A 288,358-nucleotide genomic window follows, 5' to 3' on the forward strand; every position below is an offset into this window, starting at 1 on the left:
CTCCCAAGGAAAGCCTGGGAGACCCTAGACACTGACAGCTGCTTAGCTGAGTTTGTGGATTACTTTAAGTCTAGTGCTGGTTTGAATGTGAGGGCTAACTAAACAGGTTGCAACGGGGCGGACTGTCCTTGGCTGCTTCTGAGGACATGATCACATCCCCTCAGGCCAGAGGTGTGGCTGTTTGTGCGGACAGCACTCAGTGCTGCCCCTTTCAGAGGGCTACGGACCCAAATTCCTCCTCCTGGATGGCCCAGGAGGGGCACCCCCTTGGGAAAAGAGACCTGTTCCTTGTGTAACCCACCACAGAGTAAACCTGAACACAGGGGCACCCCGATGCTGTAGTCGCCCTGCTTTTGAATGGCGTTATCCTGGCTCCCCCTGGGGACCTGCTGCAACAAGTGCTTACAGGAGGGCCTTCTGCCCGTGATGGTGGTGGTCTTACTGACCTCATCGGGGCTACTCTGATGTGTGAACGTTTCCCGGGGAAGGGCCTAAACTACGTGGTCTGTGAGCAGTGTCCAAAGTAATTCCAGCACCGTCATGTTCTTTTTGTTTAATAATAGCTAATTTATTTATTGTCAGACTTCCATACCAATCCAAACTATGCTACAGGCATACAGACTGACTTCAGTTTGATCAAAAGATAAGAATATTAAAGTCAATTTGATCAAAACCTAATAATGTTAAAACCAGTTAGAATTCTAAGTAACTTGGTAAAGAGGTAGCTCTGTGTTGTTTTTCCAACTAGCTTAATTAAAACGCCAAATCCCCGAAGCCACAAATTCTGTTCTGAAAATAGTTTATCACCAGCGAGCCTTTCGCAAGACATCGTTTTGTATGTCAGAATACCTGCCAGCCACTACCTTGAGACTTCAGAGTCTACATTTAAAGATACCTAAAATACATAGCGTACACCACATGTAAATACGTATTTAAAATTCTGTGAAGCCTTAAAACTGTTGATTAATTGTTTTCTTTGGTCACAAGTAATTCAGCTGACTCTCTTGGGTTTAACCTGCTAATATATACAAGCCATGTGACTGATACTTTCCCAAAGTAAATACTATTCCCTGTCTCTGTTCACCTCATGCTTCTAAATGATGTATTTAGAGGTATGCTACTGTCAGAGAACTTGGGGATTTGGCAGACCCCCCCTGCAGATCTGTGTAATGACACCAAAAGCCCACCTCTGGCACATTTAATGATGCTCTCATCTGCCCCTGAAAGAGCCTTCGATAGCTGAGAGGCAGGGAGATGAATTGCACTGCCTTCTGGAAGTACATTTTTTTCTCTTGCCCAAGTGGCTGTGTGTTTTCTTTTTGGCGAAGGTCTGAGATTAATCGGACCTGGGTGAATCAGTAGCAAAACGAGATGGGTTTTTAACAAATTTCTACTTTGTTGTTGCTGGTATACTTGCTTATTTCTGCTTTTTTTCTGTACTCTTGTCCGCTTTTGGGTTTAAGCGCACGCAGAATATCCAGGGTTTAACTGGTCAGTCAGATAGGTGGGCAGCTCAGTATAACTATGAAATCTTGTAGTATTGCTTCTTTAATAATGGCTATATTACTCATTATGAAACTGCATAACGAGCAGAAGTTTCAACACATCAGTGCAGGCTTACCCTGATTTGCTCATATATATTATCTGAACATATCCTGGTGGTTGGAGCTGGAAAACACTGCTTATGATTGCCAGTTCATTGCTTTTTATATGTGTGGTACTGTCAGTCAGTAGGACAGATCAGGTAATAACGCTAGTTGTGTGTGCTTGATTTAAATCAGAAGCCATGAAGAAATAATAGGGAGGATTTCTTACCTATACCAGCTGTAATGTTGCATAGCTAATTTAAAAAACAAACAAACAAACAAACAAACAAAAAAACCCCAACAAAACAAAAAAACAAAAACCAACAACAAAAACCAAGCAAAACACAAACCCCCAAACCCAAAAAACTAAAAAAAAAAACAAACCAAAAGAACCAAACAAACAAACCCAAAAACAAAAAAAAAAAACCCAAACAAACAAAAAAAAGCAAGACCCCAAACCTAAATACTTATATTTAGGTTATATTTATATATATAATACTACTTTTATATATATATAATACTTATGTTTATATAATTCTTATTAAATATAGCTTTATATTTATATTAAATATAAGCTTTGTATCTGGAAAAGAACAACAAATAGGAGTTCTTCGTAAAACTGTCTTTTGTTTTGCTTCTGGATAAAACAAGGTATGCTGTACCAATTGCAGGGACGGTGACAGGGAACGCCCTGTGCAGCCAAAGCCAGCTGAGCGAAAAGCAGAAGTACATTCTGAGCACAAACCAAGGGAGCGTTTCGCTCGCGTAGGAGCAAGGCATTAGGGCAGACGGCTGAGGTGGCTGCGAGCAGCCCCGCCGGTCCGGTTAATGGTGGCAGCAGCTCCAGCTCATCCCTGCTCCGCGGCTGCCGGCGGCAGGGCTCTGCTCTCCCGACACTGCCACCTGCCAGCAACCGCACCACACAGCAGCCTGCCTTTTTTACCTGCTATTGCCGACAAGCCGTAACTTTTTATTATAGACGACTTAAAATTAACGGCCCTTAGTCTCCTCTCACTCGTTTGAGTGTGAATGAGGGCACCCATGTGAAGGAGAGGAGGCTCCGACTTGGCGTATTTCGTTCCTCAAACCTCGCCTCTGAGTTTTTAAGCTTTTAGTTGTTATTCAAGAGAAGCCCTGGGAGAAATTCTGCTGTGAAACGAGGCCAGCAGCAGGAGAAATGAACTCATGGGGTAGCGTCTCAGTAGGTGCAGTGATGATCTTACAGGATGCGTGCCATTGGAAACTTGTCTTTTAGCAAAAATGTGAGCCTTTGCCTTTCTGTGCTTGGTAGAGGCAGCTGCTTTTGAACTGGATCCTGGCTGGAGGGAAAAATCTTCTGTCAAAATAAGCATGTCTTTTTTTTTTTTTTTTTTTTCTTGGGGGGGTGGGGTGGGCAGAGGGTGGGATCAAGAATTTCTGTGCATGCAGAGCAGCTGTCTGTCGTACAGGGAGGATCCATCCTCATCTGCAATCATCAATCTTCCATTTTGTAAAACGTTTCTTGAGTACTCCTTGTTTGTTGCATTTAATAGCTAGTATAGCAGCCAGGCAAAATGCAGGTTTTGGTTTGTCTCACAAATTGAAAACAAAGAAATACCTCATGTATGTCACTCTTCATGTGATTTCATTAGCTCTTATCCTTTATCAGACACAGCAGATGTTCAAGGGTAAACCTAACACAAAAACACATAACTCACACAAAATAATTTTTATTATCTCTGGAAGACAAACTATTTACGGCAGCAAAGTAACAAAAAGGAGCACGAGTATATGCCACTTTACTCTGTTTGCTTGGCCTATGGCCTCTTGAATAGCTTCTGCTGGGAATCCCATAGTTAAGATGGCATCAGCATTTCTGTTATAATTTCCTTTTTTTGTTGTTGTCTTAGCATATTTGATATGGACTACTACAGCAGTCTATTGTCTCCATATTGGAGCAATATTTTCTGCTGCATACAAGTATTTTTCTGTTTGAGGTACTGGTGGCATTTATAGCCAGTTTAGTTTATGCTCTGTTCGTTTGGTTTGCATTTGTACAAATACAGATGATGAGGATTGTTTTGAAGACTTTTAAAATCAGAAACTCCCTTTTGTAAGGCTAACTTTTTTGAGTTCTTCAAAAATATAATTTAAACAATAGAAGGATGCAAGTTTGACTGTGCCAGGACATTCTATGTTAATAAACTTTTTAAATGTTATCTTGCCACAAATAAATGCTTTGCATGTTCCAGGGGTTTATGGAAAACTGTCAAAATGATGAGTTGTTTGATAAAACTTATAAACATTTATTCAAGTAAGTCTCAATGTAACTTTTAGATACTTTCTTGTACTTTTATTTAAGGACTTTGACCATATGCCATTTTTAATCCCGTTACAGTTTTTAAATCTCTTAGTGTGGTCTCCAGACCTCATTTACATCCATTTAGTTTTCTGAATATTTTGCAGTAGGGGAGCTTTGTCAGGAGCACCTCTTTGATATACTCAGGCTGGTCTTGAGGTTTCTTATCATTATCTCCTGGAGGAAAAGTGGCCATGCAAGAAATACTGTTTGTTCGCACTGGTAGATCCTCTCAACTTTAAAACATGATTAAGTACAGAAATGAATGAACATGTGTATGTATTTGAAAGGCTGCAGCTCAGCTCAGTACGACTGAACTGTGAAGACCTGCTCAGCCACCGAAGGAGGAACAGTGGAGGAACTCCCATCTCCTCTCCTGCATGAAAGTGCGATGTCTCCATCACGATTCTGTGAGTTACTACGGCGCTTCCTGATTGCTGTGTGCTGATGAATCGTGATAATAAAATACTTTCCCATATTACAGGTCTCTCCACAAGAATTTGCAGGGTGGAAGCTTATCAGACCCACGCCTCCAACTACAGCAAATGTGTGTGACCTTCTTTTTGATTGTGTAAGTTATTGGATCGAGAGTTCTTTATTTTAGTAAAATGTTAATAACAATAGAAATGTGTAAACTCAATCTGATATGCAAACCGCCTTCAGTGCCTTGTAAATGCATAGTTGTTTAGCAAAACAGAACTGGAAACAGTGAGTTGTGCCAATTTACATAGCTTTCAATAGAGTGTTTATCAGAGACACGTTTTCTTTATTTCGAGAAGTCTTATCAATACAAAGAAACTGTGCTAAAATAATGCATAGCGACAAAAAAGTAATAAAAGAAGGGACACTCCCAGTGCCAACGTACACGTGTTCCTATGTGGCATGTTTATTGCACACTTTCTTGCATGGTAAGGGACCCTTAGGAAGACGTATGCCCAACACCATGAAGAGTGAATTTTCCAAACAGAAGAAAATACATGTGAATTCCAGTGATTCAGTGCCTTCCTCTACTTCTGGGAGAATTCTCTAGCCCACGAAGAATGGGCCTTCTAGTGATTTTGACTGGCCAGTAAAACAGATAATCGTGAAGAAAGATGTGAATGTGATCACTGTCATCTTCACTGTTGCTACTGTTAACCATAAAGTTGTTTTTTTTTTTAGCTGGGTGCTGAGTTGAACCGTTATTATGACCAGCTAATGGCTGACATTGTTTTATGGCTGACCGCTGGGAAAGCATCACTGGAGAAGGAGCTGAATTACATACAAAGTGGTATTCGTGAACAGCTACTGCTCCATCGAGCTGGGTGAGCCCAGGCTGCCCAATAAACAGAACTAATGAACGTATCCTTTCAATAACAACTGATACCATGTAATGCTTATATAAAAGAGGTAAGGATTTTGATGACATGACTTCTGTTTTAACTCCTGGCATACAACAAAGTCTCTGTGCATATCCGATAGCAGGACACAGTTTTCAGTGTGACCCTCTGATTTTGCTAAAATTACCACAGCTTTGAATGTTGCTTGGAAAAATAAGTACCTCTTCGGACAGGGATGCAAAAGGGAAAAAAAAACAACCTTGAAACTGTACTTAATGCAGCATTACAACCAGAAAGGATGCTGACCTCTGATAAGGCAGACTTGGGAGACAGGGTAAGGGAGAGGTAAAAAGCTGAGGCAAACCTTATACCTGTAGCACTGAATGGGTGAAACTACGGTGGGAGGATTAAGATGGTGTATTTCCCTCCCAGGTTGGGTTTTACTCATGAGAGATTTAAATGAGAGAGTGATCTTCCTCTCTGACATGTCACCATTATCAATATCAGGAAGAAAGAGAGGTTGCTGCTAAAACCAAGTGTCTCCCCTCTTCCCTGATGAGAGGGGAGATAGGGATCCAGGCCATCAGGAGGCTCGGAGACAGCACGAGTCCTCAGCAGGCTCTTTCACTGGGCAGCTAACAGACTGTGAAGCGTGGTGTAGGCAAGGTACGGGGAGGCTTAGAGTCCCATTTCAGCAGGTGTTTCAAGCAATGGAGACGGGCAAATTCCTCACCCCAGCACTGGTACTACTACAGAAGAGGCACAGACCCAGTTTGCTCACCCCATGGACAATATTTTCATCCTGCAGGTGTTGTTTCAGAGGTAAGTTTTGGGCCTAATCACTGTGTTGAAGGTGCTTTAGTGATGATCACACTTTTTTTTTTTTTTTTCCACAGGAAAAGTAAAACTGTGTAACAAATCTGTGTGTATTGCTCCATAACAGCCTTGCCTTAGGTATGATTTCATTACATGTTCTTATTAACTGAATGAGTTATGGCAGGGATTGAGTGTGAAGTTCAGTTGCTGTCACCTCTTGTCTTCATTTTATAGAAGAGATGAAACTTTTGGCATTTTCAGAGTATTTTAGCAAGTTCCCTGCTGTTATTTGGATGCCTGAATTGTTATTTGATGCCCTCATTGTGATTTGTATGTTTCTCACACTGGGTGACGTTAATATTTAATGAATTTTAGACCATCACGAAGAGAAGATTCGATACACAAAATGATATAAGTACTCTCCTGTGGTAGTTGTCACTTGAGAAATTATTAGTGTAGATTATTTTTTTTTCCTACGGCTGTTGCTTTAGAAGGGCTGTGGCTGCACTGGAATTAGAAAAGGGAAATGTAGCCACTGATTACGGATAGAGAAGTAAGAAAAAGCCAGTTTGCCAAAAGATTCAGTATATCTTTCCAATGGAAAAAACATTTGAACATGTGAAAATCTCTTCTGGAGAAGTGTGTAATAACATGTACCTCTACAGGCTCATCTATGTTTAAAATGCATTTAATTCTGAATTCTGAAGATGACATTTCCTAGAAAAAAATATATCCAGGTTACATGCATTATACTTATGTGCTGAGTTTATGTACTCTACACAATGTGGAGGAAATTTTGTATCCAACTTGTATTTTTATGGAATATAAACCCCTTTTAATGGTGTCTAAATTATCATATTTGCTATGTGGCTTCAACCTGTACAGACTGAGGTGAGGAGATAAGAAAGAAGCAGGCTTTCTTTTCTCATAGAGAGAGATTTTGCTAGTGATGTCTACAAGTTTTACCAGTATCAGTTTTCCATAGTCCCTATCATAGCTGGAATTTTAGCTATTTTAGGACTTTTGCTTCCTACCCTAAAGGTAGGTGACAAATTGCATTGGAAATGAGGTGTACATATCTTACTTTTTAGAACAAAGATGTAGGCTTTCAGAGGTCTTGGCTTTTGGGTTTTATTCTTAAAATGAACATGCAAATCTAACTGTCTTGCATCTTACTGGGAAGTGAAACTTACTTAAAGTAGTCCTGTACCTACCAGCCTGCCATGCACCTGATTTGCCATTACCGTACGCTTTTTTGAAATAGCAACTCACGCCCACCCCCCAAAGAAAGAAAATAAGAACGTGTATAAAGCTGAAAACATTTTTCAGCTTGTCGTCAGGCTAGTTTATTTCAGAGCGCGTTCATTTCCCCAAATGAAACATCACATTTTGAAGGAAAACGATTTGTAAAACAGGCTGGGGAAGATCTGTCACAGAAGAACCTCCTGCCATCCACCACCAGTGTCATCCCGTCCAGACCATACGTGTGCGTGCAAAAGCTCGGTTTCGGTGACGCCTATAGCTAATATTGCCTGTGTTTATACCTAGGGACAGCAAAGCGGGGACCTGCAAATGGAAAGCGTTAAGGAGGAGCTGCACAGGCTACAGCCCGCCGGGGAGCGATGGACCGAGGGACCCACGCCGCAGGTCAGGCTCGGGGAGGGGAGACCCCGGCAGCCCTCACCCTGCTGCCGCCCAGCCCCCGGGGCGGGGAGGCGGGAGACCCCAAACCCCGCCGAGCCCCGGGCTGCCCCCATGGGGCGAGGCAGCGGGGAGGGCCGCCGAGAGCCCCTGCGGGGGGCAGCGGCCCCGGGAAGCGGCCGGCTCCGGCGGCGGGAGTTTGTGCTGCGGCCGCTGCGAGCGAGGGGGCAGCACGGAGGGGGGGGGGGGGGGGGGGGATCTCGGCGGCCCCGGCCGGGCGGGCAGCCGGGGAGCGGAGCCTCGCGGGCAGCCCCCGTCCCCCCGCGGGCAGCCCCCGTCCCCCCGCGGGCAGCCCCCGTCCCCCCGCGCTCCCTCCCGCTCTTCCCGCTCGCCGACGGCCGGCAAAACCCGCCCGCCCGCCAGCGCCAAGGGCGCTGCCACAAGCCGGGCTGCGGGGCCGCGGCCGGGGCCGCCGGAGGCAGCCGGCGCCGCCGCCGCGCTCTGCCCAGGTACCGGGGTTTGCGCCGCACCGGACCTGTCCGAGGATCCACGTTTCCTCCCCTCCTGCTCCTCTTTTACCTTTTCCTCCTCTTCTTCTTTCCTCCTCTCCTCCTCGGTCCTCGCCCTCTCCCCCCGCCCCACCCGCCGAGCGGCCGCGGGCGCAGCCCCCCGACGCCGCGGCCGGCCCGGGCGGTGCTCGGCGGGGCCGGGGGAGGGAGTGGCCGGGCATCTCCCGGCAGGGAAACGGGGTCTGGGGCTGGCAGCCTGTCTGTGCGTGTGTGCGCCGGGGGGGAGGGAGGCATGGGGGCCGGGGGGTGCCGGAGGAGGGACTATGGGGAGAGGAAGGTATAAGAAGGGATGCGGGCAGGGGAGGGGGGTGATGGAAAGAGGGGGTGCGGGGCCGAGGGGCAGGCGCTGACAGCTGCTTTCCCCGCACCCACAGTCCCCTCCCCCGGTGCCGCCGTGGGGTGGGACTCCCCGGCGGGCCGCTGTCTCCCGTCCCGCTCCCCACCCCCCCGCCGCTGCACCGGCGCCGGGGGTCGGTGCTGGGGGGGGCGGCCGGGCTCCGCCACCCGACGGCGCGTCCCGGAGGCTGCCCCGCAGCCGGCGGGCAGCGGCACCCCCGGGACGATGCCCCGGCTCGGCGGGGGCTGGCCGGCGGCACCGCGCCTCGTCCCGGCCGCCGCCGCCGTCCTCCTGGGCGCCCTCTGCCTCCCCGGGGCGCCGGCCTCCTCCCTGCTCACAGGTACGGGGCCGCGGGCGGGGGGCGCGGAGCGGGGCGGAGCGGCCGCGGGCGCGCAGGCTGCGCGGCGCCCACCTGCGCCCGCACCCGCCGTCGGGCGCGGGGGTGCCCGGCGTTTCGCAGAGCGCGGGAAGGGCGGGCAGCCGTAGGTGTAACCGCATGGTTTGGGGCAGGTGAACACAGTAACTATGCCCCCCCCCCCCCCCCCCCCTTTTATTTTCCTTTTCCTCCTCTTTTTTCCCCCCGCTTCCCCTCGAGGGTTGTATTTTCCTGATATCTGGGGCACGGAGGGAAACGCTGAATCAATTTCTAGCGCAAGTGAGGAGCCATTAGATTTCGAGAAGCGATTCCAACATGACACAATACCGGCTAATCAACGCTAGGGCCATAAAGGGATTTCTAATTCGATTCTGTTTGACAGTAAGCCTGCTAATTTTGACTCATTTGCCAATTGGCTGTTGCGCATTGAAAGGATGCTTGGTTTAGGGCTCGTGCTGGTCCAAGTCCTCGGAGTGTAACGGACAGCTTTCTGCTGATTTCAGTGAGCTCTGGATCTATCGTTATAGAAGTATCCTGCTTTGCATGGAGTACTCATTATTCTCCACACGTCATCTGAGAAGAGAAAAAGCGTCCTTCTTTGCTATAACTGGGGCACAAAGAAAGTCTAGGTTTGTGTGGCAATAAAAGGCCAGTCATTTCCCAGTTCCCTCTGGAATCTTATAAAACTGCTGAACATCCTTGCTTGCCTAAAGTGGGCAAATTAAGGCAAGATTTAAAATCAAAGGCTAGGAATTGAGCAGGGCTTAAACGTGAGTGCGACGAGGACAGTTTCCAAAACCAGCTGGGGGAATTGAAATATGTCAGTATTGTAAAATTTTTATTTCTATTTCAGGATCCGTTGCAAAATGTGAAAATGAAGGAGAAATTCTGCAGATACCATTTATCACAGACAACCCTTGTATAATGTGTGTTTGCCTGGTAAGTTTGGATTTCAGATAGTAAGAACATTCAGGCCTGTACTAAAAGTAACTGCACAGAGAGGGGAATATTTCACATAAGCAAATCTTGGGTGCCTCTGTCGCCTTTATGTAACACAAGGTTATCTCAGAGCTGAGCTAATGGAAAGTAATCCAATCCATGATCTGGCAATCATTTCTTTGACTTTAAAACTCCCGGGCACAAAGTTGTACGTGACTTTGATATGACATTGTGAAACCGCATTTACCATGTGAATTTGGAGGGAGAACTGTGTTCACAAAGTCAGGGGCGCACACGCGAGTCTTTGCGCGTAGCTTAGCAAAGAGAGCGAAAGGTAAGGTTTGGAAACACTGCTGCTTCGCGCTCCCGCGTGCGCGGTCCCACACGCCGGTGGCTGAGGAGCTGTGCAAGGTGAAGGCTGCAGCGTGACCCTCCGCGCCGTAGTAAGACGACAGTGAAAGCACAAGCGATGCTTTCATCAAAGCGCTTCGTTCCAAGGATGACACTGCCTGCTGCGCTGGGAATTCAGTGGTTAATAATGTCGCTAGCTGATACACATTTTGAGGAGAAACATTCCTTTTCCTTGTAACTCTGCTTCAGACTTAAGCGTTTTTGGGAGCAATTCAGCTGGACAAGCCCAGGCTTAGGCGATATTGAAAAACAGTTGTTCTAAATAAAACTTCCTACAATATATTTAAAAGAAAGCCATAAACCTTAATTTGCTGTTGAATGCAAAGAAAAGTATAGACCAGAAAGCACTACGTTTTACATTTTGGAAGTTATAGAGTAGCTGAATGTACAGAATGTGCTCTGCTTTAGGAATGAAATATCAAGACACCCTCTCCCCCTCTTCTGTTATTGCTATTAATATTATTAGCATAAGCCAGCATTATTACAAGTCTATAAAAGACTTAAAGAATTGTTTCAGACGGCCTTTTAGAAGGCAATTTTGGCAACTGTAGGAACCTGATCTTGAGCCCCCTGAAGTTGATGTATATCGCTGCACCGAGTTCAACAGATTTTAAGTGAGACTTGGTGATAACTTTTTAGCTAATAGTGATAAAGAATAAGTTATTGATTTTTATGAGTAGGGGAGGATGGAGAAAGGAGGAGCATGGGATGTGGTGAGAGAAGAAATCAAAGGGAAAACAAAAAAAGAGACGAAGCTGTGTTTTATCATGGATCACCTTCCCAAATATGTCTGCCACCACTCTTGCTAATGGAAGCTGGTGTTAACCAGCGAGGAAGCAATTTATCTGTGAAGGAGCAGAAGTTCAGTCTTGGGCATCAGGGCAATAATGCATCAGGGTAAAGTACTTGTATTTATAGATCTCTCTAGACCTTGGCTTTATTAAATCAATGAGCACCCTTTTAGTGCATGAACATGAAGAACTGCAAAAAACATTGGATGTAAGAACTCTAAATCTATGCGGTTTGTAGGGCATACTTCAGTGAAACGGCAACTGAGGGCATTTGGCTGCCTTCTGTGCAAGGAGGACACTACGTTTTATTAAGAATATGGATGCCTAGTGAGTTACTGCAGTTACCTGCACCGGGTGCGCTCTGCTTTATTTGTGCCAAAGGATAAATGTGATCTCTGTTTCTTGAGTTGGAAGCTTGGAGACCTGGTAGAGGAGAAGGAAACCAGTCTGGAGATACTGACTTTAACGCTGTGCAGCATCCAAAGCAATGACTTATTGGACAGCTGGTTGCTGAAATCTTTGTTCAGGCCTGCCACAAGGGAAATTTTAAGAGGTCTGGGGAGAGCAGAAACGAAAGAAGCGATGTGGTGATTTGTGACCAGGAGGGAAGAGAGAACCAGGTTTCCTTACATCCAACTAGAAATATTGATTGTTTAATAGCAATTCAGTGAGGAACTTTCTCTGGAAGACTGACCATACTCTTCAAGGGCAAACCTGATGGATGTTCATATCATAAGAAGAGAGCAACTAAGAAGAGAGCTTAATCAGCTGTTCCAGGAAGGAAGCAATTGCTGTCCAGGAGAGGACAGAAAATTCAACAGAGGGCACTTGTGTTAAAAAAAAAACAGTAAAGCAAGTAACTGAAATATTGGTTTGGATTATGGCAGGTCTACCCTAGTGGCGATACATTTCCATGACTGCAAGCTGCCGTAAATAACTGCACAAGTTACTGAAATCTGAATGGCTCTGGGAAGAGGAGGAATATCTAAATAATGCCCTTCCAGGACTTTCCCGTCTCACAAATGAGAGGAGACAGAACTGAAATGCTGGAACCAAATCATCCAATGTTTGACAGAACTGACTCTGCAGGTTGTGTCCTGCAGAGCATGGGAATGCATCCTAGCGAGGGAGAAAGAGGCAGGCAGCGTAAGCAAAGCAGTCTCCAGTTTTCTCTTAACAGGATAAATTAGTTGGGAGGGCAAAGCAAGGGGTAGTACTCTAAGAGCAAATGTGGTGAAAACTGGAAATTCATAGGTGAGTTACAGTAATGCAACAAAGACTGCAAAGAGCAGTTAGGAATGCAATTCCTTGTACGCTACTGAGAAGTGTTGGTAGGAAGACCAAAACCAGAAGTTGTCTTTTCTCATTGATTAGCAGAGACTGGGTGGACTGATTTTCATGATAGGAACATGAATGGGAACAAGGTAGGCAGAGCAGACACTGGCTTCTGGGGGTGCTGCTTTAAGAAAGCCTGCAGTTCCTGTTTTAGAGTTAACTGGTAACACAGAACCCTGAATCTTAAATATATAAGGGACATTGGTGGGGATCTCCTGGAGGCAGCCAAGTCTAGCTACCAAGCAAGATGAGTTCATTCTTAAGCGTCTGCTGTAACATGTGGAAAGAGAAGTCGTGGTGATGTGGGAATTCGGACTGGGGGACATGTGCTGGAGATTTTGTATATAGTACATAGTAAATAATTCATTTCTAAAGTATAGGTAATGCCTTTTCTAATAAAAGGGCAGGGCACCCACCATGAGATAACTCTGTTTTGGACTTCCCTACTTGTCAAAATGACATGTGGGGGAGTGCATGGAACAACACTGATGCTTGCCGTTAATATAAGGAAACAGGTAAGACTAAGAGTGTGTGTGTGTGTAAACGTACACTGTAGCTCTGTATGCAAGAACTACCAGCTGAACAAGCAACTATGGCTAAAATCTAGAGTTCCCTAATTTGTAATTTATCTCTCTCTACTTTATGGTCTTAATAATGCCCATAAAAATGGTCATTTTTAACATCTGTAAGACAATAGTTTCAATGTGAGCTTTTACAATTACAACACTTTAGCAGTGGTATATTGCTGTCCAACTAATCATCTCTAAGCGCTTAATAAACATGGATGAATTAGATCTCTAAAGGACTGGTCATTAATTACAGCTGACTGCAAGAAGTGGCCATTCCCCCCCCCCCCCCCCCCCCCCCGAGAAAAACACATCAAAGTCAAAGAAAGAGTGTGGTTTATCCACAAGGAATTTCTTGTAGGACTGTGATGAAAGCTCAGGTCTCATAACTCCTGGTCTAATGGTTTGACTACAAAGCCATCCCTTCTCACTTCGTGCACTTTCACTTTACAAGTGGATGTGGGTGGTATAGTCACAGTATGAACGCACTCATTTTCTTTTTTGTCTCTCTGACAACGGGCAGGCTGCACAGATGCCAGGTTTTTGGTATGTCTGCTCTCCTGAGCTTGTTCTAAGGCATGGACGGGCAAAGGCAAATTAAAGCTGACTTTGTGATCCAGAGGTTTTGAGAACTGTGATTTATGATTTGCTGTTGCTATCTGCAAAATGCTGTTGGAGCTAGTGTGCTTTGGTCTTCTGCCCACTTTCACTTCAAATGTCCGTGGTTCCACATCTCCGAGGAGACACGCTATCTCCGGAAAGCTACCATGCCATCTGGCTTTCCATAGGGTTTGAGGTACTGGAATAGCGCAAAGCAGGCTGAAGGCAACTGAAAGTATGTGCTTTCTTGTGCGTTCACCTTATATGCTGTTAAATACAGAAACTGGAGAAAGCACTGGCATCCTTAGTATGTAAAGCTAACAGTTAAAACATTAGAAGTTGCACCGGAAAATTGTTTTTCTTGAAGTGAGGTCATGTAAAAAGTGCAGGACAGCCTATTTGTGAAGTGCCATGGCTGAGCGTCCCATTGCAACCGTGTTTATAGCTAAAAACTTCTCTGATGAGAAGAATGCTCTGAGCTGCAGCAGGCTCTGTATCAGAGGAAGGTGAACAACTGAAAGGAAATGCTGGATGTGATGGGCAGTAATAAGGACTAAGTCAACCAACTCTGTGAAGGAAAAATATGGTTGTCAAAAAAAGGGAAACTATTATTTCAGAAAATAATGTGGCCCTTGACAGTACAAAAAAAAAAGTTAGAGAACATATGATTGTGAAATTATTTTATGCTTAGTGGTCAATAGTAAGAAAATCTCATGTCCTGCTGGTTCTTGAAAATCAGAGTAGTGAAACTGTGGGTTATGAAGTTGAAAGTAAAAAGTTTGGGTTTTAAAGAACTCATCTGAATTGGCAATGATGATTATAGGTAAAAATGTATAATCTTGATGGTATTCATAATGGAATTATATTGATTCAGTTTGAGAAATGGATTCTTTTATTCCAGTTATTAAACGCTTTAAGACCACAAGCAATTATAACTGTACTACCTAATGCAAAAATTGTCTTCTAAAAATATTCTCCCACATCTGTGGAAAAATGAGTTTATTTCAATCCATAGGAGCATTTCACAGACCTTGTGTGGTTTGAGGAACCCAAACACGTCACGTATGACAGATTCAGATCTTTATATTTCAGATGTGAAAGTTTTAGGCTGAGGGTAGGGGAGGTATGGGTGAATATGTTCTAATACTAATGTTAGTAGAAACAAAACTTTGTAAATGGGAAAACTTACCATGTTTTGGTAAGTTTTGGACTTTTTGTAGGATTTTGAAATGTTAGGGGGAAAATCCTATTAACAGAATATTGGGAGAACTTTTGGTTAGATTTCTTTTATATGGGTGTCAGCATATAAAATAGGCATGGAATATTTAAGTTCAACTCTGGTACAAGTACGGTAAATGATCAAGAGTAGCAAGAGTTTTTGTTGGTACAGCTTTTTGGCTGGAAGGTATCTAAAACTCAAAATAGAAGTAGGCTCACACCTGATATTATGGCATTTGCTTTCAAGAAGTATATATTTCAACATACGCGTGGAAAAGACATAAAAATGCTACAGTCCATCGGAAATAGGTGAAATGAGAACCTGTGCATAATTATAGGACGAGAATGTAAAAACCCCACAGAATTAACTTAGCCTGAATTAAACTTCTGAGTGCTGAGTTTTTTGAAGGTGAGATGAGCTCAGCAGTGACAATGATGACAGGCGGTGGTGCCAGTGGTGGTGAGGAGAGCCATGTCATTTCATGCTCATTTATCATCATCTGCATGGACCCTGAACACCTTGCCAGAAGCAAGCAGAGATCCAAGAATAACCTATCCATTGGCCAGTGGTGGATGTAGTTTTAAAATGAATGGTCCAAAAATGCCAGCTGAAAGGGTCAGGTGAGAAGCCAGGTACTGCAAGGAAATAGATAAGCATACCTCAGCTAACGGGGCCCTTCACATTGCAAGAGCTTTTTTTTTTTTTTTTTCCCCCCCCATGAGAATGAAGGGGTTTATTTTCAGTGTGTTCTTTGTGGGGAGAAAAGGTCTTTTATTATTTTTTTATTTTTCCAAAATACTTTAGAACAAAGTGAGCTGTGTCAAGAAACAGCTGATAAAAGCCAGTAGTGATCTTGACAAACCACACCTAAACCAGTGCCATTTCCCCCACCTTTTTCCTCCCCACTTCCCTCATGCCTGCGCCTCAAACTTGCCAACTGCACCTGAGGAGTGGTAATCATATGTCTCAACCTTTTATCACCTAAATCCAGAACAGAAGGAAATAAATGTGAGCCAGAAAGTGTAACCAAGTGTTGGAAACCTGAGAAAAGTTTGGAGGCAGGACCTCAGGAAACTAGACATCAGAGCTTTGCTTGGCGTAAGTTTTATTCAGCATGAAACATCACTCTGTAGTTTAAATTTCCGCTTTTAAATCCAAATGTGCAATATAGAATTTGACCTTTGCTCATAAAAAATTATGTTAAATTCATCGTTATAAGACCTAGTGTTCTACCTAGGTTGAACCAACAGAGTAGTGAAACTGAGTGCAAGCAAACCAAAAAAATGGAAGAAATAACCGCTACCCTTGGTCCTCCCTGCACTCGCCCTCCCCCCCCAAAGAAAAAAAATAATCTCCTCATTGCAGGCTAAAGCAAGAAAGCTACTAGATTTGCTGGGGTTCTTTACCTATAGCATAGTTGATTTCTGTGGCACAATACACAAGTTGAAAGCGCATAGCTAGCCTGAGAGCAAGTGTTTGACACATGTTCAGTGAAGATGGCAGTGTTTTAGTACATCAGGATTCAATTGTTGTTGCGTCAAGGTATAATGCAGCTCAGATGACTTTTAGTGGAGTAGTGCATATTAAAAAAAAAAAAATCATCAAACAATTCTTCCATACCTATTTTATTTAATTTAATTTCAATAGTTTACATACATCAACTACAGAATCTACCAAGGCTGCATCTTCTTTCAATTTAAATATTCTTGGTCTTTATTACTGTATAATATAATCAGCTTTCTCTTCACCCACAAAAATAACAAAGAAAGAGACAAAAAAGCCTATGATACAGTAGTGTACTGGTAGTTTTCACCCCCGTATTACTGCAAAAGAGAATGTTGTTTTGATTGGTGTATGAAGGGTTCCTGGAACACAAACATGCTCCAACATGAGGAAAGCTTTATTAGTTTTTATCCAATTTAAAAAAGATACAGATGTATATGCCATCTCTTAAATGAAAAAAACAACACTCTACACCCCAAAAACAAACTCTGAAAACAAAAACCAGTCATAACTCCATGACTGGTGTAGCTGGGTGTCCCATATGTGCTTTGTTGTGGAGACCAAAAAACATGTATGTGTGTGTATATATACACACATATATCTACGTATATATACACACACATATACATATATAAATATATATGAAGATGGTTTTGCAAGTGAGAAGTTAATTGAATCAAGAGCCCAGGGCTGGTTAATTACCTCTTGTGGAGGTGATTGCTTTGGTAGGCTCTCCTGAAGGAGGATTCAGGTAGATTTGGTTGTACTTGTTCTTAATTCATGCAACACCTGTAAGACAAGACTTTAACCTGAGAATGAAACACAAACTATCTATGGTAGAAGATGGCTACTCTAGCTTGATTCTCTAAGTTTCCAACAGCAGTATTGAGGTAATATTCCAGTCAGTTTAGTCCCATATACAGATATGGCCACCCTGGCCAAGTAGGACCATGTGCAACATCTCATCTAATTTTCTCATCTGAGAAAAGAGTATGGATTGTATAGCTGGGTGTTGTGTCTGTGCCATCTGTGGACCTTTTGAAATCCACTTTCTGCACTTTGCTTCGCATCCCAGAGCTGCCTCAGAGTGTGGTACATCGCTACACAGATATGTTTGCCTTCAGTTCGCTATGCTTTATCGTGACATTTAGTTTGGAGACATGATGCACAGTCATATGTGACAGCTTATGATGAAGGCTTTCTGGAAATCTGCAGGCTTGAAGAAGCTATTTCATGTTGTTCTCAGACCACATGGGATAGTGAAGAGTTCACTACTTGCACATTTCTAACATAGAGTCAGCTGCATTGAGCAAACATGCACACAACAGAGCTGAACTGATTATGGGTCTTGGCAAAACCCTCCTGGAAGAGAGCTGGCGATATGTCACTGTAATGATGATGAAGATCAAATCCATCAAGTATGGAAATGAGATTCTCTTTGGCATAATTAAAGGATCAGAGAACTCAAATACAAAAGAACATATTTAAAATGTATAAATAATATGTGGAAGAATATGAAGGGCACAAAAATGCCATAAACTAAATGGAAAAATGTAATATAAGTTGCAAATGTCTTTGGAATGTGTCTACAATAAGTGCAAAATGGATCAGTCTAAGTTAAGGCGCTTTTTTATTGCCAATAAGAAAAACATTATTAAAGAGCTGGTCCAATATCAAAATGGCATTTTAAAAGCATACAGTTACCTGTATATAGTTTTTATTAGCTTTCAAGTTTCTTCCATTGAGTTGTTAACGGTCTTTTTAAGAATTATGGTCCTGTAAGTGAATGGTTCACGGTGTCAGTACTTCTGCTGTTCTGCTTTGTGCTGCTATATAAAAATAGATATTTTTCCCCACCAAATATCTGGTTTTATTTCCTCATCATGTTTTAAAAGAAATTTTTGAGGGAAGAAAAATATTAAGCAACAACCAAAAAATCAAATGAAAATGCAACCTTTTTATATTGAGCTTATGGCCAAATAAAAGGCCATTGTGAAGAAAAAACAATATTGTATAAAAGCTTTTACCTGTAATACTACTACTAAAATGACTATCGTACTGGTACTTGCTCGTATTGTACCTAATAACTGCTGTAATTACTTCCTCTGAGGCCTTTTGGCCTCTTCATCCTATGCATTAAACTGCAGCTAAAAATTTCCTAGTCTGACCATTTGTCAGATTGAGCTCTGTGCACCATTTTGCATCCAGCTGAGTCAAGTGCTGAGCCCTGGGTCTGAGTACAGCATGGACCCCATCTCTTCTTGTCATGCCCAGGAGCTGACCTTGTGTGCTCTCCGAGACCTGTATTTCACATTTTTTTCCCCCATTCATGTATTAGACCTTTTTCCTGCATTTTTTTTCCCGCCTTTTTTTTCCCATTTCCCCCCATGCTTGGAATCCTCTTGCTCTAGATAGTGGTTCAAAATGGGCTGTCAAACTAGGACTACCACACTGAAAAAATAACGTCTTCATGCATCACCTATGATTTGCATCCTCTTTACTTGTTTCCTCATCCATTCTACACATCAATCTCCTGGCTGTAGTTTTCATTTTCTGTGTTGTATCTTAGATTTTTCAGAGAGAGAAGCATTATATGTTTGTGCTGTAAAGTGCTACAGTAAAAGGCAGTACTATTAAATGGCATTAGAGTTGGAGATCTATTTGTTATTGTGAGCACAAAGGATGGATGTGTGATAAAATGTCGTTTAGAAAAATGATGCAAAAGATCTGATACTTTTCCCTGACAAATTGAGGCCCCGGTTTTTCTGAGTCCCCTTTTTCAGTAAACCTTTTCGCAAAGCTTCAATATTGCAGATTGAATCAGGTCGTCTTTAACTCTGCCTTAGAGCTCTGCTACATGGTTACACTGCATTTTTCTCTAGAGCAGGTCTAGTTCATGTAGGACATCTGCAGTCAGTTGCATGGTAATGACGCTGCCTTGTGTATGTGTAAGCTGCAACCTGCAGCACTGAAACTTCTTGCTCATCGGATATTTAGTGCAAATTCCTCAACCACGTAGACACTTCCATTTCAGTTCTAGATTTCTCTGTGCTGAGCACTGTGTTGACTTCAACGTCCAGAGCTGTGCCAGACTTGAGAAGTTGAAGACTGCAATTTCTACTTCACGCTGAAAACCAGAAACCAGGTATCACTCAGCCCCGGGCTGTTAAGGTGCTCAGCGTAACGCCAGGCTCCCTTGTTTGCCCCTTTCTCCATACACCATGGTACACAGTGTGGCTCACCTCCTCTTTTGTAGCTAAAGATCTCACCTGAGGCACGGAAGCAGCAGCTCCACATTCCCCCCTACCTGGGGGGATGCAAACTGATGCGTCCTAGAACCCTAGCCAGGAAAATCAGATTTCTGGCAGCTCATAGGCTAAAAGTTTTGTGCTTTGGGTTTTGTTTTCTTGTTTTTTTTTTTTTTTTTTTTTTTTTAGCGGTTCCTGACATCTTTATATTCAATTATATTAAGTAGCTTCAGTGGGAATTGGATTTACCCTAAGGTTTGGAACCATTGAAGTGTATTCTGATGGCCAGAGTCATACATTTGCATCTGTTTTTCTGGTTTGTCTTATGATTTATTAGTGGCTGAAGAATAACAGACCTTGATTGTGCTGAGGTTGTCTCCTCGTTTCTTCTGTCTGGGTGGTGATGTGCAGTTGAGGCATGGTTTGGGAGAGAGGTGGAAGAGCTGATAAATGACTGCGCTAAGGCTGCATAGTGGTTATGATCTGATTGTGCCGGTTAATGAAACACCTCCAAGTTGTGCCCCTTGGAAATCATTGGGGTAGGAAGGAGCTGGGCAGGGTGGCTGGGTTTGAGACAAGGCCATTAGCTGAAGGATTGCCTGTGGGATCCAAAATACTGATAAGAGCAGCTGGCTCTCCTGCTACAGGGAGACTGCTGATCATTTGCTTGTGACAGAGGATATTTTTTTCTGTGTATGGCAGTGCACAGCTGATCATTTTCATATTTAGCACTTCTCTCTCCCTACCCAAATCTAGTTAACTTGGTTAGGTGGATTGATGACTCAATCTGGCAAATGCTTTTGATTAAAATAAATGAATAAAATTATGTTGGCAGGCAGAATGCAAAGCATGCAAGCTTTTTAGTCTGTAAACTGAGGGTTGGTGGATGGGTTGTTTGTAAAAGCAGTGAATAAAAAATGCTGGACAATTAAAATCATTATACATTAAAATGTTGATGGTACGGTCGTGTAAGAAACCTTTTTAACAGAAGTATGCTCGAGGCATAGTTTGTCTGTGGTCTAAACACATTAAGCATTTCTGGAGAAACTTGCTGATGTGGACACTTAGGATGCAGCATAGCGCACTGATACTGAACCAGAGTTTGACATGAAAACAGGGAGGGAATAGAAGTATGCAATTTGTATAGCTTCTGGAAAAATGTTTGTATATGTCCGATTTAACTTGGCAAGGTTTCAATCCTCAAGCAAAAACTATTTGACCCAAAAATCAATCTGTAGTGGAAATTTAAAAAATATCTAGGCCATGGTAGTAAGAAATTGGAGTGGTTTTATGTACTTGTTGTTACAAGAAGGGTACATATTCAGTGCCTAGAACTATATGTAATCATTTTAGTATAAAGTGAGTATCTTTGATGTCATCAGGTTTCTTGGCATAATTAAACCAGTCCACATGTGGAATCATACAAAGGTGGGAGCCAAAAAGGGAAAAAGAAAGCAAATTACCTACAACAAAAGGGAGGTTTGCTGGAAGGCATCCATCTGGAGAGATGGGTAGGCAGCACCAGCCGGTTCGCTGGGCATTACCTCTTACATACAAGACAGCACAAAAACTACTGGTGAGACAGAGCTTTAGTTGAGAGAATGTGAATGTGAAGTGACTCCAGGAAAGCTATGTATGACTCTGGAGCCAGAGGTCTGAAAGGATTTTAAGCATCTTCTGGAGACAATATTACTACTGTGTGTTTGTGGACAACTTGTGACTGTGGCCATAAGGTACAGTTACCATCAAAGGATTTAGGTTAGCCTACTGGATAGTGCTTAGGTTGGGCTGTTGGCTCAAGCAGCCCATGCTAACCATCTTGCCTCCTCCATTGAGAAGACAGCTCAGAACAGGGGTTTCTTACAGCCAACATGCTGAGCAGAGAGCTGACAGGAGTTACCGAGTACAAGGCTGTACCCTAAACCTCTCTCTCTCTTTTGGGGCCAAGCACCTCATTCTGTGCCCTTCAGGGTTCACTGCTCTGGCCTGGCTGACAGCAGCACATCCTCTTATGTCATACTGATTAGTAGTTGGAGGCTGTGGGAGAAAAGCAGTTTATTGTAAAGTACATCAAGAGTCATTGATGCAGAAATTAGTGATCTCATCTTGGTCAGGACATTTCCTGCTCTTCTCTAGGCTAGCGAAGTGCATTTCAATTGCCCGTGCGAAACGCAGCAGTGTGGACAGGCTGGATGAAACGTTATTCCTCTTCCAACCCAGATCAGGCTGTGACTTGGCAATGAGAGCCTTCTCTTATTGCAGAGGAAGGTACAGTTAATAAAAAATTAAGTTTCTGAGACCTCAGGTAGGTACTTTTTAGTTTTCTTTGGTTCAGCCCCGGGCTGCCATTTTTACATGGCACTTGAGTCGCTCATCATAAAGAGTCCTTCTTATGCTAAAGGTATAAAACCTTTGGATTTCAGACCATCTTTCCAACTCCCCTGTGGTTTCCCCCAGCTGCCCGGGTAGTAGTGTTGCTGCCTGAGTTCTTGCTCTTCAAAGAGAACAGTGCTGTCCCACACAATGAAATCATCTCTGGCTGCCTCGAGAGCACTGTGGACTTCCAGCCAGGCATAATCCCTTTCCTGACATTTGAGTCTCATTAATTGGGTTAACAAGATGCTATCTGCGCTCCATACTTATGTAAATATAACCTGCTAGCAAAGATCTTAATGGCACCTGATATATCACACTGCCTTTCCATCTATCAAGAGGTACCACTGCAGGAGTCACTTCCAAAGGCAGGTTGTGTTCTCGGTCCCATAGGTCCCTTTATAAGCCGTAAGAAATGCCGGTGGTCAAGGCCAACCGTTCAGATGTCTTTAAAGTGTCCCACTGGTGACCGAAAATCACTTTGTCAAGATGACAAATGGCTTGCACATACCCCATTCACCTTATAGTTTCGCTCTAATGTCAGCTCCATTTACTTGTCAGAAACAGGTATTTTTTTTACTTCCAGCAGTGCAAGTCGGGCAGGGGAAAGGAAGGAGTGAAGGGAACACAGGCTGAGGAAAAATCTGCTTGTATGGCTTCTATTCAATGTATTATTATAGTTGAGATTCACAAGCTTTGGAAATACCAGAATCTGTTTGTTTGTACATGTGCAAAACAGAAAGAAGGGAATTTGCTTTTCAGAAGTGAGAACTGTCCCTGCAGGGCTACGATTATGCAAAAACATGTTTTAACCACTGGATTTTTCGAGCAGAAAATGGTTAGGCAAGGTTAGTTTCTTATTTTGGGTGGCAAACTTCTTTCCAGAGCAACATTTAAAAATAACTGTTTAATTAACTGGGTCTACCCAGTACATAGGGCATTGTGCATTTGTCTGCACTGAAGAGCTCTGCTCAAACCTCTGAACTCGCGTGGGTGGTTTCATTGACTGCAATGGTATTGTCATGTGGCTAAGCAATCACTGCTGTGAGTGAGGGCTGCTACATCTCACCCAAAAGCAGCGAGGGCCAGGCCACAAAATATGGGCAGAGTCAGCTCAAGGACTGTGAAAGTGACTTTGACAGCTTTGGCTTTTAGTTTCCTCTCAATGACTTCCATATCGCTTTTGCTTAGTTCACAAGTCAAAATATGCTTTTTCTTCTAGTAGCTACACTGTTGGCTGAAGTTTTGAAAGGCAAAATCTAAACTTGTCAATGCAGTTGGTCACAACAAAGGAAAGCTTATTCCACCTTCCTTCTTAGCATCTGATGGAAGCTTTGCATCTGATGGAAGCTTTGCATCCATCAGAAGTTTGAGTAGATGCAAAGTAGAAACACATAGAAATGAGATGTGTCGAATAAAACATCATCGTGGCATAAGTTTTTGTGACTAAATCGTCCCATGGCCTTGAGCCTTCTCTCGCTGGCACCAACTGGATGAAGCCTGCTTGAGGATGACTGCTGCCACAAGCTGTCCGTGAGCTAGGATTTCCAGCTGCCCCTCCGAGGTGTTACTAGTGCGGAGCAGTTGCAGCAAAAAGGAGTAAGCCCCTGTGAGTTGAAGGCAGCATTAAAAGACCCTGAAGGCTCTTGCCCCCTTCAAGGAGTCCTGGCTGAAAGGCTCTCGGTCCTTGTCTCTTCCCACTCTTCTCTATACAGACTGACAAGCTGGGGGCTGCCCCTTCTCTCTGCAGACCGCTGTGAATAACCTCCTCTTTTTTTCTAATACCACTGTGTAGCACAGGCAAGATCACGTAAGAAAACAAATGCAGGGTCAGCGCTCAGTTTACTTGCAAGTTCATTAAAACAGCAGTGTCTGGAGGCCTCTTGCCTAAATAATTTTATAATAGAAAACAGACTCTTGTTGCTTTCTTTTGGGCTACTATTTTTATTTGGTTGTTGTTCCTCAAGCGTTTTGGTCCTATTTCAAAACTTGCTTCAATTAAATGAAGAGGGGTTTTTTTTGGTGCTTTCCAGTTTAAAAGCTGTGCTACTGCTGCGAAACTTCTAGGAGTCCTCTGGATGTTGAAGCTGGGATTGACAGGGATTTTCCTGACAAAATAACATTAAAAAAACAACTTGTAGATTAAAAATTGGGAAGAAAATAAAAAGCCCTCCTCCTTCCCTCCCCCAGCCGAGATCTCCTGTTGCTGCTTCTGGCATGCATCACATCTTTGAGGATACAGTATCATGAGAAAACTGTCACTTGGTGATGTATTAGGGTAATATATCATGAGAGCATCGTTTCTTTAGAGGATATGGGCAGTAAAAGACATGATTCTGGCCAGACAGAGCAGCAGGGGACCTTGCTTTTTTTTCTTCCCTTTTCTTTAATCTAGCCCTGTTTTTGTGTTGTACAGAAGTGAGTTTCTTCATGGGATATGACTTGTTGCAGAGTAAGTTAGGAGGCCCATTGGGCTTTTTAAACTCTCTAAGAAGTACATGGCCTCAAGGGCTGCTTTGTTCAAAGTTTTTAGAACAGGCTCAAGCCCAAAATTGGAGCATTTGCCCCTGCCTAAAATCTCCAGTGTAAGGGTCGAGTAAGCAGACTTCAGACAGAGAAGGCAATAAAGATGCAATGACAGGTAACTATTGTTTGGATAATATATTTGTAGATTTAGGCTATCAAAATGTGATTAAATGATATTTATAAAAAAAGAGTCAATAAATCTCTTTTAAATAAACAACAAATGAAGTTTTAATTCATATCAGTAGAAGAAAAATTACTATCGGTCAGTATTCAGTCTGTAATAGAAGATATAGTTATCTCATCCAAAAATAGGAATCCTCAACTGACGGACTCAGATTTTGATGTACTTTTTAAATTGTATTCATTGTTTTGTTTTTCTCTCATTGGCAATGTCTGCTGGAAAATAAGCTGAATACAGTCGATAGGACCAGGATGGCAGTAGTTAAGAAACAAAAGTAGAGTATTGTTAGGACACTCTTTTGATGGGACTGAGTTAATTTTTGAGATGGGGCAGAACATGACACCGTGGCTTGATCTAAAATTTGTTGAATTCAAATGATTTAATCATTTATTTTAAACCTTTGGCACAATCTGCTTTACCCTTTGTGAAATCAGTTTGATAATTCATCAGTGCCATCTTCAACAATTTTTTTGGCTAGAATTTACTTACAGTGTTTTCAGACCTGTTTGGCTCAGGGATGGTATGAGCAAACTCCTTCTTCTCCAAGCCATCCTATGGCACAAAAGGGGGGTCAGCAGAGCAGTGTGCTCCAGGAGCTAATACAGCCAGGGCAGCAATGCTGTTCCACATCTGCTGACTCCAGCTGTGTGCGGGTGGCCTCTGGATTGAGCTAAGGTAGTGGAAGATTTTACGGCCCTCAGCTGCCTGTCTCTTCCCTGGGAGAATGAATTCTGCCCCATCGGCTTCAGTCAGGGTAAACCAGGTTAGGCTGGACCACACTTTCAAGATCACTCATTTTGCTCAAAATGAGTTGGGCAGTGATCATCTGAAAAGTTTTGCTGATCTGAGTGACTGGGAACATCCAGCAAGGGGTAGATCATAAGCTCATAGGGTTGGGTCAGTGAGCTGTAACCTTTTCCAGCAGCACGGGTACAGGTTTGCACCCTGAGCTTCAAATTGACAGTTATTGCCTGTGACTACTGTTTTCTTAGGTATTGGCATCAGATTTAGGTGACTGATAACAAATATGAATTCTTCATTGACGAAGTAGAAAAAACATTAATTTGTTTTTTGTTTGTTTAAAAACACATTTAAAATTCACAGAAAAAGCCATGAATTTTAAATGCATGCATCTCATGAAATGCAAAGGTGTGGTCTCCCACAAGAACCCCAGTGCATACCCCTTCCCTGAAACCTGGCTCCTGGATTACTATAGGTAGTTTTTTGGACTACAGTATGAACTGCTGGGAACCTGTGAAGACCGTGTCTCTTTTTGCTAGAAGACCATCATGCTGTTCTGTTGACAGGTAAAAAGTTGTGGCTTTAACTTTTATAGCTGAAGAGCTCTCATCTGAAGTGGCACTTGGAGGTTGACGTGGAGGCAGGGAGATTGAGAGCTAAGCAGTCGGGATCTTGTTCTGGCTTTCTTGCTGACTTAATCTGCAGTTATGGTCATTTCGTCTGGCTGTGTCTTTGTCAATAAGCTCACTGGAGCAGGGATGTAGTCCTACGATGTGCTTATGCGTTGTCTGATGTAATGGGACCCAGATCCGCATTAATGCGAACAAATGTAAGAGGAAGAAAGCGCTTTCTTTTCACCATGTAGTAGTGCAGCAGGCTGCTGTCAGGGAGTGTCAGGATTGCAGCAGGCCACCGAGGTCACTTTCCTCATGCTGGTGAACATCATTAAACACAGTGGAAAAAAAAAAAAATCTGTTCAGTCTATAAGGGGTTGTGAGTGATGTGTCCTGAATGACTTGCACATACTCATGCCTTCCTCGCAGCGGTGGGGAATACCCGTTTGCTGTGAAATTCGGTGTCATCTTTCAGCAGGGCCTTTGTTTTAGTCATCGTTCCTAGGGCGTGGGGAGAGCTCAAATTATGAAGGGGGTGGTTGATGCTGGCTGAGTACCACCGCAGGGAGAGCCGCAGCCTCCTCCCTGCTCACCCTCAGAGAAGCCCGATAAGCTAAAGAGATTATAGGGATGAGGGGATAAATTGGAAGAGGCTACCGTGTACTCTGCTCAAAAAAGGAAAAAGAGACTCCGTGGACTGAACTGTAATATTTTGTTCCTGATGAAATAACATCATTTGCATCTAATGCGATTCATGCTGAAATCACGGTCATGTTGTGCCACGGGCAAGGACCTAATGCTGAAAGTACTGAAGCATATGTTTGGCTTCACTGCTGCGAGTTGTCCCATTGAAATTGAAGACATGCTTAAAATAATAGGACTTTTCTCTCTGTTGGGTAAAGCTTATGCCTTGGTGTTTGTAGGTTTATGTGGGTAAACAGAGACAATTCTGTCATTTTGCAGAGAACACACATTGTTTCATAGGGAAATATTTTTTCCACCTTGAATTTAAAAACACAACTAGTGTGCTAAACCATTTTTGTTATTGTACCCACAAAATTTGTTTTTGCGAGGAAAAAAAAACCCAGATAATTGGAGGTGAACAAAGGAAATGAGACTGTTTATCTCATCTCCCTTGACAGTGGCTCAAAATGTCTTGAGACATCTCTTCTTGGGGAGATGGGGAAGATGTATCCTTCCTGCAGCCAAATTGTGCAGCTCTTGCTCAGGCAGAGAAATGCTCATGGAAGACAGCCATCCCACTGTATTAGCAAGGGTTGCTTGCTTGCATCAACTGCATGAGTTAAAGGGAAGTTTGTAAATTGGACCCAAGATGGTGAGTTCCAGCCAGGAGTGCCAAAGCAGCAAGAGTACTATTTTCAGAAAGCACCTCAGGATTTGTCTAGACCATGAGTTATGCATGTGTCTGAGCCTGTTCTTGAGTTCAAGTTGGCCCAGCATCAGGGTTGTCTGCACGTAGGCATAGGTGCAGGTACACGCTTGGGAGCCTGGTGCTCCCAAGCTTTGCTGAGAGACAGACCCTGTGGCCAGCACTGGCCCAAACCTTTGCTCCTGTGGCCTGCATGGACTGAGCGTGGCTCCGTGCATGCTTGAGAGGATGCTCTGGCCATGGGCAACGTCTGGCAGAGAACGAGCAGCATGGACAGAGAACATGCAGGTCACGGCATGTGGCGTGCTCTGACTTGTGTTTGAGCCTGCCCTATGCCTTGTGGTAGAGATGTTGCCTAAGTGACTTGAGTGCACTTTCTTCATTCATTTTAAATGTTTTTTTCTTTTCCCAAGGTCATATGTGCACATTTGAAAGCTGCATCCCAAATTCCCTGGGGGTAACTTTTGCCATTGTTTGAAAATTGTTGCTATTTTGGTGAATTGATCCCACAGGCTTCTCCTGGCAGAAATTTAAGGACACTCTGAACTACTTGTTGAGGAGTCCTATCAGACTGTGATGAATAATGGTAAAAAATGAATGTTTACCAGATTAGCCATTAATGGTAGTTCGTATTCCGACCTAATTTGTCCCTGTTGGTTTTATTATTTTTCTCTCCACAGCCTTTTTTCGGTTAAACGAAAGTTTAAGCAACATTTTTCCTATTTAATATAAATAGTTAATAACCTCAGGATATCAGAAATGCAATGCGAGCCTCCTACAAGCATTTTCAATACATAAAAAGAAAAAAAAAAAACCAAAACAAACAAAACCAAAAAAACCCCAGTCTCTCACAGTGGAAATCTAGCCCCCTGAGAACCCACATCTGCAAGATCTTCAGCAGCCAGCTGTGACAGCACAACAGTGGGCTCGGGGTACCGCTGATGGAGGCGCTCCTTGGTACAGCCCTGAAGAAACGAAGCGGATGCCTGATTTTTTTTTTTCTTTTCTTTTCTTCCTCTTCCAAGCCAAGTCCAGGTTGAAAAGAGCCATCCTCCTGGTGGCTGCTGTGAGCCGACAGGAGCCCAGTGGGGAACCCTGTAGAAAGTTGGCTGCGGCTTCCAAGCTGTGGTTTGGCACACGTCCTCTCCAAGACCTCTGCCAAATATTCAGATTTCTTTTTAGTGTTTTTTTTTTTTTTCCTTTTTCTTTTCATGTTGGCATTTTATTTAACTGTACCACATGAGTTTAAGGCTGTTAGTTTGATATATTTTGTCACCAGAACGGGCTATTTTGTGTGGAGTTCTTTGATGGAAGGTAAAAATACGAGGTGTATGTGGAAGGTGAACAAATTGCGTTGAGAGAAGGTTGTAGTAAAGGTAACATGAAACAGTAACACTGGTATTAGGTCTGGTTAGTGTATCTCTCCTGTATGGGAATTTAACATCACCTTTGCATGCCAAGTTAAAGAAGAGACCTTTGGTTCCCACTGGCAAAGTGGGGGAGAGGGAAGAAACGTGAGCACCCAACACCACCTTCTGATCTTTCCCCAAATGCATTAAAAAGTGAGTTCTCCAGCAGCTGGGCTGGGTGAGCACAGGAGAGGATTCTGGGGTGATCCTCCGGCACTTCCCTAATTTTCCTTTCCGAGGGAGTCTGGGATTCCAGTGCGAACCCTTTGCCGAGCCGAGTGCTGACTGGGGAGTTGCGTCAGCTGTGGCAGCATTGTTCTGGATCAGCCTGATCTCTTTTAAAAAAAATACATATTTTTCCAACACTAATAAAAACCTTAGCTGAGGTTCTCTCCTTTTCTGTGTGTGTGCCTGAGCACTAAATTAAAAAAAAAAAAAAAAAAAATCCCAGATGTGAATCTATAAACCATCTGTTTAAAATAACTATTGTGCAGGACTATAATTAAAAGTTATTTATTGTGAATCTTGGGATCCTATTATGGATTTTGACTGACTCCGAGGTTTCTGATTTAGCAAATGCTTTATGTATTTATGAGCCATGTGTCTCTTCTGCACTTCTCGGTGCCAGAGTGCATGTCCTTTAAACAAAAAGAAAAAAAATCCCCTACCCTCCCATAACTGTTGGCTTCTGAATGTTGCTGTCTAAGAAGTTTTCTCTTAAGAACAGCAAAAATCAAAGTATTTGAGAGCTTTCAACAGCTCCAGAGACGCCGTTGACAACACAGATGGAGGTTTGGTAATACAGCTCTCCTGCATGCAGCTACTTAGCAACTTTTTAAATGTATGGTTGGGACAAGTAATGAAATGTTATGGTTACTGGGGGTAGGAGGGGACGTATTTGGAAGGAAAGGATTTGTTGCTAAAGTCCATTTGCTCTCACCCTCCGCTTTGCCCTTGTGCAATGGGAGGGAAGGAGGCAGCAAAATTGAAACCAGCAGATGAACAGTAAACATTAAGAGCAGTGTGTTGGATGACAGGGTGAAGGAAAAAAAAAAAACTGGTGACAATTGCTCTTTGTTTTATCTTTGTACTTTTACACCCAGTGGGCCTAGGAGATCTGCACTGGGTAATGCCTGACTGCAATAGACTAAACAATGATTTACCAGCCCTGTTTTATCTGCTGCTGTCCTATGATTGATCTGCATGGTACATTAACCCTTTCCTCCACATCTACTGGCCTAGTTTTCCACAAGATGCAGCACTGAGATAAAACAACAGGATTTTCGGCAAGAATGTCAGGGTTAAACCCGGTCCTAGAAGAAGCAAGAGGCACTTGGCTGCACTTCCCTGGAGCTACACATATCTCTGTGTACTACAACAGGGATTTTGCTGTGAAGACTACATCAGGGCAGTATGTTGCAATTGTGGCTCTACTGTATGTTTCTTCCGCAAAAAGCCCCAAAAGGAGCTGTAGCCCTGAGTGGTGCTGTACCTCTCACCCTGGAAGAGCAGCCCAGCCCTGATGGCAGGGAGTTAGGCACCTTGGGGTGGCATCTGAAGCAGCCAGTTTCAGAGCTGTATGGGGCTTGCCTATAATACCAGCTTGAGAGGAAGAATATCAGGTTTGCAAATCCCACCTCGCTTAGGGCTTAGCCACCCTTCTTGTGGTTAAGATTGGCTCTATTTATCTGGGATGCACAGACCTATCTCTGCAGGCAGGAGGCTGCAGCTTCTCCTCCAAGGGATAGAGCTGATCTTGCTCTTTAAAAAAAAGAAAAAGAGGCGAAAAAAAAAAAGGCCCAGTGGAATGAGTGTGGCACTTCCTGCCCACCTTTTAACACGATGCTGTAGCAACTCAGCTTTGAGACGGCGATCCAGGTTCAGTGCCCTCCATCTCCAGAGGCAATTCAAAGATTTGCCTTCTGCTTTCCCGACAAGCATCCTTGCTGTCAGGACTGGTGGCTTTTGGGAGCATGAGGAACAAGCCCCTGTTTTGCTGAAGCTGGGCCACTGAGCAGCAAGTAGTTCAAGGTCTACTGGGCTAAAGAAAGGAAATAGGAATCTGCAGCCTACTGCTTAAGACAGCCTCCAAGGGGGTAGGACCCTTCAGTTCCTGTTGCTGCACCATGGGCCACTAATGTACTTTACATGGAATGGCTGCTTAATGTAAAACAGCCCTTGGCACTGGGACATGAACTCCGAAATGATGTTCCCTCCCAGTCACTAGACTGTACAGCCTGGCTCAGTTTTGCTTTTTCTTTCCAGTTACTTCCATCCTCACCTGTAATGCAGGTCCTGAGTTTGGGGTTGAGCCACCAGCATTACTGGTGATAAAGGACGAAGAGTAAGATCCAAATTCAGCCGCCCCCCTGGGTTGGCTTAATGGTACCAAACTTGTCATTGGCAGAGAAGATTTCTGATTGAAGTCATCTGGGCCAAACAGGAGACTTCTAGTTTGGAACGGTAACTAGCAAGTAGCTCCTGTTTGAGATATGTGTCTCAGGGTCATCCTTAGGAACATCTTATATCGCCAACGAGAAGCAACCAAGTCAGGATGTACCTGAGGGCAGAGGGAGGCAGCCGGTTCTCGGGGGAGAGGGCAAGAAGCCGCCTGGGAAGCTGGGCTGCATGGGAGGTTTGCCCCAGGAGTCTCCTGGGAATCAGGGAACAAAAAGAAATACGTAGCTGTGTCCTACTTCTTGTCCGTCTCCCTGCCATCTGCAATAATGATTTCTCCCTTTGAAGAGGGAGTCCGATGGGTAGCTGCCTGCTGGATGCCCTTACGTGGGTCCTGTCCGGCTAAGTTGGCCCAGAAGGGCACTGTGCGTCTCGCAGAGGTCCATGGTGTATGCTGCAGCTGACTAAATCATGTTCTCCAAAGGAACATACTCTAAACTGGATTTTGCCCTTCCTTCAAACCTGCTTTCACCATGCAGAAGATTTTCCCACAGATAAAGGTAACGGGGCTACTAGGCTTATTAAATCTTTCCTTGAGCAAACTCTCATTAAAAAAATCAGATCTTAGCAGAACCCTTTAAAATACAGACTGCGTGTAGTCGATTTGGTAAACTTGAGTCTACTGCCCTTCAACAGGCTTTATGGAGGCGAAGTCAGGGGGCACTATGTTCACGTAAAGGGAATCAAGATTTTGCCCTTCGCTCTAAAAAGTTGTTGAGCCAGTTGCACTGCTGTGCTGTGGCTGCTTTGTGCCAGTCCAGAGCTACAGACCCGACATAAATTCAGCTTAACTCGCCAGTTAAATTGCATTTATGGTTGCTGTGCAATGCTGGAGTGGTGCAGAGCAGCCAGCATGTAGCAGTGACCTGGCTTTTTACGGTAGTTTTTTGTGTCGCTGCAGCTGCGCTTTAGGGCCTGATTCTCATTTGCTGATTTCACACAGGCTTGGTGAGAGTGAGTCCTCACTTAAACACTGATAAGATTGAAGTGCCTTTATAGCTCCCATCAGATCAGGCAGTGACTTTGAAGAAAATAAACCTCTGATTTTAGACAAAGAGCTGGAGTGTAATAAAAGCTGCGTGTTATCCTTCACAGGCACCTTGAATAAGGCCACAGGGAGCAAAAGAAAAAGACTGGAAAGCACAGATTCTTTTCCTTTAGTTTTATGATTTACATTTTTCTAGCCCTTTGATTTTTTTGGTCTCTAATTAAGTCATAAGGTTGGGTGAGGTGGGTACTTGCATCTAGTAAATGGCCACCTGTGTCACTTAATGAACTGAGCTACTAATTATAGGTGGAGGTCACTTCAGAGGGCTACTTTCAGTGAGGAATTTCAAGTAGCAAAATTTTAGTGAAAGAAACCCCCAAAGTATTTGTTTTCTGCCCTCGTTTAAAGGCAGGGATAACCAGAAGGGTTGACACCACAGGGGCAAGCCACGCTATAAATGGAATATTTCTCTTGCCTGCTGTCACACATCCTCTATTGACATTCCTTAATGTGGTCAATGTGCTCTTTGGCCTTGGCCATTGCTGGCTTTTTGCCATAGAAAGATGACACTATAATGTACAGTGATTCCGCCTGCTTGTGTTGTTTCATCGATTTTCAGCATTTTGGGGAGAAAGATGAATTACAGTAGTCTGTTTTCTAGTATAGTATGTAGTAGGCTTTTTTGAAGACCCTCTGACTGCCAGCTAAAAATGACTTTCAGAGAGTTTTGTTTTCTCTGAGGTTGCCACCTCTTCCTCAGCCATCTGTCCTTTTGTCACTGTGAGAAACGATTCCTGAGCTGTGCAGTTCATGGGGCAGCACCTCAAGACCCCAAGAATATTTTAACAAGTGCATCATGTAGCTAGTTGTTCATTTAAGTAAAGTGGATTTCTCCAGTGGGACACGTTTTCTGTACCATGATGGGTAGTGGTTATGAATTACTGTCTAAGTGGAATTTAAACACCATTTGCGTGAGTTCCTGGATAATTCAGAGACTGTTTTCTACTGCATTCCTTCAAGGGGAAAAAGGTGTTTTGAATCACAAGGACCTCTCCTGAAGTGAAAGAGCAAATTGCTAGCCTCGCGTTTTATTTTCTGAGTTGCAAGGAAGTAAACTGTGGATTTGGTTTGCTTGCAATAGCTTTTGTCTTTTTTTTTTTCTTTTTTTTTTTCTCCAGAATAAGGAAGTGACATGCAAGAGAGAGAAGTGTCCGATGCTCTCCAAGGACTGTGCTCTCGTAATTAAGCAGAGAGGAGCTTGCTGTGAGCGTTGCAAAGGTGCGGTTCCCTTCCTGTTGTTTCCCTCTTTTTAAAATGTTATCAGTTCGCATTTATGTTGCCAGAGATAGGAAAAAGTTGGGAGCTTCTCAGCTGGGACTTGGCTGTCACCAGAGGCTTGAAAAAGGCATTAACGACAATTAAAATCAATATGTTTCCAAAGCTGGTGGAGATGCATAAATTCACATATTCATCCTGTAATTATTAGTTCTTGCACAATGACAATCCTTTAGAAATACATCTTTATTGTACTTCATTGGTATTTTGTCAGTCTTTTGAGAGATATCGCCTGTTCTAACTTTATCTATCAATCAGATATAATTTAGGTCAAAATCAATCTGCTAGTAGTCACCGGTAAATAGAAATTCCTTAAACTTTTTGTGTCGTTGAACAGAATAGGAATAATGCTTCTGAGTAATAAAAAGCAGCGTAATTATCCATGACTATTTTTATTTCTCCCTATACTAGAAACAAATCAACCAAATTCTATTCATTTTACTAAATTTTTCCTGATTCAAATAATAATATTATGGACATTTTTATTAACACCAAAATGGGCAACAATCTGAACATTGTACATTTATTTATTGACCAACAGTGTATCTTCTAAGCTCTTTAGAATGAGCTAATTATCAAATATAAAAAAATAATAAACGAATTGTATAAGCATGCATGGCATGTAACTACTATGCTTATCCAAATGGAAAATGTGCAAGTAGATGAAGTTGAAAACTAGTCTTTTTTTATATCGATGCAGTAAGTAATATGCCCTAAACCACTAATTTTTCTGAGGGTCTGCTGATGCTGTCAATGAGATGGAGAACGTCAGATTCAGGCAGCTTTACTTTTCTTTATTTTTTCTCTGTTGTTTAATTCCTCAGTGGTGATAGAGTGGCTTTGGGAGGGAGATAGGATAGGGTAAATTGTTGGGAAATGCAGGCGTTTATTGGCTTCCCAGAGGAAATACAAATGCAGGAAAATATATTACACTGAAATTCAGAAGGAAGAGACACATGATGGATATGTGTTTTTCCTGGATGGTTACAGAGGTTTGTTAGCTGCTGTGCTCATGATTTGCTTCTGTGGTGCAACTTTGAAATAGGTTTGGCAAGCCCCAATTCGAAGATTTGTCTAAAAGTCTGACACTTAAGAGAAAAGAAAATGAACTAGGAAAAAAATTAAAGCATTACTGAAACAGTAAGAATTTGTAGTTGCAAGTTTTACATAAATTAATTTATTTCTTTTGTCAAATTGTGTTTAGTGTCAGCTTTATAGCAAAAGATTCCTAAACATTGGCTTGATTAGGCTGAAGGTTGATTCTCCACTTTGATAAAGGGTTGCGTGGTTGGTCAATTGTATGAAAATTTTATATACATACATATGTGTATGTGCACATATACATACAAAATTATTCTACACTGAAGAAGATTAATGTTTCAAAGTTGAGGATACAGATATTAGTGTGTATGGGCTATTATCATTAGATGGAAACTTTAATTCAGACTCCTTGTAAGATTTTCTGTTTATCCTGAATTGGGGTGAATTCCTATAGAACGTAATTAGTAGGCTTGAGCCTAGCATCTGCAGATTGGTATGCCTGACGTCTCTAACAGGAAAACTAATAGAAACTGTTCAGAAATAGAATTAGGAGGCACGTGGATAATTGCAATACAAGGGGGGAGAGTTATGTCTCACAAAAATGCTAGTAATTTGAATTTATCATAAGTATACAGACAGAGAGATCCAACTGATATTGTCTTCCTGGATTTCTTAGAGGCATCCAACAAGATCCCTTACCAAAAACTGCTAAAGAAACTAAGCAGTTTGTAGAGAAACTCAACAATGAATAACTAACAGGTGGTGACAATCAATGGTTATTTTTGTAACGGAGAAAGGTTACCAGAAGATCCTTGCAAAGATCTCAACTTGTCAAAGTTCTCAAAAATTATCTAGAAGAGGGGTGAAGAGGGACACAAAGTTTGCTGCTGATGACCTGACCTCTTTAGAGTAGTAAAGGAGGAGGGCTGCCTGCGAGGAGTTGCAGAAGGTTCTTGGGACATTGAGCAACTGATGACAAAATGGCAAAGGGAGTTAATGTGGATGAGAATAAATGGGTGCACACAGGACAAAACAGTCCTAACTACAAATACAATGCTGGGCTCTGACTTGACTATTACCTATTAATAACTGTTTCTCAGTGTTGTAAAAGACACTTCTGTAGCAGGATCAGCTCAACCCTCAGTAGCTTTCCAAAGGGAAAACAGGATTTTGGCTAGAAGGACATTTGGTCTGATCCAAGATGGCAGTTCCTATGCACTTATAATGCAAGAACAGATTTAAATTTCAGAATTTAAAAAAAAAAAAAAAAACCAAACAAAAAAACAGCCAAAGAAAAAAAAACCAAAAAACACAACAAAAAACCCAAAAACATTCTCGAGGGCTTAATTTTCAAAGTAGGTGTGAAATTTCTGAATAAGTTTTTCAGCTCTTTCTGAAAGATAAAGCTAAATATGCACCTGTATAACTACAGCAGTCCTGACACCACAGGTTGTCACCAGGTTGTTCTGGTGCCATGGGAAGAGGCTGATGGAGCCACCTCTACCCCTAAGGGAAGCTGCTTGTTCTCTTGCCGCTCTGAACACTGCTGAAGCTCCTGCTCTGTTCTGTGAAAAACCCAAAATGAGTGTCCCGTGGGCAGTATTTATTTGGGGTATCAAGGGTGCAAACGCCAGCCTGGCTGTGTAATACTTCAGCTACTCCCTTTGGTGTCCTGGCAGCTCCCCGGCACCCCCTCTGCGGAGCTCAGCTGCAGCCAGGACTTGGCCCTGCAGCGCTTGTTCTCAGTCGCTATTTTGTCAAGCTGCCAGAGTGCCCATAGGGAATGCAAGCAGGAAAAGGGAAACAGAGATTTTTTTTTTTTTTTTTTTTTTTTTTTTTTTTTACTGGTTGCATTTCATCTAAACCCGAACAAAATGTTACGAAGAAAACACATCAGAACCTGACGGATTTTTTTTCTTGGATTCATTCCCAAAACCTAGAAAAGCTTAATCAGGCCTTATGGGCTATTGCCAGCTCTCTTTGATAGCTTCACGTCTTCCCACCTCGTGAAGAAATGAATGAATGAATGAATGGCTTCTGTCATTTGAGTACAACGTCAGGAGGATAACAGCAAGACCAAAGGGTATGTTTCCAGAATTGGCTTGTGTAGGAAGGAAACCACCACTCATGAGTCATTTGTGACTTTGCTGCCAGGATATTTTATTCTATTATGAGGAGTGCATGCGGACTGGGTATGTAGGCCCAGTATCTCTGATAGCAAAGAAGTAGTCTGAAACGAAGAAGTAATATATGCCTGCAACGGTGCATCCAGCTGAACTCTCCTGTTTAGGGCTTTGCATACAAGAGAAACTGAATTGTTGATGGAGAATTTTTCCTGCAAATGGTTGTGTGCTGAGCATAACTCCCTGGCTTCCATTTGGGTATTTGTATGCTACTTAGATAATTTCTAGGACCTTTTTCCTTTTTCTTAATAAACAAAAAAGTAAGAAACGGTAGCACATATAGCTTTTGCAGTCAGAAAATTCATTATGGTGGAAACAACATGTTATCCCTAACATATTAAGAGATTTGGCTTTACTTAAGATTTTAATCCTCCAGACTAGCAATGTGTTTTAACACTATTCTTGATTTTAGGCTCATAGGACCTTGGATAGTAAAGTTGGGGGGCAAGGCTCTCTTTTGCTGTGTGTTTGTACAAAGTCTGGAACAGAGAAATGTAGGCCCGTGATTATGGCTCCCTGCTGCAAGGAGAATGCAAACAACTAAGTATAATAGTGAAAAGTTTCAGTGAGATTATTCTTCTGACAGATACTTACTGTAGTTTATAATACATGCTATATACCTCTAGCATACTATTCATTTTGAAAATATTAAAAAATTAAGCCCTCTTATTACTTTAGCATAGGATAAATAGGCTGCTTTTCATCTCTCATTTTATTTAATAAGTTTAATGAAAACATATGAGATCATTGAGATTATAGAAATAAATTTGGCAGCATTTTCTTATTTAGTTGGATGGAGACGTGTCACTTGGATATAGAGCTCTCTACACCTCAAATAATAAGTTATTTGCTCTCTGAAGAAGTGGTATTACCATCTCAGGGCTGCATAAAGTTTGCATTTCTAAAATTGGGTACCATATTCTACTCTTTTATCCTAAGAATTTGAATCTTCCATGGATGTACAAAGACAAAATTGGTGGGTATCTGTTACAAGAGATGATACAATTTGTTGTTCTGAAGTTTCTTTCACTTCCCACATGCAATTTTGCTTTTTCTGTCCTTGTTAACTTTTGAGAGTTACTGTGGAGTTTTTTGGTGTGGGTTTTTTTGTTTTGTTTTGGTTTTTTTTTTTTTAAATTAATTGATGATCTTAGAGGTTCACATGCTGTGCTCTATTGATCTGGAGTCTACCAGAGAATGGAATCACAGCCCAGGCAACAACAGCGCTAGTTCCCCTGAATATCAAATATCCAAAGCTATCGTAGTTAATTGTGCATTTCTTGGAAAGGATATCAAATATTATGGTTGAGGATTGCAGCCAATTTCAACTATTAGGGCTGGCTTGCAAAGGAAGTTGGAGGTTATGAGTTTATCAGTGTTCTGGCTACTCTACTAATGCCCTGCAGGAGCCATACATACATTTGGCACTTTGTTCGCCTGTGGACAGCCCTAGTATGAGATACCTGATACCAGTTTGCTGCCCTGCTGTAAGACTGACTGGGGGGGGGCCTTTGTGTGGGGCCCTGGTCGGGCACTATAACTTGCAGCCTATCCTCACATGCTCTAAGGCAAGCTTTCAGAGACAAGGGTGCAACCTAATACATGGATGGAGGGGGACGGGCTGGGAAGATAATTATATATTTTCCTACTAAAATCTTTTCCACCTTCATTTTGAATACTCTAGTCCTGGCATCTGTCAGAGACTGGTTATGGAAAGAGATGGTTTGGGGACATAATCAAGTCTTAACTTTTCTCTTGGCCTTTCTCACTACCTCTCTTGGTAATGTGCTCCAACTCTGAACCAGGAGGCCTGTTTCTTGAGGCTGGAGGTACAGGTTCATCTCAATGTTCATTCAGTTTCTAGCTTTGTATTTCAAGTAAGGCAGGGATTTTGAAGCAGTAACATATAGCCATGGAGGACAGTACCATCCAGTATCATCATCGTGCCAGCTTTCATTACTTCAGGTTATGTCTAAGAAAAGGTCTCTATCTCTCCATCCTTCCTTTGAGTTTACTTTTCTTACGAAGATCTTAGCACATACATTTCATACCCTTTGAATATCTGGCGTATACTATTGTGTTCAGTAGCGCCTCAAATTTCAGATTTTCTTACTACCTTGGTTAATATAATTTTCCATTTATGTAAGAAGCTTTTAATGAACTGTCTTGTCATGTTGTCATAAATACTTTTGCAGTCAGACATCAGTTACCCAGACTTTTACACTCACAGAGAAGTTGTTCAGGATGCTTGCATTAGAAAATAGCATGAGACCTCTGTGGTGATACGTGGATGCACTTGTACCTTATGTGTGGACATTGTACCCAGTGCAGCAAAGTAAAAGGAAACTGAAGACCAGGATGAGGGCTTCACACAACATTCACATGCAATGTTTCTATGGAACAACATGATAAACATCTTAGGACACTTAATACTGGAATAAGAATTTCTTTTACTGTTTAACTTTGAAGCTGTAAGCTGTACTGGCCATGTATGATTTTGCTGGTGTGAGGAAATTGGGTATAAATGGCAAGTAATTGTGTCACCAAACAACGTTCATGACACTCCTCATAACCATGAGAGGTCACAGTTTTCCAGCTGCTAGGCATGGTAAGCACATCGAGTATCAGCTCAAGATTCAATGGCAGCTCTAACTATATGGTATTTCGGATTACGACGTTCTTATGGACCCTGCAAAGCAACTTTTCCCCCTCCTTTATATATATTTGTGAAACACACAACATTTGGGAAGGTGAAATGCAGTTCTAGTGGAGTGCAGAGGGCAAAAACAGCTGAGAGGAGTTGATATCTTTGTTTCTGCTGCTATTTGCTCAGCGAATATGAGCTGCTTTGCATCGTATGGCTGTGAACTGTGCAGTCCTGGCACAGCTCAACCCCGTGGCCACTTTACTCTGCTGTGTTCTATGCCCTTTATACAGCCCCTGCGCCTCGCATCCCTTGGGTATTGTAATTGCGATGGCTCAGCTGCAAATAGGTTTGATTGTACTCAGTTACAGAGGGAAGAGTTGGATTTTCACTGTTTAGAGTTAGACTTAATAAGCATAGGAGTTTTTGTATATATTTTCATGCTTCTGTGTTGACAAATGAAGACCAGGGTTACTCAATAGGAAGTTCAATCTTCTAGTAGCTGCCAATGGCTTTATGATCATTAAGACATCTGAAAATATAGTTTATAACAGGTATATATGTGATTCACAGTTCTCTTATTTTGGCCAACAGATTTCATGCCAGGGAAATGCTGCAGAATGTGCAAGTTATTGGTTTTTTTTTTGTTTGGGGTTTTTGTTGGTTTTTTGGTGTGGGTTTTTTTTTTTTTTTTTGGCTAGAACTGGTATTTAGTGTTAGCATGCCTGGATGCCTCCCTGAGGATTAATTTATCAAACACTAAATAAAACATGTCTTCTGACTGTTTTCTTTTTCCTAATGTTTATTTTCCATGCCAATAGAGAGGTTACTTTTTTTAAATAGAAAGTGGAGGGAAAGCAAGAAAAAGACTTAATAGGAGAAGAAAGATGCTGAAGAAATGAGGGATGAGGAGCCAGTCTATTGTGCACCAATCTATCACTTTCTCTTGGGAGAATACGGAAATGACTTGTCTATAAAATTCTCATTAGCCTAAAATAAGCAAAAATATCTTCTGGAATCTTATTAGGCAATGTCAAATTGAGTAATAAAGGCTTGTTTTTAATGAACTCCTGAGGACACTGGTTGAGCTTTAGCACTACTAAACTGTCTCTTACAGTCAATTTCCCTATGTTCATGACACTACTCTGTGCTGGGGTGCCTGGAGAAGAAAAAAAAAGGTCATTTAACAATGTTACTGGATTTGGAAAGACAAACGGCTTCCTGATTGTCAACTTGTCCACATGCCAATAACAAAATCTGCTATAATTTGCCTTTTTTGTTATTCCAGTCTAATTCTGTGTGAGGATGCTTGTTCTGGAATTAAATTGCTCTTTCAAATTAAATCAGCCAAAGGTTGGTTTATTATGTTTGAAACTAAAGTGCTCAAGTAAGGCATGCACAACATTGAAACAAAGTAGCTAGTTTAGTATATTAGAAGTGATTTAACTATTTTATCATCATTTTTTGTGCATGAATGACTCAAGTCTAGAGGATCATTTTGTCTTTATGAGGTGACTGGAAGGTAATCAGCAGTTTCCACTGCATATACAACAATTGACCAACTTCAAAGTATTCAGTGGTTTGGTTTGATTCAGATAAGGAACTTTCAGCTTGCATGTTTATTCAGGACTTATCTGAACTGTTTGGGTTGAAGTAGGTAATAGGAACAAAACCTACAACTAACCGAAAGTTAATATTTTACATTAATAAAACACCAGCTATTCTTAAAGAAAGACGGAGGAAAGACTAAAAAATTAGGACACGCTTCTTGACTGATATGAATCACTTTAGCTCCATTAAATTTGATATAGACCATTGGTATTTAACTTCCTTCTGTATGTGGAATCCTAAAGGTTTTCCTTATGGGCTATATGTCATGGGATCAAATTTACCTATTAATGTCGAATCTGTTACTTTTCGTGTACTACTTAGAACATTTTCAGGCTTTTCGGGTTCCCCTTTTGAAAACCTTCTCTGTAGCCCTTTCTTTTAAAGTTTCATTTTAACTATGTTTTCAGGCAGAAGTAAGTGGATGGCATTTAAGTGATTGTGCTAAGCTCTGATCTTTCCTGATTTATTCTTTTCTCCTGTTCTCCCTTTCAAATTGTGGATGGAGACAGTAAGTTAACATAATAATATTTCCGAAGCGAATTAAAATGGCTTTCAGGAACTTGAAGTATGTTCCACCAATACTCAGTTGTAGAAGTTGGCATCAGGGACTTTGCTGATGCCTTTGGACATGAGATATTCAGTGACTGCTACTTTCCAAGCCAAGTATGATGGACCTTTAACCATGGATGAACTACAATGGCTCAACTGAGTTCACGCATGGAGGCAGGTGGGTTTCAACTCAGCTGAATTTAGGTGAGGCTCAAACTTCCATGCTATGAATAGGTGGGCTAGGAAAGTCTGGGTATATGTTTGCAGGTGTCAGCTGAGAGATTTGTACATTGAAAGTGAGGTTCAGAAAAACTAGCTGGTATGTGGGCATGGTTACCTTTTCCTTTTGAAGAGTGAGAGGTGGGTGTAGCTCTGGGGTGTACAAAAGGCAGAGCGTCAGGGCACAACTCTGGTCAGGGACAGGTTAAAATCTCACCCGGAGATTGTAAAGCACTTCCTTTCTTGCCCTGTCTTCGGTTTGCCTGACCTTCAGCCTTTCCCCAGCTCTCGCCAAGCCTGCCTGTGTTACTGGCTAACTCGCCCTTTCCTTTGTGCTGCTTTCTTCCACTGAGCATCTGATGAAATCCAGCTCCCACCGTGCCTCACATTGGTGCTTTCACAATGCTGGTCCGACTCCCTTATTCAACCTGCTGTCCTGTGCCAAAGCTCGGGAGCAGTCTTAGTGTCTCCAATGCTTCTGCAGACTTTTCCATCCTGGTCTCCATTTCTAAATTTCTCTTTTGCTACCTGCAAGCTCTCCCTGCCGTAGTTACTTCTGGTATGCCATCCACCTTCACACCTTCACGCTTTCTCGACCAGACTAAACCTTGAACTGAAAATTTCAGTTTAATATGCACATCTGTACATGCAGATTAGCCCAGGGTCATTAGCTTTCTTACCGAGAAAACATTTTAAATTAAAGAACATAATTGGTGAGCAAATATGCAAGGTATTTTGCAGTTGTTAGTTTCCAACCTGGCCCTTGATTCTGCACAGTTTTGAGGACACTGGACCCATCTGGTAAAACACATACACGGATATTTAACAGCACAGCTTGTTCCATCTTGAGTGTCTAGCGTGCATGTAAACTCTTTCTCAGACTGGGACCAGTATGCCAGCATTGCTTGGACTTCTGCAACTTGAGGATACTAAAATGCATTGAACGGGCTCTGCTATTTATCAGGGTTTGCAATGGGCAGTATGTGAGACTGTGCTACAAGATTAGGTTGGTGTTTTTTGGAATGGGACTTCAAAATGCATAAGAGGAGTATACGGCTTCACGTTCCTCTTTTGACGTGTTGGCCTGCATGTATGAGAGCTCATGCAGAACTTTATTAATATGCTGAAAGTCTGAACACCTCTTTATTACTCAAAGTCACTTCATAGGGGCTTTGCTACTCAAAAAATATGAGATTCAGATGTATACTTTGTACCTTTTAATATTTATCAAAGATTAAATTATCGCAGCCAGCTCTTAGACTACTGATCAACTCTTTTAAAAACATACCTGTTTCAGCTCAGGTAAGTGAAATGGCCACAGCATCTGCAGATTTCTCCTGTGTTGATCTGTGCTTAGCCTGGAAAAATGCCTGAGTACTACAGATCCTGAAGTAGAAGTCTTCTGTTGTTTAAGATCTTCACTGGAGGCAGTTAACACATTTGTAAAGGATCTCTATATATCAGGTTTTCTTTAAATTTGGAGTTGAATACAAAATGATTCTGTGGGTATTTTAAGTTTCTCAGCAGTTTGGAGCTGTGACCCTCAAGTTTTCTTATACAGTGTGCTCAGATTTACTGGTGTAGGGCTGATAACTTACCTTTATTTTCAGAAGGGCATAAAACGTAGCCTGAAGCAGTTCAGGACAGTGCACCCTGCACAGCAGAGAATGACTTAGAGTAGCTGCTGAGGTGGGGTGTGGAAAGAGAATGGTGCCGTCGGCATCGTTTGACTGATTGTAGTTTTGTGCTTGGTGACTCTGTATATGTCTGAGTTTCAAAGTCTCTGGCAGGACTCCTGTTGGTTTCGTGGGCTCTTTGATCAAGCCTATTTTGAATAAAATAGACTAGGAAAAATCCCTCAGAGCAGTAAATGGAAAATAATGGGCATTTTTCCTGCAGAAAATGGGGTATGTGTTGCTTTCAAAAAATTTTTTTCAGAAACACTTTGGCTCTCCAAAGAATTAATTTTTAATTGAAACAATTTTGAATTAATAAACTGACTCTTTTAAAACAAATATTTTATTTCCACTTAATATGTCTTTTCTAGTTTTGCTTTTCTGGTGAGATATTTTATTCTTTTCTTTGTGTTCCTTTTTGGTTTTCCCTTTTGCAAAGTACCAGAAAACAGTGAGAGTGGGGAGGAAACTAGTAAGAACATGTAATAAAAAATGTGAAAATTAATGTTTTTTTTTTCCAAACAACTCAATGAAACTTTGTCTTGCACAAAAAATGCTTGCTGATCCTGCACACAGGCAAACCAACCTATTTTCTGTTAACAAAGTTGTCATATAATGCACAAAGATACATAAAGCCAAACCCTGTGGGACTCCAAAATGTCCTCACTCAGAGTTTCACCACCCACAGAGAAGAGCCTGATGGCTTTTAGTGTATGTGGATGTTGATCCCTTCTGTCATGAAAGTGAAAAAAGTATAAAGAAAGGGTAGCTCTGCCAATGTCAGTGCATCCACGCTGAGCTGCATTGGCTGAAGAGCTCTCCCAGGGGTTTTGGTTAATGGATGAGGATAGCACAGCCGGACTGGATGATGAACATTTCCAGCTCTTAGCCTCTCTCCTCCCTCTCCCCCCTGCCCTCCAGTGCATGGGTGGCTTGGCAGCTCCTGAATGAACAGCAGAATAGCCACTGACATCCATTTTTAGGTAAATTGTCACTGATTTTGGTTTGTCTTGAACGGTCATATTTTATAAGGAGTTCAGCCAGTCATGCACCAGGAGCAGAGATCTGAGGCAGAGGTTGCTTCCAGCCCTCCCAGGGCATGATGCCTCTTGTCAGTCCCAGCTCTCAGCTCTACTTCTGTTAATCCAGCAGAGAGGATGGGTTGCATTTAGGATGCTGCTCTGTGATCCTCATCAGCAGCCTCCCACAGGATGATTGTGTTCAGCCTAACTGACGTGCTTCTGTCTCTTCCTCCAGACTGCAGTTTCGGAGGAAATACATACAACAGCTCTATGAAATGGCACCTCCCTAGCAATCCCTGTGTGACATACCAGTGCCAGGTAAGGATGTCATCAGCATCGTAGTAATTGAGTCATGAGCTTTTCCCATGAAATTCCAAGCCTTTTTTATCCAATCCAAATAACCTGAAATATTTTATACCCAAAGCACAATAAGGAATTTGTGTTTAAAATAGTTTAAATCCACTCAGATGTGGCCAGCTATAACCAAACATTCAGAAGGATAGGTTTAATATGACTTGAGTACCCAAACGCTGCTGAAGGAGAGATATGAAGCCCTGCTGTTTCCTGCTGTCTTGACCTTGAAATAAGTCCTCATTTTTCAGCATGCTAAGCCTTTTCTGAGATACAAATTATTATTTTAGTAATTGGACACTTTTGTGTGTATGTGTCCATGGGTTTTACCTGGGATGTTCTTTAAGAGAAACCAAATCTTTTTTTCCTGGGCTCCTGTGCTGTTAACACAGTGGTATTTTTGGTAGATTATCTATCTGCAATCCTAACATTTGCAAGATTGTCCATTTTCAGGCACAAAACAAGTAATTATGTCATTTTAGTTTGTCTGTGAATAGATCTGCAATTTTTGCTGATAATTTGATCCAGTTTTAATAATAACACTCAGGCAGCTACTAAGAATTGCCACTGTTGGAAAGAAGAGAGATGAGTAAGTATGAAGAGCTTCCTCAAATAGGAGAAAAGTGTTTCAAGAGTTTTCTCTTTTTCTGTGGTACTTCCGCTCTACAAAACGCACCCATGTTTTTAAAGACAAGTGCACTGGGAAGAATGAAGTTGGATCAGCAGTATTCTGTATCCTTGCACTTCATGAAAAGATATTTGCAGATTGAATTTAGATACTCTGATCACTACTACCTACATGAAATGAGTAATTCTTTATTGCCTGTTTCAGCGTCTAAATGCAAAACTAGACCCACACATTTAAAAAACAGGTTTCCTTTGCCTCCAACTGCAAAGTTGCAAGCAGCAAAAAAAGCAGCAGCCTTTTGTGCACAAATCCTCACACCCAGATTTGTTCAGGAGGACTCTTGACTTCTTGAACAAGAAGTACAGGAAATGTTAATTTACTAATACTTATCAGCTGAAGCATCAAAGATAAGCGTCTCCCCTCTACAGAACAAGATGCTTTTATCTGCTTTCTAAGTCTTTTTTCCTCCAAGGGGAGAGGGACGAGAATGCCTTGTGTCTGGCCTGTTTTCACCAGAGCTGCATGGCAGATTACTGAGGCTAAGGATTCCTGATAAAGCAGGATTCTTTTTCCTAAGAAGGTGCTTGGTTTCTTACCTGATGCATTTTAAGGCAAATCCTGTGTCTGGAGTCAGGGAGACTCAAGTGGATCTTTTGACTGTGGATTAACCTGAATCCTGATACCAGGCAGCAGGTACAGGAAGAAAAGAGGTTTTGAAATCCAGTGCTGTGCAGCATGTGCCATGCTTTAATTGTACTGCTAGTAATTGTGGATTTTTCTTGTTAAAGCAACCACAATGCTAACAATGAAAATGTCTGATCTGCTTCTTTTTCAGGAAGGAGTGGTAGTTGAGTCGGAGGTACAGTGTGTTGTTCATTGCAAAAACCCTTCCAAACTCTTGGGAATGTGTTGTCCTGTGTGTCCAGGTGAGATTTCATGGGAAGATGCTGTTCCACATGTGCAACTGTATTTCTAATGATAACCAACATTTTCTGGGAGGTTGCCTCTAACTTCTACGTTATACTTGACAAGTTACTAAAACGTGGGCCAGTGGCTCGCAATGCACTAAATGACACAAGAGCATGCTTAATATTTTTAGTAGAGGACATGCAGACTGGGGGATGCATAGGCAATAGCCTGTAGCAATAGCCACATATGTATTTACGTTGTTCCTCAGAGGGTCTGTCAGCTGGGTTTGCCTCGCTGATGACTGGGATTTTGTTAGGAGGGGAAGTATAAGAGTAATCCTAAAAGAGGAGACTCACTTTTCGAAGGGGAGTGGGAATGGGTTGCATTTGTGAAGCACGGTGGCAGATTAACCTGGTTTTATGGGCTAATATAATTTTAACAGAGGTTTTGTATGTAACCACTGCTTCAGTTGTGATATAATGGGTTTATTACATTCTAATTTGTTATAATTTCTGCCAAAGTCTAATATAAACTCAGGGAGTAAGTACAAGTAGTAAAAAGCAAACAGCTTAGAAAAGTGTTTCAAAGCCACTATTAATCAAAGATCTGACTTAGCCTTAACTTCATTAGTGCAAATTTATCTGCTCTAGAAGGATGCTTTCTTTCCCTCAAAAGATATTTGGGGGTTCTCAAGGCCTTTGTAAAGGCTTCTGAAGTGATTTGTAACAGAGACGGTGGTACGATTTACTTTTCATATTGTCCTATGGTGGGGTGTATTATAGGGAAAAGGCAGCATGCTATCCTGAGCTAAACTTATTCAAATGCTGTTTTCCAGGTTGTATATTTGAAGGGAGACATTACAATGAAGGAGAAGAATTTAGGCCTGAAGGAAATAAATGTACCAAGTGCTCTTGTATTGTAAGTATTTGCCTTTTGGCATTGTATCTCCCTGTATGAACTTCAAAAGGCAAGTTGTTATTGCCATAACAAAGCAAAAAATATAAGGAATTCAACACTATTATGCATTCTTCTCTTGGAGTTCAAGTTTCTATTGAAGATTTTACTGCACTAATACATTGTATCGCTTGTATTCTCTGTTTATTGTCATTTTTGTGACCTCACACTGCACAGATAGTTGGGAGAGGCTCGATGTGTTAAATTAATGATGGTTTTTTTTGTGATGGGATCATGCAGGAGGAGACAGAAAGCTGTTGGGGTTTCATCTATTGATCAACATTTATTAGATGTTTCCTTAAACTTATCGTTCACAAGGATTCTTCTCAGCTGTCCGTGGCAAGGGCCTTTGCTCTGAATTACGAAGTGAAAGGATGAGGGTAGACTCCTTAGGCTGTCCCAGGTGGATTTTGGCTTGATGCTTAATGAAAAGGTCATATCCTGGATTTTATCCTTCACTAGAAACAGTAGTGAGGAAGAGAGCAAGTAATAATTGCATCCTTTGGGTAATGAGCACAGGCTTCTCTTTCACTTCCATTAAGTTACAAGATAATGCCGTATGAGCTGGGGCAGATAACTTTGACTGCATTGATGTGATCTGAGAGACCAGTAATATGCAAAATTCAAATCACTGCTTTTGTTGCAATCTGTGGGCTGATTATCACCAGAAAATGCAAGACTGGGGAACTTTACATTTCAGTAGAATGACAAGAGTTTTGTCCTTACCAGGCACAGCTCTCCTGCATCATGAAAACAAAATAAAAAAGGGAGGAGAGAAGGGTAGAATTAAAAAATTAATATGTATTTGTACATAGACACACACACACATTTAATGAAGCTGCTGCAGAGAACTATTTTGCAGGAAAAAATTCTGGTAATCTGCAAAATTAATTTACACTAAGTTATCACTGCTACTGTGGAGGATTAGGCTGCTCAGGTGTTTATTTTTTTGGGGGGGTGGGGTGGGTTGTTCTTTTTTTAAGTTTTAATCCTGTAATAATTGAAGTATGCTGTCACACATATCAAAGTGATATACGCCCTGGGCTCCTGCACTGCTGAATGCGTTCTGTCCCAGGCTGAGGAACGTTGCTCCCTCTGTACTCGATGGGTCCCCCTCTCACTTTGGCTTCAGCTGTAAAGCAGTAGCTTTACACTCTGGATTTCCTTAGTCATGTTCCTCAGGAGAAGGCAGATCTGAATGGTTGAGAAGTCTGTGGAGACACGCTTGAGTCTTTACAGGCTGTGCTTTGCTCTTTCCTAAGTGATGTACAGATATTGCCTATTGCCCTGGAGAAGAGCGTGTGTGTGTGTGTGTGTCTCTGTCTGGGGGAGAAAAGATGAAGAAATACAGGGTAGATAGGGTCAGACCTGAGGGTCTTTCCTTGATGGTTACCAGTCTCAGGTACGTTAGAGGAGGAAACACATCAGCTACTGATAGTAAGAGATTTAAAGCCTCAAGCAAGAGGCTTAAAGATCCCTTCCAAGAAAGGCAGTCTGACAGTTTTGGATGTTAATGACACCTGTATAAAATGTCCCAGCTCTAATTCTGAATCTTGACGACAGCAAAAGAAATGCCATCTGTGTGCAAGCTGCACCTGACCTTCCTTCCCTCTCTCTGCAATGCCTTTTTTTACTGCTTCTTGCCTGTTTCCTTCAGAATTCGGGCCCATGCTAATTTCTGTGTAATTTAAATTGGAAACAAATAATGGGGGCATCCTCAGGGCTGTGACAGTGGTTTGCTGCCTGCTTTACATCCATTCCCTTTGGGGAATGAGTCCCCGGTGAATCTCTTATCTAAGCAGTTGGTGGATGTCTTCTTTAAAGATACCTATCTAGTCATGCGATGTGATGGGAACAGGCTTGTGTGTGATGTGCTGTAACTTGTGCAGGCTTTAAGAGATGAAAAGTAGCTTCTCACCCCAAATTAGATTTTTCTGGGATTTGAGATTGTAACTATTTAGCCAGGTTTTTTTTTGAAACGTGGCAGAGGAAGTGGCACAAATTATTGTCAAGGTATTTAGGAGGGGGTGGTGGTATAAGGATTCAAGACACCTTCACTTCAGAGTGAATTCTGCATTTTACTTGGGAGCGAGCTTTTCTAACAGTGGATTTTTCTGGACTCCATAGGCCATAAGGAGTGGTCCTTATGGGGGTAGCCGGGGGTAGCTCAGGTTGGGACTGCAGGCAGTGTTGAACAGGAAGAAATTAAGGAGGGATGGCTGGAGTTTGTTTTCCCAGAGAGAGGCAGGGCCGTCCTGCACTCACTAAATGTATTAAAATGAGGAATTAATTACAAAAAAGGAATTTTACAGTTGCAAAATGATGCACTCAAAAGTCAGCAGGCCTGGACTGTGGGGCCCAATCTTTGGAAAGCTCTTTGGTAGTTCAAGTTTGTGGTATTTTCAGCTCAAAGAGGTGCCTACTAGATACTATTGAGCTCCTAAAGAATGTGAAACGGTTGTTAAGATGTTTTTTTGTTGTTTTTTTTTTAACACGCATTGCTTGTGCAAATGAGGACAAAGTGGGGACCTTAGGGGTTGGGAATCCTGTCTCAGCAGAACGGACTGGCCGGTTGCGGGGCTTCCCTCGCACTTCTCAGCCCCAAAGGGTAGGGAAAGCAATGGCACAGCTATGCATGGCCAATTCACTCAGTCCTTACCGGCCACACGCTCAACTTGTTAATATGGTTTCTGGTTAATACCACTTGTGGTTCTAGTTATCATCTATGGAAAGCCGAAACAAACCCACCAAACTCATTTCATGTAGGTCACCAAAACAACCCATTAGCTAATAACTTTTGGGTTGCTACCGAGCCAGACTGCACTCGCAGCAGTGAGGCAGAGATGAAAGGCCCTGTATTCCATTACTGTTCTCCTGAGCAAGCCGCTCCTTGGGGTGACTAAGATTTCTTGCTGAAAATGAAAATGTATCACCTCTCACTCAGTGCATATTGCCTGTCAGGAGTGAACGAGCTGGCTTTTAATGACTCTGTTTCTCTGGGGAGAGGCATTTGTGTAAGAAAGGTGGACGGGATAATAGGGATCTCCTCGCACCCAGGCTGAAACCCAGCTGTCTCGCAATAATTCATCTGTCTGGCCTGTTCCTGCTTTTCGTGATAGGCTAGCGGCCTGTTCTAGAGAAATCTTGGATATTTTCCCTACCATAAGCACCTACTTAAATGAAGGACTGGTTGCTTTAATCAAGTGTTATTTCTCAGATACTACTTTTATGAGGTCGAGAGTGTGTTTCTGCTTGCACAGTGAGAGCACTTGGCTTACATGTTTCCTTTCCTGCAGCCTGCATTAAAATAGTCAGACTGTGATTATCTTAAATGTTTTCATTTTCTCTTTTGATGTAGCACGTTTGGAAAAAAAAAAATAGTGGAGGGGGAAGGAGAGAGAGCCAGGGAGGGAGGAGAGGAGGTTTGGCAGGAAAGTGACCTTGCGTGAGAGCGGTAACCATGGAGAAGCTTATCTTTAAATGGTAGTATCCAAACTTATAACTAACCCCTTTTGACTCACACTGCTGTTACCCAGACCATGGGCGCTGTGCATTTCGGCATGCAAGGCATGCGGCGGTACGAGGCACCACCGTGCTGAGAGCGCGCAGCACTATGGAGACGCCGCAGCCGAGGACCTGTCTTCCTCCACACCCCCGCGGGGAGAAGGGGAACGGACGCGCATGGGAAACGGTTGGAGGCTGGATTATGGCATTGCTGGGATGGCCAAGGGCTGGGAGTGGGAAGAGTCGTGCCATCTGTCCTGCAGGGAGGCACGTTGTGGGGACGACCATTGGCAGGGCGGTCACGCATGTTTTGTCCCCAAGCAGCATTGTTTTTCTTCTTAGCTGCTCTTCCAAAATTATTTGAAGCAAGTGAAACGCAAATGGCTGGAAGCAGAGCACAGGGGTTTGGGGCCCTTGGAGAGCTGAATTTAAAAGCATCCTGCCTCGATCTCCTTTGCATCATTGGGGGCTTCTACACCGCTGCTCAGGCGTGCTCAGAGGGACTCAAGATCATAGAATCGTTAAGGTTGGAAAAGACATCTGAGATCATTGAGTCCAACCGTTAACCTAACTGCCAGGTCATCTCTAAACCATGTCCCTAAGCACCACATCCACAAGGTTTTTTTTCAACACTTCCAGGGACTGTGATTGCACCACTTCCCTGGGCAGTCTGTTCCAATGCCTAACCACTCTCTCTGTGAAGAAATTTTTCCTAATATCTAATCTAAATCTCCCCTGGCACAACTTGAGGCCATTTCCTCTCGTCCTATCGCTTGCTACTTAGCAGAAGAGACCGACCCCCACCTCGCTACAACCTCCTTTCAGGTAGTTGTAGAGAGCGACAAGGTCTCCCCTCAGCTGCCTCTTCTAACTAAACAGCCCCAGCTCCCTCAGCCGCTCCTCATAAGATTTGTCCTCCAGACCCTTCACCAGCTTTGTTGCCCTTCTCTGGACACGCTCCAGCACCTCAATGTCCTTCTTGTAGTGAGGGGCCCAAAACTGAACACAGTAGTCGAGGTGCGGCCTCACCAGTGCTGAGTGCAGGGGCACTATCACCTCCCTGGTCCTGCTGGCCACACTGTCTCTGATACAAGCCAGGATGCCATTGGCCTTCTTGGCCACCTGAGCACACTGCTGGCTCATGTTCAGGCAGCTGTCAACCAACACCCCCAGGTCCTTTTCTGCCAGGCAGCTCTCCAGCCACCCCTCCCCAAGCCTGTAGCGTTGCATGGGGTGGTTGTGACCCGAGCGCAGGACCTGGCACTGAGCCTTGTTGAACCTGAAGATGCACACAGCTCCTGGTCTGCAGGTGTACATGTGGGTCTGTGCAGGAAATGTCGTCACTTATGTTCCTGACTGCTAGGGTGCAAAAACTGCATAATGAAAGTTTTGCACAAAGAAAAGGAAATCGTACCGAGGAAATCTGTTCCTAAATCAATGAGTAACAGGCGTTGCAACTATGATAAGTAATGAGAAACTACATATGTTTGTGTTTTGGACACTGAGGGTGGAATTCATCTTGTCTTGCTCCAGCTGTTCAGAAGTAATGTGTCTGGTCTGAGCTACTTATCTGGGCTCCTCTTCAGTTAATGTAGAGAGAGAGAGATGTGGGATGGATTACTCTCTGCAGATGCCTATCTTCCTCCACTAACTGCAGGGGGAGCCTACCCGGCTCCCTGGCCTCTGAGATGGCTGAAGATAGCTGAGATGGATCCCGCCCCTGCAGTCAGCTGGGTGATAAAGCGCCCTGATACTGCTTTAACGGCTTGGCTTTAACAGATATTGGGACCTGCTGAAATAGGTTCCCACCACAACAGACTGCGGGGGAGGTACTCCAGTCTACTGGGAAACTCTGGGGAACATGCAATTAAATGTGTCCTCAGTGGAGGCTGGTAGTAGAAGCTATGTCCAAATTCAAATTTCCATCCTCAGTGCAGTGCCAAACACTGATCTTCCCAAATTTCCATGTACTCCAGCTGTTTTGATTCAGCTCCAAACTCCAGCAGACACTGTCTGCCCCTGTTTTGGGGTCTAAGAAATGTAGACAAAGAGTTGTAGTCAGGGGTGGAAAAGCAAAGAGTTGGTCTTTTGGTAGGAGGAGTGTTTGCTTTCTCAAAGTTAGCAACATAAGTAGAAGTGCCTGGCTTATGAGTGGATGCAAATGGAGAGCAGTAAGCGTTCAGAAATGGGATATGGAGGGGTGCTCACCGTGTCTCTCTGGGAACCCCCCATAAGCTTGTCTGCAGATTTTTTGCAAGGCTGGAAGGTTTGGTTTTCTGACTAGCCTAATAAAAACACAATATTCCAGGTAGGGGAAGAAGTATGGCTGTACAGTTAGGTGTGGAAGAGCAAGGACTTGGTATATGCTGAACTTCAGCAAGAAAAATAATGCAGCATAGAGACATAGACTGTGTCCTGTTATTTATTCTTTCTTTATCTGATTTTCTTCAGACTTCAAAAAGTATACCCACTTCCATGGGGATTGTACAGTACATGTGCCATGTCTGAAATATTAAATTAACTTAATTTTGGAAATATCAAAGTTAAAAAAAACAGTTTGGATATTTTAAAAAAACAGTTGTTAGAAAACAATGTGAGTTTTTTTTCTTTCTCTCACTGATATGCATAGCCTTTTAAAAATTTTTTTATTTTGCTCAAAAAATGCAAAAATTTTCTCAAAATGTGTATCTTTGAGAAAAAAATTAAAATAATTTTAATAAAAGTTATGGGGTAAAGGTAAAAATAAAATTAATCACAGTTTTTCTGAAATACAAGTAAACTCTGGAATAGCAATGCAAGTGAGCATAATTCAGTGTAATTATTTGGTGTAAATGATGCATATTCATAAGCACTTCAAATCTCAGACTTTAGAAAGCATCTTTCTGTGGCAAGGTCTCATTTTCTTCCTCTGTGGATATTTGAATTTCATCCTACATCTCTCCTACCTGCAGAGCTTCCTAGCTCATCTAGTCCAAGTGTGTTCCCAGGTCAGGCTGCAGAAACCTTTCATCATACTTTTAATTTTGGTGAGGATTGAAGGAGTCTTTCTGTGCAGCAAGAGACTGTGCCCAGTTTGGGCACATTTCTAGGGGAGCAGAGGTATTGAGCAGCTTCCTGAAGATCTAGGTGACTCTTTAAGGATCATAAGCTGGGAACAGGCAGCATCTTTCTCATATCCCTTTCTTCTTCAGAGCCCTTTGCTCAACCCTTCTGCTCTTCAGGATGCAGTTCAAATTTACCTTCCGTGCTTCAGCATGGTCCATGCTCCTCGGGCTGTGCAGTCAGGGAGGTTACCTCCAGCTGTTCTTCTCCCTTCTCCATCATTTTACACAGGTAGCACTACCCTGTTGTTGTTATTTCTGAGATGGCATCTATGGCCACCAGTCAAAGATGAGTGCCCATTGTGCTTTATATCATAAGGACATGTGTTCCTGTCCCTGAGAGAAGAGAATGTGGGAGAAAAATATGAAGAAAGATAAAAGGGTGATTTGGCAGATTTCTGTGGGGATTTTTTCCTGCTGGAAATGCTGAGCAGTTGGAGGAAGGAGCTCTGCCTTTATAAGGCTCTTGTTTAGACAAAGACTCTTTCCAGTTTGATGATCCAAGATGGTATTGCAATAATTAATGGATTAATTGATATGAAAAGCCATGAAAAATTTAAAACTTCCTGGGTACCCAAAGGGCCTAAGTAGATGCTGATTAACAAGCCCCTGCAACTGTGCATTGCATGAACAACCTCTTGCAGTACAGAGAAAAAGTGTCCGGGACTTCTTATCATTTAAAGGAAATGAATGAACAGAGCAGCCATCATTTTATGCTTGTAAAGCACATAAAGAAAAAAATAACGCAGGTTGACCACTTTAAAATGTTGATAATAAATGCTTATACCTCAATTGTAGGTTGCTGTAGTTCTTGAGAGCAAAGGAACACAGCTTATGTTGTCAGGTATCTGTCCCCTGTCTTGTTAAACTTTTCCTAATTAACAAGCTGAGATTGATTGTTCTTATTGACAAAGAAGAATTAAGTACATAGAGCTTTAACAATAAAGGAGAGCTGTTAACAGGCAGCCTCTGATGAGGGGACTATTTTTTATTGGCATTGGGCTGCAATGAAGACTGCAAACATCTCTGCTATAACTCACTCCTTGCAAAGGCAAGAAACTATTATCTTGGAAGGAAAACAAAGCAATAAGATGGCAGAAAAAAAAGAACCTGGTTAAAGTAAGCAAACAAACAAACAAAAAAAGAACCTGCTGGCCAGCAGGGGATGAAAGGGTTGCACGTGGTTTCAGAAGTGCCCAGTGAAGACAAAGGTTTTATGTGAGACGGCTGTAGCACTTCTTGTAAGTGGCTTCAAATGGGAATGCGTGTGGCATCTCGTGGGAACGCTTGTGTGCAGAATTGATTTGGGTCTAAAAGATTCCCACAAGTTGTGGTAGGAAGCAGTAAAAGCAATAGCTTGTCAATTAACAGGACCTTTGTTTGCCACACATTTTATGAAGAGTCCAAGATCCTTCTGGCTGGTGTTACAATGAAGGAAAGGCTGAGAAGAGTAGGAGTGCTTCGCTTTCATGTTTGTCAGCCTTTCAGTTTAAATAAACTTGGATGTCACAGGTTTGGGGGTTGTTATGGGATAACAATAGTTAATGATTTTAAACTTGCACGCAGCCCTTTGTGTCCTGAGACAAGATGTCTTAGTATGCACAATATTGCTAAATGAATTTACACAAGAGGGTTTAATTAACTGCATAACACCTACTTGTTTTCCTTTGTCCAATTTTCAAAAGAAAAAAAAAAAAAGAAAAAAGAAAGAAAAGAATTAAAGATTGGAGGCAATACATTGCTACATGTGGGGCTTCAGGTTTTAGGTTTTTTGCCCTCTCTCAAGTCTGACCTCTGCATCACTTTGGGTACCTTATTCTTTTACTTAATCATACTTTAGGCATTGAATTTGTTCATATTTAATATCTTTTGTAGAAAATGTAAAGTGAAACTTGGGATCATTAAGTTTGAATTGCTGTTGAGATCTAGTGTGATTGCCAAATTCCATCTTGACTTGCTATCAGTCTGCCTAAATTCTCCTTGCTCTTTCCACTGCCTCCTACAGCATTGCTTTTGTTTTCTGCCCTGGAAGCATTTTGTGTTGATAAGGGAGCAAGTTTCCAACCCTGCCTGATAAACTATTCTCCAGCTGGGATATGTGATAAATGAACATTTCTTACAACAAAGCAGTCATATAGAAAGACTCCTTGGATTCCATCAACTTTTTAAGTGTTAATGAACATATTTATTACTTTTTTTTGCCTTATTTAATGATGAGATACGAGCACATTGCATAGTCAAGGGAAGGAAAATGATACCCAGCAAATTGTTTTCAAAATTGTGACAGGCTGTAACTTTTTTATACAACTCATCCTCCTAGGCTGAGAGCAGGATAGGCAGAATAATTCATTGGCTGTCAAAATAGACATGAGAAACAGAAAAGAGAAAAAAAAGTTCTTTGAGACATGACAGTGATTTATTTATTCTGCCTTTAACCTGTCAGAAATAAACTTTGACTAGGAGCCAAACTATCATAACATCTTTGGCACTCTGCTGTGGGTATATCAATCTGAAGGAAAGATGCAGAAATCCTTGCGGGCAACTTGGGGTTAGAGTCAGCAGTGGGACGTAAGCCCCCAGCTTCCACCATAGGTGCTTAAATATGAAAGGTGAGTCCTTAAAAATGCTTTCTAACTCTAGTGATATAAATTGCCTGGATGTCTTAACTTTCTTCCAGGAAGTCCCGCTCCCACGGTACCTAACTTCTGTCCTGTTCATGACTAGAACACCATTAAACTTGACAATCCCAAGCTTCATTGAAAACCCAAGAAGTTTTCAGCTCTCTGCCAGAAGCTTTGTAACGAAGCATTGAGATTTTTCTACAGAAAGCAGATGGGGGTTGTTGGGTTTTGTGCTGTTTTTTTTTTTTTTTTTTTTTTTTTTTTTTAAACTGGAGTTTAGCAGCGTTACTCAATATTTTGTGCTAAAATCATTGAAATGGTAATTTCTTTATCCCCCTACTTGGGTGTCAGAGCCAATGCAATTGAAAGTGCAAAGTCCAGATTTCCAGCAGACTCAGATCTGATGTTTGAGGCATCTGAGCCCAAAAGGATTTGAGTAGCTTGCATGCTTTGTGTGGTTTCTCTTCCCTTTTTTTCTTTTCTTTCTCCAGAACCATGAGTTTTCTGAGAGTAGGACAGAAGCTAAGGTACCCTTGCCAATAGTACCTTTCTTCACAGGAAAAAACAGAGCTGGCCTCAGCTCTGAGAGCGTAACAACGAGGAGAGTCTTGCTCCTTTTACCATCCTCTGTGTTGCACCCAAATATTCAACATGCTGAACAAAAATTTGAAAATGAGACAATGTATGTGAAAATAATTAATTCCAAGATGTCTAAGGATATTGTGTTTTTCAGCACTCAGTCTGCTCTCTGCCCCCTCTCCTAGTTGCAGCGTAACTTTCCTTCTCCTGAATGCAGCTGAATAGCAATTCTTCCTAGCAATCTCAGTTGCTGATGCACTATTAATTCTTTCAGCAGCCAGCTGAACTGCCCTGCTCCCTGTCTTTGAGGTCAGTTTTTTTAATTCCCCAAGGTTCCTGCAATTACCATTCCTTCCCCATCTAGGTTTTTTACTGCTGCACTTAAGCAAGTATGGGTATGCACATGTCTGGGACCATACAGGGAGGGAAAATCCTATAACTTCTACTATCCACTGCTCTTTGTAATTGACATGCACATGTAAAATCTCTTATCAGTAGTACTTTCACAGCATCTGCTACTCTGACTTTGTCTTTTTTGACTGTGAACCTGATTCTAACACTGAGCATTTTTTAAAGTAGCTAAATGGGAATAGGGCCCATAAAAGCTGACACCTGGTGGAAACCAAGCCAGGGAGGCATTTTCGTTCCCTGTGGTGTTGTTACATTCCTCGTGGTCAGCAGTAATAGCTCTGCCTCCTGAAGTATGGGCTGTGGGGTTTTACGCTGTGTTCAAATGGGCATTGCTTGAAGCTTTAGCGTTTATGGTGTTTGGAGGACACATTCTTGCTTCCTGAGTATTCAGTGCAGCAGAGGTAACAGCAAGCAATTATATAAAATGAGGAGTAAGTTACAGGCTAATTTGAGGGCCGAGGGGGATGGAGGGAGAAGCAGCATGCTTGTACATCAACAGAAATCTTGTCAGCTTGTGTAGCACGTTTGCTGTTGTTCCCCAAGACTGTTATTGCCGTATTTCTCTGAGTCAGATAAGAGGCTAATAAGGATGCTATTAATACAGCTGATGACCAAAAGTACTTTTTGCAGTTTTAATAATGAGTGCCTGTCTGTATTTCTATTTCTAAATATCTTATCTGGCTGCCTCTCATTACTATCAGTCTCTGGGAAATCCCTTATCTCAGACTTCCTTCAAACTTACGGAAAGAGAAGGTGGCAAAGTTCCCAAAGTAGACTTGGATTTTGCTTGCTTTTTCCATGATACTGCTTTTCAGACTTTAGTCAGTAGCCCGGTATACCCTGATTATAATAATTTTTTGATTCCTGTCTGACATTTCATGTAGGGAAATGGGTTTCAAACAGAGAGGATGTTCCCTTCTCAGGATGTGACACGGTTTAGTGGAGGGGAGCCAAGTCGTGCTTAGGGAATAATTTTTTCCTTCATGATGTAGTGATTGCAAAACAACGTGTAAAGCGCATGGTGCTCCAAGGGGAGCAAGCAGGGCTCAGACTCACTGGGACCCTGGAGCTGCTACAGCAAGGGAAGGTGCCAGCTTGCCCATGAAAACCCAGGGGTATCCAGATGGTACAGAGATAAAAATCTGCAATTTCCAGCTCCCCACAAATTCCTTCATCTCTCCTTCATTTTGAACTCTATCTTTTTCTAAATACTTATGTTTATTAAAGTGGGGAAGCATGCATAAGATGTGTCCTGGAGGTGGGCAGATGAAAGCAAAGGCAAAAAAGAATTCATAATTTCTGGTGTATGGGATTTATACAGTATTTGTGATCTTGCAAGCAAAGTAAACTAGTCATACTGGGAGTAGGAGCTTAAAGTCAATATCACAAAAATAATTTCTAAAATCTCATTTGAAATTCATATCAGCTTTTATCAGATGGAAGATTTTCTCCTAGGGATGACACTTGCCCATGGAAGGAAAACTAAAATAAAATGTAGCATACCACACATGCCCAGTCAGAATAGCCTGAAATATTCATATCTATAATGCCAACAAGCATATTTGTGGTTCAACTACAGAATAAATAACAATATTATTAATTAAAAATTATTTAAGCACACAATCTCTGGGTAGTGTATAATACTGAATTTATTAAACTCTGCTTCCCCATTTCCCCAATGCTGAACAGTAATTTGGATAAAATTTAGTCTTCTACAATAGCTTGCAAAATTATCAGTTTAATAAATCAGAATCAATACTTTGAAAATGTGTAGGAGTGTGACAATTTGTCTTCAACAGCTGGAACACCAGAATGAGGACCTGTCAGCCCTGTGAAATATTATCAAGATGTTTTTCTCCAGTCTGATGACAGAAATGATTTTTTTTTTTTTTTTTTTTGAGGACTCAGGGTTTCAACATTTCAGTGCAGAAAGGAAAGCACTGAAAAGAAACAGGATGGAAATTTTCAAACATGGTAGCTTATGATTGTGCTCTTAGTTTTGGCTTTCAGTTCCAAAATCTAAATGGCCTCAAAAAGACAGTGCTGAATACCACCACCTCATACTCGAGTGAATAAATCTTAACAGCACTGGCTTTGAAACCCTGGCTCTAGGGAAGAAGTTTGTTGTAGCACTTTTAAACCCGATTTCATTTAGGCTCGAGGTCTCCTCCTTTTATCTGAATTAAACAATGCTGCACTTAAAAGGTTACAAATATTAAAATGAATGTGGTTTTCTATGATAAAATTGAGATAATTTTGTTCGTAAAAATGGAATCTGGGAGCTGGGTTGGGTGGTATAAAAATGAGAAACTAATTATGTCCACTGCATAATTTTATCACCTATTGCTAGAGTGCTGTCAAAACAGCAGACTGCTGTCTTTGGAGATTGCTATATGCTATCTCTAAATTTTGCAAAACAAAGTTGTTTTTCATATAATCCCGCACAACCCATGGTTTCCTGATTTAATTAGGTTCGTTTCAGTGGTGTTAACTCAGGGATAGATTGAGTCCTGCATTTGTAACTTACTGTTTTGATACTCAAAAGCAAACACTGGCAAACTTTACAGTAACATCTTGCGTAATGCCTAGAGGCCGAATGGAAAATTTAGTCTAAATGGATTGTTTTGCCATATTGCAAAAAAGTAATATGATGGGGGGGGAGAGATGGCTTTTTTTTTTTTTTAAAAAAAACTGGAACATTCCCAGAGAAATGGAAAAAGTTGAGTGTGCGTGGGTACCTCTATATGCATATGTGTGCGTACGTGCGTATATGTGATTTTGCGTGTGCGCTGGTGCATGCGTGTATTTGTGCGCATGACTGCTTATGTGCTTGTGTGTGCGTGCGCTTAGGGCTGTGCGTCCCTCGATGTCCTTCTCTGCGTGGCCCCGGGTGTCTGTCTGTCCCCCGGGTGTCTGTCCCCTGGGTGTCCCCACGCACCCCCGTGGGTGGGTGCGCGCCCCCGCCCCGCCGCCAGGCGGCGCTGCCGGGCGCGTCCCCGCCGGGCGGGCGCGAGCTCTGCGCTGTTGCCCAGCGCCACCTGGCGGCGGCGGCGGGGAGCGCTCCTGCCGGAGGCGCGGGGGTGAGGGCGGCCTAGTCTGGCGTCACGGCCCTTTTTAACCGGTCACTTTAAAAACAATATGAAAATAGGTTTGCAATTGCAGATTTTTTTTTTTTTTTTTTAAGACCTGGAGCCATAAAGTGAGAAGACAGCCAGAGAGCTAAAACTTCTTCAGTGAAGAATGAATTGTTAAAATGGCTGGCCGTCCTAACGTCGGGATTTGGCAGGGTTACCTCAGCAGCGCCTCGGGGGGGCTCAGCCCTGGTCAAGCCTTGTGAGGAGAGGTGTTGCACCAAAGCGCGCGCAAGAGCCATCGTCAAAAAGCAGGCAGGCAAGCGGGAGGGGAAACGGCCGCCGAATTATCCCCGGTCCTGCTGGAGCTGCTCGCGGGGCAGCGTTGGGCCGCGTGGGGAGGCTTAGCCTCGCCGGCCACCGAGCCCCGCCGAAGGGTGTTTGCTCGCCTGTTTTCAGCGGCACATGGGGCTGCAGAAAGTGAAATTTAGTTCGGAGTGATACGAAAGGAGAAATTACCCCAAGTGGAGATAACTGTACCAGTAGAATGGCGCTGTGAAGTGTTACAAACGGCCTGAGGGGCTGTCCCCAAGTTCAGAACCTCCTAAGCAGAGAAATGGCCAAAAACTAAACAGACAATTAATCTCAGTAACAGACATTTAATGAGAACCATATTCGGAGATTCCATCAGCTCTGTTTCTGCATATGGTAAAAACCCAATTTAAGTATAATTTCCTACTACCTGAAAGTGCTTGACTTTTTTTTGTGTTAGAGCTGACTTCCTAGCTGGTGGTGTTACCACGTAGGTGCTTGAGTGATGCCTTTTAATAGTGTTCCTATTCTCTGCTCTCACCTCTCCCCATACTCGTTTCTCTGGTAATGAAACTTGGGCCAGCAGGGTAAAACTTGGATTTGATTTCTGGTGACAGTGCAGTTTTTGAAATAAACTTTTGCATATACAGATTGATAAAAAATTTGCAATACTGGAATGACAGGCATTTATATATGGCTTTTGTGTTTCAGCCTAATTAAAATGATAGGAAAATACAAAGGAAAGAAATCTAAACAGTTGTGCTCCACTGGGGAGTTAAAAAAGGCAGTATTGAGTTGGAGTCCAGTCAGCTGCAAGTGCTAAGTTTGAGTTGTTATTTATTATCAGAATGAAGATAAATGAAATCACCAGTCATTAGCTCACAATGTGTAAAGAGCTCTGAAATGTCTTTGCGCACGCAGCAGACTCCCAAGCGGCTGCTGCAGCTAGCACTGCTCAGCGCAGCCTCTCTGCCTCCTTGCAGCAGTTAACAGGATGCAGTGCCTTTGCTGCAGCGTTATCCACGCTCGACTTACCTTCTCTTCAGCTAATTTGATGTGTAAGGCGTGCCCACGCAGTGAAGCACGTTGACAACAGCATGGGACGAGTGGGTTACCGAGTAGGGTGCTTTGCTTAGGAGGTGGTGGCTGGTCGGTAGCCATAGTCCTGTGTGGGTTAGCTAGTCAGTGTTCATATTGCCACCGAAGTCAGCATGTAGGGGACAAATTTAAGCTGCAACTTTAAGCTTGCTAACGCTTACTCTTTTGCAAGGCTGGGAAGGAAGTAAGGGACTGCAGATGTTTGTAACCATCCTGGTAAACAGAAAATAGGTTATTGGGTGATGGGCCTTCCTCTTTTAGTCCTAAGGGGCAGCAGGGCCAGCAGGCATCTACTCCCCTTGTTCTTTTACACTAGCTCGCAGGAGGATCCACCCCATGAAGTAAATAATTAGGAGGACCTGTGCAAAGTACTATTGTAATTTAGAAGGAAAAGCAATCTATGCCCTAGTAATTCCCATTCACATTTTATTTCCATCATCTCTGAAGGGAAGGGCCTGGAGATGGTATAGTAGACATGTAGAATAAAACGTAGACATTTTATTCTTTTTTCTCTTTTCTTTCTCTCCTTTTCCCTCTAGCAGAGAATGACTTGCTAATCCTGGGAAGAAGCTACCTGCCCTGAGTTGGGGCAACCCTGGCTGCCATGTGCTTGACTTCTCATAGGGAGACGAGGGTTGTTTCCTTTGAGTCATCACTCATTCACTCACAAGTGACTATTTAAAAAGAAATATCTTGGGCTACTTAACCAGTGTCTTTGTGTTCACTAGGGCTTTTACGGACGCCTTTCCATTGTGCCTGTTGTTGCACTAAGCTGTTCAAGTGCTTTGTATATCCGAATCCTCTGCTTGTTCAGACATAAGGATTCGCAGAGGGAGGCAGAAGAAAGGTTCATCTGGGCAAGTGGCTTGTCTCCAGCAGTGGCTATAAGGAGGTGGTAATTTAGTATTCCTCCTAATACAACGTATAAAGTTTTACCACTGTTTTTTCATAAGACTGTAAGAGATGCTTACAGTGAGGCCAGGACTATGCTAATTAAAAAGTATAGTGGAAATATCAATTATAAAACCTTGGGGAGGACAGATTGACTTAATCCCTGCAGCATTACGTAGAGCACCATCACACAGTTACAAGAAGTCAGAGGGAACAAGGAGTTTTAGCTTTGGATATAGTTAGATGATGTGTCACGGGTTTTGCTCTGGGCCTTCCTGCTGCTCTGAGAGGGCACAGTGGAAGGTGGAGGGGTGGAGGCCAGTGCTGTCTCAGGCAGCAGAAGCTACAGAGTCTGTCTTCAGGATGCAGAAGGGGACTGGTTTAATTTGGGAGAAGTGGAAGGTGCCTAAGATATTGGGGCAGCTGAGGGGTGATCAGTTGTTGTTTACTAAAAGCTTAATCATGCATTTGGGTTATTTTTCTTTTTTGTATCTTTACTCCACTACTGCTAGTCTGTGCTTTTAAGTAAACACGCTGTTTTAACCCTTGTTTTCTCTTGCTGACAAGGCTGGTTCTGAGTGATGTGGCACACAGAATCATAGAATCGTTAAGGTTGGAAAAGACCCTTAAGATCATGGAGTCCAACCGTTAACCTAGCACTGCCAAGTCCACCACTAAACCATGTCCTCAAGCACCACGTTTATCCATCTTTTAAATACCTCCAGGGATGGAGACTCAACCACTTCCCTGGGCAGCCTGTTCCAATGCCTGACTACCCTTTTGGTGATGTTTATTGTACAGTGGGACATCCTTTAACTGGGATAATGGGATGCTCTCCATAAGTGCTAGCTCTCCAGTGAGCTACTGCAGGGTAGCCAGAGCAAGGCAGTGTTTGCATCCGCAGCACCTTCTTGGGTCACTTACAGGGCTGACGTTCCAAAAACTAGGAGAGGAAGAAACGTCTTCCAGCCACCAGCAATAACTGAGAAAACTCTGGCATATGGCAGGCTTTGAAAAGCACTTATGGTTTTAAGGAGAGAATGTGACATACAGATGTTAAGCTAGCATTAAATAGCTACAAATGAAAACTGGACAAACATGACAAGTTCTAGGAGTTTGCATCCTGTGAGCAGAGCATTGCATCACGTTGAAGGAAATGTCCTAGCAGATACGCCAGTCGCAAGAGGAACAAGATTAAAAATTATATCTGAATTTTCTTGAGTTTAGCTGTGGATGGTGGAACACATTACTTGTAGCTGTTAAAAATGAGATAAATGTTTTCGTGTTACTTTAGTGATAGCCCTAATGAAGAAGAATTTTGGGAAGTAGGGAAAGATCCATATGACTTCAACTACAGCTATATTCCTGGACTGGTAACACCTTCTCTGGAGAAAATGCGCATGTGGCCAACCAAGTATGAGCTCACCTTCCACTGGGACTGCCCGTCCTGCTTTCTTGAAAAGCATCTGTATGCAGGGCTTATTCGCGGTGCTCTTTCCTTGGTTGTGGCTTGTCCTGTTGGAGACAGAAGAGGAAGCTTGATCTGGCTTCACACCTTATCCTTTCTCCCAACATGAAGGCAGGCAAAGAGCCAGCAGGAGAGCAGCGAAATATATTTCATGCTGGAACACTTAATCTCTATGCGTTTTCCCAAGGAGCGTGGCTTTCCCCTTTTCTTGCACAGTATTTTTGTGATACAGAATGCTGTCCATTAATCTGATATCCTTGTGAACTGTCAAAAATAGAACACTTATGTGAGTTGCAGGATTTATTTACCTTCCCCTAAAACATGGAAAATTCACAAAACACAGGAAATGTATTAAAAGAATGAATCATTATACTGAGGAATTTGGTAAAAGAATGGTTACTTTTTTCCCTGCAGCTCCTCTTGCAATACAGACCATCAAGAGCAATAGCAGAGATGTATTTAGCCAAGTGAGGAAAAAAACAGAGCACAAATGTGTTTATCTTTCTCTGTTGGTAGAAAGCACATCATTTCTGTGTAATTTGCAATAGTGGAAAGGGAATTAGAGGTGCCCTGAGCTGTGCTGTACTGAGCTGGAGAGGAGGCAGAACAGGCAGGAGGCTAACAGGCAGAAGTGCGTTTGCTTGGGAAGCTGAACAGGATTTGACAGAAGTAGTAGTGAAGCAGCCAGAGAGAGAAGTGGCTTCTTGTGTTCTCAGGCAGGAATTCCCTCTCCAGACACAGTTCTTTGAAAACTTTGTTGGCTAGTAAGAGCAAGACAGTCTCTCGCCGATGTTATGAGAATAGGAGAGCCTAAAGACATCACCAGTAGGAATGTGTGAGTTGGAGTAAAATAAGAATTGATTGCACCTTGGAGTGAAATAAACTACTGTGAGAGACAGGCAGCGTTAGCGGTGATTTCATGCTGGGTGAAGCCAGCAGTGCCTGGGAGGCATGAGAACAGGATATTTCCAGACCAGAAAGATTCCTGATAAACGCTGGGTGGTAAGTGTTTCCCTCCCGCCTGACACTGCTCTTGCTGTAGCAATGCTGTAACATGGTTTGCATTCTCGGGCAGGATTGGCATGAGGCTTAAGATCTGCTCTGGGGCTCTGAATTTCCTAAATCTGGAATTCTCCGTGTCTTAACAAACGTCTTTTGACGGTGGTAGCATTTCCTTCTGCATGATGCATGGGTCAGTGCACATGGGGTGTACATGACACTCTTAGCTGGGTCTAAGAGGCTTGCCAAATCCTCAACGGTGCTTCAGAGCAGGCCCCAGACAGTTCATAAACAATGGCTTTGCCTGCGTATGGGAGAGCTGCTTGACAAGTTATTTAATTCCTGGGTGGAAAAAAGTTTAAACATTAAGAACCAAACCATGTGTCATGTTCTTTAGGAAAGAAAGTGGTCTGAGGGAATCACATCGTTATTATCCAACATATATGTAGTACTGGTCATGCTAAAAAGTCAGAGAATATTCTCCTCGGTGCTGTTTCCTCTCATTTTTACTGTGGCTCATTTGCACTAAAACTTGCAATAAAAAAGTTAGGTGTGCTTGACGCTGCAGCATACTCAAGTTAGCTTTGATATCCAAAGCAATCTAGCCGTGGCAACACAGACCATTGCATGGGCTAATTTACACTGTAGACAAACTTAACCACAGCCAAGGTCCTTTCTTAGTGAGGGAGCAGATACTTGTATTGTCCACAGATGAGCCTGTGGGAGAGAGCATTTTCCTTTGCGAAAGGAGACCTGGGCAACAGACAGATATTCACTTTGCCGGCAGCTGTGCTGGTTGAGAAGTTACCAGCCCCAGATGTTCGATATTCCCATCTTGCATACGTTCCTGTCTCCTGAGCTCCGCCAGTGGAAGGGAGCCAGGAAGCACTTGTTAAATGGGCTTCAAGCAAAGTCAGCTGCATAAGCTCAAGCAGCTGATATAGGTGGCTTGACTGCCTGACTGACTGCCTTTGCCTGAAGCTCATGCAACCCTTCTCCTTGGCAAACCTCTGACTATGGGATAGCCTTCAGTTGGCAATGCTTAGATCTGGAAGGCAACCTTCAGCTAGTGGTCTCAGTCACAACTGCCACCCTTATTCACGCTTATCCCTTCCCTTTTGTTGGTCAGGAATGAGGTAAATGTTATTTTAAACCATCTTTATGGTCCTCATGTTTTTGAATTGCTGGAGGCCTTGTTCAGGTAATGAATCTCCCTCAGAGCTCCTCTAACTGATTCCCTGTTTATTAGGCTCCTCTGTAAGATTAAAATTAGGTTCTTGTTTGTTCCTTACTTCCAGCACTCAAAGCAAACCTGGCTTGGAAACCCTAAGCTGTCTGACTGCTGAGTGTGGAGGACCTTGTAATGATGGGGCCTTGGAGGGGCTGGTTTTGCTCGCAGTGTTCTATGTTGTGAATTCTCCACCTGAGTCACATGTGATGCAAACTCAGCTGCGCTCAGCCGCCCCTCGAGCAGAGTGGGTAGCTGCCTCCTGGAAAAGACTGGGCAGAAAGTTACCTGATTCTGGTTCATTGACATAGGCGTTTGGAGGTTCCCAGCAGAAATCTCCTGTGTACAGGGAAAGCATTTTTCTAATTAAACCTATGTATTTCAGCTGCCTCTGTGAAGCTGTGTGGCCATCTTGCCTAATTCGGCTCCTGGGGAACAGGCAGATGAGTGAAAGAAAACAGAGGTCTGGTGTGGCATCATGGTGGGAGGACTCAGCTGGGGCTGGCTTGGGGAGCTGCATGTGGCTCAGTTCCCAGTTGTCCTTTGGCCGAGGAAAGCTCCCCAGGAGCCTACTGTTGAGAGCCCCGCGGCGATACTGCTGCAAGACACACTGCTGCCGCAGGTTGCTCGGGCTCACTGCTGGATGAACAGGTCCATTGGGTCTGCAGTGCAACTGCGTGGCGAGGGAAGACAAACCAAGCAAGGGGATCGCATCTGCGACATGAGATAAAAATAGCAAGTTACAGAAGAAAAATATTTCTGTGGAAAACACAAGTCCCCAAAGATGGGGAGGAAGAGAGAAAAGGCTCATATACTGAGAGAGGGAAAAGGAGAGAATCACGGCATTGTAGTTGGTGTGGAAATAGTGTCATCTTGATGAATCTCAGGTTTTAAGTGTCCACGCAGTGCTAGCACAGCCCTGTGTTTGTGCTTGGGTGGTTGCCTGTTACCAGCAGATGTGACCTGTGTGAGCTTTGCATTGTTCCTGTGTTTCTGTGAGCTGTGCTCTCAGGACTGTGTACAGGAGGCAAAATTTCTCCTTCCAGGTTTGCAGTGGTGAGGATTCTTTATGGCCTTTGGATTTCCAAGAGGGGTCAGAGAAATGAAAGAGTTAATTAGAAATTCTCTTTTCAACTAAGAGAAAAGCAGCAGGGATGAATCAAAGAGGAATTTTTGCCAGTGCCAGAGATTCCTAACAAGGAAGTGCCACACAGGCTGTTCCACAACAGATTCCCAACAGCGTGTCTCAATTCAACTCTTTTCATTTTTAAATTTCAAGTCCAAATAAACATGATTTAGAGAAGAGTTTACTTGGGGTTTTCCATCCTTTCCATTCCATTTATTTCACTTCCATCTGATGAAATGCTCCATATAAAAGAATTATTTTTTTAAACAGTCTTGGTGGATTAGAAACATGGAGAAGTAGAAGTTGCAGATTTCTTTTTGAGCATTACTGGTGGGAGCAAGAAAAGGGAGGAACTGCTGTTTTTCCTTTGAAATTTCACAAGCGAAATGTTGCTTTAAAAACACATTAACTGTTGATTTTATGATGCTCTTGGTTCTTCTGGTTTTTGATGGAGAGGGACTTCTTTTTTTTTGATGGAGAGTAATTCTCTTCAACATATACTACAGGCAAAATTTTTTCCTTGTTTTGCTGCATTTAAAAATAGCTGCAAATATTGGATTTCTCTTTCATTATATGTCACTCTAATACCACTCTGAAACCCTGCTTGTAATTAAAAAGTTTCACTCTGGGGGGAAAACAAAATGCTTTTTCTCTCTCTCTTTTAATGAATTTGCAAAGGAGACAAATCCATGGAAATAACTTCTGTGAAATTCAGCTTTGGTATAAGGAGCTGCTTTTTCACTGTGTGTTGAATTGCCTTTGCTAGAGTGGCATCACCTTATGTTGTGTGCGAATTTGGCCATAAAATCTTACCTGACTGCTCTGTAAAGCTCCTGGACCTTTCTTGAGAAATCCTTGCATTAGGAAATACCCTGTCCGCGGTCTCACTTATACAGTCCGTTGTATCTACATAAGAGTTCTAGTGCTTTTGAAAATCTGAGTTAATTTTTTTTGAGCTTTGCAGTAAAGCTGGAAAGAAGGAATAAAAAAGAAACATAATTCAGACCTGTCTTGACGTAATGAGATTACTACGGAATAGACTGGTTCCTTTAGGATTTGCCAGAAAAAAGAAAAAAAAAAAAAAAAAGCGACAGGGGAAAAAAAGAAAACCCAAATATAGCATCTATCAAGTTAGCTGTGTGTATAAAAATTACACATGAGGAGTCCAGAGTTTGTCTCAGATACAGTAGTTGCCTCATACTCTAGAGTGATAACGTGACTGATCATCCTTCCTTGCTTCCTCTTAGAAAGATGGGGAGAAAAAGAAAAAGAGAGACTAGTGATATATCTTCTGTTGCTAACGCTGATATGTGATCTAAAGGGATTTGAGCCAACTTGGAGAACTCTTTGAAACCAGCAGTAAAATTAATTAAGAAAGTTTGAGAGGGCTACGGATGGAAGGGATAATACAGAGAAGATTTCATTTAGCTTTGAAGAGGAACCCTTCCTAAGCAAGTGTTTCACATTTTAGAGGAGAGCTGGGAGGAGGATGAAATTGCAAAGTAATCCCTTTTTCTTTACATTTATTTTGGTTACTCCAGATTGTTTAAAACAGAAGTGAGTTGAGGGGGGAGGTCTCACGCACACACAAATCATAATGCTGTTATCTAGAGACTGATGCATTTTCTTCTGTGTCTTCACTTAAAAGACAATCCTCCTGCTCCTGGTATATCCACTTTCTTAAATGTCATGGGGAGAGCAGGCAGCATTTTGAGGGATGGTCCCAGTAGGAATTTCTCTTCATCCTTAATTTGCTGCTTCTGTTTCATTTATGTCTGAGGAAGAAACCATGTCATGCCTGTGCCAAAACAAGAGCCTTATGCTACCTCTCCTAGGACACCTCTCTTGCTAATCCAACCTGGAGAATCCTTGGCACACGGAATTTGGTGGCCATCCTCAGCCACTGAAAATGCCTGCTAAACTTCCATTCCGTGAAAGACAAAGTAGACTTATAGGTAGATTTGGTTTGTTTTTCCCTTTGCATAAGTCCTAATTAGTGCTGGGGAAGACAGTTTGCACTTGCACATTGCCATCTGGACAATCTTATTGCATGATTTTTACAGGGGCCTTGGGAGAAATGGAAGTCTCAAAGTTGAAAATAACCTTTTTATCTAATCTTCTCAAAATACAATGTTTTGCAAATCTTAACCAGGACTTAAAAGTGTACAGGATTTGGCAGAGTTATGCTTACACTTGCAAAAAATTCAAATCTATCTTTTTCTGCAATCTGAAAATGCATGAGAGAAAAAACATTTTCTAAAGAAATAATGAAATTATTTTGAAAATAAAGTCCCTGTAGAGTCTTTGAACTATAAAAAAAGATGTAGTTGCCCGTCAGACTCCCCTGGTGTTATTGAAAATATACCAGCTTAATATCAGTCAAAATAACTTTTTTTTTTTTAAATTAAATGCTTGGTCGATCCTAAAAATTAAAATTCGGGAATATTAAGCATAGCCAATAACAGAAGTGCTTGTCACCCACAGAAAAGAGAAAAATAGAAAGGCCTTAGCAATGGCTACTCTAATATCAATTTAACTTGGACACAGAATTGCAGAGACCTCATGCAGGGTCACTTGGCAACACTTACCTTCTTCGGTCCTCTGTTTCTGTCATCCATTGCTATTTTTAGCCCCATCTGTAAAAACATGTTTTTGCCAAGGAGCAAAGGCAGGATAAATTGCAGAAAGCATGTAAGCAAACAAAGAAATCACAAAGCTTACAGGACAGTCACAGTTGCAGTTTTGTTAAGCTGCTTTCCATTTGTTCCCTGGCTTTCTGTTACCTATTTAGATCATAGAGCTGCTCAGGAAAGAACTTGGTCTTTTGGCTTTTTTGTTTATGCTTAAAGCCCACAGCATGTTGTTTGTACCTATGTAAATACATTCCTTACTGTTACAGGAGAAGATCTGCACTAACCCACTCCAAGGAAAAATGGGAAAGTTCTGTTAAGTCATTTCATGATAGGGCTTTGTACAAGTACCTGTAATGGCTGTGGACAGCTTCAAGTTCTCAGCTCATGGTCTGCCTTTTCTGGGACGTATTATCTAGGTACAGTGCCATGCTAAGAGGTCAGTGTGGCCTGCAGGCAAGCCAGGAGCGATGTCTCATCTCTGGCCAGCAAAAAATGTTGAAATAAGGAGATTTTTCAGCACCTTTCTGTGCAGCCATGCTGGAGAGGTCTTACTGTCACTAAAATATCTAGGGTAGCAACCTGAACATAGTCTCAAGTGAAGATAGCTGGCTGTGGAGAACAGCTACCATTTGGGGTAGGACAGCTTTTGGTTATTCAACATAGGCATTTTTGTGCCATTGAGCAGCGCACCTGACTGCTCGCTGTTGTGCTAGGAAGGTATGGGTCTCCAGTGGTAAATCCTTTATCGTGTCTGCCTGTGCTATGGAAATGTCTTGGATAGTCACTGGGTCTCAGGTGGCACAGGCTAGTGACATGTATGCGAATTTTGCCCAGAGGGACTTCTTAGCTAGTGTGGTCCGTTCTTACAGCTCTAATTTGCTCCAGCTGGTCACTAATTGGAAGATGGTTTGTCTTGAATTGCTGATGGTTAGCAGCCACCTTCTAACTGCCATTTGTTCAAACGTCTGTTCATGGTTTAATTGTACATAATTTATCCTTGAGTGATGTTTTCTTTTGGCATGCATTTCTCTGGGAGGCAATGTGAGTACCACAGAGCTGCTCTGTGATGTAGGGTAAAGATGTAGGAAGTATTCTTTGTGTGTATGTAGTGAGTAAGGTATAGGGCTTCATCTGCTGTATCTACTAACAGTACTATGTACATGATTAAAAGAACAACAATTACTGTACTAAATACAGGAAAATGAATTATAGTTGTATGCTAGCTGTGTGAGACAGAAGGCTGGACTCCTTGAATTCAGCAGAAAATTTTGCTTTGTGTTTTTTTTATATCTTTCTCTCCAGTAACCCCAGGAACTATATACAGCACTTTTGTGTGGCATCTCATAACTTTAGCAAATACCAGTTCACAGAAATGGAACAGTCAGGTGGAAAATTCCTGTTGGGGAAGTGCAAGCCTTCCTCATCCCGTGAGGAGCGGGCCATGGAAACCAGCCGCTCTCTATGTCTAATCAGACCTAACATGTGTAGCACCAGTGACATGCTAATAAAACTGTCAGGCCTTGGGATCAGTAATTTACACCCATGTTGTTAGATTCTCTGTAAGAAAAAAAGAAACTCTCTTTGTGGATGAAAAATGATGTGTGAATCTGTAAGGCTAGGCTGAAAAGAAGCAGATGGTGACATTTCTAGAGTTAATATTTTTGCCTTAAAAACACATCTGTCATCAGCCTCCACTTATAAGAGCGGAGGAGCACTTATCTAAATAAACATGGCAGCTGTTTTATATGATGGGACTGTTTTTTAAATAGTAAAAAATATTGTATCGTTTTGAAAGGTATAGCTGCCATTAGTGTTAACTTACAATAATAGCTTGGAGTGTGTAGCTGTTCTCTGCTTTAGAATAATTTCAAATGACACTTTCTCACATTATCAGAGAACCTCCCTGCAAGGTCAGCACGAGTAGAGGGAAGGTTAATAACTGGAAGTGCGTGCGACTGAGAACACTGCAAATGCTGAAAGCTTGCTGAGGAGAGAGTTCTGGATTGTAATCTCAGGAGCATGTTAAAAAAAAAAAAAAGAAGAGTAGGGAAAAAAAGACAAGAACTTTTGGAGAAGTAAATTATCAAAGTTCTCTGCCTGTGGGATGAGGGTTACGATATAAATAATTCACATTTTTTCAAATGTCTTTGCTCTGCTAATTAACTTCTTTCCAGTAGTTCAACAAATCCTGTGCATAAAAATGTATGATTCTGTTTCCTACGGGAATCTTTAATGAGTCACTTTACACTGATTTTAAGACCATTTACATCATTAGACAGGTACAAAGGAGACTTAACAGGGCCAAGGAGAGACCTGGACTTGCAACCAAAGCCAAATTTTATTTGTTTGCTTATTATCTCTCTTAGGGACTACTAATGGCTTTTGATGATGAGGCAGTAAGCCAAATGTAAGAATGCATTGTAATTTGCATTTCCAATTGCATGTGGTGTGACCCCCATTCTTAGTCTTAAAATGATGTAAGTATCTTCCAAACTGTAAAATGCAGAAAGATCTTCCTGTGTGAGAAGTCCCAGAATGTGAAAAATTCTTCCTTTAGGGTATGTGTCCTCTTCATTAGGCTTTAGAAACATAATCCTTCTTTCTAGACAACCTAATGGTTTCATATGGATGTTTTCAATTTTGACTGCTTGGTGGTGTTGCTTTATCAAGAGGATGATGGAGTGCCTCCATCAGGTTGCAAATCTATTCTAAAGTGCTTTGGTTAGCAGGATGTTATTGGAAAGGTAGATACAAGTCTTTCCAGCTCCTCTGGCAGTCTTTTTGAATGAAGTTGGCCATGTGCTGTGGCCTGAACGTGGCCTATGTATGTGGCCCTGCAAAGAATTTAGATATAAGGCTATCCAGTTTGTGAATGTCACGTAGGCTTAGCTCGGAGGCAAGTGCCAAGCTGGTTAGCTTGCCGTAACAGTGCTGAGCCAGAACAAGAACAGCAGCAGGCCTTTAGGCAGGTGCCAGAAGAGCTGGCCTGGTCAAAATATAGCCAGCCCTAGCGTGCTATAGGTGCCTAAATGGTTAAACCCATATTTCTGTAGGTTCTACATCATGCCTAAGCTGTCCCTGAGGAACCTACAATCTTTATAGATCTGGGCATCAGCCTTTTACAGATGCATTGCTGCCAATGAGAAGCCAGTAATTAGCAACAGGATCCCACCCATAAATTAACAGCAGTAGCTGGATATGAACTTTATTGGGAAAAAGTTGGAAGAAAAGACAGGGGAGACCTGAGTGTATGTCATGGTCCATGCAGGGGTGTGACGGAGTGTATTGGGTTTGTGTGGCAAAGTTTTGGAAGCAGGGGTTTACAGGGGTGGCTTCTGTGAGAAGCTGCTGGAAGCTTCCCCTGTGTCTGATAGAGCCAAGGCCAGCCGGCTCCAAGTCGGACCCGCCGTTGGCCAAGGCCGAGCCCATCAGCAGTGGTGGTAACGCCTCTGGGATAACATCTTTAAGAAGGGGAAAAAAACCTGCGCAACTGCAGCCAGAGAGAGGAGTGAGAATATATGAGAGGAGCAACTCTGCAGACGCCAAGGTCAGTCAAGAAGGAGGGGGAGGAGGTGCTCCAGGTGCTGGAGCAGAGATTCCCCTGCAGCCTGTGGAGGAGCCCATGCTGGAGCAGGTCGATGCCCGAAGGAGGCTGTGACCCCATGGGAAGCCTGCACTGGAGCAGGCTCCTGGCAGGACCTGCGGACCCGTGGAGACAGAAGAGCCGACACTGGAGCAGGTTTGCTGCCAGGACTTGTGACCCCGTGGTGGACCCACGCTGGAGCAGTCTGTTCCTGAAGGACTGCACCCGGCGGAAGGGACCCATGCTGGAGCAGTTTGTGAAGAACTGTAATCTGTGGGAAGGACCCATGTTGGAGAAGTTCATGGAGGACTGTCTCCTGTGGGAGGGAGACACTGGAGCAGGGGAAGAGTGTGAGGAGTCCTTCCCCTGAGGAGGAAGGAGCGGCAGGGACAATGTGTGATGAACTGACTGCAACCCCCATTCCCCTGTGCTGCTCAGGGGGGAGGAGGTAGAGAAAATCGGGAGTAAAGTTAAGCCTGGGAAGAAGGGAGGGGTGAGGGGAAGGTGTTTTAAGATTTGGTTTTATTTCTTATTGCCCTACTCTGATTTGATTGGTAATAAATTAAGCTAATTTCCCCAAGTCAAGTCTCTCTGGCCCGTGACGTTAACTGGTGAGTGATCTCTCCCTGTCCTTATCTCAACCCATGAGCCTTTTGTTATATTTTCTCTCCCCTGTCCACCTGAGGAGGGGGAGTGATAGAGCAGCTTTGGTGGGCACCTGGCATCTAGCCAGCGTCAAGCCACCACAAGGAGGAACAGACTTAGGGTTTCATCCACCCTCTCCCCATGCATGTGCAGATTGTTTGCAAGCTAGGAAGGAGGGAAAAAAACTGTGATTCCTCTATCAGTCTTGCTATCCGGGATTGGGAAATGTCAGAATTTGCTGCTGATGCTTCTGTAAATCATTACCCCTGGAGGAAGGAGGAAGCAGTAGAGAACTGTGACTTGTAAATGATTCCTAATCAAAGTGCTTCCCAAGGCTATTCCTGGAGAGCTGCAGATTCCTCAGCACCCTTTGCTCAGGCTTGTGTTTAAGACTAAAATGTGTTCCTTTCCCTTGATCACAAGCCAGAGTGTGCCCTACCCTGGAGTAAAGCCAAGCCGTATCTCTGGGGAGGAACAGCTCTGTAGTACAAAGCAGTGGAATTGTGCACTGTGGTATTAGGGATGTTACTATAGATAAGTACCATTGGCCTACAGTGAGTCTAATCCTACATCACTTAAGGTAGACTGAAGCTACCTCTGTGACTGTTTCACTGTAGGAACAGTTTTGTAACCTACTGGTTTCATAAAGGTAGCCTAATTTTCCTAAAACTTTATTTCCAAGAAATCCTCTGAATGAGCTGCAGTTTAGCACTTTCTCTTGCTGAAGTCTGCATAACACTTTAAAGTGTATTTTTAACTCTCTTTGCTAAGTGCTTCGAACAAACAGGATCTCCTGTTAATGAAAACCTTTGATGGATGCATTAAGGAAGCAATGCGTATGTAATCCTATATTTCCTGAGGTTACCTCAGCAGTATACGTGAAGCATAACATTTAAGGAGGGTACGTGCATGTATAAAGGTCTTGTGAAAAGCTAGAAGTAGTGTCCTTACTACTACTACTACAACAGTATGATTTATTTTACCATGGATGTTCTACAGATATCAGTATGCTTTATTATCAAACCTTCAGGCAAGGGCATCCATAAATTGTAGAAACAGCCAGTGAAGGATTAAGTCTCAACCTCTCCAATACCTCATTGCCCTGAATCACTGAAGGAGATTTGTTCTCTTTGCTTGTGAATGGAACAGTGACTTGGTGCGGGCTATTCTGGCAGGTTTTGACCTAGTAACAACTTTTCCAAATTCAGGTGTGTAGGCACCTTCTTCTAAATTGTGTGCTTTTTTCCTCTTCCAAGAACAACCCTAGTTGGTTTTATTCATGACCTTGTTTATACATTTGGACCTCCAAAAAAATGAAGCTTCAAACCACGCGATGAAATGAAGTTCATATTGTCTACAAGAAAGTATCCACACTGCTGAAAATAAAGCCTTTATTTTGTATCTAAATGCCAGATGTCAGAATTTGGGCATTTGGAGTTTTAATTCACTCTAGTCTTGGAATTTAGTCCTGCAGATAACTTAAGGCGAATTATTTAAAACTAATGCTCTAAGGCAAAGCTGTGCGGATACATCTGTAGAGTTTCTTGTCATGACCAAGTATTTTAAAGAATGATGATGAAGTGAGAGTCAGAATTGTCACCTTTCTCAGGACCACAATGGTACTAGTATTCTGTGTGTGCAAAAAACACGCTGGGGACACTGGAGGGATTTAATAACTGTGTATCTCTGCAAACGGACTGTTCAGAAGGAAAAGCCGTTCTCAGAAGGGAGGCCAGTACTGTGCTGTAATGTGGGAACTGGAAGTGGGGGTGAAGGTAGTTGCCGATAGCTGCCGAAGTGTGGGGTTTATAGGAGTACCATTTACTGTAGGACATAGCAAGAAAAGTTTGTAAGGTAGTATCACAACGCTTACACTGCAGGGGAAAAAAAAAAAAAAAAAGGAAAACCTTTGTGCAAGTTTATCTTATGAAAAGCAAGTGCTATTTATAAAAATACATTGTGGCAGTGACTATCATTTTGAAAGCATCGGGTTAGGACTTTGAAACGTTATGCAAATGCACTGGTGGTGTATACACAACTGTACACCCACTGGACTGTGCTTCATGTGTTCTTGGCGCCAATGAAAACAAAGCAGCCTCCAACTGATTCAAGGGAAAAGTCATGACTGCAAGAACCCAGGACCTGCTTTACAGAGCTACTGCTCTGCTTCTAATAACTGAAGTTAGGAAAGTCCCTTAGATTTAACCCTAACTGTCTAATTATCTGGGATGGGACGTGAATAAGCTGAAGAAGCTTGTTAGTGGTTTTTAATAGCTTTTCTGGCCACAGACAGTTTCCAGCATAACATGTTTTATTGCAATTTTTCATAGAAACAGTTTTTAGAGGAGAAATAAATAATCATGTGGCTCACGGCAAAGCTTCGATAGTCACTGGAGACCTCTGGTGTAACAGCTAAATTAATCACGAATAGCTGAACTCTTTCCTGCAGTGGCATGCCAGAATTGTTTCCTTGCCAATGTCTTTGCTTCCCTTCTGCTGTCCCCGTGAAGCTGCTGCCCTTTACCCCCAAGGTGGTGGAGAGTTCTGCCCCTTTCTGCAGTGTGGGGCTGCCCTCCTGACCCATTCCTGCTTACGCAGTTATCTTGGCTCATTTTTCACCATTGCCCTGTGCAACTTTTGGGACTTTTGTTCAAAATGCTGTCACCCAAAGCAGACTGAAAATCAATGGAAAGACTCCCACTGATTTGTATGACCTTTGATGCAGTCCTTGCCTACATCCCGCCTTAAAATCCACCTCTTCCACCAGGTGTGTATCTTCTAACCTCCAGCATTATTGAAAGGTACTGTGCTATAGTGAGTGCTGTACGGCACTAGATCCCTATCCCTGTTTTCCCTAGCAGCATTCAGAGAGATGACTTGGCCCTGTTTGAGTGTGCCCTGTGCAGCAGCTGGCAGGGAGATGAGGGGGAAGCATAGCCTATAGAAGGATGTCTGGTTTATAGGAAACACCAAGACATGCGTGGAGGGTACTTGCAGTGGTACCTGTGGTTGCAGCATTTCTGTTAAGTAGCTCTCTATTAATATAGATCTAGTTTTAATTTCAGAAGTCTGAAGCCTTTTGATACTACTACCCAGCATGGACTATATAAGGCGCAGTGGCAGCAATCAATTTAATGAGACCTGCAGCAAGGAAGAGAGTTTGATTAATAAGTGTGTGAAATGGCAGCAAGTGTTGGAGGTGATGTGAAAGGATTTCAACTAGAGGAAAAGCTGGATATGAGATGCTGGCCAGGCATCTCCATGCTGAAAGTAAGAACTAACCTGCTATGTAGCATTAAGCATCATTGTCAGCAAAGTTGAGAAAGTGAAGATAACTTTTTAGATACTGTCTCGCTAGGAAAAAAATTCTGAGAAGTAAGTGATGCTCTGTTGCTGGGAATAGTGCCTGGGACAGTTAAACAGCCCACAAAGGTGTTTGAGGTGCAGTGCAAATCCAGAAATCTCTGAGATACACTGTTGTTTTTTTTAACTCGCTATCAACTAGCAGAAGAAGGAATAAGCACTTATAATACAGAGTTGAAAGCTTTGCCTTCTGCATGTAATTTTAGATAAAGAGTACCTAATGAAAGACAGAATAATTTGTGGGACACATTGTTTCTGCTTGCAGGAGAGATTTATTGAGAGAAACAGATCTACCCCTGGAAAAAGCCTGAGCTGTTGAACTGTCCAGGGGAAGGATGAATAAAATAGCAGCTCCCAGAGAAGAACAAGTATGTGGGCTCCAGCTGAAAGCATCCAGCACTCAGGGTAGTTGCAGGCCAGTCTGGAACACAAGTATCATGAATCGTGTAGGTACTAGGGAAAAACAAAACAAAACAGGAAAGACAGGAAGAAAAATGCCTCATCTCATGGTAATGGTGCAATAGGTATGGGTGCAATAGTTATGTCCCACTGCCCCTGCTAACTTAGGAATAGAGATGTTGTTCCAGGAACAGCAGAAGTAACGAAGCTCTGTTTCTCTAGATGTGTGGCCCTTGCTCCTTTACCTGCCCTGACTGCAATAGACTGAGCTTCCCTCCAGCACCTCCACGACACGAGCACCAAGCAAAAGGCAGGAGGTCTGGGAGATGCTGCCTGGACGGCCAGCCGCTGCCTAACACTGTGGGATGATTTCTGGTGTCTCCTCTGGGAAAGAAGTTGGGGGCTCTCTACTCTCTGCAGCAGTCTGGTTTTGCCAAAACTTGTAGGAACTTAATGTCCTTGAGATCTTAATGTCATTTTGATTTTTGCTATTTTATCTCTATATACCTTTTTCAGAGGAGTGCTTTGATCATTTATGGCTGGAGCTGATCAGGGATTCAAAAGCTACAGGTGTGCCTGGTTTGTGCCTGCATAAGCCTTCTTTCTGTAGGAAATCAGCCTGAAAGGGAAAAAAAGTACACACCGCAATTAAACCTTTCAAGGCTTCTAAGTGAAGAGGGGTTATTTACAACATCACTTTCAACAGAGCCAAGAGCTCAGTGTGTAAGCACTGGAGGGGAGAGGGCTGCTGGCTGTTCAGCTGCTAGACTCTGCAGCTAGGCTGTTGGGTCAGCGAGTGATTTGATTTCAGCCGGATTGTGAAGCCAGATGCAATATAATCCCAGCAACACTTCTGCCCAGTGCTATTAGACCGGAGAAATATGACCAAGTGCTGGTTGCACTGAGTCCCCTGGCTGAGAGCAGAGCGCCGTGTGACCTTCCCTGGGGAGACCTTCTGCAGTTCCAGCAACTGTAAAATCATAGGAGCAGTGTCTCTGCCTGTGCATACTTAAAGAAAGCTACTGTGCAACCCAAGATTTGGTTTTCCAGAATGTTCCCCTTCACCCAAGGCAGTGAATACCCTGCTCCTCCACCTCTTCCCACAGGAGAGTTGGTGCAAATTGTGGTTTGAAACTTGAAAGAACCAGAACCAGCAGCTCCCCAGCAGTCTGATTTCGAAGTGGAGAGCTATAGCCCAGAACAGTGTATTTCACTTTCTAGGAGGATGCTTGTGATATTTCAGCAAACAAACACAGCACACCACTTCCCTCTGAAAAAGAGAAAATTTATTTTCTTCATCTAAGCAATCCTAGGAAATGTGGCTCTCGAGAAGTGGAATAGATGGCAAGACTGGATTGGCTTGGCACTTAAACGAGTCACTTTGTACACATGGTATTTGGTTGATGGAAACATGACAGTATTTAGAGGCTTCATCCTACCCTAAATTACTAACTAATGGATAATTTAGTTAATTCCTCAGCAGCTGAATACAACTACATACAGATTAACTTCCAAAAGAGGGAAGCTTTTCGGTTCCTGGTTTTAGGTCAAGATGTTCTAACTCTGTGACACTTTGCAGCCACACTTGCAATTTGCTAGGCGCTCAGGGACATGAATTTACATTAGTTGGAGACAACTAATTGAACTTTCTTATTAATACAGATTGTTGATGGCACAAGCAGTACACCTAACTACTTGTATGGTAAGGGTGCACACAGAGGGAGAGGTAGTAGAGTCAAATGCTTACCTGCTAGGAATTGATGGAGTTCTTTAGACTTCCCTTGGCTGTGTCAAGGAATTCCTTTGCATCAGACTGAGAGAAAACAGTGGAAAAGGATAGTTTAAGAATTGTGCCTTTACTTTGCCCCAGAGTTTGCTCTAGAAATTTACTCAAGAATCTTTCAGCTTACCATTTCTAATCTGTATAGATTTTAGGTAATTTTTAAGACATTTAAGACAATAATTTATATCCACACTGATTTGAATGATCTGGTATTAAAATAAAGGTGACCTCTTTAGGGCATTTGTTGCACATGCAGTTCTTAGGACACCACTTTAGACTGTCACTAGGACCACTTTCGAAAGCCTTCCTATAGCAAATAGGGTTTGAGCAAATCTCAGCAAATAGGGTTTGAGATCTAGATCCAGAGTTTAAAAATCTAGCACACACAAGGCCATGTAAATACCTGTTGTTTTGAACTGAAGCTCAAGATCTCCCTATTCTGAATTTTATCCAATACTTTCTAAAGAGGCATTTTTAAAATCCTAGTCTAGACAATAGATCAGGCTGCAGGGATGTGGGAAGCTCTGGCTTGTCTATCTGTCTGTTTGCTGAACTGATTGATGTGCTGTTTGCTTTTATGCTGAGAACTGTTTTGCTGCTTTGTGCATTTCCCAAAAACCTTTTCGTTCCCCTGACCCTTCCAGGGAACTCTCACTGTGCACGACACAGCTGTTTCAGGGACCCTGAAATACTGTGTAAGGGTGAAGTTACTCGCAGAGGCTGTCTGCCACATACTGCACCAGCTTTGTTATGAGAACCAGAGTATTTTTCATCTGATTTGGGAGAGAACACCTATTTTTATTTCCAGATTAAAGCCACACTCTAAATACAGTATCCTCTTACCTCTGTGCCTGAAGTCTACTTACAAGACACATCAGGGACTGTACACGTGATTCCAGGGGCGTCTTGAAGATGTTTGCATAGTACATGTTGCTGACTTGTTTTACGTATTTAGTACACATTTGGGAGGTAGTGTAAGTCTTTACTATCACACAGTAGTTAATATATTAGACAGAGCTCCTGGTGACCAACAAGTGTGTACAAGCCAATACACTATCCAGTTCACTTAGGAAGCCTTATACACATCAGCAAATGTGGTGTAGTGAAACAGGAGTCGTGATACGCCTTAATCTTTTATTTCCAGAATGGTAATACTCATCATTATCTGAATCTCAAATGATATGTCTATCTCTTTATCAGCAGACTTCTATTCATTGCCTTTACACCATTGCTGTCACAAAAATGATGGCGGCTGTAGTCACCTGCACTGTGCTAGAGCAGTTGAAGACAAACAGTCATGCAGTTGTGTGTTTATTTGGCTTCTCTTGCCACCGGCATGGGGCAGACTTGCTCAGTAGTGACCCTGTTGAACTTTCAAAGGTATTTTTCATGCTGGTGGCGTAAAATCTTTATTCATAGCTGGAGACAACCTTGAATATCTGTCTTAGTTCTTACAGCAACCCCTGCTGAGGCTACAGTGTGCGTCTGACCTTGCTCTAAATATCTGGAATATGTATCCTGGAGTTGAGAGAAATGCAATTTTGATATTTCTTTATTTTTTTTTTTTTCCCTGTAAGGATAGCCTCACTGGTAGCAAATGAAACACTTCTACAATGAAAGTCAAATGCCTACAATCCACTGTGGGCTGAATCGTAATACCAGCACTTGGACGAAATATTCTGCAAAATCAATGGAAATTCTACTTCTGTTGGAGGATTAGCAGACTCTTTCAAGCACAAGGTGAACATAGGGCAAAACTAGGGAGGAATATTTTTTAGATGATTTATAGCTTCACTAAAGCACAGAGATAAAGCCTGAAAGTGAAATGGAAAATGAGATGCCCACAAGAAACATGGTTCTTGATAATACTAAAGTTAACCTTTAACATTAAATAACATGTATATAAAATATTATTAAGTTTAGACATGCTCGTTATCAGTAGCAAACCAATTGGGAGTATGGAGACCTCTGTCCTCCTGAGATTTCATGAATGCTTTCAAAATCTGCTTATGACAAGGGCAGCTCTGCTGTTGGTGGTCACTGTTCTTGCCCTCATGGTAGATGGAGGCCAAGGCTCTTGGAGATTAATTGCAGCAGGCCTCCAACCTTTGGGGAGTTTTTGGACAGATAGTTTTTTCTGTAGACATTTTTCTCTCCATCTGTCCTAACACACAGGCTGCATACATGCTGTGCACCAGGCATGTGGGTAGCCTGCCCAGAAACTGCACTCTGTCCTTCATCTAGTGTCTCCAGCAAAGTCAGCCACAGCCTGGGTGGGTGCGTCTCTCAACTCTGCCAAGTTTCTTGAGTCCTTATTGAACAGTGAAGTATTGTAGTCGAGGTAGGAGCTTAGCAGAAGTGGGTGGATGGATGGGTAGCTACGCTAGCGTCATGCTTTCGTTTTAGGAAAGACTCATCTGTCTTTCTCAAAGATGGACCTCTCGTTGGGAGAGTTAGAAAGTGCTATTTCATCTTCCCCTCTCTTCTGTCTCTTGAGAAAGCTGCTGAGACGAGACAATACCTCAGTCCATACTGCCCTCTGAGCTGATGCCGGGGAGCCTCTTGTTTTGTTTTGCAGATAAGAGGTGGCAGCAGGAGTTATAGTGGTTTTGTTTGTCTCTGAGGTAGAAAGTGAATCTTTTCATTGTAGACTGTAGATTTCTTACAAAATCTGTTACCTCAAGAGGACTGTGGATTGCAGCAGCATCTGCTGATTAAGGCTTCACATAACTATCACTCAAGGATTTATTTGCCTAGCTCTTGAATAGCATTTCTCACAGGAAGCAGATGTCACTTGTACTTTATTGGTTTGCACTAGCTTCCAGTTCAGGTTTGGTTTTACTGGAAGGTGTTGCTTCGGACCTGGAATATTCTGGCTGCCTGAGAGATGTTACACTTAACAGGGAAATGTGAGCTAAACGCTGTAGACGTAATTGGGAGGCGGAGGAGGCAAGGTGTTTACTGTACAGTTCCCACCCTGGCTTAGGTTGTCCAGAGCCAACCTTTTTGCTCTCCAGAGTTACTTTTCCCTTCTTTTTTTGTTGAACTTTTGTTGCACTGCTTTTTCTACACAGCTCTATTCCATGCAATTTAAAGTGATGGCAACACTAGCTAATCTGCTTTGAAAGCTGGTATTCTGAATGCTTTGTGAGTTTTGAATTGCAATGACTGAGGCTTTTAAGAAAATAGAAATACTGTGTAGGTTTTGACATTTCCTTATAGTGCCCAAAGAGCTCTCTCTCTAAGCTCTGTAGGGCAAGTAGAATTATGCTTACTTTAAATGGTACAGGTTGATTTATTTCAGACTGGTTTTGAACTTGCACCCTAGCATGATATTCAAGCCTGGAAGAGCCTGTCTGGGACGGTAGTGAGCTAGAAAGCAGTTTGATGTTAGAAAGCAGCATTACAGCTGGAAGCAGGAATAGCAGTGGGGTATAAAGAGAGATACAACTGGACTTAGTTTTTTGCAGAGGAGGAGCCACTATGAAAAGTATAAAAGGAACTATAAACAAAAGGATGAAATGAAGACATATTTCATATTATCCATGGCATTTCATATATAAAAAAATTCTATGCAACAGACTGCAAGGCAACGTCTCAATAAAGTTCTAAGCCTGAGCTTTGATTCAATCTGTCAGAGAAGCAAGACTCCAGAGCAGTTCCACAGAGGCATAGGATATGTGAGTATTAAATACAGAAGCAAGGTTGCAAGAAAGGACCTGTGCTCACCACGTGTTGAAGCATTGCCTTATCTTCCATGGATGTATCCCTGATCCTGTCACCAGACTGGCTGAGGTCTCCATGCCCTACTTTCCCGTTTGCTGAATTGTCACCAGAGTTTGAACTTTTTCTTGTCTTAGCCTTTTTCTGTGGGCTGAATGACAGCACTGCTTCAGGGAGCCTTTCTTTGGTATTTTCTCTTTCATTCTGCACCTGTGTCTCTTCTCACAGAGCTATTCCCTGAGCATCATAAGGAACATCAGTGAAGAATTCATTTTGTTTTGTCAAGTTTCTGGTCTGACCCTTAATTTAGAGCAGTCATTTCAGTCTACAATAAACTCTGTGTTCCTGCATGCCGCAGTGAAAGAATTACGAGCAGTCCTTAGCCATGTGCATTCAGGATGCTTTGGTGGCCCCATGGGACAGGTAGACTTCAGTGCCTGAAAACTTATTATAGAAGGGAGGTACAGTCAGTGCGTTATTTTCTGTATAACAGTGTATATGTGGGTCTGCCCGTATGTAAAAGCTTTTTACATGATTCACTGAGGCCATTAGGAGTGGAATGGCATACCACCATTTCAAGCACAGAGCTCTTCAAAATGAACAGCTTTTTCCGTCTTTCCCCAGGGAGCCCCAAGAGCCATCCAGCATGTAGGTGGGAGGAGACTGTTCATAAGTCTTCCATCACAGCATCCAGGAACACAAAGCTTAGTGTTGGGATGAGCCTGCAGCTCTGAGTGACAAATAAGGCAGGGCAGCTAGATGAAAAGGGCTGACTTCTCTTGCTAAGACAAAGGTGGACTGATTTTTAAAGTTTAACAACCTGGACCTCTCATGAGCATATGGAACATGTGCTAGTAGAGGGACCAGAGCGCCACACAGTATTCTATAAGCACGGTGAGGTAATCAGGCAACAGAGCAGAATGAGAACAAAGATCTCTTTTCACTGACTTAATCTTAGACATATATTCTGTGCTTTAATCTTTGCTGTGCTTTTTGCCTCTCTCTCTTTCTGATATTCGTTGATACACCAGGATATATCCAGTCCAGGTTGCTTATTTTTTTCTTTTTTTTTGCCACATTCATTCTCAAAATTTCATATACCCTCTTGGTTTTCAGTCCTCTGAAGAAAGCAGACCTTCTGGGTTTGCATAGTTGGACTTGGAGGCTAACAAGAATGTGCTTTCTTAAGTGATTTTGGCTTATTTGGTTTCTGAGGTCATGGACATAGTGGAAGAACACCTGCTCTCATCTTGCTTCAGCACTTAATCCCTGTCCCAGACAAGCCTAGAAGGGCACGGCACAGGAGGTGAAGAGTAATGTAAAAAATTGCTCAATAACTTTTTTGAACATCCGGAAAGGTTCATGGATAATGACTTTATTCTCCCTGGTTTTCTCATATCCACACCAAGAAATAAGATAGACACTGTTTCTTCAACTATTACATTCATTGCTTGAGAAAATGAAAAAATATGAATAATCCAAGGTCTCTGCAAGCAATATAGAAAGCGTTGAAGGACAATTGTACACGTTCCTTGTATGCCTGATGCAAGCAGAAATTTCTGTTGGCAAATACTGCTTTGGCTAAGGCTTTTCAAGACTTGTTACCAGTCTGTGTGGGTGTGTGCACATCTACTTGACATTTTGCTTTATTTTTTTTCTAACTGAGCCTATTTTCCTTCAGGGTGGCAGGACACAGTGCATCCAAGAAGTCTGCCCCATTCTGTCATGTCCCCAGCACCTCAGTCACATTCCTGCTGGACAATGTTGCCCCAAATGCTTAGGTGAGTGATTTTTTTTTTTTCTTGGGAATTTTGTAATTAGTATGATATGTTTCTGCATAGCATCTTTTATATGGGTATTTCACAATACTCATAAATTCTGGGAGGTGGAAGAGACAGTATTGCTCAGTGGAGTTTATAATCTACAGGTTTAAACAGGTACTCGGGGTCAGTGTGTAGGGTTGTGATGGGTGGTACTAAGCAACCAGCCACAGAAGAGAATTTGAGCATAGACCAGTTGGCTTGCTTAGAGAGACAAATATAGGGATGTTTCCCACCTTCATTACACGTGTTTTACAAAGGAGGTTGAGGCGGGCAGAAATATTTCATTGGAATTTGCCACAAGAAAAAAGCCTCACCCTCTCATATTTTTATTCGAGTGTGCATTTGCATTCTTCGTTTTGAGGAAATGCAGGTCAGAGGAAACTTCTGGACTGAAATTGCATTCTTGGAAGCTGTTGTCAGAGAGGCCAGGGACCCAAGAGTCTGCCTCATGGTTGCCTTCTTAAGGAGGAATCACAGTTTCAGCCCAGAATATTTTCAATTACGTCTTTCCAACACATTTTAAAGGAGTAAGTCAGAGACCTCTAAGAAGGGCTAGTTCTTCCCAGTCATGCCAAGTAAGGCAGTGACTTTTGAGAGTCCTTATTTTGCTCTTACCATGTCCACAGATCCCACAGGTTAATGTTCCTCTATTTCATAAACAAGGAGCACTTACATCCTACCAAGTAAATTAGCTTTAATTTGGTCTATGAGGTTATAACTAGGTTTGGAAAATTTTCAGAGCTGATAACTCCCAGTTCTTCAACAGAAACTTTTTGTCATTTTGACCATATCTTTACTACTATCCATAGCCTGTTTCCAGGGCTAGGTTTAGGGGTACAGAGAGGTCTGGTCTTGGAGGTAACAAGCCATAGAGAGTTCCAGCTTCTCATAATACTTAACATTTTTGACTGCTTGAAACAAACCTGAATTTATTTATTGATTTATTTATTTGCTAATTGAGAAGCGCTACAGATAAATATCTGCCTGGAACATTTAACCGCAGCACCAGAGAGTAATACAGTAGAGGAATGAAATGGAGAGGAGAACAGTCCAAATGCTGAGCTTCTGTTTTGGCTGAGGACATTTTTCCTTTCCTTCTGTAAACTCCCCTTGTCCTCTCCACCCCATGCTTTTCCCCACTGAACCTTCCCCTCCTTGATTTAAGCATTCAAAACACAGCTTTAATTTTTGACTGCTTCATGGGGATTTTTCTACAGATTCTGATTTCCCTCTTATAAATGTCTGTAAATGAGTTCACTAATACTAATGATTTTCATTTTGTATGATCTTCACTCTAAAGCATGTCATATACCTGTGAATAATGTCTATTCACAGGGAAGTGTTGAAAGTTTTGGAGCAGAGGTAGAGCCAAGGGATGTCTAGCACACTGCATGGCAGTTGGGAAAGAGAAATGTTTTCAGGGATGCTGAGGCATGGTTTTTAAAGTATCATGTGGAGGACCTCCCTGCAATTGAATTCCTGATGCTCAGTTTATATAGCTTAGAAGAATGCAGTGGACTCTACTGGGACTTGAATTATTAGTTTAACTAGTGGTTATGAGCCAGCAAAGCCGACCATTAAGCCAATATCTCCACCACCACATCTTTTAAAGTGGTAGCTCCTTTGTCAGTGGTTTTTTACTAACTATTTGAACTGAGTTGGCCACCTGGAGTTGCACTGGGTGGTTTGCAAGGCATGGGAAAATGGTGTGAGAGAGAGCTGGACTTTTATTCACTTGTTGACCTAAGTTATGCAGCTGAAGTCCTGGCCTCACATAGAGCAGTAGAAGTGTTGCTACAGGCAGGACTATGGCTAGGCTTTGCCCATAAGTGGTGCATGGGTGTAGAGCCATTCCTTTTAGGGGCTACTGAGCATCCTCAACTAATTTCTTATGTCAGTCCTGTAACAGAAATTAAGCCTTTTCAGAAAGACTCACATTCAGTAAAAGGAAGGCTGGTTATGCAAGAACAACTTAGTCCAAGGTAGATAATTTGCAAGAGAGAGATGTTCAAATTGTGTCTAACTGAACAATAGCAATTATTTCTTAACTTTTGCTTAATAGTTATTTTAACATTAGATTTGTAAAAACTCAAGGCTAATCCAATGGATTTTGCTGTGTGCTTACCCTTTGGTTTGCTTATATCTCAGAGGGAAATGGAACCTTTTTCTTTTAAGCTGTTCTACATGTATCAAGAATTATTGAAAAGGAAAGGAATGACAGTGTGCCAAGACCTGGTGGTTTGAGAGCTAAAGTATTGGCCTAGTACTTAGTGACTTCTTGTATGTACTTATAGTGGCCATTCCCTACCTTGGAATTGATGCCTGTTTAACATTGGACCTCAGAAATGATAAGCTGGGAGACTGGCAGCCACTCATAAAAGAACGTATTAGTTGGCTGCCACCAAAAGTAAACAGGGGAAGGTATTCAAAACCAGGAAGATAAGTATAGTGATTTCATGTGAGTTTTTGTAAAGAGCACATGTTTATGTATCATAATGGTCGCTTGTTTCAAATAACGTACTAGGAAAGAAGCTGAGGAATAAGAGAAGCTTGCAGAACCACAAAGTGTCTTGCAACTTGGATTGCAGGACTTCAGGAAGGATTTGATATTGATGCTGCTTTCCCTGTATAGTGCTCTAAACCTTGCCTTGTTCTCATGAAACCCAAATATTTTATGGGTTATGGAAGCGAAATATCTTGTGTTGCCCTCATTCTGCTCATAAACGATGCAAATGCCTGTATTTCTTGCACCCTTGTGTGAACATGGTACATCAAGCTATCTTAATGAGACCTGACAGCACCTATCTTGTTTTTGCATCAGTGTCACTGAGTTGATTCAGTTTGGCTGCTGTGAACCCCTGAGGTAGATATGCTAAAACCAGTTAAGGCTACTTTATTTGATAAGTTATTGCATTAAGTTAAAGACTGTTTGAACTAGTTTAAGTGTACCTACCCTAAGAGTTTGCAGTGCTTACTTTTTATTCCTTTAGCTGCACTGTGCACTTTATGATGAGAAGGAGAAGAAAGATTTTTCCAGTATAAACATGCCATAAATCATATTTATATTCCCTCCCACGGTAGAGTTTGTACAGATGAATGTGTGCTAGAAGAACAGCGAACTGTTAAAAGTACATATTTTTTTCACACCAAAATGGAAACACATAGCAAATGACACATTGCACATGAATTTGGTCTGGTGACAATAAGCCCTACTATTTTTGTTGACAATATGGCATCTTTTCAACCACATTCTGTTTCTATTACTGTTTATTTATATTCAGGACAGAGGAAAGTGTTTGACCTCCCATTTGGAAGCTGCCTCTTTCACAGCAATGTGTATGATAATGGGTCCTCATTTATTTATGACAACTGCACAATGTGTACGTGCAAGGTAAGTCCACAGTGCTTTGGTATTGTGCGCTGCTGGTTGTCTGGCTTAGCAGTAACTTGTAGGGCTGTGGAACTGTGAGCTTACAGTTCCATAGCCCTGATACTGTTCTTCTTTGGCATCTTGTGTGGTCCCCAAGAATCTGATCTGAAGTGCACTTGCAGTTGTGCTAGGAAAGTTTAAAAAATTACTGACTGCCTCAGCTAAGACATGATGCCTGACTCTGTGTGATGCAAAATGAAGTTACTCGGATTATGTGATCCTCTTTAAGTTTGCATTACAGTGGAAGAGGAGTTTCTAAATGGTGAATTACCACATCTCTGCTGAAGGGCAGTGATTTTTTTTTTTAGTTCCTCTAACATGACTGTGACTACTTGCACTTTTGCACCTAGGCACAAAAAATGAAAGTGTCACCAAATCAGTAAGATTTTGCAGGCCAACGGAAGTACAAGCTGGGCTTTAGCTTCACAGCCCATGAAAGATTCCCTTAATGCAGTAAATAATTTTTATTTTCTCTGAGCTGACCTATTCAAAGCTGTTGGGCTGTAGCTTGGGTGGATGCAATGACTGAGCAAGCAGAAGTGTTATGGCAAGGACGCACAGGAACACAAACATCTTGGTGATGATTTAATGATTTCCTTTTGTCCTTTTACCTAGGATTCAACAGTGATATGTAAGAAGAGGTGCTTACTTCCCGGTGAATGCAATAAAAACAAAGACCACTGCTGCAAGGAGTGTGTCTCATATATCTCTCCTGAGGAAGTGAAAGTGTGCAAATTTGGCAATAAGATCTTCCAGGTAAAGTTTCAGATGTGGCTCAAGAATAGATGCCATTGCAACAGCTGAAACAGCATGAGTTTACTGTAAATTTGTATTGTGGCTTGTTTTTTAGCAGCATACTCACCATCCTAGTTGATGATGGAACAACTCAGAGGCAAAGCTTTGCAAAATTTGCCATCTGCTATTTTTTTTCTGGGTTTGTGTAAATTCTGCTGATACACAGCAGTTAAAGATTAGTTCCTCCTTGACATGACATGTTGTCTCCCTCTCCGTACGCAGAGATTCAAGCTGCTGTTTCATGACAAGTAATGCATTTATAGTAAGAGATAGTAATGCTCTGCTTTCCCAAAAAACCACTGATATTAATGGAGAAGATATTCTGCGTGGTATGTAGGCTTTATCTGCTGAGCCAAAGAGTCTCTTCCATAGCTGAGCCAACAGGAGCTGTACGAAGTTCATCTTGGCTGGAAGTTACCCATCTTGATTTACTACATTTCATGTCTCTGCTGAGGACAGGACCCTTGACATCTTATATTGGGATAGCCATGTAATAACTGTTACCTACTGCACTCTCACCCAATGCTTTGAAATCACAAGGGATTCCCCGCAGAACACTTCTGCTATTGCTAAGGCCTTGTTTGTTTTTCCAAGTGGTGCGGCTTTTTTCACAGTGTCAGAAAAAGATTCTGTCACCTCATGGGCCATCTGTGAATTAAGAGACCCTTGAATCAGATCAAATGTTAAATCCGTTGTGAATACTTGGTCTGCTCAGCCAGAATTGCTTCCCGTTTATTCCATCTTTTGTGTACATAGCTGAAGTGTTTATTCTGGAAATTACATGTGAACCTACTGTACGCTGAGACTATACTCCATCTGATTGGCACTTTCACACTGGTGCTATTGTGCTTTAGGAACAAATGCCTGCTTCTTAGGCACCCAACTAAAATATTCTGCTTCTTGTGAAGATTTTATTATATTACTAAGTATTATATGGAGTAAGAAAAAATAACGAGACAGTACACCCATTTCTGGCCTCGTGTGCAAAAAGGTAAATCCAGCGTCGCTCTGTTGAAGTTAATGGTCTAACACAGGTAGAATGGGCACAGTGAATGTTTTTGCACTCCTGTGCAAAAACATCTGTGAGACAAAACATCAGGGTAGCTGCATGCAGTCAGCTGTGATATATTCTGGTACCTTAGCAGATGCTTGGAGAGTGGTCATTAGAGGCCCACAAGAACATGTGCTGCATGAGGAACACCAGGCAATCGTAGCATGGCCTGGAAACAAAAGACAGGGGAGAAACAGCCTTTGACCAAGCATGCTGTGGTGAATAAGTTAGGCTCCTTGGCATTTCAGATTTAGTCTGTTTTTCTCTCTGGTCAGAACATCATGTTGAGGTGGGCACGTAATTGTTCACAGCTGTCTGGTTGGACTGCCTGTTCCTGTCAGGTCTATCCTCACCCTTCCTTCACAGCAGCCCTGTAAACAGAAAACATGCACATTTTGGCTCTAAGTGGGCTAGCACAAGACTGTAAGTGGGTGAGACAGAATGTTTTAGGAACCACACTTGGCAAATGCAACACTATGTAAAAAGGAGCCAGGGCAGTTCAACAAGCAATCCTTCCCAAGTAAGTGGGGACAAGACCATGAGGCATATTTTGCTTTGCACCTAATACTCTGAGCCATACATAGACTGTCTTTGCATTTGAGAAGTTCAGCACTGTATCTCTTCTAAACATTTTCAGATGTTTAGCAGATCAAGTATCTGTGAAAGTGCTGTAAGTAATCTAAATTAGAATTCATTATTCGACCATTCCTGCCCTAAGTCAAAATGATGCTGCATTTGGGAATAAATTCACTATATGCTGACATCTTAATCAAATACTTTCACGTGCAACAACTTAAAGATGTCACTCAACCCAATGAATCAGGTTTTTCTAATTATGTGAGCTTAAACGAAAATTTGTGGTAGGTGTGATCACATCTCAGACATATACTGGAGAGAAAACAATGCAAATAATCAGAACACTGGTGAAAAAAACAAATGTGATTTGGTTAGTCTTGGAAAAACGAATTTCTGACCTAGAGGGCCAAAGGGAAGAAAACCCTGCTGAATTTGATCTTTCTTTTTAATCCGACTGTCCATGGACAGACACCTCAAAATAATTTAGACTAAACAATGACAGAATGCCAACAGGGAAAGTCATCCTTTCTTGTGCAATGATACATTGCTGAAATAGCTTCCTGTTGCCACCCCAGCTGATACTATATCATGTTCCCTCTTGCAGGATGGAGAGATGTGGTCCTCTGTGAACTGCACCATCTGTGCTTGTGTGAAAGGCAAGACAGAGTGTCGCAAGAAACAGTGCATTCCAGTCAGCAGCTGTCCTCATGTGAGTTTTTTAAAAGAACAGAGCTGTCTTCTCTTTTTTTCTCCACCATTATCTTTTTCAGTGTAAGTGGAAGTGTGTGCATGGCAGTGGAAAAGCAGGGCTCTTCTGGCATATTAATTTAGGCTGGTGTTCCCCAAGTGTGCTACTACTACCCTGAATATGGGCTTCCTGCCTCTGTCTTTGCTCTGAAGACTCTGTGCTCCTTTTCTCCTCCTCCCTTTAACTTTCTCTGTCCCAAGTATCTGCCCCGGAACATCTCTTTCACATGTATTTAATAGCTTTATAGAGTGGTGAGATGACTACGTTAATATTTCAAGAGCATGCATATTGTTAAGGCAAGCCACAGGAGGTTGTTGTACTTGCATTTCTCAGTGCACATGAGGCTTAATACTTGGTTGAAAATGTAAATTAGACAAAGCAAAGCAAATTATTTAAATCAATCCATGTCACTTTCTCTAAGGTTGCAGCCTGAGTATTTTTTGTTTGAAAGTCTGAAGTGAACTCAAAGAGTGGTGTAATTGTAACTTTACTTAATTGCTTCAAAAATTAGCATTACTTGAAACCTCGAGCTAAAGTCAGCCTTTGTTTCTTGGATTTCTGTCACTGACAAATTATTTTGTTTTAATGGCTCAAGCTTTCAGAAGAGGGAGCTCTAAATAGCACCTCATGTAGGGGCAGATCTTTGAACAGAACTGCAGAAGAGAGTGCCAAGTCGTTAGCATTACACCTTCTCAGTGTTTCCTTCTCCATTCTGGAAGCCAGTGGGGAAAATATGAGTCACAGACACCTAGGTATAAAATTTTAAATGACAAAGTCTAGTTTGTAAAATTTTATACGTGTGAACTTTTGACAGCCAGAAGTGGTGGTAGAATACAGAGACTGTACCTTGGCGCTCCCTGTCTTGCTGTGCCAGTGGGCGGCAAGAGCGATGCTTGCATCCTCAGAAGAGGGGACATCCTTTTCCTGTCACTCTGACACTCACTGCAGAGGGCAGTTCTTCTGTTAACAGGCCTCATGTGAGATGTTGCGTACATCTTGGGAAGTGTGAACAAATGGAGCTGCTCTTCTGGGAACCTGATGTGGCTCATGGCAATCAATCAGGTTTGTTCAGGCCATTCACAGTAATAAGCAAGAGGTGAGAGCTTGGACCCTTCAGGTCTCTTCAAATTCTTTGTTGGCCAAGAACCTGGCACACACTGCATCTCATTTATATTTTCCCTGTGCTGATACATTTCAAACATTTAAGATACTTCTGAGATCAAATAACTAATATGGCTTAATATAGATCTTAAGTGAAATACACCACTTCAGCAGTACCCATATATAAATTTAAGTATTGAGATGATCACTTGAAGTGGCTTCTAAAATTAAAATAGCGGTGGGTAAAAATTCACCATCTGCAGTCCTGCGGATTAACTCATTCAGCACTGCTGCACAACCTGCTCCAAGGTTAACGTGAAGTCCTAAACTGCCCTAGACCTCTGATTTGAGTCCTCAGTCAAGGTCCTTAGGGCTGAAAAGACCAGCTTTGTTACCCTGCAGCACCATTCCCTCCAGTATCTAACCAGTCAGCCTGCTCCCCGCCTTAAAATGGAGTCTACAGCAAGCTGCACGCAAACCCACCCTCCTCCACAGGTGCACATTACATTTCTGCTCTTCCAAGCTAAATTGGAAGGACAAGCAGGAGAAAGAATGTAAACTCTAGAGTGAGATTTATTTTCCTATTCCAAGTGGGTACCAAGTAATTTTAAAGCAAATGATGTATGCTAATGGATTTAAATCTTTAACTTTTCATGTGTGCTCCACTCTCTTTGATGAGATATTCTGTCACAAATCTGTAAACATTAATTAAACACACCACATTATTTAAGATAAAGATATATTAGTGATTCTGATACTGAAAGTCTGAATATCATGCATAGAGTTATGCTGCTATCTCTGCAAACTGTAGGGGTGTGAACTCCATTTCTTTTCCCTCTTCACAATATTTCTGGCAGTAAGCAGTCTCTACTGACTATTGAAGACTGCTGTGGAATAAATGCTGTTTAGTGTCCCTTAGGGTGTCAGGCCACATAAAGTTATCTCATTAAAACTGTGTTATGATACACACAACTGAGTGTAAAAGGATTGAAGATTCACAAGAAATTTGCAATATTATTCCTTGACTTAAATGATTTACCATGTAGTCTTAATACTCTTTGCATGATGCTGTGTTGTGGTTTTTTTTTTTTTTTTTTTGTGATGGAATATTATTTCATTTATCAACATAGATTTTTGCCAATTATCTCTTGAAAGGATGGGTTTCAAAGTGGTAATTGTGCAGTAATTTCCAATACCGTTAAACCATTTGTATTATTCAATGTGTTGGTGGCAGGCTGACATGTTTTTGAAGACTGTTCCTGCCATTTCTTTCATTTTCTTCATAGGGCTAGGCACATTTTTCTGTTTCTTTTATTCTTTTCTTTTTGGAGCACTTAATCCAGTATCAGTAATTGCAGGAAGTGTCTTTCTTAGCTTCTTTTCATCTGCAGTGGAGGGAATACATCTTGCAAATTCAATCCCTCCTGTCATATTTATAGCAAAATCAGTCCTCCTTGGGCTTCTAGTGAGCCTTGTGGCTTGCGGTTTCTGTTTCTTACTTTCTGACCGCTGACTCCATATAGATATTCCCTCTCTCAGTTACCTGGAGTGTCAGCCTGCAAGGTGCAGTACATGCTGACCCCCATCCAGCAAAGCTATTAAGCGTGTGTCCAGTCCTGCTGAAGTTAGTAGGGCCTCCATGTGTGCTTAAACACGTGCTTAAATACTTTGTAGAAAGGGAGTAATCTCAACACTTGGCAAGACTGAGTTTCAGAGATCCTTTAGACCTTTTCTTACCTAATTTGCTAATCACTTGCCCTAGCCCTGCTCCAGCCTCTTTCTTGCCTTGTGCCATCTCCTTTCCGATTACCCATCCTTATCATTTTCCACCTCACCTCCTCTCCTTACGCCTTTGCATTCCCGACTAACAATGGAAGCCTGTGGTAATGGTCAGTGGTCATGGACATGTGTCTTTTTGTACTGCTAGAGGACAGCCTGGTGAATTTTACAGCATATGGCCTTTTCTGAGCTCGAAGGCTGTGCAAAAGTTCATCGAATTAAATTCACGGCATGTGGAGACATTTGCAGAGTTCGATTCTGTGGGTAAATTTTGAACCCGTGAACTTCAAGTGAGTTGAAAATTTATTCAGAACACGTTCTCCCATCTCTAGCACAGACTGCATTTAATGTTATACACATCTGTTATTATTACAAACAAAAAGTTGCTGTTTTTACTCTAGTGCCAAATGAGGCACAAAAAAACAACAGCTGTTGCTATTGCACAACCAAACAACCCCCTTCCCCCCCACAATTAGTCTTGCCTTGAAAAAACAGAAAATAAAAACCTCAGACATAAAATTGAAAACCTCATAAAAAAGAAGAAAAATCCCAGAAAATAAATAGACTCAAATGTGGTCTGCTTATAAATATTCATAGGGAAAAATGGGATCACATCACTTAGCCCACTCCTAAGGGAACCCTCAATGCTAACGCACTCTTGCAGCACATGTTAGCAATAATGGGTTTCCTTATTCTACAAGACAAAAACAGGATCTCAGGCCAACATGGTGGCTCAAGTAACCAGTCTCAGCAGGCTGCCTTGGAGATTCCAATTTCACTTGAATTCTTGCCACTTCCAGCTCGGCTGATGATTTCAACTCTTTTATTGAAACGGAGAGGTAAGGCTGTGCGGTGCAGTGTGTGGCATTCAGCTGCACGTCTTCCATTTGTACAAAGAAGTGTTGCCAAGCTCCCTACTTTGGTGCAGTTTTAACAGTCCCTCCTTTAAGGGGTTTTGTCCTAGCAGGTGCTTGGTAGGTCTTGCTGTTGCAGCCTGGTCCCCAGCTATTCTTTTTGCTCTGGGCCCTGGTGGTCACACAAACATCTAAGCATTGCCACGCTGCCAGTGAAACTCTGACCCAACCCTTTTCTCAAGTCCAGATGTGCCTCAAGTCTGTTCACATGCAGTTGCACATTCAAAGACAAGCTTACACTGAACTTTTATGCCCTGCGGATGATGAGCCCAAGCACACTCATCACCAAGATCTTGTTTATGCCATCTGGGTACATCAAGCACGAGCAGGACGGAGCGCGCTCCACTCCAGTCTGCTGGCAGGTACTTGGAGTTAATTTCTCCCCATGCACATTGTCAAAGCTTGGCAGCGCTGTAGGCAGAAGGCAAGGCAGACAGCAATAGGACTTGCTGCCTCTGCCCACTTCCCTGGTCTCTGCAGAGACCTGCCACCTATTTCTAGTTTGTCTTCACAAGCTTTTCTGCACTGTTGAGTATGTTGAGTGGGCAGAGCAGCACAGCTCCATTTGCTCGCTCTTGGTCGCTGCTCCTTGCTCACCTGCTTGGAGGGACACAGGAGCAGTGGTCTCACAAATGGGACTTTCTCTGTGCTCAACTACTGTTGGAGCAAAAGGTCGGTGCTGGGGAGCAGCACAGCTCCATATGCCTCTTCCTTCCCTGTATGGGAATGCGGGTAAGCTCCAATATCACCATAAGTTCTGTTATAACCCACGCCAGTTTTTGCTTAGAAAAACACATAGTTCAGTCTGAAATTTTCCAGGCTTATCCTCTCGCTTGACAGTTCGCTTTAGGGAATTCAAGTAAAATCAGATAGAACATCTTTTAATTCGATGAAGACTGGAAAGGAACATGAATGTATGTACACAGAGGCATGTCTTCTGCTTCTAGCCAGCCTTGTATAAGACACAACCATAAATAAAATTGACCTGGGCAGAGTCGTAAATAAAGACTCGAACCTTTTGTCCACATTATTATGACTAGACCAAATTGTTTGCTTTTAGACATTGCACATCCTTGGATGCACACCCATTTACTTCATTGGGGAGATTGGTCCATGATTGGTAATATGATTTGGTGAGAGATACCGCAAGATTTAGCCATGAAAGAAATCTGGTCAAACTAGATCTCTGCCAGTGCCTCCTTCCTTCATTCATTTTTGTATGAAAAACAAATGATTTGGGGGGGAGTCTGGGGGTGGGTGTGGAGCAGATTGCCTGTGTGTGGTGACTAAAAGGGTGTGCATAGGAAATGTATATATTATGGGAGGTGGGGGAAAAGGTAGCGATCTTGTTAACCCAATGACTAGTCTGCTTTAGATATCCGTGAATACATGAGTCCAAAAGTCTCTCACACTCTTTCTAAAGAGAAAAGTGGTAACAGAGAACCCTTTTAGTATTTCATTTCTTATAAGACTGCCAGGAAGCTCTTTGAATAGTTCTGTCTGTTTTTAGCACCTGATATTTGAAGCTGTAACCAGGGCATTGAGTTCAAACACAACTTGAACTATTTTCAAAGGCTTATCCAGCCTTACAACATAACACAGTCATTGCTCCAAAAACTCTTTCATTAAATCAGCCTGTCTTTCTCCCAATTAGGGTAAAATCCTGAACAGAAAAGGATGCTGTCCTATTTGCACTGAAAGTAAGTTCTTTCTTCAAATTCTTTGAATTCTTTTTTATTCTTTCTGAGAAAATAAATATAGTAGAAATATGTTTGCTTTTCTGCCTTCTTTTTAGAGGTGGCTAAAGGGCAGGTGATTATTGCTGGCCACAGATTTTGCCTCCTATAAATCTGTAAATTTAAAATAAAATACCTGGGTATTTTATTTTTTATTTTATTTTATTGAAATGACACTATTTTTGTCAAATCTGATGTGCTGCTTTTTGAAGGATATAGTTGGCCTGTGAAATTTGTAGGTAATAAAATAAGCAAATGAATACAGTTGTAACTTTTAGGACTGGGTACCCTTTATATCTGTAAATAACAGCCCAGCTCTGTGTATATATAATCCAACACCTTTGCAGATGATTTGTGAGAGTTAAAAAAAGGTGTGCAGAAATCTGAGACACAGTCTGGGGCAGCAGTGGGAAGTACAACAGAAAGCTCTCCTTCTGTCTGTATGATGTTTAGCTCAACCATCACCTTTTTATCCCTTTACTCTTCACTTCAGGAATTAGCATCTTATGGTATCACTTGTGTTCTCTCCTAGTCAGCAAAGCACTTACACAAATACTATCTTTAAGCTTGTCCTATTTAAGTCAACAGGGAGACCTGTCTTCACTGAAGTTAACAGGATACAATTACCTATTTCCTTCAGGACATGTTTAAGTATTTTACCAAATAGGGACAGACTGCTAAAATGGGGTTTTATGATTTATAGGCAAGCTTCTGAAAGAACAGGTTTTTAAGGAGAGTATTTCCTATGCTTTTGTCTAAAATCAAATTGGTTTTGCTGATCAACTCAATTCTAGGTGCTCTTGGATTGCACAAATTCCATATGCTAAATACCTGTTTTTCCACTCTGCAGCTCAATTATTTTGAAACATGTAACTTGTGATAAAATAAATCTAGTTTGCAAGTCTTCAGTATAAAAATGAAATTAAATACAAGTGGCAACCTCAGAAACACTTGAAATAATAGTGAGCAGAGGGAGAAATGAAAGAGGATTCAACTGACCAGCAGTTGATTTCATGTTAGCTCAGTTTCAAGGGGGAAGAAATTTGCGTAGACCTCTGCTTGAATATGACATGGTATTAGTGTCATGAATTTATCGATCTCTATCTTGCTTCTGTTCTTATATTTCAGTCTCATTTAACCTTTCTTGTGTGTTCTTTTGTAACATGAGAGGGGGAGGAAAATAATGGGGCCAGCCATTCCCTCAAAGCACTAGAGACCCTCTACTGTAAGGGGTTAAACAGAAGACAGTATAGTGACTCCTTCAGAAATGCTGCCAGAGAATGATGATTTGTGATAATTGTTTCATGGGAGAAGGCGGCAAAAAATAGATTTCTTCAAAGTAAAAATAACTCATCTAGGAACCAGATTACCTAAAAAGTCAGAACTTCTTAATGATATAAGAAGGGAATGTTCATGACTATAAGACATGTGAAATTAAGGGCAGACCATTGTTGCTCGTCCTCCTGCCATGCAGCTCTATAAAGAGCCTGGCTCCATCTTCCCAGTAACCTCCTTCTAGGTACTGGTAGACTGCTCTTAGGTCTCCCCAAAGCTTTCAGGATAAACAGCCTTATTCCCTTAGCCTCTTCTTTTGGGTCCTGTCTGCATTGCACTAGCTGCACTTGAGGCTGGGAGGCTCGTTGCACTGTCCTGCAGTGGCATGCTTCTCTGTTGCACATGAAACAGAGGGGTCCTTTTTTTGGAGAGGTGTCTCACTATGGACCCGTTTAGTGTTTGGGGGAGAGATGATGCTGAGCTGATTCTAAGCTTTTACGATTAAAGGCTGTTCCCAGAGTTATCAGGTAATGTAATCAAAGAGCTTAAATACCCACTGTCATACAGCAATGGTAGCCATTAGTGTTTTAACAGTTGCCATTTGCAAGGAACTAATTCCACCTTTGTGCCAGAAGTGCTGTAAATCTCATCACGAAGTAAGACAGGCAGAAGGCAAAATCATAAGTATTTCAGTGATGATCACTATCTCAGATAGTAATTAGAAACTTTGCTAATTCAGCCAATTTCTGATGAGATAAGATGTACATGCACAGCCCTTTCCCTCACCCACCCACTCATGTTGATTCTCTCTCCACATATTAACACACCGGACATTTCTGGCGGTCCAGCAGATATTAATTTTCCAAAGTAAAAACAACATAGGAGGTACAAGAACATACTGTACACAGGAGAGCTTTGAGTGCAGTTTAAATGCAGCCAATTTCTATGAAGTGGGTCAAAAACAGTCACGTTGTTAAAGGATACACTTTAAACTGAAAAAAAAAATCAAAGGATTATTTTTCAAAGCAGTTTGTTGCAGACAGAAAAAGTACCTTGTCTCCTAAAGGGCTGGAGAGTCTCTTTTGTCTACTGTTGCCGAAGTTAACTATGGTTAGTTTTGGCATATTGCTGTTAAAGCTCCATGGCTGGTGTACAGTTATCACTAATTAAACACAGTGGTCATACCAGTGGAAAATTCAACAGTTTAGTTTATCCTGCTGTAAAAATGTAATGAAATGTACTCTTTTGGGCTTGATTTAGAAAAATCACCACTGACGTCAATTCCATAAATTAGTAATCCTATGTTAGACCAAGGTCATTTTCATATTAAAAAAAGAAAACACTAAACCTGAGTTCAAATAACATTAACAGACTGCTCTCAACTCCAGACAAAGATGGGAGTTTGCAGTGGAGGTTAAATCTTTGTTCTTGACAAAGAAGAATTGATAGCCCTTGCTGAAATTGCAGCATGCAGTATGAAAGCTTCCTACTGCAACCATGTAGATGTATTTTAATCATGATCAATAATCCTAACACAGTCTTACCTAAGTCATGTGAGGCTTTATGGATGAAGTTTTTTCAAAGCAGACTGCAGTCACCTAGGTCTAGCAGTACACATGATTAAATTTGCAGTAAAGGCCTCTTTTGGGGCAGAAAATTTCATTCATCACAAATCATTCTGCAGCTTTTTTTAATTGACAAAATGACCAGTGGAGCTAAACCAAACTCAAGGGCATTTGGACCCAGCCTTAGGAGTAAAAGGCTGGTACTTTCACCTGGTCCTGCATCCTTTTTATTTGTTTTTATAGAAATACTGGAAAAATTGATGACTCTTCAAAGAAAAAAAAAAAAAAAAGATGCATTGTAGGTACCTGTGAGAGCAGGGAGTGGGACTAAAGGACCACATAGGCCCCTGCTTGTCTTGTTTCTTGTGTTATTTCCTTGCCATGGAGAAATACATCAACAAAAAGACTGCAATTGTTTATTCATACTGGAATGCTGTTCATGATTTACCTCCTCAGCCCTTTCAGCTGTGATGGTCTACTGTATAAATATGTATTTGGACAAATTGGAATAGCTATTTTATTTATGAAATAGACCATAAAGACTCCTGTGGAGTTTTTGACACCACACCTTGTAATGTGTATTATATCAAGCTGCACTATGCAGCAGTTATGAGGAAAGTACTCTATGGCTATGCATTTTTTAAAGAAAAGCTAATGAAATTCTATTATGCATGTTCTGTAGCTAGTTTTCAAAAGTTAATAATGTGTTCTGTTTGATTTAGGGCTTAATTCAGCATATGGGCTAATTGCATTCAAAGTTTCATTTTATTTTTAAAAAGCTGAGATATTTTTGAATTATAGATGTGCAACCAGAACACCCTTAACTGGTAAACTTGTATTTTTTCCTCTCTCTCCTTACTTAGAAAGTGTCCAAACCAATTTTAGTTATAATTTAAAGTATATTTTTCTTGGCCACTCTTAACTAGCTACAAGCCCAGAAGAGTGTGACCAGACATCTGGACATCTTGGACTTCAATTCACTGCTCTGATCTCCTGAAAAAATAAAACAAGCTATTCCATGAGCACCAGAGCTAACAGAGCCTGGTTTCCTATGGATTTGTGTCCCATTTCCTTTATATCCCAACAAATAATAAACCCAGCTAGAGACAATATATCCTGTGGCTGCTCTGGAGCTACAAGTGTGCTAATTGCCCAGCCAATATGCTCATGCTCTCCGGCTGGTCAGGATGTGCGTGCTGACTGTCTGTCTGGCCTCCACCAAGTAGTATATATATATCACCTTTCTAGAAAGGCTAAATACTGTCTGGGGGAGTGGGGGCATTTGGTGGAAGGCAGAAAGGTGCTTTTTGGCAACCTCTTATTTCAATAAGTGGTTCTTACCTTTACTTAGCGTACTACTTACGAGAAATGAGTTGTCTTTCAGACTTTTATCCCTCCGTATTGGCCAAAACAGGTCATGATTTCATAAACTTTTTTCTTTTTCCCTTATGAGAGTACATTAAAACTCGGGGAATGCTAAAATGTTCTTTTCCTTGCTGTTGCCTTTTCAGCTTCCTTTCTTGTACAGATAAATGTGTTTTCAAAAACAGTGCTCCTTGCCCACAGTTACCTTCCCCGTTACCTTTTCTAATGAAAGTCACTATTTCATTTGAATTGGGCACATGATTTGTAAATGCAAGGAAAGCATGCCAAGAGTTCTATAGTATTCACTTTAGCACCTAAATACTATTATTATTAGTTTGCAAGTAAGCTGTAGAGCCTTAGGTGGGAGCTGAGCAAATCACACATGTAGTTTAAGATTGTCAAATGTAAAAGTGTGAAGTCCGTATTTAGTTGCTTAAAAAACAAATGTGAAAACTGCTGAGCTCCCAGAAGCTTTTATGAAAGTCAGAAGTTTTGAATACTGATTTGGGAGCCTAAATGCAGGATTTCCAAAAGAGGTTTAGAGGTGTTTGCAGCCAGTTCCCAATAATGTTTAATCAGAGTTGAGTGCCTAAGGCACTTTGAAAATCACAGCCTCCTGAACATAGCTCTGGGGCCTTCCTTTGAAAAATTTGTGTTTTTCAGGGACAGAGAGGGAATGGGTATATTTGCCTTCATGTGCATGTCTAGATGAGCAAAAAAAGACATCAAAGATCATGAATGCCAAGTTCAAAACAAGCAGGAGGCAGTGGTTCTTCATGCACTTTGCCCAAGGATGTTCTGGATGCTAAAAACATTTTTGAGCTCGGGGGGAAACTGGACAAATTCACAGAAAAGAAGTCTATCAAAGGTTACTAAATAAAGAGAAACCATGTCTAGCTCAGAAAGTTCCTAAGCTGAAAATAGTTGGGGGCTGGTGGAGTCTTAGGGGTACGTATCGTATATGATTGCCCTTTTCTAACTCTACACTAGACAGCTGATAGAGATAAAGAGTATACACAATAAGCTGGGAACAACTTACCGTAGGAAAAAAAGGGAAGGATCTTCACCTATGACCCTATGCCTTGTTAGCACAAGCTAGCAAAATTCATACTCCAGCATTGGGGAACATAGCTTTGGTGATGCAGCAACACCTCTCCATCCGTTGTGTCCTAACAGAGGAGCAAGGCACACATGATCCTAACTAGAGAACCGGTGCTTCTAATAGATTTCAAAAACAGCCAAGCAGCAAGACTGGTTTGTTTCAGAGGGGAAAAAAAAAGGAAAAAAAAAAAAAAAAAGCAGCAAACCATAAAACCTGATGTGATTGAAACTCTCCCAAAAGGAAATAAACAACAACCCAAAACCTAAAAATGGCAGGAACTCTTTTCATGTTGCCTGTCTTTTGCAGTCTTGTTACACCCAGTATTTAAGGTTTATTTCTAGGCCAACCAGCTCTTCTTACTAGCAGTGCCTGAGTTATCACACACACTCTTGCAGGGTGTGGATTTTTTTTTTTAAACCCACAATTTTAGCAAACCTTTCAAGAATGTTTTACACAGTGATATCAGAGAATCAATTATTCAGGCTGGTTTTGGGTAGATTTTCCCTCCCCTATTTCCTTGGTTATTAAAGAAAACAGCAAAATTTGGATCAGACATTCAGCTATCCAGTCCAAAATACATTCTTTTTTATTTTAACTGCACTGCATCAAGTTGACATATGACGTGACACGATGTAACATAACATAAAACAACATTACTCTGCATAACACATTAGAAATTAAAAATAAATATTTCCTTTGGATCCCATTGGTACTATCAATTTTACTTGCACATCTCTAAATTATGTTTGTTCCTCTCATGTCTTGCCTCTTAGCCACTTGCTTAGGTGAAGAACCAGCCTCCCTCTCCCGATATGTTAGTTAATAACACGTATAACATGTCCATGTTCTTGGCCTTCTAGAAACGCTTGCAAAAACCAGTTCTCTCCTGAAATCTTCACTGATGTTTGGGCTGATTTTTTTGCTGATAGTTTCCTTGTTTTCATAAAAGTTGTCATGTTTAAAGAAAAATTAAAGCCTGAAAAAATGAAATAGAATCTGAGCAGGTAATAAAATGTATCTTAATATTCATCATGAGGATAATTACATGAGTACATAAAGAAATCAGAAACATGTTAGTATGATTTAGTAACGGTAAAGTCAGATGGTCTCCATGTAAAATCTACGGATTTTTTTCCCATTGGTAAAAATTACATTGGTGATTAAAAACTATATGGTTCCTGCCAATTTATGGAGAATCAATTAATCTTTTTATGGACTTTGAAAAACAGTTATTGATATCCTCACTGGTATCAATGAGGAAAATGAGACTCAAAGAAGTGCACGTTTTAAAAAGCACTCCTTTATCTAAGTGTCTTGGTTTTCAGTCTCTGCTTAAAGTACATCAGCCCTGATTTCCAGAGGTGTTGGTCAAATGTGGTTCATTTTGACTTCTAATGGAGCTGTCAGCATGTGGTCCTTGAGAAATCAAAACTTTTGGTCCCTGGTTGCCAGACATAGTAAAGAGGCATAATAACGATGCCAAGACTAGCTACTGGCTTAGCTAAAGAAGCATGCATGTCGCAAGTTAGGGGTAAAGTGCAAATCTCCCAGGTACCAGCTCTGTGATGGCATTGCACCCTGTGGTGAGGGAGACTGAGGTTAGACTTTAGGAAGACCTTCGTCACAGTAAGGGCAGCTGAGCAGTGCAACAGGTTGCCAGAGGCAGCTGTGGAGTGGCTGTTACTACTGCTCTTTAAGAGCAGGTTAGACAGATATCTGTCAGGAATAACATAGATAAAGGTGTTTCTGCATTACAGCTGGAGAAGGAAAAGGTAATGTCTTCTGGGGTCCCCTTCAGCCCCATTTTCTATGTCTCCATGTAGGTATCCTTGGATGCTCTTTAACTACAGCTAGAAAAACGCCAGAAACATTATTGCTGCTTTAGCATAGCACTCTGCCTAGGCTGGAAAACCCTGCTGAGAAAGGTGTATTGCGTAGTCAAAGCTTCATTGCACTCCACCGAAGGAATTCCCTACCTCTTCTCTGTAACATCCGTGTCTCCTTCTTTTTTGTATGTTTGAATTTGCCTTTTTTTCGCTGCCTTTTCAGGCAAGCCATTGTTAGTTGGGTAATTTTTTTTTTCCAGTGAATAAATTGTATTCCTTGTAACTCTCCCCTCCTTTGTTGTGGGTTGGTTTTTTTTTTTTGATTGATGCTGTTCACAGCTCTCTGACTGCTGAGTCAAATTTTGTTCCTGCACCAAGCCCTCCCCCTAAAACAGGCATCATCTTTCCAAAGCAGCCTCAGCCCACAGGTATCCAGCTGGCAGTAGCAGTGTGCATTTCTCTGCCTTGAGACTCCTTCTTCCAGGAACAGCAGCAATGAGATGTGGTTAGGACCTATTGTTATACCAGAAGGCTGCAATGCAAATAAATTTGCTGCTCTCTTTGATTGTGAGGCAATTCAATCAATTGCTGGGTAACTGCAGGGTAACTCAGCATCATTGACATGAGTGTGGAAACGTTCTGCCTTTGAGCTGCGGCTTCTCCGACCAGCGTGTGAATGCAAACATCAATAAGAAATCTCACTCTATTTGTAATGATGCAAATGGTTGGTAGAGATACCATGCCTTTCGATAGTCATTGTATCACGTTAGTCACTTACTACTGACTTTTAGTTGGTAGCATAACAATAATTACAAGTCAGTTGTCTATAAACAACATATATGACAGCTTGTAACACTGAATAAAGGTGCTGGTTCTACAGATAATTTGGGAAAAAAACCCATAAATATACCTAGTTTATAAATGTGCAATATTTATAAGTGTGTCTATGTAAAATATGGACAGAGTCAGGTCCTGCTAAAGTGGTCTGATGGCTTTTAATTTCAGGGGATCACCCCTGCCTAACTGGGGACATTACAATTAGCCTCAAAAATATACATGTGATGTTTTGAATTCTGCTTCTGTTAGTGGATTAGGCTTTGCTCCCATAACACAACTTAAGGGTAGGAGCTCATCTCAGGGGAACTTAACTGTCTGAGAGGAATGCCTGTAGTCTTAGATACTTGTTTGAGCTCCCAGAGCTGGCAGCAGAGAGACAGGCTCCTCCAGAGAGTAATTCCCCATATATTAAAAGAGGTGTCTAAAACTGGTGAGATGAAAGACTTTCTAGTCATGTCTGTTTCTCTGTGTCAGTGCGAGGGAGACTGGATGAATTGCTTAGACAAGACATTTCATGTTTGGAAAGCTGAAGCTAGGTGGGAAGGCTCCCATCACCCATCTCCAGAGACATGGGAGCTCTGCAAGCCCAGGGCTCTGCCTGCTCTGACATCATGAGTGGGGCTTGTATTTTCTGGAAATTAAATAATTTGAAAAATTTCACAGGCATTGTAATAACCTAAACTGTTCAGGTGGTACATTATGTTTAAGGGACAAACATATAGGTTGGAAGATGTGTCTTTGGTTCCTAGCTACAGGTTAGCATTCCTATGCTGCCCCAAGGATCAGTTTGCCTTTGGTTCCCACCCACTTTGGGAAAGACTTCCACTAAAGCCATGAAGCTTCTGTTTTTCAAAAATATATATTCCTAGTGTGTCAGCCAAATCTGCCCTGTAGTGCAGATATATTAGGTGAGAGTGGTGTCTAAGTTCTTATCAACTGCTTTTTTCAAACTTTGATTGATCCTGATATGGCGCTTTTGTTTCTCACTCACCTGCAGAGCCTGGAGTTTGCACTGTATTTGGAGACCCTCACTACAACACTTTTGACGGACGGACATTTAACTTTCAGGGAACATGTCAGTACGTTTTGACGAAAGACTGCTCCTCCTCTGCCTCGCCCTTTCAGGTGCTGGTAAAAAACGATGCCCGTCGGACCCGTTCTTTCTCCTGGACAAAGTCAGTGGACCTTGTGTTGGGCAGAAGCACTATCAGCCTCCAGCAGCACCTCACAGTGAAGTGGAATGGGACCCGCATCTCACTACCTTGCGAGACACCGCAATTTCAGATCGATTTGGATGGTTATTTGCTGAAAGTGACAACAAAAGCAGGTAGGGCAAGTGTGTGTGTGCGTGTGTGTCTTCTCCCTGAAGAACTTCTCAAGTGTAACATGAACAGCAGTCAATAAAAAAGCATGATAACAGTGATAAATGTAGTTACAACTCTTTAGAGATATGAGGAACCCAAAGTGCTTTCAAAATCCCTGCAGCCCACAAGCAGACAGAGATCCCAGCTATGAGTTTGAAGTCTTTGCAGAACATTTGCTAAGCTATGTTTCATTCTGCAGCTGACAATTAACTGCCTGCATAGACGAATGTGCCATGATTTTAACTTCCAGTAACTTAAGAGTGGCTTATGCAGGGTCATCGTTTGATACTTATAGATAAGAACAGAGAGGAGATCAGTTCTTAAACATAACATTCAGTTTTTACCCCAGCTGCAGCAACATGCCTTAAAGTCTAAGTCAGCAATTATATAAAATCATAGTTACTAATGGCTGGAATGAGTTTAAGTTGTCAAATTATGGAAACATTTCACTGGGGCTACCCAGCAAAATGGAGGTCCTGGTTTGAAAGCCAAGGCTTAACTTGCTGTTCAGTGCCATCTTGTTGGGCTTGCTTTGTGCTCGAGTAAGAGTTTGTCTGTGAGGAACAAAGAGTCCACAGCACCAGAAGCAAAAGGAAATCAGAAACTTTGGAGAATCTGGTACCTTATTTGTAGAAACAGAGAAGGGAGATAGTAGACTCTCAAGTCTTTTGTGTCCTAGAAAACACATTAATTGTCAAAATGCTAAACCAGAGAACTTATATTTGTTTTGATAAACTGTTCTGAAACTATAGTATCCTTGCATAGATAAACACTGAGGGGAAGTTTAAAACTTTCTCATTAGCATGTGTTAGGTACTACTGTAGTCCTGAGAGATTTCACTTACACAGTAAAGTACTGTTTCAGTGAGAATACTATTTACTGTTAATTCAATTAAATGCCATGTGAAAGCAGTGAAACCAATCTTTCTTATGGAGTGATACGGCCACAGGCGTGACGCATAGTCATACTCATTATCTAGCATCATTTTTTTTCAAGGGGGACACTAGCACCCACTGTTGAGCTGAGAATTTAGACACCTGTTCATATAGCCCCTGGAAATGTAAGTCTGCATAATGTGGATCCCAGCTCTGGGCTCATTCCTCGAAGTGGCAATGCAGATTTTTGTGGCTGTCTGTAAAATGCACACAAGTTGACCATTATTCACAACTTCTAATTAAAAGCATCTTGAGGGTTTCTCTTTGCAGCCAGCTGAACGCTATGAATTCTGGAGATGTGGATTTCATTAGCCAACCACAGGCCAAGGAAAGGTTTTCAATCGAAGATGAATGACAGCTAATCCTGCTGCTATTCCATTTGTCTCTGGTGCAAGCTTAATAAATGACTACACACATCCTTGTCCATGTGTTGGCAGAGGGAGTGCAAACATGGCATATGACAACATACCAAACAGTGTGTAATCACTGCAAATTATAGCCTAAATAATTCCTCCCCTTAACAGAGCAGGATTAGGTTTCTCTCGCTGAACACAGCACGATGGGCCAAGTCCTCCTTTCCTCAGCACGTAAGGCCTGGATAGCAGCAGAACGGCATGGCTTCATTTTGCTGGGAGAGGACAAGCAGCAGAGAGGCTGTAGAGAGGAGGAATGTGCTGAGTAGAACTGGTTTAAAGACAAACCTTTTGTTCCACAGGAAATTCCAAGTGCCGGGGGAAAAAAAAAATTGGAGAATTTTCTCTGTTTTAGAATGAAACATGGGGGTTTTAAAAAATATATACTTTCCCAGTGTAGGGTAAAAAAAGAGGGGGAGGGAGGAAGTAATGAAAAATAAGCAAAACTACTGCACTAGAAGCAAAATTCAAAGTAAAATTGGGCTGGGAAGTGCAGGGTCTGGTGCTTACAGTTCAGCCAGCATTCCCACGGCTTTTGATTTTCCTTTTGCAGAGCTGGGAGCTGAGCCCTGGATAAAACGGGAGCCCAAAGCTTCAGGAAGCCTGGTGGTCCCTGGCTACAGGGCAGTCTGCATGGCAGGGCTGTCCTGGAGTTCGATACCCTGAGAGTCCAGGCTTCCAGGCAGCCCACCAGGCAAGCTGGCAAGAAACCAGCTTGGAGCCTTGCCTGTGCCGTGTCGGAAGTTCATTGAATCTGATATGTCTCCCTGAAGCATTTCAGTTCTGATGAACTGGCATTTTCCAGTGAAAACCTGTTTTGTTGCTCAATTCCTCACCAGCCATAGCCTTGGATGCCATGCAGCAGCAATTCTGGCACCCTGCACTTGCAGGTGCTTTGTCATGGGTGTGGTTAGGATGGTGTTGAGTCCTTGTCTAAAATTTGTGTGTTAGAAAGATGAGAGAGCAGAGGGTCACAGAGCTGGTGTTACTTATCTGTCCTTGCAGTGCAGGAGCACTTTTTTTGTTGTTGTTTCTGTGCTGATCTTTTGCATGAAGCCCCTTTGCTGAGGTTTTCTGTACCACTTTGGCACTCAATCTTTAAGGCAAGAGGGGTCTGCCAGTTCTCGAGGATGCCTTTACCATGAAAAATCATGCAGAACAATTGCTGGGAGTTCCCAGCATGAGGAACTCAGTGTGTGATGTGCATAAATCCAGAAGGATTTTTTTTAAATACAGTAGAGCACATAGTGTGCCAAGTTAAGAAATCAAGTAACGAGTTGATTAAGCATCCTTCAAAGAAAAGGGAAAATTGGAAAACCCTAAAAAGTAGCTCAGAGAATATTCCTTTTCTGCACATCCCCAGATGGGACAGATGCTGCATCCTTTGGCTTCACATCTCTTGGATTCTGATTCTTGTCCAAGTGAATGGGAAACTCATCCAGTTGGGGGGGGGGAGGAAGGAAAGGAGGGTATAGGCACCAAGAAACTCTTCCAAACAATTTCTGTCTGCCAAGGAGACCGTTTCAAACATCGCTCCATAGCATAATCCCATCTGTCACAGCTCTTGTTGGTATACAGAAAGCAACTGAATTTTCTGCTTGCGAACAAACAAAAAGGCACACACTGCACAGTGCGATCAGGCTCCGACAAAATTATCACGCATGTAGGAGTAAATACCCTTCCTCGTTACCCCAAGAGGGAATAAGATCCATTATGGACAGAAACCTTTAGGCTGTTCATCAAAGCTAGAAATTACCCTTCCATCTGAGCAATTACAGCATAATATAGTGTAATTAAACAATACCCAGCTAGAGGAAAGTACATCCTTTTGTGGTAGTTAAACTGTGAGTCTTCTGAATCAAATCCAGTAATCAAAGCAGGACTCTCTATATTTAAAAATGTGCATTTTTATACGCTGAGATGAAAAGTCATAATTTTATGTTATTCTTGTCTGCATATGTAGAGTTCACAGAGCAACATGTAACAAAGAGATTAACTTAACTCTCACAAAGGACACACAAATATTCAGGATAATTTTAGAGGTAGCCTTTTGTAATGAACATGAGTGTTTTCACTGAAAGTCAGTAAGTCTTGGCTTGAGAAAAAAAGTTGTAAAAGGAAAATTAAGGTAGAATCATTAGCCAGTCTTTTGTGACTCTGCTTAAAGTCAGCAGCTTCTGAGGGAGCTCATTTGGAGAAGAAGTTGAACACCGCCTTAAAAACTAGAGTTATTTTTCTGAAGAGAACTGTCTGAGAATTTGGATTTCGATGCTTCAAGCTTTGAGAAAGTTTATATGATTTTCAAGTCTGAAGAAATCTTAGTTTATAAGTTAATGGCAAGGTTTTTGTAAATGCCAGCACAGCAGTATTAATCTGGTGCCTGCAAATCAAGCTGTGTTTTGTTTTGTTCAGCGTTGTCAGAAGCAAAGACAGCTGGAATTTGAATTTGTTCAGCAATGGTAATGTATGAAGCAGCTTAAAAGGCAGCATTCCCCCTTGCCACTGTGCTGGCCTTGTTAACAATTGTAGTCTTGCACAATTTCTCAGTTGGCTGGGTGTAAAGTGCCTTTGGAGGAGGACACAGTGGCCCTATACATACTGGGTTTATTAGATAATTTGAAACTGCTTTCAGGCATAGTCAGCTCAGGACATATTTCTGCTATCACTGCTAACCTATAGTGACAAGAAAACATGATGCAATAGACTGTAGTGACCGGGGATGCAGAATTATCTGCACAACCTTGGTTCCCCAAACTCCTGGTGACATGGTGTAAACCGCACGAGCGCCAGGACAGTATGGCAAAGCACCCCTTCTACAACCATAATTGCCATTTGAGCCTCGCCCTGTTTCTCTGTGGGTAGGAATTGTCATAGGAGACAATGGGATGTGTTGCTAAAGGAAGGGTTCCAGCTTTGAACTGAGTCACTGGTATGTTAATTACTTACATGAGGATAGGGCAAGATTTGGATCACACAGTGACAAGCACTGATTTACAAGAGGAAAGGGTGGTGCTAAGCCAGCCCACACAGCAAATGTAGAAAGCTGGAGCAAAGCCCTGGTCTTGCACCATGGAGTGATGCTGTTTGGTATTCTTGGCCAGGCAGGGAAAAGAGGGTAAAATCTGTATAATCCTGTTTAAAAGCAGGTTTCTGTGTTTATCCTTAACTAACCACTGCACACAGGTACTTCATGAGAATAAATTAACGTCAGCAAAATTATTTGTGATCTTCAGATGCAGGGTTACTGCAGAGATGTGAAGTAGTAGCATTCATCAGATATTGGAAATAATTAAAAGAAATGCCATTTTGGGGTAAAAGTTAAGCAGCAGTGATTCTCGGTGTTGTTTTTATCCCATATGATACCAAAAATGCTTTCCCTTATGAGACACATATTTACTTCTCAAAGGATGGAATTCATTTAATTTACGATCACCCAGGTAAAAACTAGAAATTTAGTTTCTACCTGATCTCTGGGTCCTCTAGAATATCACTGGAAACAGAAAGGCATTCAGAAGGTAGTTTATTCCCTCTGCATTAGACACCCATGTTGTGACCCAGAGCTGCCTGTTTCTCTCCATCAAAGAGAGGGCCCAGACAGCTGACTTAAGCCAGCCACTTTGCTTTTAGATGGGTACAGATAAAATAGATTTCACCCACAGAAAGCAATTTTGATTTTGATGTACTAGAAGTGCAAAACCTTACTGTAAAACAGATTGTAGCAGAGCACTTACATCCCAGACACTAGATGAAGGTTAGGTGTTCACCGTCGTTCCTCAGTGTTGCTGACTTATGAAGACAACTTCAAAAGACTGGTAATTAACACCTTTTGAATGAACAGTTTGAATCCAGTTCAGAATGCCTTCTTACAACAGTTTTACCCATCTCACATGTCTTTGTGGTCATCTTTTTAACTCTCTTTACCCACACAAAATAAGGTGCTTGCATTGGAACAGTAGTATTCACCCAAACGAGTCATCAGTGTCAGCTTTGCAGGCAAGAAAAGGACATTTTCCATAAGGTGGTCACTGGTGGAGTCTCATGGGGCATGGACGTATTTGTATGCCTACGACCTGCGCAATGGGTGACAATAGTTGAAATTCTGGGCCCTCTGTGAAATAGCTAGAAATTTGCCCAGCAAGTTCAATTCGCAGAATTTTGCAAGAGCCCTCTTTCGATGTTGAGAGTAGTTATGCCTTGACTCCAGATTTCTTAGGATAACCCCATTCATTAGCAAGGAGGAACAAAAATAAACAGAGACAGGCATGAGTGTATTGTAATTGACTGTGATTTAAGAAACACTGCACTTGCCAGAAGCACTTACTGGGAGATATATAGAAATCTAACAACATTATCAGAAGGAAGCCAATGGCTTTGTTTAGGTTCCCATGAACACAGTTTCACAAACATAAGGCACAGTTTGTTATCCTCAATTTCTTCTTCTTCTCTTTTTTTTGTGTGCGTGTTTTTGTCTTATCTCTTTATTAGGCTTGGAAATCTCATGGGATGGAGACAGTTTTGTGGAAGTCATGGCTGCACCACATCTGAAAGGCAAACTCTGTGGTCTGTGTGGCAATTACAACGGGCACAAGCGAGATGACCTGATTGGTGGGGACGGGAATTTTAAGTTTGACGTGGACGACTTTGCCGAATCCTGGCGCGTGGAGTCCAACGAGTTCTGCAGCCGCCTGCAGAGAAAACCTGTACCCGAGCTCTGTCATGGGACGGTCAGGGTGAAACTCCGAGCTCACCGGGAATGCCAGAAACTCAAAGCATGGGAGTTTCAGAGCTGTCATTCAACGGTGGATTATACCACATTTTACCGGTAAGTGTGGCTTGCTGCGGAAGGGGATAGTAAGTTACTGTGTGAGGAGAAAAACCACACAGTTGGCCCAATTTCAGTAGCGTTTGAGCACATGCTTTGAGCTGCTTTTGCTAAGAGTTAATATACAGGCTTAGAGTTACATTACGTTGAGCTTTTCTGAGTCGGGAATCAGAAGAATATTGTCCTGAGCTAATAAAGACCCGAGCAACCAACAATGAGAAAGGCAGTCAGGCTTGTGATCACCTAGAGCAAAAGTGCTTTTGGAGATTGAGGAGAGAGGGGGAAGAGACTTCAAAACATTTTGGTAAGCTCTTTCTGATTTCAAAAACGTTGTAAAGTTGAGGCTGACTTTAATTACTATTGCTTGTGGTCCAGAGAAGTGTGTCTTCCCAGAGGCATTTTGAAAATTACTTTATTAAAGCAGGGGTATTAAATATTACTAGTGCCTCTTGGATGGTGTAGTTTGTAGGTTGAGAGTTTGAAAGGAGAGAGTTAACAAAAAGTTCAGTGCATGCCCATCCTGCCCTAGGAGCAAAGGAAGACAGACGAGGATCTAGAAGCCTTGTCTGAGTGAAGATTTTTTTATCTTTAAAATGCTTCCAGTCTAAACCACAGAGACATAATTTCTGTTCTTTAATTGGCATGAGTTTATTTGCCCCTCACTCAGTAAATAAAATTGGCTTTTCTTTTGATTGCCTGACATAAAAGATAAAAGCAAGCCAAGTCACAGTTGCATGATGGCGAAGGGAGCTGCCTGATCTCTGCACTCCCAGCTTTCCCCACTTGTGCACATCTGCTGAACTATTGGGCTTATTAGGAAAAGCTTTCTAAAATGACTCAATTTCCCTTATGAATTGCCTTTCCTCTTCTTTTATAATGAGACAGAAAGACTTTTATCTACCCCAGCAGAATACATCTGGGACTGGGAAATGCTAGAAGACGGCACACGGCTTGGCTTGCAGTCTATGTGCTTCTGCATTTAGTTTGCTATAGTGTATCCCTGTGCTAGGAGCCTGGCAAAGAGTGAAGATTATATTGTGTGCAGGTAATAATACTTTATCTTTTCCAATGGCTGGAGCACAGCAGAGAGCACTAGAGATGCTAACACACACACACACACACACACAGGGTCTGTTGAATGCATTTCAGCAACATTCCCATCTCACTTCCATCGTCCTCTAAAGGTAAGTGATGACAATGCAAATGGAAAACAGGCACAGAGAGATTTGTTTCATTTTGCAGTGGATTTTTTGTCCCTTTTTTAAAGTAGCTTGTGATTAATTTGGTGCAATACAGTTCCTGACACCACAGCGGAAAATGATTTATATTTTCGCTACAGCAGCCAGAAAAAAAATCTCTACATGCTTGCACACAAGAATTACCGTAGAGCATTTCTGTTGCTTTAAAATTGTGTCTTCTCTTTGTCCTGGAAAGACAATGAAATCAAGCAAGTATTTAATTTGATTATGTCCTTTTGTAGAAAAGTCTGTTTTTCCCTAAGGAAACTTTATGTTGAAATGACCATCATATTCTGTCAGAAGTAGCTGTTCGTTTGCTTCCATTTAGATGTTGCCAGTTCTTAGAATGCTCAGCTCCCAATACAGGAATTAAAGATAAAATATAAATTAAAATTAAATAATGGTAGTTAGTAGAATGCTACTTCTTGTTAGAAACAAAGTAGTAGCAAGGAATTTATTCAATGACCATGGCCATTTTTCATACTAGGAAATTCCCACAAGGAAGTAATGATTATGGGACATACATTCAAGAAAGTTCTAGGAACGTTTCTAACATAAATCTTTGTATATATAAATACGCACATGCATGTGTGTGTGTGTATAAATATGCGTACTTAAGAGATTTGCATTTTTCATGAATTTTTTTCGAAGAATCCATTGCTGGTGGTGTATTCTTGCAGAAAATTTAAATTACCACTAAAACAAATTTAAATTAACATTTACAGCTTTTTACTGAGGTCTTTTAGAAAAGCATATTTAGTCAATGTTTTCTAATTTCAGGCTAGTTTTAACTAAAATTTTTCCAATTATTCTTTTCTGACTATGAACGAGCTCTGAGCGGTAAGAGAAGTGAAGAGGCAGAATGGTAGGGTCAGCTTCTTTCATTTTTCTATTAATCTCCTTTTTGAATTGAATAGCTTCTCAGTTTTTAACCTCCAACATTGCGTATTATGGAATTTTTCCATTTGAAATACTGCATTCTCAAGAGTTAACCTTTCTTGGTCATTCTTGCCTATATTATCCACATTGCCTCATTTTCATTATGCTGCTCTTGTACTGACCTGCTGTTAAAAAGAATTTTCAGGAATAGAAATAAACTCAGCAGGAACATTACAAATTAGGGTGTGTTTTCTCCAAATACCAAAAAAGGCAGCGAACAATGCATTGCAAATATTTTTCTGACATTGTTACTGAAGAGATTTCTGTGAAGATGTCTCAGATTCATTTTAAGTCTCACTCTTTTCACAGCTGTAGTTTCTCCTTTTGTTAGCCATCCAAAAAACATATATAGCAAGGTTGTCATGATTGTTAGGTGAAAAGGACATGGTTAATGTTTTAAAGTGTAGAGATCTAGCTGCATGGTTGTGGGGTGAAGAACAGCTAACCCCTGAACTTGACCTTGGTAGATCTGTGACGCTTTAGGAGAAATGGTTGTGCACCTTGCCCTTAACCCTTTTTTTGATGTTTTGACTTTGGTGACTTGTGTTTCTCTGCAAAGCACATGGTAGAAGAAGGCACAATATAAGTGTACAAGAAAGGATTTTGAAATAGTCCAGACTGCAAACTAAGAATTTTAGCATCTAATTTTATACCACTTTTTTAATTCTTTGTTTTGTAACTAGGCATGTTTTATGGGCTTTTAATTGTGGTTTTTGTTGTTTAGTTTTGGGTTGGTATTTTTTGTTTGTCTTTAGTGCATTGCTAGTTGTTCAATACTCCTGAGTAATACTCTAAAAATAACCCTTAGGATTGAACTTTATGGAAGCAAGTTCATTAAGCAGGAAAATGATTTTGAATTTTCAGAAGGTTTTGGTAAAGTCTGGATGAAGAAGAGATTAGCAGTGACAGTCATCACCATTGCCACTTGTCTATTTTGATATTTTAATATGGCTAAGCATCCTTGATTAGTTCTTGCCAAAAAAAAGAAAAAGTTACCAAGGTTACTCAGTAGCAGGTTTTTAGAGGGGATACTTTGACCATGTATGCAATAAAGCTTGCACTCAGACTCCTGAAGCTGCTCATGAGTATAAGCAGCGCTAAAAATAGGTGATACCATCTGAATTTCTCATGCTGCTGTTAACAGAAAAAGCTCTGTCACATTATCAAGAAATATTATGGTACTATTTAAGCTCTTGGATGAGGATTTGGGGAGCTTAGGTGACTTGAGGAAGGAGAAGAGGACTTTCTGTGTCCCCAAACCAGGGGTGCAGGGACTGCAGTGAGAAAGGCACAGCAATGCTACTTGATAGAGGTACAAGTTGGGCTGCAGGAGACACCATAAAGGAAGTCACAGGACTACTACTCCTAGTAACACCTGCCCTCATTAGCATCTGTGGCTTTCTAGTAGGTTTTTTTAATAGTTTGGTATCACCAACAGATCTGGAACGTGACATCAACATATCAGTATACCACCCATCTCTAATACACCTACACAGCAGCTGAGTTCATAAATGACTAGTTATACATTGCTCAAGACTCTCACTACTGCCATAACTTGGGAAAAATATTCAATGTTTTGCTTTTTCCATGCAGTAGATTCCCCCATTTGAGATTGGAAAATTTGTGCTTCTAACTTGAGACAAATCTTTTTATTGTTATTACTCTTCCTATTATTATTATATATTTTTATTATTGTTGCTATTATTATTATTACGTTTTTAACAGACAACACCATACGAAATAATTACTCTTTTTCTCTTTTGTAATTGTCTTAAGAGGTATGTTTTTCTCTCAAACACTTGAATTTAATCATACTCAGTATTTTATGGCAAGCGGTAATTAACATAGTAATAGCCTCATTCGTTTGAATATGTTAATCAAATACATTCAGGAATTGCAAATCTACTTTATTGCAATTCTTGCCTTAAATGTTCCTTGTGACTGTGGTGACATTACTCCATCTTAGCTTTCGGTTAATCGGTTAACGAGTTTCTATTTCACTTAGTTAACCAATTAACTTTATGCAGTTAACTGCTGCAGTCTTGCAGTTTTTCTAAAAATTTCCACTTAACTAGAGAAAATATTATTGTTTAGAGTTAGAGCATAAATTGCAATGTTGTGTAGTCCATCAGCTCCCTGTTATTAAGTTTGACAGATATGCCATGAATGGCTGCAGAGACCATGTGAGCTGTAGCATTGCTAAGTTAATTATGAGCTGTATTTAAAAGATGGGGACCGAGGGTTTGTGGCTTTGAAGCAGAAGGTTTGAAGGTTTTTTTCCCTGTTAACAATGATGTCCTACAGCTGTAAAATTCATGTGGTTCTGTCCCTATGTTCACTCAGCAGGATGGTGCAAAAGAAATGTAGGCTTGAAGAATGACTTCAGAAAAGCCCATTTCAAGTGTTAAAGGGGTGCGTGGAACTGGGATCTCTGGAGCCCTCTGTTTGCTGCCAAGGGTGCATATTGCACAATTCTCCTGGTGAGGTTTTCTGGTCCTGGCTGTGCATGTGGGCACAGCAGTTGCCTGTGCTGCTCCAGCTGAGGCCGCGCTGCTCCAGGGCTCATCTGTGGTGTAACTGAAAGGCAGCTGTAGCTCTGCTCACCAGGGTGACTCCTGTCCCGGCTCCTGCTCCTGCGCCAGCCTCCACATCTGTCTTTCCCAGGGCAGAGCTGGCCTTTCCACCCCTTCAAGACAAGCCAGTGGTGTTGGCTCGAGAAAAAGACCGATGGCATGAAGCCGTGGCTGGTCCCCTCACGGACCCAGCACAGAGCAGAGGCTGTTGCTTCCACTTGCCCTCGTGCTAAGGTAGGGATGTTCCTGTGCCTGTCAGACCACCTGCCCGAAGCTGGCCCTGAGTCTGGGTAGTAGCAGCAGTGTAACCACAACAGAGAGGAGCTCAGGATGAAACAATTTACTCAGCTTCTTGGGCAAATTGTCACTGAGCAGCTGTATGACCCAGGAGCTTCTGGTTAGAAAGGAATTTTAAAATATTTGAAAAAATAATTGTATTTTTTAAGCAAATCTGCACCAGAACTTGAGTTACCTATGAGCTAGATGCTCCACTTCCCAGTCTGCTCTGTTGAGCATCTTTGAGTCTTCTGTCTGTTTGAAGTTACCACTGGAGCTTTTAGTTGCTTGCATTGTTAAGTGCTTAATAATTCAGGCTTTCTGTACAGAAATACGCTGCTTTATATCATTCTACTTATACAAGGTGCTCCTTCACAGATCTGCATTGGAGAAATGCACAAAGGACTAAGCCTAAATGCATAGGCACTGGGAGAGCTGGTGTTCCCAACCCTTACAAGAGCACTGGTGCTTGGGAACACATTCTCCATCCATATGCGGTCAGGCTGCCTGCTGCCTTTATTTTATGCCACTATATGAATTGACATTATTCCCCAAATGACTTCTAAATGTCAGCCTGTGCATCTTGTGTAAGGCCGTGATGAACTCACTGACATGCAGATAAGAGGCACCGTGACTTACACTGCTGGTGACTGACGGTGCTAACAAATGGGAGAAAATGGACTTCGTAGCATCCAATACACTTTGGGATTTCTAGCAGCAAGCATCAAACTTTGCTACCTATATGCTGATGGCAAAAATGCCACATAAGTCTATAGATCACCACTGTTTTAAGCCTCCTCCTTGAAGTATTTTTCATCTGATGTAGCCAAGAGTGAGTGCAAGCTGCCAGAAAAATACTGTTTAGATTTAAGGATTGGAAGTTTGGATTTGGACAAATAGGTTGAGTGGTCAGAAAAGATAAATCTGAAGCCAAGCTGAGCTCAATTATCTGCAGATCATGATTCCTCTTCATCTTTCCCCACGCCCCTGCCCCTGATGGAGTATTTTTCACGTAACCAAGCCCCATCCACTTGTGTCTGTTTAGAAAAGTACCTCAGGAATTTGGAGCTAGAAAACATTCTTCTCTTTGTATCAGTGGTTATTACAGCTGTAAAACATTGAAGCAGTGCCAGAGGATTCACAGATGTCTCCTTTCCTGTTGAGGTATTGGGAATGGGGGGGAAGAAGGCGGAGAGGGCTCCAAAATCTGACAAGACCGTGGTGTTGGACAGACACCACTCACCTGGGACTGTCCGTGGCTTGCTTCCAGCCGAGAAGCGCATGCTTCCCTGATGACCCACTTTGTGTTTCCCTATATGGAAAGTTAATGAAGGTTTTTTTTTTTTTTTTTTTTTTGACAAGGAAAGATTTTTTTTTTTTTATAGGAAAGCCAGATGAAGCAGCAGAGTACTCTGTGATTAAAACCCAGGGAAGTTTCCTTTCCTTCAAAGGATGACGTCTGGAATGTGTTTGTTTTGCTTACCTAATTACATGATCACAACCCTACTTGATACTGTCCTTTTACACTGAATGAGATGTTATTTCCTACTGGTTGCAAGTGCAATATGAGGCTTCTTTTCTCTCTTTTCCAGGAAAGAACTCAATTTGTGATTATCATGCATGCAGGTATATAGAGACTTATTACAAAAACCTGCTTCTGCCTAGTAAAACTTCATTTCTTTCTGGTTTATTACCTGGCTCAAGGAAATTCAAGTCAGGTGTTTCATAACCAAATACTGTCTTCCTCATTGCCCAGCGTCTGACAGATGTGAGACTCTACTCTGTGAAAATGTAAGGTCAGTTTGAGACAAAAATGATCCTGAAGGGTGGTAGGAACTATGGGTAAGGGAGGAGAGGGGGAGACATCTAACAGAAAAGCAGAGTACCATAAATGCCCTTCTTATTTGTCAATATGGACTGCATTCTCAGTACTTGTTGTTCCTGGATTACCTTTAACAGAGGTTTGGTAGGGTGGTTTTGTTTGTTTTTCCACAGTGCCTTGGAGTCATGGGATAAAATCCTGATTCATTGAAGTCAATGGGAATTTTGCTCTATTTGAGTGACAGGTTTTCATCACTATGACTGTTCCTGTCCCATGCAGGTTTATTACACTAATCTCTTGCATCAGTTAGTAATCCTCGGTTAGCCTTCCCACCATTTGCTGTACCACAGACAATTTAAGAAAGCTTCACCTGGTTCAGAGATAGCAGGTCCATTCTTTACTGGGGTAGACAAAGTGAAATGCATTCAGATTGGGGCTCCCAGATCCTGTCTGCTTGCCACTTTTTTCCTAGGGGAAATCTAAGGTATGACTTTCCAAGGCAGAAGCCCTAATTTGTCTGGCTACAGGCAACTTGAGAGATCCTTTCTGTGTTTTGCTAACTTGAGTTCAGTCATGGTTCATTCTTCTTGGCTGTAAGAAGTTTGTAGAAAAAGCCTGCAATGCTAGGTCTGCTGTCCCTCAGATTTGCAAGGCTTATCTGATAGGCTTTTAAACATGCCCTAGGCATAACTTCTTTAATATAGAGCTCCCCATCTCAAATAACCTTATTAAAGCTGCGAACTTAAAATGCTACTATTTCACAGTAAGCATGAGCGTGCCCTAGGACTATCATGGCAAAATACAAGCACATCCCTCTTGCATACACTAATAAATATTTTTGGAAAGGGCCCTTTCACATTCTGGAAAACACCCCTGATGTTTCAGTAATATAATACAATGCATGATTTTTAAAAACAAGAGGAGAGCAGGTGTGGAGAGGAACTGGTAGAAAAGCAGAATGATATCCTCCCTTGTGGAAATGTTTTAAAAGATGCCACCTGCCGTTTGGTGCAACTTGATCCACTGCCAAAGCAAAAATACTTGCTACACTGAAGTATTCTTTTTAGTGGAGAAAATAAATCCCATTGTTTGGAGAGATGCTGTTCAGAAAAGTTGTCAGCATCATCAGAGGAAACAACCCTATGTCTCTGTCAGGTACTGCAGAATTTTAACTACAGCTGCTACAAAATCCAAGACCTCTGTTCGATCTCATCTTAATTAACCTCTAAGACATGTTCACAGCAGGGCTTTCTTTGCTAGTTTGTTTCAATTTAATTTTAGCCTTTTATGTTTTAAGCTTTATTGCAGTATTGATTTTAAATAAAATCCAGAAATGCTTAGCTGATGGTAATATGTCTATTTCTGTGAATAAATAATTCAAGAAACCAACCCATCGAATCTCATATTCTGCCTTGGGCAAAGGCTAATAAGTGTTGCAAGGAAAAGGAAACCCACCCATACTGTAGCTGGCCAACTGTGCCATGTCATATATGGTGGAGAAATCCCTTTCAGGCCCCTGAGATGATCAGTTTACATCTCATAGCATGAAATTTTAATTACCTTTCCTTTAACATGCATAACTGCAAAGCTACTATATTTCAGCTCCTATTTTAAGCCACCTGCAGTATATCCTGCCTAATTAGACACACAGCAAAGATGAACGAGGGTGTTTATAAGCAGGCAAATGAGACGAATTTGTGGGAAACGTTTTAAAAATAAGCTTAACCTAATCCTCCTGTTATTCTTATGAGTTCATTTATGCTCCTGGCAGGATAACCAGACAAAGCAGGACGTGAGCTGTGACCGGCACAAAAAACTTTTCTGTAGAAAGCTTGCCTTAGGAAGGTTTTGATAGCTCCGAGCCATTTATCGAGCTTGCTCTTGCTGTCATTCAGAGAGCTGACTTGCTGCATGCGAGCGGTCCGTTTTGGAGTCTTTATGTGGGTTAGATTTAGCTGAAAGTTTTCTTGTGGGTGTTTTTAATAGCTGAAGTTTTTTTCTTCAGTTCTGCTGTTGTTTCCTGAATCTCACAGGGCATCCAAAAAATCTGGGGTGTTCCCAGTGTTCGAGATCTCTGGGGACCTTTGCATTATGTCAGCTTTTTAGTAGCTGTCTGTGGTATAAAGTAGCAATCCAGGGTAAAGGCAAATCTGCTTCTCTCCTGTCTGTCCCCGTAAGGACTCGCTGTATCGATAGGCATGTGAAGGTCCCATACTCCACACTTGCTCTCTCAAGCATGCAAAGTGCTAGTGTGTAAAGCAATTAACTTCTGTTAATTACTCAAGCCTAATTTTTCCTTCAGTCTTCACAGCACACGAAGGAATCAGCACCTCACATTATTGGTGATTTATGCAGCCTCGCAAACACGCGCAGAACGAGTCGTTTCGGGAGGCCTCTACTGCTGCCATTCAACCTGCAAAATGTTCGCTCCGTGGGCAGCGGAGCACCAACAGCAAGAGCAGATCGAGCACGAGGCACTGGCAGCGTGATGAGAGGCAGGCACAGCCCTCATTTAACTGCGAGCACACAGGTCCTACACTGCCGTATGTGACATGGACAGTGCTGATGAGGGCTTGGGGCATGACAGCAAAAGCTCATGCCCCCCCGGGCCAATCTTGGCACCTGAGGATTATTGTACCCTAGGGTGTTGCAACACCAGAAGAAAGAGCAGACTCGTGGGAAGTAAGGCAAGAATGGGTGGAGGTATTTGTGCTGATACAGAAATATGTATTTATCCATCTCAAATATTTACCATCACAATAACTAATCTTGGGTAACATACACAGCACAGACTGGATGCGTGGGTATGTGTGTCAGGTTCACTCACCCTGTAAATTGTTGAGATGCCACTTAGAAACACACGTGTGTGGCTCTGCTCTTGTAATTAACTCTGTCTCTGGTGGCCTCGTCAAAGTAGGCATAGATGTGTGCTAACATGGTGACATCTCAAGACTGGGGATCGCCAGTGCCATCCTGGAGCAGAGGTAGAACTAAATTGCCACTGGATACAAAATACACCATAAGCAGGCCCTTCCTCACCCAAAGGGAGCGGTAGGGTTAGGTTTTCACCCAAATGGAGGGCTCTGCATATGTGAGAGCAGGTGCTGTGATTTCACCTCTTCATCATGATATGCAGAGGATGAGAGCATTTAAGTCTTGCCCTGACTCCTCCACTTAAGCCAGTTGAAATTAAAATTGGTGGGAAGTGTGCTGGGAATACTGAAGGGAGTTGGAGCCATATGTTTCCTTGCATTCCTGGGTACTCCTACAACTAACATTCTGTTTATATAATATTCCTGAAACATAAAAGCTAAAATAAATCCAGCATGTGAAAATTAATAATAAGTCATTTCTCCTATGATCAGTCCAGAGGAAGCTGTCGTAAGTGTTAAGGTATTCAGACAGCTGATTTTTGTACATCAACTCTCAAGTGAGGTATGTAGTTTACAGAGAGTGAGTGCTTAAGGTTATGTAGTCTATGAGTACATGAAGTAAGAGGCTGTTGAGGGTGGTGGATACCATGGCAGCAAGAAAAAAGTTTACAAAGTTCATTTCCTAAGTGCTCCTTCTTAGCACTTTACATTTTCAAATTGCAGTGTAAACATTTAATTCTCACTGCACCCTGGTTTAAAGTTGTTGAAATGAAGAAAGAGTTCTTTGCTGTGCAGGAAGCCAAGAGCAGATTTGAGATTAAAATGTAAAAGTGCCTGGTTCCTGGCCTCAAGCTCAAGTCCTTCTGATGGGATTTAAGAGGTTTCACATGCACAAGAAGTGTATTGTCTTATTCTTGTCAAAGCACAAATTCTTCTCAGACTTTCAGAAGAAAGCGTTGCTAGTCTTTTTAAGAAGGCACTAAATCTTCTCTGCTTCTGTAAGGCCCAGTTAGACAACAACCTCATAAATACTCCATGCACCAATATTTCTTTGGCAAGTAAGAACCTTAAAACAAGTCAAAACCTAGTAATGGATTGAGGCATGGACTATAAAAGACTTGCTTTTGGAACAGGAAGAGTTGATATGCAAGAAAAACCCCATACTCTGTTTTCAGGTGTCAAGGATTTGGCTGAGGTTTGAAAGCCCATTTTTGTTGTTCTGTTCATCTGTCTGTCTATGTGGTTCTTCTCTGTTGTACTGATTTCTAAGCCCATCGTTCGTGAAAAAAATTTCCATACTCTCTGGAGGGATATTTTTCATCATGGCAAGGTGATGACATAGATCATTGATATCCTAGATGTCCTCAAAGGGTGACATAACTTTCAGTGATTTTAAGATTTGCTGTGGGTACAGAAATTTTTTTCAAAAAAGGCTTATAGACAGCATGACATGAGGAGTACACTTCTTGGCCTTGTTTCAAAAGGCAAAGATGATTTGCTGACAATATAGGGAAGGATCACCAAATCACTTGAAGGGGTTGAAGGTTGTTTTGTAATCAGAGAAGAACTACACAGATCGCACAAACAAGTGGCTATTTTATCTGCCATTGAGCTTGTTGACGTGCCCTCAGATTCTGTAAGTTAATTAGGCTGTGTTTTGTCAGCATCGAAATATGTAGTTCCCACTATTTTCATCATGATTCCTTATTTTACAGAAGGCCCAGATCTTCACTGCAACTACGAGCAGCGAATATCCGATTTCAAAAATACCCACGAGCACAAAATTGAAATACAGTACACAGACATTTCAGCCCATTAGTAAGGGATATTTGGTTCATCTTCCAGCTCTCCTTTAACTCACCTGTACTGATCTCCAGATAGTCTCTTGTCTCTCTGGTTAGTTTGATCTCTAGACAGTCGTTTCAAACTGGTGACCATCAATTCCCTGCAGATGAAGAACACAGTTAGCAGGCAACAGTGAAATGTGTGCTCTGCACAGCCAGGCGAGTTCACACAAAACATGGTGGCAGAGAGGCAATGAGGGAACAAACTTCTCTGGCAGGGTATTCTGTCATGAGCCCGTACTTTCTCCCAAGACGTCTAGACTGCTGCCTGACTTGACATAATCTATTCCATAGCCATAGCCTGTGTTACGAGGTAGCCAGGTGATATCCCTGGCCAGGATTCCCATCTGGTTTTTGAGGTGAGGAATTCACACTGCGTGGTTCTCTCTATCAATCAGCTGCATGCAAACTGTGTACTGTCTCATAACCCCCAGAATTTCCTTCACCTGTCTCTTTTATTTCTCTGTCTCTCAGTGCTGTTCATATTTCTTTCCAAATGATAAAGTACGTGGCCAGGAATGCTTTTTAGTTATGGAATACCACAGGGATTTTTGTCAACATTCTCCATCTATGGAAGGTACAGTTTTATATGGGCAGAGGAAATTTAACTGTGGCACCGGAAATAATAACTCTCGTGACATAAAAAGATGCTGTTTATTACCTTCACCATCCTTGCAGCAGATGCAGGCACTGATTTCAAAGTCATGCCAAGGTTAAAGATCCTGTGTACATGCTCAGAGAATTGTTGGTAGAGTACGTTTTAGTTCCATAACCATGATGGGCCTGATCGACAGTGGTCTATGCAGAATGTTTAAAAGCTTTTCCATATGACTAGGAAGTCAGGAGTTGACAAATTTCCTCAGTGTTTATAATTAAAACCCAGAAGAAGATATTAAACAGTTACTGGTTTCTATGTTGTGGTCAATATTAAGATTTATTGACTTGAGAACCAATATTGACTGAAGAGAAACTAAGCTTGATTTTTCTCCTAAGGCCTACCAAGTCTGGATGTTGACTGAAGACAGAAGTTTGCATGGTACAGATATCCAATAGCAACCTTTTCCAAGCACAGGGACTTGTTTCTTTGACTTTCAGAATGACTCCGAAGTTTGTTATAATGTTTGTTACAATGCTTTACAGAAATTAGCATTACAGTGTTGCTTTAAAGAGCCTTTTAATTGTGGATATGCCCCTTTGACATACAATTGTTGGGGTTATGTTGAGTGCAAGAAAATGCTGGATTGGTAGCCTAAGGGAGGGAGCATTGTGTGTTGAGTGAATACAATATGAACAGCAGCAACAGGAGCTTCTTGTCGTGTCCTACTGTTATGTTTCCATCTTGGGCTGTGACAGCACAGCTTGCTGAAGTCCATGGTTGGTATCACCCCTGTATCAGTCCAGTCCTTGACTGTCTCAGAATTACTGCAAACAATCTGGTGACTTTCGTGACATGGACTGCTCCTTCCTGGGAAGCAAGAAAATGCACCGGAACTCATTTGAGGTCACCACTATTCTCGCTTTTGTGTTAAAAGTTTTATCATTTAAAAACATCAGGTGCCTGAAAGAAGAGAGTTTGAGCCAGGAAAGTCAGAGATCAGAGCCCGATCTCATAAACCAACATATTATGTGACTATCACTCCTACATGTACAGCATATGTATTTTTGCCTGCTTCTGACTGTTGCCTGAATCATATACATTGCTAAAGATCTGAACACTCCTATTTTTTTAACAGTCTCTATGAAATTAATCTTTTGCAGATGCTGGCTTGAGGCTGGCAGCATCCTTCATTTTCAAGCTTAAGGTACTAATAAAATTCTTAAGTCTGCTTTCCATTCAGATGTGAGAAAGCCTTCGAGTTTGACATGAACCAACTCTGATTCATCTTTTGTCAGTGGTGAGAGTGGGGCTAGTTCAGCTCTCAGGGCTCTAGACAGAATTGTATTTCACAAAGTATCCCAATAACCCACTCAACAGTTAGACCCAGAGAAGTAGTGTACCCAGGAGTTTTTAACGCCTCCCTTCCTTGGCAGCTTGGAGCCTGTCAAATTACATGGTCAGACTGAATTCAGGCTTCTTGGTGGCTCAGCAAAAGGATTGTGTTGTGAGCTGAGTGTGGAATGACCAAGAGAGGATTACTATACTTGTGTGCAACAGGAACAGAAACAATTCTTGTAATATTGGGTGTCAACTGCAAGAAAACCAGCTTTATCTCAAGATTAATGGTATTTCTGTAAAGCTGGCAAAGAGACACATGGTTTAGTTTTCAAGGCTTGTATTGGTTTTGTCCTCCTCTCTTGTAGCGTCCACTGCCTGCTTTGAATGGGAATGTTCTGCAAGTGCAGTGATGCCTTACTTGTCCTTGTGGCTCAGGAAAATGCATTATGTCCTGGTAGCTAGTGTTTCCAGAAAACAGTAATAACTTCTTACAGAGTCTGCTAGAAGCTGGTTGCCTCAACGTTAATAGTGTTCCCTTATATATCTTGTAAACATGAATGCTGTCTTTCTGTGCAGTAATCAAAATGAAAGTGTGAAAGAATACCTTTTTTTTTTTTTTTTTTTTTTTTTTTGGTTGACCCTTTGTTTTCCCCTTTTGCAGTACAGGTGTGACAGTGATGGAGGAACATGTTTACAGGTCTATGGGACTGCTGGAAAAAAGATCCCTCCCAGGGCTGTTCACAAAGTGAATCATTAGTCTGACTGTAACAATAAATACCACCACAGAGAACATGCAAGGATTTATCCAAAGGTCACATTCACCCAGAAGGTTTCTCTGCTGAAAGAAACTCGCAGCTGTGTTAAGATTAAAGTGTCAGAGAACCATAATGTGTGCGATTTTTTCACTCTGAGTAAAATATGAGCTGTTTGTCTAACAGCCCCAGTTGAGGGATGCTAGTGTCAGACTGCCTTGGGGCTGTCATATATATTTCCAGTGGGTTTTTAGCGTTCAGGAATAATCTCCTCTTTGATGCATTTATCTGACACATCCCAAGCTCCTGTGATGCCCAGGAGGAGATCTTCCTCTTGCTATTCTGAGAACTTTGATAGTCACTCAGAAAAGGGAAGTATAATGGGAACAGCCCAGACAAATGACTGAGGTCAAAGTTGTGTCCCAAAAGTGGAAGTAGCCCAATCACTTGCCTTCTCACCTGAATGTGCTTAACACGTGGTGGGCCAGGCTGCAGCATGATAAGCATTTTATCTGCAGCAACAGGCTACTGCTTGGGTGAATAGTCGCTGATGGGCTTCAGTGAAAACCCTTGTGTGAGTTTTTATGCGTGCATGTAAGGACGCAGTCATGTAGTTCAGTGTGTGGCAACATCTCTATAGCTAATCTTGTTAACCTCCTTCTCCTTTCATTGATAATATTTTAAAGTCAGGAATAGTGCCATAGGTTTAATACTGATTTAACTGGAGAAGCAAGAGTTTTGCCTTTAGTGGCACAGGGTGCACTGTAGCCCATGGCTGCATGATGTCTCTCTTGGTCTCTCTCTAGCAGATAGCATGGGTTTTCTCCTCCCCTACCGATATCGGACCTGGCTCTCTGAGCTCAGGCAGGGTGCCTCATGCTTTCAGGACCCCGCGCTGGCATTCTCAGTGGTGGCAGTCCCCAGTAGATGCTGTGGAAAAATGCTGTGGTGGCAGAGAAGGACCTGGAGTGTTGCTGTACTGAATGTTCCTCGGGAAGCAATTGTGGTTATTGTTGCATCTGTGGACAGTAAACAAATTAATCTTCTGACATTTGTGTTGCAGAAAACACCAGAGAAAAGCCATGAGAAAATTTAATATAATTTTAATTGCCCTTTGTCATTTCCTACCCACAAGTCATTTAATTCTTTATCAGAGGACTCCACGTTGGAGGTGCACATGTGGTGGGCGTGAGGGAGAGAAGATCTGCTGGTCTCTCCTCCTGGGTTTCCACTGTGAGTTGATTTTTCTGAAAACACTTGGTGGCATGTTTTTGCTCTGTGTTTTAGAGAAGCTTCAAGTGATCACCTCATGAGAAGTGGACCCTACTGGGGACTACACAACAGATTATAGGCAAATATTTTGACAGCCCAGCAAGAACTCTTTAGCAGCCAGTTAGCAGATTATGTATTTACAACCAGTGGGATTAGAAGTGACCTTCAGACTGACAGCTCTCTCAGCAGTGTAGCCATGCTGGTTGTTTGGATCATCTCTGAACCTCCTTTCTGTCTCTGTGAGTCCACACAGTTCTTATGTTGGCTTGACCTGGAGAGTCACATAAATGCTTGTGGGTTGTTATAAGAGATGGGTTTCCATGTGTGATAGCCTTCAAATATGGAAAGCTGCCATGAAACACAACATGAGGAGAGAGGAAAACACCTGGAGCTGAACTAGTGTCATATTTCTATTTTCCTTCCGAAAAACCTAGGTCTATATCCAAACTGCACAAGATAAAATACCTCAAATCTGTTGTCTTAGCTTGTGCAGAGCTCCTAGAGGACCTTAGTCAAAGCAGAGCACACAGCTTTTGGCAGAAAACCCAGAGGGTTTTTGTTAGTTTTTTTTTCCTTGTTTAATACAAAGGTGATTCAGTCTTAATGAAGGAGAGCAGTACCCACTTCAATGTAATATTTCTCTGTGTTATTATGACACTAAATAGAAAACCTGCAAGCAGTGCAGTGCTATACGCAGCTGTAGCCCAGTTAGACAGAGAAGACCAGAGTCCCATTGCAGGGAAGCAATCCCTGTTCTTCAGGTGGCCAAGGGCTTTCATTTTGAATCTGCAAAGATTTTTAGTAAGTGTAACATTTTTTTTGACACCTTCAGGAGGTGGCTGGTGTTTTGGAGCTGGGTGAATGGGAAGCGTGAGGCTTGGTCCCAGCTCTGCCCTGTGTCGCATATGAACTGAGGGATACCTCAGTCAAAGTCTTAAAATGTGAGTATTCAAGATAAAGCCTCCAAATTCAGAAAGAACCCTCTAAATGGTTGTCAGGTGCTACTGTAGAGTCTGTCCAACTCCACTGACCTTATGGTGCAGGTGGGTTATCAGCTGTGCAGAACGTGGGCAGCCATTTAAACCAATTCCATTCCCATCAGTGCAGAGTTTTTCAGATGCACACGTTGTACCAAAGGCTGAAAACATGCGCCTGAACCACTCAGGCAAAAAGTACTTTAAAATTTATTTTGCATCTCTTTTATACATCCACCCTTCTTCTCTGTCTCTCTGTGGTACTCTAGCTCTATTGATGCATGCTTGCAAAAGAAAAACCATTTAAAAATCTCTCTTTAGAAAGAGATTTTGAAGCAGTGACCTTCTTCTGAACTTTACGTCATGGTTTCCGTTGGCCGTCATGCTTGGAGCAGTTTGAAATTTCCTGGCAGCTTATCCATTGGCTCAGCACTGGGGTTTTCACTTTGTCTTCGTTGCCCAATTAGTGGGCAGAAATGTGCTTGTGGAGGGGCTTGCTCTGCTGGGTTTAGGTCTCCAGTGAACCCAACAGCTTTGCTAATGTCAGTGTTCTCTCTTGAGCTTATGGCAGCATTGCTGGGGAGTGTTTTATGAAAGACAAGTTGGAGATGCAGGCCATAGAGGTTAGATTCGGCACCTTTTTCAGTTTAATGACTGGAGTGGTGAGGTTAGCACCAGATTTCAGAGTCCCTGTGAGCTGGGGAGAGCGTCCAGTACTGAGGGCAGCAGCTGGGTGCTTGATCTGCAACTCACAAGTGAAAGCTATTTGCCACTTAGCTGATCTCTGGTGTCTGCATTTTCTGACTCGCATGCTGTGTGATTCCTGTGATGGTTGGAAACAGCAATAAAAGTGGATTTAGAATGAAAAGTTTCAGTTCTGCCATGTGGTCTTTTAGAGTGCCATGGGTTTTCCTATGTAGGTTTCTGGGAATAGGGCGGCTCCAGGGGCCAGAGGTGTTTGCTTCATGTTGTAGGAATTTGCACTCCAACCAGAATATGAAGCAATTGGAAGTTCCCTGGAGATAAGACCATGAGTGTGACTGACAATGCAAATGGGATATCTAAATGGAGAAATTTATTTTGACTGTTGCTGTGTAAATGGATGTCTTTACAGGGACTGTCCCTTTGTGGTGCAGTACATGCAGAGAGCTAGAACCACGTATTGCCAGTTGTTACTGGCTCCAGGGGATGCTCTTGGTACAAGTCTGTGTCATGGCAATTTCTATAGCTCTCCTCCACTTTACATCAGCTCAGGGTCAGACCTTAATGGCACAGTTTTCATCTATCTCACTGCAGGTGAGATGATTTGCTTGAGGCCACCCCAGGAAATTGTACGTGCAGGTTCACATGTCTATTCAGGATTAATAGAGAAGTGTGTTTTAAGCCTACCCTAGAGTGCATGCAATCAATCATATGGCCTGCGACTTCTGCTGTGTAAAACAATAGAGCTATTTCATTTGGTAATACAATAATATTAACAATAATTATAAATAATTATAACAATAAAGAAGCATTGCTCCTGGACAAGGTCTTCTTTTCAGCCTTTAACCTGACATTTCCCTATTTGTTTCGTGAATGGAAAAACATCTCTGGGTCATTTTACTGCATAGAAAACAGGAAAAAGAAAATACGTGCTGGGATTGTCATCATGACTGATGGAGTCTAGTCAGTTTAACAGAGTTTTCACAAAGTTGCTGGATAACTGCTGCCGTTTTGTTTCAGATTATAATATGGGACAGCACTTGTTTCTTCTGTTGTCAAGACAAACTCTCCATTTTGAATGTCGTCCCTCATGACCCCATTTTTGACCTGGATAGCTCAGGCCTGATTAATCTAAAATGATGCAGCCAAGACCTTGGGCCAGGAGAGTGTATGTCTAGAAAATCTGCTAAATACTAGACAAGTAATATGATAATAGCGATGAGGCAGGGGCATCTTCCACCTCTGCGCATATTCCCCACTGCTTTTGGAAGTCAGATGCAGCAGACTGTGTGCTATGCTTGCCCTTGCGGAGGCTTGGGATTTGGAAAGGCCAGATAGCACATGTCTGCGGTGCTCCAGGCAGCATCAGAGGAAGCCTTAAGAAGCATGTGTACCCCAGAAACACAATTTATATATCACTCTGGTCACAGGGTGTAATCTGTACATGTTGTTCATCCTCAGGAGCACACTGGAAGTAAAAATAAAAAATGAGAGAGGCTCTGCCAACCACGCAGAGATGGTCTGAGGTATAGGCTTGATAGTGATGAAGCACCCTGCGAGGCAGAGAGATGGGGAGGAGAGCAGATGGGGTCAGAACCAGATCTGCCATTCTCCCCCTGCTGAAGACATGACTTGCATGTTATGTAAGACAAATCACTTTCCAAATTGTTGCCATTCTTGTGCCTCCCCATAACTGGGTCCCTAAGGAGGAGGTGGAGGTTCCTTGATTGGATCTGTCCATTGCCTTGAACTTGCAAAGAACAAACTTAAGACTTGGCATCATTTCTCTCTTCCATCCCCACAGATGTGAGATCTCACCATCAATGCAAATAGTTTAACAACTGCCTCTGGTTTGAATTGATCCTGGGGCTGAAAGCTGTTTGCATTCAGTGAGCAGTATGCAAGTTGCATTAAATGAGATGGTGACTTCCCTCTGTTATTTGACATTTACATAAATAATTAGCAGCAAAGCGGTATCCTCAGCAGAAGCTGTGTAAAGATGCTGGAGTCTTTCCCCGCCTGTACAGCAGGATCATTGTCAATACTCTGTGGAAATACATTGCTTCACTTCATTTCTTGTTAAATAAGAGATTTTAATGCCAGGGCTCTCACGCTGCCAGTGTTTTGTAAATACAAAATTTAGGATTTTTCGCAAGTTAAAAAGCACACAAGCTGCACAAGCTTAGCAGGAAACATACGGGGAAAAATGGCATTTCAAGTTATTTTGACTTCAAAAATATTTATCATAGAATCATGGAATCGTTAAGGTTGGAAAAGACCCTTAAGATCATTGAGTCCAACTCCACCTTGCTGTCCTTCACAGCTCTTCTTGTTCTTCTTGCTACCATATTTCATTTCCTGCTTTGAACGGCAGGGGTTCAAAGCAGACTTGGGAAAAGACATGGTTTTCATGAGATTTCTGAAGATAGATATAAGCTCTGTGAAGGACCAGATGTAGGAGGGTTAGGGGGAACAATCCCATAAATTTTCGCTGGTGAGACTATGATCGTATGTGATATTATTCCACTGCTGAAAACGAATATAATGTGTTACTGCAGAGCCAGATTTGGGGCTAGGAAAGTTGGGTAGAGATTCTTGCCTGGGGCTCTCTGTGAATCTCAGCTCTTTCTAGCGAAACTGGATTGATTTATGGTTGTGTCTGGAAACTAGAAGTGGCCCAACATGGATCCAGATCCAGAGGCAAATGTCCTTAAAATTGAGTGTTCCATTGTGCGTATGTGCAGATATGTGTATGGGGGATGGAGAATGAGTTTAGTTTGTTACTAAATTGGAACAGATGTTGTATCTGGGATTGGAGATTTCGCTTCTTGTCCTTGTCCTGTGGAAACAATACAATGCTATCATTTCAACTGGCAAGTTGGAGCTGGTATGTGGCTTCGGTCTTAGCTTTGTTACCCTCTGAGGTTTATCTGAACTGAAACACAAAATACAATTCAAATGTTATGATCTCAGAAAACCAAAATGGAAATAGATGTTGGTAACAAATGTTGATACTCCTATGGACAGAAACCTTTCAAAGTCCCTCACACTTTACTACTGTTGTTCTAAATGGGTCAGATTGTGTGGGCAGCTCGAGATCATATATCAAAAAGTAGATGAACTGCTTATCCTACATGTGATAGAACTGAAAATGATATCTTTCTGGTTTTAAGACTTAATCCTCCTATTCACTATTTTGAAATATGGCTGAGGAAAATCCTATATGAAATAAACGGACAAAACCAGCACACAAGAGAAAAACTAATGAACGTACATACTGAAAGGGAACATTTTATTCTCCCCAAGTAATTCATGCCATTTTATGGTTTATTTGAAATGAAGTAGTCAGTCCTGGCGGGATAGTGAGCAACTTGGCACATGTGTTTGGTTGCATCCATGGAGAAAAGAAACAGCTCTTTCTGGAGAAAAGTCAGTATGTGAGTATGAGAGAACTTTTTCAGGGCTGGTCATGTAGGATGAGATGTCAAAAGCAGCTGGTGCTGGCCAACCATACCTGGCATTACAGACAAATAGAATTTTACCCTGAGCTTCAACAGGGATGGAGTTATACCAACACCAAATGTTTTGTGGAAAATCCTAACCATGAAAGAGCCTTCTTTTCTCAAGCCAGGCTGTGTCCTCCTGTAACCAGCTTTTTGGGAGATGGGAGAAGTTAGCCTGAGGTTAACTACCACATGCCCAGCTGGGACCAGCTCAGAGGTGGTGAATGTAGAAATGCTTAAAATATACTCCTTAGCCAAAGCTAGAGCTATTTGCTTAATATCCAAACACACGTAACAATTTCTTAGAAATACAATTAGTCATTTCCAAGTCCTAGCTACTCTTTTTATTTAACCGTAACATCAAAAAGCCTTACTCATAGGTTAACATCCCAGGGTGCTAGTGTCAAGCACAGATCAGAATCTCATTGGTGCCCTCAAAAAGTTTAAGTTTTAAAGGTATATGTTTGTCTAGCTTTGCAGAGTTCAAGACAGTCTGTCCCATACAGCATTATACATTGTTCTGACAGTACTGAGCTTCATTTGATAGAACCAGCCTGCTTCGCTGCTACAGCTTCCCCATCAAACTGCTTCCTCCACTAACATTTCAATGGGATTGAAAAGTGGGTGTATTAAGAAGCAGACAGAGGAAATCATAGTGGGGTGTCTGTGATATTTCCTATCTTCAAGTGTCATGTTCTCCGGCCTTTCTCCTTGCTCTTGAGAAACACACAGTCAGATCTCTCTAACTCAGTAGAGTCAGGTCAGAATGCTACTTACAGGGAGTACCCCGTGGGGCTGAAAGTGCATGCAGCAAGAAGTTTGTTTTAGGACTTACTAGATGGCATGCTGCCTTGGAAGGCAGTGCTGTACTATAATCATTGGGATGCCTTATAAAAACAGATCTGAAGGAGTACAAAGGAAAGCTATTTGCAATGCACAGCAATATATTTTATTGAGTGTACACAATGCAGAAAGTTATTTTTCTGTACTTCTGAGCACATCTGTAGACACCCCTACAAGTATATACCCGAGGAAGTTCTCTCTTCCCAATGCGAAATAAAGCCCAAAGGGTAACAGCATGTGGGCATAAAAATTAATGTGACAGTTTGCATAAAAAGTAAAGGGGGGGTAATACTCTGGTTTTCTGAGTTTCATTTCTAAACATTTAATTCTGACCATCTCAAGTCTCCCTGCACTTTAACTTAACTACAGCCTTTTTGTCACTTCCCGTCATGAAAATTGTACAACATTTCTGTGAGATGATAAACAGGTGTTACTTTTCATCCTGGCGGCAACAGCATTTTGGTGCAGAATGAAATAATCCTACCATTAAATAAGAAGCTCACAGTGGTGTTGTGAAGCTTAATTTGTTTGGAAAATGCTTTGCAGTATTCAGATGAAAGGCACTCTGGATATTCAAAGTATTATTACTGCACAGCTGGTGGTCTACACGCTGCAGATGTTTCTTCCATGCTGTTGCATGGTTACTTAAGTGGCTTCTTAGTGCAGATGTTCACAAGTGAGCATGCACAACCTCCTCCACCTATGTTTTTTGACACGGATTTTATTGCTGCTTGACTTTTGATCTTGAAAAGAATATTCCTCCGCTGCTGAGGCTGTTTTTTTTTTTTTCTCTTTTTTTTAAGGCTAGTAGGTGCTATGTGAGTGTGTGACTACGTCCTTGTTGGTGCAGCCCCCATTGCAAACAACAGCATCTGCATATATTTACTGTGGGCCTTTCTCTTTAGCCTCCATTTCCTTCTGTGGCTTTTACTCATTCCTACAGTGTTTGACTCTGGGGACTCTGCCTCTTCTGTTAATACTCCATCACCATCACTCTCTTCATGCAGACGTGATGATTCCCTTTGTACTCTTTGCCCAGATGGGATCAAGAACTTCATTGCTTCTTGATTCTTTCTTTTCTTTCTGCTACTGTTACATAAAGGGATCTCTAAGAACTGCTGCCCTTGCCATTCACAATGGCACTAATTTCTGTACGTATGGTGCTATTCTTTCCTTATAAGTGGAGAGAGGTAAGGTCTGACTGCAGCTGACATCCATGTGGAGTGTGCTGAACATGCACAAATCTCCATGGAGGTACTATATTATTTCATTAATCTATTTGGTGAGAGAGCTAATGTTAAAATTTATGTTCTTCTTGTTTTGCTGTAACTCCAGCAAATGGCAAGATATCCAATGCAATACAAGGGCAACTAAGTAAACGAGACTGTGTAAAGTAAACTAAGTAAACGATTCACATAGAAGACAGAGCGGATTTGGTACAATATACTGGACTGTTTCTTCTGAAGTATTTTGAAGAATAGATCTCTCTCGACAGCATGTGCAAGAGCCACCGTCTTGCAGCTCAGAGGAATGAATCCTGGCCACATATAGCTGGGAGAGATTGTGAGAAAGCAGAGGCTTAAAGCTGACTGCATCCAGACAAATAACTTCAGAGAGCAAGGAGAAACCACATCGCTTTCTGTAGCACTTTCTGCAGAATTCATCATGAATCAAAACAGGGCTCAGTCTTTACCCAGGAACATTCGATCTGAAGGTGAGACACCTTGAGAAGACTAGACCCTGGCTACATTGTGAGGTGAATTGCATCTTAAAGACTTGGTCATTTCCCCTGATTTTTAAGTTTGTAACAATTTGCCAGTGCTCATGAAATCTTCTAAGTGGCATCCCTGGAGACCATAGCTACTTTTAATATGCAGAACTGATACAGCTTATGCAGATATATACAAGTTTCTTTACACTCCTGTGATCCTACTGAAGTGTCTCATCCTTTCTCTTTTCATCCTGGTAGGCATAGCTTTCATTCTGCCTCCCTAATGTCTCTGAACTGTAAGAGTTGCTATAGACATGTGTAACAGGATTTACTCCATTTTACTTCCCTACCATTGCCTGCTCCAAGGGGACAGATGTATGGTACTGCCTCTTGTCCAAGACCCCCATCTTTTTTTCTCCTGGACTGCTGGTACTGCAGTTATTCCTTTTCTTTCAGTGCAACTATCTCTGATATTCATGTGGCCTGCATCACTGAAATGGGAGAGGGAGCAGGGAGGGGAGGGAGGAAAGAGGGAGGGAAGGAAGGAAGAGCTTCTAATGTTCTCTGATTACTCAGTTCGTCTCCCCTGATTCATGACCAATACCTCCTCCCCTCTTCTGATATATTCCTTTGCTCATTCTGGTTAGATATCTCAGCTGAAATCTAGTCATCATATGGGTAACATTTGGATGCATATCATCTAGTTTGTTATGATGTGATCATGTTTGATTTACTTATTGCTTGGTAACAAAAGTTTCTTTTGCACATGATAAAAATCACGTTAAATCACTGGCCCCAGAATAGTGGCTGAAAATCAATCAGGAGGGGCTTTTACTCCTGCCACTTTGGCTTGAGATTGAAACATTTCATACAGTAGCGCTGCTAGGAATAAGCTGGGCTTCTTACTAACGTAATAAAACGCAGACCATCCTAAGGGGATGAGGGAGTTGCATTCCAAAACTTGCACTGCAAGCGACCAAAGTTTAATGGAAAACTTTGAAAAGATTCTATTAAAAAACAATTTTCCTTCTATATATCATATGCTCTATTTTACGCTTTCCCTGCTCCCTCCTTTTTTTCCTTACTGGCACAGAAACAGGATCTTTGTTTTGACAGAGCTAATCCACTCATGCTTTCATATGAGCCCTCAGGCTCCCCACCTGCGGAAAGATCCATGGGAGCAGAAAAACTACTGAGCGGGTGCCACATGCTCACCTCAAAGGGAAGAAATTGGTGGCCTCCCAGAGGTATGGACTGTAAACATTGTGGTTCCCGAGGACCCATGGCAAACATGAACTATGAATCCTGTGTAACCTCCAGCAACAGCTTTTCCTTCCGTATTGCCGTCTGGGATTTCCCTCTCCTGTCAGCTAGGCTTCTTCAGGAGACGTGCTGCATGGGTTGCTTCGCCACAGCTGTGCTGCTTCCCTCTTTCTGAAGACTGAAGGGCACACTCAGCGCTGACAATTTCTACCCGTAAACTTCACTGGTGAGAAAGGTTTAAAGTAGCTTGCAACCACTGCCAAGTTTGACAGCAAGATTCACAACAAACTGGTACAGCTCTGAGATGTCTCTGCCGCTTCTGTGGGGAGGGCAGGGAAGATTTTATGGAGTGAAAAGTGATGGAGAGAGAGAATGAATTGCTTTGTGGCTCCGTCAGGCAGCACGCTTCAGGTGGCTAACATCAGGCACTCATCTGCTCCGTAGTGTCTCTGCATAGCCAACAAAAAGAGGCAAAGTCAAATTCAGATGTTTAAGACTTTGTATGCAAGACGAAGCCCAGAATTTATCTTAGCGTCTTTGCCACTAGGCATCAGCCATGGATGAGCAGGAAAATAACCTGTGATCGTGACCATTCTGTGATAAGGAGGGTTTGCTCATGCTCATGGCCAGCATTTCTCTTTAAAGACTGATGATTAACGTAAGAGCTTTCTTTATATTTAGCCAAGTAAATGACTGTGCCCAAACTAACACACTGAAAGGTAAGTTTGTCATGAAGGACAACAAACCTTGGCTCCATCTGCTCGTATCATCTCATCCCACCTCACCCAGAATTAGGTCATTCTGACTTTATAACATCCATGTGGGTTCCTGCGGCTCCCAGGCCAGGCTGATATGTCATGGAGTCGCTATGTCTAGTACAGGAAATTTTAATTCATAGCATTTTAATTCAGGAAGCTTGAATTTAATGTTTAGCTGTGTCCTGAAAGAGTCTGGATCTTTCAAAGCCTTGAAGTACAGAACTGCAAAAAAAAGGTTGATGACAGTTCTGAGTCTTGGCTCCTGTGTTGTCAGTAGGAAAATCCCCAACAATTTCACTGGAGACAGCGTTTCATCCACTCTATTTTCAGGCTCTGTACAGTGTTTTGCAATTGAGATCTCACATTCAGGAAGGTTAAAGAACTGTGATAGTACGCAGAGCATCTCTTATCCAAAGCTTTCTGCATATGGAGTAGCAGGCTAAGTCAAACTTACCAGAAACCAGGTCTCTGCCTCCTGGCTGAGTCCTGTATCACTATCAAACTGTTAGGCTCACCCTTTCCCTCTGGTCTACTGAATCTTGAATAGGACCGCAGCAGCACTGCTGCTGTTTTGAGACAGCCCTCCTCTATGGGCAGGAGGACCTCACTGTTGGGATGCCAGTCGGGCTTGTGACCTCCAATGCCCTTGCGGTCTTGAGAGCATGCAGAGCAAAAGCAGAGGTGCCTGAGGAAATGAAAAAGCAGGAACTAAGTCTGCAGCATGAAGAAAGTCAGCCTCGCCGGACTCAGGGCAACCAAACCCAGACTGCAGTTTTGCATTCAGGTGTTTGAACTCTGCCTAAATCATGCTTTATGTGCCTACATCTTGGTATGGGTCTGGGCCACGACCACACAGGAAGCCATAAAACCAGGAACAGAGTGTTTTTTTGAATGTTTCAATTCAGGTAAGCTGGCTTTTATGCCACTTCTTGCAAGTCCTATTTTTAGCAGTTATCTTTGATGAAGAGCGAACAGGGAGACCTCTGAGATGAAATGCGCTGTGAGCGTGTGACAGGCTGGAAAGGTGGCATGCTCACTGTGAGCCTGACTTTGCTGAAATGAGATTTTGGCTCTTGGTTTGTAAAGGGAGCAAGATGAGGAGGAAAGCTGTTTTCTAAGTAACAGTCTCCTATCTGCTCTTTCCCTTGCTCTCTTTCTTTCATATTCCATCTGGAGCCAGCAACTTTTTAAATGCTCTGCAGCCACCTAGAGGAAAAATATGCTTGATTGAAGTTAATTTTATATGGGTTAAGCCAGGGAGTGGGCTCTGCAGAGTTTAAGAATGTGAGTTTCTAAACTAGCCAGCCTGTTTATTATTATATCACAAGACCTCCTTGGAAACATATACAGTGAATCATCATCGAATGCTGAAGATAACTTCAGTTTATGTTTACACTTTGGAAATATTTCCTGCTTCGTGTTCTCATTGTGCTTGTTATTGGATATGACATATTTTTATGACATAGCATAGCATAGCAGGGCCACAATATGTTTTGTTGGTAGAGAGAAGATGATGATCTGTTTTGAATTTTTATTTTAGAGGATTTAAATCTTGTGTTATTTTATATGTCTATCTCATGGCTATGGCAATATGCTATTGGTATATCTACATGGTTTGTGTTTCTGTAGTGCCATGACTTCAAAACCTCTCAATAATTTTTGAGGTTCTATCATCTAGGATGTTTATAACCTCCTGAAACCCCCCTGGCTTTTCTCAGATGAGGACTGATGAGGGCTCTCTGTCTACTAGAGTGAAAGTTGATGCAGTCATATTAGATTCATTTAGTCTATGCCATATTCATTTGCACTGTGTGAAACGTAATAACAAAGTTTAACTGTTGATTGAAAGTACCACTTGAATGCTATAAAGTTAGATATTAAAACATGTCTATCTTTTTGAAATTGAATTGAAATGACTGAGTTTTCCTCTCTCTAGATAAGATATGACAGTTCGGTCTCCACTTGTGCATGAAGAACTGGAGACTGGATGGACTCTTCTTTAAAAATCAAGTCTAGACATGGAGAAAAAGATAAAATTTTATGTCAATTGCATAATGCAAAAGCTCAAAATGATGATGGATTTTCCATGGTAGCTATGCCAGAGAACGCTGAAAATTCCATTACAATGGGGTCTCTCTGTTGTAAGGGAAATTCACATTAGCAGTGTAAGTGCTAAGCTAAGCATGTGCACGCAGTGAATGGAAATGTGGAATACTAGTACGGATATTGAGAAGGTCCACTAAGACATCCTCCATTTCTTTTCCTCTCATAAGAAAGGCTTGATATACACATCTGATGTGGTGAAGTAGCTTGAATACTGCTGCGTTATGTCAAGAACAGGATCTGTAATAAGGAATCTTATTGGCTTAAGAAACTCAAAACAGGAAATTTAGGAATTTTTCTAGGTTGTAGCTTTTGAGGGGAAATGATAGGGTTCTGGAGGCACAAAGTAGGTCAATTTGGCCAAAACATTCTGCCATGGGAAATCAGTGATGAGCACTTAGGCTGTAGACCTTAGGCCACTGGGCCTATGAAAGATGGGATTTTTGGTAGAAAATCCCTTAGGAGGTGACTGACTTTCTGAACATTAAACCCATAGAGCACCTAGAGCTTTCTTCACCAGAAAGCTTTGCATAAGTTCATGATAAGCCATATCAGGTAGCATTAGACATACCACTACTGTGATCTTTACCAATTATGTGATGGATATTTTCAAGTGGATGACTATGGATATCAGTTAACTGAAGAAACACATGTCTTCAGAAACCAGGTTCTAGCTTTTGAACCTTCAGTGTCAGGTTCCAGTTGATAGTCCTAAATTTGCCTCTGTATCTTTTTGTTGGTCCAAACTTTTTATTGCAAATGACCTCTTTATAATGAGTTTGGAAACTGTCTGTTCTAGAGCAGAGTTATTATGGTCCCTGTATTTTCCAGCCAGATATACAAACCACAGATCATACAACATACAGGCAGCCAAATCCTTTTTACAGTAATCTCAACAAAGATAGTGGAACAAATTGTATGTATGCTGCTCAAGTAAGCAAGTAAAAGAACATTTTTTTCTGGGCACATTTCAGTGTGGTAGTGGGCACTTGTTTGAAATGGGTTAAGAAACTTATGCTGTATGTCCTTTTTATTCCAATAATTCATATACAAAGTTGTATTTAATGTGTACAGAGAAGTGGTTTTTAACTGTTTCACTTCAAGGTATATGTTACATATGAACTCAAACCACCTGAGTTCTCATGCATACAGATATTTATTTCAGATGCCAGGACTTTAAAGGTTGAACTCTGCATGGCCCAGCACAACTGAAACAGAAGAGGAGGTGAAAACTCTCTCCCACTTTCTGAAAGTGAGTGGGAGTGCAAAGGGTCAGCTCTTCCAGGGCTGTGGATGGCGTTTCCATATTCTGTTGGAGTTTCTTGAGCAAAAATCCACTCTCACTAAAGGTGGCAAGTCAGCTGCTCAACTGTACTGTAACCTTCAGCTCTAGGAAATATTCTGAGTCATACCAGATGCTTCTTAGAGCCCAGCGTGGGACTTCATTGTCTTCCTCAGTCATGGTTCAGCTATTTCCCCATGGAGGGATTTTAGCCAGCCTTTCCATTCTCAGGACCAGAAAGAACATTTAAAGCCACAGATGCTTGTAAGGATCCAAGCACAAGATAGAAAAAACCTACTTGACACATTAGTAAGAGAATTATTGTGAAGAAAAGTAGGGAAGGTTGCTGTGCTCTTCCGTTCTTTATTTGGTTCTTCCTCCTTCCCTCCTTTTAGGTGCCTTTACTGCTGTGACTACATATTCAAGGAGATTATAAATATGGTGTCAGGGTAGTGCTGTCCTGAGAACTTTAATTTTATGCAGTTTTAGAAAATCTTCCAGAACATTTCATTGTTCATTTTACCATATTCTTGTGGGTAATGTTGGTTAAGGCAATAAAACACAATTCTGGCACAGCATGCCCTTTATATAAAGGTTAAAAATACACATAGAACACTCTTCTTGGCATTTTCCAAAAGCTTTTGGATAATACTTTTAGCAGCACGTAGTATAGGCTTGTGGTGATATTGTGCAGCACAGTATGCTTTTTCAGAGGTCTACATAGACCTTCATTTATTCAGTGTCTGGAAAATACCATTTATGCTTACCCTTTGTGAGGAAAGTATGGGTTCTGACTTCTTTTAAAGTAGCTGGATATGCAAAGAAATCAAAATTGAATTGCTGTCTGTCTCTGCTATGTTGGAAATTACCAACAATAATTACCACTTGCATTTAAAGCATCCTTTTCCCAAGTTTGAACTCCTCTAAATAACTGCTTTGGAAGGGTGCCTTGGCAAGGCAGGGATGGATGTGGATATCTTGTGTGATTCTGTTTAATTATCTCTGAGTGCCAAGTCTATAACTGGAGCAGGAACAATGGCACTCAGAGTTAAATTAGGACTCTTCAATGTGTGTGTAATGTGACTTCTATGCCCTAGAAATCTTAGATCACATGCAGCTCTTACCCTTTGGTGGAGTTGTGTATTTTATAATTTCTTGCTGCTTGGCTCTGTGGGCAATACGGTCCAGGGTTGACTCAAATTTGCGCAAAAATCAGGGATCGGGTTGAAATTTGAACGCATGATTCAAATGCCTACTGCTGCAAACTCCTCCTCTGCAATCTGCCAAAAATAACTCTGATATTCTCAAGCATTATGGCCAATGCTCTCTTTATAGGAATGAGATTTCCCCACGGAAAGCATGTGCCTGCAGTAGATTTCCTATGCACTGCTCACCAAAGATGAGCTGTGAGTTCCCTTTCTGCTCCCACATTCTTAGGGTTTTTTTGGAGCCAGTTCAGCAGTGTGGGAGTTCTTGTACCATGAGGGAGTCACCAGTACAAAGCACAGGTTTGCTGCCTGCCACTTTTTCTGGGCATTTTCCCACTTACCAGAAAAAACGGGTCAGGGCACTGATGATTTCACTTTGTTATGGATGCCTTTATCAGATCCCCAATTTAAGGCGATGTTACCATTGTTATGATGTGTGGGAAAAGCACAGAGGGAGTGCAGATATAGTTACCTGGTCTTGGAAGAAATGATTCTTGAAAATTACTGCCTCTGCCGCATGAAACAGTCTGCTCCCCAGGCAAGTGCTTTGAACGAATACTCAATAGACGTAAGGGCTTCTGTGTTTTCAGCAGCCTCCAAAATTACCTTCCTCATGAGTTATTTGCTGCTTTTGCATTAGTATTAGTAAATTCTGAAGAAAGAGAGAATGATCTCAAGCCTCTGATCTCAAGCCTCAAAGCCATAAAAAGTCTCCAGCTCTACATACTGTGCTTCAATACTTCAGTAAGATTAAACATGCACATACAGACAAGAGAGAGCTTGCGATAGCAACAGTATGAGCCTTTCCATTATACATTGGAATATGGCTCATCTTCTCATCTTCTTACCTTGTGAAATGACTTCTCTAGCTGGGGCCATAAATAATGGCAACTCATTGAAACTTTGTAGGAAAAACAGCTCAAACTTTCTTTTAACAACATAACTACTGACAGAAACCATTGAATTTTATTTTTCCTGTAAAGGAAGAGAAAGGAGGTCTAATTTTGGATCAGGAAAAATAAATCCTGAGTGTTGCTGCTGGATTGTGAGTGCTCCGGTGTGATTATGGGAATCTAAACTTGCTGTCATGTAGAGTATGGCTGTTTTCATAACCAGTGCTAAATTAGGCCAAGCTTGTACTAAAACTCTGATTTGGCATACCCAATAAGAAGTTATCCCAAGAAGTCTGTCTCACAGGATGGTGGGGCTGGAAATTAATCCTCCTCTCTAGGCAGATGACCCTTCAGGCTTTGGAGTTTGCAAGTGTACAGCTTATCCCAGATATAGAGGACAAACATAAAATTTATGTAATCGTGCACTATCTCTAATTGCTTTTGTAAAGTCTGTTGAGACCTACTGGTGGAAAGATGTTACTGTTTTCTGTCTGCATAGAGCCACTTCTTGAAGGTACCAAAAGGTCTGAAAAATGTACTGCATCACACTCCTGTTGAGAAATGTGAAGGGGAAAAAAAAAAAAAAAAAAAGAAAATAGAAAAAAAAAAAAGAAAAAAGAAAATAGAAAAAAAAAAAAAGAAATAGTCCCTCCTAAAATGGCTGGTTCTGGTTTTGGATTTGTGTGTACTGCAAAGGAAAAGGAACTGCTGATGTTCAGCAAGTGAACATCTGCAATTTCAATCCCGCGTGGCACGGACTAAGGCTGTAGGCTTCATTGCTGTGATCTTTTCTTCTTCTTCTCTTTAATAGTGCATGTAGCACAGGACTCGGTTCTTTGCCCTTTGTGGGACTTGGAGACTTTCCATGGTTTAATGTGAAAAAGGGCTGTTGCTGAAGGAGTGTACTCACCCAGTTCACTCTGAAGATGTGGCAGGAGAGTACTGTGTGTGTTTGTCTCCTTCAAGGGTGTGTCCCACAGCTGCCGGATGCCTTCACTTTCATGGATTTCCCCTTGCAAGAGTTTGTGATTATACACACCCAATTAGCGCCATCTCTGACACACACCCTGCAGGCAGCACAGACAGCATCAAAAGGAATCACAGTGAGGCACTTGGTACCGGTTGAGGACGGAGAGGTTGGTTGTGCTTCAGTGCTTATTTGGAGCAGGGACTCCAGATAAAGCACACCATCACGGCCGAATATTTGTTAGAAATGTAAATATGTCCTTAAAAGAAATGTGATTTTCTTTTGGACCACAACATCATTGCATCTCTATATGACTTCACTGAGGGCAGAGCTAAGGCTGCCTGAAGTATCTTGTGTGTATTTCCATAGCTGGTAAAATGGCTTCATTTTATAAGTAACTTGCACTGCAGTCTTCTGATGGGATTATTTCTATATGACTGTAATGTTTTGATGTTTAAGATTCTGATGCATATTCTCAGTTTTACTTCATTTAAGCAAATATTTTGGTCTTGGGAAAGAGTCACAATACCTCGGAAGACCCAAAGTCTCTTGTTAGTGTGCAGTGTGGTAACTTGCCAGTATGTCTTCATTATTGGCATAATTCCAAAGTTTTACTAAAAGTTTATTTTTCTGTTGTTTGAACAGTCCAGTCAGATTAGAGTACAGATAAGCCTCCGCATACATGCAGTTAGTGTCACCAAATCTATTTATCAGATTCAAAGGAGGAATGAAGAGGAGGCAGAATCTGGGGTAGCAGAGAATAGTTTTTGAAATGTATCAATCACTGGAGAGGGTAAAAAAAAAAAAAAGCTATGCACATTCCGAAGGTTTTTGCAAGGGGAAAGGATTAGGACAGCACACAAGAACCAGTTTTTAAATTTACCTAGCGAAGCATCCTGTAATAGTCCTCTAATAAAACTGTAACAACGGTAACTGTGAGAAATGTAATTAAATGCAAGGAGTAAACACGTTTCCAAAAAAATTCAGACTCAAAGTCAAAGCTTGCCCATGGGCCATCGCCAGCTCCCCCTCACCAGCCAGCCCCCAGAGGAGGACATTTTTTGCTTCCATGTCCTTTCCCAAAACTGCCCTTTGACTCTCGTGGTGGCTATCAAACAAACCACGTACCTGCTCCCTGGTGATTTCAGAAGGGATATAAAAAGAACCCTCTCCCCCGACTGCCAATCTTTCTAAGTACAATTAATATTAATGCATTAAACTTGCCAGCAAGGAATTTCATTAGGAATAAAAAGAAGATTATATTTTTATTGACTAGGCTTGGCAGCTGTGTATATAGTTTCCTTCACTCTCATTTTTCATTTAACCTTAATTAATTAATTAATTTAACCTTACAAATAATTAGCAATTGTAATTCATTAATAAAAACCACTGCAATCTGATGATTGCTCCTCAGCCAAGCCTAGGGCTTGAGCCCAGCAGCTGTCACCAGGATTAAACACTTCAGGAAAATAAAATTACGCAAGCAATTAGGTGTGTAATGAATCAGAGGATTGTTTGTGTTGCACGTGGCATGCTACCTTCCGTAGTGGACACCCGTGCTGAACACTGTAGCAAATAGTGCTGATCCCAGCCAAGTGGAGATGCTTCACTCTGGAGCCTGTCTGAATGTCCAAGGCCATTTCAATGCCAAGAGCTAATTGCATTGCATTGCTCAGGTGCATGTAGGGCAGAGAGGCCCTGCAGAGAGATCTGGACAAATTAGAGAGCTGGGCAGTCACCAAGCGTATGAAATTTAACAAGGGCAAGTGCCAGATTTTGCACCTGGGACATGGCAACCCTGGATGTACATACAGACTGGGGAAGGAGAGGCTGGAGAGCAGCCCTGCGGAGAGGAATCTGGGGGTTCTGGTCAACGGCAAGTTGAACATGAGCCAACAGTGTGCCCTGGCAGCCAGGAGGGCCAACCATGTCCTGGGGTGCACCAAGCACTGCATTGCTAGCTGGTCGAGGGAGGCGACTGTCCCGCTCTACTCTGCACTGATGCGGCCCCCTCTTGCGTACGGTGTGCAGTTTTGGGCGCCACAGTACAAAAAGGATACGAAGCTACTAGACAATGTCCAGAGGAGAGCCACAAAGATGATGAAGGGTTTAGAGGGGAAGCTGTACGAGGAGCAGCTGAAGTCACTTGGTCTGTTCAGCCTGGAGAAGAGGAGACTGAGGGGAGACCTCATCACAGTCGACAGCTTCCTCACGAAGGAAGGAGGAGGGGCAGGCACTGGTCTCTTCTCCCTGGCGACCAATGATAGGACCCAAGGGAACAGCAGGAAGATATGCCAGGGGAGGTTTAGGTTGGACATTAGGAAAAGGTTCTTCACCCAAAGGGTGGTGGAGCAGTGGAGCAAGCTTCCCCTGGAGGTAGTCATGGCGCCAAGCCTGACAATATTCAAGAAGCATTTGGACAATGCCCTCCGACATATGGTGTGATTTTTGGGGTTGTCCTATGCAGGGACAGGAGTTGGACTCCATGATCCTTGTGGGTCCCTTCCAACTCAGGACAGTCTATGATTCTACGATTCTATGATTAATTTCTCTGCACCCTTAAAGAGTGTGGCTGCCCTCCTGCAGACTGGGAATGGTGCCCTGGCCTCCCGAATCCCCCAGACCATGCCCAGGCTGCGTAAGGGTGAGTGCTAGCCTTGCCACAAACGTGTCAATGGTTAAAAAGACTGGGTGATTGATGCTGAGCCTGGAGATTTCCTGACCTGATGCAAGCAGCTGAGGTAGCTGTAGGTGCATTGACTCAGTGCAGGAGGTGGCATCCCCCTCTGAGTAATGGTAAAAAATGTATTTATGCTCTAAAAAGCAGAGGAAGTACCTCAGGTTTAGGATTTTATAACTTCTAAGGCAGGAAGTTGGTGAACATATAGCCAACCTGGCACTGGCAAGCATCACTAAACATTGTGGGCATTAGTAATAACTAAATCTGAGTGGAGAGCAGTGGAATGTGATTGAAAAAGGAGGCTAGAGCAGAAACAAAGAGATGATGAAATGGTATCTTGATAGTGGACTCTATCTGTGGACATTATTACAGACTCTCTTTGTGATAATAAAGTTTGCAGTAGCAAACAAGCATCTACTTCACTGTAAAATGAGACATACACCTCCTAAATTGCGTGGGGTATATGAAGCAGTGCCTGCTGCAAGGATGCAAGCAAGAAATCACAAACATGTTGTGGCCAAAGGAAACAGTGTAAAGTTATTTAGTGTGTCACGTAAAAAGGTGACCCCTTGTACTTATACAAGGTCTTTTATCAGCTAACAATGTCAAACAATGCCAAGGATGTTGTGCTAATCTGTTCCTTGCAGCCTATCAGCTGTGATAGCCGTACAGCAACATCTGTTACTGGGAAAGATGTAAAGGGACCTACTGCAGAACTAAAGCTAAATAAAATTACATTGTCCCTAGAAAGTAAAGTTATATCAAATGAAAACCACTGGTCTGTAAATATGAACATGTTATATATTTGATCCAAAGCAGTTCTGTTTATCCACAGTACATGTATATCGGTAAATGCAGGACAGGTAACTTTTTTTACATTAGCACTTATGTTGTTCATTTGTCACTGTGAATTTTTAGGTAGTTTCATGTTGGGGGTCCACTGAGAGTAAAATGATTAAAAGCTCATGGAAATGTCAAGCAGAACTGTGATCACTGAAATAGCCAGCGGCTTTGGCAAGGGGAAATACTCCTCTTGAAGGGGCACTGTTGGATATGCAGAAACAAGCTTGTCTCTGTTCAAAGGACCACTATCCTCTCTCCTAGTTTTGAGTAAAGGGTTCCCAATGACTCTAAAGCATTGTATGGGCATTAGGGCTCCTGATTACTTTGACTGAGGTGCTTGCACCTTTTCCAAGCTATTACCCATTCAGCTTTGGGGAAAGTTTCTGGAAAATTAAGCCTATATCCATCCTTTTCCTATAGACAATTGAATTTTTGGTCCAAAGCAAGAGCAATTAACATGGAGAGGTTAGTTTTTACTTCAGCCCTTGGTCTTTTTGGAGGATTTGTGCCTCTCACAATTGTTGCCTCATCCTCTCAGGAATGGAGAAGTCCCTGAACGTGCATGGAGTGGGGGCTCTTGCCCATTGACACCCAAGGTGCACGCACAGAGCACCCTCAGTCAAAAGCAGAGGAACTGAAGGCATGATTTTCAGAAGGCCGAGTATGTCTTCCCCACACCTTGTCCTTGCCTCCTAATGATTCCACTCGGAGCAGTAGATACTCGGCATTTCTGAATTTGCATTGCTGCGTGTGCAGAAGTGTCTAAGCATTTTGCTTATGCAGAAACTGCTGACTGCAAATCCGCCGGTTCTTGCCAGTTATATTTTAGGTCTGTGCCAAATGGGCACACGTTCTGGATGAGCTAACTTGAAATATAGTGGTGACATACGCAGTAGCAGTTTCACTTAGGGCCATGTTAGCAGCTTTACTCCCTCTCATGTTTTGTGGTGATTCCATCTTATGCAATGGAAGAAGATGGTGGTGTTAACAAGTGCCATGGGGATTTCCTAGCATGAGAACTGCTCAGTTATGTTGCATCACCCCTGCTCCTTTGGAGTCTCTTAAAGTCTGGCATTTAGTAGTGATGCTGCTGAGAAAACAGGCATATAGCTATTTTGGGGCCTTCAAAGCAGGGAGAGGCTGGAGGTAACCTGGAGAGAAGGCACCATTTCTCATCCCTTGCTTGGAAGGGCACATGCTTATTACCTGCAGAAGTCATCCATTTAACACTGCTGGTAAAATTATAAAATTATTACTTTGCAGGGAACAAGAAAGAAGTCTTTATCTTGTGTTGACACGAAATCATTGCAAAAATGGAGTTTGCCTTCTCCCACTGTCGTCTTGGTCCTCTCTGCCTGATGTTTCTTGGGTCTTCTTCTCACCTCCCTGTTTCTGGGTGGTTCTCTCCCTGGTGCTCTTGAGACTTCTCTGCATCAGAGCAGCACATCAAAAAAGAGATGAGCCCTTGGCATGTGACAGCAGAGATGCATTTAACTTTCTTGCCGTTTTGCACAGGTTGCTGTGACAGTGAACTCTATGTGACTGGAAATTAAACAACTCCAAACCTCTGACAGATATCCACCAAAGCTTTCCTTGCTTATTTGTTTTGGGGCTTTCTTCTGCAGGTCCTGTGTGACAGATATGTGCGAGTGCCCGGTCCATAAAAACTGCTACTGCGAGTCATTCCTGGCATACGCCCGAGCCTGTCAGAGGGAAGGGTTGAAAGTCCAGTGGGTACCAGAGCAGAACTGTGCAGGTAAGCATTTTGAGACTGATTCTTTGTAAGCCAGTGCATAGGCTAATAGGCTACTATCCTTTTACTGGTGGAGGAGGATCAAAAATTAACTGGCTAGAAAGGACTGGGATCACACCAGCAGGGAAGTTGTGTTCTAAGTTATGGAGAAAGACCTTACCAGGAAAGATTTTCAACTATCAGAAATGTTTCACTGCAAAACTTTTCATCTCTAATGCCACCTATCTTAATTTTACATACTTCCAGGAAGAAGTACATGCCTTTTTCTTTCAGGATATATAAACAGTTGATTACAGATAATGTTTAAACTCCTTTGACCTCCTGTTAAAGCATAGTTATACTTCCAGAGACAACATGCATATATGATTGCAGTAGGTTCAACAAGGGAAGAAGAGACAGTGTATTTAATGGTAATATTAAAATGCAAACCTGCATTAATTTTGGTACTTGGACCAGATTCCCCATGTGATTAGGACTGCATTAATTGCAGGTAATTGTGAGTAATTGTTTCCATGAGAAATGGTGGCCTGTGGTCATGGGCACTTGAAGTAAAATGCAATATTGCAGATGAATATTTCCCCTGATGATGGTCTCATTAATTTAGGACATTCTATAATGGCATCAGTTTGCCTGGAAATGTATTCAGATATATGTAAAGCAATTGACAGTAGTTGGAAAAAAAATGTGAGGGATACTGAGTGCTGGTCAAAGAGCTATTACTCTGTGGTCCATTTTGGTGATTGTGTGTGGCTCAGGGTTACTCTCTCAACTTCAATTTCCTTTTCTGTTGAAGGCACGATAGCAGGGATGGGTGAGTGACAGAGCAAATTACGTTTAATTGACTGTTCCCGAAAGGCTCATTTTTTTTCTTACAAAGGAACCGAACGATCCAAACAGGGTGTCACTAAGTGAAAGCCCCATTCAAGGATGTGGTCTCAGACAGCACCAATAATGTATGTAATTTTAGTCTATTGATCTGGTAGCAGATCCATGCAAAACCTGAAACAAGCATCCTGACTTTTTTTTTTTTTTTTGACCAAAGCACTTCAGACCAAGACATCACTGTGGCAGATGCTGTAAAAAGAATAAAAACTCCAGTGCCTGCCTTAAGGAGTTTATACAAGTGTTGGCATATCACAACTTAACTAATTGAGGCTTCTTTTCACAATGTTTTCTGGCATTTTACCAAAGACAAGGAAAGTTTCTAAGGCAAAAACAGTCCTTGAGACAACATTATGAGGAAATTTAAACATACATCTTCCATTAAAGCTAATGAAAGGAGTGTTTAAATCCACCTGTGTTTTTTAATCTCAGTGCAGACTTCTAGAAGGAAAGGGGAAATCTTGTTAAGCAGAAAATACAGATAAGCTGTATGTGGTCAAGTACCCTCAAAACACTTAATTAAGCATTCAATGTCAAACAAGTAGCATCATCTTCTACAGTAAATCATACAGTAAGCATTAAAGTGCATCCACTGCACCCCATATGTTACCAGTGGCCAGCATCAAGATTTTAATCTTTAACTTACTTTTTTCTCCCCAAAACTTGTAGTTACAATTATTGTGTCCTAATTATGGATAAAAGTTCCTGGGTATGAAACAATATATCCGTAATAAAACTTTAGTGTTCTGTGACTTTCATTTCCTGCTTGACATTTCATAGCTGGTGGGATACTTGGAAGAGCTGTGTTCTGATGAAAATGGAGTACACTTATTAGTAAAGTCAGGTTTTAATTATTCTTTTGTGTGTTATAAAACCAGATCTTGTGTGGTTGCCAGTTCCTCTAACCCTGACTGCTGTACGCTTAGCTCATTTTTATAATCCTTAGAAAGCTTGTGTTGTCTGGAGGGCCAGCCAAACAGGATGCTCAGGGGGCTAAATTACATGTCCTGTTCCCTACATGCTCTTCCTCCTTCCCCAGTGTGGCAGCGTATCCTCCTCTAAGTCCTCCGCGAAATACTGTTCCTCAAGGTTTTCTGTCCTTTGAGGCTGGCTCGGTGAGGGGAATGTCAGCTGTCATTAAACCGGAGGGGTGAAGAAAAGAAGCTAATGAGTAAGGAAAATGGTTAGGGTAGGAAAGGGTTGTTGAGATCTGCATGGGAACTGAGGGGGTTTGAAAAGGTATATGGGTTTCCATGGGAAGTAGTTGGGAATGAGACCTGTTAGGATGGGCACAGGAAGAAATATGATGTGTAAAGGAGAAGAAAAAAAAAAACAACCACCAAACAGGAGAGCCAGTGTGAGGGGAAGAAAAAAATAAGAGAAAGTGATACATGTGAGAGGGAAAAGAAAGGATACAAATGGAAGGAAGACGTTTGAAAAGGAGATAGAAAAAAGAGTTTTTTTAGCCCAAGAAAGGCTAAGCAAGCAGTTTATAAAGTGCAATTAAGGAAACTGAAGTTATGAAAGGCCTTGGGCCATAGTAATTTGACATTGAATTTCTGAGGGCACTGAGAGAAAGAAGAATCAAGGATGGCAGATGGCAATAACTCCCTGCCATGGGCATGACTACACAGGCAAAAAGAAAAAGCAGATATGGATACAATAAAGTGCAAAGTGCTCACGGTTAGCACTGATGTGCTGACATGCTCCAACAGCCTCATAAAAAACTGAACAATTTTCTCTTTTTCCTATGTGATTGGTTGAACTAGAGGAGGATGAACGTATATCTGATTTTGACTCTTCTCTCCTGGGTCCCCTCTTCTCTGCTGTGGAGTTTTCTGGTCAAAGTCACTCTTGTTCCCCGTTATATGTTGCTTTCCTTTAATCGCTTTATTCTATGTGAATATGTATCAGAAGGCTCTTCTGACTTTTCAGTGGAAACTCATTAAAAACTGAAAGTTGAAAAGATTAACACAAGAGTATCATTAGAAGGTCAGTGTCCAGATCTAGTGCCTTCTACTATGTTAGAAGGAGATGCAAGCACCACGAGTGACATTCAGTTTGAAAGTCCCACAAAACACCTCGAAAGCCCAAACAGTGCAACACCAACAGAAGCAGCAGGATGATTCATTGATGCATAAATATTAGCTCAGAAATTTCTGTGGAATCAGATTTACCAGATATCATCCACCAAGGGAACCCTTCAGCAGTTCCACGTTGGGTACTACGGCTTTTGTGTTGGGGAACAAGAATTCCTCCTAAATAATTACGGCCATGTCTACAAAGACAGGCGCAGACAGATACAAGCCTTCTCTGTGAAACTGCCAAAGTGACTGGAATAAACCGGCTCTGGTCTGAAAACTGTATAGCCTTATTAGGCAGGGTTTATTAGCTCAGGCACAGTGCTGTATTTATGTGACTATATAGCTTCTGGACTGGAGCTGGCTATCATCCCGCCAGCTCAGAAAGCGGTCTGAGGAAGCTCACATCTGTCATGCCAAACACATGTTCTAGAAGAGGAGTGGAAAAATCCTGTTGGGACTGGTAACGTTGCAAAATGCAGTATTATTAGTAACTTTTGTACTTTGGGGTTGGGTTTTTGATTTTTTTTTTTTTTTTTGCTAGTGCACTAAGGAAGTTATTACTAACAGAGCTCAGTTCTTTAAGAGAGAAATTTGCCTTAAAAGATGGGTGCAAAGGCATCACTTCTGTTTTCTATGTTTACATGGTACTGATTCATTTCAGCAGTCCCTGGCAAACATACTGCAGAATGTCTTTATTTTTTAAACTGTTGATGAAGTGGAATGTTCTGGATCAATCACACCACATGTTAACAGCTGAAGCACTCAACAATAAAAGCCATCCAGGGAACTTAAACAGCAGCCATTGTACTTTTCTGATTTTTCCCTTGACAGCAAGTTAATAATGCCATTATAGACTGCCTACAGCAGAAAATAAAGTCATCATATCTTCTACATGGCATCATCTGAAGGAGAAGGAGGTGTTTTAACATACCACATCCATGTGTGGTAAAGCAGAGCTGGGGAGTACTTGCAGATGCCACAGCTGCCGTGGGCAGCCTGTAATATATTCTCATTTGCTCTGGGGCTGAGATGAGGAAGTGGAAAGGAGACCTCGGCCAACTTTCCTCAAACCCACTGGCTGAGGCACCAAACAGAGCTCAGGTGGAATGAACAGGCCGGCTATTACTGTAGTAAAGCTTTGTGGAATGAAACTTCTGCAGCCTAAAGACTGAAGCTCACAGGGTTTTCTATATGGAAACTGCCTGTACTGAAGCCTAATGTTTCAGTTTGTCCTTGGTCAATTAGAGATCCTTTGAAGGGAAACTCATTTTCAGAGAGGAGGGACAAAAGCTTCTAGTAAACAGCCCCCTTAAGATAATTCACGCGGAGTGTCGACAATCACTATCCATCTTTGAACATCTCGGTCTACTTTTCTAGACAGTTAATACATTGTTTGCAAAGCTCCTGGGAGCTCTGCACATTTTTGTTTCCCCTTTTACAGAGATTCAACCTCTATTCTTAACACACTACATAAGTGCAGAGTTTGTTGTGAAGCTAACATTTTACTGTATGCTCAATACTGCTTACACATTTTCCCCACCTTCTAAATTTCCTGTTTCATTTAAATTTCATTTTAGTTACTCCTTTTATTTGCTCCTTCTTCAATATGCATGAAAGTTTTCATGCAGAGCAAGATAGAAATGTAAAGCTGGAAAAAAGTTCACAAAAGATCTATGCCCACAAGCAGAATAAGCCTATCTTGAACATAACTGAAAGATGTTTTTTCCAACCTATTCTAAAATTATGTTCAATAAAAGACGTCTCACAGAGTTTTTAGGTAGCTTGCTCTGGTGCTTTCTCATGCTTAAAGCTAGAAAACTTTTTCTTTCCTAATATCTACCTAATATTTAATATCTATCTAATATTCAGCTGTTGATCCTCTGTAACTCCAGGGTAATTTTCTGCAGTACTATCCAATTTTTCCCATTTTTTGTTTGCTTATTTAATATCTGTGCCCTGAGAACTTTGTATGCATTCTTGCCAGAATTCCTCCTTCAGGGCTGCTTTTCACATATGCCATTAAATGCATAAGAAGTAAAACTTGCAAGAAGCTGATGCTGTTTTGAAGATCACTTTGTTACTGGTGAAGAGGAACCCCTTAAATTTATGATGCCTTAGCACTAAGACTTCCATCCTCTGTGATACACTCTTATACATATTTAATCAATTTATTTCTGCCTATTTTCTCTTTATGAATAATAACGGTACTGTAATAGCCCTCTAAGGCCAATTCTCACAACAAAACACCATTTTTCTGTCCATAACAGAACTGTTCTTTAAAAAATCTGGACCTTCAGGCTCTCTCAAAATGGAAGAAATTTCCTTAATGCAACCATCTCTCTGTAAATAGCAAGAGATGATTCTGGATGCTTGAGAGTCCCTTACCATTTATAAACTATTTTATCAGTACTTGTTTTTGCCATCAGCACAGCCGTTAGAAAGAATAACAGGCTTTTATTTGTTATCGAACCATGTATTATTCTCCATAGTAAAAAGGCAGGATGTAAAATGTTAAGAGTTTAAATATTGATCTGGAGGGAGTATAGGGCTTTTAGCTGAGCCCTCAGCGGTCTCGTATGTTGGAAATGCATTGAACTGTCAACTATATAAATCAATGAATAGATACTGGAATCATTAAGTACAAAAATCCTCATTCTCAGTGATCCCTTGGTAAAATAGCATAAAGCATGCAAATAATTGATTTTTTAAAAAAAATGTTTGTTTTAGAAATGGTGCTTCTGAATCAACAGCATTGTTTTGAGTTTCTGCAATATGCAATATTGAAAGTATAATCTTAGGAATAGAAAGTCTGATGTGGTGAATGACTCTCTCTTCTTTCTGTAGGAGTGGGACCGATAATAGCTGTCTGTCCTTGTAAATGTTTCAGGAATCTTTGATAAAAGGCATTGTAACAAATAACTAACAATGTTAAGCCTTAACTATAAAGCATAGACCTGCTTGTAGATAGAAACTTTGCCAAAACTTTATATACCGTCAGCTGTGTTAAAAATTCTCAAAAAGTTCAAGACTGCTAGGAACTTGATACCTTCAGGAATTTTGCTACCTTTATATTTGTGATGTAAAGTAGTGTTGCATTTAATATAGTGGAATCTCTTTACAGATTGTTTTTTCCTCTAGATGATCGTCATACCAAAATAGGCTTTTTGATATTTGCAGTAGAAACCAAGCAAACAGATATATAACTTTCCTCATGGGACTCTGTGTAATATGCATGTTTTGTTCCTTTTAACTGCCTTTCAGCGACCCAGTGTAAACACGGTGCAGTTTATGATACCTGTGGTCCAGGATGTGTCAAAACATGTGACAACTGGAACGAGATTGGCCCATGCAACAAGCCCTGCGTTGCAGGCTGCCACTGTCCGGCAAATTTAGTTCTTCACAAAGGAAGATGCATCAAGCCAGTCCTGTGCCCACAGCGATGACATTAGTTCTCTTTCCGCGGACACTAATGCGGGTGGTCACTGACCCCTTTGATGCTCACAGCCAGTGAAGGACTCCAGCTCTTTGTGTGCAGATTCTGCAAAGTACACATCTACTCACAGAGTGTAAATATGCTCCTGTGTGTGTATTTATGTGTGTTTATGTATACACACATGGCGCCTAGAAAGATATATAAATGTATACTGTGTGTATGTAGATACACATATCTATACACAAGTGCCCTAAACATAAGTACAACCCATATATTTATATATATGTCCACACACACAAATATACATCATTTCTATATATCATAGAAGGATGAATTATTATATGTATATTTTTTGCTATGAAGTTTATGTATTATTATTTCTAGGACCCTGATCTGTAAGTCATTGTATAAATAAACCAGGTGTTTTTAATATAATATAGTGGCATGAAAAGATTGGATGACTTTTTGCCATTGCATAAGTTTGTCGTTTCCAAGGAAACTTTTCTAGGGCCATAGCACTGCCAGACTGGATTAGTTTCAACACAGAACCTGGATTTACAGTTGTACAGGAAACACATTTCTCTGGAGATGGAGGATTTATCTAGGAATATTTCATGCGTACCTTAGAGCTGCATAGTGATTGGTGACAGTGCTTAATCAGGCAGAGAAAGCTGGGGATCGGCTTTTATGCTTTACTGAAATAACTGTGCAAAAGGATTTCCAAAGCTGGTTGGCCAGCTGCCAGCATAGAGATATTTCTTTCTGGAACGGCACCAAAGAGTCAGGGGCCAGATTTTCAAAAGTGTTCAGCACCCAGCAGCTTGCTTTGAAAATTTGACCACTTCCCATTTCATATCCTAATGCCCCGTCTCTGTTGTTGTGTTTGGCAGTAGCTGTGAATACACAATAAGGAGCTTGAAGAAATTATTCATGTACGTATTAGCCCCTTAAACATGTTTGAAACTGCTGGGTTTGTTTCATATTTCCCCCAAATATTATGCAGAAAGCAAATCCCACTGTGAATTGGAGTGTTTGATTTCAGTGTGCCTTCAAACATGAAATAATGCCGGGTTTAGTAACTCATTTAATTTATCAGCATGGTTTAGAAGGAAGACAAATTCACCCCACCAAAAAAACAGTAGAGAATGTCAAATGCTAATTGGAGAACTGGAATTTATTTCCTTACTGGTCTTTTGCTTGAGGTTTACGAACATGTGGGCTCTGTGAAGTTTGCGTGACTTTTGAAGTCTCCCAGGGGAGAAGCAATAATATGGGATTTCATTAGAAACTGTTAAAAAAGCCATACAACTTTCTCAAGCCTGAAGGGAAGGGGGGCTATTTTTCTTCCACTGGAAAACCTCTTGTAGAGCCCAATGGAACCGTCGCTGGAGTGGACAGAAATCTTTGGGCATCTGATTTAGGTTTATAATGAAGTAATATCCTCCCACACAGCTACTTCCATTATGCCTTGCATTGAAATTGCATATTGTAATCCTTTGAACAATTTTCTCCTTTAATTCTTCACTCTCTAGGAAGTTTTGCAGGGTCTGAGTTTACAGTGAGTGAGTGGGTGCAACACACTTGGGTTATACAACCTGTCTGCCATTCCATCCTGGAGGAAGATGCTGAGTGAGCCTGGTTAGCTTAGGCACCGCACGATCCAAAATGCTGCACCGCCACGGTGTTAAAAAGAGCTGGGCAAATAATGCCAGGAGCGTTCCATGGATGTTTATCCAAATCTTAAATAAACTCAGCTTGATCTTTTTATGTCCCCTTTGTGTTCGTTTTCTCGGAACAATCAAATAATTTGGTTTTACTGGCAGAGAGGGTTTCGAAGCTGCATACACAAGTGCATCGGGAAGTAGAATTGCAAATGTGCAGATCCCATCAGAGCAGGAAACTAGAAGAGTTTTATGTGGCTCATGTAATAATTGAATGGCAAAGCTGACATTTAGAACAATTGCAATTGGTCCAAGGAGTTAAAACATAAAATGGCAGTCATTAAAATAATTTAAAGCATCAGTTAGACCAAAGAATATTTCAGCCTGTGAGCTTTCGATGCTGAGATACGGGGTCTAAGCCATTAAAAAGGTTATTTGCCCAGCTCTAGTTTAGGATAGATTTTCATTACTTACTGCTCAGGGTTTCCAAAATAAAAATAGATGCAAAGTGAATTGCATACATGAACAGTGTATAGAACTGTCCTTCCCTTTTCTTCTTCTGACTGATGAAGGTGAGTGAAAGGTGAAGGGAGAGCCCTCCAGCTCTCTCAGTCCACTGATCGCATTCAAGCAACGCTTAATTGACACCGGGTGAAGAGGTGATTCAATCTATCTGTAGGACGAACTCTATTTTTAAATCTTAAAATGGTTCAGTTTGAAACCTGACCTACAGGTCATCTCAAAATGAGGACTCATCCCTGGGTTTAGCTTTTTCACATCTGCCTAATTAAGGGTAGGCCCCTGCTTTTTGCTTTAGTGATGTACACTGAGGAAGAGAGGAGTGTGGTTTTACCTCTAAGCTGTCTGATTGTGCCTTTATGGTGCTGTAGAGCTTTTTCCTCCAAACTCTGCAGTTTTCAAGGCAACAGTAAGGGCTATCATCTGCTCAGTTCATGTGGACAGTCTAAGGTAAAGGAGTTCTGCTTTTGTAGAAATTGCCTCCAAAGTGTCAACTTGGCACAGGTTTTATATCCGTATCTGTAGTTACCCTGTGCCCAACTGAGCTATTCAGACCAGATCAGTCCCAGCTGGGGCTGTGTCACTCCGCTCTCCTGTTTGCCTCTCTTCTTCCAGGCTTTTCGAAAGTTGAAAGTCTAGCCCAATAACATCAATAACAGCATTATCACTGGCCTTATGGAGTTTGGGTTGCAGCCCGTCTTCCTCCTTAGTGCAGCATTCTTTCTAATTCTGCTGTCTTGGCTCATGAAATATTACCCCTAGGACGCTAGGGCTCATGAAATATTACCCCTAGGATGCTAAAGCTGGAAACCTTCTGTGTATTGCTGGGGATTTATTTTTGACAAAATTACTGATAATCCAATTTTAGTATGCTAAACATGTTTGCATGCAATAATGTGTTTTTAATAATAGCATAAATTTGATAATCCATATGGTATATTCACCATGCAAAACTGATGATTGTGTAAGTTTTGGTCTTGATAATGTTTATGTCAATCTGTGCATATAGCTTTGTGCCAATTTGTAAGGTGAAATATATTTGAAGGAGCAGAGGTTCCAACCGCAGAAGGATCCAAAAGGAAAGTCTGAGAAACAGCTCTGTAATCCAATGGATGGAATCAAGGAAAGATTTGGATCAATAGCTTCGCCATTAACCTGCTATGTGTTCCCTGGCAAGTCATTTAATATTCTGTTCTTCATTGGGGAAATGAGGCTCTGGGTTTATGCATCTTTTTTAAGTTTATGGATAGAAAATGTTCTAAAATGCCATACATCACCAGCGGAATGTCAGCTGGTATTTTACCAATCTACTCAGCTCTGCTTTGCATCAGTTTGTCCCGTATCTCCCATATCATCCCTTCAAAGTCAGCTTTTGGTTGGCATATGAGGAGGTCAAATACATTTACTTCCTCCTCATTTACTTTCAGTTGTGTCTATTTTTGTCATATATATTGAGTTTTATAAACCATGGAGACAAGCCATAGCCAAGCAGAGTAATTTGAGTTGTAGCCCAAGACTCTGTAGGTACTCCCACATCTTCCAAGAATATCTTTCTTCTATAGAGCAAGGTATGCACTTGGAGCAAAAAATGAAGAGATTCTTAATATCCTATTCAAATGTGACCCCATCCTTGCATCACGTAAGTAGTTTCCAGGAGATAACCTAAAAGAAGTAAGTTCTCATCAGAGGCTTTTCTGCTTTTTTTGAACACAGAATTCAAATACCGTTTGACACTGCTTGGCTTCCCACTGACAGAACCTGACATTTGCAATAGCTGGACTGATCTTGAGTGACTGTACAGGGGTACCTTTTTTTTTTGCCTTCATCAGAAGTGGACAAGGTTATATCAGAGCTAACAGATATGAGAATAACAGCCCATGCATTTGCAGCTGGACAGGCTGGAAAGAGAGACAGTCAACAGCGTTTAGCACTGAAGTGGTGAGATGTTTCAGGTATTATTTCAAGACCAGTCCCGACTAAGGGGGCATTATGCCAAGGTCTCAGTATTTGACAAACAAGAACTTTACGTTACATAACGCTGATCAAATGCTATCCCTGATTTTACCATTTTAGAAAGCCCTGTGGCGAGAGAGATGTTTCTGCTTCCTTACAGAAACATTTCTAGTCTATGACTGCAAATTTTTCAAGACCAAGGCCTAACTGTGCTGCCAGTACAGAATTCCTTCTCTCTCTGTGTAAAAGCTGTTGCACAGATCAGTACTTCCAGTGCAATAATCACCATGACACCTGAGCACCAAACAGAGCCTATAACAACAAAATAAAGTTCTCCTATGAACACGAGGTAGCTCTTGATCCCTCAGATGGCCACGACATTGTGTTTGAATGAAGATGGTACAATAATGTGAGGAAACAAAGAGGCAGGATGACAGAATAAGGGTAAGAGGCAAATGAGAAAGGAGAAAACAGTAATAGGATTTTTTTTCTGTGTGGATATTTTCCCTCTAAATGGTAAGAACTAAACTGAAAGTGTTCTCTGACAAAGCCAAAGTACATCCATACTCCCTGAGCAAAAAAATCCCCACCAACCACCCAAAAAAACCCAAACCAACCACAGCGGAATTATATGTTGAGATCTGAATAGAACAGGTGTATTTTGGTAGGTATAGAAATCCATAATTAAAATAAAGTTATGAGCTTCTATTCCTACTTTTCTCACAACCCTTAAATCACAGTAGTAGTCACCAAAGTTAAGGAAAGGGATCTTCTTTCCTGGGCTGAGATAAGGCAAACATCTGCAGAATTCGGTTCTCCTGCTTCCCCTAGCACAACAAACCTGTTTTGGTTTCTTCCAGCATATGTGCTTTAGTGAACACACATCATTTCCCAGTCTACAACTGTCAGAACAAAGGCTGCAAATGCACTTTTATATCTAGTCTTATTCCTGGCTTTGAGATAAAATTGCAAGTTCTGCTTACTACTCAGAGGGCACAAGTTTTCTTTTTGACAACACTGCTTTTACCAGGCAGCAATATTGCTCAGAATCAAGCAGCATCTTAGACACTCTAAACAATGTTTAATACGATATGTAGCATTTTCTGTTTACATGAATTTACCCTTTCATTGCGAGTTATGAGTTAATGCAAGCCCTGCATACAGGAGGAAGCTGGCTCTAATGCCATGTGTATGTGCGGTGGGAGACGGGTGGCACTGAATAATTACCGTTATCATCATTGATAGCGCTTTGTATTTCCCTAAGTGATGCTTATACCTGGGCATCAATATAATTTGGTTTTGCACATGAAAATGAAATGATGGGAATGTAGGAATTTCCTGCCCAGACAGACCCACATTTTTTTCTTATCCAGTGGTGAAGAAATGCTTCAAAGCATGCTTCAAAGAGTGGTATGTAAGCCTCATAATGGACAGCTATGCAACAACCTGTTCATAGCGGTAAGTTAGCCTTATACTCTGGCAGTAAGTGGTTGGTACTTTAATGACCCAATCTTTCAAAGCACTTAACTATGTGTTCAAACTTTGAATAACCTCGTTTGCTTCAATGGGGCAACATGCATGCTGACTTCTAACCACATGCTTAAATGGTTTGCTGGGTCAGGGCCAGAGAGTTCAGCATCTGGCAGGATCAAGTATTAAACCTCATAGTATGGTATTTCTTATTTCTTCATGATTTCTATACATGGATCTATTTTATGATCATGCTGCTATCTACTGCTAGAACATCATAGAAGCCAAGGCTTTTTGAAGCCTTTTTTTTAAGACTTTAGAAGATTGGAGAAATTTTTTTCTATTGATTTTTGATGTCAACATAATAATTTCTTATATTACATTGTAATTTCCTACCCTATTTTATTTCTTGTTATTGTTAAAAGAAAGGGACATACTGGACTTACTTAATTTTTTCTTTTGCGCTGGTAAAAGCAGGGAGCACTTTCAGTGATTTAACTGTTGCTAGCTACACTAGTTTTAAACTGGTTTGAGATCATTCTAGCACCATCCTGGCTTTATAGGTGTGGAAGTAATCCACAATCCTCATGTGGCTACCCTCAATTATTAGACTTCTAATTGCTTCTGATTGCTTCTAGCTATAGCTCAATATAAATCTCTGATAACACTGTATTAGAATAAAAGCATCTGCAGCCCGAGTCAGTATAACTAATTTGCTACAAGAGATCACAGTTTATAAATGAAGGGGGGAAAAAGTAATTTGTTGTACTTAACTTACTTTCACAAAAACTTTGATAAACAGTATTAATAAAGAAAAAGGAAGAGTGACTATAGAAACTGATGAAGAAAAGAGAATTTTGAAACTCAAGGGTTTTTTTAACATTTAGTTCAAGTATTCAACTTCTTTAATGAGTATTGTTGAGTGGCATTCAAGCCCATAGAAAAAACTTGATTGGGTTCTGCAGAATATGGATCAAAACCCAGAAGTGGATATGTACTGATGCAGTTCTACAGTTAAAATCGCACTGTGTCTTGAAGGGAGTGAAATAAATGAGTAGAGTTTGGAGGAAACTATTAAATTATTTCTCCCATATTAGGCACCTGAATGTTTGCTAGTTTGGGGTATAAATATGCAGGTGTTTGAATCCTGCCATGTCTGATGTACAGCCCTGACTGTCTTCATATTGGTGTGCATCAAGAATAACTCTAGAGGAACTCATAGAATAATCCTTATTTCAAAAGACAAGGTGTGGGTTTCTTTTTTTCCATTTCTTGTTCATTATGATGAATTGTTACCCTGCAAATGATCAAGGGGAAGAGAAGCTGCAGGGAAAATTACAGTGTAAATCACATATATTAGATGTTTGAAGCCATTAAATGTATGGATGGGTTACTTGAAATATTTTATACGCAATTTGTGGAGAATGCTCTGTAGTGTCAAGAGCATCACAGCAGAATGTTTACATTTTAATGTTTAGAATTGCTTTGCTTATTCATGCTAAATTTTTAACAGATTTCACCTGAGGTGCGTTCATGTAAATATGAAATCTATTTAAAATTTTACTAAATTTCTGTCTTCAGTATGTCTCAGTTTATACCTTTGTTGAATTTAAAATGATTGTGTAGTTTAATGTATCTCACAGAACTGCAAAACTGTGCAGTAACTTTGACGTGGCTTGTCTTTGAGTGTCTATACAGTTTTTCCAAGAATACTGTACTAATATACTTTTGTAAAAGTAGGATTGTGATGAGTATGTTTGTAAAGACATTATTTATTCCCTTATAAACTTAATATTTATTATCTTTATGCAGATAAATACTGATGCCTGATTATTTCGTAGCAATCAGTGAAAACTGCTGTTCTGATTTGCAAGGTCTGACTCAGAAAAGGAACGTCTGCCGCACAATGATTGATACTGTGTTCTCCTAAGAACTGATGTTAAATACTCTTATTTCTTGGGAGGGGAGGGAGGAGCCATACAGACTCTTTCCTTTTACTTTCACCTGTGATTTGGGAGCTGGGATTTTGGGATGCTGTGTTCAGCTGGTGACTCGTTTATGTGGTATCACTTGGCCAAGTTACTTCGCTGCTATTTGCCTTAGCTTTCTCACTGGTGGAACAGAAACGATAATGCTTTGCAAAAATAACAGAAACTTTAGGAACAATGAATTTGTTAGAAATCCACTGATCTGTTTTTGGGCAAGGCTCCTGTTAATGTCCGTTGGGCTCCAGATCAGGCCTCACAATTGCCAAGCATTTTTATTTTTTTGCAAAGAGGAAACTGCTCTGCTTCTGAAAGGGTAATTACATCATGAACCCAAAAGGCCAGGGCTGAGAGCAGGCTTTGCTCTGTGCTGAATGAGAAGACGACCTTCTTTGGTGGATTTCTCCCTCCCGGACTGAGATGAGGAGAGCATAGAAGGTAAGAGATTTGTGACTTTCTTTGCTTTAAATTCATAGGGCTACTGGTGCTGCATGCTCTGTAGCTGTGGGACACCTTGCTTGGTCTGTACTAAGTATATTGACGTGAAGTCCCCAGTGACAGGCTGCTTCAGTATTGTGAGATATTGAATGTTCATTTTGGGGAGGGCAGGCTCGTCTCACCAGTCTTTGTTCCATTACTGGGATGTGAGGGCATGGCAGAGGTGGCAAGGTCTGTAGTTCAAAGGCTGGGTGATCTGGCCCTGTGTGCTAGCGTACCAGATGACTACTTACATGGTGATATGTAACTTTTACTCCAGATTACCACTCAGTGGTGATGGCTACTCTGTACTATTCTTCCTACCCATTTTGGATGCAGCCTCCTTACCAAAAATGCTGCAATACTAATTTTCCTCCCAAGCCATGTGCAGTTACAGACTTTATCCTCACTTGTCTTTTGCCAGACTTCACTTGGCCCTTAGTGTAATTAAGCTCAAAAATAGTCAACATTTGGTCTGCCCAACGTGAGGGCTTCACAGACTGACCTTTTTCAGAGCACTTGCACTGCTCATGGGGGGCAAAGTAGAGGTCCTGTGAGCACCTCTCGCACCTACAAGTGCTCTGATCCCGAGTGTCTAGGACACAGTACCAAAGATGTCCAGCTTTACATAGGAAACCCCTAGAGAAGACCAAGCTACAATCCACAGCTTCAGGATGGCGTTCAGCCTTGACCCCTGAAACACCACCTCCTGCCATCCCTGCCTCACCCACTGCCCCCTCCAACATATGGTTTATGGGTCCTGCCAATGCCAGCCTCCAACCTACGAGGTTCACATTCACTGCTGGGTAGATCCAGCTGGGCAATAAATGCCCTGAGATGGAAGCAGAGGTACAAAAAGAGAAACTATCTTAAGGCATGATGGGCAGATGGGCTGCAAGGGCAATGAGAAAGGGGACAGGGAGGATAGAAAAAGAGGACAAGGAGCTCCAGCAGAGCACCTCTGAGGCTTAGGCTCCTTCACTTCTGCTGCCTTGTTCATTTGAGCAGCCTGTGCCTTGCACATCACAGCAGGAATCCTTCCCACCCTGCTCCTGTGCAACCCGTTCTGAGCTGGACAGCTTCTGACACTTATTTTTTTCATTAAAATGCTCAAAGAAAGAGAAAAATCTTCTTTAAGAAAAATATGGAAGAAAGGCCTTACATGGAGGCTGAGAAAAAAGTCTGGTGGCTGTTTGATTTAAACAATCTCTAGGTTTATTTACGCCTTTCAGGCTATGCACTTAATTCAGGCTAATAATTGGAGTACCTTTCTTCATCACTTACAGTTCACCTTCAACAGAGTTGTGATGTTTTGGAGTATTGGTAATAATTGTTCTGATAATTAAACCATACTGAAAAGCTAATGATCTCCAGTTAGGATTTTGAACTGGTGCATAGCTTCTGTTTTTATTGTGTCCTGCAGTTACCACACACTAAATTTGCCCTGGAAAGACAATGCTTTGTCTTCAGTTGTATTCATCCTGGTTTACTTAGTACATCTGGAAATCAGGCTCAACATCGCTGTTATTTCCCCATCTCTTTCCACTGTCCTGTTCTAGGACATGGTGTTTTGTAACACAGTTTCTCCCCCAAGTGTCTGTCCCAGTCTGTGGTCTATATGTGACTGTACATAGATAGATAATGCAATTGAGGGACTATAAAAATCCAGTTTTAACATTCTGGAGCTGAAATAATGTATTTGATAATAGAATTTAAATAATTTTAATTTGATTTAAAAGCTGGGAAAAGAATAGCAATTTTGGTTGCTATTTTCTGAATGTACAGCAGATGGTGCTTAACAAATATGCATTACAACCAATGTCTGAAAACAGGAAAGCCTGACAATTTGAATTTTAATCATGCTTCCTGGTCTTTTCTAATTGAAAAAACAGCAATTTGAATGGAATGCCCCCAACAGGATTGGCTTACTTCAATGCACACAATGTGCACAATGTTTGAAGGACGGGGATACAACAACAGCTGTGCCAAAACAGCCTCTCGTGTGCTATAAGGAGCTATACATTTGGAAAGGAGTTAGGCAATAGCAGGATTGTTTCTCTTGATTGTTGCCCTTTCCCTCCAGCCTCATCACAGTTTACTTAGCTAATGGGAAAGATCCGAGGTCCCAAGTACTACTTTCCACATGGACAAAAGAATATGAAGAAAATGATGTGATGAGACCTAGTCTGATGTTCCTGAACTCCCATGCGTCTTACCTGTCAGTGAAAGAAGGGTTTTTTTTCTGCTGGCACCAACAGATGAGCCTGTGCTGTGGCTCTGGGCAACCCTTTTCCCAGCGTGGGTGGGACCTGTCTCAGGACTAAACCAGAACTTGCGTCACTGTTTCCCCTCTTGGTATCTTATTAGCAAGATAAGAACGGTGCTGACTCCAAGGTGCTATTTACATTCTGCAGTGTCAAAAACTCAAGATTTATCTCTAATAAGGCAGCTGTCACTATACAGAAGCAAAAGCTACCGTGAGCCAAGGGAATAATATGAAGGGGGACAATGAGTCAGAAAGCTAATGAGAATTTACTCACATGCTTACTAAAGTTTTAACTAAACTTTCCTGTTTTTGAGACCTGTTTTTTTCCAAAAAGCATTAATTTCTTTTTATATAAAAGTGCATTTTTTTCATTACTGATGAAAGGACTCACAGTGAACATCTCTGAGAGAGAAATTCCTCCTGCACAAACATTGATAAGGTATGAACAGCAGGAATACAAACATTTACACCAGTCAGTAGCGGTGTATCAACCCCAACCTTGTTGGACCTCTTGTTAACCCTGAAGGGTACTTAGCTGCAGACTGTAAGCTGTAGAAATGGCCATGCAAAACCCATTGAGAACACCTTTCATGCCCACATATTTGGCCTATAATCTCTGGATTTGCACTGATGTAAAAGAATGGAGCATTTTTAGATGGTCTGCTTGCCTGCTAAATAGCTAGTCATGCGACAGTGCTGCCCCACTTTCTCTAATTTAGAGTCAAAACTTGATGCCCTATTAGAACTGAGACAATTGGCCACCTGTGGAATGGGATGGGGAACCCCTACATCTTATGGGCAGCTGTGGAGGATGCAGTCCTCATCCTTGCCTGCAGCAGTTTTAAAGGCAAGCCAGCCTTTAAGTCAAGTTAATGCAGCTGCAGGCCTAGTGCCGGTGTTAAGACTCCTTTAAGAGCTTGAACACATGAATTGGATGCTTTTCCACCACATCTGCATAGGGATGCACATGATGACCTGCCAGTTGGACTTGGATATAGAAGTCTCACATCTGCAGTAGATTTACTAGGATTCAAAACCAGAGTGATTTCAAATACGGGCTTGATCAGATTAACTTTGAAAATACAACATGAGATGTTGTGAATCATACTTACCAGTCCAGATAGGGAAAAAAAACCCTAACCATCAGCTTTGCTGATTAAACCAAGCCAGAGGACAGGTTTTAGAGCAAAGGTGAGCAGTCCATTAATGACTCAGAGCCCCTGAGACCTGAGTGGAAAAGCTGCCACCAATTCAGCAAAGGGGCTGAAGACCTACCAGGACCTTACATGTGCAAGCTGTGTGAAGAGGCCCTTGATCATTGCTCTGGAGTTGAAGAGGGAATGAGAACGCATCTCTCTGGCATATGATGGCAAGATTGTTTACAGGCAATGGGAAATGATGTGAATTTATCTGAGGTGTAGCCAAACAGAAATGGCCAAATTCTCTCTGAAACCATTATAACAACAGACAATTAAAGGAGCCTCTGTTTAATGATCCTAAGAACATGAGAAGTAAGCGATTGCAGCCAAGATTGCGGGGAGCCTGTGTGCAGCTGAGTGTCTGTTTAACCACCATCTGCAGCTGTTGGCCCACCTTCTCCCTTTGTTTAAATTTCTATTCTCCACAGGCCGCTGCGAGCAGATCACAGCGCTGCTGAGGCAATAATCAATATTGCTCTCATTTTAACTCCCTTGCCACTGAGAAAGCCAAGTTTAATCTCAAAGTTTTTTAAAACAAACTTGGGCAACAGACTGTGCTGTTTAAGTTGCAACTTCATTACAATTATAAAGCCGTAGGAAAAAGATTCATTGATATATTAATCTGTCACAAATGTATAGCATCTACTCCCCTTTCATCAGTCCCATTTTGCAGAGTACTGGGCAAATGCCAAAGCAGACTGCAAAAAAATCTTTTATGGGCTGCAGTGATTTACTCAGTCCTGAAGCGTGATTTACCCAGTCCTGAAAAGCGTGTGATCTCAGGCATAGAGTCAAATCAGCCCAAGTGTGTGCACACATGTGTGTTGCATGTGTGTATGCAGGTGTGATGGGGGGAAGGCACAGAAGAATTAGGATCGCTATGACTGTATCATACAATGCAGAATGCATTGTCCATTTTAATGGTGATGGCAATTTCTCCTTTCCTCCTGAAATCAGAATATCCCTTTTTGGTACGGAGAATGACAGTGTTTCTCTACCTTGAGTCTTCCCAAGGTAATCAGGAGTCACACCTTGAGCCAAAGTCCTTCTGCCTACTTCTGTCCCTACCACAGTCAGTAATGTCTTACTGCGAGCTGAACAGAAATGTAGATCTGGCCCTCCGCAGACCTGCTTCAAGGGATGGCTAAGACTAAAATAACATTAGAAGAAACACTGAGCAAATCCCTGATGAAGCTGAAAGGATCAGATTTTACTGCTGTATCTACCAGTACCTGATCAGAACTTGTGCTCTGAAATTTCATATTTAGGAAATTTCAAAGCTGCCATCCATCTAAAGGGAGTTGTATTCAGTGCCACAGTTTCCAGTGAAAAAAATGAAAAACTGAAAATTAAACCAAGCTAGGTTGCAGCATCACTTCTAGTCTAAAACTTGTCCCCTTAGCTTAGGAAACGTCCCCATACCTTAGGAAAGGTATGTTCAGACACTGTGAGAGGGGAAACTGCTTGGCTGCAAATGAAATTTAGAAAGGAGGTATAAAAGAAGTTTTGTTATTTAGAAGGTAGGTCTCTATTATGCTTGCCTAAATATAGCTAGATTTCACAAGTTTACCCTATTTTCTCAAAAGTGAAAATGGTAACTTGGAGTTGGGTACAATAAGGGTGTCCCCAGGAGCAGAAGGTATTGTGCTATATCATTTGAAGACTTGAGAGCCGGTGTTTCTTATCTTTGGGTTTAACTCTAACACTGTGAACTGCACCAATCAAACTGAAAGAAAGCCATTTACATCAATGAAGTTAAGCAAGTGTAAGCTCCAGCTGGCTTGGAGACATAATATAGAAATACAATTCTTACATCTACCACTTTGAACACTGAACTGGCTCTTGAGGTGTCCTGTAAGGCTGTAGGTGGTTGACATTCAATCTACATCCAAGCTTGGCTCTCGCTGACACTAACAGGTACACCACATACTTCTTATTCAGCGAAAACAGAAAGGCAATTACACATCTTTGTTTAATGTCAATTGGATCAACAGAAATCACTGTCCCAAGGCATGGAGCAGCATGATTAAGGTCTGAGCAGGAACTCTGCCATGGGTCCTTGCAAACTGGCAGCAAGGACAGGGGCTGGGGCACTGGTATCATTGCAGTTGTGTGTGGCAGCAATCCAAAAGTGAGTGAACAGCAAGCGAACGCACGAGTCTCACATGAGTGAGACTGAAGAGGGGTAAGAAAAGCTTGTGGTGCTCAAGGACTTCTTGGAAGACTTTATCCATGCTGAACTGTGTTTAGAAAAACTATTTTCTGCTCTCTGTGTGTGTAAACAGGACTACAGTATTGAAAGTAACTCCTTACTCCAGCCAGACAAACGTGACCTACACAACCAATTTCTAAGAAGCAAAGCTTCTTGTTGTGGCTGACTGCTTAAGGACTAATACTTAAAATAAAAAAAGCAGATGTTTAGACTAGATGTTTAGTAGCATAAGTTCGCATAATCTATTTCTAGCATAGCTCCAGTGAAACACTAGAAACCCTGCCAGCCTGTGTCAACTGACATAGTCCTTCAGCTTGTTTCATTATTGACCAGCAAACCATCTAGGGCCCTGTCTGCATCTCATAAATGCACCTGACCTGTCAAAACAATGCTCTTCTCCCTGCAAGGGGTACATTATTGTCAGGAATCATTAGAAGAACAACAGTTTCAGAGCTCTGATGTTCCACATGTGTCTCCTGCAACCCTCCCAAGCACAGGATTTCCTTCCGCAGACCCTAACCCTTCACCTTCTTTTGCATGGTCTCTCATCAACTCCCACTGCTGTGACTTTGTGTTTTGGGTTTACTGGCTGTGACTCAGTTTGGGAGGAGGAAGATGGAAGACTAGCTAGCTAGCTCACAGTTCTGCCTCAGATCAATGCTATGGTAGTGTCCACTGTGAGGTAGACATGACAGCTTTGTACCAGTACTTTCTGAAATGACTATGAAGAAACTTTTCCAGACCCTTCCTTTGTGGTTATCTATCAGCAGGGCAATCAACAGTATAGAAACGAAACACTTTAAGTTTACTTTTCAAAAAGAAAAGGCCCCCAGTTTTTGGAAGAAGTCAGATTTATTAGTCAAATAATCTATATCTGCATAAATCAGTATTACTTCTGTAAAGCAGTATTGACTAGTCTTGAAGTAGTATTGACTGCTACTGACATTTCCTAGTTTAAGGAGCAGCATTCCATTTGGATGGAAAGCAGATATGAATTTGTCTTTAAAGTAACCCAAACAACTGAGCCAGGCCTGGACACTGGTCTGATGAGAACTTAATGGAAAAATCCAGCTTATATTACTGTGGGACTGACTCCATACAGTTTCTATAGACTGCTCTGAATCAGAATCAGGAAGTTTAGATGCAGCTCCAAAGCCACTCTCTTAATGTGTCCATTTGCTTTTTAATACCCTGCTGCTATACCATGGACAGACAAAGCATAGACCTCAGATTCTTCTTAAAGCTGAGCTTTTTGATAAAAATATTAACTTATTAGCCATAAAAATATATATTCTACAGCAAGTTTTTTCATTCTTGTATTGTAGTACTTCCCAGCAGCCACACTCAGCTATTTTAAACTCCTAAGCCTGTTCCAGATAGTCTAGAAAGTCTAGTTCTAAATGATCTAGAAAATCGGCCCCTACTGAAAGAAGGGACAAAAGGTTTTTCACAAATCGAGGTAAATCCATGAGAAGAGATTTCTGAAGTTTATTACAAGCAATGACTAAAACCTAAGCCAATGCTGAATGTTCATTTCCATAGTGGAACAAATAATGATTATGTTACCAGAGTTATGTGAAATATTGACTACAAACACCTTACAAATATATTTCCTCCTGTAATTTTATGGACAAGTTTAACTGAAACTCTACACAGCAGCTACATTTTTTTGTAAGAATTTGTAACCATACTCTATGGAACTTTCAATAAATTACCTATACTAGAAGGAAATAAACTAGAACAATTTTTAGTTGGACTGTAAGACACCAATAGTGCATTTCTAAAAAGCTCTATACATTGTTTATAGCATTTAAAAGAAAAATTAAAGTTCTTTTACTTATTTTGAAGACAAGTAACAAGTTTTCAAATTACTCCTTGAAAATTGTTTTCATTAGCTGTCAACAAGTCACACAGAATTTCATACCCATGCATTTAATTGTACAGAAAGTTTGACTAGATTAGGGTAAAAGTGCATTTTTAGAACACAGTTCTCCATGAATTTGGTTTTAAGGTTTCCTCTACTCGTTAGATAGAAAACCCAACAGAAATAAAGTTTTAGATGAGTGACTTTGAAGACTGTATCTATGCAAACTGCCTTTATTAGCTGGAAACTATCAGTGATTTTGCTCTGCATACTAAAAGGAAATTTAAATGCTTCATAAACCAATTAGTTTTCAACAAGTGGTAACAGTCAAGGGGGAAAAATACCTACTAACAGATTAAGGCCTAACTCTTGTGGGGTTTTTTTGTGAATGTCTTCATTCACAAGAGATGAATACATAAAAGGATTTTGCTTTGAAGGTAGTAAGCTGAGGGAATCTGTTTTGAAGTTTGTATCTTCAGCTATACATCAAGTGTATAAGTTTTTTTTCTTTGACGACTGTCGGGCAAAGATGGCCATGACTCAAGAAGCAACAGCTCTCAGTTCGGCACGCATTTCACCTCAGGGATTCCTTCCAGCAGATGAAGGGGTGCTACTCACAGCACGGTATACGTCTGCTGAAGGGATGCTGGATGCTACACGCAGCACAGTAAGTCTGAAATGCCCTCCTCATCCATACTCTTAAGGTAGGGGTTGTCAGCAGAGATGCCTGTTGTGGACAGGGGCATTTGCGTCTCCACGAACCCATACAAGGTGTGAACGTTTGCCCCATTAGATGTAACCGCTGATGGCATCCAGCCACATGTCACGGGCATGGCGTTACCTCCACAGCGGTGCGAGGCCCAGGCCCGCCTCAGGGAGGGTGCCAGCTCAGTGGGAGTGCTGCGGCTGTTGGGGGACTGCTGGTTGTGCTGGGACGCGGTGATGGCCTCCCGTCGCCTCAGCAGGCAGTGGTGTAGGCAGGGTGTGTGGGGGCTCTGGGGCGGCAGCCGGCAAGGCTGATAGAAACATCCCCCCAACAACATAACGGGGGCTGGTTTTGCTGACTATCTCCATACAAAGCAGTTTGTGTTTCCACTGTCTCTTCACACAAAACTGCTTCTTCCTGCTGTGCTAATGCTTTTTTCTCCCCACCAGTCCTCAGAGCTAAAATTCATCATCTTCTCTATTGATTATTGCGATCTGCTTTGCTGTGATCTCCATCAGGGCGTACAAAATAATTACCAGGCTCATCTTCACCTGCTGGTCTGAAAATACAAGCGGTTTCTCCCAGCTTGCTTAGGATTCCTCTCTTGTGCTGATCTCAACTGTTTTTATTTGAAGGCCCTGGCAAGAAATTAACAAAGCCTCCTTTACCCATATTTTCAGCTGGAGTGAATATTTTAAAAATTCTGATTATGTTGAATAAAACTCAGTCTTTTCTCTTGGTTGATAAGATTTTATTTCCCCATGTATTCAGAGGCCTCACGGTCTGCTTTTCCAGCTGTCTCTGTGGGTTTCTGCTGATGGTAAGGTTTGAAATGTGGAGCTTGAGTGGACACCTCACAGGGGAGAAGACTGAGCCTCTTTGTAGACAGATAATATACTTGTAATTTTAGTTTTGGAGTGTTTTGACCAGCAGTTGTAAATCTACCAGCTACAGCACATGTTCATTTTCTTTCAGCTCAGGGTCACTGTGAATATATATCACGATGTGAGTTCCTGAATCTTCTTCTCCCTTAAGAGGGAAAAGAAAAGGTTGTGTTATACAGATGGACAAATTTTGCATAAGTGCTTCCACAGAGGTGGAAGGATGTTACAGCATTTTAATGTGACTGATTTTCAGTCAAAAGCCTCCAGCAGAGTGGGCTGCTGTGAACAGCAAAATGGCTGAAGTAGAAGAAAAAAATGGTTTCCAGAATGAAATGGTTACCATGTATGCATTTATTATTATCATAGAATCATAGACTGTCCTGAGTTGGAAGGGACCCACAAGGATCATGGAGTCCAACTCCTGTCCCTGCATAGGACAACCCCAAAAATCACACCATATGTTGGAGGGCGTTGTCCAAATGCTTCTTGAATGTTGTCAGGCTTGGCGCCGTGACTACCTCCAGGGGAAGCTTGCTGCACTGCTCCACCACCCTTTGGGTGAAGAACCTTTTCCTAATGTCCAACCTAAACCTCCCCTGGCATATCTTCCTGCTGTTCCCTCGGGTCCTATCATTGGTCGCCAGGGAGAAGAGATCAGCGCCTGCCCCTCCTCCTTCCTTCGTGAGGAAGCTGTCGACTGCGATGAGGTCTCCCCTCAGTCTCCTCTTCTCCAGGCTGAACAGACCAAGTGACTTCAGCTGCTCCTCGTACAGCTTCCCCTCTAAACCCTTCATCATCTTTGTGGCTCTCCTCTGGACATTGTCTAGTAGCTTCGTATCCTTTTTGTACTGTGGTGCCCAAAACGGCATACGGTACGCAAGATGAAAGTATTTATTTATTTATTTTATGTCTTTATTTATTTTGGCAAATGCACGTACATCAAGATAATGTCAAGGGACTTTGTTAGGGATAGCTTCTCTAAACCATCTTCCAGTAATGATTTCTTACTGCCTTGCTACAGATTTTTCTTCAGCTGTAGTGATGCTTGTGGCAGTCTCCTACAAAGCCAGCTTAGGTTTTCTCTAGTTTAGCAGCATGATGACCCTCCCCACCAGTGGAGAAAAAGTGGTATCACAGATACTATAGCCTTAAGTGGCAATAAAGCTCATGAAGAATAACTAAAAGAACTTGTCAGTGGTAACTAGCTAAACTTTGCTGTAGTTAGTTAGCTTGGTCTTTCAAGTCTTGGCTGACTTGCTCACCATTGTAAACAAAACATTCCTTATAAATTGTTCCTGTTTGATATAAAGCTGTTGGAAAATGTACAGTCAGTGTGTACATATGTAGTACACAGGAAAACATAACAAGTGTTCCCTAGAAATACTAGAGCACCTAAACATTAAACTACTCATTGCTGTTACAAGAACACAAGAAATTCACAGTCCGGAATTACAGTTTATTTTATTTGCGATCAGCAAAGAAGCACCCAGTATGGCCTATTTAACTTAGTGCAGAATAAATTTTCATTTTGGATTAATCTCTTTGGGAATAGGTTTTTTAATTCTCTCTACCATCTGTGATTTGCATTAATATATGCAAAGCATACTCTTTCCAAAAGCAGATGTCTTCAAAATTAAATGCTCCATTTTGATAAAGGGAATGATCTATTTAAAAAAAAATCCCCAAACATGAAACTTTTTTTTTTAACCCACAGTGGTCTAGCTTTTACAGAAAAATGCACAAAGCATTTAGAAATGCCAGTTTAAAGGGTTTAATTTTCCCTGCTATTAAACTGGATAATTCCTTCACAATACATGCATATATGCTGGTTACACTGGAGTATCTCCATTCAGTACTAAAAGTATAAGTGAGCGCGCATATATATGTGTGTATGCAGCTATATACATATATATTTTCTACCTGTTCTGTGTAAGTAAGTGGCAGATTATGATATTCTTTTCTTTAGTGAATCAGGTTTTCAATCCTGAGTTTACTGCTCAGCCTGTTATTTATGACAGTTTCCTACTGATTTCACTACAGTTTTGCTCAATTACAGTCTGAATAGGAAATAAATAGTGTCTTCACATTTTGGTGCAGAGTTAATTCTGAGCGACTGTGATTTGTTACTTGTGGGCTTCAAAGACCTGCATACCCACACACTGTCTCACAGTTCTTGATATCCAGCAGTCTTTTTGACCTGTTTGTTGGGAAACTCTTCCAGGTCATCTTTTTTCAGATGTCAGCATATAGTCAGATTGTACCTTGCTGTGAATTCCTGGACCACGAAGAAGAATTAAAAAAAATAATTCAAAGCTCTGATGGAGCCTGTGCCCTGCTTCTGTTTTGTCTGTTTAATTACGTTTTTCAGTCTTGAATCTGTCTTAACTGCATAGGTGTCTTTAAAACGTTAGAAGAATGGCCATTTGGAAAGGTAAAAAGCTCTATTTCTTTACACCTTTCTGATTGTTTAGTTTGTTTTCTGTGATTGAAGGCCTCAAATTCATCTTAGCATTTCCCACACTTAGCTTCATGAAAGAGCCCCATGGCCTGTAATTAATGAGATATGCTATAAATGTCACTACTTTGCTCGTGACACAGTTCTATTTTTACTTGGTTCTTGATATTCAGACTTGTTAGCATGCTGACAAGTGTTTTACAACATTTCACTAACTTAGCGTCTCAACTGTGCAGGCTAAATGGCAAATACCTTTTCATTGCTTGGACAGATGCAGTTTAGAAAAAGATTCTCGATGGTATCGCTTTTTCTGTTATTAGGTTACTGCGGCTTTTTTAGTTGCTTTGATTAGAAGATTAAATATCCGGTGTTGCGGTTGCTGGAACTCCATGACAGCAATCAGACCAATTCTTCTCTCCAGTTTTGGACATGGGCACAGCAGTGCCTTCCTCTTGCAGGTGAGAGGTGCAGCCTCTGGAGAGAGAGAACCACACCAGAACTAAAAAGTCCGGTTTTCAAAACCATCGATTTTCTTGTTCCTAGCTCAACATATGCAGGTACATGTATAATAGAATTTGAGAAGCACTAGTACAAAAGGGTAAGAGTTTTCGTGTCTTTTAGCATCAAATTGTAGTTCTTGAAAAGTAATAGAAAAAGATCTAGGTATTGTGGTAATGGTCTGATGACTAATGAAGGATAAATGCTTAGCTAATTAGGATAATTACAGAGTGAAAGACTCTGTATTTGATTTTAGAAATAATTCACATTTGAAATAATTCATTCCCATGACTTTTTTCCTTCTGTTTACTTACTCAGTTTCTCTCTTAAAGGTTTTAATCTCCTCTTTTGCCATTTTACCTACAGTTTATATATGATATAAACAAACATAGCAGTTTTCTTCAACAGTTCATGGTAGACCTTCCCTTGCTCTTGTATGCCTGACTATTTACTGTGTAAGCTCATCAGCTTTCTAAAGTGAAGTTTTTTGGTTTTACATTTTAATTTTGGTGTCCTCCCATTTTACATGGTCAGATTAACTGTGCTGTTTTTTCCTTAGGGATCACTGGAAGAGAAAGATGATTACGTTTATATTTGAAATTGTGGCTGAGGCAGCCATGTTAGCAGCTCGCCTGAAATGAAGATAATACCTATATTGGGAGTTTTGTCACCTCATTTTTAGAAAAAGGAAGTGTGACGGAGGTTCCAGTACCAGTGCCCTCCTAGGGTCTTATCTGTAATGGGCCTATGGCTGTGCAAACAATGCTATTAAATATAGATTCCTTAAAGGTGAGCAGATGGGTAAACAAAAAAGAGACTAGTAGCAGCCCAGAGAAAACAAGATTGTTTCCTGATCAATAAATTTAGAGATTTTTTCCGCAAAATTTTGAAAGGGATCTAAAGATACCAAGATCCCACAAACATGTAAGATTCTTGAACAAGCTGCTTTAGTTTTAAGTGGCTTTTCTATGATGAGATAATGTCTTGCTAGCCCTGAAATGTAGAAGAACAAGAGTTTGTTCTTGATATAGCTATTTATTAAAAGCAGCCTATAATTTTTCCTATTCTAAAAGCGTGTATTAAACCCTTTTAAACTGAGCATCTTTTAGTGATGACATTTCAAACTATTCAATCAGCTGGAAAGATGTTTTCAACAGAACTTTGGTCTAAGCCATAGTTTTACAAAACATGGGAACAATGCAATGTATTCATAAATAATGGCTGCCACTGCTTCATCTGCTAGTGATTTACATGCAGAAGGTCTCTCTCTGTTCATAGTACGCTTTTCTAATTCTTTTCCTATTAGAGGAAGAAAAAGAAGCTAAATTTTGACTCATGGTATACAATGATCACACAAATCAATACTGTGCTTCCAATTAGTGGTTCTAGTTTTGCACCGCTTTCCTCATTGTTTGCTCTTAATGAGAAAGTAAAGATTTTGGTGAGAGTTTTGTTAACTTTGGTCAGTTAAACCAGTCAGAATTTCATCCAAGGATGGTAAATCTGGTCAAAGAATAGTGCCCAATACTCATCTGGGGATGTGGGAGAAGGTAATTTTTTCCCCTAAAATCTCTCACCTTCAGATTTTGGCACTGGGGATCTTCTAATATCTTCTATTCTTCTCTTTGTTTTTCATGTTATGCCAGTAAAATAGAAAATAAACTAAAAGGCAAGCCAAAGCACACAGTGTTTGGGAGGGACCAAGGCAGGGAGGAGTGTGTGTGTGTGTGTGTGTGCATGAAGGAAAGGAGCACTGGCGGCTTTGTGCCTTCACATCCCGGCTGTGCAGGGATGCAGGATGCACATCCAAAGGAAACCGGCGTCTGTGAGTGCTGCTTCTTGTGGAACAGTGTTTTTCTCTATCTGGCTTGCTCCTACCAGTTCCAGGAAAAGTCTAGTGTTGGTTGTTGCTGGCCCCCTGCAATTTCTAAGGCAATGAAAAGTCCTGAGGTACTCGGTAACACCCTGTTTTCTGATAACTGCAAGTGCTTACATGCTTAATTTCAGAGTAACTATTGATAATAAAATATTTTCTTTGGTAGTCAGCAGGGAATATTTGCTTCATTTAGGACACCCACTAGAGGGAGTAGTGATAATGTTTTACCGTTGAAAACGCAACACAAATTGCATTAGTAGCATTTATGTAGGTCTGGGGCATTAAGAAATGATTTGGGTTCCTGACTCTCCTGAAAGCCCTATTGTATACTAAATCAGGAATCAGAGGGGTTCTCAGTGCTCTGGAAGCGCTCTGGATGATAAAACGCTTTTGAAGAAAAGCTGATGTTTCCTTTCTAACTTGCATAACTGCATTGTTGAAAGACTGTCCTGAAGAGCATTTTCAATGATAAAATGAGCTTTAGTTGCTCTCAGGAATGACTTAGGGATAGAATGTAAGGGTTTTTTTCTTCATGGGTAAGATTTGTGTGTAAAAGTGTTGTCCTTCTGATCATCAGAAGCAGTTTTTTTAAGCGGAACTTATAATTAAAAATTATCTTGGCAGTTAGATGTTTGTTTTTTTCTCTCTGGTGTTGAAGTAATTTGTAGGTGGAAGGGAGAAAATATATCTCAGGTGAAATATTTCTTTCATTTTGAATTTATTTTTTTTTAGCAAACAGCTAAATATTACTATGCTGTCAATGAACAAGCTAGGCAGCTTCCGAAGAGTGCCTAGACTGATGAAGGGACTTAGGCGTTGCAACGTCTAACGGTTATGTGTGCATCGAGCCCCATGGTAAAACTGACAATCTGGTGTGGGGCACCTACACTCTACATAGAGTTAGGGGAAGAAGTGATGCATCCAAACAGGATCTGTAAAAATTCGGGCACTGAATAGGAACCACTTAGTACAGGTAGTCATCTGGGCAGTACTGGTGGGAAGGCATATGAGTAGCTGTCACGATGCTTCTTCTTTTTTCACTTGGTTGAAAACCTCATACTAAACATCTTTGGGAAGAGTTATTTTTGTGAACCAATTTTTATTTCACTCCTCCACTTCTTTCCCCTCCCTCCATCTTTTGGTAGTTGTGTGAAGTGCGACTCTTACATACCCACAGCTATAAGCCAATTTGAGTGTTTTCTGTTCTTTCTTTTTCTCTCTTTTTATAATCCCAACCCTCTGAAATACAATTTTATTAGTATAATGCGGAGCCTGAGTAATAGCAATAAATGATTTCACAGGACAGACTTCTATACTTTTTTTGGCTGCCCTTCTACAGCTGGCAGACAGGGGAAACTAAGTAGTGATTTACCAGTATGGAACTCACTCTTTAACCTGTTTAAGTGATTTCCCTTCCCCTCTCCCCAGCTTCTCTTTCACTCTTAGGATTTCCATCTCTGGCAGTGTGCAGGCAGGGTGAAGGGGATGTGGTGCTACTCATGCAATGCTCAGCCTGGCAGACAGGGTGGCCATTCTGTCGCAGTTGGAGATGGGACCCCAAATGTCATACCCCACACTGGTTTCAGAACAATCCCAAACCCCTGAAATCTGAAGATAGCAGTCACGAAAGTAGAAGTAGACATGACAGATTTTCACAGGCAGTGAAAGGGGGAGAGCGAGAAAGTGCTTGTCCTAATATTTTTTGTACTTAAATTCATAAGATGTTTTATTTTGAGATACGGGGCAATTTTTCCCATAGTTACTGGTCTATTTCTAATCCTGTATCACAAGTTACTGGTATTGAATGCTGAAAATAACAACAACAAGTATTTCTTTATACCAAGGAGCTTCACCTTCCTGGTTAGAGATGGGAGCAGCATCTTCTTACTTTTGACAGTTGTTTCTTTGCAGAGTTTTAATCCCTCAAGTTTACTTTTGTCAGGGTTGAACACGGACCAGTCAGCAGATCTGCATCGCATCACAGAACCATATAAAAGTCCAGGCTGGCAGGGACCTCTGGAGATTGTATGGTCCAACATTTTGTTGAAAGCAGGGCCTTAAATTGAGTTATCCAGGTTCCTGTCAAGTCTTGATATTTCCAGCAAGGGACATCCCATAGGGCAGCCTATTCCAATGTTTGTTTTTTCTCATGGTGTAAATTTTTCCCTTATCCATATGGAATTTCTTCCAAAGCCATTTGCACCCATTGCTTCTTTTCTGTCATTGTGCATCCTTGAAAGGGAGTTCCTGCCTCTCCTCTGTAATTAGATTGCAGGTATTGGAAAAGTGTGATTCAGCCTTCTCGAGGCTGAACAAGCCCAGTTCCTTCAATCTTTCTTCATCTGTCAAGTTCTCCAACCCTCTCATCATCTTGGTTGCCCTTCAGTGGACCCTCTCCAATTTTTTAGTGTCTCCCTTGAACTGGGGAGACCAAACCTAGACCCAGTATTAGAGGTATGCCCTAACAAGTGCTAAATGGACTGAAATAATCACAGCCCTTGATTTGCTGGCTGTACTCTTGTTGATGCAGGCCATGACAAGGTTTGACTTCATTGCTACAAGGGCGCACTGCTGGAACGCATTCAGGTTGCCATCTGGCAGGACCCCACAGGCTGCGTCCTGGACAGTCAGACATCCCCTCTACAGCTGTGTGGGATTACTGCATCCCAGGTGCAGGATTTAACATTTATCTTTGTTAAACCTCATGCAGGTCTTGTTGCCTGCTCTTTCGGGCTGTTGAAGTGTCTCTACGAGGTGGCTCTTTCCTCTGGCAGATCTGCCTCCTCTCGCAGTGTGGTGTCATTTGTGCACTTTGCAATGTATGAGTTGCACATCATAGTCTGGTATATGAAGATATACCATGGCAGGAGAGTGTCTGGGTTGCTCACAGGTAAAGGTTCAGTTGTCTGAGTGAACGGGCAACACCCAGTTGGGTCAGACAAGAGCTGTATCAGGCGGTACTCAAGTATGAGTTTTAATACTCAGTTTCCATGAGAAATGGGAGAAGGAAGACAGCATTGTGATGGATGTATAAGTAGCCAAATAGATATTTTATTTTCAAATCTGATCTAAAATGACTCAATTCTACAAAACCAAAACGTGATTTGATAATGCTGTCTTGGAGAATAAACTGTACTAGTGTAACTTTCAAAAAAATGTATGAATGGATGCTCTTTTCCAGGTGCGTTTGTAAAGGTACATAACATCATTCCTGTGTCAAAGACTTATAATCATAAAAGGACAGAACATGATAAGTGGAGAAACCAGCACTTAGGCATAGTTATAATTTGAAGACATGGAAAAAAAGTCACTGACATAAATTGATTGTGTGCCCAGAACAGTCCTGATAAGTGAAAACTGAATTTAAAAAAGGATCCTATAACTGAACATATGTTTTTGCAACTAAATCTAAATTTTGACACAAAAAGTGAGGCATTCTAGAATTAAATGGCATAATAGCATTAAAAGAAAAGTGTTACTTTTCACACAGTTCTGGAAGGGAACAAGAGAAAATGAGTCTATATATTCAAGCTTGCTTGTGTCAGTAATTGTTCCCTGATTGCAAACCCAATCAGAGCTGAAGGGACTGTAATCCGAGTGTCAGCTCTGTGTTTTGTCAGAATTACTGTGTCTGTTTTCAGAAGTGGAATGCTTTTTGGAGTGTATCTATCTGGTGTGTCTTCATCACAGGCTGAGCATACCTTGTCAAGCTGAATGAATGGTACATGTACCAAAACCACAGGCTGCTGTTAATGAATGGCATCTTGGAATACCTACGGTTTAAACTGCAGATAGACAGCCTGGCTATTCTCAATCTCTTTTTTTTTAGTCTGGATGATGTGTGTGGACAGCAAGCAGGCTGTTGTATTGCCAGATGGCATCTGACTCCTTAGTTTCTAATCAGTACAAGAAGACTGTAACTTGGTTAGATGAAAGAAACTGGTTAAAAAGGAAGAGAATTATTGTGTATTTGGAAAAATAAAACAAGGTTAAATACAAGTATGTCATAATTATTGAACTAATGATGCAATAAAATCTCTCTGAGAAATCTTTGGAGTGGGAGAAGAGGGAGTTCCTAGTACGTCAGAAGTTTAATACAGAATGAGAAACACTAATGTAGTAATTGTTCTGCAGCCATCTGTGCATAAGCTATATTTTTAAGCATGAATTTATTTGCTGTGGGACTAGTCATGCACGAAAACACTCCCTCTCATCTATTTTCAGAACAAAACCATGAGACTTATCAAATGTTTAACACTGATGCTTTGTGCTTAAACTAAAAATTCCTGCTGTTGTTGCTTTCTTCTTTCCCAGCAGATTTCGTTGCTGTTTTCCACTTCTCCTTCTGGAGGAATGTTTTAAAGATTTTTGGTTGTTTTAAGAGGCTTGCTGTTCTAACAATATTTTGTTAGTCATGGTCTCCTTGAAGTTTTGAATGCTTTTGAATAAAAATGGATTTGAAGCTGGTGTGGGATGAAAAACTCTTGCTAAATGTAATGATTTTGATGAAGAAAAAAATGCAGTCTGAATTATTGAGTGTATTAGTGAATGTTCAAATAGTCCAGCAGCTTGCAAAATATTCTTCGTTCATCCTCGCAGGCACACAAGTGACTGCTGTTTTTTCTCCCTCAGATTTCTCTGCAGCCCTTCATAATGCTTCTCTCCATTGGCTGGATCTTTGTAAAGACTTTCCAAAGCCTTCCTGCCAGAGCAGCCTCCTGACCAGCCAGAGGACCTATGTGGCACAGGTGCACTGTGGCACCTCCGCTTGGAAACGTGCATAACGTGTTTGTCTTTATCATAAAAAAAAATATTTTTATCATAAAAAAATCATTAAATATCATTTAAAAATATCATTTTTTAATCATAAAAATAATGTCTTCCCCGATGCTGCAGTTTCTTTCTAGAGGAACCTCAGAGGCCTGCTTCTCACTTCATATGAGATAATATGTTTAAAATAAACCTTTTAAGGCCACTGATATCTATCACCTCATATCAGCTAATATGTTTAAAATAAACCTTTCAAGGCCACTGATATATATCTGTTATGCCAAGAGACTGGAGTTTTGAGTTTATAGAATACAACAGTAAAATTCTGCCAAATACCAGTTGACATTTATCATCTGTCTTAATTTAAGAATAGACCATTTTTTAAGCCATAGTAAATTACCCCATAGACAGTAGTGAAAGGCATAAACTGGGCTGTGCGTGGTGAAGATATGGGGTGGTAAATATATCTTAGATACATTAGATCTTTTTCTCTATCTCCTTTTGTCTCCAACAGTACTTTAAATAATGGTAACAAAGTGACAAAAAGGAATTTTCCCAGAGGAGTACTAAAAAAACTACAGATCTGTCAAATTACCATTGCTTTTCATACTGAAAGAAGAAATATCAGGCTTAAGACTCCCAATTTATGTTGCTTCTGAATAACATTTCTTTTCTGACTTTGGCTCTAAGAAGATAACCCTGAAGGATATGAACAGGTATGCTGAAGGAGCACATTTCTCAAGCACACATTCGCACTGCTTTTCAAGCACTTTTGGGTTGTTTTGCCGTATTTTGGGTGGAGGAAGAGGGTGATGGCAGGGTTTTCTGTGCTGGGTTTATAAGTCTTGCATGGTACTGCAACTTTCACAGGTGGCTGACATGTCCTGAGCAACACTGGGAACGGTATTCTTGCATAATGAGAGAAAAAGTACTGTCTAATCTCTCAGCTCTAATGCAAAGAAAATGTTTATGCAGAAGAACGGATTTTCTACCAGAAAGGCTTTAATGATCATGCATTTATATTCTCACATTCCCAGTCTCAAGAGGTAAAGTAATTATGATGACATTTGTAAATGTGATTTTTTTCTTTACTCATGTAGATTTAACACCAGTGAGATGAGGATTAGGAGTACTACAGTCTTCCTTTACTGCCTGATTCTTTTGCAATGAGTAATAATATATAACACAGGGGAGACGCAGCTTTCCTCTTCGTTTATGGGCTATAGCTCAGTCCGTGCTGCTTTGTAGAACATTTACCAGAATAAAGGAAGTACCATATAAACTGGATGTATATCTAACCAGGTCTAGATGTTTGTTGTTTTTGTTTTTTTTTTTCTTTTGGGGATAGTAATAGGCTGGCAAAGCACCTGAAAGGCAGTATAAATAAATAACCATGCTGTCAGGAAAAAGGTCACTGACTTTTTTACATGTACAAATAGGATTTTAATTGTTGCAGGACACATGCTCCACAACTTGATGCCTCCATACAATTTCAAAAGCTGAACAAAAATGCTTACCTTTTGCCTAATGCAAAGTTTGTGCATGTGCAACTTAAGTGGTTTCGGTGGTTACTCTAGACACACGCGAGTGTTAATTAGAGGATAGCTAATACAATAGTTCTTTCTCAAGGGTTTCTATGAGCTAGTAATACAAACTTGTATGCAAATAAAAGTAAGTGGAAGCAGACTGTCTGGCTTTCTGCATTGCACTTGCGAAGGGTTTTGTCCGTAGCACCAGCACGTCTGGCTCAAGCTCACCGCTTGCGAGGAATTGTGGTACAATTAGCACTGAGAGCATAAGAAAACACAATTGAATTGTGCTGCACAACACTGCCCCCAGCACATACGTTTAGTTTATGATTGGTAACTTGGCTGCAAAACCAAATTCATTTACCTAGGAGGAGTTTGCTGGCAGCACTTGTGGCTAGATCAGCTTGTGCCAGATGTGGAGGGTGCGTTGTTTATCGTTCTGTTAGGACTATACTGGCTTATCACAGGAGCAGAGATAGCTCGATCCTACAAGGCTGTTAATGAGCTCAGACCAAGAGGGGATGGAAAACAAAGATTTTTGATTTGTGTAGTTTTAGATGCTAAGTGCAGAGGAATTCTGGAGTCTGTCCAGAAGACTAAATGGCTTACCAGAGACTTAATAGGCTACCTACAGTTAAACTGGGGTATTGCCATGTACTGGTTGGAAACATAAAAATTTTGTCTGTGTTCACTAAAGTCATCCATTATTGTCATCTTCCCCTAATAGTGTCTTGAATAAAAGAAATCACTATTAAAGGAGGAAAAAAAAAAGATTACAGTGCTACGTCTCCTGTTTTCTGTTAGACACGTTTGAGGAGGGAAAGATTTTAACAGTTAGGTAGATCAGAGGATGATTTATTTTAATATGGACCTTTGGCAATTAAAGGAGTGACGTACCTCCTTTCATAGAAGGTGAAGACATGCCCCAGACTTACTCCCCTTTCCCCTGTGAGCTGAAGTTGGGGTTCCCATTACATGTCTGTTAAATGTCATATGGAAGAGGTGCTGTGTCCTGCTGTATGGGAACACAGATGTTTGCTCCCTATGTAGAAAATTGGATGGGGATCAGAGAGGATGAGACCTGCTGGGTATAAAGGGAGAGTTCTCAGTGTGAGTGTCAGCTACTATCTAAGGGCTTTGTAGCTGCTAACATGTGAGATTTATATTAGGAAGGAGTAAATGGTATTGTGATGGGGACTTTTAAAAGCATTAACAGGTTGGACAGCCCCCTTCACCACCTGAACAGTTAGCTCAACTTAGCCATCAGACCATGGGAGAACCCCTCTCCAGAGCAAGGTGTGAATTTCCTGTCAACTTAGCTGATTCCTTATTAACATAGCACATCTGGAAAACTTGCTCTAAGGAGAGGGGCTGAAACTTGATCTATATTATCAAATCTTATTGAAAAAATAAGGTAAAGTCTATTTTATAAAACATTGATAAAATGCCCACAGAGGACTTTTCTACCCTGTATTCAAAGGCATCATGAACATGATTTTTGGAGACATAAATTAACTGAAAGAGACCTTTAGTGGAAGCTGTGGTAGAGTCTATACTAGTAGTTCTAAAGCTGCTGGTCATCTCTTCTGAGATAAATACCATCTAACCCAGAAAGCTGCAGATTTATTTCATAATCAGATGCTGATTACACAGGAAGGAGGATGGTTACCAGTGCATAGTGCCAGGGATTAGTCCTGGGCACTGCAGATTGATTGTCATACTGGTAAATTCTTAGGAAGGTCCTTGGCAGCTATTGGTGGCAAGTAGTTCTCTCCCAAACGGTTCCTGAGCAAGGCCCAGAGGCTAGCTTGGGCCAGGGGCCACTCTCAGTAGGCAGTTTAGATGGGGCTACTTTGCTTTGGAGGGTAGGAGAGATCAGGAGTGTAAATGCAGACTGCTCTGCCTTAATTGACCTTATTGCCAGAGGGTGCTCCTGCGCACATACAATCTAATAATAATTGAAAAGAGCTGACTTTCTGTCAGTTTTCCTTTTGCAACACCACAGGCTTCACTGGATTTTGCAGACCTTCTGGGAAGAGACAAGCGTCTCTTCTGACAAGCTGTTGGAGCCAAATGTATGTTCACTTTTATCTTGGATAACAACAACAGCAGCTATTATTATTATTATTATTATTATTATTAAGCAATATGAATAAACCATAATGTAAATTTTCATGACACTATAATTCATTAAGTTTTTTCGCTTACACATAAATGCTTCAAGAAATGCTATTTCTAACCACAAACCAGTCCATGTGATTTTGCTCATTGCTTTGTTCTGGTGTTACACCTGCACTTCAATCTTTAGGGAATTGCTTCCTCCCCTCAAGCAGCTTATTGAAATGCTGTGTTGTGGCTTCCAAAATATTGCAGTATTTGGGTAAAAAAATATATCTTGTCAGGAAATAGTTTTGCTACCAGTGAGTTGCAGGGGTTTGTTGTCCCATTCACTGACAGCTGGTTTCACATTTCACATAAGGTTAAGCATTAACATTTCTCTGCATGAACAGATGTTGGATTTTTTTTGTTAATAGAGATTGTGCATGTGATTTGACACACGAAAATTCTGAAGAAAAGTTAAGACTTTGGCTGGTTTTGCCCTTGACATTTTTCACTATTTTTGTTCTTGACTTTGGTGCCAAGGCTTCATTTGGTGCTTCTGCGGACAAGGGATGTAAATCAGGTGCCCTTCCTGTACCCTTGTGAATCATTGTAGCATATACTTTTTTTTTCTGGTTTTCATTCACTAGCTAAAAGAGATTTGTTGAAAGAGGAAATCTAAATGTTCTGAAATACTGATCAGTTTAAGCATCTCTTGGTTCTCTAGCTGTTAAAAGAATCTGTGTGTTTTGCTAAACTTTCAGTAACCCAACTGTCTGTAATGTAACAACTTTTCATATCCAGAAATCAATTTAATAGAAGTCACTTTTAAGAAACTCTGTGTGGATTTCCTTCTGACTTTTGAGTGAATTCTTTATTCTTCCTGCAATTTCCTCACTCTTCAAGCAAACTTTTTTCTTCCTGCAATTTCCTCACTCTTCAAGCAAACCTTTTTTTGTGTGTGTGTCTTTTATCTTTTCTGGTATTTGTGAGGATTAGATAGATTTAGGGTGCATTCACGATGAAAATATCATATGGATGATTATTAATTGGCAGTTAAGGTGGTAATAACTTCTAGTCTGCCTGACTACACTAGTATGCCTGACTGATGTTCTTTGGAGCAATGTATGATGTGAAAGTTTGTCTACATAATTCCCATGTCTTGTTGTTTTTGCACAACATGAAAGTTACCTGAGAGACAGAAAGAAACAATATTCAGGCAAAAAGGACGTATGCACTGAATTAATAGATACTGTGATCTTTTTAGGTGAGAAATATTGCTTATCAGAGCTGTAGCATTTTTACAAGAAAAACATTTCTACTTACTGCTCTCCTTATTGTGAGAACTTTGTATAAAATTCCTTTTTCTGACTTTTCCTCTCATCCATAATCTCAACTAAACTCTCATGCCATCACCAAAAATGCATATATTCCTTCCTCTCTTGGTTCTGGGACGTAGAAATGAGATCTCTGTCATACCTGTGGTGTTACATGCCAAAGGTCTAACACAGGGTACCGTGCCAAAGATGCTTAGCAAGGACACACTGTGTGTCCACAAATACATGAGGCCATTTAGCGTAGACAAAAATAGACAGCTGCCTCAAAGCATCTCCCAGGCTGCATCTGGCTCATATAGAAGTAGTATCCTTCAATCAACTACTTGAGTGTTTTATATTATTATCTATGAAGTGGGTGATCAGCACATATAAACGTGTACTCTTGAGTAGCAAAACTGTAACGATAATTATTGCTTTCGTAGATCTGTGATTTCTGTAATTGGATATTTCTTCTGAAATATAAGAAACCCTAAACTGTAGAAAGTCTGTGCCTATTGGAGAGGCAGGCATTGGGAGTGGAGGAAGGATGCTGTAGCTGTTGAACTACATTTCATTCCCTTCCATCCGCGCTACTGTAGGTTTTTTTAAAATATACATAGAATTTTAAATAGAAAAAAAATTGTGTTGGGTGGATTTTTCACAACTGACAACAGAAATTTGGCAGTTGACAGCATGCCGGCATTTTTAATTGATCTTCTAGCACCAGGTGCACAGCCTCCAGTTGACAAGTTGAATGGTTGCCAAGAAATACAGCTGGAAGGTACCTGCTGTTACAGTGCTGCATGTGCAAAAACAGATGGGGACACGCGCTTTTGGAAATGAATGTCTCTGAGCCCACTCATTACTTACTGCTAGCCACTACAGGCAACTTCTGGGTGGCATCTCACTGTTTGCAAGTCTGGCTACTGCCAATTTAACTTTTTTCTTCTCTGTGGTGGTGTCTTGATTGCCTATTGCCTGTCAAATTCAACAGGAGATGAGTTAGGCTAACCCTTTTTAAGACTCAGGTTCTTGTCAGAATGGGATAGTTCTGAGAGAGAAAATGTAATCTATCCATACTTCACTATCATTTGACTTTTCCAGAAAGCCCCAAGGCATGTCTGCTTATCACCTGCAAAATCCTAATTATAGGGCTTTTAATACTCAGTGACTATTCTAACAGTGCACACATTCACCAAACATATAATTAGAACTGTTTTGTGCAAATCCTTTGTTCATAAAAATTATTCTTATGGTCCTTGGCAAATTAAAAAACTACTACATATTGCAAATATGGCAACATGATTGAAGTCCCTTCTAGAAATGCAACAGGGAAGACCCATGTTTTATTATGATATCTACGTTTTAACATACAGTATTGTTTTACTGGCAAATTTTAACTTAAGAAACTGTTCATAACATGCAGTTTTGCAGAATGTTAATTTCTGATGCTACCAAGCTCTGAAAACAATTACACAAAGTGCAAGTTTATATCTTTCCATTCTACTAATCTCAGAACACATCCAAAAACATTTTAGATGACAGTTATGTATGAAAATGCTGATTAACTGCTACGGTCAGGGTCTGTGCGTTTTCCTGTTGTTATTGCCTTGCTCGTATTTACAGTGTTAAAGTGCCTGACATGCCAAACTGAGATTTTTGGGGATGGGTAAGGAAACTCCTTGACCTTCATGAAATTGCTCTCTGATGCTATCATTAAACAACACAAAGTGATGTTACACAGACATTTGATAAGTAGATCTGGGCTTGTGTAATTCAGCATTTCTTTAACTTGAACTGAGTGTGCCAGTTTGCTTGAGCTTCTATTTTTTATTTTATGTAGCTGTACCATTTTAATTGCCTTAATAGTCCAGTACAACATTTTGGACAGAAACATGCATCGGATCTGTGTCTTGCGTAGGTTTGACAAAGCTTGAACTTGACACAGAACCATTTTTGATCAAACATGATCAAACTTTGATCAATCTTTTGTATTAGCTTTTTGTATTGGGTTCAACTAGAAAACCATAGAAAAAAGTGGCAGCTGAAGGTGTTAATGACCAAATAATTGATAATCCATGATTCAGATTATGACTGAGATTCAGAATTAATTTACAAACATTAAGGGTTTAGGCCAATTTTATAATAGAAATATGTCTATCTGTGTAGGTATACAGGTACGCGTATGCCTATGTGTAAGTGTGGATTCAGATAGACATATAAGTACCTCAGTACCTTGTCCTGATGTTAACTCTTGTGTTCCTGCTATGGTACTGTGAAGTAAGTGTATGCTTCTCCATGCCTAGTGTGGGTCCTTCGGATAGCATAATGTCCCATAGGAATATTCCACAGAGAGGGATCTTCTAAGACCATAAACACACAAAGCAATGTCTCCCTCTAACCCACGGATGCAAAAGGACGAAAAGGCAGACACCAGGTGGAAGCAAGTTTATCAAGGACAGGCTGCTTTTCTCACCTGTCTCTCATGGGGCCATGTAATAGCAACCTCCATTTGCACTCCAGATGGGGAAACCAGTAAAACCCATGGACTCCTGCTGTACCTCTTGCTCACCCACTGACAGCTCTTTCCTTTAGTTAGTGTTGGTTTTCCTTGGGATTCACAGCTTCCAAAACAGACAGGTGTGAGGAAGGATTGCATTGCACAGGAGGCTGATATACGGATTTAGTTTTGAACAGAAAAAGGCCTGGTACAGGTCTAATACCTTTCTGCTGCAGTTTCCCATCTAAAAAAAAAAAAGGAGATTGTGTTCTTCTCTTGCTTTTGCTCTTTTGTTTATTTGCTTGGTTTAGGGGCATTTATATATCCTTACAGAATTATGTGCCTGGTTTTTATTATTTGAGAAATACACAGCTACCTCCCTGCACATGGTAGAGTTGGTTATATGACTCACAAGAAGTCCCTGAAGTCCCAGTTTTGCTGTTCCATGACTGCATTACACCTCACTGCCTTCACCGCCACGGGACTTCCAACCACATAGCAAACGGCCCCAGAATCTCCTGTGCTTTCTACATGGTGTCTGCAAGGCACATGGCAAGCATCTGATGTGGGATGAAAGGAAACATGCCACCCATTTTCTCCAGTGTCTTCTCAAACAGGGGCTGTGCCATCCTGCAAGGTGCCAAGCACCTTCTGATCCTTGTGAGGCTGACAGATGCTGAGAGCACTTGGGAGTACTGAGACATGGGTGGCATCAAGTCAGATCCACTTCATGAAGCATATGGGAAAGAGACGAGCCCATCACAGCCTCTGTTCACATAATCTTCAGCTTTGATTGCTGCAAATGAAGACCTAATTTTTTTTTTCCACTTTGAATTTCTTATTAGTTTCCAATTTCAATTGAAAATCAGTGCTTCAGGAGAAGGTCCAAGTGTCTCATGCCTTTGGCATTGGCACAATAAACTGGCACAGGCTCAGAATCCTGTGAAGAGTCCCAGAGGAAATTTTGGACTGGCACACAGCCAAAGGGTATATGGACTGCTAGTCTGTGGACATAATTTTTGCACAGCAAGAATCAAAACACCACTGTTTAGAAATCAGGTGGGGAAGTCATTACCAGGTACTTTGACAATCGTACTCCCTTTGGCAGTTTTCATCTAAGCTTTTAAATCTGTATGAAATTAGTGGGGGCTCTACTGCATTGTTGGTGATGTTTAAAATACTGCCTTCATCTGCAGTCCTTGCCTGATCCTGGTTCGTATGGCATTCAAGTTTGCACAATGATATATGGGACTGGAATGCTGGGTTTGCAACACTTGCCAGTCAAAATCCCATTGCCACCATCATCTGTAATGACAACCTATGTCAGTCCCTCTTTATGCTCTTCTGTTGTCTCTGGTGTTAATTGCAGAACACCTCATCAGTGCTCACTGGCACAGAACAAGAGTGATAAAATGATCGCTGCTGTTTGCAGCCAGACTGGCTTATTCCATGTGCCATACTGTCGTAAAGCGTACTGTTGTAAAGACCTGACTTTGCTCCTGGAAGGGCCTGAGGGGTTGCAGAGTGGAGGCTGGGGAGGAGGTGGGACAATCTGGGCAGGTACAGGAGGTGATGAGCCAGAGCGCAGTAAAGGGGATGCCGCATCGTTCCCTTTTGGCAGCAGGGAGCCCCTGCCCTGGCTCCGCTGCCTGCTGAGCCCTGGCCTGGAGGGCTGCAGCGAGCACCGGAGCCCCTGCAGGCAGATAGGAGGGCTGTGTGGCCCAAGTGGGAAGCGAAGGCCCTTTCCAGCGGCGGTGAGTATCTAATGGCATTAATTCATACAGACGGTGGTCTGGAACTTCCCTGAAATTCTCCCTAGGCTCAGACTATGTCATTGTCTTAAATAGAACAGATCTGCAACAACCCTGAACTCAACTCCAATGAGCAGCTCTCCCTCTGTTTTCCATAGCAGGAAATCTGTGTCCCTGGTTTCTAATATGTGTATGTACATAGCATAGACATCTGTCAACTGTGTATTCATTATCTCACTGCGTCACATCTGTCAGACAGATTCAATTAAGTGAACATACTTCCAGCTCCAGTGAGACTCTCTGCATGCAAAATGCATCAAACCCCAAATATGGTTTTGATAATCAAAAAATTGAGCAGAATGAACTAGGGGGAAAATGGGGGGTAAACAGTGTTTGCTAGTATTTCCAGGTTTGCTGCCCCAAAGACTGCGTCTCCAGGTTTTTAGAAGTGCTTGCAAATATCAGGTTGTACAATGTCATGCAAAGAGAGGATGCTGGAGACCAATCGGACAGTTGGAAACATTTCACTGCTTATTATCTGTTATTTCCTTCTTTTGGTAATTCTTTAAAGAAATACAGTTTAATCTTAGAAGTTTCCTCTATTAATCAAAAAATGCTCTCCATCTTTTTGAAGCCTGAAGTGCAGGCATGGTTTTGCATGCATGTGTGTGTTTGCTTTTTACACTTCACAGCTCAGCGTTCTTACAAACCATCATTAATGTACGAGGTCATGCTCAGTCTCCAGAAGCCTTTTCCAGATGGCACGAAAGTGCAAACAGCCTTTGCTGCCTCACAGGGAAATACATTGCAGGAATGAGGCCACCTCCTCTTGAATCACCTTCAACTGAAAACGTGGTACAAGAAATTTTAGCATCTGAGTGAGCAATAATCACCAGAGGATCACCCAGGGAGTGTGACAGAGGCACTCTAGCAGGCACATGTTGCACGTGATGGGCAGCGACGCAGAAGTGGCTCTCGGCACCTTCAACAAGCTCTCTGTTGCTAGGGGCGGCCAGCGGCGCTTGTCCCTGGTGCAAGTCAGAGCAGCCTGGGACCACTCTAGCTTGTAGCAGGTAGGTAATGTAATGCCTTGATTTCTTACTAAATTAACTTCTGCCTTGAACTCTGAAAAGAAGGAAATGCAGCCCTGAACGTCTGAGGAAGCAAAAGAACTAACAGGAGTCCAACGCTCAGCTCCCAGGTGGATTGTACCTGCTTTGAATATCCGCCTGTGCTCGGCGTTATCACTTTGGACCTTGAATCCTTGCAGTAAAGCAATTCAGGGTAGCAATCCCTGATAAGGAACGACCCAGACCTGTAGAGAATAGGAAGGCAGACACCAGACTGTTTATATTAGGAGCTTCTGGAAAGGAATTTGTGTTATCAGTCATAGGCTAATTTGACTCTGCTGAAGTCCAACAGTTTGCATAGGTGCAATAATAACATAATGGGAAGGATCAGTCCTAAACTGGCTTGTATTCATGATGATTTAAATACCTTCCTTGACTTGGCTTCTATATGAACAAGTTAAAGGTGCCACATTTTATTAATTTTTACATTAAATTTATTTGAAATTCTGGTGGTGGGGATTTTGTGTGTTGAACAGTCTAACTCAAATATAGATGTTTTGAAACTCTTTTGTAAAACTAGATTTAAGATCTAGAACTTCCAGGAGTTTATGAGTTCAGGAAAAAAGATTTTGTGACAGCTCATTATAATGCAATCTTAATGTCCTTCCTGGACAAGATAACAATTCAGTGTTTGGCACAGGAACTTAATTAAACAGATTTTCCCAGTTGATCAGACATGAAAAAGTTGCTAATATCCCTCAGAGACATCTCTTTTGAGGAGGAAATTTTATCTGGCACGTTATTACCAAGAAAATTCTCCTCTCTGCCAGGACTGGGGAACTGAAAGGCAGACGGGGTCCCCTGATTCAGTAGTAATGCTGCATACAGGGCTGCGTCAGGAACCCAACCAATGTCACCTATGGTGAACTGACTGGTCTCTTTTTTGTAGATCTTTAAATCTCTAAGTCTTGTGATATTTGTTGTAGTATTTCATGTTGTTCTTTTTAAAGTTCTAGCAGCTGGAATCATGTTATTATGTGAAAATCACAATTACAGATTAATTTTACTTTTTAAATTATGATAAAATTTGAAGTCTGAAAACAGGACCAGGACCTAAACCCATTACCTGAACCAGAGAGACTAAGAACTGCACTCCTTTCGTAGATTTTACCATTTCCAAATGTTTCCACTTTCCAGAGCTCTATGAAGTTTTATGTCAAAAAAACCCATGACGAGTCTTGAAAAATAGTGAGAATTTAGCAGTAGTATTGATTTTATCTCACTCAAATCACAATGGGCAGAGTTCTGGCTCCCAAACATATGTAGGGTTGTGCTCCCCCCCACCCTGTTTATTATGGCACAAAGATAATTTCACTAAAATGTCCACCTGACAAAAAGCTTGGAAACATTGAACGTCCAACAGGAAACAAAACTGTGGAACAAGCCTGTCCATGGCCCACCTGGGTCACGGTCCCTGGAAACTCCTGTCATTCTCTTCCCTGTCTCTGCCTGCCACAAGGCTCTTCTGAAAGTCCATGGAGGCTTTTAAAAATAGCTCAGTGCCCCTGAGTGGCTCCATGTACATCTGGAGAAGGAGATGATCCATCTTCAGCTGTGATTTTTAAATATGCAATGTAGTATTAGATAATTTCAGAACAAATTTAACAGACGCTTGAAATCAATTTAAGTAGCTGCAACAATTTGAGCTATCTATCTAAGGTGTTTTGATGTCTCTCTTTGCTTCTTGTCTGTCCTCACAAGGTTCAAAGGCTTAAAATGTAAACCCCAAATGTTTGTTTGTTGTAGGAGAATGCATGTGTTGTACATACGCTCATGCTTTTATGTTTGCAGCTGCAGCCCTGTGTAAATTGCTGTTTCTTGAAGTCTCCCATTCATGGTCATGGTGGTAGATTACACATTTCCTTTCTGGAGGGCTAATTAATGTCATCCAAATTCTGAACAGTTAATTTCTAGGTAGTCTCGAGGCAGCTGCAACATCTATAAGCAAAGAAACACTCTTTACTTGAATAAATGGCCTGTATGCTCTTTTATATTTTATCAAGCTAACTTGGGAAAGGCAGATGTTTAACACTCAGATACTGTTCTCTACAATGGGGTTCATCTGGTCCCTGCTGAAATCCAGAGGGTTCTGCTTAATTTGCAAAAATGTGAGATTAAAATCACAGGAGGAGGTAAGTGAGCCAGTCAACCCAATATTTTTTTGGCAGAGCTCTTCTCTGGTGGCAGTTGTTCTTGCTGTATGCGTGGGGGGAAAGGAGTCATGCTGTCAGAGCAGTTAAGGGATGCTGACAGCCTTCGTGGGCACCCGTAGCGTCTGGGCTTAGCACTTAGATCTCCATGACCACTTCAGACTAGGGAAGCGGACCCCTAATCAGGGTCTTCTAGCTAGACATCAGCTCTTTTTTTCTGATTTTAAACCTGCCTTTTGGGAGAGGGTTTCCACAGGCCGTTTCCTTTGGCAGATGATTTGCTTCAGTGGAACAGCTGCATCATTGCAGGCGAAAGAAAAGATTAACAGAAATGTGTGCATATTTAATGTTTAGATTTAATTTTAAAGTTTTTAAAATGTGTATTTTTTATGAACCCTGCTTGCATGTTGTCTGTCATCAGATTCCTCTATTTCAGCACTCTCTTTATTTCATGCTCTCCTTTTGACAACAGTGAAATATCTGCTCTTTCTCTGGCTTAGCAGACCACAGTATTTTTCTTTTCTCTACCTCTATCAATATTGTCATGGAATAAACAGGAAAGAAGAAAGTAGTCAAGCTGTCAAGTGGCCTTCCTTCTGGTAGGTAGTTTCACTCCTGTTTTTTCCAGCACTGCAGCTGACAGATATACCCAGTAGCTATTGCTTTCTTTAGCTGTCCTGGCAGGAATGAGTTGCTGTGAATCCGAGGAACAGGCCAATCCTTTTCATCTTAGCATTTAAAAGCTAGGTGTCCAGTTTGAGCCGTCATCTAGATTCTCTCCCTTGGCTAGGCAGAGAAAGGCAATTTCAAGGGCGATCCAATACACCCTAGAAGAGGGGGAAAGATATTCTATAAAACTTTCTTTCTTTCTCTTTACTGAAAACCAGCTGCATTACTGGTTTTCTTAGTCTAGAGGTTTCATTCACTTATCAGACTAGAATTAAGCAGAAAGAATGTTTGTTCTGCTCAGGAGCCAGCATCTGCTGGAAATGGAAATGTGACCCCATTCCTTCAGTCCTCAAGTGAAGCCTTGTTAGGCTAGATCTGTCCTAGCTGAAACAAAAAGAGAAACAGATGAGACTACTTCATTTACCTCATTAGTGGAAAAATAAGCATTATATCAGAGAGTGATGGAACAAAGGAATATTTACGATTTTCAGTTCAGGTTTCTCTTGAACTTGGACCACTACCTTCATCAGTGCAATCAAAATATGAGTTTGTATAAACTCATCAGCAACAGCATCACAAAAATCCCCGCAGCTCAATGCTATTAGCCTTGTCCTCTCCTTATGTAAATGGAGGTATTAGTATTCAATTATTACCACTATTTTTTGGCATTGATACACTTCAACAAAGCTTGTACTTTCAAATACAAACTATTAGAGATGAGAAATCCACTGGGCAAGATTTTCTTTTTTTCCAGAAGTTTTCCTACTGTACAATAACAACAATTTCAGGCAATATTGGTACGTTAAAGTGCTACTTTAATACAGTGTAAGGATTGGATTTCCTGACTTGGATACCTACAAGAAAGTAGATACATTGCTTGAGGCTGAGAAAATATTAAACAACAACATATAAGAGATGAAAATAGTAAATCTGATAGGCTGTTTTACAGAGCTCTGGAGATAATTTCAGTCTGACACACGAAGGCCTTGACTGTGAAGACACAAATATAAGTAGTTCAGTCAAATCAGCAGACTTCCACATGATGATACAGGGCTATGAGACAGGAAAACAGGGATGGATTTAAAATACAGAACTGACATGGAAAGAGTGCTTATTCAGCCCTCATGTCTCTGGCACCTAAATGGTGCTTTCTCCATGTGCTTTCATGGTGGAGGTTTGTGTCCAGACCACCTCAGAGGTGAAGAGACAAATGCCGAGTTAAACTCTAGACTTAGAGAACTTCTGCAGTTCACTTTTTGGATCTCAACTTTTGGTTTCAGATCAAACTTTTTCTCGCAGTAGAAATCACTGTAGTGATTAGCGGTAGCATTGCAGTCATGGAGGTCCTAAGAAAGGTTTGTATCAGCAGGTGAAAAGAAAAAGTAGAAAGGACTTTTGGGCGCACAAGCCCTTCTTTCACTCTCAAAGCCACAAATTTCAAGCTAAACCATTATAGGAGAGGTTGCTTTGGGAATAACTTACTTATGGCAGGAGAGCTGTGGACATACCTGGCACTGGCCTAAAGCAGGAGTGTTAGCAGTGGAAGAGGGCAAGTCTCGAGGCCAGTGGGGTAAAAGAAGAGACTAAGTTTTTAAGCATAGATCTGTACAAGCAAGACATCCGTACAAGCAGAGGTGCAGATGTGCCGTAGTGTAATGAGTAGTTGCATGGCACAATGAAGGTTTTCATTTGATTCCCTGATATGCTGCACATTTCTATTGTGCAGCACGAGAATACTTAATCTGTCTTTATGTTGGTCTCCCACTTGTGAAAGGGAGATAGTTTATACATCTCTCCAAGAGGTGTGAATTTGGACTCGCTAAAGGCTGTGAGCTGTGTGCACTGGAATGTCTCAGATGGATGGTTTTTAAAAGCCAAGGTAAATGCAGAGGTAGTCAAGTAAGCTGCTAAGTCTCTGAAAGGAAACATATGTTCATTTTATGTATTTGTTTTTCTGAATGTGGTGAATTCATGCTTTGTTTTGCATTGCAGCTTACACTGTGGCATATGCTTTACTGATTACGGGAAGTTGAGCCTGCAAAATTCATTACCTAACCAGGAAGGATATCTGCAGCAAAGGTAAGAAAACTAGGATGAAGGGATAGATACCAGGTTAGTTTTAAATTTATCTCACTGCAAGAAGATTAAGTTGATTGCGAAGTTCAGAGAACAAATCTGAACCTACTTATTAGAAAATCCACTTCCAAAGGCTGAGATAAATAATTTTTTTGAGAGTCCAGCCTCAAAGCTCTTTGTTAGCTAGTAGAACTGAGCAAATATTGGAGACACTTAATGCTTCTAAGCAGGACTCACTGGGCTGATCCTTTCCCAGCTAGACTGTCCTCAACAGTTCTGCAGTGAGAAAGCTAAGCTTTAACATGGATATGTGCATCTAACCACCACAGCAGTATGTTGGTAACTGTTCTGAAGTAAGAATATTGTGGCCATTTGTGTGAACTGTTCTTGCATTTGCCAAGTTTTTGAGCCACATGGAATTGTTTGGTACTGAATTCTTTGCTTGTGAAAAATGGTAGCGTTCTCTTGAAGAACAAGAGGGACAAGGGAGGAGAGCGACGACTTTTTGGCAACAGATCAGGAAGGAAGCTGATGTTTTCCAAGACCAACTGCCTAAAAATATTACAGTGCCTATAGGTCATTATGGCATAGCTGGAGCTGCTGTGCAAAAGTAGCACACCATGCTCTCAGAGCAGTAGCTGCCATGGGCAGCAGACATCTGCAAGCTGAGCTCTCGGCTCCTTCTTAAAGAAAGATTAAAACTTTGTTTTCTTTCCTTCCTAAACAATGTGATTAGCCTATTAGCATCAAACAACCTATTAGTATTTCTTTCTCGTAATGAATTTGTACTTGGGGTCTTTTTAAATGAGGTAATATGAGCACTGTGCACTATTTGCATGCTGCTGAGTCAACCTAGATAAATGCGCCTCTAGAAATTAGTACAGCCCTGGGGACAATGTGTCTTACCAACACTTAGGTGTTACAAGCAACCCCACTGAAACCTTCTTGCAGCGAAGTGTTTGTTGTTCATTAGAAATAAACACAATTCTGCCCACTGAAAAAGATTTTCCTCTTCCTTTGTCAGGGCTATATGCTGCTGTAATTGAGCATAGGCAAATTAGAAGTAAACTACCTTTCTCAAATCATCTTTCTGTAATTTGATTCAAAAACCTGAAAGTATGTGTCAGTGCTGATAATTAGATACATAGGCACAATTAATACGATTATCAGTGGAGTACAGGCAATCTGCCTCACATCATGCATTAGAAGGAGACCACCAGCAAATTATAAGACAGTGGGCTGTGGGTTTGGGTTCAGATGACACCCCAGAATATTGCAAGGCTGCTGCAGGCAAGGACAATGAGGCAGGGGGAAAGGTCTGATCTCTCTGCTTTCTTTCCTGATTGCAGCGTGCCCCAAGGGCATTGGGCCAGGACAAGCTTTCATTAGGCAAGTTTTTGGTGCTGCTCCATCCCACCTTCACAGCACTAATTTAGAACTTGCTGTTCCTGGCATTTGGTCACTGAAAGGACCGATGGGATCAACAGAAATAGTATCACTTCAATTGAAAATACAAATGGTGCTTGGCAGGAAATGCGAATGACTTATGTTCACTTCAGCCCAGATTTTAAAGGTATTTAGGTGCTTAAAGATACAGGTAGGTACTTGGAAGCTTTTTCCAAAGTAACTATATGCCCAACTCCAATTATTTTTAATGAGACTTACGTGCCTCCTTATTTCAAAGACACCTGATAGGAACATATGTGAGGCCTAAAGCACAGGAGGGCCTTTACAAATCTGCTACGATGTCACTATTGAAACGGAGACTTTGTTATTTAAGCATTACAAGACTGATTTGACATTCAAATGATCTGTAGATTGTATTGATGCCTTTGACCTTTTAGTGGGCTTACGGCATTCACATTGACTAGCCAATCTGGAAAAAACAGGATTTTTTAGTTCATCAGAAGAATAATTAAGTTACAGATATGGGCTGGAATTATGCAACTGCGTAAGTGTGAGGGAGAAGGAAGGGAAGTGCATATCGTAGTGTTTAACAACAAATACCAGAGTTTGTTCTGTGACCACTGCGGGGAGCACCTGTGCTTTTGTGCTGCTGTCAGAGGAGAAGTGGACCTCAGGTTTGAAGAGTCTTCTCTCAGTGGCCTGAAGGTAACGCTGAGAAATGTGGCCCAGCACATGGGGCATGGGACTTGGCACCAGGAGAACCAGTGTTCTGCCCGAGCGTCTGAGCTGGCACAAGACAACAGGTACCTTACCCCTCTTTGCTCGTCCAACACCTCCTCCCTTGGAAGGTATTTTGAGATCTCGCAGTGCATGAAGCTACTAGCAAAGAGTCACCTATGTGTGGCGAGCTGTGTGCCACAAATATATGGGCCCAGCTGCGTATGGGTCAAGAGCAAGGATAGGTAGTCAATGGAAAGAGACACATCATTAGCAAAGGGGGCAGAAAGGTCTGGATGTCCCCATAACCAGGGGCTGTGAGAAGTTTGCCTGTGCTCACCCATATTCATGGTTCCTTTTACACTCTCTCACACACACACAGAGACACGCACACATCCTTTTCTCTCCCAGGGGAGCTCCCTTGCATATGGTATTTCTGCTACTGCAGTGAGTAAAACAAATGTTGGGCTATAACCATGAATTTTAATGCTAGACAAAAAGCTGTGCTGATAATGATGCCAGTAAATGCTATGGCTTCTTAAAAGCCTAAGTGTTTTTTCAAATGATAAATGATAAGCAGTTATGGAAGTGGGGAAGGAAGGTAGTTAAAAGCAAACTGTATTGAAAGAAGATTAAAGCGTGAGCATACATAGGAAATTATGTGCACTAGTTTGGTTTTAATTCTTTTGGAAGAATGAGACGCAGAAAAAGAAAGTACTGAAATCCGAAACTGAGACAAACATCAACATACAGCTGAATAATAACGCAAATGGTTACAAAGAGCATGTTGATAATGGTAATTAATGATGGCAATGATTTCTTTGATTACTTATGTTGTTCTGATGTGATTCTGAAACCACTTGCCAGGTCTTGACCACAAAAATCTCCTTTTTCCCTAAAGTAGAGAGGAGAGGGACTGTAATATTGTATGACTGTGGCTAATTACGTAGTGCTAGGTTGTCATGGGTGCAAGATGTGCTCCCAAAGAGGTGGCAAGGTCTGTAATATTAGTATAGTAGCACTGCATGTGTCTGTATGGAGTTTGGTAAAATTTTTGGGACAAATAGCCTTTTCATTTTAAAAGAAGTGTACTTTCAGGCTGGCTGAAAGAATTTGTGCAGAAGTCAATTAATAGTTTTAGGCATAAGCAAAAAGAAAAAGAAAGCAGAACTGTGGATCTCTTTAAATCAAAGCATTGCAATACTTTGTTTCAAAAATTATGTTCTTCTTCAAAGCCTCTCCTAGTGTGCACTTGAAAAACAGTGCAAGACCCCCCCATTGTTAGTGAAACATTTCAGTTCTGTACAAAACAAAATATGAGTAATATTAATATATTTTTTACAATTTTCCATCTTGACCAAAGCACAGAAATCGGGGCTCTGTGTGCCAGTGTGTTTGTGTATGCAATAGCTGAATTAAAATAAAGAGGAGCAGTTTTAAAAAGGAAGATAGCAAGAGTAGAAACTTGTGATGGTTTAGCTGATGCCTTTTGTGTTTTGATTCCTTTTTGACATTTACTACAGACCAAACGTAACAATTAGCTATTCCTGGTTTGCTCTTTTTGTCTGTTATCTCACAGGGACTGTCAATATATCCCTTTGAAATACTACAATGCAGAAAATAATTTTCTACTTTTTCAGCTTGCTTTTTGTTTTCATATAATTGGCATTTACAAGAAGTGCAAAACATTTCCATAACAACAGTCCAGTGCATGTCCTTAATTCTAAGAACAAGGGCGGATCTCTTTCCATTTCGAAAGCAACACTGCAAAAAATAATTAATGAAAGGTTGTTTATATATATATATATATATACATCTGCAGTAGTTAGTAGTTTTCCATATAGTTAAAACCCAAGAATCTGGGCATTTAAAAGCAAGTAGGACACGAAATGGTTAATCTTCAGGCAATATTTCTTGAACACACTGGGAGAGTGCATATAGTGCCACAGATCACTGATTTGGTATGTACTCATATTACTGGGAGACTGGTCTGAAACTTAACAGATATGTGATAGTTTACAGTTTATAAGGAAAGCCATTTGCATGTTCACAGGATAATAGCATCTTTCCCAAAGGCAGTACTCTCTGCTGCTTCACAAGCCAGAGCAATAAACTGTATAGTAAGAGATGTATGTCCAAAATTAGAGTTGAGCCCATGATCGTCTATCTTTATGCCAAAGAAGGGTGTAATGACTTTTGAGATATGGAGACTTCTGTCTAATGCTTCCCCTTTGGCTGTCCTTAATGCTCATCCAGATAGGATGCAAGCTCACCACCCTTCTGCTGCAAGAGCAGAAAGTTCGCTTCCTTCTGCATGGGGGTGAATGGTCCCTGGTGGCCTTTACCAAATTTGTGATTTGAAGCAGTTTTTATGGAACTGGGAGGGACTTTCTGGTGGTAGTCCAGCATTGTAGGCAGCTATGTCCAGCAATTTCCTCTACAAAATGATTGAATTTCACCTGAAAATCTGTCTCCTGGGTTCTGCTGGGAACTTCTTCTACATTTCCCATTCCCCGATGATTATAAATCTCTTGTTTTTCCAGACTCTGTTTATTTGCTGCCATTTTGTGTCCTTTTGCTCTCATTCCAATGTCATCTTTTACTTTAAAAGCTCTTCTTTCTGATGGAGAATTAGATACCCCCTTCCTCCAGTGTGATTACCGCAAGTAATCTTATTCCCTCCCAGCTGTGCCCCAACAGTCTTCAAATGCTTGAAATCAGGTGTGATTTTTCTATAAAAAGCACAACCAATAGTCAATGTAATAAATGACAAGAAAATATGTTGGACAGCTCAGTGGAAGAAAAGATATATGGTAGCGTTATGACCTGTTTGATTAGTTCTTCAGTTCTTGGCAGAAAGATTTTCAAGTTGGCCAGACTTCTAAGTGGATTCCTCTTTTCCGCCCTCTCTCTCCTCTACCCTCTCTCCCCCATCACACTGTGTATTGGACTAAAGCTGCGTTTTGGTAGCATCAATTAAACACCGAGTGTGCACTTAGATGAATGTTTTCGTTTTGATCAGAGTGCAGTTTTGAAGTGAACCTCCTGGTTGCCCACACTTGCTGTGCTTTGTTTCGTACCATGGAGTGGTCTTAGAGCTCATGAGCTGTGTTCTTTTAAGCAGAAATTAAGGTGGAAGATGTGCTGGAGTGCAGCACTTCAGCCGCAAACGGGCATCCAGACCAGGAGGCCAGACTAGAATTAGTCTGAAAATAAAAACAAGCATAGTACAGTCTGAAAATTAGGTCCTCAGCACCAAGTGTTTCACTCCACAGGTCTGCCCCCCATGGTCCACATTACTTGCAAATGCAGATGTAGGCTTAGCCTTCTGCTCCTGTTTTCCTGGCTGTCTGAGGAGACGGTATAGGTAGATCATACCTACATGAAGCTTTCGTTTGCCCTTATAGTATCTTTGCATTCATCTGTATCACTTTTAATCTTCTCCAGTGTTTATCTTACCTCTAGGCAAATAGACAAAACTATCCAGAGGAGAGCAAACCAGCTGTTCCTCCCATCTGCAGTCTCACAGAAGCACGTCACTGGTAATCAAGACTAGGAATCCACAATGCATTTACCTCCTTGAAATGGATTCCTTTGGGTAGTATCCCTTGGTTATCTACTGACTCATAAATACCAGTTTGGGGATAAAGACTATTGTACTAGTAAAAATTACATTGAGATAGATAGATTAATATTTAAAGGCTTGAGTTAATATGGCAGATTTAAACCCTGCATTTGCATATATTGACTTTTCTTGCCTTGGTGCTGTAAGCCTAAAGATTTCTGTCTTTAGATCTTGCTTATTAGCTTTAAAATGCTGTCTTTTAACAGAAAGAATAACATGCAAACTGGTTATCTGCCTTCTAGTCAGGTACATTTAACAGAGCTTGGAGTGGGAACGGGTAACCTTGTTCGATGGTTGCTTGTCTCCTTCAAGGTGAGCTTTGGTTGCAGTCCCTACATCTGGAGAAGTGCAGAACAGGGCTTTTCTGACTGCGGTACTCAGGACCTGATCCTGCAACCAGAGACTCAATCACAAGTCCCCATGAGCTATTGCATTAGGCTTACTATACTTGAGGTGCTCTGACTTGAGAAGGAAGGGCTACATTTTGAAGGAACTTTTGAAAGACAGAATACTTGTGTTAGCAGCTGATTAATTAGTCTAACACAAGCCGTGGCCTGTGCCTCTGGTTCTGCAAGTCTATCAGCTACCTGTCTGAAGGATTTGTGAGGTAGAGTTTAAATGGAAGCCTGAACCAATAATATTTTATATTTTGCTCAATCTAGCTTCATTGTGGAATGACCGCCACTTCTAATGAAAATGAATCCCAAGTGCAGTATACTGTTGGTTGACTGCAAAATTATATTACGTTAAATCAGTCCTTCTTTCTTTCAGTTTATTAAGTTTATGGACTTGGATATGAGAGGGGAATGAGTGATTATGGAGAATATGAACAAGGAAGTTGTATACCTCCATGTATACCCCTGTTCGTGTAACTTCTGCAAATGCAATTCATCCTTGCATGCAGAGAACGTAAGCTGGATGATTGTATTGTTGTCCCAAAAGTGGATGCCAATTAACACACAGAGCCAAGCTATTTTACTCCCTTCGTATTTGTGCAAAGATGGGTGCTAGGTGGCAGTTCCACAAATCTAGCCCACCTCCATACAAAACTACAGCATACTTATCCTGCTACATGATCGGTATAAACCTGCCCAAATTTACCTTATTGGTTAGTGATTAACATTTCATGCTTTACTGTATTTAAATTAGCCTTCCTTGCTATGCAAGTTAGCACGCATGCTCCTTTCAGGTGGGAGGGGGCAAGTCTTTCCAGTCCTGAACTGAGTTGGTGGTCGCAATCTCCCCTCGCCGCATTTAATTTTCACCCAGTTACTGCAGTTTTATCTGACTTCATGGTTTTTTGGCCATCATCTAGCCTTTGTGCCAGGATGTTCCCTTTCATCAGTCTGTTAGCTCCTCTTCAAGGGTATAGTTGTTAGTTTCTCACAGTTCGTTAATAAAACAAATACTTTCTTATCTTTCAGCCCCTTCTTATTGTCAGATTCTTTTCGCAGAGCACAGGTGGTTCATAGTTTTGCTCAGTAGAAAATGCCGCTTTCTGTGGGATATCAGTATGGGTCTCTATAAAGTATCTTAGTTATGATTATTGCCCAAAGTAACATCATAGCTAATTTTTAGACTCTTATACAACTCTGATCTTGGACAGAGTATGTTGTATTTGGCACACTAAATCTTTCCAGATTTTGCTTCCTTGTTAATTGTATAGGAAGCGTAAATGCTCTCGCTCACTTGCCATCTTCATCATAGGGGCTTGTGACAAAGACTGAGATACATATTTTTAAGAGCTCTCCTCAAAGTGGGTTTTAAAAAATAATGAATCAAACACAGAGGGAGTCTGATTGGTAATGCCTAAGAAACTGTTTCTTTCCACTACCTGATCCAAAGCTTAGGTATGGAGTCTGTGATAACCTGCCTTGGGTGACTGGTTTCACCTTCTCTAAACCCTGAATTATTTGTAAACTTTGATGTGAATGTGAATGTACTGAATGTCACAGGGACAGTATTCTTCTTGCTTGACTGAGGTCCTCCTCCCTGAGCACTGGTTTGCACACCCTGCTGACACCCAGAGCTCACACGACAGGCACCATAGGAAGGGCAGTGCTGGCTGGCACTGTGCTTCAGAAGCATCTTGCCTCCTACTGCTCCTGAGCACGAGAGCATCGGTACTCACTGCCAAAGGGAAGGCAAGGGGAAGAGGGCACTGGTGCAACCCTCTTCCCTCCTCACCCTCAGGACAAGAGAGGTCCAGCCTGGTGGGTGCTGTGCAGGTCTCTCTGCGCTCCCACAGGGTGGCTTGGGGTTCAGACAGGGATGAGGAGGGATGTGGGAAAACAGATTTTTCTCCAGTCGCTGCAAAACTGTTTACCTTGTTCCTGGTCCTTATCCAGTTGGGAATAGCTTCACAGGAGTTGCATGGCAGAGTTGCTTCATGAAGTTAAAGCAGAGACTGGCATACTTTCCGCAGGATACGGTTCTGGTTTAAGTTAACTTTCTCTGTTTCTTGTATGCTTTTTAGTGCAGACATTATTAATTTGGAGACTACTCTTTCATGAAATGTTTTTCTGCTTTCCGTTTAAAGACTCCTTTTCAGCTACTATAATCCTGCCAGATACTGGCAGTTCAAAGGACAGCTTATTTTCTTGCCTTCAAAACAGGCTGATGGATATTTCCTTCGGGGATACTGCTAGGAACTCCCTGAGAAAAGCAGGAGGCAGGGGGTGGGGGGAGAAAGCCAAGTGACACATCGAAGGTGGTGTCTCCAACAGATCCTAGCTGTCCATGGACATTCAGCCACCTCTGCACTGAGGTTGCAGACTTGGCAGGGGAAAAGTCCCCTTGTTTCTTTCACCCAACCACCATTGCTTCGATACTCAGCAGTTTAGAAATGCCTTCTCATAAATACCTACCTATAATATTTTATTTTCCTGATTACATACACTGATTATGACAGCAGAATTGTGAAGAGCATTGGCTAAATATAAATTCTGAGAGGAAATTAAATACAGGCTAGCTGGGCTTTGATTCCCAAAAAGTCTTTTAATGTGTTCATCTGTTTCACTGCTTACTGAACCTGATAATTTTTTCCCAAGCTATATGTTTTCTTGGAGTTCATCCTACTGCAGACTTTGTAGAAAGCTTTGCTTTGTGGCAAAGCTCATATGTAGCATTGTGGCAGACATCCTTCCTTTTGTTCAAAATAAATACAAATGGACAATCTTTATTGAACCAGCATTTTGGTAGTATTACTCAGTAGCCCTGCCTGTGTCTCACCAAGTCCTGGAACTACAAATTGCTGGAAGCTGGAAGAGTGCATTGGAGAAATATTGTTCTGTGCTTGACCAATCTGTTTCTTTCCTTGGTTTTGGCCAATCTCAGAAGCAGAACGTGAGGCTAGGTGGATCTTTGGCATGACTTGTCATGGCCACTCTTAAGTTATTAGCTGAAAGAAGATTAGGCATCCATAAGAATTTCACTAAATTCATGGTTCTGCCATCCAGAGGGTAACTTTTCTTGCCTGCTATGTGTTACTGTTGTTAAGTTCACAGATAAACCTCAGGATTTTCAGAACTGATGAGTGCTTTCTCAGTGATGTGGGTTGGATTTAGGGTGACATTTTAAAAGGACCTAATTCTCAACATTTGGCAGCACTTCTTGGAGAATGAGACTGTTCCCAGGTAGCTCAGGCTGAACAGGGAAAACCCATTTTCCTACAAGTTTCTCAGACTAACATCCAAATTTCATTTGTGGAAAGCTTTCCTCTCTGCCTTGTCCTTATACAGTGACTTCTGAGAAGTAAAAGAGACATTTTTATTTTTTCAGTCTTTTGGATACTTACTTTCAGCTGGATCATATTTGGTTGGACCCAGTGCCATGAATTTAACTTGTTATGGTTTTAGTTGCATTTTCAACATTTTGTAAATAAATCCATGCATTTAATTTTAGCACATCTATTTTAAGAAAGTTTATCACATGCTGCACAAAGGGACACATGGCCCTGCTGTGCAAGTAATCTTGCAAAGATGTACTAGCAAATGCATTTATAGCAGCGGTACTCATAGAGGGCTCTGAGAGCTGTGCCAGGGAGCAGAAGTCATCCGTATGAACCATCTGGAGTGAGTCCCTGACTGTGAGTGACGAGTGCTGGATGCAGCAGTGGTCCCAGTGTGCTGCCAGGGCAGCTGCTCACTGAGACTAGGGCATCGTGGGGGACTCCAGCCGGGGGCATCGGGCACCTCCATGGGTATGAGTATGGGCTGAGGTCAGGCTGGGACATGAGCCCACGGGTGGGGGACAGGATCAGTGGGTCCCATGGCCAGGCAGGGCAGGGCTGTGGGGAGCTGGAGACTGGCACTGCTACACACTGGGGTATGAGGTAAAATGGGGTCCTGGGCCATAGGCAGGGGTAGAGGTGTTCCCAGGAAAGGTCAGGCAGGGACACAAAGGGCTCTTCATGCCCTCAAGGCCCTGGTAGCAGCTCTAATGTTAGCAAGACTTACAGAGCCATCAATAGTTTGGGATTTATGGATGTTTGTGGGTAACATACTGGCAGTAAACGAGGTTGAAATTTGCTGAAGAAGTTGGCCACTATTAATAACTTCCCTTGATCAAATTAATGCATTTCAGGATGATAGCACATGGTAATCTCTCCTTGGAGACCAGTCTTGGCAGCTGTAGTCTGTGTGTGTGTGTGACAGGACAGGATGAAATAATAGTGGTGAGCTGCTTATATGTGGTTATATTTGTATTCCCTTGCTTAAATGAATAAGCCTTACTTCTGCTTTGAATTTGGCACATTGGTGGTATTAAAAGTGACTTATAATGCTGCCTTTCTGAGTCTTTCTTCTAAGGATTATCAGGCTGTACTTGCTCCCAGCCGTTGCTTTTTGCTGTACACTACTAAGCTGCTGTACTTCTTCACCCCAGAAACTGCTGCACATCAGTCTCTGATAGAAGTGTCCCTGCCACAGTGTTACACCTAGCAGACCATACATTCATCCCTCTGAGCCTTGTGGTCCAAAAAGTGACACAGCACAACCCGAAAGGATGCTCAGAGTTGTGCATAAGTGAATTGGCTGACTTACATAGACACTTTCTTCTCAGCGTTTGAAGACTTCAGACTGATCTTTAGCAGTTCACGGCCATGTGTTTTTCAGCTGGAGCCAGAACATGAGCAGGCTTATGCATCTCTAACTTCACTGTGTATTATGATTAATTCTAGCCAAAGAGTCACGTTTTAGTTGATTGAGGGATGTTAGTTCAGTTATTTCTGTTTTATTGCTTTGTGTTTATTCCTTTTCCTCACTGGTTTCCAGCCAGGCGTGGAAAAAGATTTGCTCAAACTGCAGAATAGTCTGCATTATGTTACCTCCAGCAGAAAAGCCACATTTCTGGCAAGTGAGTAAATACATACAATATTTTTAGCCCTGTTTTACTGCCTTAAGAGGCACAGATGCATTTGAAGAAATATCCAAATGTCTCAAGGCATAGCTGACTTCCAGCCCTGAAATTTCTGAAACTTCACAGTGATGAAACTAAGCAGTAGAAGGAGGTGCCTGAGAAGCCCACCATTTGGGTTGACCTCGGCTGTCCGCCTGCATCAGTAAGTACGGTGGACCAGTAGGAGTGGATCTGTAGAGCAAAACAGCCGGCACGGAGAACCCGACATCCAAGATAAACACATTTCAGGGAGATTTACCTTGGGTTAGTCTAGTCTGGTCCTGTGGAGCGCACGTCTGTCAGCGACTGGAGTGCCATAGGAACAGTCGTCGAAAGCTTCTTCCAGATAAGTTTCATTTGAAAGACAACCAGTTTGTGTTCTCCAAGACTGCTCAGCCATGTGAACCAAAACATGGTAAGTGGGGACAATCGGGAGGTTCACTTCAAAAGGGCACTCTTGATCTGAACTAAAAGACTAACATAGATGCACCCGTAATCTTTCCTAGTTGGTCCTGAATTTCTAGTAAGTAGTTTAGGAAGCTGCTCCACAAATCTGAAAGCTCTACAGAGGTCTCACGTTTATTTCTTATCACAGTACTGGCCAAGGTAATATTTTTCCCAAGCTAAATGTCCAGTTATGGCTCAAGTAGTTTATTTAACAGGTGATAAAACCCTTTGTATGTGTTGGGGTTTTTAAAAAGGCCAATTTGTTGCAGTCTAGCAGCCCACACAGATGGGTTGCTTGAAAGAAAACTTACCATTTTTATTCAAGTATCATTAAGCGCATGTGAAAACTGAAGAAATTTCTTAATACACATGGGGAAGAGAATCTGCATTTAATGAAATTTGCCAGAGGAAGAAAATTATGGCTTATGTTTTCTGTGGCACTGTTTCTGCAATGAAATTACCAAGGGGGTCTTATGGAACTGTGATCCAAAAGCAAATGGATCAGCTTTAATTGTATTTTCCTGTGGAGCAGAAGCACAAGCTCAAACACCTACTAGCGTTTCTTGACTGAAGCTTTCATCTGATTTATACTGTGGTTTTTTTTCCCCAGCTGAAGGTGAATAGATGTGAAGAACAGTCTTTTAAACGTGTAAGAGCTGAGGGAGGTGAATGGAATGCAAGGGAGAATGAATGTTTTTGTGCTGAGCTTGCCAGAGTTTTGTGCATGATTACAGAAGTTGTGTTCCATGTGTGTCATGGTCCAGGTGGTGGGAGGAAGCTGAAGCCACCGATCAGGATTCAGAATGCAAAATTGTTTCCCTACTGGAAGTTCAGCAGGGTTTTGCTAATGACATCTGTAAAGCTGGGATCTCATGCGGAAAATTTGGATGGTTCAGTCACCCTGTGGTGACTTGAAAAAGGTGAAGTTAGCTGGGGAAAAAGCAACTGAGATAATTAACCTAGTTTCAGGAATGGCTTTTCAACAAAGACAGGGAAGTAGCTTGGGTCATGGGATGAGATGCTGTAAGATCTTATCTGGACAACTATGTAAACTTCCAGTCTTTCCTCTTGAAAGATGAACTCAGACTGGGACAGTTACAGAGGGGTGATGAGCAGAAGAGGGAGCCTGATGTCCTTGTAGAGGACATTGAAAGAGCATGGATTGGTTAGCGCAATGAAATAAAAACTTGGTGGACCATGACGGCTGTAAATACTCGAGAGCACTAACTTCCCAGTCAGAAGGACAAATCTAACTGAAATGACAACAGTGGCATATGAACAAATGGATATTAAACAGCTATGAATAAACTTAACACGCAAACTGGATTCTCAATGATCAGAAGCATGAGGTTCTCAACTGGCTTTCTGACAGTAGTGGGGGCAAAAAAAAATGTCTAAGAGCTGGACAGTGTTTTGTGAAAGGAATAGTATGATGTACGTGCAAGAGGAGAGGACAGGATTTAATGACCCTTCAATTTCTGTGTTCTCATACCGAGCTGAAACACACTAAAAAAAAAAATAAAAGGAAAAATTCAGCTATGAAAAAGCAGATTTTTTATAAATAAGTAAATAAATTTGGTTTCTCCTTAAGATCATGTTCTAAATGTGAAATATCATCAAAGTAAAGGCAGTGTTGTATTCTTCACTGATAGAAGTGCATTATCCAATACAGAGGTCAAATGATGATTATGTTCTTGCCTGTGCATTAGGGTTGGATATATTGCACCCATTTTTACTTGCCTGGAATTTTGCTTGAGATATGTACATGCTGGAGCAATGCTATGTGTGCCTGTAAACAGGAAGGCTAATTATTATAGCAATATGGATGTGGTAATGGAGCGTGACTGTCAGGAGTGCAACTGGTGAACAGGCAGATAATGGAGATTTTGTAGCCTGTTAGAAAACCAAGAGTTCTACGCAAGACGCCTGCAGTATTGTGCGCTGGGGATCTGAAGGCTGGAAATGGCCAAATATAGCAATTGAAGACACATGGTTTAAGTTGAACACATGCTGCTGGTAATGACTGAGGCTTGACTGCGTGCTTAATGAAACGAAGCATTTTAGCTAACAGGAAAGTACAGGATGCAGTGTTTGAAGATTCGATTAAATATATGCAGACAGGAGCTATGATCTGTCTTCTCTCTTGGGTAGCTACAGCTGGACTCTCCTAGGTGCTGTTTGACCAACCAAACATGCTAGATGTTGTTCAGACAAGGCCTTACAGGTGAAGATGGTCTTGAGGGAAGACTGTGGTTAAAGGGGACTGAGGATGTAGGATCCCTCGTCAGGGAGAGAGAGACAGATAGTTAGTCTACTGACTGTGGCTAGTGGGTAAGCACTTGTGGAACAGCCCCTGTTATGCAGCTTCTGTGTCTCCAAGGACTCCAGAGCACCAAGAGACACTATGGAAGAGACATACATACATATTAAAATGGACAACTTAATACACATTTAGTTTAGTAAGACTAGATTACTGTAAAAGATGGCTTTCCTTGCCCCCCCAAGATGGCTGCGGTGTCTTGCACTCTTAGTGTCTTAAGCGAACAGTAACTCAAAACACATGTACAGTGCAGAGAAGGTTGTACAATATTAATCTACATTGGAGAGGTCTTTCCATGATCAGTACCATGGAAAGAGTTAAAAAATAACTATTTGAAGCAGGATAATAGCCTTTACCTCTGACACTAGAGGAAATATAGTCTAGCATGTTACATTGCTCACAGATAAGACTTGAGTGATTTAAGCACAACACAAACCAACTCAGTAAACTTGTTAATTAAAGCACTCCTTTGATTAAAATTGCTCAGTAAAGTGATCATGTGGAAATTTTAATGGGCAGCATGGCTTGTAAAAAGCAAACAAAAAGATGCAAAGTTTTTGTCTAATATTGGTTTCAGATGAGTATAGTGCAGGACCTCAACAGGTACAAGTTCGAATGTGGTGTCACTGTCCCAGTAGGGCCAATGCAGCTGTTGGACTTTGACAATATTAGTATTATATTGCAGTGGTCTTTTGTCTGGGGGACACTCCCTGAGGTGAGGGGCAGAAATCCCCTGAGGGAGTGTATTCCCAGAAGGCTGCTGGAGGAGCCAGAGAGGGGACAAAGCAGCTGGAGAAAAATCCAGCTGGGGAACAGGTCGGGCTGTGCCAAGACCCTCTGGGCCAGGAGGAATGTTGCAGCAGAGCTGTCAAGTTCATTGGCTGCAGGAGGTTTCTGCCAGCTGCCCAACCACAAAGAATGTGCTGGCTGCTTAGCCCACTCTTCAGGCTTGCCAAGAGCAGGGGGACAGGGCAGGGTGAGTGTTTGTGGGTCCTCAGCAGGGTAAAAGTGGAGTGCTGCCTTTTGTTCCATCCTGTGTGTTCGTGGGACCCCAGGTCCATTTGGGGAATTGCTGTGCTGTAGAGCTGCTTTTCTCTGCAAGCAGGCTGTTGAAGTGAGTCTAGGCTATCCTTTTAGGAAGGTGAAAATTAGGGCTTTTTAGGCAGAAAACCTGGATATATACTACCAGCAGAGCAGGTAGGATGCTGCATGGCTTAGTAAAGGGTGAGTTTGGAATGCAGCAGTTTAATGTGCCTCCCACGTGCCTGGGGAGGAGGCGGTTGTTCACCTGAGATAACCTTAGTGAAGCTGCTGAAATTAAAGACCAATCCTTTATCCAGGGCTCAGTGAGTCATGGCATTAGAAGTTGTTATCAAATGCTCCTGAGCTTACTGTCCAGCAAGGGGTTAAAGCTCAGTGGGAATGCATGCTTTCATTTGAACCACGGCAAATCTACCAAATCCAAACCAGAAAGAAAGAGTGTGTGTCTGTCTAGGGAAGAACCTCTCAGATATATTGAAAAAAAACACTCAAAAACTATTTTATGCTTGAAAGTGTTTGTTTTTTTTTTTCTCCTTTGTTTGGGTTTTTTTCTTTTTTTTAAAAAAAAAAACAGCCAGTAGCGAGTGCTTTATACAGCTATGCTAGGAGTGACAAATGGAGTAGGGGTGATGTAGAAAAGCACATGGCCACCCTTTGCCACCTGGGGGGAGGGGGCATTTTTCACTCAATCCAATTCCTTGCTCATGCAAGCATAAGAGAAATCTTGTGTACAGCACTGGGTTTTGAAGTGGAAGGACCATGCTCAGATCAAGACCATTGTGCAGTGTCTCAGACCTCTTACTGTTATTTTTCAAAAAACACATTGCTATACTTAATTCAATTCTAGGAAAATGTAAGCAGACATGTCTCCTGCCTCTGGTTAATTCATAAAATGATACTTGCAGTGTACGTTACAGCAACAGTTGAGCTGCAGTCAGGGAGAGAATGGAAAAAAACCCCTTCTCTGGGAATGTTCTTTGAGATATGATGGTGCTAAAGTAAAGAAATAAATTCAGTGGTTAAGTGAGGGAACCAAAGCAGCAGTCTGCCAGTATGAAGACTCACTCAAATACATCAACCTGAGAAATCTGCTGCACTTACCTTTCTTTCAAATCCTAAGTAACTTCTTCCTTCAACAACACATTCTCAGTTAAATCCATATCCAAGAAGGCTACTTCAACACAAGGTTTGTATTTCATGGTCACTTCTTTTTATTTCATAGTCACTACTATAAAAAGTGCAGCAAATGACCTCCTGTGTCCTCTCCTAAATTTGGTCACTCTAAGTGTTTACAAATCAGTATCCTGCAAAATAATTAACCCTGTACTGTTAGGACTTGAAGCTTTGACTAGATGCTGAAAATCAGTAAGACTTGAGATGTATAAGAACAGTGACAACAGTCATTACTGTCAACAAAAATTAAGGGAAGCCAAATTTTACTGATTGAGCATTTTGCCTGAAGACCAGAAGGAATAAGATGCCATAAATCTGTTGTTGCAGGACAGAATGTTCTCTAGGCATTAAAAACGATGCATTTAAAATAAGAGGGAGGTGTTTTTCCTTTATTTTTCCAAGTTAAATTTAGTGCATTCTCTCCTATAATTCTTAAGGCGTGATATGTCTGTCTCCTTAAAAAAAAAAATTGGGAAATACCACACTGTATTCGCTACAGTGGTCTCCTGTGTTCCCTGCTGCCTTTGTGCACGTTTGGCTGTGCAGAAGCAACCACATACCATAGGTTGTTCATGCATTTTGGTGGCTGTACCATGCATTTTGGTAGCTTCTGTGTATACTTGACTGTGTGTATATATTGGGTGGGCTGTTGTTGCTCAGGAAAATGGAAAATCATTCCAGCAGGAAAAAAGCGTTCTTCTTTGTGGGCCCTCTATAGTGACACCAGTGCTTTCTACAGATTATGTGCATTAAGCTGTAGGATCTTAATGTCTTGGACACATCCAGCACTCTGCCACATGTGACTGCAAGTTGCCAGTGGACTCAAAAGTTAAGGGGAATTGGAAAGACAGACAGTGTGATTACATAGGTTTTGGTTTTTTAGAAAAGCAGGCTAGAAGTCTTCTTAGTTTGTCCTCCCAAATGACATTCAAATTAAAGTATGTTTAAGCAACTCTTTGAGCCCGTGGATTTCTGCCACCATATAAAACACCTGATTGCTGCATAAAATGACCTGAAGTACTTATCCTGAAACAGAAATGAGCATGGGATACCACTGAAGGAATTATGATAGTGCTGAAGCCTGCTAAGGCAACAACAAAGACTCTCCGATATGAACAGTGCTGTGGGAACCTCATGGTATTTTATTAAAAGCTCATCTATAATCATTGGGTTGTTTCTTCTCCTGAAGCTTTATAAATATCCTTGAAAAAAAGATGAAGAACAAACACTGTATGAACATATGCATTTCTTCAGATGTGTATAGTGGTCACAGATAGTAGTCCTACTCTGAAATTTGGGCAGTGGTAACATAAAATTTTTTTTAACACACACATAAATGAAAAGAGACATCAGAAAAAAAAATAATGACATCACAGAATCAATGTTAAACATACCTGACCTTGGACATGCATATGAAGAACTGGAATATCTTTCTTCCAATTGGAAGATTTAATGAACTCTATGGAGATCTGGATGGAGGAATGCTCTGAAGAAGAATCTGACTAATGCATTGCACATGGACCATGTTTCAATGAGCAAGGAATCACACTAACTCTCTGGTGCCATCACTGAAATGACATGACTTGGCTGTATCAACTAGCGAAAATTCTTCTGTCTAGTCCAGCAACGTAAGTACATGTTGGTGGCATTTGGTGTTATCAGTCTTTCTGAGGTCTTAACCAAGCAAATAAAAAACCATGTTGTTTCAGGCTACTTAATTCACCTATGAATTTCTCAAATATATTTTTAGTTGCAAAAGTACTGTAACTCATGAAATTTAAAAATAGTCAAAAGACCTCTAATATTTCCATTTTAAGTTCCACCTCTCTTTGTTGGTCAGTTGAATGGGGACTGAACATGAATCTATTAAATATGAATGAACTAAAGCCTGTTTGTGTCATTGACTTCAGTAGAGGAAAGATGTCTCCTGCAGCCTGCACTTATGTAGTGCCAGCATACAAAGCTCTCAGAGCACTTAACAAACCTTGCCCAACTTTCCCAAAGGCCTTGCTCTGTCAGGGTGCATAAACATATCTTTGCATTTTCATTGAAGCCAATGGGACTTTGTGTATTTTAAGATTCCATATATGTAAGTTCTTTGCTTGATTGTATCCAAAACCCCTGTGTGTGAAGGGGTTTTGTTTTTCCATTTTTTTAACTTTTATTTTTTTAAATCTTGATTTGCTTATGGCCCTTAGGTTCGAAAGCTCCAGAGCTCTGCAGTCCAGGAGGACATCCTGTCCTTTTCCCTCCAACTTAATTGTACATCGGGGAGCGTAGAGGTGTTTTCTCTCTGAACATGTGAGACAAGTGACTCAAAACTTGCACAGTCCTGGATCATGTAGGCACAACTAGTTTGGTAGACTGTGGCAGGAGAAGGAAGGAAACACTTGAAAAGCATGACTCCAGGTTCTTTCAGCTGATTAGGGAGCAATCTGCCAAAACATTGGACTGAGGGTAGTAGCTGTTGACTTAGTGTTAAAGAAATGATGACAGACCACTTAGTGTTAAAGAAATGATGACAGACCAGCAAACATTTTCGTCACACTCTTTTGCCCATAGTAGGGTGGGAGGAGAAAGAAATAGACGGGAGAAAATAGGAAGAATAAAGCAATATTCCATTGTAAAGAAATGATGAGATGTTGTGTTTGCATCTCAGCAACTTATTTCAAGATTGATGACTAGCTGAAGGGGAGCTGTTGACTTATGGCAGTATTTGACTACTGCACTGAATTTATGTTACTTGGCAACGGTAGCACACATTAACTACGAGTGCAGCATACCTCCTGGCTGGTCCAGCCTGCATCCCTTCAATCACGCAGACCAATGTGTGAGGCAGAGGTCATATCTGTGGCCTTTACCAAATTCCTTGTAAAATTTAAGTGCAGCTGCTTCTCACAAAATTAAAGGTTATTTTAACTATATTTCTTTTCTGAAAATACTTGTCATAACACAGGGAGGACCCTTGCTCCTCTTTCAAGGTCATGAAATGCTTAGCACATCTGGTTTTATTATGTCTCTCTGCAGGGCACAAGGCACTGTGTTACACCAGCTCTGTCAGGATGGAGCTGGGGTTTGATGTGCTTTTGCTGTCTTGCAGAAATTCGTCCTTTCCATTGCAGGTGGGGAGCCAAATGTTTCTGTTGTTGTTAAGGGACACTCATATATGTATAAAGTCTCAAAAAAGAAAAATAAAGAACACTAACTAGGAATAACTGATTTTTACCAGTTTGTTCAAAAGGTTTGTTCAATGAATTTACCCATTTTTATTTCAGACCAATTTGCTTAGATTATATCTTTTTCAATTCACTGTCTAAAGAAATGAACAGCAAGCAAGCTAAGTTTTAAAAGACCCACCAGCACATTTGCAGCTTCAACAGGGGCTGCTCAGAGCAAAAAGGAGAAAAGGAGCCCCATGCTTCTTGATGCATCTTCAGGTAAAGCAGAATCCCTCCACTCCACCACCCCCCCCCTACTCCTCTCTCTTTGTGTAGTGAGTTGATCTTGGCTGACCACCAGGTGTTCACCAAGCTGCTCTTTCATTCCACATCAATATGATGAAAAAGCTTGTGGGTCGAGATAAGGACAAAGACCTCACTTACCAGTTACTGTCATGGGCAAAACAGACTCGATTTGGGGAATATTAATTTAATTTATTGCCAGTTGATAACAGAGTAGGATAGTGAGAAATAAACTAAAACCACCTTCCCCTGACTCCTCACCCCATTCTTCCCAGGGTCAACTTCACCCCTGACTCTTCCATCTCCCCCCAGCTCCCTGAGTGGCCCATGGGAATGAGGGATGAGGATTGTGGTCAGTTGGTAACCCTTCATCTACTGCTGCTCCTTCCTCCTCACGTTTCTCCAGCTCCAGCATGGGGTCCCACCCACAGGAGACAGTCCTTCATGAACTGTTCCAATGTGGGTCCTTCCCATGAGCTGCAGTTCTCCAAGAACTGACCCAGCATGGGTCCTTTCCACAGGGTCCAGTCCTTCAGGAATGGACTGCTCCAGTGTGGTGAGTCCCCCATGGGCCACAAGTCCTGCCAGAATACCCTCCAAGCGGAATATTTAGAAACAGCCTTGGGAAAGCTGTTGGAAAGATGCACCCTTCTGTTTCTCTGCCGTTGGTGGCAATGTGCTGCTTGAAAGGACAAATGAGTTACATCTGTCACTTCAGATGATTGGTTCAGTGTGGCATTTAGGTCTGTATTAAAAACATGTCCCATTGAACAGAAGAGGAGATAAAATTCAGAAACTTTAAGCAGTGACAGTTTCAGCAGCTGATGGTGTCTATGTCAGAAGTCTAAAATGAGTGGGCAGAGGAAATAAATACCCAAAAATCTTCTGTGAGAGGAAGAGAAGGGGTACCTTGCTTCTCAAGCAATCCTCATTTGAAAACTTGTGAAAACTATTTAGTAGGGTTGCGAGCTAAAAGAGGAGGAAAACTTAAGTTGAAATGTAGCAAGGAGTGCAGAGCATTAACTTTTCCCTCCATCCTGCCATTGCATGAACATATAAATAAATTACCTACTGATTGATTTGCTTCTATCAGTGAATTTGGAGGAAATGGAAAAGGAGAGAATAATGACAAAACATTTATCTTGTGTTTGGTTTACAAAATGTAATGGTTAATGCAGTGTAATTTGAATGCTCTGCGTATACCTTAAACATTTAATGAGAAGATCAACTTTTAAGCAGGTAAGGTCTAAAGCTCTACAGTTACACTGAGCCAAAGTTACAATGCCAAGGTTACTCAGTTGAAGTTTTCTGAATGTCGTTCCTATTACTCATTCATTAAAAAGCATTGCCTTTCATTAGAAGCAGGACTGAGCAAAGCACTTAAGGAACCAGAAATCTGATGATTCAATCTGAGGGAGTGAAGTCTCAGAATTTCCTGAGTTTTGCTTGATTTACCCCAAGGTAATTTGGATATGTCAGTTTAACTTAGAAAATCGACCTTTTTTTTTTTTTTTTTACTAAGAATAAATATTTGCAATTAACTTCTGGCTGCTTGACTTTATGAAGACGCTCAGTAAATAAAATAATAGGAACAGGACAGTTGCTGTGAAACGCTAGTTTAAAAAAAACATGCTTTCCCTCCCCCCCCCCAAGTGAACCAGAAATACAGTGAGAAAGGGAAAAGAATGGGAAAATAAAATGCCTCCAAAACTAATGTAACAGTAAAAACATGAAAGTAAAAGGTCCTTCTTGAATGTGTTCTTAACCCGACACAGATGGTGGAACAAGCTTGTGTTTGAAAAAGTACTGAAAATATAATGTGATTAGACAGAATCCATGTGGGTATTTTTTGTTTCTTTGCTGCAGGAGGGTATTGCTACATAGGTTTACCTTAAAATTGCTTTCCATTTCTAAGCTTCTGAAGAAACTCATTAAAAGGAACTGGTCAGGAAGACTACTGAAAAGATGGTGCTTCATGATGTTAGATTTAGATTAAATTTTAAAATTATGACTAGGTAGCTTTGAAATTAATGGCAGAAATGCAGTTCTATTTTAAAAATACAGTGTCTTTTTCTGTCAATACTGTTTTCATTGTGCTGTTTCTTACTCTCTCTCTGACTTTTCAGGAAGGAAAGGGGAACAAAATAGGAAAATGGAAGATAAATAACAGTACATCTTGTTCTTTGAGAAAGGTAAGTTTGAGAAGTTATACACTGGCTACAAAGATAGGCAGAGAAAAATTGTTAGGAATGTGCAAAAATTTATTGCAAAATAAAAACAATTTAAGAAATGCTATAAAAATACTCAAATGTTTTTCTTCTTTTTTTAATTGCCCGTATGTGACACTTTTGTAATTGGATGATTGCTTATTATGATGGCAATTGCACACAGACAGAAGAGTACACAATATACTGGTGATGTAAAAGCGTTGTTGTTGGGTTTCACAGCAAATGAAAGGTCTTTGATGAAGAGCTCTGCAGCTTATACAATTGATGTGAGTTCTGGGGAAACCAAAATGCTACCAAAGTTGCCTTTCCTCAGTCAAAAACTTGTACCTGCCTACTTGTACTGCTCTTGTGGAAAACTGTCTTTGGCCACTAGGAACTGTAAAATAATGACATTATGGCAGAGCAAGGGTTAGAAATTAGGACTTTCTGATGTCTATGGTGAGATATTTTGGGGTGGGATGTGCCCACACCAAGGATAATGGATGTCAGTGCAGCAGTAGGTGTATATAAAGGTCTTTAAGGGGCTCTGGACTATGTGATCACCCTTGCAACAAAATAGGGAGGCAACAAATCAGTCAATAAGGGTGTCTTTTACAGCTATCCAAGTACAGAAAGAAGGAATTCCCTGTATCATCAGAGAAGGCGTTATGTTATTACTGTGCAGTAACTGTACCAGGTGGAGGTAAAAGAAGGAAGCTGTGACATGCATGGTTGTTGCTGTAAACAGTACATTAACTAGTATTAAATAGTGCTTCTAAATATTTTAATGGTGGATTTTGTTTAGTTTCTGGCATGGGAAATTAATATTTCTCTGACCAGTGCCTGTTACTGTTTTAAGTTAAAATAATATGTACATGGAGATGTGAAGAAGGATATGTATGTCTAAAACCTGGGACTGTTCATGGATATGAACCGGTACTAGAAAAACTGCTGTTCTTTGGAGGATGAAATTGTCACCCTACTGAATTTGGTGGGAGGTCTTCCATAGATTTCAGAAGGCCCTTTAAATGTTTTTGTTATTGGAAGATAATTCCTGATTTTGTTCTAGATCTCTCATGAGATGTAGATAAGGAAGAGCAAAAAAAAGTCCCCAAACCCTACCCATGACAAGACACAGAAGAAGGATGGGGCAGTTAACTTAAACAGAAAAGACCTAGATGGTGCCATGGATTAAAATAGCTTTTTTTGAAAAGGAGGAAAGGAAGTGCTTATGAAGGTGATTTTCTGTAGCATAAAACACAGATTGAAAGATGGAGGATTTAAGAGTAGAATTTATGGCTTGGATATGAACACGGAGGTCTGTTCCATTTAGATTCCAACCCAATATGTGAATGGAAAAGCTCAAAACTGAGTAAATTTGAAGTGAATCCCTAAAGAGGGAAGAAGGGTTAGAAAAGCATGTCCCCTTCAGTGCAAGACAGAGAAATTCAATAAATAAAGATTAGTAGTCCATCGTATTTTTGCTATCAACAACATTCCTTCTAGAAATGAAATAATTCTATAATGATCTCTAATATTTCTGTGCTGCTTCTGGGTGAAAAATGTCAAATATGTACATAGGTTGTGAACACTTAAATAAAATGGCACCACATATAAAATGTATCCTGAGATATAGTTGGAGAGACTTATTATAATGTTTTTCCTACTGGAAAATAAAACACTATTTAGTAAATTAAAATTGGGATGCATCAGGTATGCCCTACTTGCAGGAAGGTCAACTGCTGAGCACAGTGTCACTTCACCTAGATCATTTCAATCCTGTTAGGACTGCCAAGCACAGATCATTTTTACAGCTTGGCATAAATAATAAATGAGTGGTTAAAAGCTCCAGATGAGGATACAGCCAATCTCATTGTCTTCTCTTTGCAGTGTGTTGTTTTGTGCAGCTGTTCAAAGCATGTATAAAGAGCTACCATGTGGTCCTGGCTGTGTTTTACATCACTTCTGTAGCATCGGTGTAATGGACTGATCACAGTACCAACTGGTGGAGAAATAATGTCTGATACTTGAACTGTGGGCTTTTCTGTTCATTGCGAAAGCCCTTCTGAATGCTGCATTGGATTATTTCCAAAGTTGCAGACAAGGTTCCGGGCATCAGTGGCCAAAATCCTACAGATTCCCACACTGAATTAAGCAAACTTTGCTGAAATAAGTTTAGAATTGGGCTAGTTGTATTTGCAGCTGGAATGAGTTAACTAGAGAAGTATCTAGCATAGACCAGATGTGCAAAATTGGCCAGTATTTATTGGTCTTTAGCTATTTGTTCACAGAAAACTGAAAACATGCTAAAACTGCAACTAATTGGTCTTTATTCCTCGTTAATATCAATATCATTGACTTCAGTTGATATTGGAATGGTAGCCTAAAAACCTCCTGAAATTAATTTAGTATAAAGACATTGGAAAAGCTGTCAACAGAAACCTTACTTGGAGGCTATTTCTGCTCTGAAATACACATGTTCGCGCATCCTTTGGCATCATGTCTTTGAGGGGAGAAGGTTGTTCATTTCAGATTATTTACACAAAGCAGGATACATTTTCCTTAATTGCAACCAGAACAGCTAGGTAATTACAAACGTTTTCAGGCAGGCTTGTGAAGAACATCATTTTTATTCCCTTTTAAACTTCACTGGATTCAGGGAATTCACATATGCTTGTGTTTTTCTTCTAAGGGATCAGTGGGAGTTCTAAGCAAAGCAAACCTATCAGCAGAGGCTTAAATTCACTGAAGAGGATATACACCTTCACTGGGAAACTTTTATGGGGTCTTCAAACTGAAAAAGACCAGTGACTTACATCAAAGACTAGAAAACAGTTTTCTCCTTCTGGCCATTTCTCATTTGTTTCAAAAAGTTCTGCTTTATTTCTGTGCAAAGGAGGATATATGCTCAGATTCATTACACAAGTGAGTTTGAAACTCATTTTTATGACTCACACTTCAATGCTGACCTCTGCAGCTCAGATTCTCTGTATTTAAAGAGTATGAGTCAAATGGCTTTCAGTGAAAGAAACTGTCACATTATTATAGACTCAGTTTAAAACTAATTTAATGAATGAGGATGCTCTCTGTTTGTATCAAAGATTGCTTCCTGCAGTCAGATATATTACCTTATGTCACGAAAGACCAATAGCAGGAACTAGTTTTGCTAAGCCAAAGTGTGTATGTACATGAAAATGGGAATGAAACCTATGGTCCCTTTTGAGCAAAGAGCAAACTTCCACTAAGGAAAAGCAGGTGCATTTGCATTTATCTTAATAAATGAAAATTACCTGATGGCTGTAGACGTCTGTTAAGTTATCAGTGGGGAAGCTGTGGCAGCCCCATGGGGTGTTTTGTAGACTTTAGGGCATCTAGGCAGCTGATTCCTACTGCTGAGGTGATAAAAATGTGTGCATGATACAAGTACTCTGGGGAGCCACAACCGTACAAGAACAATGTGGTATCTGACTCTTCAGTCTGGCATAGAGAAACTGGAATGATTTCTCCTCCCTTCCCCTTTTCTCGAATACTTTCTACTTAGCTTTTACCCTAGAATTAGAAAAAATAGGGATGAATGGCATCTCAAGAGATCTGTCTCCTACCCTAGTGGCAAGACAAATTATTCCTAAACCTTTCTTGTTGGATGTTTCATTAACCAAACTAGAAAAACCTCTGGGATGGTCTTCCATTACAGACCCAGGCAACCTGTCAGAGATTTCTCTTGCCTTACATTGTTCCTAACGTCCACCTTAAAATCCTTGCTGCAATTTATGTCCATCATGTCTTGTCACATCCCACGTTGACGGATTTGAAGACTGGTTCCATGTCTTTCCTCACTCATTTCCTTTCCTGATTAAAAGTTCTTTCATGTCTTTGCAGGGGCCACATACCCTAAGCTTTTGATCATTTTTACTATAGCAGGTTTTTATTTTAAATCAGTGAAAAAGTAATTATTTGAATAAAATAGTTGTGCTAAATATTGGAAAGACCAAATCTTAATGGCTTAATGAACAGCATTTTTTAATTAAAGTGCTGAATATGGAGATTTCTTTAGATAAATTTTTAAATTGTTATTTAAGGTAGTACATATGCATGCGCACACACATATATACACGTATCAAAGAATCCCACATATATGAAAATCACAGGCAGTCTGCAAAGATAGAGACCAAAGATATGAATTCAGTGTTCCATTCCTGAGTTTCTTGAATTGTTGCCCTAGTGCTGCATGAAAACGATGGATAAAGAAGAAAGGTTTACTTGTAACAGGTCCTAGATGTATTTAAGCTTCCTAAAGCATTTTTTCATGAGCAAAAGCACTTTAGTGGAAGGTGAAAAATGAATGCTTACAGGAATGCCACTAATTCAATCTGAAATGAATGCTAATAGAGTTTATTCTGTCAGTGATATTTGTTGTTATCAACTGAGATGCGCCTATGTGTTTGATGACTTTATGAATTTCCCTGAAAACATTGTTTATCCTGTAGACTTGGGTAGAAATCATCATAAATGCCATCCTCCTTTAGATCCTGACTCAGCAAGAGGAGTTAAAAACCTACTTAATTCTGAATAAAAGCTTAAATTTCACTAGTTCTGTAAGAAACAAATATGTGCTTAAGCATTAAGCACATTTTAAAGGTTTTTTGCTAAATCACAATGTTAGTTTCAGGTGGCTTCCTTTTCTTTAGCATTCAACAATTCAGTGCTGTCTGATTTATTGCTTGTTACAATGCATCTTTCATCGGTACCTTTCATGCTCCTTTTTGTTGTTCAGACGCTCACCGCTGCTATAAATAATACTGTTGTGTGAGTATGAAAGAACAGTTGCCACTGGCAAATATCATTGTATGTTGTCACGACATTTGTGAAGGTTAAAGATTAATGCTTAAATAAGGTACTTAATAATGTTCACATTATATATCATATATCTTCTATTCATTGGCATTATTTTTTCCTCTTTTTCTAAGGGAAGAGGTGTTACTGAATAAGAATGGCTGCAATAGCTATTTGAAAACACTGAAGAGGGCAGTTGCTTTATAGCTGCAAATGCTTCAGACTTTCAAAGTCTGCGCCTTTTACTGAAGAGATGATGGGCTTGTCTTGCTTTGCTCCTGTCTATTACATAGCCTTTCTGGATGGAGAACTTGTCTTGGTATGTGGAAATGCTGTGATGCCTACCTACAGCTAAAGGAGGGGCTGTAATTTTTAAGTTTCTTGCAGCTGAGAGTACTGAATTTGTAAATGTAGCTAGGGTTTAAGCAACACTGTGTTTCCACTTAGTTAGCTCAAGTGTTCCCTCATTCTGCTTGTCAACTTTTAGGATCTTTGCTCTAAGCACCTAGCTTCTGACTATATATGGAGCCTACTTGCTTGGGTGTCATATAGGGTGAGGAAGAATAGAGGTGCAAAGCTTAAGTCCTCTTGTGAATTCATAATTGCACCAACAAAGTTGGTTTATTGCTGCACTGAGTAGGATCTACAGATGAGGAAATGTTACGAGTAAACCCCTGATTTAGGAGACACTGCCTTGCATGGCATTGACATGTTATGGACAGCAAAAAGGATCATCACTGTCTGAGAGGCAGAACTTGAAAAAACAGCTGCTGGTAAAGTAGGAGGCAGGATTCTCTTTTATCAAAAGACAGTGATTTATTTGAAGTACTGGATCTCACACACATCATCAGGCTCACTGTGTTTTTTCTGAATCCCAGGCAGTTCCTACAGAACCACACCAGAGCTTGAAGAGTCTCTGTTTGAGTTTAGGAAACCAAAAGCTCATGAATTTTTTGGGTCTCAACGGACAGCTGCTCAGAGAAGAGCCCTTTCAGACCTTTGGCTTGTCAATTTATACAAAAGTTTGGAAGGGCAAAGTGGAAGAATAGGGATTGTGGGAGTGAAGGGAAGAAAGTTCCCATGAGCTAGAAATCCTGCTTTTTAACTTACTCCATTTCAAAGTAGGATAATGAAATGTGTCTGTGCAGCAGCTGGGAATACTTGAAGGTGTAGGTATGTTCATGGATATGAGACAGCGGAAAATTCAATGACATTGGAGAACTGTGCAGTAGTGTGACTAATACTGTGGTGAGCTTTATGTAATTTGTCAGTTGTGTCCTTCCTCCAACTTCTTGCTGGAACCATGTGGGCAGGACTGGTGTTGCAGTCACCTCTAATCACCTTGAGAAACCCATCCTGCTGCCTCCTGCATCTGTAGGGAATTTTCTGCTGGTTCCAATGGGCAGCGCGTGGGGCTCTTGCTGGGGATGCTGGGGTCTGGCTAGATGAGTGATGTCGCTGATTTTTAAACATCAGCATAGTTAGTTTTCATTTCTCTCTTTCACAGGTACCTGCGGTAAGAGTCATAGAGTACCAGCTCTTCCTCAACATCCTCCCTGCTGTCACTGATGCTCTGTCAAGCCCCCATTAACTTTGCAAGGCAACCCATAAAAATTTAGCTGGGTTTTAAATGCTGGCTTTGTCCTCAAACTTCCACCTTGGAAACAAGCGTGATGCCTCACACATAGGCAGCAACTGATTCCTGCCTTTAAATTCTAGGCCCCGTACTGTGTGCTTTATTCTCAGAGAATGCGTGGAGTTAAAGTGGTCTTTGAAAAGTTATTTGTGGAAAAAAGTGTCACAATACTGCAAAATGCTAGAATCTGATCAGCCACTTGCAAGCTGCTGTATTCAAGGTTTCTTATACCTGATTGTGGCAGTGTACTTCTGGGAAAGTCACTGGTTTTGGTAGCATCAATGTACCTTATGAAAAAGGCACGCCACAGAACAGCTGTGCTGTTGATTTTTTTAATATAGTTACGGGACAAGGAGTGCATGCAAATGAAATTTAGTCTTGTCGCTTCAGGCTGGGCATCAAACTGAGCTTTCACTGTGAGCTGGGGAAAAAATTCATGTTTGTTTGGGTTTCTGGAAGAAAGTTTAGTGTCAAGGGGTGCGATGCTTCATTTTAAAGTCACACAGTTCTGCCTTTTCCCCACTACACAGATACATAGGATACACCAGGGCAAGCTTGGCAATTCACCTCCATGAGAGGATTTGGTTTGCTCAGACCCGCAAGCAAGTTCCCCATCCCAAGAGAATCTGCCCTGCTGCAACTGAAACCCTTTCAGCAGCAAATGCAACGCGTTCATTAATGAGGTGTCATTATGGAGGTAAGTACGTCATCTGGACATGGCCACTCGGGCAGTGCGGTCACTTCGTAAGCTGGCTGCTCTAGCACATATTACCTTGGGTGGCCTTCAGGGTGCTCCATCCTGTGAAATTAACTGTTGCTCACCTCTTTCATTTTAATTGTTGATGTTAAATTGTCTGGTTAACTCTTCCATTTGAAAGGCAGCAATAAAGGTGTAGAAACCGTAGTTAGCCGAACACATTATTTATCCACTCTATAGCATTCAGGAGGGACAGTCCAATGTAGTTTAATGGTCTATGCTGTAAAAAAGCATTTAAACAACGAGTCACTATGTTTATGCCACAGGTGGTGGTCAAAGCCTTAACCTACCTGCCACCCAAGGTATGTCCCTAACCCTACACGACTTGAAAACTTGAACCCGTCAGGGGACACCCAGGAGTGGAGATGGGCCCTTTCACACTGTGAGCAAAGCAGCTGAGCCCAAGTGAGGAAGGCGGGAGGATGCTTCTCCTTCTGTTATCCAGTTCTTACCCACCAGCTCGGCTGATACCAGGAACAGAGGAGAGGAGGAAAAACAGTCTGCTTCTCTCCTGAGCTGAAGGGTGGTGCTCATAAACAATGCCACACAGCTAAGGTCTGGGTTCAACTGCAGGCAAACCACTAAGAACGAGTAAGAGGCCAGCAGAGTAATGCCTTATGGCTTTTTGCCTTCACAAGTAGTGTTCAACTTAGCAAAGAGTTTCAGCTAAAATAAAATGTCAGAGAAATTACAGCTTCATCGCTTTCCCCTCAGAATATTTAATTTTCTTCATTTTGCAAGTCTTGAAATATTATAACTTCATCTACACTTAATTAAACTAAAAAAACAGTTACCTGACCTGAAGCAACAAAGCTGAAATTTTCGATTTTCATTTCACTGCATTAGTGAGCTCACACCTCCTCTCCTCATCATTTATTAGCATAATTCCGAAAGGTAGCGTAGGAGAAGAGGTATAAAAGGTGATACACGTATCCAGTCTCAGCTAGACTAAACTATGGGTACGCTATGATACGATACAGTCTCAGGTTAATTTTGGATAGGTACCCCAAAGATTTCACTATAACTTATTTAATGTAATTGCTAAGACTGAGTATCTAGAGAGTCTGGGATGAATTAATAAAACTTACAGTCTTCTTTTTTTTACCAATTACAAAAATGGAATAAGAAATTGTACATACATATTGTACATATGTATAATTTACTGTTCAGTCTTTGAACTCTAATCTATTTGGCAGCCTGGAACAGTGATTTTAAATTCACCGATTCCTAATTATTTGATCTGCTCCCTTGACTATCTTAACCTTCTTCACACAGAAGAGATTTATCTTTGGAGCATGTTAGGATTTGAACAGAATAAATTAGATGCTGACAAGACTTTTTTTAAGCATAATTAAAATGCATGACGAAGTCACACTTCCATAACTTTAAAAAAGCATTTTATAACATTAAATATTTAATCCAGGACAGTTAATCCATATTTATCTTACAGGACCATGGCAGTGACTGTAAAATTGCAGGCCATCGATCCTTTCTTGAACTCTTTGGAAAAGATCTATAATAAAATGATGGGCTAAGATTGCCTTACAAAGTTCAGGCAAATAGTCCTCAAAGTTGAGTGGTGTTTAAATCAGTATACCAGATCATCCAATACTGTACTCTGCTCTGTCCAAGAGATGTTGGTCCCTGGTATGCTTACTATTTGATAATTCCTCTGGTGTGCTCATCAGTAGGAATATTGCCTGCTTTTTTTGTTCTTACCTGTGCTGTGCTGCAGGACGGAGATCTCAGCCACCTGAGCAAGGGACAGAAATGCTCATCAAAAAGGGTAGCAGAAGTTGACAAGCCTTTGCCTTAGATAGCTTGCATTTTGGGACTGAAGAAATGAGCCAGATGCGAGGCATGAAAATCCAACTGAGGACCCAGGCTTTTACAGGGAGAAGCTGTACAGGACAGTTTGTAAAGTTCTTCATTAGGGCCTTTGTTCTTGATTGCTTCTTTAGATCTTACTCTCAGTTTGCCATTCATAATTTCTTACCCTTCTGGTGTGGGATATACATCAATTGCACAGATTTTTTTTTTTTTTTTTTTTTTTTTTTTTTTTTTGTAAACTAACTCTCTTTTCCCATATCCATTTCTTGGGTGTATCCGTTATAGATGCAGGAAGCTCTGAAATTTGGCCTGAGCCATTTAAATATCTATTCATTATATATACATGTATAATATAAATTTATGTATAATATTTGCCAGATATTTCATCAAAAAAATGGGTACAGTTTAAGGATTGCTGGTGTTGAACACCTCATAAAGGGGAAGGTGTTATAAGAGTAATAAAAAAGAATAATATTTTCAAGCATAATAAAAAATTATTCTTGTAAAATAGCTTTCACAAAAATGCTTGCTTGGTTTGAGTAAAATTAGTTATTTTGGGGTCAAATAATTTTGACAAAATGTTAAGAATCAGAATTTTTTGTCTTGGTGGTTTAAAATGGATATTTTACTTTTTTTTTTTTTTAAATGCCATTTGTTCAGTAATGTATCTATTTCTTTTATACTTTCATATCAGTGCTGGAGGGAATTCAGAGATGTCTGCTGGCATTTTTTATCATGAAAAAAAAAAAGGATGATTTTTAATTCTTTTTCTTTTTTTTTTTTTTTTTTTTTTTTTTTTCACAGCAACTGTCATGGATTGCTGCTTTGTGGAGAGAGAGAATGGAGGGGGCTGGGCACTAACAGGTTTCCCACGAGATGCTCTAATTTATGTCATCCCTGACACAAGGTAGTGAAAGCCATTTCCAGACTTTCAGAGCCTGAGGCAGGGCCAGATTAGTAGGATTTTCATCCGAGTTCTCTAAAACACCAGCTGCTAAGGTCTGCAAATATAATTTCATACTCTTCTGTGACTTAGCATAGATTCTCAGATTCGCATCTTCGTGTAAATTAAACAGAAGTTGGTGAAAGGCATTTTACCTGAACAGGTTTCACTAAAGTTCAGATGCTATTTGCAAAGCCTGCTGCTAGCTGTGGTGACAGATGGTTGATAGAAGGATGACTGATAACAGGAAATGCATCTTAGAAAACCATGTATTAAGATCTTTGGAATGGAAAATGCAGATTAAGGAAAGAAGATTTTCCACATTATTTCCCTATTATTACTAAAAAGACCAATTTGCTTTCATTCTTCATTCATTCAGACATTTAAACAGCAGCAGGGTGGACAGCTGAAACTCTGCACAGAGGGGCAATGAGTAAACACAGAAATAAATTCTTGCTCTTTTCTTCCACGAGTGCCACAAGAACAGCCAACAAATGCTAGAAATCAGTGCAAATTAGTAAACACCTCCTCTCAGCAGCCTATCAGTCTCTATCCCTACTTTTTGCATTCCCTTAAATCGTAAGCATTTCAGGATAAAAATCCTTTGCACGTGCCGTCAGTTAACTGAAACATATTGGACGTTTGCACATTGCAGCTGTGCATTTAGAGCAATTCATATAAAAGAGTTCCAGTTAACCTGCAAATGGGGATATAATTCAGCTAGAGAACGTGTGTAAACAGTACTTTGCTAAGACAAATCCTACTGTGAAAATGAGAGGTGGATATGCTTCTTGGAATTGCTCAGGGCTTTGACTGATGGTAAATACATTGTCATTGCAGTTGAATATCAATACGTGGGCTAAATCCAAGCATCAGAAAATGAGCTCTAGCTATCTAGAATATCTGACTTTGGATGATCCTTCCAGGGTGTTTGCTTAAAAAATAAGCACAAAAACTTGAACTGTCAAACAAGGGAGATATGAATTCACCTGTGAGCTGTGCTTTAAAACAGACACTAATAAGGTACCTGCATTTGGATAAAAGTTTCATTATTTTTTTGGCAAATGTTACAGTCCAAATATCAGGAACTTCTGTTGTCTTCAGTTTGCTGAAGAGACAATAAAGGTGCAGGGCACATAAGTTAAATAAAGTTAGGCACTAATCTTGTTCCAGATTTTATTAAATATAGGACATTGTTAATCCCACACATTATTACAGGTGAAATGAAATCACAGCCATGTCCAAAAACATCATGTTGTTCTTATATCATCATTCTTACCAGATTCAGAAATAATCTGATCTAGTAATAACAGCTGTGCATTAACGATGAAACAGTCCAAATTGCACATAAGTCTGAAAGAACCCAGCAGGGGATTCCTAGAATTAGCAAGTAAAGATGGGAAAAAAAGAAACCTACACAAATTATTTTGATGCAGCATTGGGATTTTTTTTGAAAACACATATTTTTCATGGTAAATGTCTGCTTGCATTGGAAAAAAATTATATCACAAAAGTCAAAACCTGAAAATGTTTACCAACAAAAAAGATTGTGTGTGTGCATTCTTCAGCTTTTTGATGACAGTCGAGGCCTTTCATGAAAAGAGTAGCAAAATTTTTCATGAGACCATAATGGAAATGGGAAATGCAATTGCGTTTGCAAGGTCTGTCAACTAGCAAGTAGACTTCCTAACCAATTTCACTGTTAAACATGGGAAAAAATGAAACAAAAGGATGGATTCTTAGTGATGTTTAAGCAATATTTTCTTAGCTCCTGATAACAGATTGTCAACATTTTCTAAAGGAGACTCCCATAATTCAATTTCTTTTGACATTTCGAAAGCATGTTAAAATCCCTTCAGCAACTCCTATGAAAAAATTCTAAAATGATTCCTTTTTTTAAAGAAAAACATATGAAATGAGAAATCATCATACACATTTTATTTCTGTAGAGAAATAAATCAAAAGCTCCATATACATGTGAAATTGTTTTGCTCATCACCTTCCCAAAGAAGAGAGACTTTAATTAATCCTTTCTCTGAGAAAGATATTAAATCCTCATCTAATCCCCAAGCAGCAGTTCATATAAAGTCTAGAATCATTTTGCATGTTCATAACCACAGAAAACATTATTTTCTCCTAAAGCAAATTGTATTACAAAAACTAGGAATGCTTCAAGTGCAGAGATGTTTTGCTTTTCCTTCAGTTAATCTCTCCCTGATTTGATACACACATGGATGCATAACAATAATTTTTTTTCTTCAGATTTTCTTTCTTTTCCAAAGAGAGAAACTAAGGAACTGTTCAACAATTTTAGTCTTTTTAAAAGTTCTGAAAACTTGGCTGTGGGCAGCAGGAGCAACAAATATCTCCCACACTGATTTCAGGTTTGTTTCTAATGACTTTAAGTAAATAGGTATTGTAGTTGCTATTTTATGTATTCCACCCACACCACTGTTATGCACTGGAAACTTTTTGCACTCCTGTTTCCTAGATGATACTTATTATTTTATCCTGTGTAGCTTTATTACAAGAACAATATGACTTGTTTCAGAGGTATGTTTGGGCAAGGACTGAAAATTTCTTACCTAACTAATGGAGATGTTGTTTTGCCTGTATAAACAGTAAACCAGCTCTGCTCATACATATGAAGAAATCAATAACCTACTCCCAGGTGGAGTCAGCAAGCCAGATCGTCAGATCACATACATGGGCACAACCTGTGAGCTGCAGAGATTTGAGCCCATTTATTTCCATGAAGACCTGGCACCACCTGTCCGTAACTTACTGCAAATAGAACAGTCGTCCCTGGCTAGCAAAAGCTGCCTAGGTGTAATGTGATCAATTGGGTAATTATACCCATTCTGAAAACAACAAACTATTTTACATTTCTCTGAGCATTTGTATCATAATAGTCATGTTTACAATGGTGAGCAAAGAATCATTAGCATAAGATATCCAAATCATTGTGCACATCTTCTTGAAATGCTGGTGGTCTAAGAGCCACAAAAGTCTATTCAAATGTAGGGATATAAAAATACTGGACTGAGTTGATTTGCCCAGTTACAACTTGCTGCATGTTCCGTGAGCAGGTGATATGAATACTTCCATCAAGTATATCCAAAACCTTATGTCAGTTGCCAAATTTTGTATTTTTCTTTAGACAGCATTGCTTCTTTGAACTGTCCTTTCTGCTTCCAAGTCAGCATGTGGAGCAGTCCTGTTTTACTCCTCTTTCTTCATTGGATCAGAATGGTAATCAAATGGTTTTATTTGTTCAGAAATGGAAATGATAGCAGTCCATTTTCCCACTTTTTTAATTAAAATATGTTTCATAATGTGATCAGGAACATTAATGTACTGCCTTTGATATTCGAAACAATTGCAGATAATATCCAAAGAAGTATGCCTGAAAAATGTATTCACAAAAGACTGTGCTATTTTGGAATTGAAATTTTGAATCACAAAAGACTGAGTAATTTACATCTATATTCCAATCTAGAAAGAGCTGGCTTGCAGAAGACTTTTTTCTGTGTTATTTGTCTAACACTACAAAAAAAAGTTGTTGTATAGTGTACCAGATCTGGATTGCTGTTCTGGCCAATGTATGTTATTAAACACACTGCACATGGCAATATGCAGTGATATATCAACATGACCAAAGCAATAAAGACTTTATCCACACGAGCTCTCTGATGAAGTTGAGACAGTTTCTTTGGTGAGTATTTCTTCACTTCTCTCTGGTCCCTTTCCCTTTCCCCTGCTGTGCAATCTAGTGAATTCAAAATAAGTGCTGGCACAAAGCTGGTGGGATTTGAATAACTCATCCCTCTTGCTGCCTGAAAATACATGTCATCCTCCTTTAGGAAAATGACCTGCAATGCAATTGCATATTATGGCCAATATTTTCTTTTGACCCCCCACATACCAGTTCTGATCTGGGACAGATTTCACCTGCTAACAGGTTTTTTTCTGCCTGCTTATGGAAGGGAGAGCAGTGGGTGAAGCGTATCTTTTTCCGGAGATCCTCAAAAACTGAGCTTCAATAACTGAGGAAGTTACACTGTTCAAACTGTTCTTCAGGTGCCTGTTAGTGATAGCAGTGCAGTACATTTATTTTACTCTACCTTAGACTTTATTAAAGAGGAATTGGGTGTAACTTGTTCCCTTCCATACAGTGGCTTTTCGTGTGTGTGTGTGTGTGTGTGTGTGTGTGTGTGTGTGTATCCCTGTGCAGGCAGTCAGACACACGCCTGCTACTGCAAAGGATTTTTCCTCTAGCTCTGTATAATTCCTCCAGCCTTTTTACAAGTGGAATTGAGCCTAAGAACAGTTAGAATTCAACTGGCTGCTTCTATATTTAATAAATAATAACCCTGCCATGAAATTGTAATTGGCAATAAAAAGTCCTGCAATTCATCTAACGGCTTTCCACCTCCATTGTAAATCTGTACTTCCACTCTGCTGCTCATCGCCAAAAGACAGAGTGTATTCATTACTTCAGATAGATACAACTTCTTCCATAGAAAGGAGAACTGGGATGCAAGCATTTTAAATTCTTTCTTCCCACACTTTCTTTTATTCTCCTACCTCCCTGTGGGCACCGATTTCCTCCATTTTTTTGACCTACATTATGGTTTGTGCTGGTCTTTTCCTAAGCTTTTAGTGTTGATGGATTAGACTAATTTCTCTAGATCACCCTCTTCTCTCTCTCTAGTATCTGTAGTACTGTTTGATCGGAGACCAATGCTGGCAATATAGTCTTAAAGCATGTTCTAATGTATTAATTATTGCTTTTGCCATGTTTTGAACTTTAATTTTAAACTTTTCCTAGAGTTGTATTTTTTTAAAATTCCTGCCCAACAGAAATTCATAGCAAAATTTCAGTTTGCTCTGAAATGAAAAGCTCACTTACTGCGCGGGTTTGCCTACCCCTGCTTTACAAAGGCGGCTCAGCACAATTTTAGCTCGCTGCTGATTTCATCGGTTCAGATTCGGCAAGGAGCAAGGACCATGGAGCTGCAAGGGCGCACCCTTCTTTAAAGAGAGGATTAGATCCCTGTTTACAGAAGCTCTGTCAAAAATTATAGTTGAATGCTCTGGTGGATACTCCAAGTGCTCCTGTGTGCCCACAGAGTTGAGGATAACTAAGCAGTCAGCAGAGTCCAGGTGGGTGAGGAATGACAGCCAGAAGGTTGTGAGTTTGTGTCACTTGTCCACTTTACAAAGCTCTTGCCTATGGGAAAGGAGGCTGCTTGGCCAAGGTCAGAAGGGGGATTTGCAGAGGAGCAAGGAACTTTATATCTTCCCTGAATTCCAAGCCTGCGTCTTAGCTGTTGGATTATTCTTCATCCTCTGCAGTGGAAGAGAGAGGTTTATCAGCTCCAGGCATCCTCTGCACTCTAACAGAGGAGCAACTCCTAAATCAGTGCAGGCTTAAATGGAAATAGTGGAAACAACATCTTGTGTGCAACCGCGAGAGGTAGCAGACAGAGCCAGTAAAGGAGTGAGAGGAGAGAAGCATTTTTCTCCCAAAGCAGATATGAAGTGATATCCGTATGCTGTAGTCTAAGATGGACTAAGAACTGGTTAGAATAGAATAGAATAGAATAGAATAGAATAGAATAGAATAGAATAGAATAGAATAGAATAGAATAGAATAGAATAGAATAGAATAATTTTCAGTTGGAAGGGACCTAGAATGATCATCTAGTCCAACTGCCTGTTAGATTGGTTTTAGTTCAATTAAACATGGGCAAAGAGAAGAAAAATGCTTTTAAGCAACAATATGAAAACTGTATTAAAACCAATTCCTATTTATGTATATTAAAGGCAATATGAGTCAGCGGTGGCTCTTTAAAACACCGCAAGAAGTTGGCTTGTGGAAACCTTGAACTCAGTTTTCCTCCAGTGGCCTTCCTGTACTGCGCGAAACAGAGCTCTGGCCCCGCTGAGGCTCTGGCTCATAGCTGAGAAGACTGTAAATGCACAACAAGATGCTGACGCCAGTTTTAGACAAAATGGGAACTAGTACCTGTGATTGCACAGCCTCTCTGCCCCCCCCCAATGTGCAATAGTGCTCATTGTAGTTAACTAGGACCTTAAGCGGAGGGAGGAGAAGGACAGGACATCCATATGGCTGGTGTTTTGTTCTCTGTGGTCACCCCGTTAATAAGCATATGGTCTGCCGGGCGATGCGGTTGGGCAGGCTGGCTGCGTGCCTGCGGGTGTGCTGGGAGCCAGCCAGGGCTCACCTGAATCTGCCTTTCCCATTTGGCAGCACAGCTTTATTTCTGAGCTGCTTTCCCTTTCCAGCTGCAGCGGGCACGCCAGCGCTTTGAGAAGGGCAGACAGTGCCTTGGCAATCGGAAGCGGAAGATTTTGAAGGAAAAATCTTTCTGGTGACAATGTGAGCTGTGAATTTATTCTGCCGACCTACTGGCATCCCTACGCATAACTACTTGCCAGGACCTGTTAGATGCCATACATGTTGGCTTCCTGCTCAGTTCCTTAAAAGTAGGAATACTCCAAGTGACTGTGTTGACTGCCTCAGTATTTTATAGGAATGCACAATTATCAGGCATCTGTTTCAGTTCATGGGGCTTGGCTCTTTTTTCGCTAAAGCTACTTGCAGTTCCAGTCACTGAACAGGAACCAATCCTGCTCTACAGCAGACTGAATGAATGGAGAATCGGGCCCTTGCGAAATATATGATTTTCTTGATGTTTATATTGAGGGGAACAGAGCAAACGGATTTGACATTTCAGGGTGTCTGACAGTTCCAGTAACATGATATTCATATTTAATGGCATTCTTCTACGTGTTTTCTTCATCTGCTTGCTTCTTTTCAAAGATAATCCCTTAAGGATTGCTTGTTCTTCTGCAAGAGTTTCTAAGCAAAAACAGATAAATGGCTGTGTATCATTTTTGTAAAATGGAGCAATCTGAATTAAGACTACAAAACAGTAATGAAGATGTGAAAAAAATGCCTCCTTTTTAAATGTGTTTAATTTATCTATGGAAGAGAAACAGCATGCTCATATTTTATCATTACTATTATAAAAATGCTATGTGATTGCTATGACTCCATTAGTTTACTATGGGTAAAATTTAGACTTTTGCAAAAGATCTGATCCAAAACTTAAATCAATAGGAAGAATCCACTTGCTGCCAGTTTGGGGATCTGATTCAAAGCTGGATAGACACTGACAGGTCAGAGACCAGGCTGGAGCCCAGCAGAGAGCAGTCATCTCATTCTGTGAAGGCTTTTAATCTTTCAAAATGGAATTTGTTTAGATTCTGGATGAAAATCAAACACAAATTTCTCCGTAAAAGGGAAAGGCTCTTCAGCTCCAGCTGCCAGACTCTAACTCCAGAACCCAGAAATTTGGGGAGCCAGCAAACGCAGTGGGCTGTCGGCCCCATGGCCTGAGATGACACGTGTGGCGCGGCTGGGACAGAGTCACAACCCGGGAGCCTCTGCGGTTGGTAGCTGAGATTCACACGCTTGCAAAAAGTGGCTTGGGAATGGCTGAGATTGGCAGTGTCAGCATGCTGCTGCCAGGCTCCCAGGCATCATGGATCCTGAAATAAAATGCTTGGGAGTGAGGCTGAAACCAGCTTCTGAAATCTTGCTCTGTCGCCTGAATCTTCAAATCCTAAGTTACAGCCATTTCATTCAGAAAGGTGGAGAATGAGAGTTAGAGGTTTCTGTCAAGAAAACCTAGTAACTGTATATTTAGCTCATAAAAGATCTTTGCTATTTCAAGTCTTTGTAGATCTAGGAACGTGATGTTCTCTACACCTGGAGGGGCTAAAAAAAGTGTAAAAATGTGAGTACAAATGCAGGGGGATTAGTTACATCCTAGCTATGGCACGTATGGAGCTCCCTTGCTTCACACACAGCACTGACCTCCAAGAGTCCAGAAATACAGGCATCCCTTCCAGCCACAGCCCAGGCCACAGGGACACTTACAGCCTTGGTCAGTCCTGGCTCTGAGGGCAGTACTTCAGCCTGTTTGGGTATCTCCTATCCATGAGGAACAGATCTGCACTCCTCCAGAGGCACAGCACCAACAGAAAACAACATACATGCTAAGCAACTTGTAAGCCAAAGGAAAGTAAGCTTACGTCAGACAACAGGGGTTGTGTCACTAATGTGTAATTTCTGCTCCTGTCCTGTGCAGTGAGGATGAGGGGACACAGCTCTCCAGTGGTCCTATGCTGCCAAAGTCAGCAGCTGAGCCCCTCTGTGCTGCCCCAGATGTTCGGCTTCTGGAGAGAAGGGCTGTGCATTGGGAAGAACAAACTGACCTTCGTCTTCCAAGGCCAGCATGTATGGGTTTGGATAAGCACAGTTTTTTACAGAAAAGCAATTAACTCGCTGTTCTTTTAGAAGCAAGAAATATCTCTCTCACTTTCTTCCTGCAGTCTGATAGCATTATTTCTTCTTTGCATTTAATATGATTATGTCCAACTACTGCAGTGTGCAGGAAACTCCAAACAGCAAAAATCCAAATATTTTTTCAATTTATTCCCAATACTGACTAAATGCAGCAAAGAGAAATCTACTATAAATTCTCTGTAGAAAGTAATACAGTTGAGCAGATGTTATTTTCTGTCCATTTCAGAGGTGCTTAATTTTTTAAACAATTGGACACATCCGGAACAGTTAGATTGGCTGACTTTTAGCAAATTATCAACAACATACACAACAAATACTGCACACAACAGTTTCTATCAGGGAAGACAAAATACGGAAACACATAACATAGGAGGAACTACATATTCCTGCACAGTCCACCCTCCTACTGCTGCTGGGTTTTGGAGAGCAACATTCATCGTGGCTGCGATGGCACCTCTGCCTGATGTGGTGTCCACACTGTGCTGTACAAAATGATGCCTCTTCATCTATCATGTTTCACAGCTGCAGTGCAGGAAAGGCCAAGGTCTCTGCATGAGGAATTTCTGGCTTAAATAATCAAAATCACTATTTTGTACCTGGTCTTTAAAAACTTTGACTCATTGTGTCTTATTCTTCCAAAGGCACCTGCCTTTGTTTCATCGTCTCCATCTCTGTATTTCACTTTCTGCGGTTGTGCAAGGTTTCCTTCTCTTGCCAGTCAGGAGAATCATGCTGCTGTGGAGAGATACAAGATATGCGTTGCAGATGTCCACCCATGTGTCCGCACATGGAAGATATCAGTGTTGTTATACACTGCAAATGCAGAGGATTCTCTTTAGCTTCCACTGGAGCCATTTACACTCTTAAGTTTCCTGGTCCTCTGGTTCAAGGCTACATTTAAGAAAACTAAATTTGCACAGCTTTTGAGACCGTGATAATAAGAATGGCCAATGAAGTGTCCTCTGAGACAAGTCATCTCTATTCTTCTTCCAAATAATTCACTCTCTTTGTTTAAAGATTATTTTCAAAATTGCTTAATCTTTCCTGTGGTATAATACTAAAGTGTGACGTAAAAAAAAGCTGTTCAAAAATGTTAAGAAAGCAGTACCGCATTTTATTATACATTAGAAAAATGTTGGTTTAGAATAATAATTTGAGAGCATTTTGTATTAAAACAGAGGGAAGACTCAATTTCTCTCTCTGTAAAACTGTCTAAATCTCCTCAAGCACTGAAAGTTCTCAGAGACTTTTCAATATCCTGGCTGAGGAAAACAACAAAGTCAGCTGTAGGAATCAATCAGCCATTCCTTCTCCACAGAGGAATTGTTAGGATTTGATCTTGCCTTTTATAGGCTTTTGAGATTCAAACATTAAAGTCTTTTATTTTGCCATTCATTGCAGAGGTATTCAAACAGTTTGCTTAATCTCGGGGCGGGGGGGGGGGGGGGGGGGAGTGGAACAGACCCCAAACACCAAATTTCGGAGAGCTGGTATGACCTTGTAGAGGTTTGAAAACGAAGTGTTGTATCCTAGAGAATTAGGTTAATTCTAGATGTGATACCATAGACAGCCCATGGCTTCAAATTCTGTGACTAAATGAAAAGAAAACAGTATTTCAGCAAAACCAGCCATCAACAAACTGGGGCAGTGACAGTGACTGAGAAATACTCAAAGACAGAAAAGCTAACAGTAATGGAAGACCCTGTGTAGACTGGAAAATGCTGGAGCAGGGCACAGTATAGCCTTTTATAGCACCATAAGCACTACTTAGAGCAAGTAGCTGGCAAAGCCACAAGAGAAGTCACTCTTGGTTAGTCCTGAGAGCTGTGCACGATGTGGCGTGCAATGTAACTACTGAAAAGCCTCTTATTGCCTGTAATATGCTTGAGCATAACAGCTCTGTAGGAATGAGAGCGCAAAAAAAAAAAAAACCCTAGTCAGTGTAATAACTTTTAACTCTAAGAAGAAGAATTCTGTAAATATAAGAAAGCAAAGTAAGAAGAAGGAAGAAGAGCAAAAAAATTGGTAGGATGTTTCCAAGAAGCTTGGATGCTACCTAAAGACTTCATAGCAGAGGTTCTGAGTTAACCCGTACGATCAGTCAGAAAAAAACTTCAAAAATATTTCCTCCTTTCTTTTGGATAATATATTAATGAACATTTTCCCAATGGTTTTCAGCAAAACATAGTGGTTCCGGGACATTTCTTTTTATCTGATCACATTCCAACCTATGCATCATTCGCTGCTGTTAAATATTGATCACTGGTGCATATGGATCAGTGCTGATCCTTTCTCATTATGACTGGTACTAATTATCTACATGGACCTGGACCGATTCCCTCCTCTGAATGACTCCAGCATCTCCTGGAGAGGTCTGAATATTGCTCAGACACTCAGAGGTTTCTCCGGTCCCTAGAACAGCCTGGTCCAAAGCCCCAGATCCAGGCATGTCCCAACTTGGGAGGGTCCAGAGTCAAAACCTAGTCCTGAATTTTACTGCTTGTGCCCCCATCCCCTGCTATTATTGGCCCTGGGAGACGGACGGCCCTGCAGCCACCCGTCTTTTGCTGCTCATGTAGGCAGGGGTGGGCACAGCCCCACCTGGACCACAGACACGAGTGCTGTGGGCATGTTGTAGAGATCCCTGCTCCAGCAGCTGGGGACAAGGTGTGCTGCGCTGGCCTGAGCGAGGAGCTCTGAATGCCTCCTGAGCTCCCACATGGCCATCCGTGCCTGCACACGCATAAGCACAGGACTAGGTTCTGCCGTGAGCAGGTAATGGGAAACTGAGTTGAGGGGGGCATGGCTGTGAACACACTTCATGTTCTGCTTAGGATTGCATTGGTATCGAGGCAGAGCATCTCCACAAAGCTGAACAAGTTCTGGATTTACATGTGATTTTGCACTCTGATCAGGGAAGTTGTGCACACTCTCAGCTGCTGTCTTCGTGTAAACCCAGGCTAATGCCACTAGAGATGGGGAAAAACATCCAAATCAATGGAGGGTAAGTGAGGTGCCCAGAAAATCGGTGAGTAGAAAGAGAATTGATTATCTTGTTCTGAAGGGTCCTTGAGCCTCTGTCTAAGTGCCTGTACTGGGTGTGCAGCAGGTTTGAGCTCTTTGCAAAGGTAAGTGCGAAGGCCTATCATCTATGTTGTTTTGTTTTTTTTCTTGGTAAAGACAACTTCAGAAGTCAGATAGACACTGACAGGGAAATTGTGATAGCTTAAGCCTAAAAACTTAATAGGGTTTTGCTAATACAGGAGAGCGTGTTGGTGCTTGTATACAGATATACCGTAATTCTGCAGGTAATGGAAATCAAAGCGGGCTGAGCTACCGTAAGTAAGCAAAGCTGCTGAGTAGAATAGCCAGGCTCCTGAGCTTAATGCAGGTCCAGGCTTTTAGAGGTGTGCCGGACTCCAGAGCTGGCAACTTGGGGTGCAAGACAATCCAGAGTTCACAAGGCACATGGCTGGGTCCACATGCGCTGACTTTCTTACTGGCTGGTGATCCTGCTGCTGGAAAGAGCATGTGGATGGCTGTTGTCAGAGTTGTACCAAAGGAAAGCTCAAAGGGATGACGCCAGCTTGGCTTTTTTTTTTTTTTTTATCACTCAGCTGCACTGAAGCCCGACGCCTCTGGTAGCCAGCGGTGGAGCAGTGAGAAGCTGGTTTTGTTGCTGTGCTTTTATGGGAGAAGCTTGGCTGCGTTAACTCTTGCCAAAACAAGCACCTAGACAACTCGAACAAAATCCAGTGATGGAGGTCGGCTCCACAGAAGCCAGCAGCAGCTCCCAGGGAGGCACCGGCTGGCTGGATATTACCCTTGTCACCTGCACTGAAACGTTGACTTTCACTGAAGTGGTGGCAGAAGAGGAGTGGGGATCCTTTTACTATTCTTTTAAGGTATTCTTTTAAGGCGTGCGTTACTTTTCTCACATGCTTGCAGCTTTGGTGCTTTTTCAGCACATCTGTGGGGAGGCAATTAGGATTATTTAGCTTTTTTGCCCAGATATTTGTGGGTTTTTCCCTTGCAAAGACAGCAGACATCATGTGTGAGGCACTTACTGAAAAACAAAATAGTTGTAGGAATTGGAGTTCAGACTTTCAGGTCTTAGCCAATTGTATCCCGTTCCAAGAGGAGACGGCACTGTTTTTCTATAGAGGTATTGTAATTATACATGCATCTTTAATCAAAAGCTTGTATTAGTTTAACACATCTTTTATGTAATTTATTATAGCCATCATCTTGACATAAGGGATTTCTTTTCAATTTTCCAGCTGCAACAAACATTGTACACAAGTGAGAGGGTTTTCTGTTGTTTTGGGTTTTTTTTTAATCATGACGGACAGGTTCTAATTAGTTGGTTTGTTCATTTGCTTTTAACTTGAGTGGGGGATGCAGTGTCTCTTGAAGGCTGCTGTTAAGAATGCACCAGATGAATCATTCAGTAGTGAATGCTGTTGAATGACATGCGAAGTGTACTCATTCATCTCCCCAAACTTCACCCTTGCAATATGTGAATGCAGGAAAAAGATGAAAGTAGTACTGAAATTCATCTTTCCTTCAGATTTCTGTGCCTGCTGTCATTGCTTAACTTTATGCTGCATGCCGTGTGTCACCTTACTGTAGCAGCACATTGTACAAGTTAAGTTCAAGTTATTAAAAAGTCTGACAAGGAGTCCCCTACCATTCCTTCTGGAGCTCAGGACCAAAGAGATCACTTTCAACAGGAAAGATAAAGGCTTTTACATTATTTGACAATATGTTAGGTAGAAGGGGATATGTTCAGAGGCAATTTTGATTTCTGTGAGATTGTTAGTGCTCTGACACAATGCCAGTGGAATTACAACAGGTTTCCACCCGTTAAGGAAAAAGTTGATCTGTAGTTCTACAATTAATTAATGAGGGTCTCTTTTAACATGCTGCTGATACATCTTTTTTCTTGATAAGACAGTGCTTTCTTATCTAGGATTTCAAGTATGAAAATCCTTTTTCCTCTTTTTTTTCTCTCCACGTTAGACTCCTAAAATGCTCTTGAAAAAAATCAGAAGCAACAAGCAAAATATTTTTAACAACTTTCTCTCTATCTCTTTTGTTCTTTCCACAGTTAGGGCTGTAAGTCTGAACAATGTCATGGGAGCAGTATTTTATAATGGTAAAAGTGACAATTAATTCCATGATTAGAAAGTCCCCAGGCAGAAAAATGCTCCTTAATAGGGGAGATTGAGTAAATTACAATAATTAGGAAACCATGGATAGTTATGCATGCTCGTCCATTGCTAAAGGAAACTTGATTCTGTTAGCTAAGAGCTGCTCATTAGACTTGCACTCCTCTGTCGAATGTCTAGCTCTGGCATATATAGCGTGAACTTTGCAAGGAGGTTCACTGATTTCACATCAATTACTAGCTGTTGATAGGCATGGAAATATTTTGACTCTGGAGACAAGTGACAGCTGGTGCTGCTGCAGGAAAGGAGTGATAAAGCACCTGCTCTGATGACTACGGTGTTGAGAAGACAGGGCTCCCTGCCAGCAGTTTCAGCTCTCTGTAAAAGCTCACGTGTGGAAGGTGCTGCTGATACCTGATGACTCGGTTGTCTGTCCTCCACCAGCGCTGCCCACGTTGTGGCCATGTCCTTGCCCCTTCCAGCAAGCCAAGCAGCATCTCTTTCCTCTTCACAAGGGTCTGGTTAAGCAGCTAAAGCAATGGAAGTTTCAGCTTGAAATAGGATGAACGGGTTAAAAACCGGAGCTCAGTGCTCAAAATGTAGCTACAAATGGGGCTTTGGTCTTTTATTGGGATTTTCAGGCATGTTGTAGTCCACAGCTGGCAGTAAAGGCAGGCTGGATGAAGAGCCACCCCACAGGGTGACTCCAGAGCCTATGTGCCAGGATGCAGACAGGGCACACAAGCTATCTCTGCCTGGGAAATGCAGGTGTAACCTATCTTACCAAAGCAGTCATAGGAAAACATGGTCTAAGCCGATAAATGGAGACGAGGCAGTGATACTCACCCAGTACATGGAGCAGTTCCTGTGTTAATGACTTTTTAATGATTTTACCCAATGACAGCTACATAGTGTATCTCACACGCCGCTCGAACTATGGGAGTATGCGCTGGGAGTGTTCCTCCTATGCTTTGAAAGGCCAGCCTGTACCCACCTGAGGTAGTGTCTGTGTTACACTGTGGTGGCAGTGTGACAAAAGTAAAATAATGCGCCTTAGAGCATTTCAGTGCCAAAAAGTCTTGTTATAGGCTGAGTTGTGAATGCCTCCCTGCTCCCCCCCTTCAGAAGTATTTGAGTTTCTGTCTTTTCCTCTTCAGAGCTTAACAACTAAATCCTGCACTGCTTCAGATTAGAAAGCATTTTGCCAGTTCAATTAGATTTTTTTTTTTTTTTTTTTTTTTTTTTTTTTTTTTTTTTTTGGCTGGGAAATGGAGCATTTCATTCACTTGGAGGAATATACATTTCCCCTCTGGTAGTCATTACTGTAGTTCCTTGGCCAGCTGCTCACCAAGGCTTTGCCCATGAAGTCTGCTTTGGGGCCGTATCTATGTGTGCTAACTAGGCTGGCTGTATTAATTACAGCTCCAACCTCCCAGGCCAAAGGAGAGTTCATTACATCCCTTTACAATCTCCCCCATATGCATTTAATCTATGTGTAAAAGGACTCTAAGCGAGTGTCAGCTGCCCTCTGCCAAATACAGTAATTTGTAAAGAACAGAGATCATCTGAACACCTGTGGCCTTCCTCCACTTTAGGGCCTTCTTAACTCTATGAACCTGACAAAGTGCAAACCAGAAACCTGCCTGGAGAGAAGTTGAAATCTCAGAATAGGTTTGCCTCAGTTGTCCAGAGGGTTGGGAGGCTTCATCAGGGCTGGAGGAAGCACCTCCTCTTGCCAGGCCCCCCGACAGCCTTGAAGCTTCCCCAATGGTAGGAGCATGTGCTTGTCCTCAGTGAGGACTGAGTAGGGTTCATTTCTTTTTAAGAGGTCTGCTGAGAAAAGGGGTGCCCTACTTTTATGCAATAGAGTAAAGCTTGGAGTGCTCAAAAGGAGAAAAATTCCAGCCACTGTTCCCTTCTCAGTGGAACTGTGTTCCCACCATCACCTTCTGCTGCCCAGGAGAGTGGGCTGACTTCCATCATCTAGTACATTTTCTTATTTTGTTTTCTGATGTGTAGAGTTGAGCCCTCACCTGTGCAGCAGGACACAAAGGTTTTGTCATTCACACCCGAGGTTGTTTGGGAACTCCAATCTCTCCCCTGCCAGGTAGGAACCCCAGCCACTGGTCCACATGTTGGTGTCCCCCTCCCTCTTGCCCCATGAGCCCTGGTCCCTGTGCCATGCAGCGTCACCACAGCAGTAACACCGAAGTGCTAGAGCTCTCAGGAGGAACAATGTGCATGTCAAATCCACCACAAATGATTTTACACATATAATCTAAATTCCCAATTTGTTTCAAGAAGGACTGTTTGACTCTCTGCTTGTGACTGTCCTTCCCCCACACTGTAGCATTCCCTGTACCTGCATGTTTTAGCCTGTGTAGCTCAGATATTAAACAGGGCTGCATAGCCATGCCAGAGTAAGCACAAATCTAAGAGCATGTGCTGCTTATCCATGGAGCCTAATGCTCTTTACAAAGGTCAGGGCTTACCATCTCCAGCAAAGAGCTGAGAAGACCAACGTGTGGAGAGAAGCTTTGCATAGACTTGGTTTGTAGGACTATCAGGTAACAAAGATTTGGTTCCACGTGTCCTCAGAGCCTCTTTAAGTCAGAATCTGTGGTCTCTGTCATTTCATCCAAATGCAGGAGTCTCTTTATCCCCTGGAAAGCACTCGCTTATGCTATTGCTCATTCTGATTTTCAAGCAAGCCTCACAGAGCATCCCATCATTGAATACATAATAGAAAAATAATAATGGGTGCTGTCAAATTTCTGGAGTAATCTCTGCAAATGCAATCATACATTTTAGAAAAATAGGCATATCAAATAATTCATAAGTAACTTTGCAATCTTTCAGTGGGGGGAGAGGAGGAGAATTAAGTCTACACAAATAAGGTGTCAGGAACTCCTGAACGCAGCCTCTGCAATATGCCAGAATGACTGTTGCTATTCCTGAGATGCTGCTCTGAGAATGTAATAGCTGATCTCCTTGTGAAACAAATCTGCAGTGCTGTTGGCCAGGCTGGCTTCATCTAGCAGCTTAAATGCAACACAGAAGTGAGCTGGCTATGTAACAGCCTGACTAGGAGTAGCTCTGAGCCAGCTGATTTGGGCAGCTTTATACTACCGGCCCTCATACTTCTGAATCCATGGTCCATACAGCCACAGGGTTTGAGTCTGTCTGCCTCTCCCATATAAATATGCCTAGAAAGTATTAATTTCTCCCGTTTTTTGAGATGTTTTAATTGTACAGATTAGGCATACTTAATCATTTTACCCCTTTTTGTGATTAAGAAAAAACAGCATTTCACAGTTTTTAATAGGGCTATCAAAATCATACAATTATGGATGGACCATTGAGTGACCTAATATTATCTCTTCATGTTCAAAATGTTCTAGGAAAAAATAGAGAGGTACACCATGAAAAATGTATCTTTCCTGATCACATTAAAATCAGGCATATCTGTTTGTCTAATTCTGTGGAAGTTTCCTAGGGTGCAATGGGTAAAAAAATCCTGCAATAACTGAATAGTACTGTCCCCTTTTATTATCCATCTTGTACCAAAACATAGCAGAATGGCAAATGTGAATTATCTGCTAGTAAAATTGAACTGTTACCATTTGTTTTTGACTGAAAATCTTCCCCTCTATCCCAGCCACACCTATGGAGGATTTGGGGACAGGGTGGGGGGTGGTTTGTTTAGCTGTTATTTGAGCTTGGAAAGATCACAGCAATTCACATGCATTAAATGTTGTGCACTGAAAGGACCCTGCCTCACCTGTGATGGTGAAGTCAGGGCTAAGAAATACATTTCTAAAAAACCTGGGGATTCACAAAAAAAGATGGGTATAGTTTTGCTAGGTTTCAAAAAGAAGTGAAAGTAATCTTAATAACATAATTAGCCCTTTCCATGAGAAAGTGTCCTGATTTAGTGAATAGTCTTCTTCAGCTTGTCTGTTTCCCTAAGTCTAAAAGGGAGAAAATATTACAGATTTTTCCTCTATATAACACATTAACATTCACAGGCTGTAAGTGCAGTACCATATAGACACAAACTAATGCAAAACTGTTTCTCAAGTTTGGCAGAATAGAAAACGTCAGCTCAGGTCCCTCTCAGCTGTGCCCTTCTTCCAACCATAAGGACACATGGAGAAGTGACTGTTGCCAGCACCTCTGGCAACAGTTGTGAAGGCCTTGTGTGGCAACGCATCCCAGGATCACCAGAACGACTTGTAGCTGTGTGCTGGGAGGATAACACAGCCAGCCTGTGAGACAGCATCTCAGTAAGGCAGACTCTGTGCAGGAGATATGAAAACTATCAGGCATGACTGGTGCCATTGAAATGCATTGAAAGCAGCAGTCCCAGAGGCAAACCTGGGGCTGAAATAGTATTTATGCAGTTTGAATCAGGCTCCATTCCAGGCCACGCTACCAAAAAAAAAATCAACTCCTAGAGGGACTGTTGCCTGCCCACATGTGTTCCTCTCAAATTCAATCATAGTGGAAGCACTTTCAAAGACAAAATATTAAACTTAGCTTTGAACTTTCTCTTTTCTCAGTCTTTCTTATCTTCACATGTGTTTTCCCAGAGCTTTTTGGTGTCAATCAAATTGCTTTCCCAAGATTTTCAGGAGCAACTTGTGTGAACGCTGTATAGAAACACCTTCTCAGTTTTTCCTTGCTAGATGGAGAACGTTCTTTCAAAACACATTTGTGTTACAGGCATGGCCAGTACAATTTCTGCTTCTTGTGTCAACGAGGGCATAAGATTTCCGTGATCTTCCCAGTTGTTAGTGTGTTCCTTACTGAGACAAAGCCTATCATCAAATGAATTAAGAGTGATCCAGCCATTTTTGCAGCTTTTCTTAAGTATCGGGAGGTGGCTTGAATTAATCATGTGAACTTTCACATTCAGGTGACTAACATTTACTACATGGAGCTTACTTCTAGCCTAAGTATTCCATCCACTGTCAATTCTTTTTGTAAGATATTTGGTGTCCCTTACTTGGTTACCTCTTGACAGTCAGAACTGCTACCTACAACTAAAGTATGTGTAATGCACCTACAGCTTATCTTCAAGCAGATTTCTGTCAGGATTTTTTTCACAACCCAACTTGTGTTGAAAGTTTCAACCCAAGAAGAAATATGGATGTTTCCAGTTGGAACTTTAACCAAGTTTGTTCTTTTTTATGTATTAAAGAACCTTTATTTTGTAGCTGGTAAAAATAACAATAACTATGATCCCTTCAGTGGCATCACACTTTACTTCTGACAGCTGATTGTTTAAGCTGGTCACACCCTGGCAGAAATTCTTCATCTCAAGTCTCCACATAAGCGTAAAACAAATGCCATGCTATATTTTAAAGTCCTTTTTCCTAAGACTAATATGTTTGTGTCATTTCCATGCCAGTAGCCTTTACAAATGTACTCCTTACTTGCAGGGTGAATTTTAATTTACATAAAGATTCCCATCAAGATCTGAATTGTTCATGTTTCTATGATACAATAAATAATATACAACTTGTGCAGAGCGCTCATCTGATTACATCTGTATAAGTACCTTTTCGTTCTAAGTACATTCTTTAAGAAAATAGGTCTTATGCATACTTACGTGTGCATAATAACTCAGGTAGGGAAGGACTGCTGGAGGTCACCTGCACCAACCACTCGAAAGCAAATTCAAACTATGTTAGATTGCCCAGGGCAGCATCGACTCAAATTTTTAATATCTCCAGGTCTGGAGATCCCGCAGCCTCTCTGACCTCCCATCCCAGTGTTTGACCACGCTCACGATGAACATTTTTTTCCTAATACCTAATCAAAATGTCCTGTGTTACAACTCTTACTTGTAGTTTCCTGTCCTTTCATTGTGCACTTAGAAGAACCTGGCTCCATCTTCTCCGCACCCTCTGATTAGATAATTGTAGGCAGCAGTTAGGCCCCACAAGGTTCCTCTAACGTTTCTGCTGTGGAGGAATCTGGTAGTATGAGACAGATGGGTTTTATTTATTTTTGCCTTGTTTATTTATTTTTAAAAACTTTATGAATTAATGTCAGGGGTTGTGCCACTACCTTTAAGAGTCCTTAATTAAATTGTGCCGATGAGCGTCTGTGTTTTTGATTTCTTTCAGTGTTGCAGTCCAAAGTGCAATTTGCCTTAGAGGTAAACTGACTATAAATCCCTGACTGGAATCAGTCAAGCTGCATGGCATCTGTCTGCCTCAGGAAAACTAATCTTCCTAGTTTGATTTTTTTTCGTGGGGTGTTTTGATTTTTTTTGTTCATCCTTAATGGGGGCTGTTAAGATAGCAAGTCTGACCTGAATATTTTCAGTATTGAAAGTTCAAGACTCCAGATCTTCTACCACAGGGTCAAAAAAATGCAAATCTAGGCTCTTCCGTTTTCTTGCATGGCCTGCAATTAAAGTGATTATTTCAGAGGGTGAGAAAATATTTTTCTCTTTTTTTTCCCCTCCTTTAAGAAAGTGCAATGCAATCTGCTAGTGGAGAACCTGACCATGAGCACGACAGTTCCCCAGTTTAGCAAGGAGATTTGTGTGTTCTTCTTATGTGTTAAGAAGAACTTTCTTACAAAATTGTTTGGCTTGTTCCATGATTACATCTCTCTTACAATCTCAATTGCTGCAATAGGCTACGCTAGAAACATAATTTTTAAAATATACTAAAGGCACGCAGTAAGACCATTTGCATATTCCCAGAATTTAATCAACAGGCAAGAAGAAGCCATTCAGAGACTTAAGCCACTACTGACCTGTGATATGAGGGATCAGTGCCTCTTCTTCAGCCAGGCAACCAAGGACATGGAGCAGGGAGGCACTAGGTCAGCAAGGACATGAATTCACTATAGCTCTCCTCTCTTCACGTTAAGAGGGCAGCCAGTCACATCAGAAATGGAGTACCTCTCCCTCTTTTTCTGTTTATTTGCTCATTTCTTACCTGGCAACCTATTTTTTTCCAGGCTGTTTCCCAGCCAACCTCAGCAGCTAGAACAAAACTGTTTCACGTTGGGTTCCCGTTCAAGTACAAACATGCTTTGTCCATTGGTAGTTGAACCTCTCCTTCTATTAGGCAACTGCTCTAATATCAGGCAAAGGCTTCTGCACCTCAAGACATGAGCAACAGCACCTCCATTGGGATGGGCTATCAGGTATATCCCCGTTCCACAGCTGCAGTTGGTGGCCCCCAGCAGAGGGGATATAAATCCTGAGAAATGAGTGAGCAAGGAAGTTGGTTGGGGAGAACTGGAAGGAGGGATGGCATCGTGGCACCAAAATGTCTCCCAATGGTTCTGAAAGGTTTTAACTATGGTCTTGATTAAAGCTGCTTGCAGGGATGATCTTTGTCTCAAATATAAAGCAAAATACACCTCTTGCTAGACTCATCGCAGCCTATGGATTCAGAAATTTTGTCAGAGAGACAAAATAACAAGCCTCTTCTACAAGCAAAGGAAAATGCACACAATCTTCAAACAGGTTTTCTGGCTTACCTTTCATCCATGAAGAGGCTTGCTTCGTTGACTAAAGCTGGTTTTAATCTTAAAGCAAATTAGCAAAACATGAATATGCGCTCCAGATGTCAATCATTTCCATGCTCCAAATACAGCAGTCTTGTGGAAGAGCAGCACATGCAATGGTTGTAGTCAAGCCAAGGAAATCCTCTTGACTTTTATTTGTTCTGTGACCTTAATTAAGTCACCAGCATCTTTAGTTTTTCTAATCTAAAAGAACTGGTGTATGACACTAGTCTCTCTCACAGCATTCTCATGTAATGTAGTCAGCAATGCCCATTGCAAAAGCAGCCCTTGCCAAAAGCTTCTACACAGGGGTTTGGGAGATGTTATTATCTTTCTTTTTATCCAGAATGCCTCTGATGTCTGTGCAACATGTTATTAAACAATGTTTTTTGTAAATCACCTTGCTGAGGGTTGTTACAAAAAGACGATTTTTGCTTGATGTACAAACGAGACATGAAATGAAACACCTCTATGTCTAAGCAACCTTAAGGTGATCAATGAAACAAAATCATAGAAAATGCAGCCAGAGTGAAGTTCAAGGATCAATCAGCTATCTCTTTAATCTAATAGCTATTTTTAAGACCTTCACAGATGGAGGTTTCACTGACTCAATCAATCTATATATATATATATATGTTCTATTTTTAAGTCATTTTTTTTTTTAAATTATCAACCTGAATTCTGCGCTGTAATTTTGGTTTGCTGATTTTCAGCCAGTCTGAAGTGGATCTGAAGAAGAGATTATTTCTTTCCTTTTTTACGTCAGTCTTTTTGTGTCTTCAAGGGTATGTTCATATTTTCCTGCAGTCTGCTATTTGCTAGATTAAGCAACTTAATCCATGCAGTCTTTTTGCCTGGCTATATTCTCTAGATCGCTGTCAACTCATTGCTCTGTGTCTCTCTTGAAGCACGGTGCCCAGGAGTGGGCACAGTACAGCTGCTGGGTACACTGGAAGGATTAGAGCAGAGACACGAGACTACTGTCGATCCCATGATTGTGGTTGTTGCTCTCATGGTGGGATGACATTAAATCATGTTTCACTTGTGGGGCACTTTACGTGCTGCATGCAGGGGGGATGTTTTGAAGGCTCACCCAACCCAATGTGATTACACCCACTGCACTGTAGAGTCCTGCACTTCTCCTTTGTTGAATAGCATCTTGTTTTTTTTCCAGTGCATGTTTCCAATTCATCAAGATAATTTTGAATCCTAATCCTAGCCTCCGTGAAGGCCTTTATCACAGTGGGCATCCTATTAATAACCACAGAAGTTTTCATTCTGCAAGTTAACACAGACTGAGAGAAGCTGCAGTGATTTAAGTTGCCTATTATTATAGCTCCTTAATCCCCAAGAATGAGATCTTTTTCTCTTCTCTCTGAATGGCACCTACCACAAATAGATTAATAGAAACTTTGGCTTTATTCCTTTGTCTATGGCCTTTCAAACTTACCTCTCCTATATTCAGCTTTTGCACCTTTTAGGTTATCTTTGTAGTCTGGTTTAATTGTATATTTCTGTAGAGGCTTAGCCTAAAATTGCTGAACTGTTAAGCACTGCTTTTTAACTTGGCAGGAGGGCATTTAAACTGACCATATGTGCTGTGCCCCTATGGTGGGGAAACACGTCTCTAACAGTCGCTGTTGCTCCATAGCTGCTACTTCTGCAGGAATCGTAAGAAGGTTTGAGTCTCAGATCCTTGTTCTGTTTGTAACCGTATCAGTATAATATAGGAATACAGAATTTCTTTCAAGAAAACGCTCTCCTGATTTTATACCAGAGAAAATGGGAACAAGTCTTGCCCCTCAGTTTTCTTCATGTGTGAAAGATGTTTTCTGAAATGGAAAAGACAAACCAAACCCTGAGGAGAACCCACTGATTTCAAGGACAAAAGTGATATGAAATCTTACCTTTTGTAATTTTAATTACCTTCCAAAAAGACACTTCCTTCCAATTCCTGTACAAAGTAAAGCATCCCCATAAAAATAGTACCACCGTGTTTCCGCCACACATTTTGAAGGGAATTTGTTTCCAAGAAATTCAAGAGATTTGCAGACACCCAAAAACGGTGGAGGTTTTTTTGTATAAAAGCTAAGCATCCAGCCCACAGAAGTTGTCTTATCTAGGTCACTCTATAAGCAGCGGAGACAGGCCATCCCAAGGTAGGTGAGATGAATGGTGACTCATCTCTGAGATACTGCTATTACCTAGACTACACTATGACAATTTAGAGTAGTTGTCTCTCTTTGAAGTTTTAAAGTTATGTAAGATGACCCAAATGGTAGATTATGCTGGCAAAAGTTATCGTGCTGGGAAAAGGGAAACAACCTAAACACAGCCTTCATTGTATGCTTGAGCTAATCTCTGGGTTCTGGCACAGAGTGCAGCCTCAACTTGCTCGTACACCAGGTCTTACCTTTCCTGCATGCCTGCGTAAGCCCACAGGGTAGCGTGGCTACCTACCCGGAGCAAAGCTGAGGCTGGCTCCCACAAATGGCTCCCCAGTAGAGGAGGGACCGCAGCTGCTGGCTGGGGGGTGGTTAAGAGCTAAAGAGGCACTAAAGCTCATGGCAGAGCAAGAAGCTCCTCGCCCCTGCTCCTTTCCTGCCATTTCACCTTCCCTCCCCATGCTCACAGCTGAGCCGTTTTCTCTTTGAGGGCAGCAGGAGCCCTGGTTTCTTTCTGCTCACCCATGACAAAGTCATGGATTAGTGGCTGCCAAATCCTTTTAATGAGTGGTCTCCCCTCCTTCTACTCCATCATCAGCCCAGTCAGGTAGGCATGGGTCTCACTGACAGCCTCCTTCCCTCCACCTGCTCAGGACAGTGCCTTGGGGTCACTTCTGTAGGGCCAGCAGCTGGGATCCCTCTTCAACTGCAGCCCTTACCTGTCTCCTCCGTTTTTCACTAGCTCCCACGTTATGGGTTTGTTGTCAGGAACTGGAAGACCCCACACGACTGCATTGACATAACCCGAAACTCATCCCAGTTGCTGGGATGTGAATCCAGGCGACCAATGCATCTGAAGCATTGGAAAGCCACAAGAAGGCAGACCAGGGAGTTGAAGGCTCTTCTGTATTTCATTCATATGGACTGTCTTGTCCTGAAACATCAAAGGAAGGGGTCTGCTCAGGAGCAGCAGGCTCTGGGAGAGGGGTCCCCTATGGAAATTGGGTTTACCTTTATAACTACCAGTTCTGCTGGGCCATATATGTTTTTCCTCTCTTCGACTCTAATAATAATGTGTATATTACTCCTGCTGGATACATTAGGATTTTTTTTCTCCTGAGCTCCCCTGCTCTACGCCCTTCAAACCTAACCGTTATTGTGAAAAATCCTCTCTCTCCTTCTTGTCTTTGCAGAAGAGCAGCAGAACCATCTTCCTCCATGCCATGACATACAGCTTTACACAGTACAAGTTTTTATAAGTGAGAATTTTGCAGAAATGCAGAATATTTTCTCCAAGCTGACCCCATGCTCACCAGACTCGGTGCTTCTCAGGGTCAGACCTGGGTGGTTGCTATGGAGAAAACATAAACTTCACACTCTCACATGGTGAGGGGAAACCTACAGAGCGGCCACTGAAAAATAACTACCCTGCATCTAGAGAGGACCAAATGGGTTTTGGTAGGCCAAAAGGAGGGAGAAGGTTGGGCGTGCACTCACAAAACAGGCAAATGTGGATACGTACACACTTGTTCTTGCAGCGGGAGGATCCTGACGCTTTGAGAGCGCGAATAACTTTTTTTTCTTACTTTCTTTTCTTTGTACACACTACCACTAGGGGACGTTTTGTCATCACGTATCGCTCGCTACACAATTTTACTTTTCCTTACAGTGGTTCACGCTTTCTTTTCAATCTTGGTGCACATCTAGATCATGGAGTGGATGTCTGAATTTCGTAGGGCTTGTGGATGACCCAGACTCACTGGAGCTGGGAAGGAGAGAAGTATTTATTTCCCCCATTTCTCCAAAGGAGCCCATCTATCAATATTCCTTACAAAGTAAGGCAGTTGGTTATTTCACAGCTTGCTGGAGCAACACGAGAAAACTGAAGGCTGCCTCTCATGTTAGTATTAAGTGCTGAACACAGACATTGCTAGTGGTTTTGTGAATACAGAAGTAATATACAGCCACTGCAAATCAAACTGGAATGAACATCACCAGCAGTGATGCATGTTAATTATTTTCTGAAAGAACAAGAATATCTTTTAGACTAAATAATTAGAAATCAACTGGAAAAACTCACATTTCGCTCCTTTTTTCCATTCTCATCTCATTTGTCCTAGGATAACTGACTGGCTTAACCCAAGTCACTACCCACCCACCTACTGATAGGCTTTTTTTCCTTCTCTCCAATGCAGAGAGAGCAGCTGGTGACTCTTTGGATTCTCTTTATTGTCACAATTGCTGGAAATGCCTTTGTGCTATTCTCTAATTGGAGGAGGAAGCGGAAATCTCGAATGACTTTCTTCGTTACACAGTTGGCAATCACAGGTAGCGTATGGGAGGGGAAAGGGCATCTGAACTGCACAGGAATCACTAATAAAATGACAAATAAGGAAATGCAAGTTGAGTGGTGAAGAATTCATTTGCCACCTAATGTCCAGCTGCAGCTTGCCATAAGACAGATGGATGGCTGCTTATCTTAGGGCTCAGTCTGCCTCTGATCTAAAAAGATGTTGCTAGATGTAGTAGTGTCTGTGTCAGACACAGCAGCTGCAACTCATTGATTTCACTGAATCTTATCTTCCGGTCTGAATTTGCATCCACATTTCCCGAAGTTACGACCCCAGCTGTTGTCATGGAACTGTTTAAACTGATCTAGTTTAAGATGAATCTCCTCTTATGTTTTTCTGCTAAAACCCTTTCTTTCTAAAGTATTTCATAATGGTGTTGCTCCATCAATTACGCTCTCGCACTGAAGAGTTAAAATAACTTCATGTTGTTTGGTTTAACCAAGTAAGGGAAATATAAAAATGTAAATGTGGAGAGGAATGTATTCAGCTAATTTTTTTTTTTAATTTTTTAAAAAAGAATTCTGATCCAAGAACTTTGTATTTTTTAAACAAAATGGAAAATGTAAAATTGACATTTGTAAAATGTCAATCTCAGCAACTAGGAAAGACAACAAGAGCATAAGCAGCACGCTGTTTCTCTGTGGCCTTAAATGGACTTAATTTGTGGGGTTTTAAGTTTCCCAAGGGAAAATATGTGCTGTTTCTATAACAATGTCCTGCTAGTAATCCCTGCTTACAAGACAGCTGTGTTGTATTGTTTGTGTATATAGGATATATTTATATGCTTTCTGTTGCTTTTTTGGTAAGATATGGTAGGAATTATAGCACTTTCTCACTAAAGAGCTATTTAATATGTGATTTCCCAGCAATATTGCATCCTCCTTTGATGTCTGTTCTATCTCTGTTTACACTGGAAAAACAAAGGACTTCACTCCCCAATTTTCAACATGCATTCTTTGCAAGTAAATGAATTCCTGCTCATGGTCTCAGCCATGTCTGCCCAGGAGCTTGTCCCGTTTGAAGAACTACTCTCAGTTGAAACAGTTAGACCAAGGTGTGCAAAGTGATGCAGAGGGACTGGCCCATAACTACAGGTGATGTAAGAATTATTGCAAGGTGAGGAGGTGAAGGTTTGCAGTGACTCCTGAAGTGCTGATGGCTGGTTTTCCTATTCACCTGTGTCATCTGTAATAAACGGTTTCACTTCTTATCTCAGTTGTGACTTTCATGTCACTTCCTTTGTGTGCCAGCAGCATTTTCCATCAGATAAGGCATGCTGATAGAGTCTACAGCACAGTTTGGAAGCATCAATCACAGATCAAGTGTGACAGAGTTTCAAGATAGCCAGTCTCTGCTCAAAGAGCTCTCAATCCCAGATGAATATACAGAAGATGGTAAAAGGTAAGCAACCAGGCAGTAGTACAGGCACAGAGCAGAAGAGCAACTGAAGCCCCAGATGGACATCGTCCATTTTTTACCTACTGTCATCAGTGAGCAGAGTACTGGGGGCAACCATCATGAGAAGGGCTTTGGAAGAGAGGAGGGTGGAAAATGACCCTGTGTGTCCATCTGGCATAGAGGGCACAAGGGCTGGGCTTGCTGCCAGAGCAAAGGCACAGGTAATACATACACCAGCATGGTAATAGAAGATGGATCCTAATAGGAAGAGCTCAACTAAACAGCAAAGGGTCTTGTCCTAGTAAGAAAACAAATGTATTTATTTACTGCAGCAGAGAAAGAACCAGCATAAGGACATGGGTGTTCAGGTCAAAGGAATAAAGCAAGAAGCAGACAGGAGTGTCTGGACCAGGGTAGCTCAGGAGAAGGCTGGTCCACACAAGGTGTACCAAGAGGAGGCTACTGCTGTTGCAGGTAAGGGCCCAGGTGGGAGTTTTGCCATTTTGGACCCATAGGAAAGGCTGACTTTTTGGATTAGAACAGAGGTGGATAGAGAGCTATTCACTAGGGGTTCAAATACCATCTACATGAAGGGAGGGGAAGGCATTGCAAGTGCAGTTTTGAAGGAGCTAGAATGATCAGCGGCAAAGACAACAAGGCAAATATCCCATTAGACATGGGCTGCAAATAATGCTATGCAGCTGACATTACGATATTGACTGAGGTCCACGGGTTCCACTTGCTGATTCTTCTGACCTCCCCTTCCCTAAAATTATCCCTGACTTTTAAAATCAGAGCTTCAAAGTGTCTGAGTTCAACAGTCTGTTCCATTTCATGTTACAGAAATTCACATAGAAAACTCACTTGACATTCACATCTGCAATGTTAAAAGAGGTAACACCAGCTTGAACAGCAAGGCTCTTTTCAAGCAATGTTAACTTCTTTTTTGTGATGCAGGAGTCAGAACTGTAATTTATCTTCCCGCACCAAGAGTTTCTGTCAGTATTTTGGCACAAAGAAATGACTTAATTCCTGAAATGGAGCCATTTCACTTTCTTATCTTCAAAAATATTAATAAGAACAAAGCAAGCTGGCAACAGTCATCATCCTTTCACAACAAGTTATGAGGTAGACGCAGAACATTATGGAAACAGTGGCTTGTCACATTGCTTTGACATGCCAGGCATATTTAAATCCTACCAACTAAAGCCTAATCTCCTGGCAAACAGTTTCTGCTTAGTCAATATTACTACTTCCATCTATTTTGGGATTCTTAAAATATTTATTGTTTCTACCCCAGTAGCAGAGAAAAGAATAATGGATATAGCTTTATCAATGTAGGCATTTGAAAGCCATTTAAAAACTTTTTGTCTATTGATCTGTGGCTCAATAGTTGAGTAGTGTCCTCAATTCTCACATCTTCCCACTAATGTAGTATCAAAATGAAATGAAAATATAGCCTTCGTGTTAGAATAAACAAGGTATTCAAAGCAAATTGTGCATAATACATGAATAGGAAATGAGCACTGTTGTTCTCCTTGACTGGTTGCCAAGCCAGATGCAGAAGAGAAGTAACTAACTGATTGAGGCTTCTTTCAACACTGCCAGAATTCAGTGATTTAACCCACTCGACAAATTCAGAGATAAGACTTGTACTGATCCCTTACTACACCGTAATTCAATGTGGTGCTCGAGGCTGCAGAGATCTGTAGGAACGTGAGTAATCCCTTCAACTTCAGTGTGCTTAAAGGTGCTGATGAAACCTGGATTCAGAATATTTCATATTAAATATATGCCTATACAATGCCTGTGTCAGTACCTCATTTAAGTCTCTGTTTAATTCTCAGCTCATGCATAAATCTCTTTGAAATTATCTGGGAATTAAGCACTAGGAAATCAGCTAAGAGTTAACAACTGAGTTGAACAATCATACTAATCACTCAGCATCAGCTAATTTAACAAAGAGGAATATTGCCATGTTTGCCTTGCGTTCAGTTTGCTTTCGGGCATATTCCTTTTTTGTAAAAATATTTTTCTTAGAAACAAACTCATCTGTGAAGATTGAAACTAAAGCTAGGTTTCCTACAGATTTCTATCTCCAAGGCAATTTAGTTTCTCAGAAAGTGTAAGCTCTGAAGATTACCCTGTGAAGAGGGTATTTCTAAACACTTTTTCCCAAATAAATTTATTCTGAATTTAGCACATGTTCATGGCATAGCTATCTCTCCTGGCAGGAAACCTCTCACATCTCTCCCTACCTGATGCTATTTCACATAACTTCAGAGTCGTAGTGTCTTTAAGATCTTTGCCTCTGATTGAATTCACCGAGTGGTTCAAGATCAAAGAGCAGGGTCTGACAGACAGGTAAGTTCACAGGTGCTGTATCATGCTGCAAATTTTCGAGCGAAATATGGTTGTTTTCAGAAAAGATGTTTTTTCCACACATTTATATCCATTTAAATCACTTTACCCAGCTTTACCAAATGAAGGCCTTCTTAACTCTACTCTCAAAATGTAAAAGCAGCAGATATGAGCATATATAAAACACAATTATTTGAGTAGCATTGAATCATAGAATCACTGAGGTTGGAAAAGACCTCTGAGACCATTGTGTCCAACCGTTAACCTAACTGCCAGGTCCACCTCTAAACCATGTCCCTAAGCACCACATCCACATGTTTTTTTAACACTTCCAGGGACTATGATTGCACCACTTCCCTGGGCAGTCTTTTCCAATGCCTAACCACTCTCTCCGTGAAGAATTTTTTCCTAATATCTAATCTAAACCTCCCCTGGCACAACTTGAGGCCGTTTCCTCTTGTCCTGTTGCTTGCTACCTGGGAGAAAAGACCAACCCCCACCTCACTACAACCTCCTTTCAGGTAGTTGTAGAGAGCGGTAAGGTCTCCCTTGAGCCTCGTCTTCTCCAAACTAAACAACCTAGCCGCTTCTCATAAGATTTGCTCTCTAGACCCTTCACCAGCTTTGTTGCCCTTCTTTGGACATGCTCCAGCACCTCAATATCTTTCTTGTACTGAAGGGCCCAAAACTGAACACAGTGTTCGAGGTGCGGCCTCACCAGTGTCGAGTACGGGGGCACTATCACCTCCCTGGTCCTGCTGGCCACAGTGTCTCTGATACAAGCCAGGATGCCATTGCCCTTCTTGGCCACCTGGGCACACTGCTGGCTCATGTTCAGGTGGCTGTCAACCAACACCCCCAGGTCCTTTTCCGCCAGGCAGATCTCCAGCCACTCTTCCTCAAGCCTGTAGCATTGCATGGGGTTTTTGTGACCAAAGTGCAGGACCTGGCACAAGGTTCCATTGAACAAGGAATGTCATTTATTGGCTAAACAGTCCATTCAATAAAAACTGTTATTATTTGACCAATTCTAAAACCAATCAAGTAATACACTAAAAACCTCTGCTGAAAAGTATTTTACTTCTCATTATTCTTCATCCAGCTTCAACTACTACTGCCAGAGGATTGTATTTAAGTTCCTTTTAATGACCGAAAGTGCATAGTTTATTGAGGTTTTTTTTCTCCAACATTAACATCTGGAAAGCTGGAGCTGGAAATGTCATGACCATTAGCTCTGTGAGTTTCTCTTTCTATTCCAACATTTAGCAGAAATCAGTACCCTAAGAACAGTGTTAGATTTTGTCCATTGTTAGGGGTAGAAATACATGTTGGCACTTTACCACATGCTCAATTTTAAGCCATAGGCTGACAGACTTTGTGGGAAATACATGCTCACTTAGGTATTGCTGTGTCTGTAATGAAGAGAGAAAATAAAAAGAACATCAGGTAACTTCTATGGTAGCTTACATATAAACAGAAAAACAAAAGACAACCTGTAAAAGTATTTAGCTACAGTCTATATTGTGATATAAATACCAAATCCTAAGGGATGACTTGACAATGACATTAAAAAGACAAGAAGCTATTTTTAAAAGTGTCTCTTTATATTGCTGCTACCTTCTTCGGTTGCTCCCAGAAAGCTGGACCACAGGAGGCCTTGATCCTTAAGCAACTGCACTCATTTTAGTGAGTGTTTATTAAAAGCCAATACACTGAAAACTTGCTACAAGAGGGTTATATGAGCAAGTAGGTGGAAATGGACCCTGCTAAAACAAGGAGTGTTTATTTTCTGTGCTGCTTCTGCCCAGAGAGAGCATGATTGTGGGGCTAAAACCAACTGGGCTCAGCCACCGACTTCTGGGATGGCTTTGGTTAAGATGAGTGAAGGCAAAGTCTGCCAACTAATCTGCTAGTTAAATGCACTAAATAGGTGCATCTAACTCTACTTCTATAACAGCTAAACATGAACGAAAACATTAGAAGTTGTCCTTCCTGGTTTTCTACACCAAAACCACTACACCACTGACTGCTTTAATGGACTGTGTCTGTCCTTCAATATTTTTCTTCTATGTGACTTGAACGAATGAAGATGACTTGTTACTCCCTGATCTGTACAAAAGCTTAATATAATAACACTATTACCAAAATTAACATGTAGAACAATATTAACAGATAATTGTCTCTGTTCCAGCTTTTCATCTGGAAAATCATACTTGTAATATTTCCGCACTTCAGAGAAATCATACATACAAATTCATCAGTTTTACAAGTACCTTAGACATCACATTGATTATGAGCATTAGAAGTTAATTGCATAGAGCCAATTAGCAGCTAACTCAGCAAGTCATCTTAATGGAGGTGGACTGTTGGCAGCCAAAGAGCCCATAGAGTTCCCAGTTATACTGGAAAACTTATACCTTGCCAGCTGGGTCTTGGCTGGAACCTGACATCTGATTTACATGATTGCCCACCCAAGACACAGAAACCTAATGCAGAATGCTGAACTGAAATAGAGTTTATTTCAACAATTCCCAGAAATCCATGGCTTTCTCCCCTTTCCACACCTCTATTTTCTGCTAATTTGTCAGAAAAAGACTGAGGAAAGGTGAGAGGCGTCAGTATCCTACCTGAAGAAAAGAAGACTTGGAGGAAGTTACAATTGTACTGCAGAGTTCACTGATAAAATTGAAAGAAGGACATGTGCATTTCTTATGTTCATTATGTCCTAAAACCTCTTGAAAGTGTAATTAATGTATGATAAGGAAAGACTCTCTGCTAATGGATCATCTGTGTTCCACACTACATGTTCCCATCACTACTGAAAAGGATATGTCAAAATTGGGAAGGAAGAGTGTCATTTGTTAATATTTCCTCAGGCATAGACACTTAAATTTGCCGGAGTACCCAATGGCATCTAAATACCCCAATTTTGGAAGCAGACTGATTCCCGAACACCTACCTGGAAGTCCAACAACTCTGCAAATCACCTGAGTGTACACACAGCTTGAAAAACAGGGAAAGAAAGAAATTAGACCCACCTTTCCTCTGCAGGACAGAGAAACTATAACGTTTAGTACAACTGTTCATTTATTCACAGAATAAATGAGAATCAATTTACCAGGAGCAAAAATAGTCTCTGGGAGTAAACACAACAACATTAACATTACTTATTCAGTGCATTCCATGAAACTATGTTGAGTTCTCTGGACTGGGAGTGAATAAGAAAATTCATTGCATGGCTGCATTAGTTGCTTGGAGAAGAAGCAATCATTTTCCATCCTGATTCTGCCAAGAAGATGAATTCAGTAACTGGAAAACAACATGGGACTTTAAGTTAGGTATGTGTTAGTGTACCCCCCAAAACTGAGACATAATGCAGGATAAGATAAATATGGTCACTGTCTGCAGTACCCTGTGGTAGCACGTGGCACACCAGATTTGATATCCATTGCCATTTCTAGCGATTTAATACCACCTAGCAGAAGCTCAAATTCTCCTTTGAACTTTAACTCAGATTTGAAGATGAGTCATAGTACCCTAGATGATAGTAATAAGTAACTTGGACAATGATGTTATACAATTCCAGTTCGATATTATGAATCATGTTTTACTATACTCTTAGATTTCTTATGTGAACAGCCAGGAATATTTCTGTATGTCTATATATAATCATTCTTGTCTGCATATATGGTTAGTCAACACAAGCCTCAATCTTTCCTGAGGAAAATCGAAAATATCCAATACATGCATCCCTCTTAAAATGCATTTTTTCCAAAACCCAGCTTGAAATAGATGGGGTAAAAAGTGGAATATCCTCAGAAGTTAGGCAAGAGTGAGCATTAGCATCAAAACTGAGTGACAGAAAGAAGCTTTATGCAAAGGAGGAGACGTATAGCCTCTTTTGGGGGTATCAAGACCTCTATTTCATAGTGTTTGGTCATACAGCCATTGGAAAATGATCATGGAAAACAAAGTAGATTTCATGTTTTAGAGGTGAAATGATGAAGGTAAATTCTGACGTAGAGAATTTGGCACCCTGAAAATGCATCGTTCCAATCCAGTCTAGTAGCGTAGGAAGAACAGTGATATTGGGACTGGCACGCAAACATTCAGTCTAGTTACACAACTTCCTTGTGAGCTTTAATGTAAAAGAAACTGCTTTTGGTGCAAAATGAACTGTCCTTGAAAAGGTAAAGTTATGCTCCCAGAAGGCTGGGGCTCTAAGTAAAAAGGTGGCCTTGAAGGACTGGCAGTAATCTTGTGGTCTAAGGCAGTTGGATTGCCTTTGCCTTCTACGTACGTGGGCAAAAGAATCGGAGTCAAGGACGTATGCTAGGAAAGACTAAGAAACAGCGATGGAGTTGATCTCGATGCAGTAGCCAGAGAGTTTTAGTCTAGAATATGGTACCCTAAAAAGCAGGCTGGTTAGTGCCCCACCAGGGAGCTCTTGTAGAGGTGGGACACTCCGAGAGTGTAGAAAGGAGCTGTAGGTTTGCTGAAGACTACATCTTCTGCTTTAATTTCTAATTCCAAACAATTCAAATTGTTTTTAACCAGCCTGGACCCAAACTTGTGTACTATATAGTTTGCCTAATGCTCACGTATTTTTAGATACCTTCTTAAGAGCTCACTGAAAAGTCCAGGGCTGGACACAATATTCATGTTTGCTGTGACTATCCATTGTAGCTCACTGCGGTAGGAAACAGTAGCACTGGCACAAAAGCAAAAAAAGCTGAAATGCTGTATCTATAACAGCAGAATGCAATGTCCCTCCCATTAGTGGAAATATAAAGATAATGAGCTCTCCAAATTTGCTACTGGAAGCAAGAATGGTCATCCACTTAACAACGCTGTAATGACTGTTATTTATATAGCCTACTTTAATCTTACGAATGCAGGAACAAGATGTCCATGATTCATGGTTTGTAATTAATGCAATCACTACCCACTAGCCAGACATCCTTAAATCAGTATTTTTCAGCCTGTTGTCTCTGAGTGGTGGTCTTCAGATCCCTTACAGGTGGCAAAACACACTCTGCAGCATAGCTCCAACTATAGAGCTGAGGTGCTCACAGGGAAGGAGAACACATGAAAAAACCCTCTTCTTTCCTATTTACTTAATGTACAGCATCTAAATACTGCACTAAATTGTTCTGGAAGGGGACAGTTTGTGTGTTCATCATCCATAGGTGCTCAGAGTGGGATTTTCAAAGAAGTGCCTTAGTAATAAAAAACAGCAGACACACTCTCTCAGCTTGCTAATTGCTCCAGTACCAATTTCAGTGTAGGATATGCTGATGTGGTTTTTTTCACGTTGCACAGGACCACCTGGGACCCTGAGAATTTAGGAACAAATATAAGATGCCCTCATTCCGTCGGCATCTCGGTCACTGTAACACTCTCAAGCCAGAGAAAACTTTTTTAACTTTTATTTTGTGGAGCCATAACATATTTTCAGTAGACGTGTGGATTCCAGTACAAAGAATTTGAGTCTTTCCTTATATAACCTTTAGGGACTTAATAGGCTTTAGTCCACAAATCCCCCTGCTTCTAAAGCAGTGAAAAACTAGCTACAGTATGCTTATAAATATTCAATACAGTACGCAATAGTTATTCCTTTGCAGTGTATATGTATGTTTAAAACCACAAGCAGGCACCAGACTTCTGTTCCTAAGTCACCTGGGAGTGCCTTTGAATGCCATCCCTACAGCTTGAGCCTCTGGACACTCCCACAATGGAAATAATAATATTAGTGGAACATCTTGTGACAATCCTATCTCCCAAAATTCACCCCAGATCATACATTTTTAAACGCAGATGGAATCAGTCACTCTGTTTGCTTTTCCTGCGTAATAAGTCATTTCTGAAAGGATTAAAAAATGATGAATGGACCTTAGATGTCCTATCTTTATACAAAGGCACTGTCTTCTCATTTCAACAGGCACACACAGCCTAAACTTAATTCCACTTCCCCACCTACAGATTTCCATATAGGAGATCCGCATTTACCATTTCTATTATTTTAAAAGGAGCTGTCATTATTTCAGATCTTTGCATACAAATGCTTTTCCTGACTAGACATCTGTGTGACTAAAATGAAAGCATTTCCTTTCAGCAGGTTTTTGCTAGTAGCTTTTTTCCCCCCTTTCACTTTTAATGTAATTTCTCTAACCCTGTGCCGAGACCTGCACTGTGCAGCTAAATTACTGCGCCATCACAGCTCTGCTGATACCAGTAGGGCTGTGTGGAGATTATAAATGTTTGCCTGGCCAGCTACAGCACTTTTGAGGGCTGTAAGACAAAAATGCAATGTGGTCTGAGTCTGTACATTAGAGTGACCATGTGGTATTTGAAAGAAATAGCAAAAAGAACAATATTCTAATCTTAGTAACTTTTCTAGTTAACCTAGTGGAATGTGAACTAAGCAAATATCTTCAGACACCTTCTTTCTCTTATAGGTAGGCAGCTGAGTACTTTGGTGACGACCTACATTTGCAGGTCTTTGATCCAAAGTGATTTTAAACTGCAACCTTCTTCACCTGAGGAAGTTACTGTTATTTGGGGCTTTGAACCTTTTGTTTTATACAGCATCATTATTAGCAGGGAGGGTGGAGGGAAAATGTTCTGTTAGCTTCTTGCCATGTGTACAGAAGTAGGTCTAAAGAAAGCATACAGCTCGACATCAGTCCTGGGAAGCAGAATGGGACATAACTGTCGTAGAGATAATTGGATTAAGTTTCATGACTGCATTCTTGCACACTGGTATTCATTTTAGGGATTATTCATGCTATCTATTTTAGGTGCCTCACTGTAGGTATGTAAAATGGGAAGTCACTCTCCTTGTGCTCCATTTATAACCAATAGAGGAAAACACTCTGAGCTGCCTTTACGTTTCACTGACTTGTACAGAAGGATTCAATTCCTAATTTAGATCCCTAAAGTTGACTATATAAATCCCTCCAGTGTTCGTATGTCACCAAATATGTCAGGATTACTATTCATCTTCGACAACTAAGAACCTAATCTTCCACCATTTCAATCAGACCTCAGAAGGCTCTGACTCAAAACCCACCCGCAAATACAAAGTTTTACGGAGAAGGTATTTCTCAGTACTTTTTAATTTATTTATTTTTAAGCTCAGCAAGGCATATCAACATGTTACCTGATGGAAAATGCATGATTATTTCTTTTGTGCTCAGCTATGTTTCTAAATGACCATCTGGAATTTGCCCAAACTTTTCTGGGCTCTGCCCAAAAGACAATTTATTCAAGTGGGATCTGGAAAAAAAGTATAGCTTAAATGACAAATGTTATTCCAAACCTGTGCAGCAACACTACAGCTGCATGATTAACCGTAAAGGAGAACCTTTGCAGTGCAGATAACTGCCATGCCCTGCTGCGTTAGTGGAAAGAACAACCTGAAATTACTGAAGGATGTAATGTGGATATGGATGCATTTTAGTAGCTCATTCTGTTTCTGCATGCATTTAATACACACACACACACACACACACACACACACACACACGCACGCACACGCACACTAAAAGCTTTGTCAGTGTTAAACTGAGGTGGCTAAACTTCATAGTCCAAACTTTGAAATCCAAAAGAAACTTGCAGGTAAGCCATGTATTTCTCCACTCCTATTAAGTTAGGCAGACAGTAGCAAGAAAGAGAGAAGGGTGAAGACCTGCTTAACAAGAACAGGAATACTCAAAATAGGGTGGAAATTACAGCTGAACAAACCCCCAAACATTTCACTTCCAAGTCAGACTTTTTGCTACTTCTTAAGGAAGAGGGATAACAGCACTGAAAAGCAGAAGTGGTTGGTTGATCACGCCTATTTCTTAGACGGAGAGGTTACTGATAATGAAGACAAGCAATTTTGCCTGCAAGGTGCTTGTACTTTCATTGTAAACTAGCAAAAGAGAATGACAGACAAAATATTATCCGAACATGACAGAAGCCTGCAGACTAGAAGTGGGGAATAAGGGGTCTTCAGGATGAGGAAACAGCTTGCTTTGAAGCTGTGGGAACCTGAAGAAACACAACAAAAGGAGGAGAAGTTTAACTATTTCCTAAAAAAAAAAAAAATCAGTATTTTACGTGTGTGTGTGTGTAAATATTTTTATGAACTGAAGAAATAATGTTAACAGCAAAAATCAGATCCCATCCAGTGGATGTGCCAGGACAGCTTTTTATCTACTGGGTTTTTAGTATAACCTTAACTGAGGAGATGAGTAGCACACCTCTACATTTTAAGGTGGTGTTCTATGGATGGACGTTTTCTAGTCTTGAATGGAAGAACTGATTTCTATCCATTTTCACTTTCCAGCTCACATAGGCAGGGAGAAAACCAGGAACAGATGCCACATGTGGGACAGATGGAGATCCTTCTTAGAAAATGGCTTTCCCATGCTACAGAGATAGGGACTGTACAAACACTGGTTTTCTAATGTATTATGGGATTGCTGGAGTTACTGCTATGCTACTACTATGTCCAGAAAAACAATTTAAGGTATATTAAATATGGTGATTTCATACTGCTCCTTAGGAAATTGTCTCTCCAGTTATATCTGGTAAGTCAACTGAAGTACAAGAAATGTCATTTTTTGCTCAGTCTTCTTTGTTTTAATGAAACAAACAAAATATTTAAAAATCAAGGGGACGTTCTCTCTTATTTAAAGTCCTTACTCAAGAACTGCAAGGCCATGGACCTTTGCTTATGGAATTCAGCAGCAGATCACCTCTAAAAGGGCTGAAAAGCAAAAGTGGCTTTTTCTGTCAGCCCTAGCATGGAATCCAGCATCACCACTTCTGAGGCCAGCTTTGTACATAACCCTGGAAAAGTGAGGGTCATTCAGTGTTTTGTTCATCTCTCTAAAAGGAGGATACCATGTCACCTCTTCCATCTTTCATTTACAGAACCAATTTAAATTTGGGTTCCTGGATTTCCCTGACAGAGGCACATGCAGGCACACAGCAAGCCTGACACATTTTCAATACTGGGCTTGTTAGATGGCGCAGCCCATTTGGAGTAAACCTCACAGTACTGGCTGCCTGGGACCCGTGAAGACTGTGCTACAGCATCAGTTCACTTGTGCAATATATGCATTTCCAATCTCTGATGATCTTCTCTGATGAGTTTTTACAGCTCTGTGATACTCAAACTCTCTATGAAACAGCAAATAAATTTCTTTGTGTCAAAGAGTTATTAGTGGCAAATCTCATTGCTCTAAGTCAGAAAATCTCATGAAATTTTAATGCACAAAAGACAACACAGCACAAAAAACCCCACCCACCTGAAATCTTTGCTTTGCAAAGGTATCTAATCTAATATTAATAAGTGTCAACCACATCAGTTGCACATCAACCTAGTTTCTCTGAAGGCTCCTCTCATAATATTATGCTGCAAAATCTTACCTCTCTCAAACACTGAAGCTTCTTAAACAAACAAATCAGTAGTGAGTCCTGTACCTTTGCAACCTGGCTATAAGTGAAGACTGTCTCTAAGCCCCCCTGCATGGGTATGCTAGCACTTGTAGCTTAGCAAGTTACTAACTGGAATAGCAGCCCCATCACCACAAGTACGGTTTTCATCAAGTACCTTCCAAGTGCCCAGTTTGCCTTCCATGCAGTAAGTAAACTAACAACTTTTGTTCAAAATATGGCACCTTTTGCACTCTCCAGGTGTTTCTCAAAAGCACTTTTTGTCTCTTCTACAGTAAAAACTTGTTCAAACAATTTTTGAGTTGCATGGGCAACTGGCTTCTCAGATGACTGTGATCTCATTGTAGAGTGGGTGGGACAGAGGTTCAGTGTTGGCCATCTTCTAAGGCCTTGGAGCAAATGAGTGGCTGATGGAAATCAGCATGAAAGTGTTTTGCACTGTGACTGGGGGGGGAATGTGAGCATATGCTACCTCAAGTATGGATTTTCTGTCAGCGATGACATTGAAAACTTGTATTGCACTCTGAAGCTGGCTTATTGTAAGCACATACCACCTTCAAAGGCACGTAGCATGGAGCAGCTAGTGTACTTAAATTTAGACTTCAGCTCATTGCCTGCTACTTTCTTCTGGATACGGTGAAAACATCATAAACTGCACCATTGAAAATAACTTTTCAGTGCTCTTTCTGGGAGGAACAGGCTCCCTCCTATCTAGACCAAAGCTGTCAAATTATCAAATATCAACATTTAGAGCTGGGAGTGGAGGATGGGGAAGGGAGCAGTGGAGAGGGGGAAAAGAAGGCAATACAGTTTACTCATGAAAGGGAAAGTGTATTCCACTAATACACCAAAAGGGAAAAATAATTCCCCCCCCCCCCCCCCCCTTTTGGGGGAAATCATATGTCAATAGAGAAATTGTTATTTGGGATAAAGATTTTGAGGCCAACTGAAAAAATAAATACTATGTTGACAATTTGATACTGGCTAGGTTGGTCCCTGTTGTCTGTGTGAAGGTCTTAGATATTCCAACATATTCTGCAACCTTTATAACTGTGATTTACAGAAAGATTTCTTAGGCTACAAAACCTGAACCCTGCAGACAGTATAAAGCTAATGCTTAGTTTACAGCAGAAATAGGCAAGATAGACAGACAAAAGATTAAGAGAATTACAGCAAACTTTACAGCAAAATCTACAATGAGGAAAAAAATACACTGAACCCAGGGCAGCTGCCATGATGGGAAGAGTCCCCAGCATGCTATGAGGTTTGGCAATGCTCATTCAGCTGCTACAAGCTGCGGCAAGTATCGTTTCTCTCCTCTACCTGGGGAAACCTGCAGGCCACCTGCACAGGATCTGATTTTGAGAGAAATCACATCCTCAGATGAACTCTCAGTCCTTTAGATAAAGAGTAAATTCACATGTCTGAACATTACATTCATGGACATTGTTGAGCAAGGGATGACCTCAGGAGAGGGGAAGATGGCTATTTAATGCATTCAGAAACTAAAACAATATGCCACTTCCTCAATAAACATCAAGGATGTCTTTCAAATAGCTCCATTATTATTTTACTGAGTGAAGCTCTCACAGCACGTGGGCACAGAAAGCCCTTTTTCCCTCTGTGGCATTCACAGCTCTCCCAGAGCCCCAATTTTTGGGACAGACTCACGTTAGCAGGTGAGCAAGAGCACCTTCGCAGGACTGGGCATCTCCAGAGCCCCCATGGTTTGGGAGGAGGACACTCATGCGTACCAGGAAGATGCTTCAGCACGTTCCAAAAAGGATCCTTTTGGCATCAAGCTCCCCAGCAAACCATGCTCAGACACCCGTTTTCTTGAACTGGAGGGAGAGTCAGAGTCAAATCAAACCGGTAACTGACAGGAGAGCAAACACTGTCAGCTTGAAAGCCACGGCACTAACTCTAACAGAGCACATCTCAATGTATTACAATGCATTAGAAGTATTAAAGCACTTCAACTTGTGTAGTTTAGAAGTTATAAGCACAAAGGGCATTTGCCTTTTAATAATGTTTTTATGAGCTGCCTGAGTGGTTTGCAAGCAGTTCAATATCCATTGCTGCATACCATTACTGCTGTATTTTCTAGAAGACTGCTTGGGAAACACAAGAAAGAAAATGACTGTGATCAAAGTGAAATTACAATACACAATTGCATTTCTGTGAACGCTCTACCCAGCTAATAAAAATAGACTGGAAAAAATTGATTCAACAAGATCCATCAGAAAAACAAAGCAGTGCTTCCAAAACCATACCCCTTACAGGTATGCTTTTAAGTAACTCTGTGCTTCACTTACATGGTTTATAATGCCAATGTAAATTTGAAAGGATCTGGAAAAGGAAATGTTTTTGAGTTCTTTTATTGGATTTCTTAGTGTGCAGATAATGTCACAAACAAAATATTTTGCTCTTGTTCAGGACTAATTTGATCATCCTGAAATGTCACAAATAAATGGACTACCTACTCTTGCAAGATAGCATTATGCATTTTCATTTGTATTTCCAAATCCTTAAACACCCACTCATTAGTATATCAAATATATTTTCAAATAAGTGCTTTGGCAGGTTAGCATTGTTTTCAGCAAACAATGTTTCCACAATGTATTTTTTATGCTTTGCAGGAAATGTTCTTGAAAAAATAGTGATGTTACAAATTCATTGGATTGCTGGATTTATATAGTCTGTGGCTTATGTTATCTATTTCTCCTAAGAGGTTCCTAAAAATATTCACATCCCTTCTTGGTTTACCATTCATTGCTCCAGAAGTGGAGAAAGATACTTTGATCTGCATGAAGCTTTTCACACAGAGTTACGTTTTTGGTGTGAATTGTAAATAAATACAAAAGTTCATTTCCATTAACTATTTGGAAGACGTTCCAATTTCAGAAGGACTTGCTAGGATGCTGACTGAGAGGATGTGGAAAAGGCACAAGTAAATTGATTTTAGCTTTTAAGTGGCAGTTGTTGTTTACACTCTTTACACTCATCAGTCTCACCGAATTACCTGAAGAGAAAATCCAAATTTCTGGATATTCATCCCAAAGATACCTAGACCTTTTTGGTCAGGAAGAGAAGCCAGATATATTGAAAAAACTAGTTTTCTTTGTGATTTTAGCATGCCGTGGTTTCAGTTTTGGGCTGGGATTGCAACCTTGACACAGCTGCTAGCTGGCTCAGCCCTCGAACCAAAAATCACATCTCATCCAAAGACTCTTGATACTGGTGAGAAACTTTGACTCCATTTTAGCAAAGCACTGTGAAGGTCTCAGGGGCTCTGTGTGCCCTCATATCAGTTTCGGGTTGAACTCTCTGGGACCCCAGGGAAGGAGTGTGCACATCCAGTGCTCTCAGAGAGGTCTGACTTGGCCACACCAACAAACATCTGATGCACCAGGTCCATGCTCTGCCACAGCGCATGGGCACGGTGTCATGGGTGGCATAAGCACATCCTTTATTTATAACAGTAACGCGCTTTGGGAAAACAGAGCAGCAGCATCTCTAAGTCTGGCTGGCAAAACATTGGTCCTGTTTAATGTATCTTTTCATAAATTACTTTCTTCAAAGCAACCCATTTTTTGGACAAGACAGAGTGCAAGAACAGCTGGTTTTATATTCCTATCACACTCGGCGCACACAGTGCAGCACAGGGAAACATGAAGGGCAAGAGGTGAACTCCGGGTTTTCTTCAGGGTCCCAGAGCAAAAGTAGACATTAGGATGGCTGATATTTTGATAACCTTTCCTGTGTCTTGGTGGTAGCCCTGAATATGCTTTGTAGATACACTCGGCAGCCAACAGACTGAGCTATGTGTTTTTTACATCAGCAGCAGTGAGCTTTTGCTGTGTCAATTTATGCCAGTTTATAGGAAGGCTTAATTCTTGTTTTGACAGCTACAGAATTGTTCTGTGGTCCTGAAGGACTGATTATGGTTTTCCTACCTTCAGCCTGTTTCAGACATTCAAATCCTAATGACAGTTGTGCTACATTTGTTTTTGTTTTTAATAAAAGGTGCTTGGCAGTGAAGCTGTATAATCCTTTGGGTCCAACACTTCAGCATTAAGGCGGGAAGTGGATTTCTTTCTGAATTGCTTGGAAAACATGTTACCTCTAAATTATATGGGTTCCTGTTTGGTTCCCTGCTGAAAGTACAGGTAGGATTGACATCTGACAGAGGGAACTCTTATTTTACAGTTATTTTACATGAGTGTTTGATTTCTATTGATAAATGAAGGTAGGTATGCAGAGTTTTCTACCTGGCTTCTTCACATGCTTGTGGTAAATGTTGAGAGACAGGATTGCACGAGCATGGTGCTGCCAGCAGCATGGCCATAATGGCTACACTTTACTTGGAATCATCATTTAGGATCTCATTAGCTTCCGTTAAAAGACATGACTTTAAACTTTTGACATTAGATGTACAAATACATCATTAACGCCTTTTAGTCCATCATCTGTACTGCAGCATTTCTAATTGCAATCAAATGGAAATTATGCTGTTAAGAGCCTTTGCATGCACTAAAAAGCACTGAAACAAAAAGCTACATTAAGAAAGTAGGGATTTTTTCTATTCCCTCCTTGCATATTAAAGCAGGGATATTTATTTATTATCCTGAGTTAGATTGTCTTTGTGCCACCAATAATAAGACACTTTTTCCCATCTTTCCCAAGGGCTGTAGGACAAAACACCTAGCGTTTTCATGCTGTACTTCCTCACCTGCCGATCTGTATGACTCACATTCATGTATTTTACAGGTTTTCTGTGGAGAGTCACTTCCTTTAATTCCATTGCCTAGCTGGTTACCAAATGCTTACAAATATTTAACAGGATTTATGGAATTCAGGACAAAGATATCACATATGACATTACAGAGACTTAGTTGTTCTAATAACACCAAATGCTTAGAAGTCCATTTTGGCCAAGTTCAGCCCAAGTATAAGACTGAGATCCAGACCATAAGTTACAAAATCTTCAGCCTGTTCTGGCATTGCAGTATATTTAGTGGAAAGCAGCTCAGTGTACATTTGCATGTGCGACCTTTCCCACATGATGATTTTACAAGGCAATTCTCCAATGAATCTTACCAGTATGCTTTTGTTCATGCTATCAGCAAACACCAGGGGAGACAAAGCAGGTACAAAAACGGGAATGAACATTGCTCTACTGTTGCGTAAGCCTATGGTTGGACAAAAATTGAGCTGCAGTGTTCAGTATCACTGCTTGAGCCTCATGGGAATCTGGTTTAGTTTGCCACAAGGGAGGAAAGAAGGCTTTATTTTTACCATTCCTACTTAGACTAAAGTATCTACATCAACAATATCTGAGCCTACTAAGACAAGATTGTAAGAAGACTATAAGGACCAGAATGGCTAAATTACACCAACACAAAATATTCCCAGGATAGTCCACATTTTTTAGATGAGAATAATCATCCAGCTGATGTTGTGACCAAGATATGAACATGCAGTCCTTAAAATACTTGAGTTAAAGAGTTGCCAAAAAGGATCAGTAGGGGGATTCAGAGGAAATAATGAAAGAAACTATGTACAAGATGTTGGGGAAGGACAGAATTAAAATAGTGTTGTCTGGTACTTGGCATCTTAGAAGGTGTATTTCTTCTGGAAAATGTTAGAGGTACGGGCACCACTTGAAATAAATTAAGAGGCAACGAGTTACAAACAGTGTGATTTCTGTGTCCTTTGAGAAGGCACGTACTTGTTTTCCAGTGCGTAGGTAAGACAAGCTGGTCCACAGGAGCTTAACTCCTGCCTTTACACTAACTGAGGCCAGCCTCCCCTATGCAGGATTTTTCTACCCACTGCTTTTATTCCTTCTACCTGTTCTGCTCTGCCTGAAGGAGAGAAGGGGAGTTAAATTAATGAGTTGCATTTGAAATATACTTTCCCAACAGTTAAATAATAGCGATCGAACACTTGTTCTTGCTTAACTTAGATATTCAGGCATGCATAGGTCATATGTTCATATACCTAGAAAAGCTTGGTTCCTATTTCAAAACCTACAGTAAGCTCTGTTTCTTAAGAGGTTAACATTGTGCAATACGTGGTTTTTTCAGCCCTTCATCTTTTAACCTGGATGAGCTCTGGAGTGAGGCTGGAGCCTCACTGCATCCACCCTTTACAACCTCTAGCCTAACAGGGCCTGCCTCATCTCAGGGGGAGGGAGGACCTCAGAGTAGAAATGTAAGAAATGCAATAAACAAATAAAATGCTCACCCAGTGCCCCAAAATTTCCTGTCACTTCCTATGAGCCAGAAAGAGAAAAAAGCATCAGTTCTGCCACTGAAAAAATCCACACAGCTTTAACAGGGGAACAGAACAGGTTTCCGCTTGAAAATTTTCAGGTGGGTTTTGTTTCATCCATTACATTTTGTGTTCTGCTCCAGGCTGCCAGGCCTGAAGGAAACAACATACGATCGCGGCGCAGTAGACATCGTTAGTACATGTGGCAAACCTGCTGCCTCACGTGTGCTCCAGCGCAAGCACCGCGGGCGAGCGAAGTGCTTGTGGGCGTACTTACTGATTGCCCACGAAAGCTCAGCGCACCCTGAATTTTGGCTCTCACTTCTCCCCCCTTTGCCAGGGATTCTCTGGCAGAGAGCTGGGATCCTTGCACCATCTAAGCGCAACCACATCTGCTCCACATCAACACTTCTAAAAGAGTTAAATTCAGGGCGGGTGGGTTCACAGCAGCCCCTGGGGGTGCCAGCTGTCCCCCCATTGGCCCCATCTCCAACATCATGCCCAGATGCAAGGGGCTGCAAACAGCCACAAACTCAAGCAAAGGCACCTGGAAGGATTACAAAGAGGACAAATGGGCTATCCAGGGGTGAAAGTGTGAGGGCGGCTCTCGCCCCTGTGCCCTTAGCACCCTCCATGCCCCACATGCAGCCTCTTGCTGCACCGCGGCTGCATGGAGAGGCACTGCACCAGGGTCCTTGGGGCTCAGCGTTTTAAGAGCTGAAATGTAATCATCTTAAAAGGCAACTTCTAGGTATCTTGCAGGTATCTTGTCTTACAGGTGCCCAGAGCAGGTACATAACCTATGTCACCATCAGCTGCTGAATGAGAGCAGAGGGGTAGATACATCTTCTAGCTAACACCGTCACAAAATTATTTCTAGTGCACTGAATACTTGCAAAGCCATGTGTGGTTTTCAACAGAAAGCACAGACTAAGGCAGGAATGGAAGGACCATAATGAAACGAGCTGCAGGGGTGTCTATGGGAGGCAGGGCAGCTTCTCCTGCTCTCTCTCCCTTGTACCTGCCCTCAAGCCAGCCTGCCACTCCAGGAGCCCTAAGTACACTCGAATTTATATTGCTTGCACCCCCAGCCCTATAACAAAATCAGCTAGGGGTCTTACTAACTTGCAAGGCAAGTTCACAGCACTGTGTCTTATTAGCTGACAGCACATCAAGCGTGATACAGAGCAGCAACTGCAGAGCAGTGAGGGATGCCTCATCACTTCAAAAATCACAGACGGGACCCTATTGCTGTAATAAGGCAGTGATGCCATAAAAATGGTTTTTTAAGGGTCTATCACTTCCTTGCAGGCAGGTGTTAGTAAACCACTGTGTCTGATGCTTCCAGAGGATATGCTTTTTGGGGAGTGGTAGGTGACAGGAATGCACATGGTGAGGTCCCAAAAAAATGAGCTCAGTGTGAAATGCTCAGTCCTGATGAGGAACTCACACCCCCTGTCTTGCCTTACAAAATGTTGCTGCTGTTGTGATGCCTTGTGCAGCTTGATGCTGTCCATAAAGCAGAACAAAATATCCTTGTTAAAATGGAATCACTCTGTAAATGACAGGAAAAGAGGGATGAAATTTCAGTAAGGGGCACAGCTTCACCGAAAAGTCATGGATCACCACATCCAGCTTAATAGGACTGTTCTCATCAGGGGAAAAGATGATCAAACTGCAGCTGAGATGACATGTGGAGCTTTTTAACCTACTGTGGTTTACCAGCAATCTGCTCTCCACTTCTGACAGAAAAGACTTTCAGCATCTTTAGGGTAAGTGTCTTAAGGGAGGAGTGGTGTCAGTACTAATAATCAAATGATAGAGATATTTTCTTGCAGACTTGCTAGCACAGATTTTTGTCTTAACCTCCTTAGTTGTAGCGAAAGAAATACCCTGAAGTCTGCACAGTGTACATGCCTTTGGCAATGCCATCAAGTCAATGAATTCCTATGAACAGATTAACCAGGACAGTTGTAACCTGTCTCTATTCCCATGCCAAATCACTAATTACCTCCATTTGTTTTCTATAATGGACTTCTATCTCTGTGGAGGGTTTTTTGCCATGAAAATTTGTCTCACTCACAACAACAGCAAGCCCGCATTCAGATTTGTCCCTGCAAGGGCAGTGTTTTCTTCTTCACATTTTTGTGCTCATTGGTCCCATGAGGCAGCGCTCACCACCCAAGCTGCTGCAATCACCTCCTGAACTGAGCAGTTCCCGTGCTCAAATGCGTAGAGGCAACGCCTGCACTCAGTCATGCCCGTGAAAAGTCCAAAGGGCTTTTACTGAGCATGATGGAGTCTTGGGTAAAATTGGTCTTTAAAGCCAAGGATTTTCATGGTTTGTTTCAGTACCTGCCACATTTCCCAGCCATAGATGCTGTGGTGCTATATTCAGCATGTTTCAGCCTCTTTCTTCCTCCTCTAGGAACAACAGGTTGCTTCTCCTTCTCAGTCATTTTCTCAGTCTTTTTGATAAATGCTGTTTTAAAATGCTGCACTTTTGAACACGGACAGGTTGGTAAAGGCATATACTAGGTCTTAGTTCTGCCTTTGAGGACTGTCTGTGGCCATGGTGCAGACAGGGAGGAGGGAGCTGGTGTTGCAGACCTGCTCGGTTCATGGGGCTACAAGTTGTGCAAACCTTAACAGCCCATTTTTTCCCTCACTCTGCACCCCAGGCAAATCCATCTTTACTCCCTGCCTCCCTCTACTTTTCCTTATTATTGAAGTCTCATGGAATTTTTCTTTTAAGTTACATTCTTAGAAACTCCATCTCGTTTTAAGAGTAGACTGCTGCCATCCCCATCACACTAGTGCTGTGTCTTGTCTTCAACAAGGAATCGTTTTGTCTGCATCATTTTGTGAATATACATTTGGCTCATGTTAAAAGTCACAAACTATCACTTGCTGGTATTTTTATTTTCTATCAAAAGAGAATATGTCATTAATTGATTTTTTGCCTATTTTTCTGAGGAATTAAATGAGCCACACAGTTGCCTAGCAATGCAGACATAGAACTGCAGTACACATACCACTTCTTGGTAAAACAAAAGAAGAGTATTAAGAAAGAAGTGGCAATGACAAGCTCACACACAATTACAAGTGAAGGTTGATTAACATTGTTTTCAGGAACGAGCCTGGTGCCATTTGGCCTAGAAACATTCATCAGTGAAAGAACACAAAGATCTAATATGCAATCCACCAGCTTAGTAAGGAGCCATGAGGATACCAGCAGTAATGAGGAAACTGAGGTTTAGAGCGATGTATTGGCTATGTTGGTTTCCAATAACTGACTTTTACCACTTAGGACATCAATGACACATCGAGGTGTGGGCTTGCCAAAAGCAACGAGGGAATGTGTGATCTGCTGAGATCACATCACTGAAATCAGCTAACTTCTAAACACTAACCTCTATCACAGCAATTCAAATTACATGACAAATGAGGATTTCAAGACACTGTGATCGTGGCTATAATTGCATCTGAGACAATACATGGGTGAGAAGGATTCATCTACCAGTGACTAAAGCTCTGCTGGTAATTTCTTGATCTATATATCAGCTTTATAGCACTGGCACACTGGGGCTTTGTGAGAGGGGGCTTGTAGGCTAAAGTAATGTTGTGAAGGTGTGAAAAACATGAAGTCTAATTGTTGCGGCTGTGATGAGCAGTAAGATAACAGAATAATGAGCAGCACATTCATTGTCTAAATGAGTAATAAAGGTTTGCACCAGGTACTTATGGCACTGGAGGAGGGAGGACACGAAGCAAGAAATGGCTAGGTGGGACATTTAGGGCAAGAAGTGAATACAGTGCTGCTAATCGATGGAGCTTGCATGTATGCTTAGCACAGGGGTAACCAGTTAGCTGACTAGAGAGTGAATAATAGATGTGTAACAGAAAACAATGCACAGAAACAACAGATTAGAGTGCATACAGCAGGGAGCAGTAGCACAAATTCTTTGTCATAATTTGTAGGTTTGCTGCATTTTTCTTGCATGCTGTCTGATCACCTGCATAAGGCATATAGGGCCACTTGGTGGCCCTATGTAAAGTAACGTCTGTCTGCATGACAAATCCTCTAAAGGTGTGCAGTTGGGTCAGACTCCGAGAGTTTGGTCCTTTGAAGAGGTGTGATAAGAAACATCCTCTGGAGCAGGCAGTAGAAGAGCAAAGGAGTGAGAAAAGTTGGTCTGGTACTTGGTAGGATCGAAAAGACGAGAGAGATTTCTGAAACCTGCAGAGGGCATGAGGACATTGTGTCGGAGAATGTTTCTATAATTAAAGGGTATTGAAAAATCTGGCTAATTTGGCGTGCATGCACAGCTGGCTGCATCTGCTTTGGCACACACATGTGTGTTGTGCCGAGGGGCACATGCTCGGAGGAGTGTGTGCTGAGCCCTTTGCAGGGATTCAGAAACTCAGCACGGAGAGCCCTTAAAGCGTACCGCTGGGGGAGAGGAGCTGAGGCTGCCAGCACAAAGAAGCTGTGAAGTTTAAACCTTGCTTAAAAGCCTCTGCAGTCACCTGAAAACCTCCCTCAAAGGCTTTCAAGGGGAAATGCAGTTTTGAGTTGTTTTTAAGGATCCCAAAGTACTTAAGACTATAGCTATATTAGTAGGTAATGCCATGCAGTGGGAACAGACCTGTAGCATGATGAAGATGGAGCTGATATCCACACTGTGCATTTGGGGGGTGGGTCTGCTTCAGCCGGGTAAACCCCGCCATGGTCCCTCGGCCTGAGCACTGGTGGCAGCTGCATGGTGTGGGGTGCATGAGGGGCACCCCTGGAGAGCACCTTTGCATCGAGCATCAGCTGAAGCGAAGGCTCATTCCCCTGCGGCTTTTCTGTCACGTGAACCAGTGAAGTGGGGGGCATCCACGGGTTAAAAGACACACTCCTGATGCAAACTAAAAAGCTGATGTGGGCATATGCTGGAAGCGTGCTTCTGGGCCTGCCTAAATTTCTTACACCCAGCATGCACCTCAGCAGCCGGCATCCTGGACATCACCAGGACGCTGGCCCATCTGTCACCTCACCTGCAGAATGCACCTCCAAAGCACTCTCCTCATGCATTGGAAAGCGATGGCAAAATGGTGGTGAGAAGAGGGAAATGAGGAGACAGCTGAGGTGCCTTCCCTTCTCCCTCCCTTTCCTCTAGAGAGTACTGAGATGGGTACGAGGGAGGGCAGCCCCCGCACCCTCCTCCTCCAGAGGGAAGCTGAACTCCCATTTACCACTTGCTTGGTGGATGTTCAGACCATCAAAAGCTGGAGGATACCCTGAGGTGAAGCTCTATTGATGTGTATTACTTTGAACCAATGAATATTTCATTACTGAAGAGAGAGAGAATATGAATCAATAATTCAGGAGTAAGGAAAGGGGAAGTCATGGGTTTGAACCACTGCTGGAGGATGCGTTCCACTTTTTGAAACACTTAAACTCCGTGGTTTCTTCAAAGACCACCTTAATTATATATACCTACAATCTTTTCAATAAAGTCTTAGAGCTACTATACTCATCAGAGGAACCACCATCCCTTGCTCTGTCACTCTAATCAGTGAGCAACATTTAACATAAGGTTTCAAACCATGATTTTCTGCTGCCTTGGGTGGGTGGGAGAGCAGAGACCACAGGAGTGCTGGCTGGAGGGGCCTTCTGAAGGTCATCTCTGATCCAGCCTCCCTGTGGAGGCAGGGGAAGAGCAAAGAGAGAGAAAATGGGGTTGGGAAACACCAGGAGAGGAAAAAACAAGCCAGAATTAATTGAACGATAAAGTCATGAGGAGGGAGACAATGTAGTTACATGCAACAGCAATGATATTTCTGTTCTAATTTCATTTCGAACTGAGCCTTGAACAAAAAGAGGAGATAAAGGATTGAAGAAAAAGAGGAGATAAAGGATTACTGATACAGAAAAAATAATCCTAGTTTTCCAGTGAAGCAAAACAAGTTGCTTCTTCTAAAGCATTAAGCTGAGATCTCAATTTCCAGTTAGAAATAACTGGAATTTCTGTAATTTCAAAGGGGGGAGTTAGAAGAAACACATTTTGCCAAAGACATACCTGTTTGCTTGGAAATACTGTTTCAACGTGTTTACTGCTCAAAAACAAAAGAAGTTTTGAAATTGTTGAAATATCTTTTTGCCAAAAGCATACATTTCAAACCAAAATCTTCTGATATGGGTGTTAGAATGCCTTTATCACAGTAAACTCTAACGATAGTTTTCAAATGTGTAAAATGGTGGTATCAAAATGAAACATTTTACCTCACCACTCTAAATTTTTTAAATATGGATTGAAGCTATTTCTTTGTATTACTTGTTTTTGTCCTGACAAATTGCACAAAATGTTTTCCCAACCTGCTCTCTCCCTTTGTGGTAATCTGTGCAAGAAGAGCAACATGCTGTGTTACTTGAAGCGGTAGAACACTGGATTGACGCACATTTTCTTCCATGAACAGCACTTAAAACATTTATCCTGTCCTACAGGGAGAGAACTTTTTTATTATCTTGGTTTTAAAGACAAAACTTAATATCGCCCATATGTACAACAGCAGTACCAGCTTTTGCAATTCCTTTGTAAAACTTGCATTGCTGTGAGTGTTCATTTGTTCAATAAGAAGCAGAACAAAGGCTGGAATATCTCCTCAGATTTTCTCAAAAAAAAAAAAAAAAAAAGAAAAGATAGCCTGAGGTGTATTTATTTTGGTGAATGCAGACTACAGGAGAAGTACAGGCATAAGTAGGTTATCTTTAAGCTGACAGGGCAGGGCAGTCATTAAATAATTAAGTTTGCCAATAAAATCCTGACAAAATTTCCACTAACTTCAGCAGCATTTGGATTTCACCCCAGGTGCTTTCACAGGAGACATATTTCTTTTTATAGTGAAATAAAAGACAAAGAAAAAAGGACATTAAATAGTTCAATATTTGGCACAGCTGTGATCAAGCAGATGCACTTAGACACTAACCTACAGCTTCTCCAACGCTATATTTTATCCACACCGCATGGAAAACCTGGGGGCCCTTAGCAGGCGGCGATGAGCCTGACACGCTGCAGGATCAGGCCCACCAGGCAGCCTCCTCCATGTCTCTCATGGACAAGCTTGAAATGATTAGGTATATGTAGGCTTAACACCCATGGGTGATTTTTTATGCAGCTCTACTCACAAAAAGCAAATTGTTATCCAAGGAGGAATTGATCTCAGTTAACTTTAGGCATCTTTGGTATAGATGCAGGTGTAGACCAGGACCTGCATCCAGCCTAGGGCTGATGTGACCATCTCAGCTGGTCACCTCATGCCCCTTTATAAGCAATGGAGAGAAAAAGGCACTTCAAGGGTGCAACTCATCCAACCCATTTGCAATGCCAGCCAGGCTGAACCACAGCCCAGAGGGCAGTGGCAAGCCATGCTCATGAGAAACCAGCTGTGGGCTCCAATGTTTAGAGGGATCTTGCCTGGTCTCTCTGAATGGATTGGCGTTAAATTAAGAGAACAAGAAAATAAATACACAAAACTTTAAGTGTTTTCTGAGGCTTTTCCAGCTCCTCTAGCATCCTGGGCTGACTGGCCACGGCACGGCTGCCCTCAAGACTAAGGGAGCTGGTACATCCGAGGGTCATACCTGCCTCTGCGGCTCACCTGCAGTCATGTGTTTGCTTCTTTTAATGCTTCTTCAGCTAATTTTCTTTGCAGATTCATTCACAGGACTCATAAACATAATGACTGACATCATTTGGCGCTACACTGGAGATTTCATGGCTCCTGATATCGTTTGCAGAGTCGTTCGGTACTTCCAGGTATAGAAACCTCGTGCTCCCCTGTATGCCCAAGCTTGCATGGCTTTGTGTCCCCACAGCAATAAACTCTAACAAAAATGCTGTATGGACATTTTTCTAGCATCAGAAGGGATAAATGCTGAAAGCATTCATTTAAAGTTGAAACACTTAATTAAAATATATTAAATCTTTTATATTTTTTGGGCAAGATAAAGGAAAAAGGTCTGGGTGAAAATACAAGGTGTTTTTTTTTCTTTTTCTTTTTTTTTTCCCCAGTAAAAGTTTTCAAATATTCTTAGTTCAGTGTTCTCACTGGCATTATTTTCTGCAATAAATGTGTCTCAACTGCTGCCTCATATACCTTCTGCCCCAGGTGGTCCTTCTGTATGCCTCGACTTACGTCCTCGTGTCACTAAGCATAGACCGGTATCATGCCATAGTTTACCCAATGAAGTTCTTGCAAGGAGGTAGGAGTATTTCTCTACCTTGCTATCATTGTGGATATTATTGGATACTTTTTTAGTTTCAAAATTCTTAACCTTGTTGCAATGAATTATTCATTACTGCTGTAGCAACATTTGGACTCCGTTACAGTTTTCCAAATGGCAAAGGAGCTGTGGTTTTGAGATTTATGAAGCTGCACTTAGCCCTCAGCAGTTTTTATAAGCATTGTGTTAGCAAAGAATGAAATGACATTTAAAAAGTATAGAGGTTTTCATTATCTTCCAGCATTTTGAGAAGGTTATTATGGGCAAAAGCTATCTCTCGTAGAACTATACTGACTCCAGGAGCCGCAACAGCTATATTGTCTATTTATTCACACTAAAAAATAATTTGGATGGAAGTGTGGTACTGAGAATTCATACAATAGTTTGATAAGAGAACTTCAAAAGCTGTAGCATATAAGTTTGGATATCTATTGTTTCTTGTAATTTCTTCTATTTGTTATTTTTACAGCACTCAAATATATCCTGGCTGTTCAGCAGTACAATTTAAAGAACATGATTTCTTTCCTACAGAGCCTGAAGTGGGACATTAAGTATGTTGCACTAAGTGAATAAACAGAAATAGCAGGTGGGGAGGAAGGGGAAGAGTTACAAGAACCATGAGGTCCAGAAGATGCACTTTAATCAGATGCAAATATCATTCTTGTTTTGGAGTAACGATGGCTTTTGACAGCCTGCTCTATTCAGGGGATCAGATTAATTGTCCTTTCTGGCCTTAAAAACCTGTGAATAAATCACAGCCCAGGCAGTGGTGCAGCTTTGGCTGATGTTAAAGTCTGAAAACTTCAAATACTTTGTGAAATTTAGCCTCATATTCCCCAGTGTACAGACCAACTTTTTCAGACTGGGGGAACTGATATCAAGGTTTTCTCAGCAGGCTTTGGGACACGCGGCGTGCTCTGCAGAATCTGCCGACGTTGAGCAAGGCTGGGGAGGGCTCATAAACCACCTGAAGCACCAACTGCCAGCCGAGCGGGGCGAGCTGTGAGACAGGCTCGCTGATGTTTCGTCTTCACACGTGGCACAGCAAAAAGCAGAACTTGTTAAATTACCGCCTGGGCCTAGTAAAAAATTTGGTGGTTGATCTTCGCAAACCACTTCGAAGTAGAAAAAAACAAAAAAACACCAAGCCACCTCAGATCTTTATAAAAGCCTTTTTTTAACTCAGTCCCACTTCCTATACCTATACCATAAAGTTTTTTCCTTTCTTTTTAAAACTGGAGAAGAGCAGACATTGCACCCAGCCGAGGGGCAGCAGAGCCTTCAGCTGGGTGCAGCTCTCGGGGGGGAAACAGGCCACAAGCAGAGATAATGCTGGCAAAGCCCACCTGCCTCTGGCAAGGGCTGGCTACACACTGATGGACAAGCAAAGATCACGTTCAAAAGGAAACATGAGACAGCTGTAAATTCAAAAGAACTATCTAGAGAGGTATATTTACCATAACAACTTCCTGGAATATACATAAATATTCACCTTTTGTACTCAGCTATTCCTAGCAGAGACGTCATGTGGGGGGCTTTTGAAATGCCCTCTTAGCTATTCTGCAGGGAGAGAACAAAGAGATTTATGGAACTTTGTCGTTGGTGATGACACTGAGAAACTTTAAAAACAGTTCTGAGTCAACTTGTGGCACATTTCTTTCCAAAATGAAACATTGATCCCCCCAAATCCTTCAATCAAGAAACAAGGAGTTGTTTCTCCTTACCAATTTTAAAAATTATGTTTCCATGTAACCTTGAAATATCATTTTGGAAAAAAAATTTTGCTTTGAAAATGTTAAACAATTATTTTTTTTTTTAAATTGTGATTTATTTACTAGCCTCGAGTCATGTTAAAAAGCATTTTCAATGAGCTCTACTTTTCATGGCTTCTAAGAAAACAAATTTCAACAATTAAGTATCTTATACTCACTTAGCGAATACATAAATGACCACAGAAAGTGCAGGATGTGGAAGAATTATACATTCTAATCCTAACACATTTACCGTATGAGGTACCTAATTCAATAACCAAAAGGGTCATTAAAAAATCGTAAAATAAAGATTGAAAAGAAAAGAAACTGAGCAGTTATAGCAGAAGACATTTTATGACTATTTCACCATGTTGAAAAAGTATATGCAAACAGTATGAAAACTAAGCAACAGGTGACAACGAAGCTGCTTAAGTAAAAGACAAAACCCAAGTAGGTGTAAACTGTCCCTTGCCTGGCTTTGGCCTCCAAATGATGCTGAAGTCCACCAGATCAATGAGATTCTGGAACAGCTCGCTCTCTCTGGATTTAAAACCTAATTTTAAAATGGCACTCACTTTACAGAAGGCTTGCATAGCACTGCCGTTCATGGTAGCAGGGAGCAAAACTCCTCACAAGAGGTGCCTCCCCACCACATGTTGATGGAAGCAGGCAAATGTGCACAAAACCACTGCCGCAGCACACGGATGGCGGAAGCAGAGCTAAGGGGACGGTGATACGAAAACATCCTTTAAGAGAGTCAGTGCTAGAGCTCATGACTGAGATTCCAGCTCCAACCCTGGGTGTTAGTCTTGACCACCCCAGTATGAAAAACTCTCCATTTAAAGAGCAATATTCTTTTTAAAGGAAAACACTAAGACTGGCTGAATAGAATATCATATTCCAAAAGCTGTTATTTATTTGATTTCATTTATAATTGATATAGTTCTAGATATATGATTTCCTGGCATTTAGAGCGTATTAGAGCAGTTATAAAAAACAACATAAAGAAACCCTGCTTGTGAGGCAGCCAATTAGCATCAGTGATAAAACAAAAATGTACTTACCTAGATACTATCAGTGCCCTGTAAAGCACTTTAGATTAGGAAGGCCATATTCTACCAAACACGAGAGACATTTAAAACCAAGAATGAATGAACATTGCAGGTAATGTTTTATAAAACACAAAGATAAAATACCACTCTTGCTCAACCCCAGTTGCCCACTTCTCTTCAAATTAAGCGCATTGCTACACAGTGCAAAAAATAAAGTATATTATCCAAGTATGATCTTTTCCCCTTAGAAACAGACATGTGGGTCCCATTGAGGCTTGTATGTATGTTCTTTAAGTAGCTAGCTCACAACTGAAAAGCCCTTTCTGTCAGGAAATATTTTGTGAATCTTACTCTTAATATTCCTTTTGCTAAGTTTATTCTGCTATGCTTTGGGAAACTTTACAGTTCTCCTTTGCCTGTGCAATATTTATAGACTTAATCTAACCCTCTCACTTACGTAGATGTCATCAGAGTTCCCTTAAGCCCTAGATTAGCAAGACCATATTTTGCTGAACGTGGGTAGCATTTAAAAATGAGCAGGATAAGTGAATATTTGCAACTGATGTTTTATAAAGCATAAAATTACTTTTTGAATGTTTCTCCCACACACTTTCTTATTGCTCTTTGAGCTTCAAGGAGGAAAGACATTCTTCTTGATATGCATAATTTAAAGTGATTTTCTATTTCATACACAACCTCGGGTATTTTGTAGGACAATAAAGTATTTCAACACCAAAGCTTCCCAGATCAAAAAATCTGTCCCCATCTGTTCCTCTCGCAATCTGACTCAGGAGGAATAACTGCTGCTGAGAATCACTGGTATTCCACAGATCAGCCCTTTTTCCCCACACTTTTTGGCTAGAGCTACCTGGATTTTAGCCAGAATATGCAGATTTGTGAAAATGAAAGCCTTGGGGCTGTTTGCTCCAACCCATTGATTTTTACAAAATCCCATGGGTGCCACCAGGCATCATTCGGTTTCCCATCAGTTTTCCCCACTTGGCAGCAGAGGAGGCCAGAAGTCAAGAGGAAGCAGTAGCCCAAACCTGCAAAGTGTTTTGAGGTCCTTCAGCTCCTGATGTTCACCATGAGGTCCAGCAGGATCTCCTAGTCGATGTCTGTTGTGGCAGATAAAACAGGGCTGAGCACTTGAGCACCATCCCACCATCATCTGCCCCATCTCACGGTTAGCCGCCCACCTTTGGCATGGCTTGGGCATATGCCCATCAACAGGAGCTGGGGTTGGTCCCTGCCACGATGCAGAGAACTGCAGGAGATGCCCAGGCTCTCCAGAACCACGTTTCTTTGGGGCAGTAAAGTTGCAGCTGGAGTTAAAGGCAGCTGGTTGTGCAGTTTTGTTCCGATCCTGAACTGAGGCATTTTCTCTTTCCTGATAGGAAGTGTTTTGCGAGATTTCACACTTCAAGGTGCATCAAAATGTTTAATTTCCATTCCAAGGAGGACATTTTCCCCACCAGTACATCCAGTACACTCCAACCTAGTTTATGTTTTAAGTAACCCTTCCCAGTCTCAGCCTTCCTCTGTTATCTGTAGCACAAGGACTCCT

General features: G+C 41.4%; 2 protein-coding genes across 2 annotated transcripts in view; both read left to right on the forward strand.

Annotated features, from left to right (window-relative positions):
• Positions 1-8,831: 8,831 nt before the first annotated feature.
• On the forward strand, positions 8,832-156,807 carry BMPER (BMP binding endothelial regulator; the record flags this gene model as incomplete). Its single annotated transcript, XM_082327696.1, has 15 exons — positions 8,832-8,946; positions 9,836-9,921; positions 33,452-33,551; positions 44,789-44,871; positions 46,368-46,458; positions 47,277-47,359; positions 85,615-85,714; positions 89,038-89,147; positions 89,802-89,942; positions 92,213-92,317; positions 97,805-97,850; positions 106,854-107,183; positions 113,054-113,390; positions 150,271-150,401; positions 156,626-156,807. 15 exons carry the CDS (start codon positions 8,832-8,834, stop codon positions 156,805-156,807), a joined length of 2,040 nt encoding a protein of 679 aa, XP_082183822.1.
• An 85,959-nt stretch (positions 156,808-242,766) lies between these two features.
• Positions 242,767-288,358, forward strand: part of NPSR1 (neuropeptide S receptor 1) — a gene marked incomplete at both ends in the record, with an annotated part of 59,768 nt that continues 14,176 nt past the window's right edge. Inside the window, 4 exons of the mRNA XM_082326978.1 lie at positions 242,767-242,913; positions 256,076-256,208; positions 283,418-283,521; positions 283,874-283,967. Coding sequence (XP_082183104.1) covers positions 242,767-242,913; positions 256,076-256,208; positions 283,418-283,521; positions 283,874-283,967 — 478 coding nt within the window. The remainder of the gene's footprint in view (positions 242,914-256,075; positions 256,209-283,417; positions 283,522-283,873; positions 283,968-288,358) is intronic.

This window comes from Platalea leucorodia, assembly GCF_965183815.1.
Source record: "Platalea leucorodia genome assembly, chromosome: 1".
NCBI lineage: Eukaryota > Metazoa > Chordata > Aves > Pelecaniformes > Threskiornithidae > Platalea > Platalea leucorodia.